Here is a 288,358-nt window from a genome sequence, read left to right as displayed (position 1 = left end):
GAAAGGGTAAAGGATTATTCCTGTTTTTTTTTTTTTTTTGGAGGGTCCCAACTAGCACAGTGGCCTCCATCATTTGTTAAGACTCACCTCGACTCCACTCCACCTGTCTAAACTGAGCAATGGGGGGGGCGGGGGTTAAGGTTAGGGCATTACTCTTAGGAGCAGCAAAGAACCCAATCTTCACTCTGTCGGAGCTCAAGCCTTCCTCAGAGTAAAGAGGAAAAATCCTTCAGAATGACAACCATCTTTGCAGCAATCCACCAATCAGGTCTGTAGTGGGACCAGCTAGAATGCACTCCTTAGTTCAAGATAGACATAAGACACCCTTGATTGCCTAAAAGGATTGATTTTAAAGACAAAAGATGAAGGTTGACATTTTTTATATGAATCCCAGGCAATTTGTTCAGAAAAACTGACACCGCCCAACAAGTAACATCGCAACGATGCATTGTATTGGCAGCATCATACTGCGGGAATATTTTTTTGTGACAGCAACAGGGAGATTAGTCCGAATTGTAGGAAAGTCAACCAATATACAGCTCATCTCGGATGAATACCTGCTCCAGAGCACTTTTGATTCAGGCAAGAGCGACCGATCATCTTTCAGCAGGACGAAAATCCTTAAGCTCCGAGCCAGTATATCAAAAGAGTGGCTTCAGGACAACTATGTGAACATTCATGATTGCTCCATTCAGGGCCCAGACCTGATCAGTCATAATTGATTGATCAGTCACTGCAATGTCTCCGCCAGTGAGATAAGTTCCAGTTAACAGCACTGGTCTTCACACCATTACAATTGTATTTGTACACTAACTTTGATAATGACACAGATTGACTTTGTGGAAAATGACTAAAAGTTGATTTAGGTTTGTAAGTATAATTCTGAAACTTCTCTTTTAGGGTTTGACCGCTACTTCATCAGTCGAACACTGGAAAACAACAGGCGAAACATCTGGTTCGCCGAGTTTTGGGAGAACAACTTCCAGTGCAAACTTAGTCGACATGCCGTGAAGAAAGGATCTGGCATCAAAAAGTGCACAAGTGAGTACACACGCAATAAAACCAGCTGCACTCAGGCATAGGAATACTCTCAATCAATCACCATGTAATTTGAGGTAAATTTATAAAGCCTCTGGGATTTCAGAAGCACACTTCACACTCGTATCCATCCAAAATGTGATGGATGTAGAGAAGCAAAGGTGAGCCTCTAATTTTGTTGAAATGAATGATTTTGTGTGTGCTGCCTATCTTGTGCAAGACGGCAAACCCCATGCGCTGAAAACATAATTGAAAGTAAATCCAATAAAGTATGCTGACAACAAGCCTTTAGAACATTAAAGTCAGAGGGATCCCCCAGACTGTCTCCCACTGATTCAGTATGCGACACTGCAATGCTCGCAGGCTGATTTGCAGCTACGGCCAGTAATGGTTTAATCACATGCCTAACAGATGTATTACCAGCATGGTAAAGAGTCGCAAAACACAAAGAGGAGAGAGGTTTTCATCTACTAATACACTTGCACCGGCCCATTTCCTGTTCAACCTTTGTAACTAATCCTCATTGTGCTCGGGAGACATGGGCTGCTAACATACGCACATAGCGCTATACGGAAGATAAAGTCAATTCAAAAAACATGTCCTATGATTTTTTTCTGCATAATGTTGTGTCAGAGTGCTTGTGATAGAAGAATATTTTAGAATCTATCCATTTTTTTAACTGCTTTATCCTCATGAGGGTGACGGGCTTGGCTGGAGCCTCTCTCAGCAGTCTCTGGGCAGCAGACGGGATGCCAATTGCAGTATTTTTTAATCATTATGGCATTTAATACATAATTATTATTATACACCAAACAGCCACAACATTATGACGAATTGCACGGAATAATGTTCTACCATTACAATGATAATAATGTTCGGTTTCAACTGACACTATGAGAAAGGTATTCATTAACCAATATGAAAGAGCTCTACAGTAAATTTGGAAATAAACAAGTCCACCGCATCAACATTATTACCTTAACCACAAAAGCAGACGCAGGCATCCATTTAAAAATGTTATGCAAGTTATCAGAATGTTCCGGCCGACTTGTCAGTGTATATTCTGTAATGTGCGGTACGTTTTACAAGAACATTAGTCGTACAAGACCAATATACATTCATATTCATAAATTGCATCTGAGACTACCATCAAAGCAAGCATGTAAAGGAACATTGGAGAACCCAGGACCCTCTTATTTTATAATAATGTTAACATCATCCTCATCGGCTTGATAAAAGCAGCAGATAGTAAATAGCAGTTATTTGTAATGATGGAACAAAGTACAAGGCCCACGAATAAGTGACAATATCATTAGAGGATGTACAAAAATTACAATGGGAAGAAGAACAAACACACTCACTCGAACTCTCAAACTCTGCTGAACCCCTGAAAATGATTCAGCGCTTTATATAAAGCCCAGGGTAAGAACCACTGGACTGGAGAATGTAATATTCTTTATGAGCCAAAATAATTAGATGACCATGCAATTATTTAGGCCATTATTCTCTTCCCAAGTCTGAGCTTGTGCACTTTTCATGTTTGGTTAAGTTAGTAATGAACATGGAAACAAAGAGCTTCACGTATGCATTGAAAGACAGCATGATTTCTTTTTTTATATATATAAATACATTTCATTCTGTATAAAATCATTCTGATATCGAGGATATCATGCTTAAAAAAATGGTGTGTCTGCTGTGAAATTATTTAACCTGATACCTTAAAAATCTCGAGCATCGGTAAAGCATGGAAATGATCGGTCTGGCTGGAAAGCTGCTTTTCCAAAAGTCAGCAAGGTGGAATGATAGCCTCGGGGTTCGGACAAAATCATTAAATATTTCAACGTCCATGCCCCCTGTGTCTCAAACACTGCCAACATGTACACCGTCGCCTTCTGTTGTGCCGTTGTTGCGCTTTCATTTTCTCCCATTCATTCTCGAAAAAAAACAAAAAAAAAACTTGAAGGGTTCTCTGACTTTGAAAAAAAGTGAAAACACACAACCTGAATTATATAAATTCCAATTCTCCGAAGGCCACAAATGACTATATGTACCTGTTGCTCTTTTGTTTTGTCCCCGAGAATTAGTTCATAATTGATATTTGGAATACAGCGAAGTTGCGTAAAAACTAAATATATCATGTCAGTTGAATGTAAATTGAATTCTGGCTCAGTTATAATGCATTTTAAAACCAAGTTAAATTGTTCTGCATTATGAATGCCTCTAGTTTGTTCTGCTTCAGATTATAGCTCTAAAGACATGCACTTGAGGAGAAATCTGCCAAAAATCACGTTAAATATATATCTATATTTATATTATGTTTTTTTTTTTTGGGGGGGGGGGGGTATGAACTAGTAGAACTACCCTTTTATGTGACCTTTTAGGTTGCATGCTCTTTGGAGTTTGGAGCAAAAAGTGGATTTAGCAAGACATTAAAACCTGGGGGATACATGACTGCTCAGAATGCTAAAAGGTCAGACATATACAGGACAGCATGATCACCCAAAGGCATCAGATCATGAGCCTCACTCCAAAAAATAAAAATGAACAAGCAATATTAGCTAATAAAAGATTTTAACAGTGAAAATAAAATAAACCTTCAGGTTACAAGGATTAAATGCACATTGAACGTTTTGCAGGCAAGAAGAGGATTCAATAATTCTTTCCCCACAGACACACAGTTCACACTGTTTCACACTATTGAAGCATAAAATGTGATTCAGTTTTACACAGACGGAGGGTCATGAATTGCTGATATAACCTTGAATGTGTCACAAGCCAGACAAATGTTCCACGCTATCATGGTTTTGTCAGTCGTTCCGGTCCATAAAGGGCACGACATTGGTTCAAACCATTTCTACAAAACACAAAAAGTCCATATATAATTATTTGCCCTGCTTCATGATCATTGGATTAGATTTAAGAGATGAGTATGCCTGCTTCATGTAATGTAGTCTGACTGGCCAGTAAGGTTTCAGTTTGAATGAAGCGAGCTTTGCATCCTTGCAGGCGTGAGTCATAAAGGCGAGTCATCAAAACCCCAGCCCAATTCTCACGTTCACAGAATGCATCAAGAAAATGAATGCAAATACTTGAAACAGTGTTTGACATGCTGTTTGATTCTCTCAAATTTCCCCATCTTAGCATATCCTGTACCAACATCCAACAAGTATTAGTTCAACACCCAAGAGCAAGTCATCGCTGTGGTTATCATATTTTTTTTCAATTTTGTAGTTCACAACATCTGACCTTGGTGTCTTTGGGAATTTGTGTCTTACGAGTGACAATACTGAATGCTTTGGATCTGAAGAAAGTGTGAGTGCATTAAAATACTCTAATGTGTAAAATGGTCACAATATTTTGCTATGCCCAAAATAAACACACAAGAAAAATGTTATTGTTATTTTTTTCGTGTTGATTTTGTTAGAAAAAATGCTACGGGAGTGTAGTGCTGGCTCACATTATTGTTATCACCCACTTGCAATGACCCACAAGGTCGACACATCGAAGGCTGACAATGTAGCTCCATCATTGGAGGATATTGATCGGCTATTCTGTAATTTTACTGCATCAAGACAGAAATCCTTGGGAACCTTTCGCCTCACTCTACTCCATGAGTGACATAAAATAACCAATCTTCCTCCTCTTAAGATGTTGTATTCCATCTGGCCACATGCACTCCTGTCTCAGCATGTTCTTTCCCAAATTTGAATTTGGGTCTTTGTATTGAGTACAAAGACTGTCACAGACAATTTACAATTAAGGCTTATGAAAAGAATCCAGACGCCACTTACTCTCGTGTAGTCTTCTGTGTTATCTGATTCATCTCCTTCTGTGTTCCAGCAAAGGATAAGCTTGATAACTGAACTTTGCAAAATGACACATTTTCAAAAGACGTAAGAGTAAGACAAGCTTGGTTAAGATTAATATACAAACATCATACTGTATCTATGATAATACTGAAGAATGATGCTCTGTCCTCCACTCCTGGATCACCACTCAATCATCTTGTCTCTTGTTGATTAATGGATTTGAGCTTGGTTGAGATAAACGGATTGCAAAAACAAGACGTTAGACAGGAGAAATGTTCCATGAAGAATATTATGGGGTCGATATCTGGAGACGGTGGTAAGATGCATTGTGATTGAGACATAAGCTTCTTCGCTCATTAAATGAAGGGCACCAAGTCTTATCAATAAGCCTTCAATTCCTAGCTTGCCGTAATGGCCTCTTAATGAAAATGATTACTACATTTTCTTGATGTTGTTTTTGTACACTTTTGTTTTCTTCATTCCCATGTATGATCTCCCTTTGTACTTTTATCACCAGATCACGAGAGGATTGGTAAAGATTCATCCTATGAACAAGAGGGAAAGGTCCAGTTTGTGATTGATGCAGTTTACGCCATGGCTCACGCTTTGCACAACATGCATAAAGATCTCTGCCCGGGGAAAGTTGGCCTCTGCTCCAAGATGGATGCCATCAATGGCACATTGCTGCTCAAATACATTCGAAATGTCAATTTCTCAGGTATGTATTCATGATATACCAAAGTACAAAAGAACCAAGATGAAGTATGTTGTCCTACCAACATCCAAGGTGTATACTTTCATGATTATATGTTGGTCTCCAACTATCGGGCTGCTGAATAGAAAATCTTCCGAGAGGCAGGCCATTAGCTTGACAATTAAAAGCAGGAGAGTGTTTTTCTTTGTCTTGTCACAAGTGAACATTGTTTTTTTTAAAATACATTCTCTATTGGGTTGTAATTATACACAAGGAGAAGAAGAGCAGTAGGCAGCACATCAAACAACACAAGCACCGGTAATTTGTACTTACTGTATATTTATGCTCCTGTTAAACTTAAAGAACGGCAATGGTTTTATCGTGGTGCAGATAGGAAAGAACCAAAGGACACACGTGAGGTCAACTTTATTTAGTTTTGGACTTTTTTCCCATAGAAAATGATTTGGGAATTAGTTGTGGGATTCATGTTAGTTGCCAGCCTCCACATGAGAACCAGCGGTTGACAGCCCCGAGGATTAGTCTTGATGGGAATTACAGTATAGAATGAAGTGACAAAATAATTTCCAAGGTCTACAAACACCCACCAGATTGTGCACAGTTGGCTCTTAGAGAGTGGGTTAGGATTTCAGATAAAGTTTTTGGGAGTTGGGATTAAAAAACGATATTAGCCTTTAACAATGCAGTCAACCTTTCTTATACATAGATTTTCAAAACACTTGTCTAGTAACTCATTAGGCCTCCTTTTCAAAAACATTGTTGACCCGGGCCCAAGTGACCTTATTGGGATCTAAGCAGGTCATTCATTATTCAGAAAACAAAAAAAGAACCACCCATTGAGTTATAATATATAGTCCAGTATGCTTTGGTGTAAACATTATACAAATTTACAAAATACTGTAGATACGTTCCCTAAACATTGGGATTAAGCTAAAATTAGTCATACCATGGACTTGTAATTCAAATGCATGTTATTTTATAATAATACTATACAGTAACCTGACTTTCTTTCAGGAGCACAAATGAATTTAAAAGCTGTGTAGGTAAACAAAATGGAATCATCAACATGATCCTGGAAAATTATTGGAATTTTCCATATCTGCTGACTAAAGGAAATGAGAAACCAAGCTACGAACCAAGATTGCGTTGATATGCATTGATGGACACACTTGACATGTATCCTACATAATCTTAACTATGCACTCAATAATTACAGACGTACTTAGAGCCCTTTATAGCAAAATATTGTCTTTTATGGAGGAGCATTATAATTCCCTAATAAGACAGTAAAGTACGGCTCCATGCGCAAGATTCAATATTTGCTGTCACATTTATACTTAAAGCCGTTATTGCTGCCTGGTCTGATTTAACTTTGTGGATGGAACACTCGGGATCACTGTAGCATGGACAGCTCAGACTTTACTGGAGGAAATGAAAGAGATTTAAAGAGGCCATACTTACATGGGTGCACAAATCAGAAGAATCTGAATCAGAAGGAAGTGTTCGTTGACATCTCTGCACAGTTATTAAACCAGCCTTACATGCTTTAAAAAAAATGTTAAGAGAATCAGCATTTGATGTTGCCCCTAATGCTTCACAGTCTTCACGAGAAGGAAATATTTAGCAGAAGAATATTGTTGTTATTAAATTACAGTGTTCATGTGGCGAGCATGTTGTGCTGTATTTTGTGACAAATCAAATAAATCAGGTCCACTTCAGACACCATCATAAACAGCTACATTATCACTGTACAAATATAAATGAACACTTTTTCCTGCAACATTAGTCACCATACTCTTTGGCTAATCATCAACAGAGAGGAATAGAGTTACATACATCATGACTTTAAATTAAGCATTTTCAGATTTAAACGTTTTTTTTTGGAAGTCATCTCAGTGGTAGAAATATTTATCTAAGAAAGATTGACATAATTTCTTCTCATTCTATGCAATCAAAACAAAATTCAGGTTTGGAGGTGCTGATTCTGATCCCAAGAGGGCATTGCATTTGTTCTCAAGATATTTTTGTTCATAATTTAAATTGGTTAATATAGCACTAAAATAACTAACAAAGTTAGGAAAAATCATTTGCGTCAGGTTATGAAAAAATATGAAATTGACCCTATTTGGACAAAAGGCTTTCCGCCAAACAACAACGATATATGCAAATGCCTGTGTAATATTTTTAACTTAAATAAATAATACATTCAGCATTATTTAACATTAAGAAGTAATTAATTACATTTGGTCACATTTAGTTATGTTTATATTGTATTGTGCATACGTATGTGTCCCTCAGTGAAAATAGGTTTGACACCCCAGATGTAGAGCATTCCATAAACTGGACATCTTTTAAATGTGAGAGGAAATAAACTGTCTCATGAAAACCCATGCAAGAAGGAGAAAATGCAAACTGACATGAGCTGACAGTGAAGCAGACACTCCATAACCATTCTCCCAAGTGCCAAGTCAAAATACTTGTGAGCCCCTGATAATGGATATTTTGCATAAGTTGGTCCTCCTCCCGAGTGGTAAAAGCCAAGTGAAACATCCATCCATCCATTTTCTGAACCGCTTAGTCCCCACGGGGGTCGCGGGCGTGCTAGAGCCTATCCCAGCCATCATCGGGCTGCCAGCCAATCGCAGGCCACACAGAGACGAACAACTATCAACACTCTCACTCACACCGAGGAGTGCTCAATCAGCCAACCAAGCATGTCTTTGGGAGGAAACCGAAGTGCCCGGAGAAAACCCACGCAGGCACCGGGAGAACATGCAAACTCCACACAGGGAGGGCTGGAGATGGAATAGAACCCGCACCTTCCTAACTGTGAGGCGGATGTGCAAACCAGCGCGGCACAGAGATCTTATATGAAAATTTTACCCTGCAATCACATGATAGCCACTGTGGTTGATGTTTGAAGGCAAACAACATGAAACTGTATCCAATATTCAACCGCTCAAAGAATGAATTAAAATGAAATAAAATGAAAGCACATCTAAAAATTTTAATGTCTTTTTAATGGAATATCATACTTAAACAGTAGAACAATATTGAAAATGTGTTGCGACATGACATGGAAGTCGCTCACATTCAAACCAATGTGAGCCTCCAAGTTAAGCGAGAATCTCTTTTCAAGCTTTTGCGGTTGTCAGTGAAATCAGACGAAGATTCTGCTAATAGGACTTTTCGCAGACGTGGAAGCTGATTATTGAACTTTAATCTTTTGTGCTCTGTTTCACAATTCACTGATGTTCAAGGAAGGTTCAAAAGGTTTGCTTTGTGACAGAAAGGAACAGAGGGAGGACGGATGAGACCTCAATAGAGACCTCAAACGGTAATTAAAATCAGTGCTGTCGTTTGTCTGCATCTGAGGACAACCTTGAAGATAACAAGCGATGAGGCAGTAAACGGAAAGAAGGCGTGTGATATGGGAACGTGAACAGACAGCTGTGTGGACCCTTGTCAAAGAACCACAACAGCCTAGCTGTCAACATCCATTTGGTCCTTTCATTAACATCTCTGTGGAGTCATTTAATCTCAGGGTATTACAAAAACAAGAGATTTCCGATTTTGCAAATCACTTAGATTGGACACAATAAAACAATGCACTGTTACAATAACACATTTTGTTTTGTTTTTGTGTCCTCCGCAGGAATCGCTGGCACGCCCGTGGTCTTCAACGTGAACGGAGATGCTCCTGGTCGCTATGAAATCTACCAATACCAGATGAAAAATAACACTACAGAGTATAAAATCATTGGCCACTGGACCGACCATCTGCACTTGGATGTAGGGATCTCTTTCTTAATTATTTACGGTCTTGAAAGGAAAGCTAACTCGTTAATTAACTATGCCAAAATAGATGGATGCATGTAGTTGTGCTAATGTTAAGGTTTCAGGTTATGTTAACAGTTCATAAACTCGTAGACAAGCAACATTCACTTTAATGTGGTAAATGTGCAAGTAAAGCTTTTAACATTGATTTCTTTTGGCATCGTCAGTGCAATAAAACTCCAGTTTATTCTCCAGCAAAACATCTGAAGGAACAGTGTCGCATATGCAAACATCAAACTACCACAGGAACAATGAGCATTGCTTATTTTTATGGTTTTGAATCATTTATACTCAACCCCCCAGGTACTCTATTTTTGTTTCAGCACACAGCACAGGTATTCTATTGAATTATTGCAGAAATCAAGGTTCCGTGTTTCTTTTGCGCTCTGATCGACTGCCCCAGCACTGCCTGGCAGAAATCTCTTAGAATAATCACGAACACCCTATGAAGATGTAAAAACAATACCTCTAAACTATATTATATTATATATTTGTAGTTGTATAAACTTGATTTTCGTTTTTCTTTTACTCTTTACACAGACACAATCAAAAGTCATAGGAACATGATATACAAGTAAAACTGAAAATGGCTAAACTCTATCTACTCCTATTTCCCTCAAGTAACTATTCCATGTAGTTCATTCATTGTTCACATTTGCCACATCCGAAGAGGTAAGGCTTACTGTGTTGTTGTGAACACAAGATAAGTTCAGGATTTTACAACTATTTTGATACATGAACATCCGAAAGAAGTGATTTGAAAATTAAGTTTCAATTTGCTCCATGAATCAGTTGTATTTTGTGACTTCTCTAGATGGCACTCTGTTCAAAATTGGGCTGAAAGCACATTGACTTGCCATTTCTTAAATCATTTTTTAAAATTTACAGTGCCTAGAGGAGTCAAAAAATAAAACAACTGTTTCATGAAGCAAATTGGAAGCTTCATTTTTGCATGTCATCATCATCTAGAAGTATTTGGAGACTAGGGGCCAACAGAAGCCATTAGATTTTTATTTTGAGGGGGAATATTTATTTTGTTTGAATTTTGTGTTCTCGTGCTTAAAATATTCTGTTGGTCAACTGTAATTCATCAACAGTCCTTAATATTTTACTTCTCACTCTTAGAAGGTAGAATTTATCTATTTGTTTTCTTAAGGTCACGAGAGAACACAAATATTTGATTTTGCAGTCAGTTAATAATTTACGTTAACGTATTAGGATTTAAAAAAAGTAAAAGAAATAAGAACGTAGATCGTTGTACCAAAGGAATGATTTTTTATTTTTTTATTTTATCCATCCTCCGACAGACAGATGAAATGCAGTGGCCAGGTGAAACACAAGAAGTGCCCTCGTCCATTTGCAGTCAACCCTGTCGCGCTGGCCAGCGCAAGAAAATTGTGAAAGGAATACCCTGCTGTTGGCACTGTGAGAATTGTGACGGCTACCAGTACCAGGCAGACACTTACACATGCAAGATGTGTCGCTTCGACCTTCGGCCCAATGACAACCACACCGCCTGTGTTCCCATCCCTATTGTCAAGCTGGAGTGGAGCTCTCCGTGGGCCGTCATCCCCGTCCTGATCGCCGTCTTGGGCATCATGGCAACTGTGTTTGTGGTTGTTACCTTTGTGCGCTACAACGACACACCCATTGTCAAGGCGTTGGGTCGAGAACTGAGCTACGTGCTTCTGACTGGTATCTTCTTGTGCTATGCCACAACGTTCCTCATGATCTCCGCTCCTGATGTGTTTATATGTTCACTGCGCAGGATCTTTCTTGGCCTGGGTATGAGTATCAGCTATGCAGCCCTGCTCACTAAGACAAATCGTATCTACAGAATTTTTGAGCAAGGCAAGATGTCAGTCAGTGCCCCTCGCTTCATTTCCCCGGCCTCACAGTTAGTCATCACGTTCAGCCTGATTTCAGTGCAACTCCTCGGGGTGTGTATCTGGTTTGGCGTCGACCCCTCGCAAGCCATCATCGACTACGAAGACCAACGCACGGCCAATCCCGATATGGCCCGCGGCGTTTTGAAGTGCGACATATCGGACCTTTCTCTCATCTGTCTGTTGGGATACAGCATGCTCTTAATGGTCACCTGCACGGTTTACGCCATCAAGACCAGAGGGGTTCCGGAGACGTTTAACGAGGCCAAACCCATCGGCTTCACCATGTACACCACTTGCATCGTATGGCTTGCCTTTATCCCCATCTTCTTTGGGACGTCACAATCGGCAGAAAAGGTAAATAAATATTATTTGACTCGCACGTGTTAGAAGTCAATATTTCACTTGAGTTATTTTATTTCCTGTGTGCAACCTTGTTACAAAAATGGCCACTTGACAATCGAAGGCACCTCCGACAGCTCTTGGCTTTGGCCTGGGCATCCACTTTTTGGTTTCCATATGATGTATTTTATGTGCCCTCTTTGCATCCATTGCAGCCTGGTGATCCTGAAAGGGGGATCCTTCCATCTGTGGTCCCTTCTCAAGGTTTCTCATTTTTCCCCTTGTAGGGGTTTTTTGAGTTTTTCCTTGCCCTTTTGGGAGCCTAAGATCAGGGGATGCTTTGAGAATTATTGTCAATTGATTGTCTATGTGAAGCCCTTTGAGACTGCTTGTGATTTAGGGCTATACAAATAAACTTGACTTGACTTGACTTGACTTGACTATTGTTTGTCGAATTTGACTACGCATCACGATGATGATCCAGCATTTCTTTCCGCAGAGATTACGCTTGTGAGTTTAATTCTTGGAATCTGTGTTTGTGTGAGAGAATATAGAAGAAACTAGAATAATGCTGGTTGCCTAATCATATGGTTATTCGACATGATGTTCTATCGAGGGAGAAAGTTCTCCTGATAGTGGCATTTCAAAAGACTTCCATATTCACCAAGCTTGTGAGGAAAAACGTCCAGCCAAAACGCAGATAATCATCAAAGATCCACAAAAAATGGTTGTGAGTGTAGATTGGAGAGCTACCTTGTAATATTGTGCAACCAGAGTCCATCATACAGAAAACATGTTTTACCTTATAACAAAAAAAAACCAATTCATTCTTGAACAAAGTGTGAAAATGCTCACTTTCTACCAGATATACAATCATATCGAAACGTCAGGGAAATTGATGTTGAACGGCGGCAGGAAGTGGACAATGGTCTCCATTCCGCTCACTGTGACTGTGTTGTGACTTTACCCCGGGCAATGTGTAATCTTCTCTGGAGATTATAAGAGTACCATTCCACCATGAAGAACTGTTGATGGAACACGATGACCTATCACTTCCACTCTGTATTGACATCTTACCTGGTAGACATCGACTAGCCCGCTCTACATTTTACGATGTATCATATTCACAGAACCACAACATTAGCTACACAAAAACAAGAAAAAAGTAACTGTATATCATATAAAAATGATGCATTACCGCAATAATCACTGAACAGTATTTTCAGCTCTGACACACAAAAAAATCATTCATCAAAAAAATGAATAAATCTGATATTGACTAAGTCCTTCTCGGCAGGAGTTGCCGTTATCCTGCCGCAGTTTGAGACATTGGCAACATTGGCTATATTTTTGGCACTGGTTTAAATGCAAATATGTCAAAAGTGCTAGATGTATCATGACTACTCAAAACATTCAGGACTCATTTTGGTATCGGCCTGAAAAGAAGTGGTATCAAATAACCCTAGTATGAGGATAATAAATAGTATTGCACAAGCTTACATGCCAACTATAGCTGCGCTTGAGACACAACCTTGTGAGCTAATGCCATGTCAAACAATGAATACATTTAGTGTCACCTGAAAAAACTGTGGACAAACATTTTGAAGGATTTCTACCACCACAATGCAACAGGCTTTGTCACTTAAGGCGACACATTCCAAATATTTTTGAAGGTATAAATAAAATTCACACTAAGGAAAACAATGCCAACCTCTTGATGCTTTGGTATTTCACAAGCATTCATTACGTTTGCTTTGGTGTACATGACTTAGTGTACAACATCATTTTTCAAACCCTCCGCAAACTCAGCAGAATCAAAGAAAAACAAAAACCCTGAAAAAAAAATACTTGTTCGAAGCAACGGGAAGATATTTGTCTGTGCTCTGTTTTGTAGCCTGTAGCCATGTTTCTGACTTCCAGCTGTGAGCTGCAGCTGTCACTGGCCAAAAGCCTTCATGCTGTGGTCTAAAGCCTCAAGGCAAAAATAAAAGAGCAGCCTGCACTGACATCTATATCAAGGCATTCTTGTAGTTGGTGTACGTTATATGCTTTTATTTAGTGTATAATATAAAAAATAATAATTAAAAAAAAAATGTGAGAAATATTGATTGACGGAGCAATGACTTCTGTGGTTTGTATTTTGGGTTCAATCTTTGACAAATTTTTTGACAGACCAGTGACACTATGATAAGCTGCAAATGTACTCATTCAGTCAACACTAATGCCAATGGATTGGTCATATCCTCAACAAATAATACTTTGCTAATATTCTGTCTTATCTATAATGCAGATGTACATCCAGACCACAACCTTGACCATCTCTGTTAGCCTCAGTGCATCAGTCTCTCTGGGTATGCTTTACATGCCCAAGGTCTACGTGGTTCTCTTTCATCCGGAGCAGAACGTACCAAAGCGCAAGCGCAGCCTGAAGGCTGTGGTCACCGCAGCCACCATGTCCAACAAGTTCAACCCAAAAGGTGGTCTGAGGCCCAATGGGGAGGCAAAGTCAGAACTCTGCGAAAGTCTGGAAACACAAGGTTGGTCTTGCTCACCCACATGTAGTAAACGGTTGTGACAGCTTTGAATGTCTGATGATGACATACAAGGAAGTCTACAAATAATGAATGGCTCGTATCTTGTACTTTCAAATATTATCAAATACCCACCTCATGCACACAGTACAGTTTGAACGCACTTGTTTACATGAAATACAGGGAAAAGAGTAAAAAAAAAAATGTTTTTCATAAAATGTGTGCATTCCATTGACTTTAATTATGGAAATACCATAATAGATTCAACAATCTATTGAATGTTGAATTGTTGAATATTGTTGAATATTGCAATGTTAATAAGAATGAAATAGATTTTTTCTTCATCTGCAGCAAAATTAAGAAGGCTCTCACTCATCCGCGTGTTGCTACTCCACAAGCGTGATGGAACTAATCTTTTTAAAGATGTTTTGTGTGTGTGTGTGTGTGTGTGTGTGTGTGTGTGTGTGTGTGTGTGTGTGTGTGTGTGTGTGTGTGTGTGTGTGTGTGTGTGTGTGTGTGTGTGTGTGTGTGTGTGTGTGTGTGTGTGTGTGTGTGTGTGTGTGTGTAATTCTGCAAACAAATCAGCAAATCAGTGTCAGAGCGTAACAAGAAAAGCAGGAAGTGACTTGTTTGTTCCACCGGGTTGATTCACAAAAAGGTTCCATTCTTCATAACTCCAGTAAAACCGCCAATTTCCAATCAGGGGGAGTGACGGGGAGCCCACACTGGTCTGATTTTGAAAGGGATGAAAGAGCCTAGTAGTGTTGCAAAAGGATTTTTTTTTTTCAATCACCAAGATAAAGGCGGTCGACGTGTGGGGAGAAGGATTAAATCAAGCAGCCGTGCATGATTACTCCAAGTCCTGATTTGATTCACAGACAAACTCAACTGTATGAAACACTCAAAAGCATTCGCCCACACGTACATCTATCTCCGGCGTATGCCTTTTTTTTTTTTTTGTGCAACCTCAGAATGCAGTTGCTCCGGCTATTGCAAATCTGTGTACATGCTGACTCTCACGCGCTGCCTTGAATGGAATAAGCTGACAAGTGTTCTGTGTGTCTGTGTCAGACTGTGTTGAGGGAAGGGAGCCTTGTGAGGGGTCTTAAGCTCTCAGGTAACCCACTGGATGTTTCTCCTTGTGACCACTTTTTTGTATCTTTACGTTAATGCTGACATTCACCATCACTGGGTGCACACCAGCAAAAAAAAAAAAGAAATAGATCGTGACTGCTTACTTGATCAGTGCACACCGACAACATGGATGACAAAATTTGTGTGTGATGCTTCCAAACAAAAGCAACACAGTGTTAAAGACAGATGGCTCCAATTCTTCCTGGACCATCTATTTTTTATCTAGGCCTCACAGCCTATAAATATTCAAATCATATTCATTTATCAATGCTCTGGTTGGAGGAAAGGTTTGTAATGAAGTGACTACAACCCTATACCGTGTGCCGCTGACGCTGGAAGCATTACATCACCTTATCTGTGGTACCACTGGCCTGATGCTGGTGCTCAGCTATTTTCTGACTAGATTCATCACATCTGACATTCAATCTGCTGCACGGACTGATTGGTATAGTGATTACCACCGCCGTGCATGCTCACTGGGGACTGTTTGATTGTGACACACGGAAGGTATTTTCTATCAGTCTTACAAGTTTGACTCACAGGTCACATATGATTGCATGAACGGCAGCAGCATATCAAAGAGTGCTTCGACTGTCAAACATGAATGACGACGTTTACAATGCCAAGAGGTATTACATGCATACTTATCAACAGGTAATTCGCTTTATATTCTTGCACATTTTGCAAAATACCTGCGAGGTGTAAATAGGTTTTTGCATCATGAAAATTATATATATATATATATATATATATATATATATATATATATATATATATATATATATATATATATATATATATATATATATATATATATAATTTTTATGATGCAAAAACCTATGCCACAAAGAGTTATCCATAATAAGAGGATAATTAAATCCAAGCAACCGCTTTTGAAATACTTATTTTTACTGTAGCATAGCAACATTTTTGAAATGTTGGAAGGGGGGAACTGTTTTTTTGCCCTAATTTGATTAAGTCATGAATAGAACTCATCAATCAGGACATGTGTTCCCAAGATTTCCGTTTAATGCCAATTTCCACATCAATCAGTGAGCATTTTTAACCATGTTTATTCTTGTTGTTGCACCCCCCTCCCCTGCAGTGTTGGCCTCCAAGCAGACATATATAAGCTACAGTAACCATGCCATCTAAGAGGCAGTCGAGTGTGAGCCCAAGGAGAGATACTAGAAGATCTGCTGCCGCACAGACGAAAGCTGGGATTGAAAGGATGTCATATTTTTTTAGATAATAAACACCACTTCTATCAGACATGAGTCGAATGCAAGCAAAAGACGAGGGATGAAAAGTCGGGAACCGTTCATTTCCCCCTTCCCTGAGACACATAATGTTGGATTTTGATGTTTCCTGGCACAGGATGAATGCGCCACCTCAAACCAACACTTTGTTTTCTTTCAGAAGTCAATAGCTCACATTTCAGGCATCTCCTCGGCTGAGCCATTCGACTCACTCAAACAAACAAACAAACAAACAATAAAAACCTAGGTGGTGGGGGATGAACTAAATCTTGATGGAGTTGCTACTCGTCAAACTGTACACTGCCTTACAAGAGTTTGTGAACTAACCATATCTGGCAACAGTCAAGAAGAAATCGCTCAGTCATTCCGATTTATTTGTGTTTTCTATCAGTGTTTCATAATTCTGTCAACATCGCCATACATTTTTGGGGCAAACCTAATATACAGAGTCCCAGAGCATGCTTGTGGACGCATCACGTGTACTGTGCTGTGTTGTCAATGGAATGCGATGTGTCATGATTGTCATTAACAGTAGAGACCATTAGCCAACCTCTGAAAAAGGAGCCCAACAACACAGAAGTTGATTTGTTTAGCTACTTTAAAAATGTCAAATTAAATGGCCCTTATTTAATCTTTTGTTTTTATGGAATATATTTGGGATCCCCCTCCCTACAGGGGATTTGGGAAGCGGTTATTGATATTTACAAAAGTAATGCTCATCGTGTATTCTAGCATCCTTTGGATGAAAACCTTTATTTGCAGGTTGCCGTTCTGCAGCTTGATAAATAAGAGCCATTCCCTTCATTTTGTGCACTGACCTTTCATCTTCCACGGACCGCTCATGGTGTCGTATGCTTTGCGTAACGTCTGAGTGCATTCTGTTTAGACACTAGGAAAGAACTCAGTGTACAAAATCGAAATGTGTAAACTCCACTTCTGTCTTCTGTCTCTCTAATTCTCCTTCGTATTCCTCGTGAAAAAAGCAACTCTTGAATTTGTCACAATACTTATCCTCAGCCATGCAGAATACGTATGTTGCATGTCGAAAAATGTAAGTCGTGTGAACAACTTGATATTCAGGTCTGATGTCCCGGAAGGTAACTGTTGAAGAGAATTATAACACACCAATGGATTGGGTTTTATTAAAAATTCTTGCAGCTCTCAGCTAGAACAAAGGTTCTATGATATTGCTGCATAGGCATTTATTTCCATTATTTGGATAAAGTATTGTTTGTGGGAAAAGTGTTTGTGATAATGAGTACACTTAACGACTTTTTTTGTCACAATATTGCTTTTATTTTTCGAAAACATTGTATGTGGAATTAAGTGCTGAGTGAAACTACTGTAAGTGGCAAGTAAATATATGTTTACAAATGGTTTCATCATGTTTGCTTTATGTATGGAAATTATTTTTTAAAAAAGGGAAACAAAAATAAATACAGTGCCTGGATATTTATGAATTATCGATAGAAAAGAATACAGATGTGTAGAGCATGTTCATTTTTATACGAGATGTTTCTAATAAAAGCACACTTTTTGTAATAATGTGTTTTACTTTATCTTCACTATTTTAGGAATAGTTTTGTTGTTTTTGTTGTTGTTGTTGTTGTTTTGCAGCTATGATATTGACTAGAATACAAAACTGCGGTTTGGTAGCTGCAAGCCAAAGTATGGACAACTGAAATTGGAAAAAAAGAGTTCAATAGATGATGCATTTTCATACATGCTAGGTATGCATAGATGGCTAATTCAATTCAAGACATCATTGGATGTACAGAGTAATATACATTTACTGTAGTCTCTTTTTATCCAGGGGGGACTTCCCATTGGGAAATTTTCAGTTTTACAACAACATGTGACATAATGAACAAATGGAAAGCCAAATTAAAATACAAACATGCAGAGTGCCATCTGGCCAAATTGAATGTTCCCTGTTAGCGTTTGGTAAAGCAGCTCTCTAGAAAAAAAAAAATGCCATCACCAGCAACTGATTAACCCGTCATGGGTCACTTTGAGTGCCAAAATGATGACAGCCATCATACGAGAACCTCTTCTTCCCCGTGCCCTCTCGTAACTGCTTTCCATCGTGATGCATCTTTTAGAAATAATTATGCAATCATTTGTCATCTGACGTGATAAATTAAAGCAATTACAAGCTGCCTCCATTAATACTAAGCAGCGGTTTAAAGCCACAGAAGGTCTCCCTCAGGCAGTGTACGGAGACAAATATTGAGCTTGGGTATAATGAAGGATGAAAAAAGTTCATAGAAAACATATATGCTTTGTATTGACTTCTAATCAAATAGACCCTGTAAAGAGAGTTTAAATATGCAGCAAAATACAACATCACTTAAGAGCTTGTCCCACCTGACTTTTACTAAATAGAGATGGATAACCATTCACATTTTTTATACCCCCCCAAGAATTAAGAAAAAAAATAAAAGGAATCTGGGAAAAAAATGCCCCAAAAATACCAGAAAGTCTATTAGCTGGCTTAGCATAAAGTATGATAAGTTTTCACCAGGAATACTCAACATTGCCTCCATTAAGTGTTACATTTTAACATCCAAATCCCTGTTGTGCAAATAATTAACGACTGTTCAAAAGAACATTTAGGGAATACAAGAAAATCCAAGGTTCTCTTCATTTGAAATATCACTTCAATAATTTCACACTCCATCTTAAACCAAGCGTGTTTGTTGTTTTTTTTTTTCCTCATGAGGAAAGCATTCAATGCAGTGTGAGGCTTTAGTTTCTCTGTGAGGACACCAGCAGGATGCTGGGCAGGCTGACTTCACCTTTGCTCCACTGCGCCGCCTCATAAAATATGGTGTGCGGAACGAATGAGGTCACAAACACACTATGGCTGCCCTGCAGTGGTCAGACACTTTTGGGTCATCTTCTTTTTGTCATTCCTTCAACGTTCGTCTCAACTTTTCTGAACTCCGAATGGAAGAACACAAAATCTTGTGTGTTTCCATTTAAAGAGAAGACATCGGAGGGTTACCTGCGTATCACGTAGTTCAAGACTGAAGTGTCTTCATGTCTATGCCAAGTGTGTCATTGACAGAAGATCTAATCTAGTAACAGAATGGTCTTTCAAGACTGCAGTGTGGGCTTTTAGTGCAGTTGGGTAAATTACAAAAGGCAAGTGGACAGGTATATGTGACAGGCATTGATAACTGATGGGTCACATCCCTTAGATATGGCTGTCCGTGACGTTGAGGCCTGTTATGCGATCCTCTCACACGGAGACTGATGGCTGCTGTGAAAGGTTACTCAAAGCGGTTCTTACAGGAATGTCAGTTTATTTGAACTAGAGCATCTGTCTACACTTCTTTATAAAGGCTAAAAGGTCCTGTGTCTCACAGGGTGACACTCACTATTTCAGCATTACTTTCGGAGACGACTTTACTGCCGTACTTGGCAACAAGTGGAGGGCTTTATAAACACGCTCCATCAAACAATCAAACGCATCACCGTGCATGCACAAGTCGAATTACTGAAACTCAACTTGGCTCATAAACTGTCTGACAAACTTTTAAATTACTCAGGCATAAAACCCATTATGCATAGCAGTAGCCCTTTTCTGGACATTAAATAATTGTAACAGAATTCTTGACAGCTCAATGGAACCCAGTTGATAGGACGTACTGGATTATGAATGTTTGATCACTTAAAAATAAATGACAGAACCACCGCACAGAATATATATTTGTCTGGGCGTTTGCTTTTGAAATGCGTATAGTATCATGTTAGTGTGCAAAGAAGACACATTAGGTTTGCATTACTGCTCAAATCGACATTGCCAGACCACCAAAGGTAAAAATTTGATCATATTGAAGCACAGCAGTATTGCAAATGACAAACATGCCCTAATAAATGCAGAAGGTTTATTTGGGCAATTAACTGTCAAACATCAATGCTGGTGAACAATTAATATGTAGCCAATGACATGTGATTTGTCTCCATTCTCTCCTGTGTGTGTTATTTTTGAAGTCCAACATCCTAATTGACAAAACAGAAGCTTTGACCCCTTCAGCGACGATTTGTAATTGCATCTGTAATGACAAACGGAAAACAGACGCAGCAATATAAACAGCTCTGATCCATGGGGTCAAGTGCTCATGTTGACAGCAGTTTTGTCATCTGTGATGGGCTGTCGATCAAAAAATGGCCAGACAGCAAGGCCCGAAATTTAAAGCGGCTATTTTTAAATACAAATGGTGGCGTAGGCAGTCTTGCTTTCCTGCCTTCTTTGGGTCATGATTACGACTGGATATGCACAGCTGTTTGTATATTTAAGTACTGGTATGTATCACAACATATTTTTTGTTTCTTGGTCACTCTGTTGTATTTGCACGTGCATGCGGCTGGTGCTACCTTGGTACGGCTCCAGATTTAGGACAGCCATGACGTTGTGCCATTATTCTTCACATGTTCGCTCCCCTGCTTCAACCTGCTGCCCCTCAGTCACTATTTACATGTTACATTAGTTGTGCAGTGCATAGGTCTTTCTGCCCCCCTCCCCTGAATAATTTAGCCCAACAGCCATTCCTATAAAAACCCCATCTATATTAATGAGCCACCTCCAAACGTTTGGATCATTGAATGGTGGTTGTGTTCCCGCCGTCATGTTGGAGTTGTCAATGAAGGCGAGGCAGTTGTATTTGTACAGCACATTTCATACACAAAGCAACTTAATGTGTTTCACATGCAATATTTATAAGCATTTATAAGCATTTAAAAACACAAAGCAGAGAAAACAAAAGCGTAGCCAAATTACTAAAGGAAACAAAACTTGACTAACATTTAAAGAATTATAATAGTAAAGAAGGAAAAAATGGTTTCTAAAATTAATTTCAAACAATTATAAATTATATTGTATGATTATATGACATAATTATATTGAATTATATAATTAATAATGGAGACAAAATGGAAAATGGATGTGTTTCAAAGTAAAATTCAGAAACTCAGACATGGATGCACACATACATACTAGCTTCCCCATTCTACTTGTGAGACATCCTTCATCTGTCATCTATTTCTTCCAGCTGGAATTGAAATCCATCCATGCAGACATTGGTTCTGTGAAATGTCGCTTTTGTCAGATATCAAATAGGTTTGCTGCATACCAAGTTATGTATATTTTATTTGCGTTAGCATTAAAAGGCTATCAACTTTTTTTATTGCTCATATAACCGGTAACTCATTATCAGTGTATTTGATCAAAATAGATTTGTCAGTGTATATTCTGCACTATGCACTATTAATTCCGCATACTGCATTTCGCATAGTGACATTTTTATGATGTATCACCGTCAAATAATGGCATGGTAAGACGCCACCGGAGCACTGAAATCAGTTATTGATTGTTAGCAGTTGGTGAAAAGCTGTGAGATGAAAATGTCAGCACTGTGCAGAATTACAAAATGCCATTAAACGTACAGTAAATACAAGAGGTTAAGGGGGCTGAAGGCCAAAATCTGTACTTTGTTCCTGGCTGACTTTATGGAACGTGTTTGTAGTCTTATCAAATAGTGATTTTCTCTTGATTGGCGTCATTTGTTCCTTGTTATGTAATTTGGATTCCCAGTTCCCATCTATAGTATGTGTAAGCTATTTTGGGTGTCTTTATCAGAGGTGTTTGAAAATTATAACCCTCTCCACAGGATTTATCAGCAGGAGAGAGGAAGAAATATTATTATGATGCTTCTTACGTGTTTTTTTTGTTGTTGTTGTTTTTTGTCAAAGAATATTAAGCACAATCAAGTGTACATGGGGACAATGTGCAAAGCCCAACCAGAAAAGTAGTGTACAGTATAGCATATTTTCCATTTGGCCTTCAACTGTTTATGTACTTTTCTCAAATTCTATCTTATTTCCACACTTTTGTTATGGATTCAGAACAACTCTGACACAAAAGACTGACTTGATTGTTTAATTTCACTCTTCATTAGTGACCAGGCACTCAATATATTTGTGTACAAAACATTAAAGTTAACTTTAAAGTGATATCTAAACAACTCCTGAAAGCACAATAATTTACGTGTTTTTGCGAAAACTCATAACACAGTCAACAATCGGGCAGACTTTCATCATTTTATCCGACTAAACCAAATGCAAACCACAAAATAGAAGCCTTCTATCTGAAGTGATGATTTACAATAAAAATGTTCATCTCACCCAGTCAGAGTGATTAACTGTGACATAAATGATGTAAAATAATAATGCTTTTACGACATCATAAGCTTTGTGAAATAAAACTGTTTTATTTTACATTTAGCATTAAAATCTGAGAGATGTCAATTTTAGTTCATCATTTTAAAACATTGCACGTTAAGGGACAACATTAAAAAGTAATGACTGAAAAAAAAGATATTTGCTGCTGAAACTACCAACTGCATCTATTTAATACTTTGGCAAGAACGTTTTTTCTTCAAAATTGCCGCTGTCCTCCAGAACCTCCACTACTTCCAAATGCCCCAACCTATTCAATTCAAACTCCTCCTTTGTATGTATAAAGCCCACCACAGTAGTGTTAATGTTAATGTCAAGCCCATTAAAACCATGCCTGTAAAGAAAAGCCTCAATGCAGCATGAAAAACTGGCTCCTGGCCCACACGTTTATTTTCAATCTTTGATATCAGTTCATCAGTCCAAATAAAATGAATGTATATTCATTCCAAAACATTTGCTACCCTGTAATTGAGGGGGCTTGTTAAACCTCACATTCATATCCGATAGAAATCCAACAACAAAAATCTAACAACAACAACAACAACTGTGTGTGAGAAATCCATTTGTGCCGTCCAATGGTGTGCCGTCATCATTTTCAGGAAAGTGTGGCTATAACTAATCCATTACATCAACCCAACAAACATGTAAACCTTCCATCTATCTTAAAATCACAATCTGAAGACATATATTTTCATCAAATCACTACAGTATATTGCCTGGATCTCAATTATTAGATTTCATCTCCATTGTTTATTCGCATATTCCACCTAACACTTGATGTGTAGGTACATTAGCTCAGGGTATCTACATAGCATAATCAATATTTTGATCAATAGTCAGGATCAATCCATAGATTTTGTGCTCGGAGCAATATAAAGTGTGCACTAATAAAACCTATAATGTATTTGTAATCTCTTTTTTTAATTGCTCTTGTGTTGTTATGAAAAGGTAGATATGCCTCTGAGCTGTGTGCCTATCACGACACTAAGCTAATGTCCTTTTCATTGCATCGGCTGAAAACACTGCACATGCCAATATGGCCGCCACATAGGCATAGATCTAGTTTGTACTCTAAGTGACTCTGCCTGTAACATTAACAGCACATCCCGTATAAACGTGCAACAGTCTCTTGATTGTACCATATGGCGTCAGGAAATATCAGTGGTCAATTCAGGAACTAACATACTGTGACAACGATTGTACAAAGGGCTCTTTTGAGTGGACTACGGTGCCCGTTTTCGGTCTGTAAAATCTGGAGTCCGTTAAATTGAATTTCGACTCTATTTGTATGTTTGGTGGGTCCTGACCTAGGTTTGAACTGGATGTTGCAATCCACTGTAATCCAATGTTGGCATTGGGAAAAAGATGGAATTCACTAGCATGTATTGACTTTAATTCTCTTGCCTTGCCTCAGCATGGTTTTCACACATTCAAATCAGTCAGTGTGCGCGGATAAAAAAAAAAAAAGCCTCCTCCATCCCTTTTTGGCCAACATGTGGACATTCCAGATTGCGGCTAACAAATTGCCAACGTGAAGGCCAATGTCCAGAAGGCTTCTGTGAGACAAACTGCATACACATATACATAAACATACTTTTTTTTTTTGGATGGCAATATATTTCCCCCAAAAGGATATTGTCATAGGCAACATTGGATAAGTGTTAGCTTGTGTACCTAACAACTGGGACACAGGAAGTATATTGTGATGTCAAAGTGTGGAACAATGGAACAATATTGTTTGGGGAGACAAGACCAGACAATATGTTTGGTTATTATTGATTGTGCTATGCATTTGGCAAATACCAAACAGCCTGTACACCTTGCACCATGTGCCAAGCGTAGTGCTTGAGGAATGCTGAGTTGGTGTCTCTGTAAACCACCAAGCTCAGGAGCAAAATATATTTGTCCATCTGCCCCAAAAGACTCAAAATGCTAGAAAATCCAGATTTGAACCATCTTATAATGCTACAATGGAACCTCACAAAATCAATGCATTGATTGCCTAGAAACAGATTGACAAGGTATTGAAAAAAGAACCAACATTTTTTGTGGGGCCAACATCGGTTTTCACACGTTATATATGAGGCCATCTGCCCCAAAAGACTCAAGGTGCTAGAAAATCCAAATTTGAACCTGATTAAAATGCTACAATGGAACCTTACAAAATCAATGCATTGATTGCTTAGAAACAGATTGACAAGGTATTGAAAAGAAGAACCAACATTTACAATAAGAACAGCACAAGAACAAAAGACTTTTCAACTAATTGTCTATCAGAGCCATACCCATGTTTGTGGGGCCAACATAGGTTTTCATACATTACCATGATAATTTGTTGATCATTATGAAAGTATATCATCATGTGATGTTTTAAAACCAAACAACAATGACATATGTTAGACATTACAGTAAATCGAAAGTAATGGTTAGTGTCCATCCATTGATTTCCCTCATCCATTCATCCAGAGCTTTCACGAGAATGTAATCAATGTCCAAAACACGCAGCTTGCGGCTGCAAAGCACAACATCATACCGTGATCATTTATTTCCATCTCAAAATCACAAAGCAAGGGCTGTGAAAGTACCGGGCAGGCAAATAAATCATTTTATGACTCAGGTGTTAGTTGGCCAGCCAAGTAAGCAAGAAATAACCAACTTTCAGATCAATTTAACTCTGCTCATATAACAAACCTGCTGAGATGAGGTTTAGATACAATGTGATCGTTATAATTTCAACTATTAAATATGGAACCAGCGAGGAAGACCGACTGAGAAATTGATTAAACAAATGTGCTAGCTAAAGTTATACAAACATACAGTTTACAAATACAGTCAGAGTTACTTGATCTTCACTTCACAGTTAACTTCTTACAAGAATTGTATTCCGCCCACGCAGAAATAACATGCCACATCCTTTCAGATTCCTAGTGGATTTTTTTTTTCAGGTAGACTATCGATGAATACACTGATATCATAAAAAAACAATGAATGAATCATTTGTATCAATCAAATGTTTTCATGACTGGGTTATTCAGTATTCCTTCCTCATTCATTTTTCTTCACGGGTCATACAACCCCCTTCTCCAGAGAATTCCCACAACTTCCATTGTAAAATAATCAATACACATCATTATTTACTTGAAATCAATAATGGCAAGACTGGATTGCCAGGGGATTGACCAAAGGGGAATTTCCAAATCACAAAGGACTCATCAAGCGTTCGGAGCAAATGAAGGCACTGAAACCATTTGGCAAAAGCAGTCTGAGGACACTGACTGAAATGAACGATAAATAATTTTGGGTGGGGATGTGAATGGGCGGGGAATCAAAACACAACTTTCTTAATTATCTATTTAGTAAATAATAATTTAATGACAACAGTATTTGTGTAGTCTCCATATCGCAGAATATACGTATCAAACTTTGCTTTTGATTTTAAAAAAACTGCCTTTTCCTTTGAAAATGTTTCAAGGCTCAACCTTTAATACCCAATCACAAACAATTATCTCAAATGTTTTATCTTTTCTTAATTATACAGCATCAACAGTATCTCTTAAAAAAAATAATGACAAGGCCCCGTGACCTTGGACATTTTCTTTACTTTACAATGTTGATCAGCAGAACAGAAGATGGCTTTGACCTGAACAACTGCCTACTTCACAAATTGCTTTTCAGTGTGAGCTACTCATGTTGTTGCAGATCATTTTAATGTAATAGTCTTTGGGAATTAATGTTGAACTATTCGGTATGTCTGCCAACAAATACCATTTAGCATAAATATAAAGTAGGTAGGCCTGATACATACATCAGTTTTTATTAAACTAATACCAGCAGAAAGCATTTTCGGTAGAACATACATTGTTGATGTTAGATAACAGATGCCAAACTTGTTTCCTTCCTTGTCCAACCAAAAATGTTGAGGCAAAGAGAATTCTTTCATCGTCAACCCAGAAATGGCTCATCCAGGATTCCAGAGAGTCGCTTGGACAGATCAAGCTTCTCCAAGAAAATACACAACTTCAATACTACACTAGGCTATTGCATATTGTTTTATGCTAATAAAAATACATAATTCAATTTTAAAATAGTTCTCAGAGTATTTCTTTTGGGGGGGCATGCAGGGGGAGCCAAGGATATTTCAGGGCGTCCGTCCTCAAACCAAATTACATATCAAAAAAGGAATTTCCAAAAGTGGTGATAAAGATTCATTTTATGTATGGTGAGGGGAAATGTGGGGAAAAAAAAGAATCCAAGAAAACAGAAGAATTCCCAGAAAAAAAGTCAATTATGTGGTCTGGCACCTGAAGGCTCCAAACATATTTTGAGGGGGAGGGTTGCAGTGCTCCTGCCCCCCTTTAGCTCCGCCTGTTCCAGAGAATACAGCCAGTCAAGGTCGAAAATGGCCCAGCACAAAATAAATTACATATGCTAATAGGAGTCCTGTTATCTGTTCAAATGAAAACTTAAAAGGGTATTTTATGAGGGGTTTCTTTCCTCATCATTGAGGAGCCCATTATTATCCCGGAATTATTTGTTGCCGGCGTTTTCTACTTAAGGCAGGTGTTGTAAAGAAGAGCTATGGCTCCTAAAGGGGAAGATGTATAGCAAGCAGGACTGCAAATGACAAATGAGGAGCTCACCCCATGCTTATTTATGACTGCTTAAAGGCGGCAGTTGGAGATGATGAAGGGTGAGCGCTTGATTAGAAAGTGATCCTGTTCTCGTGACCTGCGACAAGATCTGATGAGATGGGGGAGGTGGCGATCACGTTGGCAAAACAGTTTCTGTCTCGACAAGTTACAGCACCACACAAGAAAAGGACGAAATGGAAAATTCGCATTCTCAAGTCATATCTGTTTTTCAGTTTGCATCCCTATTGAGTCCAAACTTAACGATGCCATAGTGGAACAAAAAAAAAACCTCACATTTTAATGCACAATAGGATAAAAGTAGAGATTCAATATTGCATTGGGTTTTTCCAACAACCTCATCAAAGCTTTACAAAATCGATTCAGTGTTTTGCAACGTAACAATAAGGTGACACTTTTTTCTGCATCTAGCATGTACAAAAGGCTTTAAACCAGTTAGTTAGTTAGTTAATTAGTTAGTTAGTTAGTTAGTTAGTTAGTTAGTTAGTTAGTTAGTTAGTTAGTTAGTTAGTTAGACGGTTAAGTGTCATGGTCTCGTTCAAGCTCACAATGTTGAATGATGGAACATTTAAATTATTGTCACAAATTATGTTGACGTATTAAGTTTTTATTTCAGCAAGGAAATAAGGTGGTTCTTAACTTTCAGGTGGCAGTGACAAAGCCATAACCTTGTTTTAACTTTAAACTGAGTTATTCGTCAGTGCCCAAGGTGAGCGAATGCTGGTGGCTCTTTACAAATTAAACAACTATTAAGACCGCTTCATTTAATCATTTAAAATTCACAGCCACTACCACTAATTAGTTCATGATAAATTTGTATGCCCTAATAGTTTTCATTATCTTTATCTTAAGAAACCCCTTCTGGCCTACAGGATTAGCCTTCTCAACAAATGGCTTAAGAGGAAACATAAATGAACAATGAGAAAAAGACCAAAACAGTAGCTGTGGTTTTACTATTAATTGGGATGTGTTTTAGTAAAAGTATCTTTAGTTAGTTAGTTAGTTGGTTGGTTGGTTGGTTGGTTGGTTGGTTGGTTGGTTAGTTAGTTAGTTAGTTAGTTAGTTAGTTAGTTAGTTAGTTAGTTAGTTAGTTAGTTAGTTAGTTAGTTAGTTAGTTAGTTTGTTTGTTTGTTTGTTTGTTTGTTTGTTTGTTTGTTTGTATTGATCTATAAAATGATGAAAGCATTACATTCAAAATATAAATCTTTTAAACTAGAACATTTACTGTCAAAATAGAATAAGATGCAGGGCCTATTTGGGATTGTAAGAAGTGCAATGAAAACTAATTTGTAGTCGGATGCAGGGTTTGTTTGTGTTGTGATGTAGCATTTGTGTGGTGGATTTAGGAGAACCCACAAGCAAGGTTTGGAAGCAAGCCAGAGGTCCGCTCAAAATGTATTAAAATACAAAATCTAAAGAAGGAAAATTTGGGAAGTCACATGAATATAAAAAAAAACTACATAAACATGATAACCCTCACAACAGTTTACATTTTCACCATACAATTTCTCCTGTGGGCCAATTCTGGTGGCCATAAACACAGCGCAGATGTCATACACAACACATGGGATGAGCAACAGATGGAGCTTTAAAAAAAAAATCATAATAATAAGTTCACCTCCTCGGTTGTTGTATTGTGACTGATGATGTTGACAAATTGTTGATTGTAATTTTAGATGTCAGGCTATGACCTCGATCAAAGACAACACTGTAACAAAGCAAATCTTTCGCGCTATATTTCTCCAGACAAAATGCTCTCACAAGGGCTCAGCCAATATCAAAGAAGGATCATATATCCACAGTAGCTTTAAATAACCAAAATAGTTCAATTAATATGGACAACAACTAAGTTTACAATAATGGCATAGCCCCTGACACCCATTCCAGTTTCTCACATGGCCCCTTTGCAGAATTACTGCCCGCCCCTGCAGTAGACCCACTTTGCTTGCCTCTGTCACTTTCTAACAGAAATGGAACAAGATTCAGTGAGAAGCTTTAATTTCCTTGAATCTATGTGATCATTTGCACCAGGTAAAGTTTCATTTTCTCTAGGCAGGGTTGGAGTGGGACTCATTTTCAGCCCTGGAGTTTCATTGCTAAAAGCAGCCCATCTTAGTTATAATGATGTATTATTTTTCATCTTACCCTCCGACATCACTATTCATATTGTATTTCATATTGTATTTGTATCAAAAAAGGAAGGGGAGGGAATTTATCAAGTGACCCATCAAAGTATGACCCCCAGTCTGCAGATTGGCCTTCCCTGGTATTGATTATACTTTAGTAGATGACTTTTAGTGAACAATTCGTGTTTGCTCGGCGGTGGACAGCTAAAATTTGTTGTGTTTTCTGGTCAAAGGCAACCAGCTCTAAGATTAGAGAAAAGTGCCAGCCGGAGGTGCGAGGTTGCCACCAAGCCACAGTGAGTAGCTGAGCTACCATTAAAGAATGACCGTCTCACTACCCAGAAGAGCCTTTTTCAATAATTGCACTGAAATTGCCTCACCATATCATCATATAGTGCTTTTCTCATAGCCTGCAAAATGAAAAAAAAAATCTGTGAAAATAGCCTATAATCCAATGAGAAATATTATCAGTAATAAATCTTCATTTGGCAATGTTATGGCTTATTGTTGCAATTATGATTTGTCTCACCCTGTCCCAAATGCACAGTAACAACGTTACACTTGTCAGTAGAAAACAAAACTGCAAGCCCCGTTCATTTCACCTGTGCACAGAACTGTCTTTGATTTAAATTCCTTTTCTGTGTTTTAGGTTTTAGCCTCTTGTTTGCATGACAGACATTGCTCCATGTTGGACATATAAAGGAAATCTACTGCCATCAAGTGGAATTAACAAGGAATAAATATAGCCCGGACAGTTTTCCCCACATAAAAAGTTCTGCCAAAATATATCAATACAATGTATCACTTTAATTATTAGAACTGAGATTGGACATAAAGTGGGACCCAGACCCAAACAACTGTGTGTATTATCTTCTCTGTTCTGATGCTTTCCTATTACAACCAGCATAAACCTCAGCTGCACTTGGGCTCTTCTGTAGGAATGGACGATAGTGACTATCCTTCACAGCCCGCATGTATCACTGAGCCTTGAGCACCCATCAAGCTGTCACTGACTTATTTGACTCACCACAGCATCCTGGACACACTTAATCAACCTGATGAGTTAGCAGGAACTACAGCCCGGTTGTCTGTGGACTGCTACAGCATGATTGCATTGAAATGATAATGATATAGATCTTTAAAATAAACAATCGGCTATATTTAGAACAATTTTGATTTAAATATGCTGCTCGGGGTGGCGGCTCGGTGGTGCAGTGGGTAGCACGTCCGCCTCACAGTTAGAAGGGTGCGGGTTGGAGTCCACCTCCGGCCCTCCCTGCATGGAGTTTGCATGTTCTCCCCGTGTCCGCGTGGGTTTTCTCCGGGCGCTCCGGTTTCCTCCCGCATCCCAAAAACATGCTTGATAGGCCCATTGAAGACTCTAAATTGTCCCTAGGTATGAGTGCGAGCGCGCATGGTTTTTCGTCCATGTTTGCCCTGCGATTAGCTGGCAACCGGTTCAGGGTGTCCCCTGCCTACTGCCCGATGGCGGCTGGGATAGGCTCCAGCACGCCCGCGACCCCCGTGGGGACAAAGCGGTTCCGAAAATGGATGGATGGATGGATGGATATGCTGATCGGCAAATACAAATGCTATGTCTTGAATAATCATTTAGTATGCTAGTCATGCCTTTGTGGAAGATCAGCGCCATATGCACCTTGGATATGATTGGTCAGATCATCAGAATGGGATGAAAATTTAGCTGCTAAGCGTGCGCACATAAGCAACAATACGTGTTTCAAGCGCACAGATTATTTGTCAGGCAGGGGTGAGGGAATCAGGAACGGAGTCTTTGAAGCTACAAATAATGAGGATGAGATGGGCCTCCGTCACAATGTGAGCACTTAAGATTCTCGCCTGTTATAAATTGTTCTCAGTCTATAAATAATAGATCTAGAGGGCTACATTAATGTCCTAGAACCATGTCTAGTTACGTTTTGGATTAGTTATTGACATTTCCCACATAATCAATGCAACTACAGTTCACTCTGTATAGGGATTTAATGTGAATCCTGAGAAATAAATTAGAAAAATGTAAATGCCATATATGTTATGTAAATGATTGAAGTAAAATTCCACCATTTGGCACACATAGGTTTAAAAAAAATCAAAGGAAGCTTGGAGATATATGTTAAACCCGATTAAATAGACCATGAATATTCATTACAGTTGGGTATGGATCATTGCTGAAATATAATAAAGCTCCAGCCTTAAATAAACGAGTGGATGATGATGAGTACAACTCAATAAAAATATCTGTGAGCACGGCCCATAAATATATGTGAACATGGGCCATGAACGATATTTTGCATATTTGTACTGTGCTTGGTGCAGCTCTAGAGAGAAATGAGGTCAAGGAAGTAGTCATGCTTATCTCGCTGTAACTTGATATTCCATTTAAAATTGATCTAAATGAGAGCAACGACAAAAACATTTTCCTAATTAAAAATAATGACATCAGCAAAGCAGTTTGACTTGACAAATTAAGACATCATTTTCAAGTAGTAGAAATTAATAAATGATTTTGACGAAGACTAATTTTGGCCAGCACTGACGTAGTCTCAGCCATGACTTGTCGATTATGCAAAGATAAAATAGGAAATAGTCGTAGTTATTTCTGATCATTGGGATTTCAGATTCATTGCTGGTGAAGGCCAGCTAAGGCTATCTTTACTCCTTGTTTATGAGTAACTGACAGGGCCTCAGCTGATGCACTGATTCTTTCAGAGGGAGGCAGGCCAGGCAGTCGAGTTAGCACCTCTGCGGCTCCTTTCTGTGTTTCTCCGTAACTGGAATGAAAGCTATGGAGCATGACATTATCAATATAAGGAGAGCCAACCAATGGGGGTTTAATTCTTAATACAGCTGGTTTATTTGGGATCAAGCTCACTCAGGAGGATATTCAGATGAATTAGAGGTATACTGCGTGTGGAAGGACAAGGATGGCAGGACACCCGGGCCGCATCACTGGGGCCGTTTGCAGCTCCATGTCCTATGGAGAGAAAGAGACGCCTTTTATTTCAAGCCACAATTTTCATCTGCTATTTTTATGTTTTGTTTTTCACACCACCATAATTGGTGGTTGTGGATGTGAGTTTTATTTAATGTTATGTCTTGGTTGTGTGTGTGCCTTTGTCATATCTCGTACACTGGCTTGGTTTTTGTCGCCATGTGTTCTCATCAGCCCTGTTACTTCTGTCTAGCTCATCATATCAAACCCAAGGTCCGCGGACCAGATACGGCCCGTCATATCATTTTATGTGGCCGGCGAAGTAACTTTTTTTTCATCGACTTTGTGTCGTTATTCAAATTACAAATTGTCTTCACTTTTAAAAAATAGAGATGTTGCTTGCAATTTTTATTGTCATTTACTAGTCTCTGATTTCAAAACTAGTTATTCATCAGTTTGTTTTGTCGCCTATACAGTAGATAGAAGACATTGACAATCATAATGGCCCTTTGACTACGATGCAGCCCGTGACAAAAACGAGTTTGACACTCCTGCTCTAGATGCTTGTCTCTTCACCTAGGCAATTTTCTTCTTGAATACTCCTGCTTCCATACTTTTTGGTTCATCCATTGCCTTCACACAACAAAATGTGACACACATACCAATAATTGGGACAATTATAGATTTACAACATTTCGGCTACATTTGGGGCTAACTTCACTTCTGTTGGCAGCTTATTTTGTTCGTGTGCCCCATAACAGCTAAATGCTGCTTCCCCATGTTTGCTTTGAACTTTGGGCAGCACTAATTGATTCAAATCTTTAGAAATCACAGACGTATTGGGTTTGTATTCCTTTAGCATTTTCTTAATATTGTTTCCTACACCTCACTGAGAGCCACAGATATATCTCCAATTGTCAGATGATGGGCAATGGTAGGTGTTGGCCCGCACTCATGCAGGCTTGTATTACACATATTAGTAAGCTATGCTACGTTGGCATTAGTCTGAGTCAAGATGCTCAAAAGAGTAACAAAAGAAATGAATATATTCCCGAACTTTTGACCTGTTTGTGGTGATAAACGAGAATTGTATGAAGCATGGCCGATGAGTGAATTAATTGTCCCAAAAATGAATCACACATGATGGAAAATTGTACAGGCTGAGCGAACACACTGCCACGGCCATGTTGCTAACGTGTCAGAAAAACAAACAAGTTACCAAGGAGAGGACATATGACTGGAATTAAAAATAGTTGCCTCCCACGAAGAAATTTGATCAGCAACTGAAAAAACAAAGTCTTTGAACGGGTGTTGCCACTGTGTCTATAATCGGCGCTTTACATTTTACAGTCACGGCGCACTGTGTACACACACTGGATTAGTATGTGGTGAATGTAACAGTCATGCCGCCACTTGACCTTGGGAACACAAATGCTGCCTTGTTCTTCATTTGATCTTTCCTTTTCCAAAGTCATGAGAAGTGCTTCTCCCACAACCTTGATTATGTAACACATTGTAATACAAGACAAGGGCGTTGGAGCTTTGTGCAGAATGTTTGATCTTCCTTTGCAAGGACGGCGAATGAGGCTCCAACTGTGAATTTGCGTGAATCATGTCACCTTGAAGTCGAATGAGGTGCAAGGCATCCAGCTGCGTTCTATTATGAGTGCCGCACTCCACACAAATAGCAGCAAACAATGTACACTTGTGCCAAGTTACCTGACAGTCACTTGTCAAGGTCATTAGCAACATTTTTTGTCGTTTATTTTAATTCTTTCCATTTATTGCAGTCACAAACATGATCGCTACTATTACTCTGCTTATCTGAATTTGCTGCAAATACTCTTGACGACATCTGAAGTTGTCTCGACATGGACCAAATGAACCTTGCTGTCAACAAGTGTGTGATGAGAGATGAGCCAAATGTCATCAGCAATTACCAATCATTCCACTAACTCGACATTGGTAGCCCTTCCTTCACCTTCTCCCTCTTCAGTCATTTTATCCCTCCTTACCTCACCAGACTCCCCCCCACCCCCACCCCACTCTGCCTTAATAACAACTCACCCGCTCTGAGCATCACCATGCCCAAACGGCGGACGCTTCTCCTTGACCACCTCACTTGGCTCCGGTTTGCAAAGTTGCTTCCCAAAGGATTTAACATCCGGTAAGAGCCCACGGGAATCCATCTCTGAGCCATCAGGCTCAGTGGGTGAGTGGATAAGTTCGAGGAAGGTAAACTGACTGACTGTGGGCCAATCTTGCCTTTCTTTATGAATTTCTTTGGAAGATTTTTTGATATGCTGGGGTGGCTACAAAATGAGATCAATGGGTGACTGGTGATTGGATGAGGATTTGTTCTTCCTGTTTTTTTGTATGCTGTTCAGTACAGTACATACATACACTGTCATATCAACTCGAGACTGTTTTTGTGTTTTGAGCAAAAATACTGTCAGTGAAAGTGACTTCCTCACTGGTGTCCCCGTGTTATATAAAGAATGTTCGCTATTCAATAATGAATCATAACAATAATTTGATCCTTTTTGTAAAAAAAATCATTTTCCCTTCTTAGTGGTACATGAATTGTGTTTAAAGAATGGAAAAATGTTGCATCAGGTATTTGAGGAATATATCATCAAGGCACAAAGATTTTCAATGGCACAAAATAATTAGGACATGCCATTACTAGTACTGTGAAAGCATCTGGTTGTAAGTATGTGACTTCTTGGAATGCAGCTTTCCAAGTGACAACAGTGTGCAATCAGACTCTGTGTCACCGCATGAAGTCACAATGGGGGTCATAGCTAACTTTAGCTGGAAAGGAGAGAGAAGATATTGCCTTTCAATAACTGCATTCCAATTTTTATTTTTTTTCTCTTACTTATTGAATATGACAGCATTGTTTGGATCTTGCATTATCAGTTAAAGCCATAAATAAATGATTAAGTAATGTCATGGGCTTGCGTCACTTGGTGCATAAATATCATGGTGACCAAAAACATGGCCATTTACAGTAGTTGATAATATCAGTATAAATAAATAAATAAATAAATAAATAAATAAATAAATAAATAGATAAATAAATACAGACATACAGACATTCAGACATACAGCTGTGGGTGTTCTCTTGTGCTTTATGTATTTATCTATTTATTTGTTTATTTATTCATTTTTATTTATTTATTTTTTTATTTGCTTTCAGTCATCACCATCACCGAACACTCGATATAACTGCTTGACCGAGTATGTGAATCCTTTTGTGGTTACTTTTACAGGTTTGGTCCATTCTCTGCAAAATGTTGAAACGTTCAAAGGGCTCTGGGCGCAAAATCTGTAAGTATTGAAAGAGCTAATCAGCAGTGAAGTAGTGAAAGATAGCCAAATTAAGTACTAGGATCAGTATGAAAATATATGTGTGAATTTGTAGATTAAATATGGACTGAACTCGGAGCCAAAATGACACCGTATCCATCCACATGAGATGGAGTGCAGCATCTGTGCTTCAGTTGATGAGAATGTGGCCGTGCTGGCAGAGCTTGGGCCGGCTGAGTGGAGTGTTCACTCTCAGGTTTTAACAATAAACCGAGGATGAGAAGAAAACAACCCAGGATTACGGTCGCCTGTCTAATGCCCTTTGCTGTGACCCTGGCAGTGCCTCAATTTGTTTAGGCTTCTCTGAGCTTTTCCGTGTTACGCTTGACTGACTTCCACTTCCCGTCTCTCCACTGACTGTGAATTTTACTGTCACTGGCTCCCAAGATACTTTTTTTTCCCAAGACAAAGTAGATCTGCTCATACAGTTGTGCTGGAAATCCCTTGGCTAGTTTACACTTCTACTACCAGAATGATATTACACTAAATTCATGCGTGAATTATGCTTCCTAGGTTTCTCCCTCGTTCACCAGTATATTCAACATTTCAATGAGAAAGCTGGCAACAAATCAGGTAAATTAAATACCCTATCAGAATGTGTGTGTGTATATATGTATATATTAGATAGACAGACAGACAGACAGACAGACAGACAGACAGACAGATTTCACCAACCTTTGTTTCATTTTGACGACTAAACTAAATCTCGAGAGCATTCGGAAAGCACATCTGATTAAATCTTAAACCCCCCAAAAATTAATTAGCTGATGGCATTTCTACTACAAGTGAAAAGACTGACTCACTCACTCACTCGTGTTTTGGCATTTACGGGTGTGTTTTTAGATTCACATGATAATTTTTTGTTGTCTTTGTTCAGCTGCGATCCGGAGGAGATCTAAAATTCCCGGTGTGGTCATCACACAATATACTGTGAGCATACCAGAGGGGAAAAGCTACCCAGATTTCAAGCGTAAACTGAACCCAGTACATGTCCAAGAAGGTGAGTTTCTATATGTTCTAGCAAAATTGCTTTTCACACTAGGTTTCCAATAAATAACTGCAGCTTGAGCAAACAAACTCTCAACATTTCAATATATCCTTTAGGGAATTCAGCTGTTTTCAAGGCTTTGGTGGTAGGAGAGCCCAAACCTGAAGTGACATGGAAGAGAGCAAGTGGCAGCATTTCAGACAAGGAGAAATATCAAAAAAAATATGATGAATCAACAGGGGAGTACATATTAGAGGTGAAAAGAAAATCACTGAATTCAAAAATAATCCTCTGAAATTGTGCCTCTGTGGGTTTTTTTTTTTTTTTGCAATGTAATGGTTTGTCTTCTTTTAGATTCATGATGTCATGGGTGAAGATGCAGACACATACAAATGCATTGCAGTAAATGAGTATGGAAAAGCTCTTTGCTCAGCAGTTCTACATGTAGCAGATAGTAAGTTACACATTAATAACATGTACTGTATGTGTTTTGAGTTTTTTTTATTCTATCTACAGAAAATGAATTTGTTTTGTTTATTTTTTGCTGTTAGTGTTGACTGACCCATCAGATTTCAGAAAACTGCTGAGAAAAACGAACATAAAGTAAGAGCGCATGTGTGGCATGTCAGAATAAATCCAGGACTGACCTCTGACGTCTTGTCATACACTGAACGAAGCAATTCTTGCTGGGTTGAAGGGAATATTGTAAAAGTGTAACTTGTTGATTCATTTGTATAATATTTCTTTTTGTGAAGCTTTTCTTACATGCTTTGAAGGTGATGTGGACTCTTTGGCGGCAATTTGTGTCAATGATACAAATCAATATTTCCATTACAGTATTTTAGATGAAAAGCAGACAGAGAAAACCAAAGAAAGAGATGAGCGATATAGGGACACTCTGCAAAGAGACTATAAGGGACTCGAGACAAATGACATGCACTTGATGCACATGAAAATGGAGGAGAAGAGGCAGCAAGAGCTGAAATGTCAGGTATGAAAGCAGCCAATTCGCGAATTGGTACTTTTTTTTTTTTTTATTGAGTTGAGTGCACTTTATTTTTTATCCCTAACAGAATGGACTGGGTGGACCAATGGACCAATGGACCAATGAAGACTCTGAAAAGAAAAACAGACTTGTAAGTGGCGGTGGATGTCAAAAGGATGCTGAAAACTTCACAAGTAAGTTAATACTTTATGTACTAAGTTTGAGTTTATTATTGTCCAGTAGTAAAAATGAACCTGTGTTATGATGTACATTTTCAGTTCCCCAACTGGACTTTGTTGTCAAACTTCAAGAAGCAGTAACAGAAGAAAAAGACACTGCGTTGTTTGAATGTGTCCTGACCCGCCCGCAGCCTAAAATCACATGGATGAGCAAAGGCAATGTGCTGGAAGATGGTGAAAAATATCAAATCAGTGTGTCGGACCATCAAATGATCCACCGGTTGCTGATCCAAGACTGCTCAGACCAAGACAAGGGGGTCTACTCGGCCATGGTTGGAACTGCCTCGTGTGATGCTGCGTTAGATGTGGAAGGTATCTCAATTAGAAATACTCAATTATAAATATAGTCAGCACTTGAATGATTGATTAATTAAGCGGGATTGCTAATTGTGCCACAAGCTGACCTCGAGGCAGCGGGCAAGAAGAAAACTGGAGGAGCAGGGATGGACCTGGAGGAAGTGGTGAAACAGCAGCAAATCAAAAACCAAAAAGAGACGGAGAAGATTTTGGAAGCCGTCAAAGCAAAACACCACGCAGAGGAACTGACACGGAGAAAGACAGATGGAGAAATCATTTCCCTGACTGGGTCCGCCAAATACAGAGGGGATGACGTCAATTTCAGCGAGAATGACGTCAAATTCAGCGGGAGTGATGTGCATGATGCGAACGATAGTAACATTCTCAAGTCAACGCTAGTTGCACTCTCACCTTCTAAACAGAAGGTTAAGGGCAATGGTAAGTATAGTTTTCAGGTGACACTGAATAACAAATGTGCCACATCACCATTTTCAAGGATAGCTGGAATGATCTTTTTTCTTTTATTAAAAAAAAACAAAAAAAAACACAAATTATAAAGCAATATCATAGCATCATCACGGCCTCATTGCCTTTATGCTAATGACTGCACACTTGCTGCTCAGATGGTTTGGGAACAGCAAAATCTGAGGTGATAGTAGATGCAAGAAACAAGCTGGAAGAAGAAAAAGAGCAAGTAATAATAATAATAATAATAAATTATATTTATAACGCACTTTATATTCGGAGGAATCTCAAAGTGCTACATGGCAAGTAAAAACAAGAATAAAAAGCAAGGACAAGTATAAAACAACTGGACGACAACCAGGATATAAAAACAGGAATCACAGAAATGCCAAATTAAAGAAGTGAGTTTTAAGTCCGGTTTTGAAAGAGTCAGTGGATTGGGGTGCTCTAAGGTGGTCGGGGAGGGAGTTCCACAGTGTGGGGGCTGCATGGCAGAAGGCCCGGTCGCCCATGGTACGCAGCTTGGTGTTGGGGATATGGAGAAGGTGAGAATTGGATGAGCGGAGGTTTCGGGTGGCAGATTTGGGGGCAAGGAGTTCTTTGAGGTATGGGGGAGCATGTCCGAGGATGCACTGGTGAGTGAGGAGGGCGATCTTATAATTTATTCGGAATTTGATGAGGAGCCAGTGCAGAGAACGGAGGATGGGTGTGATGTGGTCGCTTTTCCGCACCCTCATCGGGATCCTAGCAGCGCAGTTTTGAATGTACTGGAGCCTCTGGAGGCTCTTGCTAGGGATCCCGATGAGGAGTGCGTTACAGTAGTCTAGCCTGGAGGAGACAAAGGCGTGGACAAGTTTCTCAGCATCTGTCAGGGTAAGTGTGGGGCGGAGTTTGGAAATGTTCCTGAGGTGGAAGAAGGAGGTTTTGCAGATGTGTTTTATGTGTGACTCTAGGTTGAGTTGAGAGTCCAGTATCACACCCAGGTCGATGACAGTGGCTGAGAGGGGGATTGTGTGACCGGCGAATGAGATGCTTGTGATTGGGCAGGTATGGATCTGATGGGAAGTGCCAAATAACATGGCTTGGGTTTTATCGCTGTTGACTTGTAGGAAGCTGAGATTCATCCACGCCTTTATCTCCTCCAGACACAGTGAGAGGATGGATGAGGGATGAGGGTGAGGCTGGGTTGCAGAGGGTGGGGGGTTGAGTTTGAGGTATAGCTGGGTGTCGTCCGCGTAACAGTGATATGAGATGCCGAACTTCCTGATTATATTGCCAAGGGGTAGCATGTAGAAAATGAAGAGGGTAGGACCGAGTACAGATCCCTGGGGGACACCGGAGGTGACTGTGTGTGTGTCTGATTTTTTTCCTCCCAGGGAAACGTACTCGGTTCGGTTCGAGAGGTAGGACTGAAGCCAGGTTAGAGCAGTGCCAGAGAATCCAGTGGAGTGAAGTTGGTTAAGGAGGATGTTGTGGTGGACAGTGTCAAATGCAGCAGACAGATCCAACAAAATGAGGAGTGACGAGGAGCCTGCATCGGCAGCCATGAGAAGGTCGTTGGTGACCCTAACAAGGGCTGTTTCGGTGCTGTGGCAAGTAGCACAAGGTAACCTATACAATAGAACCGCCGTTCTAAAATCTGTTGAATGTTGTAGCGGTGGTCTCAAGTTTTGTTTTAATCACCTTTCGACTCGTGTCCCTACATCTTATCGCGTTACTCTTACTGTGACTTGAAATATATATTTGGAAAAAGAACTTTTCATTCATTAGAAGAACCATGTAGTGAAAAGAATAGGTCATATCCTTTAGTTAATTTATTTGTTATGAAGAATTTTAGTGGTTTGAAGTGCTAATTTTATTTATTTATTTAGTCAGTCAGTCAGTCAGTCAGTCAGTCAGTCAGTCAGTCAGTCAGTCAGTCAGTCAGTCAGTCAGTCAGTCAGTCATCCATCCATCCATCCATCCATTCATTCATTCATTCATTCATTTAAAAATTGCACAAAGATGAAACTGTCATGTTGCATATTGATTTGATTGTAACAATTACTTAGCATTTACAAGCGATAGCATAGCATCATCATACTAATAACTGCACAATTGCTGCCCAGGTGGTTTTGGAACTAGAAAATCTGAGCTGACAGAGGAGAATGACGCAGGAAACAAGCTGGAAGAAGAAAAGGAGCACGAAGCACAAGGTAAACTATACATTAGAGCCGCCATTCTCGAATCTTTCTTCAAGTGCTTCAAATGCAACTGATTATCTGTTGTTATATTTCCGTGCAGAGTCCGCCGACACATGTGATGATGAGGAGTTGAAAAAAATTGATGAGTCCAATAAAATTGAAACGAAGGTCACACCAAAAAAGAAAAGATGTAAGTTTAGTTCTTTTGCCAAGTTAGATTTCTGTTTGTTGATTAAATATAGGTCTTCCTTTTGTTGAATCACCTTATATTTTGTCCTACTAGATGAAAGTTTATTGAATGATGACAGCGAGGCTGAAGAACTGATTGGCCTTGCCACACAACCGAGGCGTAAACGAATTGGCCCACTGATTGAAGACGCGGTCATTGGTAAGTATTCCGATGGAAATTCTATGTCACACCCCAGTTTCTTTCACTAAATGTACTTTGTTACGGGTTTTTTTTTTTTTTAGATCCAGGGGTTCAGTTCATTTGGGGATTGTCAGACATCAACGCCATCATCGGCGAGACTGCGGAGCTAACTTGTAAACTTAGCAAGGAAGACTGCGAGGGAGACTGGTTCAGAGATGGTGAAAAGGTCAGGCATAAGGTCCAGCTTCTTATGCTCAGCATTGTCTGGATTAGCGTTTTGTCTCTGTCAGCAAAATATCAAAGATTGGGAGACCTGAAAGCCATTTGTGGCCCACCCACTGTTTTTTACAGGACCGCGGCATATGCTAAAATAACAATTTTGAATAACTGACTGTGCTAAAAAAAAAAAGATCTCAATGAAGTTTGGCATAGAGGAAACATACCATGGCAGTCACATGTTCCAATTCTTAGTTGAAATATGTAGCAGATCCAGAAGTGAACCTGTAAATAAAGTTGAAATGTTCATTTCTTAGAACATATTCACCTTTTGATGTCAAGCCAGTGCCTCCATTGTCTTCAGCAAAAAACAAAGAGTTTGCCTCCCTGTTTCAAAAGGCAAAGAGTATTTTTTCGCTGACTGTAAGATTTGTCTTGGACTCATCAGTAGGTGTTTTGTTTCGTCTTCATGTTACCTTCCTTTCAGATCATCACTGATGACACATTTATAATATCTAAAGATGGTGCAATTCATAAGTTGCTCATCGTGAAATGCCAGGAGGAGCACTCTGGGAAATATCGTTTTGAGGCGGACAATCGTAAGACGGAGGCGGTGGTCAACGTTAAAGGTTTGAAGACTCATCAAACCAGAAATCAAGCTCGATAACAATCCAGTGCAACACTTTTATGAGTTCAAATTTTCCATGTTCAGATCCACCGAGGTTTGACCCAGAAGACCTCCGTGCGTTCGCAGAGCCCTTGAGAATTAAAGTAGGGCATAACGCAGTCTTGAAACTAAATTTTCTCGGCTTCGAGCCCATTAAAATCAAATGGTACAGAGAGGGAGAGGAGCTCCATGATGACGCCAGCAGCACCAGAATAGACAAATCAACCAATCACAGCCGCCTGCTGCTGAGCAGATGCCAGAGGAGGGACTCAGGAGAGATCAAGATCAAGCTCAAAAATGAGCATGGCACCACCGAGGCAATAACACAGCTCATTGTGCTCGGTGAGCCAATGTTGCAGTCAAACACATTTGATCGATTTTTCTATACAGGCTGAAGCAACACTTCAGAGAACATGCCACTCTGTTTGTTTCAGACAAACCCACGACCCCGCTAGGTCCTGCAGAGATGACGCTTAGCTCAGCTACATGCATTGAATTCAAATGGAGGCCTCCAAAGGATGACGGCGGCTCGCCTGTGATAAATTACATCATGGAGCGACAGCAGATTGGGAGAAACACTTGGAAGAAAGTGGGAGAGATTCCGGGCGTGCCTTTCTACCGCGACACAGACGTGGACCGTGGACGCAAGTACTGCTACAGAATCCGAGCTTTGACCTCAGAGGGGGTGAGCGAAGTGTTGGAGACCGAAGACCTGCAAGCTGGCATACTGGGTGAGGCTTCGTGGGATGGTGATGCAACTCAACCGTCGACTCTACTTTATTTCTCGAGTGCTTTACTTAAAGTGAAAACTAGACGTAAAAACAAAGACAGCTAAAACAATAAATGAATAACGATCAAATCCATACGACAAAACACTAAAACATTGCCAAGTATCATGCTGAAAGACAAAGAATACAAATGTTTTTTTTAAGATTAAGGCAGTTTGGAATGAAAAGGTGTCCTCTGCTGTCACACAAGGTCATTACAAGAATCCTCCCATTTTTATTGATATACTTTTTGTTGTGTGACCTGAGCACCAAGGGGCTTCTCTGTTATATCTATCTATATAATCCATTCATATATTTTCCTATCTGAGATGATGCTACAAGTCAAAGTAGACTTAAGAAACTTACATGCTTATATGACAATGTGCAATTTAAGAAGAACTGAAATGTAGTTGTTAATTATTTTGTACTCTAATCACTATGTCTTCTTTTTCTGCTCAATATTTCAGCTTTCCCTAGTGCCCCTGCACCTCCAAAGGTGGTCAGTGCCTTTGATGACTGCATCAACCTTTCTTGGACGGCACCAAGTGATACAGGAGGCTCGCAAATTCTCGGCTACATTGTGGAAAAACGCAAAAAAGGAAGCAATCTTTGGAATGGGGTCAATGCTTCAATTGAACCAATAAAAGGTCTGTTTATTATGTTTCCTTTTCACGTCAATGTGTGTCTAGCTCACCAGAACAATGTTGTTACATTTCCAGAGAAGAAATGTGCAGTGAAGGATGTTGTCGCTGGTTTGGAATATGAATTCAGGGTTTCGGCTGTGAACCTTTCGGGACCTGGGGAATTTAGCAACCCGTGCGACTTTGTTTTTGCACGGGATCCCAAAAGTAAGTGTGACAGTTCAAATTAAATGTTCACTTTTTCATGTTGATCTTTCATTCATTTGAATCGGAATGCCACATTTCTTGTCCCAAGAGCCCCCTGGAAAAGTTATTGGCTTAAAAGTGACAGAAACATCTTACAACCACTTTGTCTTGACCTGGAACAAACCCAAGGACAAACCCGAGATAGAGGACGAAGCTAGAGGCTATTTTGTCGAGATAAGGAATGCGCAGTGCCTGGAATGGTCACGAAACTTCACCATCACCACCACCTACACTGTAAAAGGCCTGAGGGCAATGGATATGTACTGGGTCAGAGTCATTGCGACCAATGACGGAGGAGAGGGACAAACTGAGGATCTGCCCAACTATGTCCTCGCGATGCCGCCTCTTGGTATTCTTCTTCACTTACACTTCATTTTGACTTGAAAATATAATTTTCTGAAGTTTATTTGTGTTATGGCAAAATAGCAAAAAAACTTGGTGATTCATCTATCATTATTATTATTATTATTATTATTATTTTCTCTGTAGTTTTGTAAACTGACATTTTGCATTTTGTCTTTCTTTACAACAAAAAAAAATACTTTTATACTCTTTTATTCCCCCCCCCCCCATCTCTTAGTGAGACCAAAGTTCACAAATAAAAAGATGAAAACATTTATTGTGGTGAGGGCAGGAAACACAGTCAGAGTGACCATTAACTTTGAGGTGAGGTTTCAACTTTTATCTTGTCTTGGACTCAATTGAAGATTCTGGGATGTCATTTCTTTGCTAATGCTCCGTTTCAAAGGCTTCGCCACCACCGGACATCACGTGGCTCAAGGACAACGGGCCTGTGCCAAAGCGAGTCACATTGAGTAACTCAGATGGCGCTTCACAGATGTTGATCCCATTGTCAGAACGCTCCGATTCGGGCATCTACTCCATTTTGGTGAAAAATTTGGCAGGACAGGAGACCTTCAGTACGGAAGTTAGGGTGACAGGTAAAAACCATCATGCTGTGCGGCAGCATGAAGACTGCTCTACTTTGAAGTTCAAATGTCTGACTGTGCTTGCAGATGATCCTAAGCCTCCAGGACCGGTGGAAATAGAGGAAAACGTGCCTGGTACAGTTCAAGTGACTTGGCAACCTTCTCCCGATGAGACGCTTGATGACCGGCTGCATTACACCATTTCCAAACTGGACTCCACCAAACACACTTGGACCACAGTGGCAGACAGACTTTTCAATAACAAGTTCACTGTATGCAATATCATGGCCGGAAGGGAATACCATTTTCGGGTCTATGCCAAGAACGACATGGGTGTGTCGGCACCTTCTGAGTCACTCACCTGGGCCGTGGGGAGAAAGAAAGGTTTGTGAGTCATACAACCAGGGGCACCAACCCCTGTGATGCTGTTCACTAGAAATATGTGCAGCGACCATCCCTCGCCCCTGCATATTTTCTCTTTGGCATTTGCAGTTTTTTTTTCAGCTCAGGTTAACGTCATGTCTAATGTTTTCAAAATATTGCTTTAAATTATTGCATTGATGCCATCTTTTGGCATTTTAGGACCAAGGAACTACATTGAATGCCTAGACTTGTCTAACTGGGGGTAAAATAAAAAAAAAAAGAGAGAGAGCTTTACTGCCATCTTGTGGTATCGATAGACAATTACAACGTTTTTAGGGCGGGCGTCAATTATTCAGTGAATATATTTGAACATATCTAAATATGTTTGGACGTATTTGTAAATACGTGGGAGAGTTTGCAGCAACAAAGTTAATCCACGTACGCATGTATTACTTTTTCAGGTGATATTTATGCGATAGCAAATCATTGTAGATTATATGATATAATTTATGCAAAATGCAAACACTGTTTTTTTATTTTTTTTTATTTTGCTATACGTGAAAAATAAAGGTTAAGTGCCATCTGGTGAATCCAGCGGGATCCTAATTCCAGCACATACACTTCAAACCTTGACTTGCTTGACATCAACTTTACTTTTGATTCACCTTTTGCAGAAAAGCTTTCGCTGATCTTACCAAACAGAGAAGAACGCGACCTGCGATGCGCTCCGGACTTCACCGTACCACTGAAGCTGCATGCGGCACCAAAAGGTTACGAATGTCATATGAGCTGCGCTGTGACGGGAAACCCCAAACCTCGAATCACGTGGTACCTAAATCACATCAGCCTCAACACAAACACCAACTATTACATCTCGAATACCTGTGGAGTTTGTTCCATGTTGATCCTAAACGTCGGTCCTAAAGATGTAGGGAAATACACTGTCATAGCAGAGAACGCCCTGGGCCGATCTGAATGTTCCACCATGCTCAGTGTCCGAGGTAAGGGTTGCATGCCTTCTTTAAAGCAAAAGTTTGATATATTTAATGATTGTGTTTGTCTCCTGCAGAGTGAAGAATCTGGCAACAACCGGGATTGTTAGGGCTTTTTTGCCATTCAATAAAAATGTTTTTTTTTTTTTTTTTCAGATAAAGTGCTTATCTATGAATTGCATGACATAATTTGTTGGTTTGTTACAAAAACGGAAATAAATGTTTTTCTTTATCGAGATTTGATGTAGTGATCTTGTGGCCACTCTACCTTTATGCCCTTGTTTTCTTTGGAAGAGAATGTGAGGAAGGTCATTGCAGGTCATTCCACTGAATGAGTGCCATTTGCGTACCTAAGTAATCAAATGTGTACATATAAATGCATATTATACATTGCAATACATTTAACTGTAGTAGTAGTAATCGTAGTTGTAGTAGTATTGCTGTAAACCAACATGTTTGTCTTTATTTACAAAAATGCAAAACCAAATTTTGATATTATTTATTTTCAAAATATAATGTTACTGTAGTTTGCTCAGATCAACATGCTCGTAGCAAAATTACCCATCCATCCATCCATCCATCCATCCATCCATCCATCCATCCATCCATCCATCCATCCATCCATCCATCCATCCATCCATCCATCCTTGAATTAGCTGCTCTTGATTTCTCTTGTTGCGATTCCCTTTTCGAACACTGAGTGGTGCCAGATGAAATGAAATAAGCAGTGCAAGAGCAATCATGAACCCAAAGCAGAGATTTTTTTTGCTTTTGATTGATTGATTGATTGATTGATTGATTGATTGATTGATTGATTGATTGATTGATTGATTGATTGATTGATTGGTGGGTTGGTTGGTGGGTTGGTTGGTGGGTTGGTTGGTTGGTTGGTGGGTTGGTTGGTTGGTTGGTTGGTTGGTTGGTTGGTTGGTTGGTTGGTTGGTTGGTAAAATCTAACGAATCCACCTGAATTAAACATATATTTAATTAAATAGAATAAATCCAACACCCAAAAAGAGAGAAAACTCCACCTTAACGCTCAGTTAGACCGCGCTTTATGCTTGATGTGCACTGAGCACGAAAATGGCACCCTCAGACTTTGTATTTACAAGTCATCCATGATTGAAATAACCGTCATCACGTTTTAAAAGGATTTTTCTCAAAGGCCAACATTGAACTGATGATTGCACACAATGTAACACAATCAGTATTCCTGTCAACCGTTTGTTGGAGGCTACCACGACCCTGAAGCAGCAGAACAACGTCCAAATAGCAAACATTTCATTGTAATGATCTGCTGGTGACGGATGTATTGAAAAGAAATACGATCATCTATTTGTGGGCTCTGTGTAACTAAGCTTGCGGCATTTGCTTGTATGGTGAATGGTGACCTCTGGAGTGTGGTCTGCATTATTTCAAAATGACAGTTCCAAAACTCCCATTCGGTTCATAAGTTAAATAGCAGATAGTTGTGTAAAAAGACAGGGGAAAGAAAAAAACTTCTGAAGTGCAGTTACAAATGAATTCTATGGCCTCCACCTGAAAGGGGGTATCCAAAGCCCTTCCCCCTTTAGAATCCGGCGTGTGCTACGATTAATATATTCTGTATCATCCCAGTTTTCAATTTCTCCACATCCACACATCCATACAGCACGCATGCAGGTGGGAGTGTGGGGGGCATTCCTTGGGATCCCCTTATCTTGCTCCTGCTGGCTTCACACATCACTAAACCTGCCGCGCAACACTCAAACATATGCAAAAACAACAAATGTTCACGCCATGCTCAACTATTGTTACAGCGTAGATAAGATCTGAAGCAGACATTTGATAGGTGGCGTCCAACTGAGCTCCACCAGGATGTCTTGGTTTTCTTTCAGATTCAATGAGGCAATCACATAGTAGCCAAGGCCGGCTGCACTATCATCTGAAAACGAAGTTAGCAAATGCAAATACTAGTGAGTGGTCGTTACCTGAATGGTCTGGATGTGCTAAATCTTAACAATGTGCTTGATTATTCAACATCCATCTGTTGTTGCGTGCCACCTCACTTGGCCACCTGCGCAAAAGCAGTTGTTACAACTCAAGGTGGCTTCTTTTTGAATGAAAAAAAAAAAAAGAAAATACGCAACTTGTATTGGAAAACAACAATATAATGGACTGAGAATTATAGCAACAGTTAGCGCAACAAAGCATGCAAGTAGTTTTTACTATGAATTTTAAAGTTGGGGGACAATAAAAGGGACAAGTAGTTCTGTAAACTCTTATTTCTTTGTTTAAAATACAAGAAAGACAATTTTCACAACAACAAAACATAGATTTGCCCAACTCAGTGTTATCACAGTTCATTGCCTTGAATCTTTGAGTCCTCCCAACATAAACTCAAAATTGCAATTAAATGTTAAGGTGGGCAATGGAGCAAAATATTTTACGTTTTGCTCATGAAATTTTGTTTTCTCACATTTTCAACAAACAAAAAAGAGAACTAACTGTCCTTTGTGAAACCCACATTGGTGCCATAAACGTCCATCCTCGTTTAAATGACTCTTATCCCCCAAAAATATTTCTTCACAGTGCTGTAAATCTCCATTAAACTGGTGAATGCTGAAGTTTTAAAAAAAAATGTTGCTTCTCATATGTTTACCATCCTGAATTTGTTTTAAGACGTTCTCTCAACACAAAGTGAAGTCCAAAAAAGAAAGAAGACCTATCAGCCGTTTCAACAGATTATTATGTGAGTGCGCTGTCAGGTTTAAACCCCGAGGCGACGCAGCCAAACATCTGTTGGAATCTTAAAACTTGACGTCTTCACGTCTTCTCCAGTTCACGAGGTCACTTTGACCTGGTTGCAGCACAAATCGTCTGCAGCTCGTCTGCCTACAGCCAAACTTCTCAACTCAAAGACACTGCAAAAGTGTGTAATCTAATCCTCTGTTTTCATGTGTGTGTGTGTGTGTGTGTGTGTGTGTGTGTGTGTGTGTGTGTGTGTGTGTGTGTGTGTGTGTGTGTGTGTGTGTGTGTGTGTGTGTGTGTGTGTGTGTGTGTGTGTGTGTGTGTCCCATTGTGTCTTTATTTCTATTTGGGCTGTCAAATGATATGCTTGGATCACATATATATATATTGTAAACCTCGAATTATAAAGGGCTGCTCGTCTTTCTGCTATCCAAGCCTTTAATTTTCCGTGTCATGTAGTCCACCACCTCAACAGACGAGTGACTTTCACGCGTGTCTTTGCAATTTGCTTTTTGTTTTTATTACCGTGCCCCCCCCCCCCCCACCCCCTGACCTCCAGTCTCCCTGGCGTCGGCGTCAACAAGCGTCTAACGACGTGTGAACTTTTGGGGCATGCCGTGACAATGGCGCCTATAGACAGGTGCACCCCCCACCCCAACTCGCAAACTCAGCGGGAGTTTTGCAAGCAGGACCACAGCACTGCGGCATTCCAATATACTGGCACCTGATTTGAGTCTTTACGCATGTTGCGCACTGATCCAAATGAGCTGATGGAAATAATACTGCGACTCTGATTCATGCTTATGGTTTCTGATGACTCCCAAAAAATGTGCCGTCAGTTCCAATTCCCTTTTACACACCCAAAAAAATCCGCCTTGCGGGAGATCTTTGTCACATTTCACGCTACCTGCAGCCACAATATTCGAAGCGGGCTAATGATTGCGCCTTTTTATTGTCCCTGTCAGCTGGATTCATTGAGGTGAGCTACCACGGGAAAAAAAAGCGCCACTTCCTTCCCCGCTGTGAAGAACAGAGGTTCAGTCTTTCACGTTCTTCGTTCATCTCTACGTCATACAGTGCGTCATAGCCCGGAGCAACAAGTTCACACAAAAGGGATCGTGAAATGAAAGCATCTCCAGCTCGAGCGTCACTTGGATGCCCGTTGCTCTTATTTCTCCAGTTGACAGATCATGTGTGCATTCATACACTTCAACGCCAGAACAGCAAATCTGACCGCCGACGAGACTCGCCAAAAGCTTCAAAGCCAAAGGTGGCAACTTTTTAGGAGTTGCGGAACTTGTTGCAAGCTTTTTTTTTATTTATTTTTAACAATTCACCATTGTTCCCTGTATTCATCGGCGCCCCGCCCGCGCTCATAAGTGAGCCATTAGTGGTGTGAAATGCACAATTAGATTTGCGATTTGCTGCAGCCATTCAAACATTGGGCCCCTGCGGTGAACGGAGTTTTGCGATGCTGGTCGCCTCCCGACACGCTGGGTGTGTCTTTGGGCGGGGCCGAGCCCTGCACCCACCCAGCTACTTTATTGATACTACTTGAGGGGGCGACTTCAGTGCGCGTGTTCCTCAGCACATTTTTGAACCTCGTTGGATGTTTTCTGAGTGCGTGGCTTTTCGGACTCAGCGAGCTTCTTCGTGCACCTGAGCGCGCTCCGTTTAGTTGCGACCAGAGAACATGCCCCGGTCATTCCTTGTCAAGAAGTATTTTTCAAGCAGGAAACCATGCCACTGGGAAAGCCTGCTGGACAGCCAAACTGGTATGTTGACTTGTGCAAACTTTTCTCAATGCTAACTTGTAGGGGGCTAAAACACTCATTGAAGTTGATAAAACGTTCACATTTTTGATTCATGATGGCAGCCATAGCAAGCAAGTTGTTTACATCTTCACTTTGGAGCTTAGTCAATTGTTGCTAAAAAGCAAAGTTTTGTAACAGCAAAACATTAAGTTGAATTGCCCAAGTTAAAATACAAAAGTTTGTGGCGTTGGAATTTTGAGTTAACCCAACATTATTTGCATCAAGAATGACAACAAGATTAGATTTATTAGATTTAAATTATGTAAGGACCCCTTGAAAGACATTACTTGCATTACTCTGATTTCTATTCAACAGCTGTTGTCCCAGAAAGCTTCCCACGGGCTGCCCTTCCAAATCAGAACCAGAGTTCTGCTCTCACCTGCTACCCCTCCGTCCCATTCACGCCACTGCCAGCTCCCCTTTCCCCGATCGCCCCGGCATCCTTCCCTCCGTTACCGCTCGGGCCCCTTGACCTCAGCAGCTCCCCGTTTAGCAGCAGCGGCGAGGAAGAGGAAGACAACGGCCGTTCTTCGGATCCCCCCAGCCCGGATGTTCTCCAAGGCGTCTTCCACTGCATGTACTGCAATAATACCTACAGCGACCTCACGGCACTCTCCAGCCACCAGACGTCCCACCAGGGCGTCCCACCGCTGGCCGCCGCCGAGGCGTCTGGGTCCCGGCCGGCCTTCCATTGCAAACACTGCCCCAAGGAGTACACCAGCCTGGGCGCTCTGAAGATGCACATCCGCTCACACACGTTGCCGTGCGTGTGCACTACCTGCGGCAAGGCCTTCTCCCGACCGTGGCTGTTGAGAGGACACATCCGCACGCACACAGGTTGGTCTACTGTAGTAAATGGGAGATCTATGTATGTCTGTCCGTGCGACCTGCTTTCTCATTCTTAATGAAGCCAAGTATTCTTTAGGTGGTACATGGTATAAAAGGTATCACTCCTAAACGATTAATCGATTCCTCGTTCCTTCAGGTGAGCGCCCGTTTGCTTGTCAACACTGTAACCGGGCCTTTGCCGACCGCTCCAACCTCCGGGCCCACCTGCAGACGCATTCTGAAGTGAAGAAGTACCAGTGTGGCTCCTGCTCTCGCACCTTCAGCCGCATGTCTCTGCTGCACAAACACAACGCCTCCCGATGCGGCAACCTGGCCTCATAGACCAAGCCACATTCCCAGGATCCTCCCTACTTGAGTGTTGTTGTTTTTTTTCCCTTTAATATCAGAACTGATATTTCAAAGGAGCAGCGGCCTGTCAACAGTGTGAGCATGTATGACATGAGAGCAGCTGGACATGCAGTTAAATCCCAGGAAACTCCCATTGGTGCCGGCCGGTCCGGGACTCTAACCATGCTGCAGCTGCTTGGGTGTGTTTTTGGTGCGTATGTGTGGATGGATGCCATTCCTTATTATGCATACATGGTGTGTGTGTGTGTGTGTGTGTGTGTGTGTGTGTGTGTGTGTGTGTGTGTGTGTGTGTGTGTGTGTGTGTGTGTGTGTGTGTGTGTGTGTGTGTGTGTGTGTGTGTGTGTGTGTGTGTGCGCGCGCGTGCGTGTTGAGACAGCTGACTGTGAAGGTGGGCAACAGGTGACCTCCATTCACCCGTCTTCTCGGCACCGGATGAACAGACCACTAAAGTTTGACCAAAGAGCCTTGTTTGCTTCACCAATATTTTTCTGGCATCTTAATAGTGTGTGTTTGTGTGTGTTTTTAATATTTTGCCATCACAATTTTAGGAATTTTGAAATATCTTGTACATATTTCTCACATGTAAATAAAAGCTTTGTTTTTAGAACAAAACCACATCCTATCATGTTTTTTTAAACATTCGGAGGTATTAATAAACATTTCAACAAGCATTATTGACTCCAAATGAGGTTTTCAGGACAGACGTGACAGGTTCTCAATGGGAAGATGGAGTTGTGTGCATTAATGGCAGTGGGGATGGGTTTGTGTGATGGTGAGTGATTTGGAGGAGCACCTGCACACACCTGCCGGGTTGTCTGCATGCGCTTAGACGAACACGTAAACACACAAGAGGGGGGGGGGGGCTGCTGAGTGAAGGAGAACTTGTCTTTGTATGTATCGTTCTTTCTTTACATTTTCAATTGTCACACAAGAATTGAAATAACGGATGAGACTGAATTCACTTTAAAGCTAAGATCAGCCCAACGTGTGACGTCGGCCTATCTCGAACTGAGGGCCAGTCAGCAGCTCCTTAAATGCGAAACACAAATTGCACACTGGAGCCTCTTGTGTTTGTGACCTGGAAGTTTGGTTACAAGTCTTATCAAGGCTAGGTGGTTAGCAACTACAATCGGTAGTTGGAACCACGTGATCTATCAAATGAGGTATGTTTCGGTCACCATGCTCGTAACTAACTCGTATCATAAATAAATGGAAATGTTGTTCATCCACTCAAAATACAGCAAACATTGTGATTTGTGTTTTGTGGGAAAACACTCTATGAAACTGCAATTAATACAATCAAGTGATTAATAATTAAATGGAACCTAAAAGAAGTCATTTGTTAATTACGCATCATTGCTTGAATTACTCCCTATGTTGTGCCTACTTTCACCACTGGGAGCAGTATAACACAGTCACTGATATGAATCAATTTATGCTGAGGCTCAAGAATATACATTCACCTGTGAATTGTTCACCATTTGCCAAGAAGAAGCACAAGAATGGTAGTAGGAGTTAATCGCAGGAATACCATTGACCAAAAAAAACAGAGAGAAGCAGCCCTCGGACGGGAGCAAGACAGACAGTGCTCTCCTCAGCTTGTGCGGCCATCTGCTCCACAAACTCTTGTTACCTCAGAGGAACTTTGGGAGGAAGTGCATGCTGAGTGCTTACAGCTGAGGGTGAATGCGACGGGTGCACATATGGCAGCAATGTGTCTGCGACTCCCCCGCTGCCCTCCTGACCTACACGCACTGACGCCAGCGTGTCTTGGTGAGGTAACAACATGTTTCCTGCAATAGCTCCTGGTGTTGAGAGGTGGATGCACGTGTGTGTGTGTGTGTGTGTGTGTGTGTGTGTGTGTGTGTGTGTGTGTGTGTGTGTGTGTGCGTGTGTGTGTTGGCGGCTGTAGTGCACGCAGAAAGCTGCATCTCAAATTGCATGACTTAGCTTGCCCAATGTAAACACTCCTGGAAAAACTACACACATGTGCATGGGGACTGTGACACTCACCAGTATTTTGCAAGCCCGTCCATTGATGACATGCTTGACATGATCAATCTAGACTTTTTTTTCACGCTTTATCTACTCTTAAGAAACAAAAAGCAGAATTATTCCGTCTGTTTTGAAATATTACTCTGAAGACTTTGTGGCGTGTAAGAGGCTGTCCATCACGGTGTTGCCTGGAGGCTATGAGGTCACCGCCGCGTAGGTGTAGATCCACGTTTGGAATATCATCTAGTTTGGCTCAAAGTGCTCGAGTGTTGCCAGTGTCACACATGCAGCCCCTGACTAATGTGACATTCCTGAGCCATTAGTGACAGTCATACAATACTGCTGTGTCACAGAGAGACCACGGCTCCGTCTGCTGCTCTTTATTAAAGGAATAATGTGTTTTTCCCTCAAATAGGAAATCTTATTATGGTGAAGCAATTGTTTAAAACATTTGAAAAAACTGTTTTTTTTTGTAGTACATCAGGTGCTTGAGGTATTTTCTATATTTGTTTTTAAGTTTGACCTATAAAAGCTTGCACGATGTCTTAGATTTACCATGCACTGTGATTATAATTGACATTTCAGAAAAAATTCCAACTGATGTTGAACCCAACCCTTTCTTCATATTCCACAATATATAATATCATATTGCTCTTTTTATGTTATTATAAAAATATTTAAAAAATTACAAAATAAACATTTTATGTGCCAGAGAAAAAACAGCAGATTCGGAATCAGCGCTAAAAAGTCTTCATAAAAGTTTGTTTGAATCCCTGATGAACTGTTTTAATGAAAAACTGTTAACCAGTGTCATATGAGAACATTTGTCCATATCCTCTTTTCTACAAGGTTACTAGGTCAAACGCCTGAGCCTCTCTGAGCTCACCCGGAGATGATCACCTGCCAATCAAAGCGGCAACAGGCAGACAACTCGCATGTATTCACACCAATTTCGTCTTTAATAACTGTGACATCCACTTGACATCACAAAAGAAGAAAACCCTTCCCAATAAATGACGAGTTCAAGCACTAAAGCCAACGAATGACATTTTTTGAATTGATTCATTCACCCCAATGCCTAACATAAAACCACTGAAGCGTATGAGTTAATGTTCATCAAAAAAGAAGGCAACTGTTTCAGTCCTAAAAATTACATTTCATATTATTTTAAGTCACTGTAAAAATGATTAGGTTAGACCTTTAACATAATTTCCTAAAAATCTATTACACATAACAGTTAAATAAAAATCATACCTAAAAGCATTGGATTAAAAATATTTTTTAAGACCACAAATTACATAAACTACAGTGACGCAAATTTTTCCAATCACTTTTGCTTGCCTCAGTGTACATAATTTATGGTAATGGTAGAGTCACAGGAAGTGGCCTGTCAGTAGTGTTTAGCCGCAGTGCTTCCAAAAAGGTGCTGATATGAAGCATCTGGGTACAGCTGCTGCTGCTGTATATGCCTGTGTACTCACTCGAGGACTTTTCGGGGTTTTTTGGAGGGATGCTGATCTGATCTGCTTGCTTGGCCACAGATGACAGTCATGTGGAGATGTCGCTGGGAGCACAAGTGGCAGGTTTGTGGCTCTGATTCACCAAAGGATCCGATTCGAGCTGGGGGGTGATAAGTCACCGGGTTAAAGTTTCAAGCCATGTTTTCAAGACGTGGTGCTGTTACACAATAGCATAGTCGGAAGATTCCAGGCCAGCCCCCCACATCGACCTCCACTTTTTTTTGTGTACAGTGGTACCTTGAGATACAACTTTCAATTTATTATGCTCTCATAACTCAAAAGGTAAGTCTCTAAGCAGCTTTAAATGGCAGATGCCATTTTTCCATTCCATCTTTGCCCAAAAATACAGACAAAATGATTTTAATGTGTTTTTAATAACGCCATAATTCTGAACTTTAAAACCCAAAAAAGAAATTACTAGGACTTGACCAATTAATTGGCTGGTCCGTTAAATGTTTTTTTTTTTCTTCACAATAGCACATTACGTACAATATAAGACAAGGACACTGCCAAGTGAATATCGCCCGCCCCCTCCCCCCCGAAAAAGTCAGACAAAAATTGGCTACATTTTGCAGATTTTTCTCTCAGTTGTAAAGTGCTTCTTGTAAACTGTTGCTTGATTTGAAATGAGCTAGTCACAGTTGAAAGTGAAGAAATTCGTTAGCGCTGTAGACTGGAGAGGGCAACAAGTCCGGTCCAAAAGATCCACTGTCCTGCATGTTTTGGAAGTGTCCCTCCTCAACTCGCCAGACTGAAATGTTCAGCCCATCAGCAAGCCCGGTATATCATTTGAATCAGATGTGTGAAGGAAGGAAATTTTGAAAACAGCGGCTCTCAAACACCGGAGTTCCCCTCCTAGCCGTAATCAGACGTTGAGAGGAATTGTCTGAGGAATGTCACATGGTGCTGGACGTCCTTAATCAAAGACACGCAGCAAGAGCAGGATGTCTGTCCTCATCATCCTTGTGGTGATGCAATTGAATTTGGAATTTGATCAAGTCGCATGTACAATTTAATGCATGTGTGGTACTTGGATATACTACACAAGCTCACTAGTAGATACCAGTGGTACCCAAACAAAGGATATGGTCTCCCCCATTTCCTGTTCAACCCTGCACTCCTGATGTCGTTTTCAATGGGCTGTGTGTGTTTGTGTGTTCATGTGTGTGTCACGTGTTTCCTTCTCAATACAGACCTTTTCTGTCCCAAGAGGTCAAAGGGGCGAGGATGAGCAAAACAGGCTGTGATGGTAAACAGATGATGTGTGAAAAGGAGGAACCTTGTGTCAGTGCAAGCGTCAAACTGATTTCCACTCCAACATTTTGCACGCCATTGACAGGCTAACAGTTAACATCGATTAGTCAGTTCAAAAAGCAAAAGCTATTTGAAGACAAACAACAGAACAAATGTACATATTCAGTATATCCTCTAAAAAAAACACAGAATCTTAATGAGTCACTAACAATAGAAGTAGAAGAAACCGTATTCATTTAAGTCCAGATATTATACTGTTCCCAGTGGCAGTAACTATTATAACCCTGATGTGCATGTACATACATACACACAAGGCAGGCATGTCAAAGTACAGGAGCGTTCAACCTGTTAAAAAAGCAGATGTCAAAAAGAGCAAAAGACTGAAGATGATGGTTCTGTTATCATACAAAATGAAGGACTGAGGGTACAAGACAGCAGGCTTTAGTTTGGACCATAGGGTGAGTCTGTGTTACACTTGGCAGCAGTTTTTTTTTTTTCACCCCCTCCTGCTTATCACCTCATGTTGTGTCATTCTGCCATTCTTTTGTTCCCTCTTATTTAACGCAGGTATTCAGGTATTTACCCCCGAGTGCTTCTGGTGGTGCTGAGAGGTGCAAGGTGCACTTTTGTTCTCCTGTCAGGACCTGTGTGGGCCAGGGGGCTTGCCGAGCGAAGGACGGAGATGTTTCCATTGTTCTTACACATTCCACTCATCCAAGAATACACTCGTGAGTGAAGGAGGGGTGTTCATTTGAGGGGCCGGGGCGGGTGGAGATCAACAATTGGATTCAGAGTAGATGTGTGTGTGTGTGTGTGTGTGTGTGTTTAAAGCATAGATTTGTCTTCCCTCGTCTCTCCTCCCGCCTTGTCCCGTTCCATCGTGTCGCTGGAGAAGCTGTGGGCAGGCGAATGCACCTGCTTGAAATCCACACCCACGCTAGACGCCTGTCTTTCCCGTCTCTGACGTTTTACAGAAATGAAGCATGTGCCACAAACTGGTGTCCACTTACACGCTTTAAAAGCGAGTCACAGTTTCTTCTCAGATATATTTAACTTCAAACATGACAAACCAAAATTGAGATGACTTAAATTTGGTGGAAAATGGCTTTCTATAATATAGTGTTGTCTTCAGATACAAGCGACCTGACTTATTGGTTTTTCCAGAAGCACAAGCGAGACACATCACAAATACTTGTAAATAATGGACATTTTTTCAAAAATAGGATTTGAGCTTTTTATCGCCGCTCCCACTTTGAAGTTTAATGCCAAAATACGCATCAAACAATAATTACACTCGTATTGAAAACACAACTCCATAGTCACAACAACAATAATAGTTTATATAGTCTTTATTCTGCTAACTTAATGCTAATGCTAGCACGTAATGGTAAACAGCTATTGAACCCTTCAAGCAACAGATTTTTGAACACAAACAGTGAAGCAATGAGTTATGTTTGTTTATAGCAAGGCTGGAACGGATTAATGGCATTTCCATTCATTTCAATTGCAGAAAATGATTTGAGATGTATGTGGTGGAACAGATTAAACCTGTTTCTCAAGGCACCATTGTATTTGTAGAGCTGTCATGAACCCTCGTTATGTATCACCACGTCATCTTTCGAAAATGTACAATCAACACAGTAAATGGGCTGAAAAGAGAATTTCAAGAGGTACCCTGTTAAAAATTGGACTCTTGAGCTGACAAAGAAAGAAAGCCCCCCCTTTTTTGTAGCATTAGTTACAATCACCAAGCATGTTGTCTGACCTCAAGTCATGTGCACACTTGCCACTACATGCATGTAACTGGACCCCCTTTTGCAAGTAGGGACAGGTGTGCCACCACCTGACCACACCCCCAGGCCACACGGCACCTCCTGTCCCAACACCTGTCCCCTTCGTCTGGGCCCCCACCCCACCCTGCCTGAGAGCATACACTTACTATTGCGGCAGGAAGGCAGGTTGCTCGGCTGTGACGAGACGAAGGGGATCGGGTCCGGCTTGAGTATCCGCACAGCTGTCCCATTTGAAATTAAAACTTCAATGAATGTCTATGCGGCATCATCCCAGCCCGCACGGTAACATGAATTCAAGTTGGACGGAGTTGGAGAAGTGTATCAAACATTTCGTTGATGTGTTTTGTCTTATTTTCAAGGCATGAAGTGATTTACCATTAACATTTAACGACATCATTCATCAGTGGTTATCTAACAATACAGTGGCTTCTTATAAACTTTTATTTTGAAAAGATGGACATATTTACAGAAATAACATTTGATGTAAAATATGAATGGATGTCAGATGAACACAACAGCAAGGAGACAAGCTTGGTGGCATTATTGCAATCTTGCAGATGTACTAATGCAATTAAATGACATATTAGTGACATAAGAGTGCAAAGTTGGCCAACATGCTAAGATACGTCAACGTTATTTAGCCTAATTCTGCATTTCCAAAAATCTGTGTGTTGCTTTTCCTCTTTAAATGCTTTTTATTTTTTTTTATAAAATGCCCAGCACTTAATGATTAAAAGCCCTGCTTAAACATATATATATATATATATATATATATATATATATATATATATATATATATATATATATATATATATATATATATATATATATATATATATATATACAGTAATCCCTCCTACTTCGCGGCTTCAACTATCGCGGCTTCGCTGTATCGCGGGTTTTCAAAAATAAATTAATGATTTTATCGCAGAAATTTCATCATTTCACGAGGTTTCGCGGCCACTTGAGTTTCTTCATTTTCCTTTAATAATGATAGCTTATGTTTAAAAGTCGTTTTCTTGTTTTGAAATGAATAAATTAAAGAGTCAGTACAGTATACTTTATCGTCACATGTGACTTCAGGGCGTTCTCTCCACCGGCGGTGGCCTTCATCTGGACATAGCAATACACTGTTAGTCTCGTCGCTAAGGCATGAATGCGGAGCGCACAGTCCATTGATATGAAAGTCCCCTAGCAGCGAGCTGGTTGATGTCAGCGATAAAAATAGAATATCTTCCAAGAATAGCTCGAGACTGCTTCTCAACTATTGAATGGAATCTGGCCATCCCTCTTCATTTACACTGTATGTACAGTTAATCGCCAATAAGCGCTTTCCATCATTTTTCTATCTTGACGCTGATTGGATAACGAATATTCAGCATTGACACTGCCTCTTTGAAATTCCCATTTCGCGGGTGGGTCTGGAACGTAACCCCCGCGAAGTAGGAGGGATTACTGTATATATATATATATATATATATATATATATATATATAATAATTATTATTATTTTTTTATAATTATATCGGGCAAGATGGGCTGGAGCGGTTCGTAGCCGAGTGTGAAGCGGTCGGCATGAGGGTCAGCACCTCCAAATCTGAGTCCTTGGTCGGAAAAGGGTGGAATGCCAGGGATGAGATCCTGCCCCAAGTGGAGGAGTTGAAGTATCTTGGGGTCTTGTTCACGAGCGAGGGCAGGATGGAGCTCGAAATCGACAGCAGATCGGAGCAGCGTCGGCTGTAATGCGGACTCTGACACGGTCTGTCGTGGTGAAGAGAGAGCTGAGCTCTCAATTTACCGATCGATCTACACTCCTACCCTCACCTATGGTCACGAGCTATGGGTCTTGACCGAAAGAAGGAGCTCCCAGATTCAAGCAGCCAAAATGAGTTTTCTCCGTAGGGTGTCCGGGCTCCTCCTCAGAGATAGGGGGAAGAAGATGTATGGAGAATGGACAGAGGTCAGAGAAAGTCTGTCCTTGTTTCTTTTTATCAAGGCAAATGATAATAATTGGGGGATGGCTAAGGTTACTTTAAAGTTCCTCCAGTCATGAATGTAATCTTTGAAAACATGAAATGAGCTCTTGGTTTGAAAAGAATACATCACAATGATATGAGAAAAAAAATGAATGAAAATATAAAAGTACGAGAAAATCAAATTGAGAAACCAAATGTAGGTGATCTGGACAACAAATGAATCTCCATATTGTGAGTGTAAATCCTTTGTGACATCACTGTGTACACTTGTTGTGTCTAATGTCATCACAGTGATAAGAATGGTGGTCAAATAGATGAAATGAGGCCTCTGTTATAAAAAGAGATGAAACTGTCATCTCCATGTGTGAGAGAGAGAGTGGAAACGAGAAAAGGAGGGAGAGGTCAAAGCAGCCTGAAGGCCATTGTAAATTCCTCGCTAGCTCAACCAAAGACATTCTTCTCCGCTGTTTTTCTTTCTAATCTCAATGCTCAGATTACCAGCTAGAGGGCCTGGCCAGATGAGAAGAGGAGAGTGGCATGCATGCACGCATATATGCCCAAACATTGTACGTGAACACACACACACACACACACACACACACACACACACACACACACACACACACACACACACACACACACACACAGTCGTTCCCTAAATGCATTTATTGTTTTTAAAACCCTAGGAAAGCAACCCCCAATGGAGAATGCTGAGATGATTCCCACATGTCAGCACCCATGCAGTGCCACACAAACACACACGCACACAATTGATACTTGTTGGAAGCCACCAGATGGGCATACATTACTTTCACTGACATGTCTGACAAAAACCAACAAAAAGAAAAAACTATGCTGGTACCATTTAAAACCAAAACGAGGTACTTCCATACCAATAATAGGGCCTCTTTCTGAGTGAAGTCAGCCAAGGCCAGAATATCCTGATTTATTTAACCAGGTAAGTTAATTGAGAAACAATTCCTTGTATCGTACACGGCTCTGTCTGACAAATGGAAGCATCCATCCCATCCATTTTCTGAACCACTTTGTCCCTACGGGGGTCGCGGGCATGCTGGAGCCTATCCCAGCCGTCAAATTGAAGCAATTGCCAATTAATAGGGGGATAGACCATAGATCACAGATGTGGGCATTGAAAGGGCAACATCCAGTTGGAGATGATATTTGTTGAAAACCTCTCCATAAACCATCATAGGATGTATTGCAATTTTTAAGAGGGTGTGTTTTTCAGAGTAGGTGAACTACAATTAACTGGTTACCGGTTACAGTATAGATCACATGTGTAGTCAAATAATACAGAAAGTGAACTAGTGGGGAAGTCAGAGAAGAGTTGTGAGGGTCTATGTAAACTGCCAAGAGTAAAGGTGATGCCGTTTTAGATTTTCAATAGAAATGGGCCTAAAGTTGACCCTTGAGGAACACCAGTTGTCAAGGCAAAAACAAACTCTTTGAACCCGTGGACTGTGAATGACCAAAACCATATATTAAAAGAAGACGGGCACCTCTCTGATAGATTTGAATCTTCTGAGGGGGATGCTTGTGACAAATGTTTTTTGTCAAACGAGGCAACCTAAAAAAGTCGTTCTGGGGATTTAAGATACAGCAGGTCTCCATTTCCAGTCATGGATGCAAAATTTTGAGCCAAACATCTGTGTATTGTCATTGCCATCACAGTTTTCTTTACACTGAGAAACGATGTATTTGCTGATCCTTCCAAAATATTCATTTTAAAAGAAGGAAAAAAAACAACAACATATTAATGATGAAACCTGCTCCCCAAAAAGTCAATAGGTACTTAAAAAAGACGTATCTCACCCAGATCCCAAACAGCTGCATGATCCCAGCAGGGTTGATCCCTGCCGTGACAGGGCACACACAGTAAGGTGCTGCAACAGCTGTCGCCCCGCAAACGGTCACACCCCATCAGTGTCTCCGTCACCACTTTCCATCATTTCCTCCTTCAAAAGTTTGCTAGCTTAATGTTAACAAACAAACAAACAACCAGCGCATCCCACACTCTTTCTTCATTCTTCACTTTATTCAAAGCTGATGTGCTCAGCCGGCATGACTCCAGACGCTCCAACAGGTGTCTAAAGAATAGAGGGGGAAATGATGTGAATGTTGATGAGAAGAAGAAAAAGGAAAGAAAGAAAGTAGGACACCTGTTTTTTTTTCTTTTTTTTTTGCTCCTGCGAGCTGAGGCTTGCTTGCACTGCCTCGCCCGGATCAACACGTCTCACACCACCCGCTCAGCAATGCACGAGAGTGCGAAGGTCAATTTTCAGGCCACAGAGACAAATACACACCAGGATCAGTCAAGGGAGGCTAGTAATTAGACTGGCTAATTACAGATAGCAACAGAACGCTGTGGGCCCCTTAGATTTAATGTTTTTCCTCTTCAGGTTGATTCATAGGGATGGATGCTTACATTAAAGTGAGCTGCCAGACTGATGTGGTATAGAATGAAGTTAGTATTTGAACATAAACTGGAGGTGTCATTTGAAGTATTCCGGTGTTGTTTTCTTGAAATATCCTTCCCATCCCCACACCCAAATATACACAACCAATGCGGTCATCCGATCCCAGCGGAGTGAGGGACCACCTCAAACATTTCTGCGGTCCTTGTTGCAAAGTTCCCTGCACCTCCAATCTTACAACCACAGCAGGCAGGCCTTCGGAGCGCTCTGTGGCTCATTAACCTCCCACTGGAGAGACTTGGGGGTCAGGGGCATCAAAGTGGCAGGATCATTCCAAACTCACCCAGCAATCCTACCATGGGGGTCTGGAGCCACAGCGTCTCACCCCCTAATGAGAGGCCGTGACACACAAGCACACATCCACATGCAGGTTAACCCTTCAGACCAGCTGGAAAAGAGAGTCTCACTTGAAGGTTCCTATGCCCCACCCCCACCATCACCACCTACATACACTTCTGTCAAAATTTCACACATTCCAACCGCCTGGTGCACCTCACACTGTCACCACTAGCCCGGATGGTGGATTATCTTAGTGTTTCCTGATCATTATTAACCAAAGAATTATGAACATTTTCCTACTGTGGGTTGGTTTTAATGTTGCAATTCACAATCCTTTAAACCCCTCACAGTCTGTGAAGTGTGTTGGCAAACATGCAGTTTTTACCATTAAGGTTCCTGGTACCTTTTTGCCACGGGAGTTGGATTTAAATATTTTAGTATGTGCTACCAGACACCTATAGAAAAATATTTCAAAAGAAATGATTGATCATTTTCTTGTTCTTCCTAGATTCGCTGACTACATTTGCTGATTTAATTTGGGAGTGGCAATAAACAGCTTCCCCGGTCAACAAAAACACAGCCATCAGTGCAAATGAAGGGAAGTGGCAAACACAACGAAAGGCATGAGGGAGGTGTGTGGGAGTAGGCAGAGAGAAAGGGAGGACAGACATGTTTTCGGGAAGGCAAGTGCAGCAATGGGAGGGCTGGGAGGGGGTGCAGAAGCACCTTGCAGCAGCTGGTCTCAATTTCCGTCTGTGTGTGTGCGCAAGGTTGAGGCATCACAGAGGGAGGGCTGAGACCACTGGCGCCAGGAGGGGAGTAACAGGTCAGAGAGGATGAAGATTATAAAAAATACGAGCAGGCGGATGGCCTTGGTCCTGCTTGCACATTTTGTGTGCATGTGTCTGTGTTGGTATTCCTCTACATACCAATCCACAGTGCCACAGGATGAGGAAGAGTGTGTGTGTGTGTGTGTGTGTGTGTGTGTGTGTGTGTGTGTGTGTGTGTGTGTCCCTGCTAACATCCTATACAACCATATGTAATAACATTAACCAGTGGTGGGAAATACCCATCCATCCATTATCCAGTTTATTCTCAGGACGGTCACAAATTGTGGCAAGTAAATTACTAACCAGAATTATTTCTGCTATTGTATTGAAGTAGATTTTTTTCATACATTCATATGGTTCATGTTTTCCTTTTTTTACTTTTAGTCCCAATGTGTAAAAATATTTCTATTCCTGCCTTTGTTTGCATTTGAAGACAAACGAGTTACTTTTTTCCCTTTTCGATACAAGCACTATGAAAATTATTAAACATGTTATGTAATTGATAGCAAAGACTCATATTATTTTATAATTGACAGTAAGCATCCAGTTTTACTTTTGCATTGAAGTCCCAATCACTGATGGTAGAGTGAAACTACATGAACATTTGACTACAAGTTCCACTCCTAGTTAAATTAAAGGGTGTCATCTCATATTATTGTTTATAACTGGCAATGCTACATGTCAGGTGTTATTGAAATAATTAATTCCATTTTCCCACTAGCTCCAATTAAGTTGAATGTATAAACATCACAATTTTGGGATCGTCGCTGTGTCTAAGGCGCCCCCTGGCGTTCAATGCTTTTTATTACAAGAACGCCAGTGTCAATGAGGGAGGAAAAGACCAGTGCAGAGCTGAGAAAGAGGATGGGAGTGGAGGCCATAGTGGATGTGGTGAGGAGAGGCAGACTGCGATGGTACGGACATGTAGTGAGGAAGAATGAGAATCACTGGGTGAAGAAAATCATGTCGTATAACGTAGAGGGAACGAGACCCAGTGATCGGCCTAAAAAAGACTTGGCAGACGACCGCGACAGCCGACATAAAGGCACTCGGCATCAACCGCGAGATGGCCATGGACCGTTCCCGGTGGAAGAAAGCCATCTCGAGAATCCAGTCCAACAAGAGGACTTTAAACCGATGATGATGATGATGATGTACGCCATTTCGCTGTAGATAAGCGTCGCCGTTGTGATTACAAGGATAAGATTAAAGAGAAACAAATAACAGTTCATATAATGTGCACTTAAGAACAACATCAACCCCGCATTAACACAACTGACTAGCAAAATAAATGTGAAGATCAATGCCAAAAGTAAATACTTCACACTTTTTCTTTGTGTGGTTAATAAATAAATGACAGGTTTCAAAGCTTACAATGATCATACACCCTCCACTGTTTTATAAACCAGATTTAAAAACAAAGAGTCAAGAAAAGATGACAGACCCACCCACACAAGGCAATTATGTCCAAGGCATGCTTGAATGGAAAAGTTTTATTTCCAAACTGTTTACACCTGCAATCACTATTCACACTGATCTTTTTTTAAACCCGGGACTACGAGAGAATATTTAGGGGGTACATCAATATGTTAAATTCACATGCACAGATAAATAAGAACTCTTATTGCTGAATGGAAAAAAAAAAAAAAACCTTTCCCCAAACATTTCCCAAAAAACAATTGCACTCAAACTTTCAAATAAAAAGGTAGATGCACGGAAAACACACAAACAGCAACTGGCTAATATTGGGAGACCTCTAACAATCACGATTGTATTTGTACTCTGCAATGAATGGAACATTTAATTTCCTATTTTTGGTTTCTTGAAACGTCTTGTGGTTATTTTTTATGCCACAAATAAAAAATAAAACATAATAAAACCCTTGTTAAAAGAACCCAAATAAAATAAAGCTGTAATCAAAGGTTCCAATTTGAGTAAAACCCGGCGTAAAAATATTTTTGCTGTGACAACCTAATTGTTTTATTCTGACTTAGCTTCATCCCATTAAACTGACCATAACCTCAAAGTTACAGTACTAGACCTTATCCTTAAAAAGAGACCTGACTCCTTTTTGGTTTGAACGTCTACAGTCCAAATCATCATCACCTCCGTCATCTTCTTTTCTGTCCGACCAACTTTTTTTCAAGGGAGTCAGTTCGGGTGCAATTTCATCCGCATCCTGCGAGTTAGAGAAACGAGTCATGATGTATGGAAAGCAATATTATCAGTTTCCCCGAGGTAGTCAGACATAGACGTCACCTGAGGCTTTATGAAGTCCTTGTTAATGCACCACTGAATAAAGTGCTTTTGTGCTGCCCCCAGGCGCTCGCCATCCGTCTTCTTGTAGTAAACTCTGATCAGTTGCTCTGCAAAATATTCGGGCAGAAGTTTGGACACCTGATGAGAGAAAGAGAGCCAATAAAGTTCTTCTGCGCTTGAGCAGCTCAAGTAAATGGTCAATAAAATCTTTGGCCACATTCTGACCTGATGCTTGTGTATGGAAATGGCTTTGGTGGGGTTAGTCTTGCGATAAAAATGCACACTGTCAATGGGGTTCTTCTGCTTCATCCCATAGTCCATTTCGATGACCTAAAACGAAAGGTGACGTCAAAAGAAGCGCAACAAAATGAGCTAAAGAAAAAAGTAAAGTAGGTGAGAAACTCACGCTCACGACAAAGTCTTCAGGCTGCAGAGTGACACTTGGCTTGCCCACCTGAGGGATTGACTCAGCCAACTCTGCCTCCCATTTATCAATGGTATCCTTTGCAAGGAGAGAAATGGAACACACACACACACACACACACACACACACACACACACACACACACACACACACACACACACACACACAGAAAAGACAATTCACATTTTTTTTGTTGGCCCCCAGCTGTACTGTACATCCACTTGGTACAGCTGCGCAATGTGAGGAGAGTCGTATTTTGCATTGTCTGTGTTCGAAGTGTTGTAAACCAACAAAGACCTGAGTGACTTCCAGGGTGTTCTCAGCTTGGGTTTGACCCAAATACTTGTAGAGACGCCGTTGAAGAATGTTCTGTAGAATTTGCCGTGCCTCAGCCAGCTTCGAGTTTGATGAGTGGAGAATTTGTTCAAACACACTATCTACAAGACAGACGGACGGACAGACCCAAGACACACTTAGGAGCACTCCGTCATTTGAATGACATATCCTACAGGATGAAAATTGACCAAATCCAAAATAAACGATAATAGCAAAAATATAAATCAATAGAAAAAAATTTAAATAAATATGGGAATAAAAAATAAAATATATGAGAAAATAAAAGTAAAAAAAATACAAATACGTAGTTTAAAATTAAGTAACAAAATAATTGCAGAAATAAATACATAAATACTATTTTTTGTTTTAGTTTGATCAATGTAATCAATTGGTTTTGTATTTGTTTTTATTTTCACTTTTATTTATTTTTGGTGATGGCAGTTTTGGCCCTCCATACACTTCACCTTGTGTTTATGAATGTGCACAGAGGTGCTGGAACTAAACAAGACATTGTTTTTGGGACAAACCTGTCAGCTTGGTGTAGGCCTCCATATCATCTATGGCTGTGGAGAGCGTGAACATCCTGCCTTCCGAGCCTTGGAACTCCAAGTGTTCATCGGCCTTCAAAAAGGCCTCGTTGATCCTGTATGGATACCATTTGAAGTTTCATTTACCAATAATTGGTATCAAAACAACAACAAAAAACGTTGCAGAAATCAAGTACTCACATGATTTCTATAACGTTGCACACCCTGTGTTGGTAAGCTCTCTTGTGGAGACAGTTACGCGTATAGAACAGATCATACAGATTGTCTACCTCCTGTGAGGGGGGGGGGAAAAAAAAAAAAAAACACCTCTCGTTGAAAAATCATTTCTCATCAAAATGCAAATAAAGTCCTTCTGTCAGTTTACTGTACTGCTTATGTTGCTGTCCACTAATAGTATTTTCGGCAACTCGGTCCAAACGCAACCGAACTTGAACCAATGCCAAAAAAATTACAGTCTGCAAATATAATTTAGATTTAAACTAACATTTAAACGTTTTTATTCCAGTGGCGTACTTTAGGAGTTGCATTTTACTGTGTGAAAAGCGCTTTCAGGAGTTTGACTGATGAATCGATTGACAGAGGAAAAAAAAAAAGTAAGAAAAGCAGATTGCCCCCACCTTATCTCGAGTGCAAATGAGCTTCTCCTCACCCACTTGCAACACTCTGGCAAATTTGAGGTAGCGACGATAATCCGAGTTGTTCTGCATGCCCAGGTAATGGCAATCCCTGTCAAAATAAGAAAAGTTGAACTGAGGGGCAGTATGTGACAAGGGTATTTAGCGCCCAACCACAAATGTCACACCTGGCAAAGTAGTCCCATTTGTCCATGTCAATACCGTTTCTCTTGTTGGCCACAATTTCATAGAGAAAAGACTTGTCCTTGGAACGGCCTTGATAGGGCCACTGAGAAGATTGACAGCACAACATTAGCATCAAGCCTTGATCTCCCGTGACGATACTGACAGTGTGTACTACCTGGAGGTCTACATTTGTGTCCAGAGGTCCTGCAATCAGCTCCTTGATGAAGTCCAGGTCCTTAGGCAGGACCAGGCCATGTTGTTCCATCTGTGGCTTCAGGTCATTTTTCTCCAGCAGGTGATCAAACATGTTAACTGATGCCTTCTCGTGCTGGAATTTGATTGTCAGATAAACAGTACATACTTTTTTTTTTCCTTCATGAATGTGGGTAATGTCCTCAAATAATAATAGAGGTGTCTAGTTGGGTCATACTCACTGAGATGTATTAATTTAATTGCTCTTGATATACTTTATATATCGTTATATGGGTCTGTGGAATAATTAGAAATGCAACTTACAACGAGTCCAACGTCAGCGGCGTGGCGCATATGCGGCGCATACATGGCATTGTTTACATAAAGGATCGATCGATGGTTTTAATGGAGTGACACAGATGGTTTGATAAACGTTATTTATGTAATACTTATTAGAATAACTGAATGCTTTGTCAGGCCCGTTCTCAGCTCCTTGTTTGTGTATATGTCACGTTAGCATACCGTATCGTTTAGCCTGTTGTTGCTGATTCATTTCTGTTCTTGGTGTTGAATTTGCCCCAAAAGTGCAACTTATACTCTGGTGCGACTTGTGTTTTTTTTCACTTTATTGTGCATTTTATGGCTGGTGCGACTTATATTCCGGAGCGACTTATCGTCTGAAAATTACGGTATTTGGTATGAGAAATGTGCTTACGTAAATAGATTTGACTTCCTCATACACGGTTCCCAAAAAGATATTATGAAATTCCAGAAGTGACACCATCAGCATTTGGAATCTTGGGCTTTACAGATTTTATTATGGTATTTCCCCATTTGCCAAAGACAATCTGACACTGGAGAAATGTTCAGTCCCGCGTAGCCCTCCATATAGACTTTCCCTAATTTTGCGTAAATGCCTATTGAACAGGTACAACAGTGTAGGTGTTGTGTTACCTTCCAGGAAATATCTGGGCGTGCTTTGGGGATGAATTTGGCATCAAACATGTGCGAAAATGGACCATGCCCTGAGAGGCAAAATGCACGAGTCATTTACTTAGTTACTTTGACTTTTACATGGAAACAGAAGGCATTCGATGCGTGGGCCGAAACCTACCCAGATCGTGACAGAGCCCAGCAATCTGCACACAAAGGATGTCTCGCGGAGAAATGAGAAGTTCTGGCTGCTTCTCATCTAGTGCTTTCACAAGTTGCCCTGCTAAGAAACCCACTCTGAAACATTCAAAACAAACCGCATTGTGCTTGTTATTTGGCAGAAACATACAGTAGGGCTTGGTGACAGATGGAATAAATTGACGACGTTGACACGTACCCAATGGAGTGCTCAAAGCGGTTGTGGGACGCTCCGGGGAAAACAAAGTACGTCCCTCCCAACTGTTTGATATTTCGGAGTCTTTGGAACTGAGGCGTGTCGATGATCTTGACGAGAAGAGGATGTAGCTCCACGTGTCCGTGAATGGGATCGTTAAACACCTGACAGAAGGCAGGACAGCAAACGCACAAGTGGAAAGTTACACAAGAGGTAGACGTGTGCTGCAGTCCATCTCTCTGAAAGATAAAAAACTTAATGGGTTGTTAAAGAGATTTTAATCATTCACTAAGGAATCATTCAAATAAATGTGTGTCCATTAAACTGATGAGTCACCTTTGGCAAGAAAGATAAGTGATAGGGTTGACAACTTATTTTGATCTTATGATTATTTTGAAGTGTTGACTTGCTGTACACTTCTGTTGTGCTCCACCCGGAGTTTAAACATCTGCTAGCTGACCATTGTGAAGATAAAGAGATAAGACCACCTCTGCAACTTATTGGAACAAGCTTTCACAAAATAAAGACATGTTCTGCACACCCCATCTTCCTTGTTGAGAATAAATACAACTGCTGCAAGAGTTCAGAGTTTCTTTCAAGCACTTTTGTGTTGCACAAAATTTATGCTGGCGCTCCCCGCTTGCAAATGTAAAATGGGTAAGCCGGCTCTTGTGTGGTTCTTGCATCATTTCAATTTTCTAGAACTACTCATAACCCACCTTTTTATCCATAGTTTCTTAACTACTCCTTACACTCCCTTGCAATTTATTCCGAAAAATCCAACTTGTTTGTATGGTTGTTTTTTTTCTTATACAACAATTGAAAGTGAAGTGTGTGAGAAAATACCTTATTTGTTTGAGGACCCTCTTCTATGTGCCCTAGCTTGCTCAGACTGTGTAGAATCCGAAGTTGATCACCAACAGGCCTTGACAAAAAAAAAGTCATGCTTACCAGCACATTGAAAGAAAAGTTGCATGGGGTACACCACATATAATTTACAGCTGTCATCCTACGATACTACGTAGCGCGAGCGGTCCAAGTACACGTATATTGGGCTCAATTTTTTTTTTTTCTGTCTCATGTTGAGACTGATGAATGAGGGAGAACAGGACATACTGATAAGTGGAAAGAACGGCTTGCCCTTTCTGTCTATTTCAAGAAGTGTTTCCCAGCCTTTTCTCATCCAACGCACACCTTTTCTCTGGGAAGAAAATTTTAGAGGTACACCACCAACAAAAATCTTGTTTCATCATGTTTTATATTAAAATGTGTTATAATATTGAGAGGCCATTGAGATCCGTAAATGGGGCCCGATTACATGCTACATGCTCTCTACCACCATTTGACATCTAGCAGCATTTTGGAGAGGTGAACGACAACAGAGGGCGTGACTCATCTGTCAAATCTGACAGGCGAGTCACGCCTTCATTTATCCATCCATCTGATAATGACGTGTATGTCAGGTAATGCAACCTAAAATACCTTGTTTGTAATAAAAGAACCCAAAAAGTGATTGACAAGTGAAACAAAATGAACTTAGTACAACTATGACGAAAAATTCTGCTATCGAACTACATAGCGGGGTTTCCGTCAGTCGCCAAACGCACCATAGTCATCACTCGATCACACACAATTGATCTACACAAACAGAAGCTGAAAATGTGTCGATGCAGCACAATCAGATGGCCACAAAGGGAAATGTCAAGATTCTCTGATTGTCCACACACGATCAGTAAGTGGCTGAGCAGCCCTTGCGCTAACTGACCAGTGGTCCGTATTTATTATTGGACAATTATTCCCACCGAACAGCGCAGCAGAACAACTCTGACCGCACACCGAGTGTGAAGCGGCACAGTGGTTAAAAAAACAACAACACTGAGTTCAAGACTTACTTTATGCCCATCTTCTCCAGATCATCCTTCTTGAGATAGCGCAGCACGGTACCAGTGATTTTGTGATCTGATGACAACAACAACAAAAAAGTGACTTTGTTGTTGCCACTGACCAGCAAGTGTTGTGAGCTACGGAAAAGCAAGTTGCAGACGCAAAATTGAATGATGACACTAACCTGTAAATGCACTTTCATGCTCTCCAAGACCTTCTTCTCGAAGGTAGTGGCACGTTTCTTCTATTCCCCATTGGGAAACGTCCGAGTTTAGCGTCCGATACACTGACGCTGTCTTACCCGGCGTTTGGAAACTATCTCCGGGGCTCGCTGTCTCTAAACCTCGTTTGCGGCTCGCCATTATGAGAAATGAACCCACTACAAGACATGAAGCACAATAAAATGATCTGTCAAACAGAAAGGTGGGGCCAATCAACGTAAACTGTGGGTGTCACACTTGGCAAGAACAAAGTCGCTGCTTTGAATAACTCAAAAAAACCGGGCAGCGGGCACAAAAAAAAGGAAACTCCGGGGTTTCCGCTATTGTTCTCGAGGTGTCAAATACGAATTAATCATAAAGTAGTTGTTATCCGGTTACAGTTTTCAAAATAAAACACATTGCCCTGGACCGCACCCGTGTTTTAAGTAAAACACTATGTTGTAGCTTTGCAGTTAAACATTTTGATTGATAAAAGTGTTTATGATGCAACCTCAAGTTTCACATGAGTTACAGGTGAGGTTGTATTTGATAAATCAGGGAAAATTTTATTTGCATTTATTTTATATACCAAAAATAAAGGCTACTTCTGGTTTTGTTTCTGTCACACACCCGACAACTTAATCCAGGTTGCTTGTCAAGGGTTAAAATGCAATTCCCTGAGTCAGCCCACCACCTAAAATAAAAATCTCTCACAGCATTCGGGTTTGAAAATTGTAATTTATGTAAACTAGGCTAAACTAGAGGGAAGTCTGGGAGTCCCTCCTAAAGCTGCTGCCCCCGCGACCCGACCCCGGATAAGCAGAAGATGGATGGATGGGTAAACTAGGCTGCCCCATAATAATATATAGCCGTGTCGGAAATTAACAGTGAGAGAAATAAACAGTTTTGGCTTCTTTCACTATTTCTTTTTTTTCCTGCATATAGTAAATGCTCTACGTGGTAATATTTGTATTTGGATTTCGGACTACATGTTTTACGTAGTTTATAGAATACAAGCTTTTACATGTACATATTCCTATGAATAGCAAAATAAAAAGGAATCGATAATCTTGCAGTATTTTTTCCCCCACTAAGAGCTGTATAATAATAATTTGCCAAAACAAAAAAATACAACATACAAAACAAACACACCGGGTTTGGTGGGTGAATCTAAATATCTGATGCCAGTGACAGACCACAGACAGACAATTCTGTTTTACTTTCTCGTGGTTTTTTTTCGGTTTTTTTCCCATCTTAATAGTGTTTTATTTGTCTGAATGTAAGCAGATCATATAGCGCGATCTAATTCTGATAGCAGCAACAAACAGCATTGAGCCATTAGTCACTTCCATGTCACACCACGCAGAAGCATATTTTTAAATCTAATATTATGCTACACTGCTCCAAACAAACATGCTGTGGACAAAATACTCAAGTTCTCCTTTATTCACAGATTTGAAAAAGCACTCCTCATAAAAATAGCACAAGAAATTATAACTACACAAACGCTCACATTATTATACAGCTCAAACAATGCATCAGGTTTGGGAAAACGCTGCATGTTTGTTCAGGACCTCTACTGCTGCAAGAAAAAAAAAAAAGGTGTGAGTGAGATGTACACACTATTAAGACAATGAGATTATTCAGTCACAGTAGTATGTAAGTATGTTTCTCACCTTGGCCTTCTGGCTCTGGACAGGGACGTAGAGTTTGAACTCGGCCGGTAGCTCATCCTCAGAGTAGAGCCTGTCTGAGAAATATACCCTCCTGATCCGACAGTTAGCATGAATCTGAAAGACAAGCAAGTCACGTAACACAATGGGCCAGCATTTATGTCAAACTTTATTAAATATGTCATGTATAATTGAAGAGGTGCTTTAAATCAGAACAAATGCAAATAATGCATTTCAGAAAAAAAACAAATACAGGAACGAGAAATCAATAGCATGTGATTTTTTTCCCCCCAGCCTTAGCGCATTGAAAACGGCATTCACAAACACTGTAATGTCATTTTTAATTTGATTAATTTCTCACCTCATTGTACTGACCGCTATTTGCAACTGTTCTGAAATCTCCTCACCTTAACCTATGCCTTGTTAGTATAACTTGAGTCAAATTCTAAATTACGCCACTTGTACTCATTTTTTCACTCCTCATGCAGATGCCTACCAAGTGTAACATGCAAGTGGATAAATATCGAACAAATACAATCGGGCAAACTCACCTGCACACGCAACGTCTCAATATAGTTGGTTCCGTAGGCTCTTCTGGTGAAGTCTGAGAGATTGAACTGAATCTGGTTCCAGCCATCATCAAGTCTCATTGGCATGGTGCAAATGAACGGCTTCACTCGCGTCGTGCTCTGGTAGTTACTCGCTCTAAACCGCCGTCGCACATTTTTATCATCTAACACCTGAATGGAAAAATGTACGAGGACAAGAGCAGAGAGTGTTAATTCTGCCTCTCTATTGTCAACACACGGAACGTTCTCATATCCGTACCTGAACTTCGAAGGTGAAATATTTCTTTAAGTTTTTGATGATCATTACAAGAAAAGGCAACTTGATACCCAGTGTCTTTTTGGGGTCAGCTGGACAGGTTATATAGGTAGTACTGTAGGGAGGACAGAAAAAGGAATGTCAAATGAAATGTAGGAACAAAGCAGACAGCACGGGTCCAAAGATGACCTTCAGTGGACACACACCTGACGTTTGTACCTTCGACCTCCAACACCAGTGAATGAATGTCATTATCTGTAATTCTCTTGATGTGACCATTCCTTACCTTGTGAACAAGGAGAAAACACAGTTGCAAAGTCAGGGAAAAAAATACTTTGGAATCAGGCAGCAATGTCATTTTAAAATGCAGCGTACGGACAGGTTGAGAAGCGTTGCTTTACTTGGCTTGACACGATCAAACTACAAGAATGACATCTCATCCATCTATTAGCATTAGCGAAATGCACAATGAATGAAGCTAACGACGTGGTCAAAAAGTTTACCTTCTTGTCCCATATCTGAAGCGGTTTGCTACCGATACTATATAGAATAGAAAGAAATCCACTTTGGAACGTGTTTTTGAACATGATTTTCGCGTTCTGTACCGGTCCTGTGTACGGGATTACTGAGCTACGGCAACACGCTCCACTTTGCTCCGTTTCCGTCCCCGCCGTTTCCGTGCAATATAACCAAAGCGTTCCGTCGTGGAAACTGAACGTCTTGTCAAGATATAGAATGAATAAAATAATGAAACGCTAACAAACTTCGTCGTAATCTGGAATTTTAGCGCATTTCTCTCCCAAAATTGCAAAACACCCGCTGTTTTGGTGTTGCTAGGAACGTTCCATTGTTGCAGTGTTCACTTCGAGTTTTTATTGTTGAAGCACTCTAGTCTCCCAGGGCAACCGGTTGGAAAACAAGCGGAGATAAATCCGCGACAAACGTGTACGATAACATTTCTAAAAACTCATAAATAATGGTTTGTACTATATTGCAATTGTGCCTCAAGACGGTTTTGCATTGCGTTAAAGGAAGAGAATGTAAAAGGAAACAGTAGATTTTTTTCTTTTCTTGAAATTTGATCGTCCTGTACAATCAACAACCACAAAGTGACGCAAGAGTCCATTCAATTCCTTTTTTTCCCCTCGGTGTTCTAGTGATGTTAAAAGATCCTTACTTTGGAATAATATACGACGTTTGTCAGAAATGTTTCAGGCCTGGTGTCAGAGAAGATTTCAGACCCTAACAAGTTTTCCTCTATAGTGTGGGCCAGATGATATTACGTCTAAAGAGTTCCTGTGCTATTTGTGTTGTTCAGTGGGGATGGAAGCAAGAGTTGTGGAAGGACGCAACAGCTTGAGCATCTGACATTTCCTGACTGAGAAGAGCATCCCCATGCTGGGGCAACCCTTCTTACCCAACCTGGCTCTGTATGAATTTTTTTCTCCCTTTACCTAGTCTAAGTGGGTTTGCAAGAAGAACCATTGTGAAGATGTCGAGGACATCAAGATCGTGGTGACAACAGGCCTGCTTAATCATGCGTGAGACTATGGGGGTTAATTCGAAAGAAAAGACTCAAATTGTCATCAGCATCATCTCAATAAGGACAATGACTTATTATTTGGTTTTGTTGAGCCGTTAAAATGTCAAGTCAAGTTTATTTGTATAGCCCTAAATCCCAAGCAGTCTCAAAGGGCTTTACATCCACGAGAATCTAGATAGCCGCTGTCATCTTGGGTGTCACCTAACCACCTCCCCAGGCGGGGAGGGGTGGGGGGAGTGGGGTCGGGGAGAGGGAGCAACAACAAACTCCAGCCGAATCGGCCACTACAGGTTCATTAAAGGCCATATCATAGAAGTATGTCTTTAGATGTCTTTTAAATATTTCCACTGAGATTATTTTACTTTTGTAGTGACTTGTTTGAAAATAAATACTATTATTTTGCAATTGAGTGTGACGATTATTTCAAAGCTGTTGCTTCCATTTATATGGGTCGAAGTATTTAGTCCACATCAGGCCTCCCCGCATGATATTTTTCAAGTGTGTAGTGCGTGCATCGTGTCCCTGGTGGTCTAGTGGTTAGGATTTGGCGCTCTCAGCGCCGCGGCCTGGCTTCGATTCCCGGTCAGGAAAAAAGGTTTAAGCTGTAGCTCAGTGATAGTGTTTGTCTCCCAACTTGCAAGTTGTAGGTTTTATCCTTGTGACCATGTCAAAGTCTCCTTGAGCAAGATACTGATCCCTTGCTTGCTCCCAGTGGCCCATGGCACTGCTTTTGTTCACCCAATAATACTTTCTCCTCACGTGCGGAAGTAACAAATAAGAAAGCCTCTTGGCTGCAAGTCTTAGCCATGAACTTCTTTCACCCTACTTTGCACCAGTTATTAGTGCAGATTATTAGAATGTCTTACATATCGAAGCGCTCAGGACAATTAGTTGATGCTGTCTATGGAAAATAGATGGAAAATAGTCACTACGATTTAACAACAGCTCGCACATGACTTTCTGAGCTCCTTGAGGACTGGAGGCTGCTCAGAAATCTTGTTAATAAACAACCCCAATAAAGCTGATATAAAACTATAATTCATGCACACAGGACACTCCAACCTAGCCTATCACTTCAAATGCTTTCAGTTATGTAACTGAACAGGATATGTGCGACTGTTTGGAGATGATAATAATGCCGTTGCTGTGTGAGTGAGCCAAGTGTCAGAAGCATGGCTGGCTTATCTATGTGTGTATTAAAACAGGCAAGTTTTACTAGATATGTCTTAATGCTTGTGTATTTTATTAGTGAATACACTGTTTTTTGTCATTACACGACAGTATCAAACATGTTCATTTCACATTAGGAGGATTAGAATCAACCAGTGAAACTCACAAAACATGACTGAACCGTTGGACATGATGCTTACAAAACAAAATAGAGTGCTTCGTATTAGAATATTTGATCCAAACCCAATTATGGAAACAAAACACAGCTTCTGTTGTCAGTGCCTCACACATTTTACCCACTTGTGGTCCCCACAAATAATGAAGACTAAAAAAAAAAAAGAAGGATATTTGCCAATTTACCAAGTCTAGGCCTACTTCCACTTCCAATTAGCATAGTAATTATGAAACCTCATCAACAGATGGCAATTTATGTACTGTACTGTCTCAAACACAGTTTCCATTAACTGTCGAGAAAGAACAAACTAGCCAAGATGCAGGAAAACAACTTATTTCCCCTGAAACAAACTTTTACAAAACATTGCACAAATATCTTGCATGTTCTGATGATTGAGACGAATGCAATTTGTATGATGTCTTTTGGGCTTTTTGATTGTTAACAGTTGGTGAATAGTAATTGTTTATATGATATTGACACATTGGTGTGTGTGTGGCATTCAAAAAAGTCATCGTGCAAAACTCATTAAAACATAAAATGAGTTATAACATCTAAACAAAGGGATCAGCAGTGTGACTGGTTTGTGGTTCCACCTGAAGAAATTCCAGTGACCCATTTGGGGTAAAAGTGCTTTACATTAGCAGCACTTAAATGCAGTTCTTCGGTCTTGTAAATATAGAAGTGCTGTTAAAATGGGGAAATGACTGCTCAAAGGTAAAGTTCCTGAAAAGTGAAAATAAACGTCTTGTAAAAGGCAAACCACATGTAAACCAACCTGTCAAATGTGAATGCAAATAAGGCTTCAAAACTGTGAAACATCAAGCCTTTGTCTGTGCTCTCAAAAATCAGAAAAACAAACAAACTGAAAAACAGTTTAACTCTTGATTTTTTTTCAGTCTTCGCACATAAATTCAGGAATTATTTTTTAACAAGGACAACATCTTTAGAATCAATTGTGATTTCCCTTGACAGGGTCTTTAAATTAGCCACCGCATGATCACCACTTGGTCTCACTTGCTTCACTTTCACCTGCTCCACCTCTCAGATCCTCCTCTGAGTTACACGTGCTGTTCTGCACCCCCTGGCAAAAAACCTCACGGCGCGATTGTGTGCTGAAGTCCAGTAGGTCGAAGGAGTCGCTCGAGAAAAGGCTGTCCTCGCTCACCACGCTTGAAGGGCGGCTTTGGTGTCCGTCGGCCCCCATTTTGACCCGGAGGAACTGTTGGAGAGTGTCTGGAAATGGCGCCTGATGGGAAGACGGCGTTGAGCGCTGTTCCTCCGGAAGGTCCAGACTGCGTGAGAACTTGCCGTTCCGTTTGAGAATGCCCTTTCGTCTTCTCACCGCCTCTGTGCGCATGGTTGGACTGTCCTCTGCTGCTGGGACAAATGCGTGCTGTTTTTTCAAGCAGGAGTTTTCACAATCATCCTCTTGGACGCCTGGCCTGGACTCTCTTCCACGTGATGAGGAGACATAACCTGTGTCCCCTTCATTCAGGTTTTTAAGTATCCCCTTTTTGGGCATTTTAGAGGAGGGCTGTCTGAATGTCCTGGGAGATGACAGACTGGTGGATAGGACTTCAGCATCTATGTGACCAAGTGCATGTTTTTGATACAGATGGGGATCAACGGAACCCGAGTGGGGACTTTCTTTGGGAGGGCTGTGCAAAACAGAGTCAAAGCTCCTCTGGTGTTTCAGAATACTTTTGGGTTTCTTTCTTTCACCGGAGGAGGCGGAGCCAGAAGTTGCTGCTCCACCACAGGCTCCTTGCGTAGTCTGCGGAATAGTGTTTTCCTTACGAGACTTTCGGACGTTGGACGTTCCTCCTCGCGTTCTTCCTCCTCGCTCAGCCCGGAGAGGCAAGCTGAAGTAACGCTGATGATGGGGATCAGCAGCCAGATTGCCAGCTACCCGATTCTGCCAGTCGATGTAGCGAGCCAGGAGGGGGGAGGGACAGTCCGGGTGGGCTGATGAAGCGCAATCGCACACGCTCTCCTCGTATCCCCAGTTCACCCACCAGTGATTGGCTACATCCTCGATTGTGGCCCTCTCGTCCACACGCACCGTCAACAGCCAGTCGATAAGAGCGCAGGCGTCTGGGGGGGCGGGAGAAAAAGTCGAGAATCATTTGCAATGTAACACGCCAATACATAGATAAATAATTAGAGCACCTTCAGCTCTTTGATATTTTTGAGAGTTTGTATTTACCAACTTCAGAAGTAAGAATTGAAGTAACACAATCAAGTGCCACTATTCGATATTTGTGTTTGAATAAAAAAGACATTGTAAAGGTGCACCTGAGGGGGGGTTGGGTCTTCGATAGCGACCGTGGCATATCTGCTCTTTGAGGATGGAGTGACTGACTCCATCAAATGGCATACTGCTGTACACCAGTGCGTACAAAAGCACACCCAGCGCCCAGCAGTCCACCTGGCACACACAGGTATAATGCATAATAAAGCAAAGCGAGAAGAGTCTCTGTCACCAAAATGCACGGGTGCACTCAGTGAATGGAACAATCAATGATTGCTACCAAAATATCCCGTGATTAATAGCTCATTTGGTTTTTCTGCCCCAATTTGCTTCCTCCATGTTATTCTGACCCACCTCTGGTCCCTGGTAGGGCAGCCCACTCACTATTTCTGGGGCGGCATAGAGCGGACTTCCACAGAAGGTCTGCAGCAGAGTGCCTCTTTGGTACTGATTGGAAAGGCCAAAGTCGGCCAGCTGTTAAGTGAGCAAGAGTTAAAGTATTGTTAAAGACATAAAAATGATACATTTTAGACACTTGTGAACACATAAAACAGTGACTTTATATCAAAGTCTTTTTGTGGAAGAAATTCAAAAAAAAAAAAAAAAAAACGATGTACAAGCCGAAACATGTCAGGTAATGCAACCTAAAATATCTGTGAAGTGATTGACAAGTGAAAACAAAATGAACTTATTAGAACTGTTACGAAAGAAAATATCTGGCAGATTTATATTTGTGAATACATGGAGAAGAAGATATGTGAGAGAGAAGAGGTCCAAAAACATCTGACTGCTCACAGTTTGTCACGTAATGGAACAATCATGAGGACCACATGCAAACATGCTTAGTCGGCTCTTTATCTCAAGAGATTATTACCATGCACACGCCAACACGCTATCAGTGTCTAAGCGGGTAAAAATAGTCAACACTGGAGCTTCACTTCCGCGGTGGCTGTGGGACGGACAATGACACACATTTGTTTTGGAATAACAACAACTACAGTGGCGTTGTTTTAAAATGCACAACTGATGCGTACACAGATCGTTTTTATTAACTATTAGACACCGAAAAAAAAGTGGTAACATTAAATTGATTAAAGTTATTAAACTGGCGAAACAACGATATTTCGAGCAAGGTGGAAGTCAACCGATTTCGTGGATTGTGTTGTGCTGATTCCACTGTACACTGCTAAAAAAACAAATACAGGACATAATCATCACAGTCTGACTCGTTGCCATTACGCAGCTGCTTTGTCTTAAAGACACACACGAAAAAACGTCCACGTATTGCTCACTTCCTCCTGCTGATAACAGTCGAGTCAGTTGAAGCCAAGGACTGGAAACAACCAAGTCCGGCAAGAGCAGTCTCCACATGTGCTCACTTAAATTACAACCTTTGTTTGCTGCAATTGCCAGGAGATTCCTTGCATTCCCTTCACAGCTGCCATGTATGGAATGAAATATCCAAATAAGGCAGGGAATAACTTTTTTTTATTTTAAGTACTATATTTGTACTGGTTGTGGTTTCTTGGCTGAGAAACCCATATGCCCAAATCCATCTGTCAATATTATATAAAGCTGACAACACACTGAATTAATCTCGTAATCACTATCAGCTTTTTGTGATTTATGTATTCTTGATTGATGACCACCCCCCCCAAACCAAAAATGATCAATTTCTAGATGCTGCTGCTTTTCCATACCTTCACATTCAGATCTTGATCCAAAAGGATGTTCTCCAGCTTAAGGTCTCGATGCACAACACCGTTCTGCAGGAGATCACAAACAAACATCAGGTTTCGCTCAACATGCAATGATAATCTTCTCTTGAGGTTTATCAAGTTTGAGCCAACCTTTTGTGCTGCTGCCATGGCAGATACATTTTTTTAAGCAGACTATAAAACGAATGAAAATCTGAATCGGGAAAACATGTGGATTGCTCTTGTTTTGCTTTTGAATGTGAAGATGCTGCTCAATGCAGGGGCGGATCTATTCTAGTGGAATCCAGGGCTGTTAACCCCCCTCAAATCTTAAAAAAAAAAAAAAATCAAAAAAAAAAAATTCTAATTTCAGCTATTTTCTGTTGTCGTTTTTTGCAGAGTTACAGTTATTGGCTAACGAGCACATTGTTAATTACACCCTATAAAGGTCCCAGCAGATTTGAATATAAAGAGCATCAGCAATGGAAAATTTCAGCCACATAAGTGTTGCTTGAATTCTATTAAGCATGTAAATTCAACTGAAAAGTGACTCACGAGGAATTCTTTTTACTCATCTCAACAAACTCTTGCCGTGCTCTGCATGGTGGAGCGGAACATTCAATAATTTATTCACACTTGAACACTCAAGTCTATTTTGGGGCAATGTCTTCGGCGCACAAGGCGGAGAAAATCCTCCTTCCTGAACACTTTAAAGCTGTAAAAGCAGCATGATAAGCTCTGTATTTAACGGGAGTAATTCTTGAAAGAAATAGTAGAGCTGCTAAAAGGAAAGGAATGCAACAAGGAACTATGATGCTCACTCGCTTAACTCTGACAACAATGCACTTCTAAATAAATCGTCTCATTTTCTAGCACAGGTTGATGTCAAAACAATCCAAACCAAATGAGTCATCTGAAGTTCCGACATCAACACGGAAATTGAAATAAAGCTGATTCAATAAAACGTGCTTTGTTAAATGTGTCAGTGTGTGTGATTGTACACATTCAATCTCTGCCTAATGCGCTCTTAACCCAAAGAGAAGTGAAGTCAATGTTTTTTTCTGCGGGATTAGGATTTAACATATTTAGCAGTGCTGTATTTGCTGGCAGGGTTGAATACTTCATCTGCTGCTGTAATTCAGCTCGTGCCAAACACATTAAACGACGACGGTGCGAGTTGCCGTGAGTTCGATGTGTGCGTCTGAACCTTGTGGCAGTAGTGGACAGCCGATGTGATTTGCCTGAAGATGCTCCGGGCTTCCGTTTCCGCAAGTTTCCCCTTGCCAAGGATGTAATCGTATAGCTCGCCTTTGCTGGCGTACTCCATCACAATCACAATCTTATCCCGGCTCTCGAACACTGCAATGACACAGGGAAGACATTTGAGATCAATTTCCTTTGCAAAGAAAGAAAATTGCAATGGTCATTCAATATTAAGAGGCTGGAATCTCAGAAAGGCCAGATCAATACGACCCGAATAAACAAAACTGTAGATTGGCGTGATTCGACTCCAAGTTTTACAAGTAAACTAAATTACAGGATATTATTTTTGGAGCATTGCTGGTTCCTTGTTGACAGACAATGGATTTGTATTGCGCATGTATAATGCCATAATAATCGTTACCCTCGAGGAAGCGTATGATGTAGGAGTGCTGGAGCGAGGAGGTAATCTCAATCTCCCTCTGGATGTGAATTTTGTCAAGGTCGTCTGTGATGCGCTCCTTACGGATTGTCTTGATGGCCACCTGAGAAAAGAAACGCATATTGAATGGTTTTGGAAGTTTTTCAAAATTGGAGTTATTGTTTGACTGATATTTAGCTTTGACTTACAAGCAAAAAAAAAAACGTGTAATTTTTTTTTCTATAACCATTGCACAAGAATTAGTTTCCCCCTTCAGCCTTCCTTATAAATTAATTCAAATCAAATGAATACAAAAAATCAATTTCCTCCATTTACTAAACAGGCAGACGGAGACAAAGACAAGAATCAATACCAGTGATATGATGATGCTTACATGGACATAAATACAATCCTTGGGTATTAGAGGTGATTATGGGGGTTTAAATCCTGGATGACAGCTGCACTCTTCACACTCCTTTCCTTAATCCTGAGCACTTACTGTACCCCCAAATGGGAGGCAGACACGCGACACGTGAACAGACCCTCCACAACAACTTCTCTGGATAGGACACCTCGCTCCAACAGCATGAGAAACTCCCAACAGATAGTAGAGCATTTAATTTAGTAACACACCATTATAATGGATGGCTCAGCCAATCGGATCCAAGTCATGTTTCTATTTGCAGTATTGTAATGAGGCCTCATTTGGGCGTATTAGAAAGGGAAAATATTTTTTATAAAACACTACAAATATGTCTTTTATGATTATTTTCCTAAATCATTTCTGTAATTTAACAAGAACAAATCCATCAATGTAGGATCAATATAGGTTTATCTCAAATGAGGGCACGAGAGAGTTTGGACCGGTCTCCCTCGGGCAAACGGGCCGTTCCTCTGCATTCTCAGCTGAAGGAAATAAACATTTATGAGCCATTCCGAGGTCCAATTCACACGCTCTGTCACCCCTGCCATTTATGTAAGCATGCAAACACACTGTGACCTTCTCAAAACCGGAATTATGATTTGTATTCTTATTCGACTGCATCCTTAAATGAACTGGATCGATGACGCATCTCTGTTAGGTCAGCGGAATCTTAAGATGACGGCTTCAAAATAAGTCGACACATCGTGTATTCATTGGCAGTCAGCTGAGTGGCGCATGTGACAGACTGAGGAAGTGAGGGAGGTGGGGGGGGGGGGGGGCGTTTACATACTCACTCATCTTTAATGACACAATTCGAGGAAGGCAAGCAGATAGCATCAAATGTATAAATGGTGTTTACGGTTTGACACTGCATTTGGATCAAGGGAACCCAGAGCAATAGAAAAGAAACATTTGTAGCCATTGTTCAGCCTTGAGGGCCTTGATAGCAATTTTAAAGTGGCATGTGTTTGAGTGCGTGATCTCGTGGGGAAAAACGTGTGATGTATGCGTCACAACTCGGTGTGATCGCCAAAGTATTCGTCCGTCCAACAATACGGTATTGTTCATCCAAACAACATCCTGTGTGTGACATAGGAGCCTCCAAATAAATAAGGGGAAACTTAGCTGCTACTGTATATGGCTGGTAGTTCTAAGATATTACTTTATCATTCACAAGATATGAGTAAGTCAGAGGCATACTGTCAAGGTTAAGCAGTTTTTTTAGGCTTGTAGTTTATAGGACAATTCTAGACTATATATATCTATATAGATATAGATATATATAGAGATATATATAGATATATATCTCTCGCTTAACAAATACTCAATTTGTTTAAAAAAAAGCTCAAACTAAAATGAATAAAAGTATAAAAAAGAAGCATTTTAGAAAAAAAATCAAATGAATAAAACCCAACAAACTTGCTCTTTGATACTAAAGTGGAATTTGAGAAAAAAGTCAAACTAAATAAAACTATAATGAAAAATCCCAAACTACGATCATCCTAGCCTAGATACCGTGCAATTAATATTTTCAATGGCATTAGCCTGCTACATTCCAAAATGCTCCCACAAATGTTAGTCATTGATGACAATTTTTGGTAATTGCCATTGGTCACACAAAGGTGTCATTGCCTAATGCAACAAATGATTTGAATTTAGCATCAACAAGCACACAACAGTAAATGTCTAGAAAGACAAAACATTCTTATAAGGGACTTGATACGGTGCAACTGTACTGTGCCCTTCTCCCCAAAATGCTCCGATACTACTACCCAGATACCACTTTTCATTAGCCTGACATATCCCTTCCGAGTCGAATATATGCTATGCTCAGTAAGTTTGTCTTGCATTTCTGAATATTTGATGAAACACATTTTCCTCAATCCAACGTGATGGTGACCTGGTAAGTGCCACTGTTTGATACCTCAGTTACATTTCCATCCTTTAACAACAGCAATACTGATCTCTTCCTCGTTCTCCCCATGCTCACTATCAAACAACAGCTCCCTCGGCCCCCTTTCCAAAAATAATGTCCGTTTTGTTGCAAAGAATCCTTGGTATGTGCACACTAGTGGTGCAAGGAATTCAGCATTTACCCTTGCCCGACTGAAACCACTCACACCACACTTACTCCCTCACATGCTCACATTTGCAAAACTCATTCTTTAGCAGCCCACTCTTCCAAAAGGTCTCCCCGATTCTTTCTGATCTCACAGTTCTGGCGGAGACAGCCAAGGTAAATGTGCCGGTTTTGCCTCGACGGCCTCTGTATCAAAAAGGATTATTCCTATCACATTGTGTTTGTTTACTACAAAGCCCGAAAGGCATTTGGAGCAGATGGAGTCTCAGGAACAGATTATGGGATAACTACATGAGAATATTTGTCACTAAATTCTGTTTAGATTGATATTTAAAATTTAATACATCGTTCTGTGTGTGTGTGTATGTGTGTGTGTGTCGAGTCATACGCCATTGTGAGGCAGACCTATTGTGGAAAAGTTTATCCGTTCGTTCAAGTGCTGAGTGAGTCAGTCCAAAGGCATCTCAGCCTGGTTGCACATGAAGCAAGAGCAGCATCCGAAACATGAGCTCACAAATATAAACGCACACACACATAGACACACACATGTACACACAATCTATGTGCAGTACTATATATGGATTGAGAAAACTGTATATTTGTCAGACACTGTGTACCGTATGTTAGCCACAGGGCAAACAAACACCGTGCAGCTCAGCTTCTGGCTAGCAGATATCATGGCATGTCATAATTTTCTTACTGCAGATTATTTTTTTTTAATTATTATTGCTCACACGCACTACACAAAACTGAAATTATACTATTCAGGCTAGACTACTGTAACGCACTCCTCATCGGGATCCCTAGCAAGAGCCTCCAGAGGCTCCAGTACATCCAAAACAGCGCTGCTGGGATCCCGATGAGGGTGCGGAAAAGCGACCACATCACACCCATTCTCCGTTCTCTGCACTGGCTCCCCATCAAATTTCGAATAAATTATAAGATCGCCCTTCTCACTCACCAGTGCATCCTCGGACATGCTCCCCAATACCTCAAAGAACTCCTTGCCCCCAAATCTGCCACCCGAAGCCTCCGCTCATCCAATTCTCACCTTCTCCACGTCCCCAACACCAAGCTGCGCACCATGGGTGACCGGGCCTTCTGCCATGCAGCCCCCACACTGTGGATCTCCCTCCCCGACCACCTATGAGCACCCTAATCCACTGACTCTTTCAAAACCGGACTTAAGACTCACCTCTTTACTTTGGCATTTCTGTAATTCCTGTTTTTATATCCTGGTTGTCGTCCAGTTGTTTTATGCTTTTTATTCTTGTTTTTACTTGTCATGTAGCACTTTGAGATTCCTCCGAATATAAAGTGCGTTATAAATATAAATGATTATTATTATTATTATTATTATTATTATTATTATTCTATTGAAACAACAATATGCCAAATTCGTTTATGCCATAGGCCACATTCTAGCAATTGCATCCTTGCCTTTATAACTGATCACCGTGTATTATATAAACATCAAATTAATTTCAAATTTGAAATCAGAGGCCAGTAAAAAACAGTTTGTTCAAATATTAGACTTATGTGAAAAGAATACACGTTCCAGTAAGAACCACAGTACATATGTAAGTCAGCCCCTCATTTGTAAGCATCATAATGTCCGTACCGTTTGGAGGCTTGCCCTGTCCACCGCCTTCTTCACTTTGCCATAGGTGCCCTTCCCCAGCGTCTCCATCAGCTCGTAGCGATGTTTCAAGTTATGTTTGTGCTGGTGCTTCTTCACCTCCATCATCGAGCCGCCCGCCGCATCCACGTCTGCGTCCGATTCCAACCCGCACACGCCTGCGCGTCCGCTAAGCCTGCGACGAGAGTCTTGCGGGTAGCCGAGGTCTGAGCGCTCGCCGGTGTTCATCGCGCCTCTGCTGTCGCCATCACGTCTGCCCATCGCGCGAGACCACACAATATGTTGCACATTCAGGAGCCTGATGAGCAGTCACAGAACACCGCTGCACCAGTAGTCAACTCCAAGCAACAGGCAAGAGTGACCTGCCAGAAGACACGGGGTTACCGATGGGCGGAGCCAACCACCAGTTGTCACTTAGTTCAATTACGTATAGTCATTGACTTATTTTTTTTATATGCAAATGTGGAAAAAGTGATCGGACGCGTAAGCATTTTTTAACGGCCTATGGCATGGACAAAAAAAATCACATCTGCTATTCATAAATGTGTTGTATTTATTGTCTACTTTTTCCAAATATGCAAAGATGATTAAAACAAAATTACAAGAAAAAATTGCATGTTCCACACACTGCTGCAAATTTTGACAACACAACAACACAAAATTTGTTTGGCAAAAACAACAAAACAAATGCAAAATAAGCAATGCATTTTGTTCCTGTAGCCGACAACATCCATCCATCCATCCATTTTCTGTTCCGCTTTGTCCCCACGGGGGTCACGGGCGTGCTGGAGCCTATCCCAGCCGTCATCGGGCAGTAGGTGGGGGACACCCTGAACTGGTTGCCAGCCAATCGCAGGGCACACAGAGACAAACAACCATCCACACTCGCACTCATACCTAGGGACAATCTAGAGTCTTCAATGGGCCTAACAAGCATGTTTCTGGGATGTGGGAGGAAACCGGAGTGCCTGGAGAAAATCCACGTGGAACATGCAACATCCACCCAGGGAGGGCGGGAGGTGGACTCGAACCCGCACCTTCCTGTGAGGCGGACATGCTACACAGTGCTCCACCGAGCCGACCAGCCAATAAAATATAAACCCAAATAATTTTAAACAATGCCTGGATATGGCTCGTGCTTTTGCTGCGCTGTCATTATTAGTGCCCGCCCCTCTATCACGTTCCTTCAAGTTGCTGCTGTCCGTTTTTCAATCAAGAACTCTCTTCATTTTTTGCATCATTTCGTCCGAAAAATAAACACTCCCATGCAGATACCTGAAAAATGTGCTCTGTTACTTCCCACCACAAGAGCCACACAGACATTCTGTCAAAAGTAAGCCCAGTTAATTTGTTTAGCCCCATTAAACCAAATCCTAACAGGGGCAAAGAAAACACAATTAGAAACAATGTCAAATGCTAACCATTCAGTGCAATGATGCAATAGTAACATCATAGCAATCTAAACACTAGTTTCATTCATAGTCTCATGCAAACTCATGCAAATTCCCTAACTTTATGATTGACTATCTAAGACCTTACGTTCTTCATTTGCAGAAAAATCCAACCCTGGCTTGTTTGCTCAACAAGACCGTCCAGAGTTCTCACATCCATAGTCAGTTTGCAAATCTCGGGAGGGCAACTCAGGCCATAAATTTTCTTGTAAGGTCAGAAGTTCGCCTCCCTCGGCTCCTCGGTTCAAACGTTGTCGTCCCTCCGAGCCATAAAGGGAAGTCTCATTGTGTGATGAGGTCACGAGGATTGAGGTTAGCCACCACGCAGACATCATAGCTGTCGTGCATTGCTGCGTGTCTTTCTACCACTGCCCACACGTTCTCGGCAGGGTCCAACTCCAAAACCTCCTTGGTGATGATCTCATAACGGCCTGTAGCCAAAATAGACAACATACATATAAAGTACGGTTTACGAGACTCTACAACAGACTGTTATCTATAGCAGGGGTTCTCAACTGGTTTTGTCCAAGGCACCACCATTACAACCAAGAGGCAACTCGGGATCACTGCTTTGGCAGAAAATTATTATTATTATTATTATTATTATTATTATTATGCACCGAAGGAGGATAGACCGATATAGGCTATTTATTTGCATCTGTATGTCTATTTTGGTAATCTTAGCTACATTTGCCATCATTGGGATGGGTAAATGATTCACAAAATTAGCTGGAAAGTAAATCAAGTCTCAATAAGAAATCAATTTTCTTTTTGAAAATGTTACAAGAATTTATCATTTCCGATTTTGCGGAGCACCTATAATACCGCCACGGACCATTAGAGGTTGACAATCCTTAAAGTATAGGGCGTGGTGACATGGCTTTAAAGTTAAAGCTGTGTTTTTTTTTACTCCACAAACATCCAGTTTTGAATAACCTCTTATCTAGAATTTGAAACCTACTAGCCCCCTTGTAGTAGCCGCAGAGATACAGTTTTTCTCGCACTACTCCTGCATTTGTGGTGTTGTTTCGAAGGGACAGCAACGACGTGGGCAGAGTCGGGCCTGGCCTCCATGTGTCTGTTTCCGGGTTGTAAATCTCTACAGAGCTCAGAGAGCGACGTGATTGTCCGAGGTCCTCTCCATCACATCCAATACCACCTGAAGAAAACAACGGTATCACCTTTCCCTGCTTTTTTTTTTTCCCATCACACATTTCTTGTCTTGAGATCAGACCTAAAATGTAGATTTCTCCATTGAGAACAGCAGAGCCAAAGCGATACCTGGAGTACTTCATCCTTGCGCATTCTTTCCATCGGTCTTTACCGGGATCAAACTGAAACACTCGGTTACTCAGCTTGTCTGGTTCTTCATCTGGATGGCTCTGTAGAAGGTCAAAAACATAGCCACTAGGGTCACGGGATTTCACTACACATCCTCTATGATATCTAATAACTAGGTTTTACAGAATAGTTTCAAAATTAGAATCTATGGCCATGTTCATAAAGATAAATGGAACTATTGGGGAGTCTTGAATGCAGCCTTGTTACATTTTGATACAGTACATTTTGATACAAGTCATGCAACCAACTTAGCATCCATGGCGAACGTTCGAGGCTAGTTCATAAAAATCGTACTTCCACTTGAATCACATTTTTGGCCGACATTCATCACATTTCATGTTTGTACCTGTGGCGACCATCCTCCCAGCACATAAAGATGATCCTTGAGGCTAATAGTGCTGTGGCAAGCCAAAGGAAGAGGCAGCGGAGCGAAAGAGATCCAGCTGCCACCTCTCCTCAGCGACCACCTCATCACACTGTCTGTGATGACGTAATGATGATGGACTTTCATCTGACCGCCAATCACGTAGACTGCGTCACCCAGCAGCCCGAAAGCATACATGTCCCTATGTTCCGCCATACAAAGTTTGATCCAGATAGACTCCTCGGCAGGATTGTACCTGGAACACGAACAAATTAGGTCAGTTGGTGAATTAAAATAGTGACACGCGGTTCCTGTGTCCACCTGTAGAGATCTACTCTCTTCATTCTATGTTCATCTTCTGCCTCTACGGCGACCACTATGGTGTTGTCACGAGTCACAGCGCCCCCAGAGATCTGACCAAACCTCGCTGAGCCCTTCAGAGGAGAAGGTATGTAGTGAGTCTTTCTGTCTTGGGGAGCGAAGCAAAAATTCTGATCAGCACGGCCCCCACGCCGGGATGGAATCCCATCCTTGTCCACGCCTCCCAAGCAGATCAGGAAGTTTTTGGTCTCCATCCCGTAGCGAAGTGTTGATCGAGACTGGGCCGTGTCAAACATCCGAAAGCACTCAAAGTCTCGCAGCAAAACCTGGTGCACAACAAACAGAATAAACAATGAATATATGGTTCTTGACACATGATTAACACAAAGGCGTGTCTATCTACCTACTGGGTTTCTCCTCCTCGCTTTTTGCAGGAACATGGGATCCACAAGCTCCAGCCGGACACGCCCGAGCAACTCCACAGCCTGAGCTTCACTCTGCGAATCCCCTCGCCGCTTCGCCACCCAACGTAACACGAGCTCCAGCACCACCTCCTCATGGGAGATATTCAGGTCATCTGATGCCAGCAGATCTGCGAGACTTTGAGCATCCAAATCCAGGACTTCCTCTTCTTCACAAACCTTGGAACAAATAACTGACTGTAAACTGGCAACACAATTTGAAGAAGAACAAGTGGAAGAAGAATAAACCGCGATTTCAAGAGGGCCTCTGCTCTGCTGGGTGCTCGAGCAATCATTGTCATCAGTCAATTCAACATCACAGACACACACAAAAGTGAAATTTGCACCTGTGTAAAGTGTTGACAAAGGTATCGAAAAGCACAGTCAGCCAAACCCGTGGCTCCCAAGTCTCTGGCCCAGTGGTACAGACCGACACAGTTGGAAGCGTCCATCCTGGCCTCCATGTGCCTTTCACATAACCTAAAGTAGCGTCAAAGGTTTACTTGGAATGTCCCACTGATTCAAGAAGCAAATGGTCCCGGTCTTTTTCCCACCGGAAGGCTCCATCGACATGAAGCAGGAAGGCGGCAGCAGACACTGCCTGGATGTTGTCGTTGGAGAGGTAGAGTTCAGCGCGGTACATGTATCCCAGAAGAAGCTCCAAGCTGTGAGCTGAAGTGTCTCTCAGGGGTACTTCGCCTCCCCTTGTTTCTTTTAGACCACATGTAAACATGGCCTGGACATAAAGAGAAATTAAAATGAAAACTCCTATTAGTGTTAACGTGGCGGGAGACTACATATTTTTTTTTGTACTGACACACACCTCGAAGTATGGGCTGAATGCAGACAGCACTACCTTGTGGCAAGCGAAGGAAAGGCCGCCGGCAACTAGAACCACGTCAGTGAGCTCCTGGGTAGTTCTCATCTTCTCCAGTTGCCTAAGAAGATGTGCTCCATGCTCAGCCTGAGCGGTGGCAACCAGGAGAGTATCCATTCGACTGATGCCTGCGCACAGAAGGATTGTTTGAACATTTTCTTATCCGTGCTGTGCATGCAGCAAATGGCAGTCTTCATTCAGAGACTAATAGCATTGCTGTTATACTATCCATGTTCCATAGCACTTCATTATAAAAGGTCTACACATCCCTGTTCAAATGCCAGGTTTTCTTAAAATACAAAAATAAGACTAAAATAACAAAAAACTTTTAAACCATTACAAATGTGACCTATATTCTGTTCAACACAATTGGAAAAACATTTTTTTTTTCAGTGAGTGTGAGATTTTCAATGAGATTATTTATTTATTTATTTATTTATTTATTTATTTATTTATTTATTTATTCATTTATTTATTTATTTATTTATTTATTGTGCAAGTGTGCACAGCCTTTATATTTAGAGAGGATTAAAGTTACACCTTAATGCCCAAGCCCTGGTCTTAATTCACAACATCACAAGTTCAAAAAGTAACATTATGGAGAAGGGCACATGTTCTCTGGCGTTAAATATATCATGGAACACCAGAGCCTGGATCTGAACCTTCAAGTTCAGATTTTTGAGGCGATCTTTCACAAAGCAATTTTGCAATGTCAGCAGTCACATGCATGTATGAGTTCGTAGCAAAGCATGCCATTTGTGGCAATCATACCAGGAGTGTCCTACTCAGATCATTCAGGCGTCTTTGGGCTAAGAAGAGCTCAATTTGTTTTTACTCTCAGTTGTAGTTGTAATGGCCAATAGTCCTGTCTTGTGTACTTCGGGCAAGGCGGTGGGCAAGTGTTTACTGGCAGAAGGGTTTAAAATAGACCAGCAAGACTACTCGGACCTTTGGTTTCTTCAGGTTTCCACGAGTGGCTGCCAATGACAAATAAATATCGAGAGTGCCCCCCCCCCCCCAAACACACACATTTACCAGGTTTGCACGTCCACTGATATACAGCAATTCCCTACCAGACCACCTGCACAATGAGTGAACTCTCCAATATGGAAATATCCTATTTGAAAGATTCTTCTGCATTTCTTAGACACTTATTTCATGAAAGGTCTTTAAACACACTTTAAAAATAACAAAAACGTATTAAAACTAACAATGATAGTGAACAAGAGCAATGAACACACTGAATGAATGAATGAATGAATGAATGAATGAATGAATGAATGAATAATGAGCATTTAAACAAAATGGTATGCTCCCATCTAGTGGTAGACAGTGGATTTATATTCAAAAAGTAAACTCAATCGTTAGAATTTATCACCTCCAAAAATCCCCCAAAGGTCATAGATGGACAAAAGGAGTAGCACTTTTCAGCCAATCTCTAGAAATGCAAACACATTTTTCTTACAAAATGTTATCATCCAGAAATCATCTCTTGCTTCACTCTGAGTAATCCTACTCCCTGTTTACAATCTACCCCCCTACTGAAAAAGGGATTTAATTGCAGAAACACATCAAGATAAGAAACCATGAACACCTTTGCTTTTTATGCTTTTTGTACATTATATATAAAAAAAAAAAAATTCTGAATGTAGTTTTATTTTCATGACGTATGTCACAACTATTCAACTTCCGATAAGCAAGTGATCTCGTGATGTCATGGCTGCCTTTGATTTTCCCAGCGGTAGGCAAAATGTCCTGGGAACATCATCCCAAATCTTAAGTCCCCATTATCTTGTCAACACTGACATCCGTCTGTATCAAATCTTTTTGGATACTTTGTAATATACAGCAAGTGACAGCTCAGATAACTTTTGACGTGACGTGCTCAGTTCTTATGGCGTGACCACAGTTTCTCAGTTTGTTGTATTATTATTAATATGACCAAAATATACTTTTTTTTTTTTCAATTCAAAATAGAAGCCAATTTCTTTGATCAAATTCAAGTGTCCACCTCTAACCGTGGCCAACTTAAAGTGCATCTAGAGTGTGACGGCGCGCACGTACACACAGCTCCTGATTAGGTGTCACTGATTAAACGGAGCTTGGACAAATGATTATTTTGTTTTGTTACACTGTGTGCTGCACTGTATGTGGAAATAGTTAGACGTTTCCTGAAATTACGCTGCACTGACATCAACAAACCTTTGCTGTAGTCATAGTCACGCTTATTTTGTGGATGGCTGAGTGATTGTAATGGTTGACCACCAGGGTTGAGCTCATCTCAAGCTCAACGGTAAACCTGACGAGAGTTTCATCCTAAATGGTTCATGAATTTTTTTTGGTGAATTGAGTCTATGGTTTTAATAAGCATTTTTTGGAGAGATGTGTACCAGTCTCAAAATTAGGTACACCTAAAAAATGTAATGAGTTCGTACTGCAGTATTAGTTATCATTTCCCACAGTGGGCCGCTATGACAAGTAAATCATATCCATCCATCCGTTCGTCTATCCGTCCGTCTGTCCACAATGGACTGATTGGCAACCGATCAGCCAGGCTCAATCATTGCAAGCACAAGGTGAAAATGCAAAGCTGAAATTTGAGCTTCCAAGGAAATGGTGCTTACCGCTAATTATACAGATAATAATTCTCACTTTCTTTTGAGTGACAGAAAGCTTGTCTCCTTATGTCTCCTATCGCCAAGCTTAATAAAAAATAAAAAAATAAAATGAAAACTAGGTCTGGAAAAATACCCAACTTTGTCTTTCTGCCTAGCTCCATAACTGCAAATATGTTAGGTCTCTAGTAGTAATATGTGTCACATCATGTAAATCAATACTTGTCTGATTATTTATTTTAGTTTGTTTTTTTCCTCCTCTCATATAAACATTAATACTCTTCATCACTTCATTCTGCTTTTTGGGCAAAGTGTGATGTTTTTGTTTCTTGCTCGTCCCCTGAGTTATTGTTTCAGCTTTGCTCGATCGTCAAAATGTTCTTAACTGCAGGCATTTACATGTATGTGACAACTGCCAGGGTTAATATGTGCGGGAATGCTTCCTCTTTCTCTTCACATTGTTAGTCATTCTATTCAGAAAAATAACTCCCCTTCTATGAGTGGGTTGCTCTTTTACGTGAAACGCAGAGCATCATGGGCATTTTCTTCCTGGGGGGGGGGGAGGTGATGGGGGGGATCACAAGGTCACAATAACAACACAACATGATTTTGGTAGAATGAGACGTTTCATTACAGAGTCAAACAAAATATGTATTTTTAACTGAAAGTTAAAAATGATGAAATCACTTAGCATTTCCTATTTGTGAAGAGCAACAGTGATTGAATTGCTTGTCGAAAAGTATCGGTAGTATTGGTGGCTTTGCTCTAAATTGTGCAATACAATAAAGACCTTGTCTTAAATGTTTATCACTCCCCCCCCCCCCCCCCTCTGTCATTATGCAAGGTAAACTCCCATCAATAATGACATTTGTCATTTTAACAAGTACCTATCTAAACATTAACTTGCTCAAACTAAACATCAAAAAGATAATGCAGAGTCAGCACCTCGGCCTAATTTTACATGTTGCTTCATTCTCTTGATGATGATTGCACGTTTTGCAAAGGTTTGTTTTTGTGTGTGACTATGAGCCAAGGCTATTTGCAAGTTGTCCTTGACTATAAATGCTATCAGCTTAATTCGATGTTTCAACTTGACATAATGAGGGATGGTTATGATGAATGCTGCTGGCTTGAAAAATAAAATACATTTGACTTTTTTTACTTGTTCTAATTACAGCTGACACGATAACAATTAAAGGATCATTTCCATCACATTATGTTTGTGCAGAAAGCAAACTTTTGGGTGGTTGTCATATAAGGGCAGGAAAATAACAGTCACTCCCACTGACCAATAGCTGCTTGAGGAATAGGCCGTGTTAATCAGTAGACCACATAAAAGCAACTTCACTCCTCAGCAATTGATGTACAACTGTGTGAGTTTCATTTCTTAGCGGATCCTCTGGCACAAAGCGGGAACCAGTTTTATATCCAGGAAAGAAAAATATACACAGACATGGAGGATAGGAACTGCTCTTTGGTGGAGTACTCTGTACAGCGCCAAGTTTTGAATGAGGTATCTCTGGATGAGGTGGCGCAAAAAGGGATATGGTCTACAAAGCCAACTTTCAGTGAACGTCTTAAAGGCTCCATGAGGTAACAACCACCATCAATAATCAAAAGCGATAATGGATGTGAGATTTTATTTGCATGGTTGTAAATATGCCTGCAGAGGAATCGGTAGTGATTGATGAAAACCACTAATGATTATCGGCAAGTAATAATTACAGCATTTGATTTGATTTGATAAAAATCACAGCTTGGACATTCAAGTGCCACAACATTAGGTACACAAAACCTGATGATGTGATATAACAAAATCAAATGATAGAAATGTGAGAGCTTTTCTCATTCATTCAATTTTAGAACTGAGATTGTAGTTTGTATTGCTCACCACTGAAGTCCAAACAGAATTTCAGTGCCAGGTCCAACAAGTGGCTTTATCGCTTCCTGCATTTCATCACTCAGTTGGAAAACACCATGTTGGCCAGTGTAACATTTGGGGAAGTTTTGTGGCATCTGTTGCAATTCTCATGATGTACTATCTTCAGTTGTTACATTTTAGTGGACCAAGACTTTGAATAAGCCCTTCGTGGCATCTGTTGCAATTCTCATGATGTACTATCTTCAGTTGTTACATTTTAGTGGACCAAGACTTTGAATAAGCCCTTCACTGGGGTCAAGGGTGTGCTGGAGCCTATCCCAGCTGACTTTGGGCAAGAGGCGGGGGGGACACCCCGAGCTGGTCGCCAGCCAATGGCAGGACACGTGTAGACAAACAACTGTTCACACTCACATTAACTCTTACAGACAAGTTAGACGCTTCAAAGAACCTTCTATGCACGTATTTGGAATGTGGGAGGAAAATGGAGTCAACCCATGTAGGCACGGGGAGAACATGCAAACTCCACACAGGAAGGTTGGCTCCACGACCTTTGAACTGCGAGGCCCTATTCCGTTTCAGCAAACGTATTCACACACAAGTTTTAATGTCCATATATCTACTGACTGTCCCAGGTGCTCTGTGCCCCGTGCCAAACAAGTTTTGACGAGCTGGGTGCCTGTTCTTGAATGGTTGCCTAAATACGCCATCAGAGAGAATGCAATGGGGGACCTGATCGCCGGCTGCAGCGTGGGCATCATGCATTTACCACAAGGTCAGTCAGATTGATAGATAGATAAATAAATAGATAAATAAATGAACAAATGAATGACAGAAAACACGGTAAAGTAGATGGTATTGCCCGTGCTCTGATTTGCTACCAGGCATGGCGTATGCTCTTCTGGCTTCTCTGAGCCCAGTGTTCGGCTTGTACACCTCGCTCTACCCGGTTCTGGTCTACTTCATCTTTGGCACTTCTAGACACATCTCAATCGGTGAGTGGAACACAGATGATGTAGACATAGACACAGACGTCCGTCCTCGCGTGAGTCTTGGTGAATTGATTGGTGTCTGTGTGTTTCAGGTACCTTTGCAGTGATCAGTATCATGATCGGGAGTGTGACCGAGCGGTTGGCTCCTGATAGTAACTTCCTTGTTAATGCTACAAATGGGACAGGAAGTGTAAATATCAACGAACGAGATGCTTACAGAGTGCAGATAGCTTGCTCGCTCACAGTCCTAGCAGGATTGTTTCAGGTCCGTTTCTACTTTTGTCTCAAACGTTCTACCACGCTGAGGTCTTCAACCAGATCTCTTTCTCTCACCCCCAAGATCCTGTTGGGTGTGGTGAGGTTTGGTTTCGTGGTCACCTACTTGTCTGAGCCGCTGGTTCGAGGATACACCACAGGGTCAGCGTGCCATGTGTTGGGATCCCAGCTCAAATATTTGTTCGGGGTAACTCCAGCTCGCTTCTCCGGTCCGTTCTCGCTGATTTACGTGAGTACGACATATAAAGCTTGTCGTTTCCAAGCAATGATGTATGTGTTTCTTGCCAGCTTTAATTCTTAGCTTCCATTGTTTTCCATAACAGACTCTGGTGGAAATATGCCGCTTGCTACCCCAGACGGTGGTACCGGAGCTGGTGGTGAGTCTGGTGGCGCTCTCCATTCTCATTGTGATCAAAGAGCTCAATCAATACTTCAGGCAGAAGCTGCCCCTGCCTATTCCCATAGAACTCATCATGGTAAGTCCTTTTGATTTAGATCTTTAGCACAATAATAAAAACAAATCTCAAGGTCAACGGGCAGACTTCATATTTGCATGTGCTAAAGTTGACCTCAACCTGAAATGATCTGGTGCACTCCTTATGTTTGCAGATCATTGCAGCAACAATCATCACTCATTTTTGTGGCCTTGCTACAAAATACAACATTGATGTTGTTGGTGAGATCCCAAGTGGGTGAGTAAATCTTTGAGATTTTAGCATGGCAGAAAGTTGTCAAGCATGCAGTATAGCGGATTTAGACGTAAAAATAATTGTTGACCCCCCCCCCCCCCCCCTTATTATAGATACTCTTCTGTGTCCTTTATATTCACACTTCTTCTGACAGTAGTTGTAATGGATAAACTATTACAAATGGGATTATTAAAATATGTTAAGTTAAAAGAACACCTGTAGAATGTGTGACACAAATATTTACAATCGCTGAAATCAGCCCCAGCCATGCATGACTGTCTCAAAAGGAAACAATCATTGAGCTTTCTCCTTTGGAGATAAGTCAACTGATAACCGCGAATATGGATTCCACCGTGTTTTTGCAGTTTTGGAGATAGCTACTAAACTTCACGGGTTTCTTTGTGTTCTACCTAATCCTCGCTTATCTCGCTTATCTTCTTCCATTCCAGGCTTAAGGCCCCCCGAGCTCCAGATGTGACGCTGTTCTCTGCATTGCTCGGTGACGCTTTTGCCATTGCCATTGTGGGCTATGCTATCAGCATTTCTCTTGGTAAAACATTTGCCCTCAAGCATGGCTACAAAGTGGATAGCAACCAGGTGAACCAAGACAAAACAATTTTGGCCTTTCCATTTAATTGTTGAAAAATTGTTTTGTCCAGCGTTTGATTTGATTTTCCTTCATTAGTGTGTTTCTCGATGTTCCCTTTGCTTGTACAACAGGTGTTATTTTCCAAATAATTTCATTTTTCAATTCAAGATATCACGTGGAAGCAGTTTTCATTATTTTTTGACAGTAATGTGTGAAGGTATGCAAAGCGCAAAGACTGAGTAAAAGGCTCCGAGCCACTCTCATTAATCATTAATGCAGAACAAGCTCTAAGCATACTTGTGTTGTTTAAATACGCCTGCCAATGCTTTCTGTGTGGAAACGATGTGTTGACCTGGCTATAGTTAGAGCAGTACACTAATATTATTGAACACCCACCTTACACAACATAAGCTGTTAATGTAGGCTCAGTGGCCTGGTGGTAGAGTATCTGCCCTGAGTTCAAACCCCGGCCGGGTCATACCAAAAACTATAAAAAAATAGGACCCATTGCCTCCCTGCTTGGTACTCTGCATTAAGGGTTGGAATTGGGGGGTCAGATCACCAAATGGTTCCCGAGCACGGCACTCCTGCTGATCACTGCTTCCCTCTCCCCCAGGGGATGGATCAAAATCACATGGGGATGGATGGGTTAAATGCAGAAGACAAATTTCACCACACCAGGATGTGTGTGTGAGACGATGATCATTGGGACTTTTGACTTTAATACCAAATATAACTACATATTAAAAATATTGTTTGTTTATTGTTCCACCAGGAACTGGTTGCACTCGGACTTAGCAACACCATTGGCGGCTGTTTTCAGTGTTATTCCGTGACTTCTTCCCTGTCGCGGAGCCTCATTCAGGAGAGTACTGGGGGAAGAACACAAGTAAAGAAACTTGACATTGGAAAAAAAAATGACTCTGTTTCCTTCCTCATCTCATACGTGACGCTAAAAGACTGCATTGCGTGTTTCATCAGGTCGCAGGACTGATTTCTTCCATCATCGTTCTGGTTACGGTCTTAAAAATAGGATCTCTTTTTGAAGCTCTCCCAAAGGTATTGGTTTCTCGGCCGACTTTTTTCCCCTTCAAAAAAAGTTCAAATGCCTTTCTTGAATGTTTCATCCGTTGTGTTCTCTGCTTTGGAACGTAAATGAATGTTGTGGCTCTCTGTGCATGTTCTTCAGGCCGTCTTATCCACAATCGTGTTTGTGAATTTAAAAGGAATGTTTAAGCAGTTCACTGATGTGCCTATGCTATTCAAGACCAACAAGGTTGACTTGGTATGACTCAACACTCCAAAAGATCCCGCTAGGCTACATGCAGCTTTGTTAATTTGTACTTTTACTGCCCTCTAGCTTGTGTGGCTGGTAACATTCACATGCACCGTTCTACTCAACTTGGACCTGGGTTTGGCTGTCTCCATTGCCTTTTCTATGCTGACGGTTATCTTCCGAACCCAGCTGTACGTACCCATCGGTATTTACACCTGAGTGTGATAAGCAAGTGAGATGCTTTCATGTTTTGTGTCATCATCTCTCTCAGGCCACGCTATTCAATCTTGGGCCAAGTACCAGCCACCAATTTATATCTGGACGTAGACACATACAAAGAGGTAATGAGAACCATGGCCCAATATGTATGGTATATGTTCTGTGCAGGCCAACTAGTTGAATCGCTGCATTCTTCATTCATGTTTTATATGAATTAAACAGGCAAAATCCAGCTGTTTTTATCCATCTCAGGGGGCGGCAATTTTGCTACTTGCTGTCGCCTGAAAATGACATCACGGTTGCCAGGTCTCAGATCACAACCTATCACAGCTCACCAGTTCTCTGAAGCTGTATCGTGATTGGATGTGACCCACAACTGTGATGTCATTTTCAGTTGAAAGCAGGGGTCGCAGGGGTGCTGGAGCCTATCCAGTTATCGGGCAGTAGGCGGGGGACAACCTGAACCGGTTGCCATCCAATCGCAGGGCACACAGAGACGAACAACCATCCGCACTCGCACTCACACCTAGGGACAATTTGGAGTGCTCAATCGGCCTACCAAGCATGTTTTTGGGATGTGAGAGAAAAATGGAGTGCTCAGCGAAAACCCACATGGGCACGGGGAGAACATGCCAACTTCATGCAGGGAGGGCTAGAGATGGAATCGAACCCGTACCCTCCTAACTGTGAGGCAGACGTGCTAACCAGTAAACAAAATTCATCATGAAAGCGAACAATAAGAATCAGATTTTCTTGATCTGTGCCCACAGGCTAAAGAGATTCCCGGAATCAAAATCTTTCATTCTTCCGCAACTATCTATTACACTAATGCTGAGATGTACTTGGAGGCCTTACAAGAAAAGGTTAGCGTTTGTCCTCGTTCACTTTTGGGCTATCCCGAGCTGCCATTACCATCTAATTTCCAACTCACTCCCCAAGCTTTCATTGTCACACTCTTACTCTATGTTTTGTAGAGCGGCATTCAAATTGGAAAACTGCTGGCAGCAAAGAAAAAACAAGAGGCAATGCTGAAGCAACAGGAGAAAACGTCAAACAAGAATGAAGCAAAGCAACAAGTATGCTACATTTCATTTGGAATTGAAATCCATCCATCCATCCATCCAAGCAACCTTTATTTCAAGTATGATAAACATCTTTTTTTCCCCCATCAGATTCCCAGTAATCTGTCCAATAGCACATTGTCCTTGGAAGAGATCAAAATCACTGCAGGACTAAAAGAGAATTTTAAGCATGGTATACCCTTGAAGACAACCGAATCTACAGTGAATGGATTTAGTCAAGGCCACGTAAACCGGGCCTACCAAGCCGACACAATGTCCGACTCCAATTGCGACACGGGAAGGTCGCAGTATTATGACAGCAACGCGCTGGCTTCGGAAGAGAGCCGTGACAAGAAAGGACTCACTGATGCACAGGTTCCTCACAGCATCATCTTGGACCTCTCAACAACTAGCTTTGTGGACACCGTCACCGTGAAGACCTTGAAAAATGTACTCAGGTGCTATGAGAAGCAAGTTTTTATTTATTTATTTATTGTAATTTTTTTTATCTTCCAGATTTTCCAGAACCTAACAGATATTGGCGTAGGAGTCTACCTCGCTGGCTGCCAAGGTCAGTGGTCCTCCGAACAAATCTGACTTCACCAACACACGTTAGTCACGAAATATTAGGGAGATTTGGCTAGCAGGGGGAATTTAAACATCCAAAAATAACTTTGCCTTCCTTAAAATTTGGAATGTGCATGTCAGTTTGTAATTGGAGTTTCTGGTTTGTGGAAACTGGTTTTCAAACAACCCTCTTCAGCATTTTCTTCCATGTTTTTCTTCCTGGTAAAATATTAGCCTGTGTGGTGGAGCAGCTGGAAAGAGCAGGTTTCTTCTCACAGTTGATCCCAAAGAGCAGGTTGTTCGTCACCATTCATGATGCAGTGCTCCACATCTTAAACAACAAACCGGGACAGACCGACGTCATCCTTGTGAGTTCTGCCTTATTTCCATCAATCACACGTCAAGTTTCCAATCTCAGCTCAAATGGATTCTTTTGTGTTTCCAGGATGTTTCCTACACCACCACAATGTGAACAGCAGGGGACAGCCTGTTCCAACTCACCATTCTTCTCTTGAACTAGTGGCGTGCAATTGCTCACTATTGGTCCACATTGTCTCCTCCCCCCCATACAGGGAGAAAGTCCACCACCTTATCATGGCAGCACAATTACCATGGAAATGCAGGGAGCCGTTGCTGTGACAACAAGCGTTTTGTTATATTGTCTAATGAGATGAGGCGGCTGGTCACCGAAGCTCTCACACTATGTGGCTCTGTGAGAAGCAGAGCAGGGGGGTTGCGTGGGAGAATCTAATAGCCATGTGTATTTATAGCTTGTGTGAGAGGCTAAAGAGTGAGCACATATTTGTTACTAGTATCTTTTTTTTTTTTACTGGTTCCAAGAATGAATATGCTTGAATTGCCTTGACAGTTTAATTAAGTGTCCTGCTGATATCTTGAGCTTACTTCTTCAGGGACCCAGCATTATGTTGGCAATGTTCACTTTCACAAGACAGTTTTAACTGTGTGTATATACTAGTGGGATGGACACAAACTAGTGTATGTAAATCTTTTCTTAGTGGTTTATTAAACTTGTGATAAAAAAACAACATGTCTTTATATTTTACTGTGGTGTTTAATATTGGCGATTCTTTGGCTGCATCATCAAAACTAATCAAAACTAATGCGATTAACAGGTCAATAGGTTAAAGTACTGTATGTCTAAACTGGTTAATCACTAATTATCATACAATGTAATAAGCCGACAGAAAATATGCAATTTATGTTTGATGGCACCTACCCAAATGCACATTTTTATATTGCCTGCCATTTCTACCGATAAAGGAGAAGACTAGTGGTTGGTTGTGGTCATTTCTCTTCTTTCTTCTTTTCAAAGGCCATGTGTACAGGAGAAACTCTTCACGGATGATCAGGAATGTTTTAGAAACCGAATTTTTTACCTTAACCTGAATATTAACAGCCGCTGTATGATATTCGCAATCCACCATTTTCATCAAGTTGGGTTCATCATCATGTTCTACTATGACGGGGTTTTTTTCTCGGACCGATGACGGAGGGAGGGATGGACCAGTGATCAAAGCCCTTCAAATGATGAGGGGACAGGGACGGAGAGATGATTGTATCATGAATAAGGATGGACGGACAAGGACGGAAGGGTGCCCAGGGCAAGGAATGGACGGAGCGGCAGAATTTGGTGAAATGCCCCACCTCTGGTTGCTACTTCATCGGTATTTGGGTATCGTGTGACACTTCTGAGATACGAACATTGTTGGATCCTTTCCGCAGCAGCATGCCTTCGTTCTCCGCGGTAAGATACTCCAGGTGATGTCTGCCCCATCGTGGGGTTATGAGGCGTTTCCATCGCTGCAAACACAAACGGATAGTGACTGGCAAGTTATACAGCTCTCAAATGAGTGGAATCATAGGAAAAGACGAAAGATCCAGGGCATATTTCGAAGGGTTTGAGGTATGTAAAATACAAAAACAGACAAGCAAGACAATCTGACCTCCCGAAATGATCCGTTGGCACGCAGCAGTTTGTACACAACAGTGAGTGGGATACACAGCATGGAGGAAAGGGCCAATGTCCAGCCAAGCAATTCACCCCACCACGGGTATACGTACAACTTGTTGTAGGTTAGGCGCTTATAGTTCATCAAATGAAATAGAAAAACTCCCTAAAAGCAAACTTCAATTAATGTTGATACCAGCAGACATCAAATGTGAAAACATACAAATTAGTAGTACATACCATGCAGACAATGGGCGTGAAGTAGGACCAGCACCACTTCATGTAGGGAAAGGGATGATAGCCGATCATCCGAGCCACGTCGTCCATGAAACGGTCTGCGCCTGACAAGAGGTCTTAAGATACAGGGGTACAACAAGAAACTGAAAGGAGAGCTCGTGTCTTACCATAGACCCACGCAATCACCACACATTCCCAGAAAGCTTGCCACAGCAGTGTCATCCCACTGGCAGAGTAGTAGTCAAACAACTGGAAGACGTACATCCCTCCCTGGCAGAGACAGCAGTCAATGAACACTGACATTTGTGAGTAAATACAAGCATTGAAATTCCAATGTCTGCACCCATAGAGAAATATTAGTATGACGATTTGGGGTACAATTAAGGGAAAACGCTACCTCTGTGATCATGGACAAGTCAATGATGATGCAGACGAAACAGCAAATGGCAGCTACCATCTCTCGCCGTAAAGTGCCCAAGGAGCATTTGGGAGGAAGCATGTCCATGAGTCCGGTTATGAAACCTTCTACCCCAACAAACTGAAATGAAAAAGTTTACATAGGCAAGAGCAAAATGAGTATAATGGCACGCGTGTGTACACACACACACACACACACACACACACACACACACACACACACACACACACACACACACACACACACACACACACACAAAATTCACCAATTTAAAGCAATATACTTAATCAATGCTAACATAGTGCTATTTGCTTGCCAGGAAAGAAAATGACAATTATTGATGGAGAAACTGTGCTGCTGAATTGTTCGAATTCATACAGGGTCCTCAAATCTTGAACATTTGACTTTTGGCAATACTCTTATCATGAACACATCATGGTGGCACACTTAGGACAAACACAACTGTCACTCTTCCACAATGTCCCCAATTGACTGAGAAGCACCCCAAATGAATTGTTCTATATCTCACCTGACTGTCCAAGCCAAGTATAAGTAACATAAAGAAAAAAAGTGCTGCCCAGAATGGAGCCAGAGGCATCAAAGTCACAGCCTTTGGGTAGGCTATAAACGCCAGGCCGGGTCCTACACAAACAGTTCAACAAAAGCAGACTTGACTAATATTCAACTCTATATTCAATAAGTATATTCCGTATAACTTACCACTCTCAGCTACCTTACTGATGTGCACCCCTTGCTCTGCAGCCATGAAGCCCAACACAGAGAAAACGACAAAACCTGCAAAGAAGCTGGTTCCGCTGTTAATGAGCGCCAGCACAAATGCATCCCTGGGAATAGAGAAAGGGCGGATTTCACATGAGAAACGTCACTGTCGTTGGGCGGACCCTCGCATCTCTAAAACCATTATCTTTTTGCTAACGATGTTTGTTGAGCCATTCAAACTTACTGGTAACAGTTGTAATAGAAGCGGTTGTAGCTGCCCAGTGCCGTCAGGGCGCCCAGTCCGATGGCATAGGAGAAGAAAATCTGGGTGCCAGCATCAATCCACGCCTACCACAAAGGTGTAAATAAAAAATTGAATGACAGGTTTGGATGTCAATCAGCCATTAATCAACCAAATACAGAGAAGCAGATGTTCATAGAAATCTACGAGTCTACCTGTGCTTCTCCTAGTTTGGACCAATCGGGGTTCAGGTAGTATACAATCCCATCTAAAGCTCCAGGTAGGGTGGCACCATGCCCCAAAAGAATAACCAAAACCACGTACGGGAACAGAGCCGTGAAATATACAACCTGCGGGAAGAAGACAAATATTAACAAAGAGGACTTTTATAAATGACATTAAAATAAATGCTGCACAACTCGTCAACCAGTTTTATGAATTGTACCTTCCCTGTGCTTTTAACTCCTTTCCATATGCAGAAGTAAACAATGACCCAGGTGGCTAGGAGGCACAGCGCCACCTCGTAGTTGATGCTCCCTGGCTCGTGAAGCCCGCTAGACAGATGGAGAACTTTATGCCTGTGAACAAGAACACGAGGGAGACAACTCTTTCAAAACGGACTCTACAAAAGCAAAGAGACTGTTAATGAATCATGAGAGACAACGTACTCCCAGAACTCGATGACTGGGGAGCGCATGCCTTCCGTCTCCACGCAGCTGTCGTTCAGGAGTGACTGGTTCGAGGACACGTCTTGAGCAGATGAGTTCACGCTGTTGTTGTGGCAATTGTGGCTGAAGTTGACTGTGCAGTGGACGGTGTTCCAAGGGTGTCCGCAGGTGGCCCACGGCAGCGGGTTGGTGAAAGAGTGGAAGAGAAAGTAGAGGCCCCACGCTAAAATCATGATGTAGTAGGTGTTGCAGAAGAACACAATCACCATCGACGCCAAGCCCAGACCTGGTCGGGAGAAGATGCGGGATCAGGACGAGAACGGATGTGACGGTGTGACCGTGTACTCTTCCTGTCTTGACTGACCTTTGAAAAGAGGCACGATGTTCCAGGCGGAAAGCCCTCCCTGCTTCATGAACTGGCCCAAAGCAACTTCCAGGAAGAAGACGGGGATGCCCCCGATGAACACCATTAGAAAGTACGGGATGAGAAACACACCTATAACACAAAACACATTTGCAGTGTCCATAAAGTCTACACACCCCTCTTCAAATGCTATTCCTTTTGTGACGTATAAAGATAAAACCGAGTTCTATGAAACCAAAATTGAACCTTTTGGTCATCATTCTAAAACATCTATGAATTGGGTCTGAGCATCATAGTTTGGATTGTTCTTCAACTAGAATTTGTGCTTCAACACAAGGTGGAGGGAATTAATAGCACTTGTTTTTGCACAATTTATTTTCTTAAGTTTGTACCTCCTCCGTTCTTGTAACAAAGGTAAGGAAAGCGCCACACGTTGCCCAAGCCTACAGCAAAACCCACGCAGGACATGATGAAGTCCATCTGGCTGGTCCAGGTTTCTCTCTCTGCAACTCTTGGTTCCGAGGAACCGCTGTCCTGGCTTAGGGGTGTAGCAGCATCTCTACCCTCACCGCATACTGAGCTCACTCCAGACATGGGCACAGGGAATGAATTGATCCCCCAACCTCTCCTTCAGACAGAGCTTCCATCCAGAGGCAATTTTTACCTGGATGAGAAAAGGTAGGACTCAGGCACGATTAAAAGATCCCATTTTCGCTTTTATTGCTCCATAAATCGGCATGAGAAATCTAAAAAAAGAGAGCAAGTAACATTTCATAACAATTCTATTGTTCCTGCAAGCTAGTGTTTAACTTTAAACAAAAAAAGCGGAGCAAGTGTCATATTTAACAGACACTCTCACTCGTGCGACGCTCCAGACGTCACTGTTTTTAGTCGCCACTACGTTGAGGCTTTGGTGAAGAGCTCGTAAAAAACAACAACAATGCAACAAAGAAGCACGTTAGGATTCGTTTGCAAGTTAGAATTCGTCATGATGGTTCGATTAGGTGGGATGAGAAAATATTTATTATTATTATTGTTTTTTTACTTTACTTGATTTTTACAAGGTGGTTATGCAAAGTAGCTTTCAGCGAATTGGTCCAAACATTATTCAATAAAACAATGATCTCGTGACTTAATGGCAATAATGTTTCACATGCAAAGGTGAATGATGCGGCCACCACTTGCCAACAAACGTGAAAAAAAAGTGCGTTTATTCTATGCGCATCATTAATGAAAACAACTATGCTGTACTATATTTTGTTTCGAATTAAAATACAATACCTCAATGAATTATTGTTCGTTAAGTATAAAAAATATAGGCTACAAAGTGCAGCCACATTGCTGCAGCATGCAATCGCTGTTCAGTCAAAAATATTCGTTGCTGCGGGTACATTCCTCATTGCAGTCTCTCTGAATTGTTCTTTAGTTGATATTGTCATACCTTTTGGTCAAATTCTACAAATCATGATTCAATACTCCACAATCCTCATGAAACGGATTGCTCATGTTACCTTCAACACCACGATAAGACCACCAGGAGGCAGACTGTTCCAACTGGCAATGTTCTGCTCTCCCACTGATGGCGTTCCATTGCTCACAATTGGTCCGCTTTGTCTCCTCCTTCCCCCCTTTTACTGGCAGTGGCCACTTTGACATTGTTGCCATGGAAACGCAGGGAGCTGTTGCTCTGACAACAGGCTTTTTATGATATTGTTTAATGAGATAAGCCACCTGTACATCAATGAGGCGCTTGCACTTTGTGGTTCTTAGACAGGGGCGTCGAGTCGGAGAAGGGACTGGAGGATTAATAGGAGTGAGTATTTATAGCCTGGATGAGAGGTGGAAGGGAAAGCCAAAATGCCAATGGCACATGCAATGCTGTTTCGTGTATACAGCCTGGTCCCCGTCAACAACTAATCAATTGTTGCAAATATTTGTTCATCATAAAGTTAGGGCTATTCGATCTGGGTGGGGCTCCCTTATGTGAGTGAGACTTCAAAGGTTGAAGATTAGGCTGGAATTGCATTCATGATTATGAATCGTGCGTGAGTATATTTATAGTCAGTGTTCACGCGACGTCTTCAGCTCTTTTCTATTTCAAGGACCCAGCGTCAGGTTTTATTTCTATTTTTATGAGCTAAACACTTATTGATTTCAACTAATGTAAAGCCAAAACTCATGCAAGGATTTGTCACTCAATAACCACATGTCCTCTTTGTCATTGTCTTGATATCTCACTGCCGTTTTAGGTGATTTTAAAATGTTTCGTGGATTTGTAAAGCATATGCAGGTGTATGTACTTTAGAAAAGAAAAAATGAAGATAAATATATAAAAAACAAAAAAACTCCATTCAATTTTGGGTCTTTTAATGAGTCTCTCATTGCCGTCCATACTGTCAACGTTTGTGTGATTTTTCTTATCCTAGTCTAACTTTCATTGGGGAGAAATACTGATAATGCTAAAGTCCTAATATTGATAACACTAAATCACGGGCACAAACACTGGATACATAAGTTCATAGCACATTTGGATCTGAAGATGGATTGTCGTTCTTTTCCTTTTTTTTTTTTTTTTTTTTTTTACAGTCTATGACGTAATAGAGATTGTGGAAAGCAACATGGAGCTCTCACACGCACGCACGCACGCACACACACACACATCTCCAATTGTTGCATTTTAGCAGCAGATGTGAGATTTCACAAATATTTTCATTTCATATTCACATGGTGATTCGACCGTATCGAACTGGATGAAGTTGCTGGAACCCTGACAGAAAGCGCTTAAGTGCAAGCACAAGGGACACACGCGAGACAAGACAGCACAAGAAGCAGAGAAAGAGAGCGCTGGTGAGCAGAGGAGAGTCAAGGAGCAGGGAAGAGTGGAAAAGACAAGTTGTTATAACCGGAGGTGTGTGTATCACTGATTTTCCAATCTAATAGTAGGTCCATGTGGGGCCTAGATATTCGAACAATTTTCCAGCTCTTACCGCTCAAGTTTTATTCGTATTAGGGGAACTAATTTACGGGAACTAATGTACAAAGGATGACGGTGACTTTGAGCTCTCGGGGTTTTTGACTCATACGGCACTTTCGAAGAGATGGTCATTCTTAGATCCTGCAGGGGGCAGTAGTTTGGCCTCGCTCTCTGGGGCGAGGTACTCCAGGTGATGTTTGCCCCAAATAGGGGTGGTCAGGTGCTGCCAGCGCTGCATGAGGAAAAATGAAAGCAAACGGATTTGATTCGGTTTTCCAAGGCCAGGTTTGAACGGACATCACAACGAACCGAGTTAAGGCTTGTCTGTCAGGTGGCCTAGAAAAGGACTTGGATAGATAAATGGATCACCAGGATGGTACAAGGCAAATTCAATCTTGACTAAATATTTGATGAGTCAATTCCATGAAGTGTTTGATGAAGACATTCATTTGGAATTGTTAAACTCCCACACCGAGACAAGCAACTTTGTATCACAGGCGACATTGCTGTCTAAAGCGTCATCCAAATAACTTTTAACAAACAGCAGTATCTATGGTGTCTCATTCTTTCTGATTTTGGACAATTACAAGGAGGAAAAACACGAGAAAACTTGTCCCAACATGCAGTCAAACATACTGACCTCCCGCAGTGATCCTTTGCTGCGCAGCAGCTTGTAGACAACAGTGAGTGGGATACAAAGCATGGAGGAAAGGGCCAAAGCCCAGCCAAGCATTTCACCCCACCATGGGTATGTGTACACAGTGTTGTAGGTTAGGGGTTTGTAGTTAACCACATGGAACAGGAACACTCCCTGGAAGCACATTTCAATGTCACCAGCTACCAGTGGGCACACCAAATATGACAATCACTGGCGGAGCTAGGATAGCGAGAAAAATAAAAATACAAACCCCAAAAATTATTCAGAAAATGCTTATGATGATTCAGTTCATCTTCTTTTTCAGAGATTGGTGGAAATGTGAAAAAGAAATTTGAAATAAAACGGACAATACCCAAAAGTCAATAATCGACACCAGGCATATTCCAGTGGGGGACACTGCCTCCGAGAACCCCCCTCTAGCTCCGCCACAGAAAACACTATAAAATGATCACCTACCACACAGACAAGGGGTGTAATGTAAGACCAGCACCACTTCATGTAGGGAAGGGGCTGATAGCCGATCATACGGGCCACGTCATCCATGAAACGGTCTGCGCCTGACAAGAGGTTCCAAAAAACATTGTGAAACTCTACTGGCCTTGATATTTAATCAAGACACGCTGTGAACGGAGAGCTGGTGTCTTACCATAGACCCACGCAATCACCACACATTCCCAGAAAGCCTGCCACAGCAGAGTGATGCCACTGGCAGAGTAGTAGTCAAACAATTGGAAGACGTACATCCCTCCCTGGCAGGAACAAACAACACGAGCACAGTTAACATTAAAAATTTGCAGTTAATATTTTATACGAGACCTACTTTGAGCCTTCCGGCTGGTTAGTCATGCTCGAAATGGTTTTGTGCGCTCATTGAACTGTGTCGAAAAAAACCTCCTCAAAACATCTTTGAGAACAAATTGCTTCATATTTGTGGGTAAAAATGACCCATATCAGTTTTTATATGACACCTATCTGTACTTTGGTTTCTAAGTATGAATCAATAATCTTGCCAACAGGAACCAAACTGAACTTTGGTACTGATAAGTCCGCCCAGCCTTTTGTCCCATTGAGTACAATTATCCAATCTGGTTAAGAAGGTTACCTCTGTGACCATGGACATGTCAATGACGAAGCAGATGACGCAGCAGATGGCTGCCACCACCTCTCGCCGCAAGGAGGCAAGGGGTGACTTGGGTGGAAGCATGTCCATGACTCCCGTTATTAGACCCTCTACTCCGACAAACTTGAAAAATAAAGTCAAATGACAGCAGGGAAGTAGATGAGAGTCACATTGAAACACAAGTCAGACTGAACTTATGGCTTGGTCATTGTACTGTTTCAAAACTCATTTGCACGGGTATTATGATCTACAAATCTTGAGGTATCATCTTTGCAAGAGCGTTTCAACTTATCATGAGGAACAACCTCCAAAATAACTTGAATGGGTAACAGCTGTAGTAACTCATATCACATGAGCCATTCTTCACAGACAAGAAACTAGGGAAAGAATAGCCCATGAGAGAGCATGAATGGACAGTGGCATGACTGTGAATAAGACAGAAGATCACTGACAAATGACAATTGACATAGGCACAGACAGGCACATAACTAACACATTACACAGAAATACAAAGCTGAAATTGGACAAGTGGAGCACAAAAATAAGATTTTTTTTGTGTGTGACAGGACTATCTTACCTGACTGTCCAAGCCAAGTACAAGTAACATGAAAAAGAAGAGTGCTGCCCACAGTGGTGCCATGGGCATCAAAGTCACAGCCTTGGGGTAGGCAATAAATGCCAGGCCAGGTCCTACGCATAAACAAAAGGCAGATTTGGTGTAAAAGGCATATTGGCGTAGTCTTTTTCAGCATCTTTGGTCTACTTACCGCTCTCAGCTACCTTACTGATGTCCACACCTTGCTCTGCAGCCATGAAACCCAACACGGAGAACACAACAAAGCCTGCAAAGAAGCTGGTTCCGCTGTTAATGAGTGCCAGCACAAACGCATCCCTGGAAAAAAGTTCATAAAAACACAGCAGACAAACACAAAACATAGGATTACAAGTGAGCCTAGTAGGCTTCCTAATATGTTGAAGCAGGACACGAGGTATATTGGCAAGAGAAAGGCTGGGCTGGGATGATAAATGGGGGATAAAGAGCAGATAAATATATCTCGACAAGCTGCTGTTGTCCTCATTGTGATCCACAGCAAATATGGCAACAGCCAGTTTGGCTCAAGGTCTGAGGGGAGATAGGGTGAAAGATCTCATGGCTACTTGGTAGATCTAAACATATCCCCTCACAGGATGAATCATGCTTGTTGTACAAATATGGAAACTATGAAATCAGATACTCTCCCTATTTGGAAGTTATCACTATGAACTGAATTTCTTAATGTACTGGCAATGAGTCAAGACGAATCTCTCGTAGGAAAAGAATGATATTAATTGATGTTGGTCATTAATAAATTGCAGCAGCTACAAGCCTCACTCATCCAGCGGAAGCATGTCCGAGCATGTTTGAGAACACCCGGGGGAATCCTAATGCACGTGCGTAATCGAAACAATTGAGCATCGGAGCGACGGGGTTAACAAAGCAGTGCATATCTAAATGTCCTCTCTAACTTGCTTACTGTTAAATAAACAATTAAGACAGCACTTAACAGCTACGTAAACGTGTTGCACCACACACACTATGCTTACTATCGGTCAATTAGTCATTGAACTGTCAACCTACCGTTTCAATTTGAGAGCCCGGGAACCTTTGCACATTCGCAATATTTTGCGATAGTAGCACAAAACACAGAAAGCTAAATTTACATTAGACTTTTTCCTGAGCTAATCTAAGACTGTTTGAGAACCAGAGCTAAGATAATATCTCAAGAGCTGAACTGATCTTTCAGCTACCAATTAAGGTCAAAGCTGAGAAGATGCCAGAGGGCCGGCCATTCCCCAGGTTAGAGCTACTGTGGTCTGCTTACGACATACGTTCAAAATGCACACTCACTGACTGCTAACCGATGTTGTTCAAAGCTAAGTTACGACAAAGTCACTCGACCTTCAGCTTGTGATAGCCTCAACGTTAGGATTAAAATTTCCGTATAACTCGTGGCGCTAATGCGCTGCTGGGTAGCTTCAGGCCAAAGTTAGCCTAGTGCTGACAAGCTTGTGTTTCTCTCACTTTAATTTGTAGAACATGCAGAGATTTTTGGTTGGGCAGCAAGTGTAGTACCTCGTGATATAAATGTAAATATGTCTATGTACAGTATTTATATATGGCATACTCAGGTCAAAGGTCATAGAAAGCAAGTATCGCTGATGTTTGCGATATGTTGAGTTATTTTCAGAGTGGGTTCCGGTGGGTGTCTGTTTTCACACAGTGTTACTTACTGGTAACAGTTGTTGTTGAAGCGGTTGTAGCTGCCCAGTGCCGTCAGGGCACCCAGTCCGATGGCATAGGAGAAGAAAATCTGGGTGCCAGCATCAATCCACACCTACCACAAAGGTGTAAATAAAAATTGGAAATACAGGTTTGGATGTCAAATTCAGCCATTAAGCAAGCAAATACAGAGAAGCAGATGTTCATAGAAATACGAGTCTACCTGTGCTTCTCCTAGTTTGGACCAATCTGGTTTCAGGTAGTATATAATCCCATCTAATGCTCCAGGTAGTGTGACACCATGGGCCAAAAGAACAACCAGAATCACGTAGGGGAACAGTGCTGTGAAGTACACAATCTAGAGGAAGAAGGAAAATACAGAAGATGAACAGGAGATATGTGTTGGATTTTGATAGGTAGGTAGGTGAAGTTGAACTGAAATACATACTATGTCAGAAGTACTCACATAGTGAAAATTAACAGTAAACATTCAAACTTGTTACATTAAATGAAGTGCATTTAAAAAAATGCATTGACTAGAAACAGGCTAGTACTTATCAATGTGGTCTGTTTGTTATGGTCAAAAGTAACTGCACCAAAGTATGTTTTTATCACTTTGATTAAGCGATTACCTGCTTTGTAAATACTCAAGTCTTAAGCCCATTAGGTCCTCGGTGTAGATGTGTAATGGGCCCTGTCAAGTTACTTTGAAGAAAAGGTAGCCTGTAAAATGGAAAGCCAGACAATTTGTAAACCACCTGCAATAGCAGGGGTTTTTGGCAGACCTTTTCAAACGCCGAAAAACGCTGCCCCTGCTACCCAGTGACAGTCTAGACTACGTCAGTATGGGAAAAGTCAAGTATTGAGAAAGCTCATTTTTTGCCTTGATCTGGGGGAGAGTATGGCCTCTTTCCAAATTGCAAATATGGTGGAACGTTGCTAATCGGCTTACAGCAGGGTAGCTGATTCTCATTCTTTTTCTTTTCCCCTGGCCTTGAAATGTGGCTACTGGAGACACAAACTCGACTCTCCATACGCTGTAAGCAACTAAGCATAGCGCTGCGTTGAACAGCTACAATACAACACGGAAAATTCTTCATTATAGCGCACCATAAAGGATCAGTGTATTTATACAGCAATCCCCGCCCCACTATATCGCGGGGTCAGACTTTGCGGTCCCAGTCCATCGTAGATTGATCTCGCTTTTCGAAAAAAAACCATTGTTTGTATTTTTGCGTTATCCATTACTCTTCCTCTCATTCTCAATAGATCATGTGTGTATCAAATGTGCATATTTGAATAGAGTATCTCCATATTGCAGGTGCCATTTATTACTGGGGTGGTCCATATCGTAACCCGCATGATGGAGGGGGGATTACTATACATTTAATATCTGACTGAAGTATCGTTGAAGCGCACATTTAGATGATTCAAAAGCAACCGCATAACAAGTAGAAGAATGCGAGCTCTTACGGGTTTCAGTCTAGACACTGATCCTCTCACTACATCAAATCTGATTGGGGGTCAAAGGGCAAAATGCCACAACCGTTTCTTTTGGGGGGGGGGGTTCAGGTAACCACACAATCATAGCCTATAACTTTGGTCGTGGAAAGAGACTGGATCTAAACACATGATAATTCATCTATGCTTGTAATTAGTGATTTGTAAATCAAGAGGAAACATACCTTGCCTGTAGATTTGACTCCCTTCCACATGCAGAAGTAAACAATGACCCAGGTGACGAGGAGACACAGCACCATCTGGTAGCTGATGTCGCCAGGGTCATCAATGCCACTGGACAGGCGAAGAACGTTGCGTCTGTGAACGACAACGCAAGCGTCATTACATCCGAGCAAATTCTATATCATTAAGATCAATCGTGAAGGCTTTTAAAGCTAGAACGACACACTAAGTACTCTATGGACAAATTATTGAGACACATGGGATAATAGATGATTTCAACATGGAATTGAGATTGTGTCCGCCCTGTCATTGTGGGGGTCAAAGAAACCTCCGATGTGGCTTTACAAGCAGCATCTCATCTTCAATCAAGTTTCGACTTCCATTGGGTATTTTTAAGAATATATCTTTGTTTTATAATTTTCATCACGTTATGTGTGCAGTTAGACGCTATCAAGCTCAACATGTCCACTCTGTCATAGCAAAATATCAATCGATATAAAAACCTTCCACACATTCCAAATGTATTTCTTAAAACCACATTTTTAAACAGCCAGATTGCTGACTGAATTATGTTGCTAATTGAACCCCCATTAGGTACACGAATAAATGTTAACATTCGCCTAGAATGTCCACCCTGTTGATAAATCAGTAAGATTATTGTTGCATTCAATTGACATCGTTGTTTTTTTTTTTTTTAGAAACAGTTTATACATACAGGGTCGGTGCTCTTAAGTTTTTCCACATCAACATTTATGAGCCTTGCTTTGTGCATTGTAGAATAAAACGATTGCTATAAAGTTGAACGCATAGCAGTTTTAGCAAAGACGAATACAAGAAATAAGGCATCTGGCAACATGTGTATCCAATATAATGTCATATATTACTACAATGGGAAGATAAAATATACATACTCCCAGAACTCAATGACAGGGGAGCGCATGCCTTCCGTCTCCATGCAGCTGTTGTTAAGGAGTGAAAGGGTCGCGGACACGTCCAGTGGAAGCACAGAGGCGAGAGGCTTGACGGCTTGCGCGGCAGATGATAGCTGAGACAACTGGGCCGCACTGTGGTTGTGGCAGGTGCGCCGGAAGTCCTCTGTACAGTTGGGGGTGTTCCAAGTGTGTCCACAGGTGGCCCACGGAAGTGGGTTGGTGAAAGAGTGGAAGAGAAAGTAGAGACCCCACACCAGAATCATGATGTAGTAAGTGTTGCAGAAGAACACAATCACCATCGAGGCCAAGCCCAAACCTGGTCGGGAGAAGATGCAGATCGGGACATGAATGAATGAAGTGACGTCAACTGCGTTCTCTTCCTGTCTGACACTGAGCGGTAACCTTTGAAAAGTGGCGCTATGTTCCAGGCGGAGACCCCTCCCTGTTTCATGAACTGCCCTAAAGAGATTTCTAGGAAGAAGACAGGGATGCCCCCGATGAACACGATCAGCAAGTAGGGGATGAGGAACACACCTGAAACAGAAAACAAACACAGCTTGTCACGTTCAATCTCGGACCCGAACAAGGTTGGACAGAAGAACATTCATCTCATGTACTCGAATTCCTGCCCAAACCGATTCAAGAGAAAGAGAGAAAGTTTCATCGGTGAAATTCCCACCCAATATGATCATTTTGAAAGTCCTAGTGTCGGCCGATATAATAGACCAGGTAATTAAAAATTACTTACGCCTTGACTGAAACGTATGTTACAAATGAACAGTATCCCCTGTCAGAAATCCAATTTACTAATTGAGCATAAGAGTCCTCGAATTGTAATATCATTCCTATATGAGAGACGTATGAATCACATTTCAAGTATAAATCACATTTCTTACAAAATCAGATACAGGTATTTATTTGAATGCTACAAATTGGTTCATTGTTATGTTAATCAACATTTCTCGCCTGTTACCACCAGCATTGAGATTGAATGAGACCAAACAATGGTACCTGTTATTTCAAAAATAAAATCAAGTGTTCAATGCTGACAGCACAAGGGAAAACAAATATTGATGAGCTAATAAAGCAATATTTAATTCTTATGGACTCCAAAATGTTACATAACAGAGCAAAATTTAAAGCTTGGAAGTGGTGAAATACAAATGTAGGAAAGAGGAAAACCACTTTTTTGGTCTTTGAGATGGCAAACAGATGGAGTTGCTCATAAGTAAATTAGTCCTGATAGAGAAAGCGGGGACTTGTTTTAATTTGATTGGATGGATTTTGCCCAGAGCAAGCTACTTTCACAGGCATTATGTAGAAAGCATTTGGTGAATAGGAGAGATAACGGAACAAAAACGAAGGCCACGAGGTGATTCGAATTCAAAATGAAAACAATTGCAACTATGTGATGCCACTCCAGAGCAAATGAGGTGGTCATGTGACCGCCTGTGACGCAGTGCACGGGCTGGCTTACAGCAAAGGAGGGAAAGATGGATGGAGCGCAGAGGAGGGAGGCTGAGGGAAAAAAAGTGGGACGATGCCACAGCTGGGATTTGCGGGTGGGAGGATTGGCAAAAAAACAAACACATCAATCGGTAGTGAACATCGGCCCGATTGGCACCGGAGCAGCGTTATCGATTGGCAATTTGTGTCTCATCCACGTGTCATTCTGCGAGAGCAGAGGGCTACCGCCTTATAAGGCAACATTGGTGAGCGTGACTCAAACAGAAGAGACAGGGGCGGGTGAGCCAGAGACACAGAAGAGAGCACGAGATGAGATGGGAGGCGTGAATGGAATGAGTGGAGGGGAAAAAAGGCTTTTTGCAGCAATACCCCAAGCTAACCTACTCGCTGAACTTATGGGTAACTGCGTCCCAAATAGGCTTAAGTAAATCCTCTTTTAATCATAACTGGACCAAACACGATGGGCCGAGCAGCAGCAGCAGCAGCAGCGTCACAATAAATAAATATGGACATTTATTCCAAACAGAGTGGGAGTTGGAGTCTTATCAGAAACTGCTGCTGTTTTGTAAGGTCTAGGCTGGTCAAGGACACCAAATGAATTTGTTGACTTGTAAAGGCAAGGGAGAAATCGCACAGGGCAGGTTATTGATATTGTGTGTCCGTATGCCACCTTATCAGGCAGACAGAGAGACAGAGAGACAGAGAGACAGAGAGAGAGAGAGAGAGAGAGAGAGAGAGAGAGAGAGAGAAAGCACCTTCATAAAGCTGCAACAGTGTCGGGCAGGAGCACAGGGGGTGGACTGTGTCAAACAGGCCATTGTTATCCGATACCAGAAGGTGGGTATCAGTACTGTGGGTCACAAGACACACTCAAACGAGAGGGAGGGAAAGCTGGACTAAGATACACACAACCACCCATTGGCCTTAATTTCAACAAAACACATCGTAAAAAATATGGACAAGTGGGCGGGGATGAGGGTAAGAGAAGGGCAAAGTCTGAGAAGGTTACTATGGATGAAAATGGAAAGGACGCAGAGAGAGGCGTACGCCATGTGACCGACCGCAGGACATGGTGTACATCTGTTAAGCAACTATAATAAAGTGAATGGTGGAAGAGGAGGCGGAGGGAGGAGGAGGCGGGGGGGGCTACGTGCTCACAGCCAGGCAACAATAATTTGTTGGTCTACTTTTGCTTTCATTTATAGCCGTCAGGTGACAAAACCTTACAACTGACAACATCTTCATCTCATCGGATTGTAAATAGCCTCATTAATAAAACCTCTCCCCATGACAACATGACAATATCCGCACCGTGACCTTGACCTATTTGCGGGATATGGGACCTTTCTGCCAACAACAGAAATTGACAGACGTCCATGACACAACTCTTGCTTTAAACTTACAGCAGATATGACATGATCAGCCAAACATAATCATATTACAACGGCATGTCATCATTGGATCATGACAAACTTGAGCTCTATTTTCATTTCCTAATATGTCATGCACTTACGTTGACTTTTCCTTTAAAGGGAACTTGTTGAAATTATTACAAATACCTCAAATTATCATTATGATCGATTCACTTCGATGACCTTACATGATCAGTTTACATCTTTTCTCCATAGGTGATAAAAACAAGATCCGTCTGTACAGCAGATATAAAAATTCTGCACACCCCTATTTGATTGTGAGGTGGAGAAATGATGAATTAATTCTGAACACAGCCACATCCCAGTTAAATGGGCATGTGCAATTTAGTGCAAGCACATTATCTCAGTTATTAATTTGTATTTCTCTTATCAAATAGATACAGAAATTAATTTAATTGTACAGGTCAAATTATTAGTGGAATTCTTTTGGAAATTATTTATTGGGCTGTGTAGACTTTTTATTTCAGCTGTACGTGCTATTGGCTATAGAAGATGTATGGCTGGATCTTCTGCTTCATAATCAAGCATGGAAGGTCCATTTTAAACACTTTTATTCTTTTAAAGTTTGATTCCTTGTTTAATAATTGTAAACGATTCATGACAAAAAAGCCCCAACTGTTTGCCAATGCTACCATGTCATGTTTTTATACACATCATACAAAACTCACCTCCTCCGTTCTTGTAGCAAAGGTAAGGAAAGCGCCACACGTTGCCCAAGCCGACAGCAAAACCCACGCAGGACATGATGAAGTCCATCTGTCTGGTCCATGTTTCTCTTTCCACCGCTGGAACTACATCAGCCGCGGCAACAGTTCCGTCCTGGATCTGTGGAGGACCAGTTCCTCCACCGTCGGCGCGGTCTGGGCCGACTCCGGGCACCGACACCAGGGGGTTAGCTGATCCCCCACCCTCACCTTCGGATATCTCCCCAGCCTCCAACTGAGGGAGGCTGATTTCACCTGGTAGGAAAAAGACGGGAAGATCGTTAACTTCATAGGAACCATATATAGTGATGTAAAGTCTACACACCTTAAAAAACGTCAGAAAAAATTCCAGAGTTTTTACACCTATACCTACTTTTCAAAACGAAAATAATGCGGTCGCAAAGTGTTCACAGCGTTTTATAACTAAGGATTTGACGGTGTTCAATGTTAATCACATTCCAAAACTCAAATCAATGGGAGTCTGCGCGCTCCTGCCACCACTGGCAGGGCTAGGAATTTTTCCCCTATAAAATGGGGTTGCCAAGGACATCTCAGGGATTCCGCAAAACAAATACAAGCCCCCTAATTTCTTTAGAAAATGTTGATAAACATACATCATATGTTCCCTGGGATATGTGGAAAGAAATTCATGATTTGGCCTGGCACCTGAGGGGGGTTCAAGTATAATGGGGGGGTTACAGCACCCCCGCGGCCTCTATCTAGCTCCGCCAGTGACTGTCACCATTTAAAGTGCCTGCTTTAGTGCGGTTTCTTCCATTTTAAGCGGGATCATACACATGATGGAGAAAATTATGAACTGTTCCATATATTAGTCAGTGACAGCACAAAACACCCAAGCTTCTGCCCGAAATAAAAATAGGAAAGGCATACCAGAACACCTGATATGCAACCACATTATCTCTTCTTTTTACTTCCCTTCTAAAAAGGGCTTTTTTTTTTTCCATTGAGTTGTACAGGTTCTATTTTTTTTTTATTCGTAAAACATGGTATTTGAACAAGGGTATGTAGACTTTCTTTTTTATGACCACTGCAAGCCGACAGAAGGAGAGAGAGATTGTGCGTTATTTGACAATTTCTTATAACATGCCTTCAGGCTTCAAGAAACGCTCAGCATCCTATCTTCATCATGCCAGCCTGACAAATTGTTGTTTCTGCTCATATTGCAGTTGTGTTGACATCATGAAGTGAACCCTCCTCCGACATTCATTGTGCCTGTCTGCGTCTCAGTCAGGATGATTGGTGTGCTGCAGCACCGAGCATCTTAGAAACTGACCACACTATGTAAGCACCTTGGGCTTCTCTGCGCGTCGTAACCGAACTCGCTTTTTTCGTTATTTTGGATGCATCACATGGGAGTGTTTACAAGAAACAAAAGCTATGTCATCCTAGGCGTACAATTGCACGAGTATTAGAGCAGCCGACTCTTGTGGATGCAAAGTGAGGCAGCTCAATCCAGATCAGAGCAGTTTGGGGTGTGTGTGATCAGAAGAGCAATCAAGTAGGCAAGGTAAAGGAATGGCTGTGGCTTTGACTGCCTTGAAAGGAATAAACAGATGAGCAAATCTGTGAGAGTGATACAATAGAAATTAGACTTACATTAAGATGGTGCTAAATGGAAATTTTGTTTGGAGCTCATTCCATTCATTTCCAACCTTATGCTATTCAGGGTCACGGGTGAGTTGAAGCTTTATTTAGCTGAGCGGTCAATCAGGGCACAAGCATTACTTCTGGACAATTGACAGTCCATTCAACCTGACGTGCCTGTTTTTGGAGTGTAGAAAAAAGATGGACTATATAGAGAACACCCACACAAGCGTATGCAAAACATAGAAAAGCCTGAAGTCAGATTTGAACCAAGAACTTTTCATTTCACAGCCATAACTCAATCAGATTGGAATATGTTTGAGTGACAAAGTTTGAAAAGATTTGGAACTGGACTGCATGTCAAAGTCACCAAACCAAATTCCAGGAGGCTGTAATATTTGAGATTTCCTTTGAGCTGATCTAAGATTTTGCCGATAAATGTCGTGAACATCAAATGCTGGTCCTGAGGATGCACTTTGCACAATGTTAAAGCTGTCACTTGATCCTATAATATATGATAACAATGATGCAACATACTCACCTCGATTACTTTCTTCCAATTCTGCTGACATATTGTTCAACTGTTCCAGAAAAAAAATGGATATGGAATTTAAATTGGGGAGTGGGGGGGCGAGAGCTGGCTGCTGGTGTTTAGACCAGGGAGGGTAAACGTGCCAAGAGAGGCAGGTATGTTTAGCACCCTCTTTGATTCGATCAGTTTATTTCACCTTTGAAACATATATTTAATTAAAAAAAATGCAATTAAGAATACTAAGAAGTCAGGGTTTTTTTTCACACGTTTGAACGCTTCAGCACAGCCAAGAGATGATTTTTTAAAAAATGTCAGCAAGCGCCGTGGGACGCAGGAGACTCAGAAGCAGTCGACGAAGCACTTGAAGGTAAGCCTGAAGAATCTCATGGAGGACAGTTAGACGAAAAAAAGCCGGCGCTTTAGAGTGAAAGGGTGCGTTTTAAAAGGCAAAAAAAAAAAATCTTTTCCAACGAGTTGTTCCAAAAGCCGATTCAGGAGACCGTGGTGGACCTTCTGGGTGATGCCGCGGTGCAGACTGAGAGAACAAGTGACGTTCCAGACATTGTCGTCACCCCTCCACCCCCTCCCCCACTGCTGAGACGTGATTGGCTGATGAGAGCGCACACATACACTGCATCATCATCATCATCATCATCATCAGAACCGCCACGGTACAATGACAGTCCCGTGGATGGATGGCTTGCTCGCGCCGCATACGTCACTGCAAGTGCACACAAATTAAGCAGGCTTTCAAATTGCATCTTCATGGCGGCTGCCATAATGCGACGCGTCAAGCTGCAGGTGCAAAACCGCGCTGCCCACCTCCAGCTAGACATTTTACTTTTACCGCATCACATATAACATTGCATTGACGACTCATTGCCGATACTTGATTAATGGAATGCCGCCTTAGTTTGGTGGCCGGTTTAATAATAATGCTGACCAACCATCCATTCCAGTCGCTGCAGCATTTAATGGTCTTTCTCACGCAGCGCCCGCCAACAAGCTCGTGTGCTAGAGCTGGCATCTGCTGGACCACGTGCATATTACCGGATTCGCTTAAAAATTCACTACGCACTTTATTTAAAAAAAACACAATCGAGAGACGTGAGGCAGTGCAATTCTTTCTACCAATTGGCCCTAAAAGGTCATCAATAAATATGATAAGTGATGAGTACAGATTAACTAGTAGTGATGGTTGAAAAAGGTGTCACCCCCACCTATCGACATTCGATAGAAGACTCACTGCTGAGACTTGGATAGTTCTAAGATTGATGGACTACTGCTTTGAATCAGTGTCTCAACAGGAGGTTTAATAATGTGCACCAACATCCTGCTGACCACCAACCATTCATTCATTACAACACGGCTGTCAAATTCCGGTCCTTGAGGGCCTCTATCCTGCATGTTTTAGATGCTTGCCTCCTCCAACAGGCCCAATTCAAATGCTTGGGGGATTGTTATCAGACGCCTACGGCACTTGCTGATGAGCTGATCATTGGAATCGAGTGTTGGAGAAATATCTAAACATGCATTCTGCAGGTCTGGAATTTGATACCAATGTATTACAGCCACTGCAGCGTTCAATGGTCCTTGACAGTTTTCACACGCAGCAGCTGACATCTAGTGGACAAAGTGTGTAAGTGCGGGGCTCGTGTAAAAAAGAAACAAGGACTATGTTGAGTAGATATAAACATTTTCACTTCCATTTCATCAAACACAAGAGACAGTGGCAGTGTAACATCAATAAATAAGTCCAAAAACGAGTCAATAAATAAATCTCAAATAAATATCATAAAATGATACATTAAATGTGTCAAACATATATTATTCTTGATGGACTGACAAGGTGATCAGCTTTTTTTGTTTTAAATACACACGTGCACTCACCTGTAAATGTGGTAAACCCTTCAGGAGCTTAAAATAAATAACATTTTATAAATATATCTGTTAAATATTCTAGAGCGATTTCTTCAGAAGCAACAGATACCTGCTTAAGTAACCACAAAAAAAACTTGCTGCCTTAATTCCCTTCATTTCTTTGTCAAATATGTGACATGTAAAGTGTGATCAATTTTAAATATGCATTAAATAAAACTATTATACATTAAAGCATCAGCCCACCCGAGCTCTATAATAATAGTAATTCACCTTTACAAAACTGATGGGATGATGCGAAAACAAACTGTGCAACTTGGAGTGATCTTCTTTTAAATGGAGTGATGGAAAAATGACGCTTCAAATTTGCTTCATGAAACAGTTTGTTAAAATATAGTGGTTCAAGTAATGGCGAGCCACTATTCTGTCAGATCAATGTTGTGCCATTTTGAGGAGTAAAAAAAAAACAACTGGTACATGAAGCAAATTTAAATCTTTGTTTTCCCATCACTATTTAAATGTATACAACACTGAGGTAAACATGTCAAGGGGTGTACAACACGGGTCAGTAAGAGGAGCTCAGCTAGAGATCCTGGTGGAGGTCCAAGTGCGAAATTGGTTTTGAATGTTCTGTCATGCCTGATTTAGCTCGATGATTTTCAGCAACTAGTCTTTGGTAACGTGCCTGCTGCTGGTAGTCTGGGTCCACGTTTACCCAGCTGTTGGCAACCCACTTCAGGCCACGCTTCACCGGGCAGTCTCCGTGCAGCGAATACTCATCCAGCTCACCCATCCAACCTGAGGGAGGCAAAACACAATATTTATTTCAAAAAATGATTTGAAGAATGAGTTCCAATTTAGTGTCTTCTATTCTTACCTTGTCCATCGGAGAGATGGTTGTACAAGAGGAGTGCAGTCCCAGCAGTGGGTTTGATTCTCAGGTTCCCTCGACTACATGTCTTGCGGGTGTCTGTTAAATCAACTCCATCTTGGACCAGTGCCTGGAACACACAAACCTCTCAGAGTAAACATCATACCACACTGATCATTTATTGGCTATAGAGTCCTGTCATAATTTGCATATTATCAAAATTCATGTCATGATCATGCCGTCTTCATTTTCTAGTGCCGGAAATGTAGTCCAGTGGAACCTTGACAAACAAATTGATGCTCGTCAAAGCAGGTTTCTCCATTGAAAAGCTCCCTATGAACATTTTGTGTTGACATTTTGCATTTGTTTCCATTCAATATTATAAACCACTATCATCCACTGTATTGAGGGGGAAAAAAAATCTCACCAGTTCATCGTAGGTACGGTTGTCGGCCACGGGAAACGTGGTCTCACCACCCTCCTCGACAGAGCTGAGGTAGATCAACACGGTAAGATACCTGCGACAAAGTAACAAATGCTCTTTTTTTTTTTTATCACGGTGAATATGTTCCGAAAAGAATATGAACACCAACCTGCAGGAGACCTGTGGGAGCATAGACGTGTTACCCGCCAGTCGCGTGTGCGAGCAGGCGGTCTCTGCGTGGGGAGGGCTGCTGTCGTGATGAGCATTGCTGAAGTCTCCAAGCTCAAACCGAAACACTTGCAATAGCTCACTCATGTCAACCAACATGGCTGGCAGACGTGTCAGGCTGATCACTCTGAATAAACGTCAGAAAGAACATTTTAGTAAATGAGGTGCAAGATCAAGTGCGTACAAGTCAGGGTACCTGCTCTTCAGTGTCTGCAGTACGTGATGGGATCCCGGGCCTTGATAAAGCACCGTATGCTTGCTTCTCTGCTTGAACTGACTCCGGAGCTTTCTATTTTGCTCTTGTATCGGGCCTTGGGACACATCGTAAACACGCTTGAACTCTTCAAGGTTGAGCACCCCTATCAAGGGACACATGCAGTGCATTGGTGAACAAACACTTGGCTGTAAATTCTCTTTCGAAGCGATGCTGTTGTAAGGCGCTCCACAGGGTTCAATTTCAGGGCCCCTGCTATTTCCATTGCAATTACTGCTCCTGGGTTCCATCTAGTTAAGGTCACTTTTGTCCTGTCTGGAGGGAATCAAGGCATGGATGGCACAGAAAGTCTTGAATTTCAATGAAAAGAAAACAGAAGTTACAGTGTTTGATCCCAATGGCCCTTGTACATCCTAACCTGTTGAATTGGGGGCCCTGGCGCCTAATCTGAAGCCAATAAAATTGACAGTGATTTGAAATTGAACGGGTTTTATGGTGTCTGCTGAATTTGTGTTAAATTAAGATGTGTTCATTATACTCCGATGAAGGCGGAACATGTCAGGTAATGCAACCTGTGATAAAAGAGCCAGTAAAATAGTTGACAAGTGAAAACAAAATGAATTTAGTACAACTATGTATTCATTATAATCCTTAATAATTAATTTTTTGTTCATTGTTCATTCATTTTGCACTTTTTATCTGTGTATATAATGTGTATTGCATGTACTGTATGACAGTTTTTTTACTCCATATACTTTGTATGCAGCAATGGTTGTACAAGAAAATGCTAAGTTTGCATGTAATAACTTGCTGTCCTTTCCTTTTTGGCCCTAAAGGGCTATCTTGAATCAAGATGATTTAAATGACTATATGAGTACACTCAGTTTCAAATATGTAAGAAATGAATCATCTTTTACTCGTCACAATCATCCAACATCACAAATGCAATGAGGTAGCAGGTGCACAAACCTGTTGAGCAGTCTTCTAGTACAGTGAGTATCTGACGCAGGTTGTCCGGGCTCAGCCAAGTCCCATCTCGAGAACGTGAGTGGCTCACAATCTGGACCAGAAGTCAGTTGACTATAGTTTGCTTGAGAAATCTTTTTGCAGCTCAACAGCTTTATCCTCCATACTCCCACGGAATACAAATGGCAATAGTTTTTAATGGTTACCTCCTGCTTCTGTAGAAGCCCATCCTGGTTGAGGTCCAACAGACTGAAGACCTCCTCGGTGCTCAAAGATAGCAAAGGGTGATCTGAACCTCCTTGCCCCCAGTTAGCCGCTGTCATCTGACTTTCCATAAGACCCTTGAGCTGAGCCAGTTGCACCACCACACGACACTCCTCCTCTGACAGGAAACCCGGGATCTCTGACCAACAATCATGAAAAAAATCAACCTTTGAATGCAATGGCGTGGGCCTCAAATAATGTTGGAATTAAGGTCATCTGTTGGTGGACATTTAGATTCATGTGGTTGTAGTTTGCCATATTGCGCAATAGTACTGCATCCTAGTGGCAGCTCTGTCTAATATTTTGGTTACCTTGTTTAGTTACACAGACGACTAGACCGATCCCAAGTAGTTCAGTCATATAATTTGATATCTTTTTTTTTTGTGTCTTTCCATTGGAATTTATAGTATTTTAACAAACAATTCAATACAATGGTTGATTGAGGCCAAATCTTACATACAACACACAATTGTGAATGAGGGAAGGCCGAAGAAGGTAAAATGACATTCGACTGGTCTTTTAAATCATGAAGTCACCAGAAAGCACATACCAAATAATAGAGGTTTCAAGCTGAGCGTCTTCATCTTGTGTGTTCTGTCCGACACAAGGGATACCGGCTGAACGTGTCCTACCTAAATCGCATCGTGATGAACAAGGGGAAGTCAAATACACAGGAGTTGCTTTGTCAGTCACATTACACACAACTGATGTTTGATCTGGATCAGATTACACACAATAAATGTTTGATCTCGCTAAGATGTTGTTGGAAGTCAAATCTGCAAGAATTCAAAGTTCAGCAGTGAAGTTAGATCTAAAGAAAAAAATCATTTGAGAGTGTTTTCACCAACCCTGATCCCTTCAATTCGAGGAAGTCTGAAACTTTGCGCCTCCTCACGGAGCTCCCTTGAAGGAGGCGCGGAGTGAGGAGGACTTTCCCCTTCGCCGACAGATGGCAAGGACGGTCGATCAAAATCCCCCGGGCCGTTATTATAGTGCACATATAGCAACAGGGCGATAACATTCAGGATGTAAACGTGAAAGAAGACCATCACCACGACAAAGTAAGCCCGAGAGCAGATGCTGCTCCTCTGCACGGGCATGCTCGTGGAACGTAACGAGCGCCTGTTGGATGAAGAGGATGCAATGCCGCTGACATGGGAGTCCTCGTCATGCTGTAGATTTTCCGGAATGTTTTCCATGTCCTCTTCTATCTAGAGACTTTTACGTATTAAGATCAATACTGATGCGCGTAATTTAGGTCTGTCTGATTACGACAGGATGCTTAGCTATGCTTAGCTGTTTGTTGTCTGTCTATTTCAATGAAAAACGACGCTTCCGCCACTATTGCTTTGCCCCAATTAGTTTTGCTATTCAGTGCAAAAATGCAAATGTGAAAGCGCTTAATATCTCGCGCTGTTAAATATGTCATCGTTCACTAAATCTTGTAGTCCTTGTTAGTTCGCCTGCTGTCACTGACAACCCGCATAATAACAGGACGAACATGCTTAAGGCTTCCGGTCAGAAGATCCTTTTATAGCGTCCTCTATCGGTTAACGCTAGTGTATTGGTGCCAGTTTATTTTTTTTTATTTTTATTTTTTTTACGCTTTTCGTGATCCAGTCATCATTATATAATTCTATTTTACATGAGTAGGAATCGTGTTTGTATGGTGTCCATGTTTAGCTGTTATACTCTTAGAAAGTAGACACGCGCGAATGGGGGCTTGGAATGTTTTAATCCTGTCATAAAAATGAACCAAGTGGAACAAAGTGCAGTGTTTCTCTATATTGTGTTCCTACTCTAATTAAGATGGTAATGTGTAAATAACTTCCACCCCACGACACGCAAACAGTGCACTTCGATGTGTATATTTTCATTGAAAATTGATTGTATTTTGGTTTATGACAGGACAGCAAAAAAATAAAAAATAAAGAATATCAAACAGGTCAGATGAGTGTTAGAGTGCAGAAAGTGCGATATGAAAACAGTGCCTAAGGAATGTTAAATTGTACTTGTGGTAGTGAACACTGGCAGCATCCGTCCAAAAAAAAAACATCCAAACAAATCATGCGAGTGACCTGCTAACGAAAAGTCACGACAAAAATTGCAGCTTTACAATCAAACCATACGATGGCGACAAAATAAAACATTTTTTTGTAGTATCATTAAAGCGTTGCTTAACAATTGGCTGGAGTAATTGTGTAGTGTAGTATTCCCTGCTTTTGTGGCGCTCCCTAGAGTTGAACATTTGCCTTGACAGTGGACCCCTTATTATATTAGCAGTTTGGATAAAACCTATTTGTGGATTTCTTTATTCCAATCACGGAGCCCCAATATTACTTCTTCATATTTTTTTGCGGAAGGATGGAGGGGTTCTCGTTTTTCGTGATACACGCTCATTGAAATTGTATCCTATTTTTTTTTTTTTTTTCAATTAAGTCTCATCTTAGGCAGATTTTCGCTATGCGCATGTTGGTCCAGTCTCTATTCCCTGCGGATATAGCGGGTGTCCACTGTGCCTAAAGTTCGAGGCTTTTCTGGATTCTGCCTTATGGTGCGTTTTTACTGTCAATAAAAGTGTGAACCACGTGGCATCGACATGTCATTCTAAAGGGTTCAGTCTCAAAAACATGACAGAAAATAATTACAGTGACGCATTCATATATAAGATGGAAAATGGAAGATGGAATGATTCAGCTCTGTATAGCAGCTCAACGTCAATTTCAACTTGACGGTTCTAGGTCACAATGTTTGCCCCTAATTTTTATACCGCTAACAAAGTAATGAATAATATGGTTTCATTTGCATATATCTGCATGCATTATTTCATAGATTTTCTTTGAGGTACATATTAAAATAAGACTGGGACTCGGGTACTGGCTAATTTCCCACATGACACCCACACGCCCTGCCCCCTGGAATTAATTAATTTGGATCCCCCCGTCTCTCCTTCAACAAATGAGGGTGGGGGGTGACACAAACGTGCGCGTGCGCGCACTCTGTGGTGTTTTCCGGATGACGCGACCAGCCGCCCCCACAGAGGGATGGACACGCACACGCAACACACACAACAGCAACAGTAGCGGCAGCAGCGATATGGCTGATCATCACCGACCGGGACGGCTCAGTTCGTGAGCCCAAGTCAGGAGCAATTATGCGTCAAAGCCGGCGGCTTTTGAATCCTCTCAGGCGGTGGGACGCAGAATAGAGATCCGGCAAATAGTCTTTTTACCGACGGCCCATGGGCTGCGTGCTGCATTTTGCTGTAGTTGCAGGACTTGACGCAGTGGATCCAGCTGAGCGTGCTCCTGCGTGGATTACCATACACGAGGGGAACAATAGTCTCCCCACAGCAGAAGCACGACCAGGTCAGTTGCCGAGCGTCATCTTTTAGTTTCTGTTTATTCTCCCAATCATTGTTTTGAAACTGCTAAGGACAGAGCAACTCGAACGCGATTACCTGAAGGTATCACCTGTCATTACAGGTAGATGTTTTTAAGTGCATAATAGCGCACCTATGTGGGTGGCACTCGAGTTTGAAATCTCTCTGTACTTAAGTGTTATTACGTATGCCCACGTTTCAGAGCCCAGTGATAACGACTTTGAGATGCTGGGCCGCATCTAAACTGCATTCGGGAAAAAAAAACTTTGCAGCCAGTCGGGACTGCGGAACTTTCACTATGCCCTGTTCGGTTCGCCTTCTTCCGGACACTCGCGTCAGGAAAGCACGGGGAGATAGAGGAACCAGCCGGAAGCACAGGGCCCGGAATGTGGACGAGGAATCTCTTGTCATGCTTGGTCAGTCGTGAGCCAACAGCACATCGGGTCCCACGAAATGAATGCGGTTTGCCAGCCGCGGTCAGATTGACTTTCACGGGATGTTGTCGTGATTGGTGACAGTGGAGTTCAATGACAGTGATGTTCAAATCCATTATTGAATGCAAAACATAGGAGTAAAAGGCATAGTTTCAATTTTGGTCGCCTGTCTCTGTGCTTGATGAATTATTTAGAGAAATCTCAACGTGTGGTGCTTTAGTGAATACATTGCCCTTTACGCCAGTGCTGCGGGATCGAACATGTTAGTGCAGTGCAGGTTTATGGGGCAGCTTAACTTGCTTTTAATTGAACTGGATCGTCCTGCATGCTTGTTTTGCTTTATGATCAGTAGGAATTGCTTTTGGTGTCCTTATCCAACAGAATATACTGGAACCCATGATAAGTAGCTGAAGATTTGCACACATAGCAGGACAATGGCGTATTTGCACAACACACACATTTTGTCCTTTTTTTTCAATGGCAGATAAACAGTGGCGAGTCGCAGAGTAAACATATTACTGTTTGATTTTTCAATCATATGTTTTTTTAGGTGGGTGTTGTCGAGCTTAATGTGTCCACTCTGTCATAGTTGAAATTTCAACTCACATGAACGCTTTTCAGAAATGCAAAATGTATGTATTCCTTAAACAGTACACAAAATGCACCATGTTCAAGGTAACATTAGCTCAAAATGTCATTTTTCTCCACCGTGTCATCAAGCTCACATGTCTGTTTGCAGTTAGTTGATAAAAAACAGTTTAAGACTTTATGTGTTGGTTCATATAACATGACATCCAAATAATGAAACATATATTTTCTTAAAATAATAGCCCACATGATATTTTGACAAAAAAACATACGTATTTGCCTTAAACATCTCCTCTGGATGCTGTCCACCTCTGCTAAAATCAGCTATATCATAAACAGGTCATTTATTTCTAATTTTTAATAAATATTTAATCAATATTGAGTGCAGTTTTTCATATTTTCTAAAAAAAAAAAAAGACAGGCTATTACTTTATGAAGGTGACGATATGTGCACACATCATTTTAGACAGACGTTATAATACAGCAAAGGTCATTTTGTCAAACAGCAATTTAAAGCTTTGTGACATGATAGGAAAGCAAATCATGTCAGTATTTCTTGTAATTCCATCATAATGCTTCTGAACCCACACGATCTTTGAAAATGTGTCAAAGACAGACATTTAATTTTAAGTTTTGCCATGGCTTTAATTGCTTTGTTTGGTTTTCAAACTGTTTTAATGCACTCTGCCTGAAAACTCCATCAAGCAATCATATCGCCTTTAAACTACATCAGATTTTCTTTTCTTTTTATTACAGGATATGTGTTATATGACCGAGAATGCAGTAAAATTGATATGGTGTGTCAGAGTCAGTGTTTGGACATTAGTCATGCATCCTTGGTCTGCTATGACAAGCCCTTTTTGTGGGTGCTATTGAGGAGGCATTCCATTATGTCTGATTCTATGTGCATGCGTGCACACATGCAGAGCAATTCATGTTTTTAAAGTAGCGAGGGGCAGGGAAAAATGATAGCTGACTAAAACTTGTATTATAATGATTATGAAATGTGCAGCGAGGACAGTTCATTTTTTCTCATTAGCAGGACCAGTTGGCTGTGGAATGCCAGACTGGCAAGGATCTTGCTTTGCAACATTCATCTATGCATAAGTGAGAAGGGTGATGTGGTTGGTGATGTGGCGAGACTTTCTTTTTTTTTTTTTCCTCTCTTTTTTTCACTTCAGAGAGAAAAACTGTGGTTTCAGTATGGGCCTGTAACCCAGCAACCCAAATGTTGCGCGTCCTGAATAAATCAGGCTGTGTTCATCCACAGCCCTCCTCGGGCGCGTGCTACTTCACCTCACCTCTGTCCTACCTTTCCCTTGCAAGCACATGTTCACTCACACACGCATGCTCAAGGCAATAAACAGAGACAGCTAAACAATTCACGGCATGGTTTTTGATGATTTCATTTCATCTTTGCGTTCAATCACCTACAAACCTTTGCTCTCCTGTTTTATCGTTCCATTTGTGTCACACATTTATGTATTCCACAACAATGCACCGTGTACCTCACAAGCAGTGTTTAAAACTCTGCATGTTCGTTTAAGACTCCATCATCTGGAGTGGCCATCCGCGCCTACCAACCCCCCTCGTCTATTTAATGGGAGTTACAGCAGAGTGGTTTTCCGGGCGTCTGGTTTTTCTGGCCTGTACTGTACATGCTGCAGCCTGAAGCCACATTTGCCCCCCCCCCCCCTCCCACCGGTGCTGCTCTCTTCACTGACTCATCTATCCAAATGACTTTATTCATAAAAAAAGATAATTCTTTTTGACAGATCTGCAAAATGGTGCGGTGCAGTATTTCATTTATACTTAACGAAAAGTAAGCATACTGTACTTCTTTATTAAGTCATTTCATGCATTGTAAATTATGTCTTCCATTTTTGAAAAGATATCCTTCAGAAGAGACACTTAATCTTACTGTCAGCTTGTAATGATGTTTTTTTTTTTTTGGTGAACCGCAGTGTAATTGGATTCCTGCTCTTATTTGCGTTGATGCTAATTCCACCACAGTAAAGACGAAGACTGACGGTGAATAATCACATCATTATTTTCGACCAGCTGCTTTGCCAAGATGTAACATGTCTAGTCCCGACAATTTGGTGGTGATGGCATGCTTGCACGAGGTGAACCTAATCTCCTTGTCTGAGCAGTATTTCTGGAAAAACATGCAAATGAGGGGGGATGGTTGATACTTGGGTGATATGAAATAATGTTATCACTTTTTGCTCTTTTGTGACCCTCTCTAGAGCGCATATACAAGGTTCCAAATATACACAACTGGGCCAAGAGCAATTGTGAGCCGAGCGCATCTTCTTGTAGAAAACAGCAGTTGTCACGATTGCGACTCACAGGGTTTGGATTCCCTCACAGCTGAGTATCTCTAATAGGCCTGAAAGAATGAATAGCTTTTGTTCCATCCTCCGAGGTTGAACACAAAGAGAAAGCCAATGTTTTCTTGTACGTGCGTGTTCCCTTGCGTGTGTGTGTCTGCGTGTGTGTGCATGTTAGCTGCCAGGGGACTCATGGATGAGATAGAAGAAGCGGAAGTGGATGGATACAAAAATAATCTGCTGCAGCGGCCTCTAGCTCTAGGCCAGTGACACAAAGTACAGGGAACTAGCACTAAAAAAAACAGTAACTCACGCACACATATATAGTTAACAGCTAGCCAACACGACACTCATTTGCTGACGCTCACGTCACTCACCGGGGCAAGGCGATGTGCTTCAAAGCCATGACACACTAGTCACAATTTATAGGTTGCATTTCAAAACAGTCAAAAAACGCAAGTATTTGATAGCAATCATGTTGTGCGTTAACCTATTTCTTTTTTATTTGTACATTTGCCCTGCCCCCAGCCTGTTCTGAAAATCAGGAAGGAAAGGAAATCTTCCGTATCAGACAAAATGCCTGAAGCACAGTCACGCTTCAATCGCAATGACATCATTTGCCACATTTACTTTTGTACTTTTCATTTTTGCTTTCACTTTTACTTAAAGGTTGACCCAGCAGAGTTTTATGTCGTGAACGCCTATAAACTTTTTTAAGATGTTGTAAACCTTTATGTTCTCTCACATGGTTTTGTGAGTGAATACAGAGGTTTGCACAATCTCACTTTTTTTCCACCCAACCTGTTTTCACCTTAGGGGCTTCTTAAGTGCCATTATTGCATGTATTTGTGTTATTTTTGTCTAAGGGCCCATCTCTCTCTGCCACCTTGTGATTTGCATCCTGCAATGTTTGCACTTGGGATGCATGAGAACTCATGCCAAGTGAGCAAACAAACAAACACAATCATCGGGAGCCCAAATTACTTTTGAAAATACGCAGAGGCTGCACTTGAGTATAATCACTGTATGATGAAGTCAAATGGGCTGTAATCACATACCACGGTCTGAATGACCACAGTCGGCATGACCACAGCATGATAATGGTTGTCTCTCCTTCTCAGGCCTCTGGGTGCTGGCGTTGCACCTGAGAACATGGATCGGATGAAGATCATCAAACGGAGGCTGTCCATGTCTTTACGCAGTACTCGACCTGTCGATGACTCTCTTTCTGAATTGGCAGAACAGATGGCTTTGGATGAGCCATCAACTACCAGGGATAATGGTGAGGCACACACGTTACATATTACAAGAAAATAAAAGTTGTCATTTTTGAAGCCAGGCAACAAACCACTGTACCATTGCAAGTGAAAAAACACAATTGTATGTGTGGGTCTCAAAAACACGTGTAAATTGTGGATGTATTTGTTTGAATAATTTGGACACTCATCTCCCCCCATACGTTGTGTTCGCCAAACTGTATGAGGAAAGTCATTCTGAGGCGTAGTGTTGCCATCTGCTGGTCATTTTTGAGAACTTCCTCATTCTTCTTTTTGTTTCCTCAAGCACTGCTTTATTTATTTATCTTGATAGCCGATGTTATTTTTAAGTCATTCCCAGGGAAAAATGGGAGCACTGAGGAGAAAGGCAGTAAGATGGAGGAAGGAACGATGGAGGGCATTAAATTTTGATTGGTCTATTGCATCTTTTACCTACCATCTTTCTGCCTTTCAGCACACACATATTTTGCTTGATCCGGATAAGTGAAAGAGTGGTGAAACATTCTTTTCCTACTCAACGTGCTAATCAGAGGCAACGTGGAGGCTTTTGCTGGCCTTGATCTCTCACTTTTTTTTTTTTTTTTTTCCCTCTGGAGGAGATTTGAGGGTGCTGAATGGGGGCTGTGAGAGAATTGTGTGGATTTCAGAGTAAATGCTAAGCCTGAATGTACGGTGGTGGAGGAAGAAATTAGGGATTATTGAAAAAAAGAAAAACCCACAGATGTGTCATATGGTCTTGTGCAAACACAATGATTATTAATCATCATGATAGAAATTGTGCAGTCATCAGATTCCCCCCCACATAATTGTTTTTATTTTGAAGTTTATACATCAGCGCGTCTAACAGTAGCTATTCCTAGCATCCTATATTTTCTTTAGTTCTTGCTGCTTAGGTTTAATTTTTTTATGTGCATGTTTCACTCAATTTTTCTTTACCTTTCTCAGTTTCAGTCTTTTTCCTGTCGCGTATTCCTACAGCTCCATGCATCCCAGACAGCTTTTATTTTTTTCTTACACTTCCAAAGTGTCCCCCAACATCTCAGTGTGATCTGTGTACCCTTCCTTTGTTTGTCTTTTTCACATTGCCACGTTCCTTCTTTATTCTGCAATTCTTCCCTTTGTCTTTTGTGGTTTCTTTTTCACACCTTTTCTCGCTCTCTCTTTCTTTCCTTTCTCTGTGACTGTGGCCGCTCCTCCGCAATGGTGTGCCTCAGAGCCGATGGTGGTGAGCGCCGTGCATCCTGCCTCCCACAGCGCTCCCTCCTTCCTGCGTCAGTATGCCGGTCATCTTGGCCGCACTGCTCTGCGCAGAGAGCCAGGTGGGGGGCTGGAAAGAGACAGAGCCTATCTAAGCCTCCACAGGACTGGATCTCTGGGTATTCGCGCACACACGCACAAAAATTGCCTTGCTATCTTTTGCATCACTTGTAACACATCAATGCTATTTCTCAACACTCAGTAATGCCGTATTTTCCTTTGCGGAGGATAAATAATATAAACTTTTGAGTTTTGTTATGTTGTCTGTCTACATGTTTTGCGCAACCTTTTATGTTCAGATATGAATTGTTATAAGGGTTAAACTGCAGTAGGCATCCTATTTATTTGCCTGCCTGCAGCGTTGCCCAGTGTGTGTTAGCACTCGTGGCCTTTAAAGCAAACTAATGAGGTTATTTGAAAGTATTGTGACTTGAGTTTACTGCCACAATAGAGCATTCACAAGTCTCAAGTAATCAACAAAAATCATCCGAATGACAGATTTTGACTCACATTGGGTTACTTGCATCTTAAGAATCCACTGTTGTAATTATTCTGCTAAACGATAAGGAGACAAAAATGCAATGTTGCAGCTCCAGGAAATTATAGCAATTTCGAGCACCCAATCCGATTGCTGCGATGTCACCCCTAAACTGCCTGTTGCGAGCATTTTCTTTCTTCCACAGCATCTGGAGATTACTGTGATAAGATAGCCATTGATATTGCCCTCAATATATTTCGTTTTTGGGCAATGTCTCTAAATTTACAGTGAAGTTTCTATGTGTAGTTTCAGTTACTGCCAGGTTTGCTGTTTTCGTTTTTCTTTTGTGTGTGGGGGTTTTAAGCAGGAATAAAATATCCATTCACTATTCTTGGCCATCTAGTGTTTACTGTGAATGTGGAAAGATAAAACTGTAATGACCTTAATCCAACATACACAAACACATGCTCACACAATCACTTTCCCTCCCTCTCTTTCTATTAGTCGTAATTTTGTAATGTTTGTAAACCTGTACTTTGTTCTTTGATGGCTATCGGGGGTCTCAATGAGGCACTGTGACAGAAGGGCTAACATGTATTGACATGAATTGAAGGAAGGGAAAAGAGGATTTAGACATGGTGAGAAGAACTGACTTAAAATAATTAAGAGGATGGAAGGGCATCAGTGGTATCAGAGTGTTCCGTTCACAGTGGAATCATATTAGTTGCTGCATTTTGTGAACTGCACACTGACTACAATAATATTCATTTCATCCAAACTAGCCTTGTGCATGCAAGGATTGTAGCAATGAATAGAATGGTGCCTGCAAGGAAGTAATTAGCAATTTTTTTTATGTCACTTTGGCATGATATGCGTAAATTACAGTGGCCACTGAAGTGCAAATCCCAGAAGGCAAAAAGTGGAAAATATGATGACTATTTGAATGATAACAAATGCCAATAATCCAAATATCTATCTCGGTAAAATGAACAGATTTTCAAAACAAAATTGACCATTATTGATAACATGACCCATCAGTTTTGATTGTTTTGGTAAATACAACACAAACATTTTTAAACTGAAAAGTTCAAACACATGTTCCAATAACAGAACATACAGAACAGTTGCGCACTACATGACGTCATTCTGTGAAGTCTCTGAGGGAGCAAAGTCAAGGATCTTGTATGATGCGGTAGCCAGAACTAATGCTACTCTATTATTAAAACTCTGACAAGATATGTGTGTGCATATATATGTGTGCTGGTCTGACGGTGGGTCTCGCTGACTCACTTTGCCATTTGGCAGTCAGAGCACGTCACAGCCTTTAAGAACCACGCGATGATGCAATCTCGTTTTCTTGCTGCGCTGAAGAGATGTAAGTCCTCCTTCAGTCATTTGCTAACTTGAATATAAATGAAGTGAATATAAATACATTTTTCATCTACGTAAGCGGTCCCCACTGTGGCATATATGTTTTACTGTATGTATACTGTCGTATTGGCCATCCGCCAGAGTGCTTCTAATGGGTTTGTGATTAATTTGTCTGGTAAGTGGGTCGAATCTAAAGTACCTGCACTGCAAATTAGTCAACATTCCTTCCTCTCTGTTTGACTGAGGAAAGGATAATATTGAGAATTGCTGCTTATTTAAATGTGATGCCAATGTCTTCTCTCTCTCTCATGTGCATTAGCATTGCATTAACTGCTGTCTTTGATATCCCGGCACATCCGTTTGCTTGCACCAGCATAGTTGACTGCAGACTGGATTTAAGAACAATAGCATCGAGTTTGTTGAGTAGATGAACTTTTAAGCTTTTTTTTGTACCGGAGTATAAATCGCTCCGAAGAATTTGAGTCAACAGACTCCTTGCTAACAACATACATGTTATAGGTGTTCTGTTAACATAGAGTTGGTGATGGAATTTACTGTACATCAACTTTTCAAAATGCATCATGAGGAAAATTGAAGTTTCTAATTTAAGCGTTTTCTTGATAACACGAGAACCGAATTATTAAGATTCTATTTATCCTTGTTTTTGTAGTTAATTGAGAACATGACCAGCTACTTATACTTCACTATCATGTTCTTACCAGAAATAGAAATGGATCTTTACTATGCTGCTCACGCTACCAAACCTCTGTCGGCTTCCCGTGAACCCTAATAACAAGAAATGCGTTTTTTTCCTCCTTGTTTGTATTCTCTGCTATGCTGTTACAGGCTCACACAATATCTGTATGCACAGTAGCACATGTTGGGCTGGGCATGTATACGTGGACGCTCGTTGCAAGTGGATTGCGCTTCAGGTCCATTGGGGAGGATTAGATGAGAATGATCAAAGTGGAAAGGAAGATAAGCAAAGATGGAGAGGGGGCGGGGTGCCACTGCAAAGTGTTTTAATTTCTGCACTCTAAAGAGAAAGTGAATCAAACAATGATGCAGAGATGCTGCAATAAAGAGGCTGATCATGCAGAATAAATGATAGCGCTGGCTCCCCCTGAACGGGAACAACACTGTTTGTGGACCCAGACTGATGGAAGGCAGGCAGGGAGAGTGCTTGAGATGGAAAAAAAAAAAAATAAAAGAGAGAGAGCCAAAGATTGGTATCACTCGAGAGGGAGGAGGGAGTGTATCGGCAAGGTGAAGGGAGGGAGCCAGACGACTAACAACAGTGAAAGCTCTGATAGAACGCCAGAGGCAAGGAGGAAGACATCGAGCGAGGGGAGTGGAAAGAGGGAGAGGCTGACTCCAGTGCTGCGATGAATAGAGAGAGGACGAGGAAAAGAAACGTGACGGAGAAGAGCGGGACCTCGGCATGGTGCAAATGATAACGCCGCATGGGTGTGAAGAGAAGACCCGGTTAAGAAAAGTCTCTCTTTATGATGACGTGGCAGTTTGGAGGGAAAATTACCTGTCATGTTTGTTCCGCTGATGTTTTTTCGGACTGTCTCTGCAGCATTTCGCCTGCTTGTACTGTTTGACCTTCCTTAGTCAGCAGACAGTGTGACTGCGGGGGAAAGGAGGGAAGTATGAAAGGGAGTGTCTACGGTGCAACTAGTTAAGTAGAGTAAGAGCTGAGGGAGTTGTTGCATCGCGGAAGGACCACTCACTTTGTCTTGCCCCCCCCCCCCCCCCCCCCCTTCTCGACCCCACCCTTCGGAAAGCTTCTTCACTGCTTCCCTCACCTGTAAGTACCAAGGAATTGGGGATTTTGTCCAACTGATCTAGACTGAAGTTGGGTGGGACTTTCATTTTGGACTTTGGAAAACAAAGCAATGGATGTGCCAGGCAACCCCAAAGGGTGTCCTGCAAGTGGCCCTCGAGTGGGAGACCCTCGGATGGTTGAGGTTAGAATGGGAGAGAGAGAGCCACCGTTGAGGATGTCACCCTTCCGTATGCTCCGGGTGCTTGACTCATGCCGTCCTCCGGGAAGCCGCATCGGTGAGTGTCATTGTTTCTATTATTGATTTGCTCTCCTCCAATGGAGGAATGATGATTGGATGACCACAGTTCTTGGAATTCCTCGTTAGAAATTATATAAAAACCTTTGTTGTACCCTAACAAGAGGTTGAGTCAATAATGCTGAGGAGCACCATTTTTGGTCTGACTGTTTATAACAATATATTAGGGGCATAATTCAAAACAGATTTTTTTTTTTCTCTATCGCATCATGTTTTTGGGGTATCCTGTTTTCTTAAAAAATATTAAATGTGAATAACACAAAGAAGAATAGTTACAAGCTCCTCAAAATGCATAAAACAAAATAATCACGATATTCCCATAGTTACAAGCTTTTCAAATTGAACAAATGCATAAAATGTAATAACTTATCACGATATTCCCATAGTTACATGGTTTAGAGGAAAGCCAGCACTAATCCACTTAATTCCTACTATGCTAGCTTTCTGTTTGTAGATATTGAAAGTACTGACCTATTGGGAGCCGCATACACCTCTCACTGCACTGTCACAATTTTATACGAGTCCAATTGTAATTTTTATTATCGGGTAAACTGTGAATTTTTGGAAATCAATGAATTCAATCAAACAGGAATTGTGTAATTTATGGATCACTTTCTCTTGTGATTATTTTTTAACTTGAAATAATTCACTCCAAAATATTCTTCCTATGTAGCCAAAGTAGGCTCCTTCCTGAGAGTGTGGCTGGTTATACCGTGAGTTATTCAAGTTCTTTTGAATATTTTAAACACTCATTTACTTGTCAGCACAATGACTGCAGCAGCACTATTCTAAATTTAGAAGCCATTCTGTCCCAAGGTTAAAATCACTTTTGGAGCCAAAGGAGCTTAAAAGGATGATTCGGTTCAAAGTATGGTGATAACAGATGGTAATGGTTTGTATGTGGTCAGTAACTGGAAATCCTACCAGAATACCCTCGAGCAACTTAGAGACCAGGAGGTGAAAGAGAGCTCCCGTCAAGAAGGACCGGGCGTGCGTAAAAGCCATAATAGTTTTTCAAACCTTCTGTGTCACTCCAAATCATTAAATCCTTCAAACTCTTCGTCCTCCGTGTCACTTACAAACAAAGCCGCTAATGATGCCGGTAGTACGTGGGGCCCTTCGTCATCTTCGTCATTCCGTGATCAAATCCCTTGCCCTTTATGTAAACAACTTTTGCGCGGCACGGGTGACGTCACTTGCAGTTCAAATGACAGTAATCCCTTGCTACGTCGCGGTTTGTTTATCGCGGTTTCACTACATCGCGGATTTTTGAATTTTGAAAATTTGTAGATAAAAAATCACATATAAGTTGCTCCTGAGTATAAGTCGCCCCCCCCAAACTATGACAAAAACTGCGACTTATAGTCCAAAAATTACGGTACTTCAAATACCTTTTAAAGCGAGACCATGCCAGTATCTGTATTCAAACAAAGAAAAGGATATTTAGTTGTTTGACATTAAGTGGTTTAAGAAGAGGCCCGCACGCTAATGTCCATAGTGGGATGTCAATAACCCTTATCAGTCCCCACACAGGCAACCCTGCAGGTTCTTGTGACGTTTACTATCTGCTATGGTTACAGAAGTTGTTTGCAGGAGCGACAAAGGCACGATCTCACCCACTGTTTTGGGACACAACTGGTGGAATTTTCCTTGCGCATAAGATAGCTTATCTCGTTGACCCACATCGCTTGACTATTTACACAAATACAGTCCAACATTTCCAGATATGCAACAAACACCTGTACCCGAGGTGCTTTCCCTTTGAGTGTGTGCTTATGTGCGCGTGTGTCATTAGGTAGATAATCCTGGTTAAATGTCTTGTCTCTCACTCGGGTGTCAGTTAACTTGAGTTTAATGTTTCACCACGGAGGTGGCGAGAGCTAATGCCTGATATTAATACTGCCTACTCAGCTTTCTGAAGAAACTCAATTCTGTAAGCGTATCCTCTCTCGTGCTTTTAGTCCATTGGAAGTGAAATTGTAAACAGTAATAGCTAACCATTTAGAGAGCATCCTTTTTTTGAACAATAAAAACAGTGAAACCGTTTTTGCCACATTTTCTGTGTCATTTCAGTGGATATTGTGCTGCTCCTCCTAGTTTGTGCATATTGGCCACCTGGGGGCAATATAGTGATACAATAAATGGTAACATAACTAAACTCAATAAGCTACAATCACATCAATAATTCTTCGCAGTGGATAAAGAAGGTATTCCGCAAGAATTTCTAGATCTGTCGACATGTTGCTCCAAAATTTGTGTTAAAATATCCATTGTTTAAACAGTTATAACTTTGCTACACTAAAGATGTTAATGGTCTCATCTATAGCACATTGTTAGCATTACCTAAAAGCATTATGGAGTAAAGATGCATCCAACTTCTATTCCTGACAATGTGACCACAAGCCTCGAATGGCCAAAAAGAAACCCTCAGAAAATGGTGTCCCACTCCACAGCTGACCCTAACAAATCGCTTTAGCTGTCTCGCCCTCAATCTGTCTCATGGCTGATTTGTTGCAGACATGATTTTCTTGACCACATCCGTTTATGTCGCCACTGACATCATCCTCCCTCTCGCTGCTGCTTTATCACACTAGTCCAGGGCTGTCAACTTATTTTACTTCAGGGGCCACAATCAACCCAATTTGATCTCAAGTGGGCCAGACCAGTAATTTCATGGCCTAATAAGCTAAAAAACAAGATGCCAATTCTTGCCATCTTTAGTTTCTAAAGAATGACAAGTATATTTGGAAAATAGTCAAATCTAGTTTCAAATCAAAATGAGTACCAACAATTAATTTTAATGAAACATTGCAGTTCATGTGTTCCATATCCATGGGCCGGATTAGATTGCCTCAGGGGCCAATCCTGGCCCACGTGCCGCATGTTTGACACCACTGCTCGTGTCCCTGTTGTACATAGTTTAAAACGTGGTGAGCACACTGTGCAGTGTTTATTGTGAGCTTAAATAATTGACTTCAAAGCAGCCAAAGCCGCTTCTTGTAGCACAGATATAAACAACTGCAACTCTACACGTTCTGACATCACAGATCTTCATGAGAGAGCCTCCCTTCGCTACACACACACATTTACTAATACATTACATTCTGGAGGAGGCAGCCATGCCTGCTGCAGCGTGATTCATTAATCAGATGGATTCAGGGTGTGGATGTGTGTGTGTGTGGGGGGGGGGGGGGGGGTAGCAGGCATAGATGAGAGCTCCCATTGCATTCAGGGTAATATCGATCTCTGATCTCCTCATCTTACCAACGGAAATTTATACTCACTTGGCTTGCACCCGAAGCACTGACCGCGATGCACTCCATTTTCTGACCACCTCACAGCTAAAAAGCTTATTTTAATGTTGGTTTGTCTTTCTGTGCAATCTTTTACATGTTGTCTGTTGCAGGTATCGTCCATGAGAATGTGAAGATGGGCTCAGATGGAGAGAGTGACCAGGCTTCTGGAACGTCATCCGATGAGGTCCAGAGTCCCGTAAGAGTCCGTATGAGGAACAACAACCATCGACGCATCTCTAATGAGGTACAGGAAGTTAAGCAATGAGTGTACCTGGCACATGTCTGGGTTCAGTAGCGCAAGGCCTTGTGTCAGAGTCGGGTAGCTTTAAAAAACAAAGAGGTCACAATTTTTTATCACTATTATTGGGGGCGGGGGGCACAAAAACATGTGCTTCTTGACCAGATGTTTGACAAAAATGCTTTTCTAAATATTGTCGAAATTCTTGCCGGGCCACGAATAGCAAAAAGCCACGTAAAATTGAAACCCATGCATTGGGAAAATTGGAAAAATAAACAGAAAAACTCAAAAACTACATCATTCAATTTCTCAAATATTGGAAATAAAATCTGCTGATAAGAGTTTATTAGATGAATATACAGTCATGTAATCATTATAGACTCAGATGATTTTTATGTTAAAATGAGAGTGTTCGCGACGGAAAACGTGGGCAAACCAAAAAAGTCTGGCTTTACTTTCAATGTCTCACCTGCTACATCTGCTTCCATTGAGTCAGTGGTGGTTCTCTCCTCTTCACGCTGGATTACATCTTGGTTGAGAGATGGACTACCAAACAGATGTGCACCCCCACTGTGTTCGTACATAAAACGGACTATTTAATGACTGACTGTACCAAAACCCACATTGCCATCAAACCCCAAGTGGAATCACAAAATAGATAAGCTCCATCTGCCATCCTTCTGCCCTATGTGGTTACATTTATTGTGATTGTGCAACATACACGTGCAATGAAACAATGAGTGCCTATTTAGCTGTTACAATACAAACTAGCAAACATATAGACTGTTGGATGGTTAAGTACAAATGTTATGAGTATGGAAAAATCTAAAGCAAAAAATGAGCAATGTACACTCAAGCGTCATTGCAAGAAATTATAACGCATGGTAGCTTCCGTATTGCACAAGCTTTTATAGGTCAAACAAAACAAACAAAAAGTCAAATCATCCCCAAAATCTAATGTGCTAGTAAAAAAAGAAAAAAATATTTAAATTAGAACGAAAAATACACTTAAAGACACCATCTCTGATTAAATTAAGATATTTCCAACCTGCCCAAACAAAGTTTCCTGGACGGAATTGTATCAAATGCATTTATTAAAATGAGGCATCAAGTTTTGGGGTTAAATGGCTCAACCACCCCAACCTCTGGTTAAAGAGACGCCATAATAAATACGCACTTTTGATCCTGCCTGTATGATGCCATGTTTTAGGTACACACACTCCAACAACAGAACACAAACAGGATTTATTCTTGATCATGCTGAATCATCTCTGGCATATGAGAGTATACCTGTCAGCTGTAGATACGATTAGGTGCTCACGTCGCGTGGTCGTCTCGGCGTGTCTGTTAAAAGAAAGAAGCCGGAGAGTGATGAGCACAGCAGTATCGTGGCAAATGCCTCCGACACACACGCAGCCGCTGTCTTTGCCTGCTGTGAACAGTGGAAAAGACTCATTTAGACCATGTTTACCAGAAAGAGCCAAAGGAGGAGGGGGCGCAAAGTGACAGGGAGAAACGCTCAGGGGCAGCAAATAATGATCAAAACAGCACTGATTTGTGAAGTCATTTGGAGACAGACATATGAAGCAGCCAATGCAAGGGACAATGAGAAATGGAGGACAAGATGGCAACGAGAGATGGGGGGAAAAACAATGTCTTCTCTCAGTTTTCCCCCTTCCATTCCCCCTTCCCCCAATGTGCCTTCCTTCTCTCAGGAATCTGTCCATTCCTCTCTCCTCTCCACTCCTCTCCTCCTCCCTCCCTCCGTCTCTCCTCGTTTAGTCCTGCCCCCCTCTCCCTCTCCGGCTGAGCATGTGGATGGCACGGCGGTCTCGCTCGCTGTGTGCGTGCAGTCATGTGGCAGCAGCGAGATGTGCAAGGGGCAACGCGCCCGCATGTGTGAGTGCATTATAGAAGGACACGTTTAAGGAGGACAATGAGGGAGCTACTAGAGCTGTTCTGCATTGTGAGTATGGCTTGCACGCATAATCACGTGCCGATCTTTAGTCACTCAATAGCAGTGAGTTAAAAACGGGCATGAGTCTAGTTCTTTGTGAGCCTGTGTCCATTTTTACTCTTTGAGTACAACAAACGGCCTTATTTAAAGCGCTGTGTGTATCGGAAGGGTATTTTCAGGGATGCTTATGTCACAGTCATGCGTTTGTTGTGTTCATGCGCCGTGTTTTGCCTCTTTTAAACTGTGGGAATAACCCAGGTGAAAGCCGGTCAGCGGACGTGTTTACGGCTCGTTTGTTCCGTCTCTGTTCCGATGTACTCCGCAGAACATTTCCTGATGTTGTCGCAGCACGGGAGTGTATTTGCTAAGGGTGTGTGATGGGTTGGTTTGTAATGTCTGTTTGTAATGAGGCTAGCTTGTAAGCAAACACTACAAACCCTTTGCCCTTACATCTTCCTGCACACACGGATACTCTTGCTTCTCATTTAAACATATAATACCACATATAGAGCATGCACACACACACACACACACACACACACACACACACACACACGCACACACACACACACACACACACACACACACACACACAAACATTGTGAGGCTGCTGGGACTATATGCCAGCCAGCCATCCCCGCTGCCATGGAAACAACGTGTGATCAGCACCTTACCAATTCACACATCCTACATCTATACCACATAGAAGTTGCACATTGTGGGAAACCGGCTTCATGCACATTTGCCTTTGAGCAAAATATTTATTTTCATTTCATGGATTTAAATATTCACCCAAGATGTGCAGTATAGATCCGGTACTGAATTTGTAAACAAAAGCAAATGAAACATCTAATGTATAGCTGAGTAGTGTCATATAAATATGCTCATTCAGAACAGTTGACCCAAATCGATGACAGATTCTCATCAGATTTTACGCACATGCAGCACTTAGCACAAGGGAAAGGTGACAGTGAGAGGAGTTCCACAAATAGGCCAGACAGATGTGTTCCAGATGAGGTCTGGAACTTTGTGGCTCCGCCAAAAGTGTAACTGGAAAATCTGTCTCAAATTCTTTTATTGCGACGCATGCACATTCATAAATGATGATGGTACCAGTGGAATTGACTGTAATGAGCTGCTGCAAGTTGACCTCCAAGGAAGGATGCAGACTAGAATGGCCTGTCTCTGTTTCAGATCAATTCGAGATGATAAAAACGATCAAAGGGAGCTGAAATTGTTGAAAGCCTCCAACAACCAGAATGCACTAGGCCCGGAGCCTTCCGAGGCCGCTTTGAGGCCACTCTATGCTCAGCTGTCGCTTTCACTTCGCTGGCTTTGATGACAACATTAGCGAGCAGTAAGGCGCTCCAGCCAAATGCGTGCTTGCAAACAATGCCAAAATACAATGCGTGTTGGTGCCAATAACCAACAGCATCAGATCATTATCATTTGGAAGCAATATGAAGATAAGTTGGATGGTTGAAAAGGAGGAAAACGGCATTTTCTACTGTATAAATGCCATTATTTGTCTCGGACTGGGGTGGATTAAGATACAGGTAACTCAAATATTTCTCGACATATGAGCCATATGAGCTTTGACTTGCCAGCGCTGATTTATTTTAAACAACTATGTAACATATTCAATTCTATTTAGCTCAATACTAATAATTAAGTCCAATCACTATTGAAAGGCTAAATGCTACCAGTGTTGTTGTAATGAATGTTAGAAGTACACAAATGGTGGCGCAACACAGATATACAGGGAATATATACTCACATATACGCTCGCTATATCCTTAATCACTCGTGAAAAAATGACAAACACACCAAAAGACGCAACACAATCTCCATGAAATGAAGCAAAAAATGGGTCAAAAACGATTTGACTCTTGATATGATAATATTCCATTCTTCCATGTCAACGAAAAGAAGCCAAATACGAAACCCGTGTCACTCAATGCCTTACATTTAAGTCTCTAATGTATAACACTCATTCACTCCTTATGTAACTGTGATGAACTGATGAAAACACTCTCCCTTTCACTCATCCACTTGAATAAAGATGATATCATTTTTCTTTCATGTTAATTATTTGTATGGCACATTCACAAAATGCTGTCTCTGTCTTTCAGGACATAAACAAACGTCTGTCTCTCCCAGCTGATATCAGGCTACCGGAGGGCTACTTGGAGAAGTTTGCGATGAACAGCCCGCCTTTTGACAAGCCCATGAGCCGCAGGCTACGACGCGCTTCATTGGTCAGTACTGAGCGAATTGTGTGTTTGCATCTGTACGTACGTATGCTAAGCAGCTGCATATTGCTTTTGGTCTGCTATGCATATCTGCTCAGGCACATCCATGACCAAATGTGTGTTTTTTTTTTTGTTTTGTTTTATTTTTTATGATTACGGTGATTACTCTCATTTTAAATGCCCACTGAGTTATGACTTGCACTTAACAATGGCTCAGTAGGAGATGAATGAGTGTTACGTAGCCAGGCCAATAGCATTATGGGTAAGAACGGATGGGAAGGGGGTGAGTAGGAGGGGTCTGCTTTACAGTTACAGAGTGGTGGAGGATGGGGAGAAATTTGAAAATATTCATGAATATGCAGAGTCTCCCTTTGTGCTGCTACTGAATTAATGCTGCTCCCTTTTGTCGGTGTTGTAGACACAGACTGTCATTCCATTCATTTACTTGGAAACAGAATCATCACCCTGATTTCCATTTTAGCAATAGCCTTGATATTCTCGACCAAAGTAGAAAGGTTTCGGTTTTGTGCTCCATCATCCATTATGCTGTTATTGTCGAGGAAGGCCAGTGGCCTGCCGCCGGCTCGCTACTTGAAGCGCTTTAATGACGCAGCTATTTTGCAGGAGCCTAACTGAGATGAAAGGGAAAGGATCTTTAAAGTGAGTTTTGCAGGGAAGACGGGAGATTTACCGTGGATGAGAAGGTGGCACGCCGATGTGCCTATGAGACGTTTCTCAGCCTCAATGACGTGCGTTCTTGAACGACTTTGACTTATTTCGGGCTGCTGTTTATACGTGATGTAACGAGAGGATCAATTATTCAGCAGATGTGCCGGGCCCGGTCGGCGTGGATTAAACACCAGGGCACCTTCAAGAAAGGATGATAGAAGACAAGATGCAGGGAGGGATGAAAGCAGACTAATCAAAGAGAGTCTTTAAAGCGCTAGCAAGATTTTAATGTAGCCTCATCTCACTAATCCCCGTTATATTGGTACCATGACTTATTCGGAATGTTATTACAACACTGAATGTTGTTGGTTTGGAGATTTATCTCAGGTTGTTGGCTCTGATTGGCTTTTTTTTCCTCTGCCTGAGGTAGATATTTGGTCATAGTTGCTGCAATGCTAAAGACCAAGTTAACAGGTTAGCACAGTGCTTCTCTGTTATTTTCTGTTACGCCCCCTTCCAAGAAAGGAGAAAACTTTTTGCACCTCCTCCAACTCGCCGCCGCAATTATAAATATTGTAATTTGTCCATCTCTGCATAACCTTAAAGCAAACAATGAAAAATGAAAAAATATATAGAACTTAACTATCAAAACATTTTTTTAGTCTGAAAAACAAAATTTGCTTTCATTAAAAAAAAAACAAAAACAGTAGCGCTTCACTGCCACCTACTGAAGTGGATGTGCAAATACATTTTATTCTACTATGGCCAAAAAAGCATGTTAACCCCTAGTCACTTGAACGTGGCCAGAGAAAATATGACAAAACGTGAAAAAAAACTACTAAACCTCATCAAAACAAAATCCACAAAAACATCGATCATGACACTTATTAGTGTCTTGGTAGAAGCAGATTTTTTAAAATTGTATACAGCTCTTGGGTTGGCGTGCTTGCCAGGTCACATTTGTGATCAGTAAATGTAAGTCCGGAAATGGCAAGCGCACAAATGGTAATGGCCCATGGACTTTGGAGTGCGCTCGTCCTTTGTTACCAAAACCACCAGCAAGTATCAGGTGTCGCGTAATCAGATCTTTCTTCACTGTAATTCAAGCAACGGTGCTTGCTATCAGATTTCTTCGATGCATGTCACCTTTGAGCATCAATTATTCACAAGAGTCCAATAAAGAATGCGGGCGACACACACAGATGTGCTCTGAAATACAGATGCTTGCTCTTGAGTCCAGAGAACAAATTGAGTCTGTTCGAGTTAGGTGAGCCGCAGCAGACTCAAATGGGCAAGCGGCAGGATGTTGTTTCCTACTAGGTGCTGCTGCTTCTGTTGGCAATATGTGTTTGGCTTATACCTCCACATTTGGAGTTGTGTCTTAGACACGCCTTTGAGGAGATTAGGTTTCATCGGCCTACTCGGTCACTGGGGACCCCGCCCCACCCTTGCCGGTTTGTGCCCTAATATGTGCCCATGGTTTTCAACACTGCGAGGTGTGTCACTTTCAGAGGATCCAAATGATAAAAACATACCTGAAACGGCCTTGACAGAGATTGACAGACAGATGAGGGGAAGTGACGGTGAGTTGGATAAACATTGGCAGGCCTGCAGGTATCTCAGCATGACATAGCTGCAGCCATCTATTATTCATGACCTCAAAACCAGAGGACATACATGATACGTCTCTATTTTCTTCATTTAGATACGATGATTGTTTGCCTATATTGATATATGCAATGTATTACCATTGAGCGTGGCCAGATTAGAACATTGTTTTTTTTACCAGGATTTGATCACACACTCACTTAAGTATACATTCTTAAAAGGCAACTGGCCATTTACTGCATCTTAATGTGGAAAGATGTTCTTTGAAGAATACAGCGGTGTACCCTGAGATACAAATAGAGTTTGTTCATTGACTGTGCTTGTGACCCAAATCACTTGTATCACAAATGATCTTTCCCAATTGAAATGAATGGAAAGGACATGCATGAATTCATTCCAGCATCTTCCAAAGAACACCCAAAAAATGCAATATAGCTATTTTTAATTAGGGAATTAGTATTCTATCATGTACTTTGTACTAGAAGGTTAAAAATTAAACAGCATAATTATTGTGAAGATATGCTGGATGGATGGATGGATGGATGGATGGATGGACGGACGGACGGACGGACGGACGGACGGACGGACGGACGGACGGATGAATGAATGAATACCGAAACGTAAACATTCAAATGTATCGTGACAGAAAAATCACATTTCTTTATTTTTCCGAATGTCTTCTCTTTTAGTCTGAAATTGGCTTCGGGAAACTCGAGACCTACATCAAACTTGACAAATTGGGCGAGGTGAGATGAGAATCCAAATTGTAGCCGTCTAATTCTCAATATTCCTTCTGCCCATTCAATGTACTTTTGCATATTTTGTCAGGGAACATATGCTACCGTTTTTAAGGGACGAAGCAAGTTAACCGACAACTTAGTGGCTCTGAAAGAGATCCGACTGGAGCACGAAGAAGGTGCACCTTGCACAGCCATCAGAGAAGGTTTGACACCTGCTTTCTCAGCTCACTTTGCTATTTGGCTTCGCCTGTCACTCTCTTCGTCTCCTCCTTGCAGTGTCTCTCCTGAAAGACTTGAAGCACGCCAATATTGTCACTCTCCATGACATTATCCACACTGACAAGTGCCTGACACTCGTGTTTGAGTATCTGGTGAGTGTGTGGATGTGGATGTGTGCACTAGGTCATATTAATGTTATGTGTTTTAAAATTCTGAACGTCAACACTGCCATTGTTTCAATCAGGAAAAAGATCTGAAGCAGTACATGGACGACTGTGGGAGCATAATGAGTGTACATAATGTCAAGGTATGTCATTTGGTTGGTCAATACTAAGGCCAATTCTGCCGCTGAATGCGATTACATTCCTCTTATCTCCTCTCCAGATCTTCTTATTCCAACTGTTGCGAGGCCTGGCCTACTGCCATCGAAGAAAGGTTCTCCACAGGGATCTTAAACCACAGAACCTGCTCATTAATGAGAAAGGAGAACTGAAACTCGCGGACTTTGGTACGGTGCTGCTTTACTTGGATTGACAGTTTAACTCATTGAATTGACAGCTTTAGATGTCAAAGTTCCATTTTTAACCAGGCTGGCAGTGAATGAGTTCCTCCAATACGACTTTGATATATTCTGTCTCGTAAACTGGGGTTAGGATTGCCATCTTAATTTAAACCAAATAAACCGCAAACCATCATCACCGGACATGCTCTGTAATTGCGAACCTCAAATATGTAGCGTACTCAAATATATGGAGCAAAGAGTAATTTTTCATTGAGTGACAACTATCGTTTTAAAGCTAATGGTTTTAATCATATCTGTTTCCCATTTGCTTTTTCCTAATGGCAGCTGGAATATACTGTCGTGAAACTAAACCTAGCTCTGGAGTACTGTCAAGAAACAGTTCACTCAGTTTTGCCGTCCGGTGGTGATAATTTGTTATGACATGTTCATCAAAGTCAATCCATTTTCTGTACCATTCATTGGAAGGAAAGAAGAAAGCAAGAGAAAATATCACATCATTCAAAGACTGTTTACCGAACATGCATATTAATCACTTGACAGTTTGTTCGACTACTGTATAAAAGAAATGAAAATTGTCTTGTGCAGAAACAACCAAGTCAACAACTTCCATTATTCTGTGCTACTTTCCACTCTTTAATTAAGGTTTGGCCCGGGCCAAGTCTGTCCCCACAAAGACCTATTCAAATGAGGTAGTGACATTGTGGTACCGACCTCCAGATGTGCTTCTAGGCTCCACTGAGTACTCTACGCCCATAGACATGTGGTGAGCAGACACACACAGACTGTTCTTCATATATAACTTTAATATTGATGGCATTCAAAGGAAACTAAGGATTATTTCAAGTGGTTGTGTCACTCTATCCTGCTTTTTTACTTTACTGCTGAAACCAAGAGTGGCGTAGGAAATGACATTTTGGTACCTCGATAAATTGGCACTATTATCATTTCTAAAATGTTGCTGACTCACAAATTCACAGTAAACACAGGCATGACTTTTCTTCACTTTGTGTAACGTGACATTGCATTGTAGTGTACACCTTACAACTTATTTGTATCATTCACTCTGTTTTTGTGTGTTGCCATGCAGGGGTGTGGGCTGTATCTTTTATGAAATGATCACAGGCAGGCCCCTCTTCCCCGGATCCACTGTGGAGGATGAACTTCACCTCATATTCCGTATCCTCGGTGAGTCTACACAACAGGAAATCCTTCATTTTGTTTTCGACTTACCAACTTGTTGGAAGAAATTGTGTGGACTAGCTTTCTTTTTCTGGCCAAATACATTTCATGATTCTGTTGACCTGTTACTAAACTACACCATCAACTTGCCCAGGCACCCCCACAGAAGAGACCTGGCCTGGCATCAGCACCAGTGAAGAGTTTAAGACGTATAATTTTCCTAAATACAACGCGGAGCCGCTTGTTAACCACGCTCCCAGGTATGTGTGCGTACTCACAAGTAGAGGAGTCACAAAATCTGGCGCGTTCGCATGTGATCTCCCAAAATGAAGAAATCACTACAGTATATGTTGTGCCAATAGTTTCTGAATGACTCGAAGGCGGGAGGGTTTTAAATTGATGTCTTCCAAACTCACTGTGCCTTCTGGGGAACCCACTTTGATGCCATTTTTTCCCCCCCAGTTACGTCATTATTTCTCAATCAGTAGTGTCACAATTCACGCCCGCAGCATCGACGCGCCACAAAATAAGACTTTGACCTCAGTGACCTTTCCTCTGTCTTCTTTGCCGCCATTTAGGATAGACAACGATGGTCATGACTTGCTCTCAGTGCTTCTGCAGGTAATCAACATACAAACCTTGGTGTAGAAAATGATACCTATAAGTGATTACGTTAAAATCTCTCATCTGTTTCTGTGTGATTCAAGTTTGAGGCTAAAAAGCGCGTGTCGGCCGAGGATGCGCTCAGACACGCCTATTTCCGAACATTCGGCGAGCAGGTTCAAACCCTGGCTGACAGTGAGTCAACGGCCGCTAACGAGTCCTGCTCTAACTTGTACGCGTTGCATCATCTCAGAACCCGCCTTCTTTCTTTTCAGCTGCATCAATCTTCTCCATAAAAGGCATTCAGCTCCAGAAAGACCCAGGGAAGAGATCTTCAGTCTACCCGGAGTCAAGTAAGTCTCGAAACGAGAAGGGAAAGACAAACAGTGAGGATATCTTAGTAGGAACAAGACAAGGACAGGCCTCCTTTCTCCTTTTCTCCCTCTTCCTCTTTCCTTTGTGTTGTCTTTCATGCTGCTGTGTGGTCAAACTTGACAATCACAATGTCCCACTCTTACAGCACACCCCGTTTATAATAATAATACAAATAAACATTTTATTTATTTTTCTTAATCTATGATATGAACAGTGGCTCCTGTAAAACATGACTGAGATGTTGCCCTCGAGGTTAAAGAAGAAAAAAATAGAAGTTACGGATTGTCTCTGAAACAAAAAGAAGCCGACAAGCTCTCTTAGTTGCTTTTTATAAGCCTGCTGTATTTACAAATGGCCGTGTTCCAAGAATAATGGACCCTTTTAATGTTAGAGTTGTTTGGAGATTTATGACAAACGAATGTATTTGTGAAGAAATATTACTTGCATTGGAGGCTGATAAAGCTCAACTGTTACCTCGAAAATGCATACAAACAAACCAACAAATTCACAATTTGTGTGTGTTTGTCTCTTTCATTCATGTCCTTAACACCCCCCCCCCCTTTCTTTGTCTCTGCACCCATTCACTCTTCTATCGCAATGTTCATCTTTTCCTAAATATTCTCTCTCTCCCTTGTGCTCCCCAACTCCGCATACTTCTTTATGCCCGACTCGTCACCCTAAAAAGCGATGGCCCATAAGCTAGGCTCCGCTCCCTCGCAGTACTTCCAGAGAGAAGCAGCCAATGCCAGGCCTCAGAGTCACAATCTCTCCTCCACTTCCACTGGCTGAGGGGCCGCTACCATTCTGGTAAATACGGTCTCTTTCACACTGTCGCCATCATGTGTTCTTTTCTTTCGCCCATTTGACTGTCACTTTGCCCTTTTTTCCCACGCCCGCCCTCCCACCTGCGCTCTTTGTTGCCATGTCATATTGTGTATGTGCGTCTTAGTTCATTTGATAAAATAATGAATCTCTCTCATCCTTCCTTGCAGGCGAGTCACGTGTACTGCTTAACCATTGTCTTGTCTTTTCCTTTGGGCTCGAGCTTTTCCTCACATTTCACATCCTGCACCCACATTTCAACTTTCACTGAGCCCATCATCCTCTTTTTCTTCAAGGGAAAACCTGCTCCTGGCCTTTCTGTCAGGAATGAAAGGAACAAACAATCATTTATTGGTAAAAGAAAGGAGTCTGATGGGGAGTCATTTGATTCTTTTGAGAGAGATGTAGTCTTTTTGTTGAGCTTCTAGATAAGGGCCTGATGTGGCAAGTGACATTTTAATTAGTAGCATAGATAAAGAGTGTTTTTATTTTTGCAGTGTTTGATTTGATACTGGTGAGTATTTTATTGACACAGGGATTTCTGTATTATGGCCAAAGAGGACTAGAAACATCCTACATGATTGGTTCAGATCATTTTGTGATATCATAAAGTTGTTAGCAATTGCTTTGTTTTTGATATTTGTTTTCATGGGAATTGTTAAAAATGTTGTCATTTTTAATCCCCAACATGAAAAACTATACAGTATTTTTCAAAGCTTTCACTTGAGAAAAAAACAGCACAAATCCTTCCGCCATTTCTGTTTGCAATGTTTGCATTGCATTAATATCGATAGATCGGGAGCCGCGCACACCTCTCATTTCAATGTCTCACTTGTAACTGCACAAACAAGTTTCCACATAGCAACGGCTCATTTTATCTGGAGTGTAAGCTGTGGGGAAAACAACTAGAAAAAAAAAGGCTTCAGTTCTGGAATCAGTATGCCAATTTTAGTAGAACTCAAAATATTTTTTTCTCCAGTTTGTTATCCAGTGTTATCAGCAATCAACCTTCAACTCTATTTCAGATGACTCAATCAATGCCCGAAAAGCCAGGTTGAAGGTGTCTCCTGAACAAATTTGTCTATGGGCTTCATATCCCCACATCATAGCCAATCCCGAAAATGAATCCCGCAAACAAAAGGCTTTAGATGCTGAAGCCAGAAATGTGCTTGATCACATACTGATAATGTTTACATGTGCAGTGCCAGTATTTCCCGTGACTGTTTTGGTGTGAAATGTTTCCCCAACATGTCTGTCTGTGTCTCTTTCAGCTCAGGGGAAGGGCAGACGGCAGAGTGTGTTGTTCTAATGGCGTCGGATGGTCCCAGAAGTGAGGAGGTCCACGACCGGAGGAGCAGGCCTTTCAGACACATACATTGGACAACCACACCTCGCGCACTGAAGGAGCGACACTATCACTCGAAGAAAAAAAAGATTCACATAGCAACAAGAACAGATCCGGGACTGAATAACGCGACAGACATCCAGATGCTCTCTCTCCACAGAAAAAAATGACTTTTCAAAAAATGTGTGCGATCACAAAAGAGGAAAATTGGAGCGTTCATGATTCTCCTTGCTGCTATTACCACCACTCTCCAGATGAGGGCAGTGTTGATGCGGGCCGGAACAGAACTTGAACTGTGGAAAAGGCACAGGAGTGACAGTGGCCCGAATCAAAATTGAACTTCCTTAACTCTTTAGTCTCTTCCCACTCTTCTGGACTGTTGCTGTACATAAACGGACTGAGCTGTCCTCTCTTCTCATGAAATGCCTCAGCCTGGAAATATTGCACCTCACCTTGGCCCTTTATTCTATGATCCGAAACACACACACACACAAGCTTCATTCTCTAGCTCCATGCCTCTTGCTTCTACGCGCACACAAATACTAGCGCTTTTGTTTCACTTGAAAGTCAGACGTGTGCATCAATCGAGTTTACAGAGATGAATTTTAGCACCTTACTGTCCGGTAAAGGTCAGGGACACTGTCAGTACTGTACTTTACCTCATCTGTCAGAGTCGGGTTATAAGTACGCCTCAAATCGTAGAGTGATGATGGCTCTAAATGATAAACCAAAAAAAAAAATGGAATCATGGAAAATATTAATTCACTACAATCTTGAACACCATAAAGCTCCAGTCAACAATTGTAAGGAGAATGAATTCAAGAAAGTGTACAAGTCCTCACCTGCTTATCCTTAGATGCCCCCTTTGCCTTGACTCACAACTTATTGTGTTGTGTTTGATATGACAGTGGTTGTTGTTGAACTGTTCTTTGCACCTAATTTTACCTCTCTGGATCACCAGTAGATGATTCAACCGCCCCATTCCTCTCCAAGACCAGCTCCATGTGCAGTGTCTATTTTTACACTTGATTTTATTCCTATTTGTACATAAGATCTTACTTTGTACTTCTCAGAAGCAATGGTATTTCCGACAAATGGTATTTCTCAGTCTTTGCTGTGCTCTCCCGCTGTAATAGTTGGCGACTGGCTGGGAACGTGTTGCACATTCCTCGAGCTCAGGACTTAATTGCTTGTGTCGTTTTGTGGGTGCTTAAAGGTGGCGGCTGAACCTCTGTGAATCCCCCCCCCCGTTCGAGCAGAATATGTTGCCCAGAACCCCCTCGCAAGGCTTTATTATGAAGTATCTTTCCCCAATGACGCGCCAATCCTTTGTGTTCCCCGTTTCTGTTATATAGTAGACTCTATGGACTACCTAATGTATATTCGAAACCATCTCGACGCATGCTCGTGTACACCACGCACGCGCCTGTGTTTTCAGTCGCTGTGTGAAATTGCCGGAAAAGAAATGTCACCGTACGAGTCCAGTGTCTGCATGAAATGTGAGATCACATTGATCCCAACCAAATTAGGATTTAACAACAATGTGATGCGGTGCTTCGGGGACCAAATCACAACTTGAGTGTAGTTTGCGGGACTTGAAGCACTCTTGACATAATCTTTTGTTTATCTTGCTGCCGAAAGCCTCCAAGCACACAACCGTTTCATACACTTACGTGTCAACGTGTACTGTATCGCTGATATGGATTACGGCTATTGATTGGGGCGTCGCGGTCACTTCTGGCGCTGACCTCGGATCTATTCGGACATAGATGCGATCCCAGGTCTGCACCTGTCAGGGCTAGTCGTCGAGCTAGCGTGTGTGGCAGTATGTAGCATGTACATAGTTGATAGCTCACTTTGTATATAGAAGAGAAGTGTCTAGGTTTGATACAGCTACTCACAGTCTGCCCTTTTTGTGTTTCTTAAATAAAAGTCATAGCAATATTTCTGTAATCAGTAACAAAAGCCAAGGTAGGGTGTAATAGCGTGACAATGATGATTTTTAGTGGGTGACTGTGAATGATAAAACTGTGAGACTTGACAAAGAAAGCGACAAGGAGGTTTATGTTTTTGCTGTTTAACATAGAAACGTGTTTAAAAAAAAAAAAAAAAGGATGGCATTTGGAAAGGGGTCGCTAAATACACCAAGATTATTTTGGGGTGTTTTTCCAGTGAAAGCCATAATGGTGGTAATAAGGTGATGAAGGTCTGGTTGTGCAGAGTGGTTGGTTCCTCAAGGAGAAAAAGAGATGTGTACACCAAGTTAAAAAAATAAAAGTTATGTTATTAACGTGTTGTTGGGTATCTTTTGACGCAGAAAACATTGGCCATATCATCTTTTTAATGTCACAAAAACCTGCCATTGAACCAGGGATATGTAGACTTTTACATCCACAGGATTTTACTCTGCAGCCAATTTTTACTGGCCAAAACCAACAGTTTTTGGTTGTTGCAATGCAATTGTACATCACTGCAAATAATATTACCCTTGTTACAGAGGAAACACAATCAGTACATTGTTAGGATTTGGAAAAGCTCTAAACCAGAGCTCAATATGTTGCCCTGGTGTAAGTAATGATATGTCTGGTGAGCATATAATTCTTTCAGGGCTCCATTTGGTTTTAATGACCACAAGCAACTGTTGTCTCGACCTCGGATATTTGTGCCTCCGAGGCACAGGGGTTCCATCCACACAGGATTGTTGGAACAGCATACGTTCGAAACTGAACAAAGACAAACAACAGGATAAGGATGATTTCTTTCATATTTCAGTCAATGTGATGGCAGGTCCTTTACCTGTCTGTTCATGAAAACGTAAATGATGGGGTTATAAACAATGCTGCTTTTTGCAAAGTAGACTGGTATGGTAGCAATTAGAGGATCGATTTTGAGCGTGGGATCTATGACGACAGCCAGGGCCATGCTGGCATACGGCAGCCAAGTCACCAGGAAAGCAAGCACCATGGCGATAACCATACGTGCCACTTGCACTTCCATACGGTGTGTGCTGCCAGCTTCGGACACCTGCCGCTTGGTCACCTGGGACGGCAACATATTGATGAGATCATATCTGCACACTTACATTTTTTTTTTTTTTAAAGCAGCATTCTCCAGCCCTCACCTGCCGGAGGGTCCACAACAGCCGCAGGTAAGACACCGCAATGATGGAAAAGGGCAGAGCAAAGCAAAGTAAAAAGTAAATGACGATATAGGACATATTGCCTGCGTCCCGGCTGTACCAGTTGGGTGCACAGGAGGTTTTGATGCCCTCCAGCTCAAAACTGCCCCAACCGAACAATGGTGGAGTATTCCACACAAAGGACCACACCCAAGACAGCACCACGCCTGCGATTGCATGCCTGAGAAGGAGCAAGTCATGGTTGAGCACTCACCAATTCTCTCGCTTTCTTTGAAAAGAATAACAATGCTTACCTGGTCTGGAAGAGGGCGGCACCCATCGGATAGCACACCACGATGTAGCGCTCCACAGAAATGACTCCGATCGTACACAGGCTTGCTATACCTGCCACAGGACGGAACAATGAAGTAATGCTTCATAGCAAAGTAAAACTGTGATCTCACTGTGTCTGTAGCAGTGGCATTAAAGATTTAATAGAAATAATTAAGCTAAGTAAAGTAAACTTTGAATGAAATACTCATTAAAGAAATAAGCCTACTGTGGGTAGAACCATTGAAATAAAAGAATCCACAAACCCATCAGGTAAACATAGAATTGAAGTTACCCTATGAATATTTATCAGTGTGTCTATAACTGGCATTCAAGATTAACTCTACTATCGTCCTCAAATATAATAACAAATTTGGTCCTTGGGATTAATGTGACCCCAGGGACATTTACCTTCAGAAAATAATTTACAGAATTGTATTGCCTAGGTTTTTGTGAAAGGTACTTTGTTTATTTGTTGAATACATAAATAACCCCAAGAAAATCATTGAGATGACCTCTCTAGCGCCTAATCAGGTCAAATCTTTAAATTAGAATTAATTTATGTTGACGTTTTCAAACAAATCTCAAATTTATTTCTCAATATTAATATTAGTCTGATTTTGGTGATGGAATATGACCTATGCATATGACTTTTTTTATTTTTATTAAATACACATAAAATAAGATCAAACCATTAAGACTTAAAATACACCCCCCCCCCCCCACACACACACACACACACACATGCTCCCAAATAAAGCAATCAATGGAAAAAGACTCACCAAAAAAGGCCACAGCAAAGCCTTCCAAAATGCATCCCAGTCGTCCAAGGCTGAAGTATCCCATGGCAGTGGTCACTGTGGTGGGCAAACCTCCAAACACAGCACAGCCCAGGTCACATACAGCCAGGCTGACCAGAGCATAGCTGAGTGGCTGCCTCAGTTGTTTGTGTCTCACTGTCACCACAATCACCAGAATGTTGAGAATGATCCCCAAAATAGAGAAGACGCCCATCATAACGGCCAGTGTGGTGTAGCCGGCCCGGGAGAGGACCTTTGCATCGGCTACGCTGCCAGAGACAGAGAAGTTTCCATGGGGGTCGAGGTGCTCCATTTTGTAATTTAGGTCAATTGTGCTCAAGCAAAACGAGAGTTTTAGCTGCTATGTTAAAATGCTTCACATGAACAGCCCATTGGCTACTATGAAACTGTCTGACCAAATTCAAAATGTCCAAGGGTCCAAACAGCAACTATGCTAAAAATAAGTATGCTGATCATCGTATTCCAAATTCGGTATCCACCTGTATCAAGAAACTTGCTTAAAGGCGATAAATTGCTTTTCTGTTGCAGAAGAGGCTACTCTCTAAATGAGCCTACTGAAAGCTGATCCTGAACATGATATTCAGTTGCTTCATACCAAATCCGCAGATCCGGATTGTGTGAACAATAATTCTGCCTAATATCCTTTAAGACGGCACTTTCCATGATTGTGTGTGCCCTTAGCTGGGTCACTTACACTATGCGGGTTTAAACCCCTAACCCTAGTTTGAAACCCGAACACTACTTTGAAACTGACCCTATAGTTTTAACCCTAGTTTTGGCAGCAAACAAACTCCCTGCTTAGACAAAATAGTTTCAGAATTTTGAGATGAGACAAAAAAAATGATGCAATATAGGGAGATTAATTGAGTGGGATTCTGGGCAACAGATTGATATGTATTCTTGTTATAGTATTAACCGGTTTATATTGCCTCCATGAAAGAAAAAAAGAAAGAAAGAAAGAAAGGGTGATTGCGTTGTGTTTTGCCCAATCTCAAATCAAATCAAATCAAATAACCCAAACAGAAATGGTATGTAATAGAGAGAAAACTTAATTTCATTCTAGCAATAAGTAGAGTGCGCGTACTATAGGCATATGCGTTTTTCGTCCAGTTCAACTTGAAGGTCACAGTTTTCTCCCGACCGCTAGAGGTCAGCGTAGTCTCGACTCGACTGTTTGACGATCATTTTAACCCGTACTCGTTGACCATTGGCTGGCTGACTCAAAAAAACATGGCGGCCTCCTTCAAGAAAGCAGCTCACGATATAGAAACGCGAAACAGAACAGATGATGTGATTTTATCGGAGGGAATTGACTTCAGATCGCTTTTACTGTCTGAGGTTGTGCTGGACGGGCTGTCAGCTGCAGGCTTTCAAAAACCATCTCCGATCCAGCTGAAGGCGATCCCGCTTGGCCGATGCGGACTTGGTACACACTCGTCGCATCATGCCAGCATGTCGTCAGGGAAATTCAAATAGGTTCACAATCATCTTAACACATAACTGGTTCTCAAATGTTTTCCACCGATTGCCGCTTAAAATAAACACTGAACTTTCCAAGTACCACACTCATGAGTTCAAAGTCAGTCAAAATCGGTCAGTGTTATTGCAAGGTACTGTACCATTATGCAGTTCGAACACAGCTTAACGTTCTTGATTATGTTGAGCACGATTGCAATCAGTCAAAAATGAATCATTTCAAGGACGTACGACATGTGACTCATTGTTAATGTGCCCACTCAATGTCAATTGTGGGCCACCCTTGATTGTCCTCTTTCAGATTTGATTGTACAAGCCAAGTCTGGCACAGGAAAGACGTGCGTGTTCTGCACAATCGCTTTGGATTCTCTGAACCTGGACACTCCTGCCACACAGGTAAGTGCAGTTGAAGTCGCTCAGCAGCTCTCCGTAGTTCCTTTGCTATTTACCCTCCTCTCTAAAATGAGATTATTGTGAGCTTTGATATAGATGGACTAACAACAAATGGCCATGTGTGTTAATCACTTTGGTTACGGGTGTCTTAATCTGATGAGAACAAGCTTCTCAGTCTCATATTCTTAAATGAGATTGCACGATTACCGATAAAGCAGAGGTACATCCAGCCTTTCTGCAGTATGGTGCACGTGGGCTTAACTGGGGGCTCTTACTGATTAATGAACGCACCTCATGACTTTGGCTCCAATCTGCCCCAATCAAGCATAAGTGCTTGTTGACTTTTACTCTGACCTGTGCAGGTTCTTGTGCTGGCTCCGACTCGAGAGATAGCGGTGCAGATCCACTCCGTCGTCATGGCGATAGGCTGTGCAATGGAGGGCTTGGAGTGCCATGTGTTCATCGGGGGCCGTCCTGTTCATCAGGACAAACTCCATCTGAAGAAATGCCACATCGCTGTAGGGTCACCTGGTAAGAGGCTAGTTAGTATCAAGTTCAACTCCAAAAGGACACCAAGTTGAGTATGGCTAAGCTTTCAAATGATAGAAAACCAAAACAAAGGAAATCTTGGTTCCAAAGAGACAAAATTTCCGCGATGGCAAATACCAAATAAAATGCACTCTTGTCACAGGTCGTATTAAGCAGTTGATTGAGCTCGGCATGTTGTCCACTGCCAGCGTTCGTCTCTTTGTTCTGGATGAGGCTGACAAACTGCTGGAGGAGGGCAGCTTCCAGGAGCAAATCAAGTATGCAGACCAAAGCAAATTATTTGCAAGCCTCGCCTTCTCAAATGCACAAATGAATGTCTTCAGTGTCTTTTTTTTGGTCCCATCTACAGCTGGATATTCTCTTCTTTGCCTGAGAACAAACAGATGCTCGCACTCTCCGCCACCTACCCTGAATCTCTTGCTCAACATCTCACCCGCTACATGAGAGAACCCACTTTTGTCAGACTCAACCCAAAGGACATGGGACTCAAAGGTTCATTCCATTAACCCATTTCAGCCTTTTGCATTCTGACTGAAGTAATTGAATGGTCCCTCTTCCTGTTTGTGTTTGCTCCACGCTAGGCCTGAGGCAGTATTACAAACTAGTGCAGTCCCATCCATTACCTCATAAGGTCTTTGAGGAGAAGGTGCAGCTCCTCCTTGAGTTGTTCAGTAAACTGCCTTTCAACCAGGCCCTTGTTTTCTCAAACTTGCACACAAGGTGATTTATACCAGTAGATTTGATTGATTGCCGGAACTTGATTTATTTAATTTTTGTCCCTTGAATAAGTTTGACTAATCATACTTTGATTTTCCTGCAGGGCTCAGCATCTGGCAGACATCTTGTCCTCTCAAGGCCTACCTGCTGTTTGTATCTCAGGTGAGAGTTTGAGAGGGAAGTCGGAAGCCTCTAAACAACAACGAAAAAAAAGATGACGTCATCCTAAATTGAACTTGTCTTCATCGGGTCATGGTAGGGTTGCTTCTCTGTTGTGGCAGATGTGACTTCCAGTCTCTCTGTTGATTACACAGGTAGTCTGAGTCAGGAGCAGAGACTTGAAGCCATGTCCAAATTGAAGCAGTATCAGTGCAGAGTGCTTATCTCCACTGATCTGGTAAGTTGCGCTTAAAAAAATGAAAAAATAAAAAACTTGTTGCTATGAGTCTTCTTATGATGGTTCTCTTTGTTAGACCTCTCGGGGCATAGACGCAGAGAAGGTCAACCTGGTGATAAATTTGGACGTGCCACAGGACTGGGAAACCTACATGCACCGAATCGGACGTGCCGGGCGCTTCGGTCAGTGTCCAGTGTGGTTCTTCAGAAACAGACACAAAGATGCTTAAGAACTCTGCCTACAAAAACAACAAATTGGAGACAATCAAAACTCACCACTAGATGATGTTGCTCCTTGGCGTTGCGTTTGTGTGTTTGACTGTTGGCTTCAATTGGCTCCCCTGCTTTTGTCATTTAACTAATCCCAAAGCGCGTTTCTGAAAGTAATCAAAGTGTCCCACTAATATTGCATTTTTTTTATTTGATTTATATTGACATATATTTTAAGGACTCTTCCTGATGTTATTGATATCAGGAAATATCCCTGTCTCTACAACTCCCCTAAAAATGACACAAAACTGTAATAAACTGCCTGTAATAACTTTTAGACTAGAAAGGTTTAAAAAAAGAAGAAAACTGAAAATGAACAAAAACGTGGCATTCTAATCAAACTGTTCACAGGCACACAGGGGCTTGCTGTGACCTACTGTTGCCATGGCGAAGAGGAGAACAAGATGATGGCTATTGCTCAGAAATGTGGCCTGAGTTTGTCCGTCTTGCCATGTAAGCATATTGACCACTTTGTAGCTTTTTTTAAATAATTTTTTATGTGTAATTATAATGACGTCACAGTAATTTGTAACCCACCAATGAATTGGCCACTCTGAACAGTTTGACGCAAAATTCTTCCAGTCACTGCTGTCTTCTTTTAATTCAGCCACCATTGATGCCGGACTGATGGGTGAGCAATGTGACTGGGATGTCTGTGCCAAGGCTTCATCTCTGGACCTCCAAACCCAGCAGTTCCTCACGAATGGGAAAAAGAAGACGGTACGCTCCAAAGCGTGCCCGACGGTTCTTTCTCCCATTGTAGCAAAGGATGCTCAGGAGGCCGAGAAGCCAAAGATGAGCCACGGTGTGGAAAAGCTTTCCAGAAAGCCGTCCCCCTTTCCGTCCCCTGTGCAGAACAGGCTTCCTCAGAGCTCCACGAAAGCGGCGCCGACACGTAAAGAGTTGCAAGACGCGCTGCCAAAGATCCCTCCCCTAAGCTCGTTTAAGAACTGCAAAACTGGGTTTATAACCTTCGAGGAAGCCGAGCGGGACTTCCAAGCGTTCATTATGACAGGACCGGGAAGATCAGTGGAGATTGTCAGGGAGTTTAGCGGCCAGGGAGACGACGGGGAGCCTGACGGGCACCGAGAGTTTGTCACACTCGGTGACGACGGAGGCGAGATCTGTCAAGGATGGAATCGGGAGCGCAACTCAAAATCAGCTGCAAAATCAGCCTCGGGTTCTTCAAGCCTCGAAGACGACTCGGAAGACAAGTTCAACCTGACTGCAGGTGGCGAGACCACCGAAGTCACTCACCCTAAGACATTGGCAAGTCGAAGCAGCGCCGTGAAACCATTCACACCGGAAGCTCTCGTAACATCCCAGACAGCAAACTCAACGGGCAGCAGAACGTCACCCCAACCTGATAACTTGAAATCAATGCTCGGTGTAAACGCCGGGCCGCCAATTCAGCGGACCTCTTTGGCTATAAGACCAAAGTCGAATGTCCAGAACGAACAATGGAGAAGTGGAAAGACAGAGCAAAAATTGGAAAGGGTTGACGTGGAAGATGACTCCAATGTTGAGAGTTACTGGAGAGACTGCTACAGAGCCTGGAATGATTTCTATGCCTCCATGTCTTCTTTTCAAGGGCAACCTTCCCAACATTACTACAGGGCAGCGCACAACTGGATGGCAGCCTATCGTATGAACACAGTTTACATGGAGGAACTGCTCAAACACTGATTTCCGTGTCCTAAGTTCCCAGTAGCTGGCTCAATATCACTAAAAAAAGAGCCTTAGTTTCCTCAGAATCATGTCGTTGTGATGTATTCAGAAAATGGAGCAGAGCACTTTTTTTTACTAATAGAAAATTTGGTTTTGATAACTGTTTGATGGTTAAATGTTAATAAACCTTGGAAATGACACGTTTCCTATCTATCTGGCTATTTGATCAAATTCGATCAAATTAAAATTATGATTTTATTGTCATAATCATGTTTGGTAATTCTCATTGGTTTGTGTGTGCAGATTTAGTGCATCTTTTCCTATTTGTTATTGTGTACCATTTTCCGCAGCTGTTGGGATCCACTTGCAAGAATTGATTTGTTACTTTTAAGGATTTAGCAACCTCAGACATCTTCACGTGATTGCACCTAATCGGCGCTGGCAATCAGTGATGGGGGGCGGGGGCACACTCGAGTACCACTCATGTGTTTTTGTTTTGTTTACTGTGCTCGAAATTGAATCCTCGAGTGCACAAGCAGGTGGTGATTCCTCCAGGATGTGTAGTAGCTACAAAATGTTTGCCACGTCAAATCGTCCCATAGATGAGGAAAAACAGCTTGAAAGATGGACGCGCACATTTCCGGGAACCGAACAACCTCTGAAATCGAGAGCAAGCCCGACTTGTTTTTTCTCCTATTCAAATGCGCAATTTTGATCGTGACCCTAGTCGTGGGGTTACCCGGCAACGTGTGGGTGTGTTGGGTGGTTTTCCGAACCAAGTGTCTCCAGACGAGCAACAACGCGTTGCTGGTCAGCTTGGCCGCCAGTGACCTCCTGAAATGCTCCGTGGACACGCCGCTCTTGCTCTTCTCGTTCACGAGATCCGTGGAAGGCAGCCGGCTGCCGCTGTGCATGTGCGCCCTGCAGCAGTTCACCTGGGCCTTGTGCAGCTGTGTCCAACTGCTCACGCTGGCCAGCATCAGCGTGGAGCGCTACCAAGCTATCTCCTTCCCTTTCCACACCGAACGGAGGAGAGCCCGGGTTCGCCTCTGGATCCTCTTGATCTGGCTGTGCGGCCTCGTCTTGGCCGCCGTCGCCCTGATGCTCTCCAAGCAATCCCTCTTTTACGCTCACTGCCGGCTACCAGCAGCTGACAATGGTGGTCACCCGGATCCGTTCGGACCTTACGTTTTGGTACCCATATGGGGGTTATCTCTGACTGTCATCGTCATTCACTACGGGCGAATCATCAAACTTGTGAGGCAGCACCGAAAGAAAGTGTTCAGTCGAGGTATTCGTGTGATGCCCACGGTTTCCGCGCAGGTCTGGAGCTGGCTGGGCGAGCCGGCTTCAGGACCACGGTCAGCGACGCCGCTGGCCTACTGCAAACCACTGGCCGCGCGCCGGGCAGGGCACTCCGTGTCCGGGGAGCAGTGCTCGGGCTTCGTTTCCGGGCGACCCCGCAGGGCACTCCCGCAGATCGTAGGAGCGGTTTGTCTTCGGACGCCTGGAGCCAGAGAGCGAGGGAAGAAACAGATTGAGGGCAAACTGGCCAAACGCTTTGGGTACATTATTATCGCCTTCACGCTCTTTTGGCTCCCCATGGTCGTCATTTTGCTCATGAATCACCTCATCACACGGCCGGACAACGACAGAGTGAGTTAGATAAAAAAAAAAAAAAACAACCAACAGTATTTGGTCATTTGGAGCATTATTCGAGTTTACAATTACTGTCATTAAGAATGTGAATAATAATAATCTTCAGTATTAATGGCAACAACAACAACAACAAAAGGTTCTACCATTGCAGATTTACCTGTAAAACTGCTGGGTTAAATACTGGACCGATCCAGGAAGTCAATCGGACTTGAATTGTTTCGGGGAGAAAAAAAGAAAGGTTGTTTTGTGGAAAAAAATGCAGGGAGTTGGACCAAATTGAGCCAATTTTTAAACCGAATTGGATTGATTTTGACCCAGCATTTTTTAGGGCTCTGTCTAGCAAGTGCTTTTCAAATTTATTAGACCTTTCACACTCACCATCAAGTGCTTTAATAATCTCACTATCAGAAGTACGTTTGTAAAAAAAAAAAAAAAAGAAATCCCAAATTGAGTTGTCAGGGCTTCTCCAAAATGAATCAAGTCAAACATCGGCATTCAGGAATGCAACCCAAAGACTGTAATTTGACATTCTTAACTATTTGAAGATGGTCAATTTGAAAATGTTCCAATTGTCACAAAAAACATACATTTTAGCATTAAACAAGCGATATAGAAAATGGATGGATGAATGAATATAAGTTGGTGCATTAATCAAGGATTTTATTTGTCAAATCTCCGTCCAAAAAGGACAAGGACACACAGCAACAATTAAAAAGAACACTAGCACAACTCTACATTCATGGTCTAATAAATTTCTTGAGCAGTCTTACTATTTTTCTCATCATTCAAAATCTGCCACTGAGTGCAACTGCTTGATACTGTCGAGCTCCAGCAGCTTCAAACAAAATTGGACCCTCCTAAATTTGGAACCAATGACATGCAATCTTGTTGCCTTCTCTGTCATACAGTTACTGTTGGAGATGGAGACATGGGCTATGGTGCTGACCTGTGTGCAAGCTGCAGTGGATCCGCTCATCTACACTGTGGTCACCAGACAGTTTCGCTATGAACTCAGCAAGATGTTCTTGTCCATCCGAAAGTGTCGGTTGAAATCGGTCCACTGACATTTACATCCCCTGTTTGTAAATAAAGCCAAATGCATTTGCACAGATTTGACAATGGGTGAAAAAAAGTCCACAAACTATAAATGTGGCAGATATAGATGTTTTATCAGGTGTTTCACCGTTGGGACACAAGACAAGGTCATAAATAATATCAAACACAACAAGATACGCACAGCAGTAGTCTCAACAACGACAGGTGGCATAGGAGGGCAAAAGCAAAAAGTAAGAAGATAAACGACTGCTCTCAAAGAAGACCAATGAAAATACATGACAGAGAAAGAGAGCGCCACACACTACAAGAGGGCTCCATTACTTTTCATTGTATCGAAAAATCAATCGACACTTTGAGCCTGGCTCAAATGGTGTTTGAAAACAAACGTCTCAGCAACAAATAAGCAAAAAACCCAATTTCTGCCGTCACCTGTTTTACAGCAGTTTGAAATATTCTAAATATTGCAATGAAGCCCGTCAACACTATGGAATATTTTTTTTGTAGACTGGGTACCTGCACTTGGATGGTTAACCCTAACCTTAATGCCTAATGAAAAGAGCTCCTTGGATTGGCCATCAATTAGGTCAGCAGTGACCACGCCAATATCAGAGGAACCGTCCCTCTTGCAGATCCGCCAGCCTGGCCAGCCAAATGACCAACATCGGGTCTAACTGGTGACACGCTGCTTAGGATTTACACTGGCCCCCACCAAAAAATCTTGAAATAAGACAGAAAATCCTGCCTGTCTGTGCTTGTCTGTTGATCTTCACGCCTGCATGGTGATTTCTACACACTAATTCAGTAGGGAGGCTGCTGCTATCGCTACACCAAAAATAGTACAAGCTACTTAAACTAGATGTATGACACGTTTCCTGCTTCCCACCCTGTTGAATATTTTTGGCTTTCTTTGAGTGATCACTCTTCTCTATATTAAGGAACATAGCAGGAATGTGTTGTTATGGAATTTACATTTCAGCATTCATGTTAGCTGATATGTTTTTTTGTTTTTTTAAGTACAAATGCACATGTAAAATTGTGATTCTAAAGTTCACCGATGATGTCGATTAAATCATCTTTATTTATAAATGGTCATATTGGCTGTGATGATAATTTGACAATACAACCAAAATCTAGATCCACATCACCTAAGCACTAGCTAGATTACTTGCTGCGCACACTTGTCCATATTCTCATTGTGATATGTCGGTCCACTGCCCGTGGGCTCATGATGGACATTTCTTCATTGATAAACAGCAAGATTGGGATGGAAATTGGATCTCCGACAGCGGTACAAAGCTGTTGGACTAACATTCAAAAGGACAAAAGGCCATGTGGGAGGCTCAGCTCGGAGGTGAGCACACCTGAAACGTCCGACGTCAGCGGGCTTTGTGGGAATCTAACGTTACTCGACTTTGACAGAGAGCTCCGGGCCCGGTTCGATAAGTGTCCTTCATGTCGCCATAGTAACCAACAAACTAGATCCCACTGCCTGTGTCTCCTGATGAAAATGAAGTAGGGGAAAGAAATGGAACATCAAGGAGGGACAAAAACTACAAACACCAAAGTTTCCTAACAACACGAAGTACACATTATCAATAACTTTGAAAAATGCCCACTGAGTTCGGGGAAGAAAGAACGCTGCTTGACAGCTATAAAGACTACTGCAAGCATACGGTAGGTCACACGGGAGGAATAAGGAATACAAGTGGACAACAATGACAGAGAAAGAGAGAGAGAAAAAATACAAAGGATTGAGAGAGAGAGAGCGAGAGAGCGAGAGAGCGAGAGAGAGAGAGAGAGAGAGAGAGAGAGAGAGAAACGAAGAGAGCACAGCTTCACTGGTTCTGCCAAACGATGGTCAAATATTACAAAATATTCTATTAACAATACTCACAAAGGACCTGGGCTCAGAACAATTTTTGTGTCCAAAATTCTCAGCAAATGCCTTGTGCTTTTAATTTGGGTGGCTTCCCATTCCAAAAAAATAAAAAAAATAATCATAATTTGTATGCGTTCAACAATCTTGTCATTTTGAGATGCGTCTCCAGTCAAAAGGGATATTCTGACCAATTGACATTAATTAGGATTGCAACACCAAGACTGTAATTTAACATTTTTGTCGCGGAATAAATATAATATTTTGGACTATTTTAACATCATTGACATCAATTGACAGGCACGTGTTGTATAAAAAGGCTCAGAGCTGAGGATTTTGGATCAAAATTTGTAGTTTGAACCTTGAGAGTGGCAGCTAGTCAAATATAATGTATACGGAGCCATAGATGGACTTCCACAAGAATTGAAAGTTCAGTCACCCGAGATGACGCTCCAATACAGGCACATACCCTGGACCCAAAACATCACAATTTTCCTATCTAAAAAAATGCACGCACTCATTCACAATTTTGAAACACAATTGCTGGCAATACATATCATAGGTACTTATTTTCTCCTCAAGTCGCGAGCGACTGTAGGTGATAAGGATTGATGTGTTAATCAGCAGTGAAGCAGAATGACACAAAGTAAAAGGGCACAATAATGCATGATATTGATTCTTTCTTGACCAGCTTCTGTCTCCTGCCTACGGAAGAGTCAAACTGATGCAAAAAAAAATAAAATCATAAAAAGGTGCTTTGTGCTCAGTGACACGCGCACACACGCACTCAATATGGACATGGGTGCACTGTATCTGAAAGTTGTCCCTCTTCTGTACAAGAAGTTAGTGTTGTTGCAGTACATGACCAGCAGAGGGCAGGCTCCACCACGACCAAACTCAGTCTCTGAAAACCGCAACATCTATTTTCCTGCTGGGTTTTCTTCCCCCTTTATCCCTCAAGTCAGCATCGGTGAGTTTTGTTCGGTCTCTGAGTACGACACGCCTGAATGTTCACAATGCGGACACTTTCACAACGTTCTGGTGGGTGGGGGCTGCAGGAAGATGGGCGTCGCCCTCAGGGGTCGTCACCGGTGGCGTGGGAATGCTGATAATCGCCGTGGTGATCTGGCTGGCCTGACAGTTGAGTGGTGCTGGCTCATCCATGCGCATGTTCAAACTGGAGCGGCTATGAGGCAAAGGAGACATTTGTAAGATGGCTGATGTTGGAGGAGCGAGTGGGCTCAATATCTCCATTGAAGTTCATTGTCAGTGAGTCCCACCTGGTGCTGAGGGGCTGAATATGGATGGTGCTGAGCTCCTGCAATCCTTGTTGGTGCGCGTGCGTCAAAGGCTGCATGTGTGCCGGGTCACTGGAATTCGGAAGAGGGCTGTGGTGCTTCTTGCTTCTGCGGGTGCAACAAGTGCTCGTGACGCCCTCTTGGCTGGAAAGAGACGGACTCCGAGACGGATAATTATGAAGCCCCGCCTCCAGGTAGCTCTGTTGGTAATACTGCTCATCCACAAATTCGTGGTTCTATGGCAATTAAAAGGTCAGAGTCAGCTTTTGCATGAAATTTGTTAAAAGTGCAATCTGTTGAGTAAATATCGGGCACTTTTGAACTCACAGTGGTTTTCTCCAGACAGGTCAGCAGGTGATGATGCTGGCTCTCTAGTAGAGAGGTAGACTTACTTAACTGTTTTTCCTCCTCAGTAGAACCCTGGATGACACACACACACACACACACACACACACACACACACACACACACACACACACACACACACACACACACACACACACACACACACACACACACACACACACACACACGCAATCCAATATGAGAAACCTGCTGTCTGCTGTTTAAGGAGGCCACAGATGAAATGTGAAAGGTGCAATGTGGTGTCAGCACCTGATCAGAGAGGTTCATCTTGTATGGAAGTTGCTTTAGTGGTCGAGTAAGACAAAAAAAGAAAAGACAGGCCGAGTTAGACTTGTGTTTGGAGTTCAGTACTAAAATCAGAAAGCTGCCAGTCTCCGACGTGCCAGCCAGCAGAAGCAGGGTCATATTATCAGCGTGAACCCTGGAGGCACGTCCATCGAGATCAATGGAGCCAGGAACATTGATTTGTGCTCCTAATGGATGTACAGTGCATTACATTGCATATATAACATTTTGCCTCGGGCCGTTTCTCTGACAAGGGTGCCTACAAGGACTTAATAACGACTTGTTTTCCGTAATTATTTCTTTTTCAGTCATGTGTTTATGTGCATGAACAAGAGGGCAATATTTCTGCTTCTGTGGTGGTGGGACGTAATGTGACTAAAATAAACAACACACCACAGATTGAGTGCAGCCTTTAACAAATGGAGAAAAATTATGTTGTCATATTTATGACCCATTTAAAAATTGTTTTCTTGGTCAAAATATAAATTTGAAGGGTTGTATATACTATATATATGAGCTGCCCAATGAAGTTATATCAAAACCATCATTTTAGAAAACATTTGTCTTTGCTAATGTTTTTTATTTGCATTTTCTTATACATTAGCGAGATAATCCAGTTACAGAAAGACATGTGTGTGTGTGTGTGTGTGTGTGTGTGTGTGTGTGTATGTATGTATGTATGTATGTATGTATGTATATATATATATATATATATATATATATATATATATATATATATATATATATATATATATATATATATATATATATAAACGTCTAGAGGTGTCAAAATCCATCAATTAATCAACAATTAATAATCAACAGCTATTTCATTAATCGAGTAATTGTTTGGAGCCATATTTTAATTTCAAATTAGCCCGTAAATATTCACTAATTTTTGAAGTAATTAGTGGAAACAGACTGCTGTGTTTAATCAAACCAAAACTGTTGCAAACATCTGCTTTTACTTTGGACAATAATAATCACAACACTAACTGAATCACTTTCAAAAAGGTTGGTGAGTACAACTTCACATGATTTATTTGTTGTTATATTTTTATCACTAAATAATGCCAAATGAACATCAATAATTGGTTTGTAAACACTACATGTGGAAATAAATGATTTTGTCTGACACAAATGTTTATCCGATGATTCGACTAATCAAATGAATTATCAACAGAATAATCGATTCTAAAAATATCCGACAGTAATAGCCCTAGACACATCATTTGTGCAAAGATATAAAAGATTTGAGGTAAAAAATTGGGGTAATGTATCCGATAAAAGATGTAAAAAGTGACAGGATCTTCCCTGCTTGGATAGAGATTCAGACATCTGGCTTTTGTTGCCCTTTCATTTGAAGTACAAGAAGCAGTGAAGCCTAGCGAAGCGTTTGTCCAGTCTTACCGTCAGCTCCAACGCTTCGTTGAAGAGGCCGTTGCGCTTGCTGTGGAGGAAGGCATTGGAGCTTCCTGTCTTGGAAATTCGAATCCTGGCCAAGCGGGCTTTCTGCAGGCAGACATTGCTAATAACGTCAGTTGGAAGTGGGCGGCACCACCTCCAGCGTGGGGAATCATTCTGGCTCATCCCACTGATGAGCTATGGCACTTTCACATGCTTCATGTATTAGTTGTGATCTTCAGGATCAAATCAAACATACGGCGCTAGATCATTCCCTCTGATCTCCGGTGATAACTCACTCTGATCTCCTGCTATAGTTATGAATGATTTATGCTCTCGCTGCACGACAACACACTTTTCTTGGATAGAAAATGACGGGGTGCAGAAGCAGCTGGGATAGGTGCAGATAACTCTTTAACTATTAAGCAGAGAAGTGCAGCTAATGAAAAGTGGATTCAATTTGGCAAGATTGTTCATTACCATTTTTTTTTTGTATTATCACATTCATGTGGATATTCTCTTTCATGCAAATCATTTCTTCCTCACTGAATGAACCAAGTTTTGTTGTGTGAGTCTTCACAACTGAGAGGTGAAAACAGCTTAGAGACAACCAGAGCGGTACGCATCCATCTTTCCAGAACACTTAAGTTTGGAGTAATAGAATAACTGACAAGTCAAAGGCCAAGAATTTTCCATTAAAAGTGGCTGTCAAATACGTAAATTGCACCTCCTCAGCATGGGCGCATCTTATCTCCTGCGGCTCTTCCGCCAATGAATGAAAGAGTGAGATATATTCATGTAAAAAAAAAAAAAACGGGTGTATGTATAAAGTGTGTTGTGTACGTCATGTGCTTTTTTGGGGTTTATTGACAATCTATGAAAATGGTGCTCACATGTGTACCACTTGTAAAACGCGTTGATACGGATAATGTCAGGATGTAATTTTTCTGGCATAAATTGAAATGCTAAACCGAATTGTGTTCAATATACAAATACATTGTTCATGATGAACTGCTGTTGAAGTGCAAAATTTGAATTGAATAACACCTAACACACTAACATTTTTGTGCAGTGTAGCACTTTTCTAATCACTCTTTGATGTTGCATTGAGATTGGGATTCTCTCTCTAGAGACTTCTTGCGGCGCAGCATTGGTGGATGTGTGAGGGTGGAGTGGACCAATGCGCCAAGCTATACGAAATCTTTTTTCTTCTTCAGCCCAGCTAGATTTTTGAGCCATTGGGACCTAAGTGCATTTAAAAACCGATGTATTACTGGAGCGTGAGAAACTATGGGCAGATGGCTTTCATTAACACGGTTGACTGTGCTGTAGACAAAACAGTAAAAAAAAAAAAAAAAAATCTCTCACCGTGATGGAATCCAATCAGGATTATAGTAATAAAACCATGCCATCATTTGCTAATACCAAAATAATTGTAGATTGAGAGAGAACATACACTCGTGCACGCTTCATGACCAGTCATCAACACATTGTAATTAAGTGTTGAACAGCAATTCCAAACCTACGCACCAAGTATATTTTGTTTCACGCCTCCAAAGAATTGCTGCAATATGAGAGCAGATTTGCTCTATCTATGTTTTTAAACATCTTTGATAGTCACACCTTGTAACTATATTAACAATGCTCGTGCTATACTCTGTCCCGTGATAAAAAAGTGTTAACCTTGTGACGCTCCGACTGAGTGACAGAACATTTACAGGCCTCTGAATGTGCCGAGGTTTGGAAAGTAATTAGCTAGTATCTACTGTACTACAAAAGCTCTTTGGGTTTGAAAGGTCACACATCCGACAAGCTGTGCTGCAAGACGAGACAAATATTTTAGCCAATGACTCGCTTCAGCGTGTTTACTGGTTGTTTAATGTTGTGACAAAGCCTTTAATAGAATACAGTAATGATGTCGCCATTTAGTATTAGCAGCCTTAAGGAGTAGCAAACTGCAGTGACACAATTTGAATTGACACATAAAATCCCTGTAAAGTAAAAATAAATATGTCTTGGAAATTTGAGGGCTGACACTGTCAATGAAATGCCTCTACATCTGCCATCTTTCTTATTCCTCTTGTTCCATGTTTAATATTCTGTGTCTGCTTTCAGCCTTCGGCAATTGGAATATTTCCCACAAGGAGAGGTGCAGGCCACCAACTATCAAAAAAATATATCATAAATACAATTTCCAATGCTTGGATACACAAAGTTTTTGTGTATCCAATGCTTGGATACACAAAGTTTTTGTGTTTAGATTTGGTTTTGATAATTTGGGACAATCGGCATGATATAAAATTATGATTGCATTTTGTCTTTAAATGCAACATAAACATTTAGAATGACACAATTAAAATTACATCTTTCTGTAACTGGATTATCCCTGTGTACTTTAATAAAAATAAATAAATAAATAAATCACTACACAAGTACGACAAGTGTACACGTACCAGGGGTGGAGTTGTAATTCAAATCCCCTCTTGCTTGCTCTCCATCGCCATTTTTTAATCTCCCTGATTTCCTTGGCCATTGTAATTCTCCAATTACAATATATCTCGTCTGGGTATCCAGAATGCTAATTAGAACTATCTTGAATCCCATTACTCCCATGCTAATAACTTAAGAGCATGCAAAGTTTGACCTCGGTAGATTAGACACTTTATTCCCGATTAAATCCTTCAATCATACCGGCAGTCAGGGAACTTTGAAGTCAATGTTCAACGAACAGAAGCGACACTAGTGATGCCAACCAGAGGGCAGATTAGCGAGCGCTGTAACAGTTTGTGTTGCAGCTGAGGATGCAACTCACGCGCAGCCGCTGGGACTACAAGGAATCTGGGCTGTCTCTCAACTGCTAACCAGAAAGATAGCTAATTGTAGCGAGGACCCAGAGTTAATAAAATTTAGATCCGAAGTGAGACGGATGCAGAAGTGGGGTTGTGCAGCTCTGCAGGCAAAAAAGAAGTTGAGGGAGGAACAGTGAATTTGATCTGCTAGCCATTTTAGCTTCCTTCGACCACAACCTTTCAAAATTGTAAAATACAGAACAGTTTGATGCAATAATTTTAGAAAATGATCTGAGGTAGAATAGATTTTCCGTGCGGGTACTGCCAAGTGACTCCTGCATTTAATGGCCGGTTATAGTCGCTAATTGGTCGACGTAATGTTCGAGAAGGTCACACGTAGTTAAAATTATGGCGCATTAAAGAACACAGTGCGATGTAGATGGTATTGGCCTATTGGAATGTGTGACCTGCCAGAGCAATTTATAGCCAGGGTCAAACGCTGAGAAGCAAAACAATCGAGGATAAAAAGGTAATAAAGTCAATCTTGTTTCTCTCAAGTGATCATCTTGTGTAGCGGTTAAATCTGGTCTGCCAATAGATTCCAAGCACATTAAACTCATGTAATTTAACATGTAATGAACTGAGCACATGGTCGTTGTACTTGCCATAAAACAGCAGTAAAAGTCATCTAACTAGCACTGCATAATACGACCCCTACCCTGGCATGTTTGCAACTGGTTTTAAAATGGTAAATAAAAGAAAGATAGATTTTTTTTAATGTATTGCACATAAAAGTAAAAAAAAAAAACTAAAAAAAGGTTTAAAAGCACTCAAAGATATTATGTATTAAACATTTAAGTTAAATACAACTAACCTCATTAAGACTGTGATTCCTTCATGTACCACTAGGGGGAGATCGCCTACAACACTGAGAAATCACTGGGCTAAGAGGTGAATAATGGTAAAATGGAATGAAGCAACAGTTTCTTATCTCACCCATCCATTTAATGCATGAACATGACGTATCTTAAAATAATAGCCTCGCTTAGTCTCGTGTGTGTTTTAAATGATTTGTTCTGCATTAAATCTGTGATGGAGCCTCACATAGCTTTACACTGTATGGAAACATTAAATACTGACAGCCGCCTGCTGTGCAGCAGAGCACATGTCGTCGTTAGGCCAAAACTGTCACGCCGTGACATCGGGCGGCCCACTGCGTTTTACATTTTGTTGCCACAAACCAACCACAAGCAATGCAACAATGCTTAATCATGTTTTTTCATTTTGTCCGTCTATGTGATCGATGTGAGTTTATCTTGGCTCGTTATTCTTTTCAGCCGAGTCTTTTTCAGCACCTCGGGTTTTGCGTTTGTTTTCGGGTGAGGACCAGTGGTCATGGCCGTATGGAGGACACACCAAGAGTGGAAAACAAAAGCAGACAGACATGTTATGACCTTCTAAATCACACCTCATCTGGATGAAGGCTATTTCAGGAAAGAACACTAGGCCCATGTCGCCTCTAGCGCTTGCCTGATACTACACTTGCTTAGCCTGTTTCCATTTTGCCTCTGGCCTTCCTTGTCACCAATTTCCTTCTGTGTTGACTGCATCAAATTCTGTCAGAAAAATTGTTTGTATTGTGGTTGTAATTTTCGTAGCCTAAAATGTTAGAGCTGTTCCAAATATTTTCTTTTTTGATTTCTCCAGAAAGGCAAAATAGCTCTGAGTAAAATTCTGTTTGGCTTCACGCAAATTGTCGACTGTAATTAAAGTATTGAATCAATAGCTCACTTATAATAGAAATATGAATGGATTGATGTCTCCCAGCTCTGAATCAACAATACTATGATGCATCACATAAGAATTAGGACAGTTGGCTTTGCCCTCAAACTATGATTAGCAGCCCCAGTTTGTATTTGGACCAGGTGATGCCGGGAATAAATTTGTCACATGCAGACAATAGTAACACAATTATTTTCACGTCTCGAGGCTAAACCTAAAAAGACTTGCATACTTACCAGTATGGTTGGATTTTTTTTATGTTCTGTTTGCTAGTATGAGTAATTGTATTCATATTTAAAATTGAATTTTTGTTATAAATCAGTTTCAAAAGCGCATGGTCCTATGTGGTCACCCCAGAAGCACAGATGAAAAGTTGTAACCCATCCTATCGTTTAAATTGTTCATCCTTGATATAATTAATGCATTTTCCTATACACAGATCTTTAGCATATCAAGAAAGAGAACGCCAGATGGTCAAATGTATGTTTGAAGCCAATGTGGTGCCTCACCATCTTACATGTGTGGGTTTTAGACACCATCTCAAAGAAAACCCTTAACCTGCAAAGTCCTCTAATCTGGAAGAAGTCAGAACTGCCCTGTGGGCTGGAGGTCTGGAGGTCCAAACCTCTGGAGCCCAGTTGAAGCAAATAAAATGGTGTTCACCTGTACCTTCTGCGCCCGTCGTTTGTCTGCTCTCTGGTTCTGGTGATAGATGCGGCTAAAGTTGGACACGATGACAGGAACGGGCAGGGCGATTACCAGCACCCCACTCAAAGAGCAGATTGAACCAAAGATCTTTCCTGCGATGGTTTTCGGAACCATGTCTCCATATCTGTAAAGACAAAGACAGCATCTTGGACAAATGTGTCTTGCGAAACCTTGATGAGCTCCATCTGATGGCTGACTTTGGCCATTGGAAAAGGTCATATTGATTAACGGCAATAATGTGGAGGACTTCAGAGTCCCCCCCACAGGATCCGACAACATTAAGTTTTGAAGGCGCACCGCAAATGTTGCGAAAAGTTAGTCAGCTTAATTCAGGGTGATATATCTGCACGTCAGAGGTGATCTGATTGTCGGCGGAGAAGGCAGACCAAACAATTAGAGTCTTTTTTTTTGTGTCCAAATGGAGAGAGAGGAATCAGACAAGTGCTGAAGTAAGAAACTAAAATAATCAATCTTTCTCTGAGTCTCAATGTTCTTTTTTTTAAATATCATTTCAGGGAAAATAATGCAGGTAGTTTGTTTACAAGTCCTATTTCTAGCCGAAAACAGTGTTCTACAAAATGTATTAGAACAGATTCCAACTCATAATTCAATATTTAAGGCGCTCCACTCACCAGGACCAATAAAAGATTGTAATTTGCTGCAGTCAATTGTGAACCAAACACAAGAAGGAATCGTACAAAAAACTAGAACAGCAATTTGTTCAGCATGGCATAAGTTCTCATATCATAACATATTTTCAGTGAGTTTCAGTTTAATTGGCCCTGAAAGGCTGGAAGGTGAGTTACAGCTGAGAGCGAACTGAAAAGACAGGCAGCAGAATATAGCAAAGTCTTGCCTTTGTCTCATCATTGTCACCCCTGGAGAAAGCAAGGTGATGTGTCAGACGATGAAAATAGAAATACACTTCAGCGCCGAGGAAGCTGGAGTGGGGATGAAATGCAGAAAGGTGCAATCACAGACGACTCGCCCAAATCCCTCCCTCAATCATACGTGCTTTCCATTTGCTTATACGTATGATCGGATCTTGACTGGGTAGTGTGAGGAATGCAAGCTAATGCATTTTAAAGCATTGTCTTTTCCTTTTTGCTTCATACAATGTTTCTCAACTTGTGCGACATCAACCATATATGAATTGATTAAGGCCAATAACTGAAATTTTAATTATTATGAATACGAGCAATCTAACCAGACTTTTGCCAGAAGCTGAGATAAACGACAGCTCAAATCTGGTCCTGATAAGCAGCAGAGAGTTCAAAGAAATCATTATAACAAGCTGTTGCTATCTGATTTTCATGCAACTGACATGGGATTTTCTTCCACTCAATTTTCCCAATCATCTGATGATTGGCTGCTAATGTATAGCCTATCTATTGTCACCCTATTGAGTATATCGATCCATATGAAGAAATATGAATGCTGTGTTCATCGGGGAACCGATATAAATATGTCTCAGGAGGATTCTTCAGATTCACCGTCTTAACATCTACTTGTGCAATCCTTCTTATCCGTCAATCCTTTATCAATAGTGGATAAAGTCTTCAATGACCTCGTGTGCAGCACAGGAAATGGAGTTCATCGCAACTGTTAACATACATCCTACTGAAGTGGCTGCACATTGAGGTGAACGATTTAAATCAGACAAATCTTTAGATTGATAGTGGTAAGAGGCACTCAAGCTCTTTCCTTTGTGGACCTTGGCCCCTTCTTCTGTTCTAAATGAACCAGATTGATGCACAAAACATCCACAATTAGGTACAATGAGAAATATTCTTGTCCGAGAAATGACATATCGGTCACAAACGATAAAGCACAGGTGTCAAAGTCAAGGCCCCCCCGGGCCAGATACGGCGCGCCACATCATTTTAGGTGGCCCGTGAAGACAAATCGAATTTCAGATGTCAATTCCAAAATTTCAAATTGTTTTCACGATTAAAAAATAGAGATATTGTTAGCAATTTTTATTACCATATATTTTTTTTAAATAATTTTTATTTTTAAATATTTGATTTGATTTCATTTCAAAATATTTGAACAGTTTTTATTAGTCTCTGTTTTGAAAACGAGTTATTCATCAGTTTGTTGTGTAGCCTATACTATATATATGTATAATATGAGAGGTTCATACATTTATTTGGGTTGACAATTTTAATGGCCCAAACTATGACTATGATGCGGCCCACGACAAAAACAAGTTTGACACCCTTTCTACAAAGTAATATAATTTCAAGAATGTTGAAAAGAGTCACTCTGATGGACATGCCAAATGAGATGTAAAAACACGTCAGTCAGAGAACACGCCATCGACAGATGGTGAACTATAAGACAGAAACCGTAAAGTATTCATCGTCCCCTCCGAGAACTTGAATGTTCTTTTTACCCAAATTAGGCAATAACAAGCGCTGCATAACATTTAATCTCCTCCCCTCTGCAGAAGATATTCCCATTACTAGGAATGAAAAGCTAATCATATTCATCTGCAAGCCGTCTATAATGGGATGCTATCAGATTGCTTTATAGAGGCTCTCCTTTTCTAATACTACAGTCAATTTGCCGCCCCCATTTAGTCAAGCTGGCCCGTCTCCGATGATAACATCTCGCCACCATTATACATGGCATAGAGATAAAGATTTGCAGATAAAGAAAAAAATGGTAGCATGATACAAGTATATGTGAGTGATAAGCGAGGTTTAATACATTTTATTTCCTTCCTGCCTGGATGAGCTTTTGCGTCTGCTTCCGACTTGGCGAGATGACATTGGTGCTGGAGAATGAGGCAAATCTTTCACATAGGACAAAGATGAATAAGCAGTGAAAGGGAAGCATACTTGAAGGAAAGAGATTGTTTTGCAGATGTGATGCCTTTTGCTCCTCTTGCTAAGGGTGATAAGAGATTCTCCAGTTCACCTACAAACAAATGCTCAAACTAACTCTGTACATACGTGGGCATCCACATACGCACACACAATTACAGGTAGAAGTGAGAAGGTCAGCGTTCGGTCCGGTTTGTCACACCACAAGAATGGAAGAATGGGAGGAGGTCCCCGATGCTTTTGTGATGGCGTGATTGAGAGCCCCAACAGAGTCGATTTGCAGATTGACAGATTCTCGATCATGACAGTTTAATACTGCTCATCCATTAACTCATTCCCTCCCAGCCCAGTTAAAATGGATTTTTGACATCTATCGCCATCGATGGCAGTAAATGAGTAAAAAAAAAAAAAAAAAAAAAAAAAAAAAGAAACTAAATAAAATACTGCTGCTCAACTTAATTTGAATTTGAGCAACTAAGCAAATATACAGTCACGGTGGATCTCTGCATTGGTAAGAAAATGAGATGTGATCTTTATCGATATCCAAACAAGAGAAAAATATAATCGTTGGACGGTTCTCTAATAGTGTGTTCTAATTGCATGCGCGACCGCTGACTCAGTCAAAAGTCATTATTTTCTTCCCTTTACAATCAATTTCACCGCTTGCAAGATTGCAGAGCTACTGCTGCAGATGTACGCTTTTCCATTCAGATCGCATCACTGCAACTGGACAGTAGATTGAGTCCCACGCAGTCCATAATTGATAATAAATCAACATTAAAAAAAGGTGCTGTTTGTCACCCACAAGGTGCCACTCACGATCTACAATTGCAGCTTACTGTATGACACAATGAGACCAAGACATTCAACAATCTCAACAAACAAAGGGGCGAGCGTACTATCTTTATTTATTCAGAGCACACAGCAGAAAAGTTTGAATTAAAGCATATATTACTTTGACTGGAACAAGTTCATTTTTAATCTCTAATGGTCACATTTATGAACCACACTTTCTGAGAACCTCCCTTTTCTTAACCAATACCACACAAACAATTGCAGTAAACATGTCTTTATGGGAACCTTCAACGCACAAGTTGGAAAAATACGCAACCAGCTCCGCTAATGACTTCTCCAAGAGTTAATCGGAGTCAGGAGTCTGCCAATTTAGTGTCCAATCACTGTGACAAGATTGGAGGTGTTAAAGCTTCCCTAAAGCACACGTAAGTTTTGAGTTTGTTGTTTTCAACAGACCCATGACCACAAAACGTTTCTTAGAAGAACTACAATTAATAATTACTACCTTACATGACTCTAAAGGCTTGTAATTCACTAGTTCCTGTTAAATAAGAAGTTAAGCAAGATTCTACTGTATAAATGGAGAAAGTTCACTGCTGTTAAGAATTGATATTATGGGAGGACATCAAGAAGAAAGTCAGCAATGTCTAAAAATAAAACAATCTACTGAGTTGAAGGTAAGAGTTGTGGATGTTCCACAAGGTTCCTGGCAGGCAATGATGTCGACAAATGTAATGAATGATAGAAAATAGATAGATGACGGTCTATTCTCTAATGACATTGTGATTTCATGCGTTTCTATGCTCCTTGGTAAATTGTGACACACAGACATCTTTGACCCATTTATTTCATCCATCCATCTATTTTCGATATGGCTTCTATTCATTAGGGTCTTGCATGTGCCTGAGCCCATCCAAGCTGACTTTGGGAGGGTAATAGCATAAATAAATGGCCATAAATGAAAACTTGAGCAGTTCACATGTTGACTTTATTTACTTTGGTATTATTTGTATTATGTGCAATGAAAATGAGAATGGCCTCAAGTACACACACACACACACACACACACACACACACACACACACACACACACACACACACACACACACACACACACACACACACACACACACACACACACACACACACACACACACACACACACACACACAGCAGACCGTCTCTATGAAATACTGTATTTGTATCCACAACATACAAAAACAGCGGTATTCCAAAAACAATCAGTACTTCTCAGCTGAGCGGTGACAGACTGCCTCACCAGGCCTCTAACCCTTCAAACAACATCCATCTGTACCACCATCTGACTTTTCATGGCCAGTCACTCAAGGCAAAGTAACTTGGGTGATACATGGCTCCTTGGAAACGGGACAAAAAGTCTCCTTATAATCCAGCCAGCAACGAGCAGGTACATAGATCAATCAAAGAGGATGAGGAGAGAGCAAAAATGAAATGAAGGTCAAGATGAGACCAGACTGAGAGAAATAAATTACATTTTGAACTGTGCCTCCGAGGATGACGTGCTCGGACGGATTTTTCGGAGGTATTTTAGTTTGGATAAAAACAAAAGGATGTTCCGAACAGTGTTACGTTGTGATTGACAGCAACATTTATAAGTGACTTTGATTCATGGCTATTAGTGTTCAAACCGCTCTGAAAAGTTTTGCTGTGTTCTGGACCACTTTCAATCTTCTGCAATGTTCTTAAGAGGTGAGATTAAGCAAAACAGATGAAGCCACTGGTCATTTCTCCTGCAAAGAACCACAGTGGGCAGCTTGGGGCAAAATCCAATTCCTTGGCCAGACATATCCGTTATTTGGTCCAATTTGCATTTGTCAAGTGATAAGTAGACAATTCAAGAAAGAAAAACACACAGATAAATTGATAAAGTAAAGGGTGTTACGCTTTCACTTCATTGCACAGCGTAGGAAGGTCATTATCATCACTCACTGTATACCCAATTTTAGGATGAATTGCATTGAGGGATTACCATCATTTCTTGTAACATACTTCCGATTATTCGACACACCGACTCCCCTCTACCTCCCCCCCCCGACTGTTCATATCTCTCTGCACTTTAGGATTTTACATTTTAGTATGTGCACTGGTCTGTGTCGTCAGAGAGGTGAAGCAGAGAGAAAAGTTACGCACTAGACAAAAAACAACCTTTGACCCAAGCTAACTTAATTATCTTGAAGTATTTCCAAAACTGACAAGAATCATGTCCTAACTGCCTTAAAGTTTGTCTCCTTTCCAGTTAACCTGCAAAAGCCTCCTAAACCTTTGAAAATTACTTTAAAAAAAGAAACGAAAATTGTACAAATGTATAAACAAACAGTTGACTAATTGGATTAAAAACTATGCTGGTGCAGCATTGAACAAATGTTCCAATTGGTTTTCACATGATTTTCACAAATGCAAAGGTTGATAGAACTTCTTGGAGTGTCCCAATAAAGCAGCATGAGTACAATTAGTTCTCGATAAACACGACCTAGGGGCCGTGTTATGAGCTCACTTCATTCATGTGCCAGCGTGTGCGTTAGTATGAGCTGCCGCTGTAATTAGTGATTACCAGACTGCTCCAAACAGAATGCTTACGTTAAAGCTACTTCCTCAACAACCAGGAAGTAAAATTGTCAGATTTAAATGCAAATCACACGGGAGTTGCGCTCATGCTAGCACTTTCTCACACAGCATTTTGGATTCTCAAGAGATCCTTCGATTAACTCATGCGCCTCTCCTCCTTGTGCACGCCAGTTGAGAAGCCACTTGGAAAGCCACTTGGAAAGCTTGCTCCATATCTCAAAGTCTTTCAAGCCCACTACGTATGGATAACATCAGCAAAGGCTGCTGGTAATTAAAACGGCCAAGCCATCTATCTCAGTCAGTTTGAGTCACGTTGCTGTAGGTGTGGAGACGCTGAGGAACCGGGACACAATTACACTGATGTGTGGTTCAATTAGGCTGCCGACAAGAGAAAACTGCACTCAACTGGATTATGAATATCTGGAGAAATACAAAATTAATTAGCAAATGTGTAATTAAAGTGAATTGACAGCCTCTGAAACTTGATGCCTCGTGATGTTAAGCTTAAACCGACGAGATCCAATGAAGGTTCAGAGTTGTAATGAATGTGATAATTGCACTGTTCAACAGTAAATTCTAATCAGGTTTTAATCAGAGATGTCTTTATGTGACCCTAAACGTCTTTTCCCGAAAATGCCGTCAGGTCTCTAAGATATTTCCAGCTTTTGGTACACAACCAAGTTTTGTTTTTTGTTTTTTCATCACAAGAAGAGTTCACACTTCATTTAAAGTACATGAGAAGTTGTACCCTGTGTGTCCTTCAAAAACATGCACATATATAGCGCCGTTAATAGCATTGCAAACGCATATGGCGACTTTGAAAAGCGGCTGTTGTGATGACTGGCCGGCCTACTCGCTATGCCTGGAGTCGCAGCGGCTCTCTCTGTGGCTTCTTTACATAGCAGAGTGAAGTAACTGCACTGTATTATTCAGGTAAGTGAGCCCTCCAATTGATTTGAAGGTTTTGACATGCTGGACAAACATGGAATAGTAAAATATCTGAGTGCCAACATGCGTTCATGCACTCAATATTGGTTGTTATTTAGCAAGTTTCTGTCATTTTTATGCATGAGAAAAGACATCATAATATGTGCTTATTTTGTTTGTTGTTGAATAGTGAATGAATATTGAATACTTGATGCATATTGGTTGAATTAAAATATATATATATATATATACAGTCATCCCTCCTACTTCGCGGCTTCAACTATCGCGGCTTCGCTGTATCGCGGGTTTTCAAAAATAAATTAATGATTTTATCGCAGAAATTTCATCATTTCACGAGGTTTCGCGGCCACTTGAGTTTCTTCATTTTCCTTTAATAATGATAGCTTATGTTTAAAAGTCGTTTTCTTGTTTTGAAATGAATAAATTAAAGAGTCAGTACAGTATACTTTATCGTCACATGTGACTTCAGGGCGTTCTCTCTGTTGTATATTTAGATGTTGTATATTTTGGACTAACTCATGTTCCGTAGTGGGAAAACCCCGGATGTGGGAGGGGGAGCTTCGGGGACGTTCAGTGTTGCGATGTACGGCCAGTGAACTGACTGTGATGAAAGGAATAAAGCAGTATCCATCACGTCGTTGTCCGAACCATGCTTGCTACATCAGAACCTGGAAAATAGTAAAGATATAACACTCTCCACCGGCGGTGGCCTTCATCTGGACATAGCAATACACTGTTAGTCTCGTCGCTAAGGCATGAATGCGGAGCGCACAGTCCATTGATATGAAAGTCCCCTAGCAGCGAGCTGGTTGATGTCAGCGATAAAAATAGAATATCTTCCAAGAATAGCTCAAAAAAATCTAGTTTCTATTTCGCGGAAATTCCCATTTCGCGGGTGGGTCTGGAACGTAACCCCCGCGAAGTAGGAGGGATTACTGTATATTTATATATATATATATATATATATATATATATATATATATATATATATATATATATATATATATATATATATACATATATAAAATATATACATATAAAATATATAGTATTTTATATATTCGATATATTGTTTGTATGTAAATGAGTCCACATTAAAAATGTCATTTCTTGTCATACTCCTGGTAGTGCTGATGAAAAATGGTGGTCTCTTCAACATTGAAGTGATATCGTTCAACAAATAGTTACACTAAAATGGCAAGATTTCAGAATGGGCATAATGTCATGATGGATAACAGCAGTATTATACTTTTCTCTGCTCTTGAACCCACACTGTCATTTTGTCAGAATAAATTACATCTCAGCATCACGTCTTCCCAGTTCGCTCCAACTCTTCAGTCTGCTTCCAGCGCTTGGCCTCTGCTGGGATCATTCTTGGAAGATGAAAGGAAGAAAGTCTGTGCGCAAAGATAAGACTGGAGCTCAAAGAAGTGAGACAGTGGATGCAGTTCAGAGGTCATAGACACGGGAGCTCAAGGTCATAGCAGAGAGGTTACCGCTGAACGCATCTCGGCACAGATTCGTGCAGGGATCAAAGGGAGGAAGAGTAGATGGTAGGACAAAAAACATGAAAAGGGAATGCCTGCAGTGAGGTGGGAGAAGGAGGCAGTCAGATTTTCCCAGATCAAGTGATAAGACGATGAGATGAGTGGCAAAATACTGCTATTTTCCCGTTCTATTCAAGATCATGAAGGCAGTTTTGTTAGAATGATATCTCATAAGTGTGACATATTGTGCTATAGCTACCAATTTGCAACTGTATACGACATCTTTGCAGTCTCCCAATACGGTGGCAATTGTGCCCAGAAATCCACTCCAAGAATTCCTATGAGGCACACCGCAAGTCTGTTGATTGACTTGACTAACGTACTGCACCATTAAATGTATAATATAAAGATATAAATTAATTCAAATGTTTTGCTTTCCTTCCTGCGCTCCCAAGTGTCGTGGCCATTTTCCTCACCATGCATACATACATATACAATTGCTTTGTATTCATTCAGGTAAAACTAATTTAAAGCACCATGAATAAAAACTGTAGTGTGGGATTAAGGGACAGACACAACACAAACATTGCTGTGTGTCCATTTCTTCCGTAAAACAATGGTTTGTTAGAGTATACGGGGTCTGTGTTTGAATATCTTGGTCATGTCATGGCAATGGTTCAGCAGTCTTATTGTATTTACTGATACATTATTCTAGCTGCATTATTATGTTTCAGTCAGACCAGAATTACAAATACAGTGGTGCCTTGAGATATGAGTGACCTAACTCAAGAGTTTTGAGGTACCAGCTGTCATTCGGCTGATTTGTTTTGGTTTGTCTTGAGGGGCAAATATAAGACAGATGCCAGCATGGTACAGTGGCAGTGACTCAGTTTATCAGATAGAATTTAATGAATATTTTTCAAAAGGCTTCTAGCTGGTTTTTTTTTTGTCACACCTACACGAAGTTTACTAACTTAACTTTACTTACTTAATGCTAAAGCTATCACAAAATGGGAAATTCCATTGACAGGCTAACGGATAGCCTAAGGGTGAGCGCAAGTGTGAAACATGTTTTTTTCTCAATTATGTAATTATAATTGGATCTTAAGAACAGTATTATAGAGTGCTACTTTTTGCATTAAAAAAACAATTGTTTATTTTTTTTTATTAGCCAATACAACACATTTAACTCAACAGCTGAAAGAGGTCTCAGTCAGATAAAAAAAACATAGATATCAAACACTGTTTTATGCTTCCTGATTTATTGACCGAGAGCATGGACAACATTAAATCTCATCAGCGACGGCCGCACTGGTGGCATCGACTGTACTGATCTATGACCAAGTGTGATGGAGAGGCGGCCAATGCACCCACATTCAGCCGGCTGATAAATCCGCTTCACACTTGTCAATGTGCTATCCAAAACACGGATTTGATCAGCAAAAAGAATCAGTAAAATTCCATGATTGCTGTTTATTTTCACTTGAGAGCTTTAGAAAATCCTACACAATTGAATCAGTAAAGCCTCTAATTGTGAAATATATATATTGAACACATGAATATAAAAAGCTCAAAACGAACAAGTGTCTATCTGTCAGCGTGTATTAATTTTGGCACATGGGGGGCGGCTGTCTGCATGAGTGTGTTAGTGAAAAGTAGGCTAAAAAAAACTAGGGCAGCTTTGAGACTCAGGAGAGGTGTCTTTCAGCCGCGCCTCCTGTCCTACTTCCCTCCCTGACCAGACTTACATCTTTATGTTGTGTGTTTTCCAACCAAAGGGACACCCTGGGCAGTTAAGAGAAAAGTTCAAGCGGGAGAAAGTGGGAGATGGAACCCGAGCTTCCGGGTGGATACCTGTTGAAAAGACAGACGTCTTTACTGGTGTGGAAAATATTGCTAACAATCCCCGGGGCATAGGCCAAATGCCAAAGAAGTCTGTGCAAAACTTGAATGGATTTCCCGTGCATGTGCATCTGTCCATTTCCGAGTGTGCGCTGTCAAAAAGGCAAATGAGTCACAACAGGAGAGAGATCGAAACAAGGCAAGAACAAGAGGAGGGAAGTGCGCACGTAGGTGTTTTTGTTACGCTGAGTGGGTGCCAGAGTGTCACTGAAAATATTCACCATCGCAAAAGTATGCACAGTACGGCGCAGCACACGTCCTCCACTGACGCGCACACACCCACCGACACACATGCGACCACTTGCCGTGTTTATAAAAGCATGACAGAGATTATTTATCTACCAGTCCCAGCGCTGCTCTCCTCCAGAGCTTTCCAGCAACACATCACTAATTCATCCTTGGCATTTCCCTCAGCTCAGTAAGGGCCGCCTTTGAAGGTACACGCCGGCCCTTTCGAGCCAGGCCAAGCTCCACCTCAGATCGCACTGTAAGCTTATACAGCATGGGAGTTGAAACCCAAACCAACATGACCAGCCCTCATTTTCTGAATCAGAATGGAGATGGAGGTTAATGCGCAAATCCTACTTAGCTATTTGATCTATGGCCGAGCTGACAATGGCTACACATTGGGTTGTGGCCGGAGTGTCGGCTTTCCAGGTAAGTTTGGGTTCAAGTATCCGGACAGATAATGGGCACTAGATTTTGTTACATCAACTATGGTTACAAATGCCAGTAAACATAACAATTTCAGCTTTTAGAAAGACCTATGGGAGTTCAAACCAGCCAACAGATAAACTGATCATCATTTCTGATCATGTATAAAAGAATTTCAATAATTTTTCAAGCACGGAATTGCCAGTGGCGGCTCGGTGGCTCACTGGGTAGCACGTCCGCCTCACAGTTAGGAGGGTGCGGTGCGGGTTTGAGTCCACCTCCGGCCCTCCCTGTGTGGAGTTTGCATGTTCTCCCCGTGTCCGCGTGGGTTTTCTCCGGCCACTCCGGTTTCCTCCCACATCCCAAAAACATCCCGATGACGGCTGGGATAGGCTCCAGCACGCCCGCGACCCACGTGGGGACAAAGCGGTTCAGAAAATGGATGGATGGATGGAATTGCCAGTGTGGAGTAAAAAATGTTGAGTGGGAAATACAGTCGAAGGTATTTGAAAGTATGTTCTGAGATATTTAAATCAATAAATTTGAACGTACTTATCGGTTAAACATCATGTAGCATTTTTCCCATATTGCCACAAGGTTTGACATATGCATGCACAAGTAAAAAAAAACAAAAAAACATTCTTGCATTTGAACTACATTATACCAATGTGTTTGACATTTTGTTTCAGTAAACATTGATTATTCTTAATGATTTGGTATTATTGCATCTGCTTTGCATGTTTCACGTTTGTTATTTTTTTCCCCTCGTAATGCCATGTGCAATTCATTAAGACGTTTGTATGTATCTAAATAAAGTACTTGTGAATATGTTCCAATCGAAAATTGACAGTTCCGCACTTCCAGGCAAAACAGTAGACGCAACGAAGGTCTTCTGTTGTGCGACTGGCCCTGAAAGGCTTTCTGAGTGGGCCCACTCCTACATTTCACATATTGATTCTGTCTGATTGCATCTTGACTGATCTTGGAGCGGGAGGCTGTAAATGCAGTGGGTGGGTGGCGGTGCAGGAGAGAGGGCACGCCAAAAGGAAGACACTATTAAATTTTAATTTGACAAAGGTCAGTTTTTCCTCAAGGTCAAACAGGAAAAATAACCTTCAAAGAAAGCTTGGCACTTGGCTCTGAAATAGAGAGACTCTCTAAGGGGATGGCTCACCCACTCCGTAGAATATTAAATTAGACTGTGCCGAGTATGAGATAATACCAACATCACAGCTTTCAAACTTACTATGAGCCAATTAGTTACCATGGTGATGGAGAGTAAAGGGAGGCTTTAAAACAAGCAAGTTGCTTTTATGTAAATGTCACTGACAACCGGATGCAAACGTGCTCATGGACTCGCCAAATAATTCCTGCCGCACATCAAGCGTATCAGACAGCTGTTGCTAACGCGGCAAACCGCCAATTTGTCAGATGGCGCGGCTCGCAACCTCCCCGGTGTAAGTATTCGAGCTGTGCTTTTATTCCACCGAAAGGTCAAGTGACCATTACGACATAAGTGACTATCATCAACAAAAGCTTGCTAACGCTTCGAATAGTGCTCATGTTCACGTTAGAAAAGAGCAGCTACCGTAAATGTCTCATTTTACTCCAGAAGCTGCACAGAACAAACTAAAAGCATTATCATATTTTTACTGAAAATGCCTGTCAAGATGTATTCTAAGAAAAATAAAACCACAATATTACCCAGTAGGCTTTCCTAGATGACTCATTTAGTGTCCTGCACTCTAAATTGCCTTTTCACTGGCTCAATGTCCACTTAAAGGGATTGCATTAACCTCTGTCACTCTCCATGGGCAGATGAGCTGCCCCCTCCAAGCCTTAAGACGTGTTCTGTATTTAACTTCCTTTTTTGGCTGGGATCCCTGTCTGGCTTCCATCCAGAAAATGCATGCTCGCTCGCGCACTTCACAGAAGAGAGACGCCCCGCTGCGCTCTTGTCAAGTTTATCACTCTTCAGGATCTGGGCTTGTTGAAGATATTGAGGAGTTGAAGCAAACAAAGACATTTGTATTATTTCATTCGATAACCAAGAGAGTTTTAATACTGAGTTAATGGTGGGGGCTTTGAGATCACGAGTGCCCCAACTTCCTTGATTTTCAAGATACAAGCTGTCGTTTGAATGATTTGTTTTTTCTTTGAATTCCAGTTGAAAACTATTGTCAAATTCATCATTAAAAACAGAATTACACATCCTGTGTTTAAAATAACCACACAAGTGTGGACACAAAGCATTATGTCATAGACGCCCTAATGGATCGGATGAATCGTCTTGACAGGCCTTCACATGTGATATTTGGATACAGATGCAATCCACACATAAAAAAAGAAAAACTGTGCTAGACTAACAGCTTTGGTTTAATGACTATAAATTTGCAGTCATTCTGCAAGCATGACAGATGCCACCAAGAGACGTGTACAATCCCCCCTCTCACCCCGCTTCTTACGATCCCCTTAGAGACCTCATCTCTTGATTTAACTGAAGTTGTCCTGCAAGAGTTCACATCTCATAGCCAACCTGGATTCGAGACGTTCACAGACTGCCTGACAGCCGATGTGTAAGAGCTTGTCAGGCACCCACTCGTCCCACTCTTTGCCTTCCGCAGCTGCATTTCTAGCCTTCCGCTCTGCTTCTTATAGTCGCTGCAGTCAATCTTTTTCCATCTGCTTTCTTTCTGCATTCTATTGCTTTTATTATTTGCAGGCTTTAATGTCACAGAAAATCTTGCGTGACCTCACTTGATCTCTGCATGTTTGGCCTTTTTGAACTAACTAACTAACTAACTAACTAACTAACTAACTAACTAACTAACTAACTAACTAACTAACTAACTAACTCCCTCACTCACTCACTCACTCACTCACTCACTCACTCACTCACTCACTCACTCACTCACTCACTCACTCACTCACTCACTCACTCACTAATTTAGCAACCTATTTATAAAACATGATGTGGAAATTTTTGATGACCAGCATTCCAGAACAGATTGTGAATACACAAACATAGTTCTAACTTTCTTCTAACTTTTCAATCAGCCTGTGTTCGTTTCTTTGTGTGTGAATTTTCTGACCTGACTTGGGCCGTCTCTTACCAGAAAGTTTTAGAGGTTGTACAACAAGTGTGACGGAAACCAGACTTGGGGATGGCGTTGCTCTGGCTCAAAATAAACCTTACTTGAAAACCATATGAATAAATGTACTCAAGTTTGAGTTGAAACTTAGTTTGTTCACCTAATTATAATTAAAGTACATAATTACAAATATGACAAAAAAACTTTTTAGGAATAGCCTTTTCTTTCTGATTCAATTCACTGACCTACCACATAAATTAATTGAAGGTTTCACTAAATGTCCTTGAGCTAAATCCTCCACCCCATCTAATGATCACTTAAAATTGTTTTTAATGAGATGGTAGAATCTCTGTCTGAATCCTCCAAATGCCATTGTTGAATTAAGCAGAATATGCCACGTGGAGACATTGCATTCATTTGCTAGGATTTATCTCAATTAGCCAAAGACGACGACACTTTTGGCTTCTAACCACAAAGCAATTGCAACTTAATCTACAGAAACAGTGTCAATCAAAACTAACTTTGCAAAAACACAATATGTAATACAGCTCTCATATTAGATATCATTACATTGTCAAGTCAAAGTCTGCTGTGGTCATCATGTTTAAAGTATAGTAGTCGGACATTCCTTCCATTGAGATGTATATGTTAAAGCTAATGGCTCTGTCAAAACAATCCAACATGGCGGGGGGGAATAAAAACATCAAGATTTGTCATAAGCACACACACACACACACACACACACACACACACACACACACACACACACACACACACACACACACACACACACACACACACACACACACACACACACACACACACACACACACACACACACACACACACACACACACACATTCACACTTTTACCTGGTGTGTGTTCAAGAAAAACTAAATCATTCTCACTCCCTTGACAATAGCTTTCATTCTGTGCCAAATCGATAGTTTCAAAAACAACATTTGAAGGACACTCCTTTCATACAGCAGGGATAAACTCAAATTATGATATTACTGAAACCAAAAATACAGGTGTCACATAATGTGAACTAATGTGTTTGACATTGGCAGTGGAAATGGCTCTAATTAATGTGGTCAGCGGCTCCAAAAGCACAATTACCTAACAGGGTTATGGAAACACAACAGATGGTCACTGTATTCTCTTTGGTAAACATTTGGAGTGGATCTGAAAGCTTTTCCATTGTCAGGACTGCGTGTCTGCAAGGCACCGCTGTGAATGTGTGTTTGTGTGTGTGTGTGTTTGTGTGTGGTGGTAATTCCATAATAGCATGATTGAGTGAAAGTGAAGGTTTTCTTTTCCTAGCATATGCATGTTCTCAGCATGTACAATTCCTGTGTGTGTGTGTGCGTGTGTGGACTGACTCCACGCCATATTGGATTGAGCCAAAGCACCTATTTTAAATGAGAAAAATATCACCACCAAACAAACATGTTTGAAATAATGATGATATTCTCTCATCTGACTCTCAAATTGACTTAATCAGTGGAAATCTGGGCCTATTTAATGAAACCTAAAGCAAACACACACAGACAAAGCAGGGTGCTGTGAATTGTACGAATGACAACAGGTTTATTGTACCTTCTGCCTTCTTACAGAAGAGCATTTAAACCGTTCTGCCCGTCACTATACAACTGGCATAGATGCGCTCTGACTGAACACAAAGTTAGCAGAACTAAATTGGGACACCCCCACTTTAGTTATGCACTAAAATATGCGTATGAGTTTGACAACATACCCCAAACACATAAGAATTGTATCAATGTCCTTATATTTATTGCCTTGACTGGATTTCATCAACACTGTTATTGTCAGGCCACCAAGGTGAACGAGGCAATGGTGACTGTAATAAATACATTCAAAAGTGCGTGAATTATTTTTATGAAGGGGACCTAAATCTCTTTAGTTAATGAATATATAATCAAGCCAATTTGCTACCAAACTCAATGTCGAGGGATGCACGGGGCAAACAAAATAAGCCATTTACTTAGATGATGTGCCAATCTTTAGTTCCACGCTGTTACCTTCACAATAACCACGAGGCTCTCAAGTCCCTCCCAGGCAAAATTTGGCTTCCATTAAGCAAAATTCAAGCTGCCTGGTCCAGAACTCCCATAATTGGATGTCTGTAATTTAATCAGTTTAGTGAGGCCATTAGAGTTTGTTTGAAATTAGCCACTAAATCAGCCAGTGGTGCAAAGTTGAGCAAGTGTAAAATTACAGGCCCTTCAAAATTGCAAATAGTAGCAGCCCAAGGCAAGATGCTGAGACACAAAAGATATTTCAGATCTGGGCGAGCAATGTGGATTTAAAAAAAAGGGCCTCACCAGACCTTTCTGTCCTCTCTCCTTCCAATGAAAGGACCTTGGACTTTCACGCTCTGACAGACTCAATTAATTGAGGCAAATTGCGATGCCCTTGGGGCTGCAGTGACTTTTGGATCATTTAATCTGTTCTGTCTTGCACCTGTATCCCCCTCCAGCGTGGTTTTGGGCGAAGGCTGACTTTGGGCTGCAGAGACGTTACCTTCCTCACCAGTGACCTTTTATTTCAAAAAATTTGCAAGACAAATAAACTTGGGAATTAAGTTTCATCCCTACAGGACTTGAGAAAGCACATTCTGCTACACATGGTGGCGTGAAAAATAAAGTTGCCTTGCACACAGTTAAATTAGGCACAAGAAAACAGATCCACAAATCATAAAGAAGCAGGCATAAACATTAAAATGATTCTTTACAATTAGCTGAGACAAGGGAACACCTAAAAGAACAAAAAAGATGAGAACAAATCCCATGTAAGCAGAAAGAACAAAGTGACATAGCAAGATTCATGACTGCAAAATGCAACGCAGCAAGAAAAGCCTTACAGTGGGCAAGACTGTAAAAATCAGGCAGCTAAATTCAACATTCACGGTGAGCTCCGGTGAGCCAAAGAGAGCGAGCATGTTGTGACTCCTACGCGGCCCACGCCGCATATCGAACTGCATGAGTGTAGCACGGAACAGGTCTAGTAGGTCATCGGCAGCAGAGCTGAAGCGGCTCAGAATAGCCTTGTAAGGCTTTGCCGACAGTCGGCCTCCCGCTCGGACTCCAAAGCATAGAGCACTGGCCGGTTGAGCTGCCGTTTCATGTGGAACTCAAGAGGCTGATGGGAGGTGTGTGCAAGGTTTATGTAGGTTGGCAGCACAGCCAGCACAAATGGACAAAAGCAGCAAAATAAGGAGGAAGAACACACACATTAAAAACTCTCCAGCTGGCGCAGGAGACTAAGAAAAATAAAATTAACCCAAATCAAAAAACCTTGTGAATGAAATCCTTAAAATGAATTATAAAGAACTCAGCCGGAAAAGCAAACTAGCCTGTCACAGGGTACCCATAGACAAACAGGAAATCACATTCATGAAAGTCTTCAATTAAAACCCTTGCAATGTGAATTCAGAAATGGGGTTTCTCAGTTTTGACAGGCTGGAGCTCAAGGGTCCTTTGTTGCTTGTTTTGTGTGGAACACCCACAGAGAAGACTCAAATTCCAAAAGTCAGGTGTAAAATAAAGTGTCCCTGCTGGAACTGAATCAGGGGGGAGCTGTGACCTCCACTCTGGCTTTAAATCCCCAGACAAACACCTGTACAAACCCCCGGGATTAAAAAAAAAAAAAAAAAAGAGAGATTTAACACAGTAGATTGTGTGCATGCACCCAACGGATTGAAATCAAAGCACCTTTTGCGGTGTCGTCTTTTGCCCGATTCCTAATAATAGCAGACACACACATGAATACGCTGCTGACCTTTGCAATGTAAGAGAAATAACAACACGCGTGTCCATCAAAAGGTCATTCTCTATCCAATGACTTTCACATGGCAACCTCAAAGAGAAAAAGATGTGACGATGAGGTCAATGCAATTCTAAAGTGCCCTGAAGGGAACCTGATAACAGGTGAATACACTATCTATAACTTTAGTTTAAAGATACTTTCTTTTAGTAAGACAGAGGCGTGTTTGTTTACCTGCTTAGTTACATGTTTTGGCTATTTCCTGTTAAAGGGCACCTTTGGTCAACCTGTATAACGCAGGCACTGATTTAGTACAAAGTAAATGTACAATATGAAAAAAGAAATAACACAACACCTCTTAGGGACAAGAGATATATAGCCTGAAACATTGCCGTTTCACGGGCACTTTTGCTGCCTGGGGAAGAAATATGGCGCCCCGGATATGATTTCACAAAGTTGATTCCGTTTTGGAGCGTCCCAATCAGGCCTATATACTACCTTTATAAGAAAACGATTTTGTCAAAATTTAAGGGTAATGTGAGTAATGATGTAGGAATAAATGAATACAATGATTAGATGTTCTGTAGAAAATGGCTCCATCTTGACTGCTCCTTATGAGCTTTCGTGATTACGTTAACTGTTTAGTTTGGGGAATGGTTTAGCATCAAACCACTGAGCCATCTGGCCTGGGCGTGGGAGGTTTAAATGACCAAAAAGCTTAGTTTCGACTTAATATGCAAGCTGCGCAATAGTTTCAATTCATATAAGGCACTTTCAATAATCATTGTGCTCAAATGTCAACTCATGTAATGCAGAATCAGTGGGGATTAATCCTCTAGATCAAACTCTGCTATCCCATTAAATTTGTCTGGATGTGGGGCTAGCCGAAAGAGGAATGTTAATTTTTTACTGTAGCCTCTAAAAAAAAAGCCACTTCAAATATCCTCAACATCAGTTCTGGTTTGCCCTCAGGTAGCAAAGTGATTTTTGTCTTGCTAATATATACAGAGTTTTTTTCTGGCTCGAATTGAGGCAGAGGTGGTAGCATCCAAAGTCTGAATGGGTAGCAATAAGATTTTATCAATACGACTACTCTTAACTGTACTGCAAAGTATTTGGTACTTTTTTGTTTGGAAAAACAATCAAGCTATCACGTGATAGTAGTACATGACAGTGAGGTTTTCATTGTCTTTGGAGTTTATCGATGTGATATCTTCATCATTTCTTGCACACTTGCTTGCTTATGATTCATTCTCTCTTGTCTTGATTCCGTCACAATCTGTCGCGAGTGGTTTCTTTTCTTACTAGCGCCAGTAATCACTGAGAAAAATCCTACTTTCATATTCCTTCATGCGTTCGAAAACGAACGAAGCCGGGTGCCTCCGAGCGCCTTTTAAGTTGGAAGAAAGAGAATTCTAGCCTCTCCCTGCTGATGCCTTTCTCTCACTCCTATAATTCTTTCTCCACTTTTTCCAGCTCCTTCTCTCTCTTTCTTGCTTTCACCAAGCCAAACACCGCCATTTCTTTTCAATGTACCTTCCCTCTTTTGCAGTGATTCATCACACATTATTTTGCCCTTCCCTCGGCTTTCGACGAAGTAAAGTGAGGGCTAAAACCTGTGACGGAAATGTTCCTTCGTCTCTGGTGCACCGTATTCATACTTTACTAACTTTCTAAGAGGTTGCACAAGGAGTAAGCAATAGTTAGATGCAGCCTTGGAGATACAGTTTCACACACATACGCGCGTGCACACACACACTCACACACACACACACACACACACACACACGCACATTTCGATTCATGCTTGTGGCGTTACCACACCTCAGTGCTGTGAGCTAGTTTTAGCCAAAGGTGTCCTCAGACAGTTAACTCTCAATGCTTCTGGTCAGCAACAATACCGGTGATGTGACAGTCATTTATTTATCTCGGAGGGGTTGTGGTACTAAAACTGTGCTCCAGTGACTTTGTAAAGTGTGCAATTGGAATGTGGTCGGTGGATGGCTGTTAAACCAAGCCACATGGTGAACAAGACACTGTAGAGCAGGGTTATCTAATTTATTTTTGTCTTGGACCACATTGTATTTACGGTTTACCTAAGGTCTGTAAAACAAAAGACATTTTTTGAGGTAATGATATTTTTGACATTTTTTGTTTATAATGAGTTTGCTTTGACAGTTTCACAGACTCATAACTTATGTATTATTAGAAATATTTTAAAACAAAAAAAGTAATATTACAGCCTATTTTGTGAAACCAATCTCATTTTCAGGTTCAGGACATCAAAAACATCCAAGACCTTCTTGACACCAACATGTGTGTTGACCCGCATAACAGCTTGGTCAACTTCCAACGAAAAGCAGCTTGTTGTTGCAACGTATGATTGCGACGTATCACATGTAAATGAATACATTTACATATGATAATTAGAAATGTTGTTACAGAATTTAGCAAGAAACATAGAGTGGACAGTTTTCTGCCGCAGGCCACATAACGTGATGTTGCTGGCCACATTTGTCCCCCAGGCCTTGAGTTTGACACCAGAGTATACGATTACTTAAAAAACAAAACAAAACAACAACAGCAACAACAACAACAAATCAGTGTTAAAGTTTGATGGTGATTTCAAGACTCCAGAGAAGGAGCAAAACATAAAACATGTTTTTATATTTTTTTATTTCAACTCACGTTTTGGGTTCTAGATGGCCACTATCGATCAATGTCGGGATTACCACATTGAAGTGAAGGTTGACAGATTGTCCCAGATTAAAAAACTCATACTTTGCACGATGCTACGATTCATTACTCCCGGTAGGATGTTGGAAATTTATGACAGAAAAAGGGCGAACTAGAATGACACTCAGTAGAGCATAAACCCCCAACAAGGCTGCCTGTGCTGTTAGTTAGTGGGCTGCTTTATGGTGCATGAAGGATGACATAAGATGGAACAAAGGAGTGGGCGGTGTGCCTTTTTGTGCCTGGACACCTAGAATACTTCACTGATAGCAGAGTGACTCAAATTGCACAAATATATCCACTCATCTAAAATAATATCTTCCAAAATGGTTTTTGGTGAGTTGCTCAATTGGTGCTCGCTCAATCTTCCCAACTTCTTTTGAACACATTACTTTTGCGTGTGTGAAAGGAACTGGAGCCATTATCATTTTGAGGTGCCATAGTGATTGAAAAAAAAATATGTATAAAATTCTCATCTCCCTGCATTCTTTGAATCGGTGCTGTCTAATCCTGCTAACAAAGCTACCAACACTTCCTGTCTTCGTGCTCGGCAGAGATAACAAAAGCCATTTTCTCCTGCTTATAAACAAAGATGATTTGTTGACTTCCATCAATGGGCTTGGCTACAGCTGAGGTATTAGAGATGCTCCGTGGTCTGATACTCCAGCATAAGTCGGAGATTCTAAGGCTGTCAAAAACTTGTTTAATAATGCAGTCCTCTCTCCTCTGGAGACTTTTGCAACCTTGCCTTTACTGTTTACCCGGCCCTCCGCCCGTCCAATGTTGTGCTAGAGCCTACGGCCACATTCTTCTCTCTCTGCTGGCTGTCCTCCATTGTGGCCCAACTCTCTTTGTGTTCTTGAGCGACAGTACACAGTTGTCTTCTTTTGCCTCACACTTTCTCTAATTATGTTTGCAAGCTGTAAGAACATGTTAACCTTGGTTTGGGTTGATGGCTGTATTGGGGATTTGTGTTCTTGTTTATACTTTCGATAAGGTAAGAAATGTGTGCAGTGCGGCAAAACTGACGTGTTATTGCAGTCAATGTAATCTTACTTTTTATCTCCACCTCATATGTTCTTCGAGGAATTATTTTTGTTACAAATAAAATCAAGCGCTCGCACTGATTGTTTTACTGATGAACAAAAGCAAGAAACTGCGTTTCCCCGTAACTAGGTGAATTTAAGCAAGATGATTTTTTGGTCTTATATATAATGTATGGTTTATTTTCTTGTCTTTAATGAAACAATATTCATGTATGTATTATGTACCGTCAATTGGTTCAAACACTTAGCATCAATGCTTCAGGGACTTCCCATTAAAACTCAATTCAAATTCAAAATATCTTACAGTATATGAACAGAAGTATGACAAGTTACAATATTAAGACCAAAATCAATATGGAAGCATGGATCAAATCACACCATGCTCTGCTGTCAAAAGAATGCTTATGCATTATGCAGCACAGGCAGAGTATGAAGTCAGAGAATGAAAAAATCGGCACATGCACGAGCGAATACATGCGCAGATTCCTTTGTAAACCCAAATCATTTCTAGACTAGCTAGAAGTCTGAATCAAGACTAGAATATGTGCTTTCAAAACATTTTCTACCAATAAGGACACCCACATCCTTTTTTGTTTGCTAAACTAAGGGTTAATTTAATCATGCTTTACTTCCTTGACACAGATTTGATGGAATAATCTATGTATCTATACATTTCTGTAGGTGACAGCAAATAAGTCGTGACATCATTCTGTCTCCCTCTTCCCTTTCTAATAAAGGAAACAGCTGGCAAAGGCTGACACTGTGGCATTGCCACATAGTGTCCATTAATGGCTCAGACCGGCTCAGTCTCCCAATCACAAATAACAGCGAATGAGTGGGAATATGTACAGGCAGACTTTCACACCAACAACCTTTTGATAGCAGCTGACTTTAAATATGAAACAGCGACTATTAGCTCTCGTGCCGCGGGCTAGGCGGCCATGTTGACGTTTGTGATGGCGATAAGGCGAAACGCCTTTCTCTGTGACTAGTGCTGCCACCGTGAGCCTCAGTAATGAGCCCCGTGCTATGTGGCCAGGTTGGCTTTGAACAGGAAGCGAGTTGTAGAACTGTTAGTTAAATGCCTTCCTTATTTGCTAAAGACAAGATGAGTTGGATTTCTTCAGCCTCTCTCCTTCTGCGTCGTCTCTCCCATCGGATTATGCTCGGCGCTATAATTAGAGATTACATTTGAGACAGTTTCATTTCCTCACAAAGAACTGTTATGTGCTAGTATGGCAAAAAGGCCATTTAGCAGACTTCACAGTAAACAATGCAATTCAGAGCAGTAACATTAACGCTCGATGCACTATTCCCCCGTGCGACGTGCAAGGCGCACTGTGATTGCTTTAATTGGTCAGAGGGGGCGAGGGATTACAGCTACTGGATTCAAAGACCCGACAACAGGATGCTCACACACATGCCTGAATTTCAATAGTCCAAGACGTTTCAGTCAGCTGTTCTATTTTCTCACATCACCAGCTAATTACATTCTTTTCTGTCCTTCCTCATGCAGAGAATTAACAAAGCACTGGATATAAATAGTAACAGCTGCACGCTCATCCATCAGAAGGGTATGAAATATTGACGCAGCTTCAACGGTCAAATTTATTTTTTTTATTTCACAGTTGAAACAAGCAACTGTAGTTTTATAGCAGTGCAGCCATTGGCGAATCTTCACTAGCTGAATATTCTTGCCAACTTTCTTCCCTCTGCATATCTCGTCCGGGATGCATTCAGGTCCCCATTGGGTGGGAACTTCGTCACTGTACCATCGCAGACAGTCCAATAGCGCCGTTATTCTTCGTTTAACAAAACCTGAGTTTTGGCAAACATCTTGCCTGTGAAAGCGTAAATCAACAATATCAGAGCCAACAATGCTGAAAACAGTCTGGTCTCCAGTTAAACGATAATAGTACAAATTAAAATATTTCTGATTGAAGTACTCGATCATTCAAGTACCTATGCTTTCTCAACTCAGGATGTCGCATGCGTGATTCAAAATGTGTTTTTAACTTAGATCATTGCATTCTATTCGTTTGTCACTAGATGGCAAAATATTATACACACTGTCACTTTAAATAAATAGAGACAGACCATTGCGTTCTACGATAGCCCTTTAAAATAAAATAAAATAAAACACAGTGTATACTTGAACATTTTTTTCAATAAATGTTATGGTCCCATTTTGATGACTGAGTTGGATCAGAAGGGAAAAAAAGCACTGCCACGAAAATCCGCACAAGACCATCAGAGGCCTCATATGGAGTTGCTATGGTAACCATCCGCCCATGAGGAGCCTATGTGACAATCAAGATTGATTTAAATGACAAAGTGAATGTGCCTCCACACACACATTGACACATTTGCGTCCGTCACCGCGTTGATGGTTCGAGACGGATTTTAATCACAACAGATTAAATGCGTCTGTTCTTATCACAAGACTTCCACAAAGACAGAGCGGCGTCGCTATCGAATTCGATTTGTTATCGAGCCTCACTAATTGGCAGCCTGTCGAGGGCAACGTGGTTAAAACCGAAATCAGGAAGGGTTTGAATGAGCAGAGAAACAGACAGGGTAGGAACCAAAAGGGTAAGGATGAGGTTCAGAGAAGAATCAGAGAGCGCAGGAGAGAAGTTCTCGGTTTAATTAGAGCTCCTCTACATAACCAAGTACTTGACATTTGAACATGGAGACCTGTTGAATGTCTCTCCACGTTTTTCTGTCTGACGTTTAAACACATGCCGCCATTTTATATTCTCTCTACCTCCTCTTGTAATTCTTCTAACCCTCTTTATTTAGTCTTTCCCACTTCCCACATTTTTTTCTTGTCACTCTGGCACGCATGTGGACGCGGGGCCACTGTGTAATCTTTGCTCTATTTGTGCCAACAATGAAATGTGTATACAGAAAAAGGAGGTTTTTCATTTGCTGTCAGGAAGAAGAATGACTTCGCATTGCAGTATGATGTCAATAGCAGTTACTAATAGCTCCCCCTGACATCCAACAACAATTCGCCTCACTGTCGATTTCAGCTGACAGTGAAACACAAACTTAGCAGGTGACCTGATGACAGGTCTAATACTTGTTAGACTTTTGGAAGTTTTTTTTTTATCAGTTGAACTGTTGTTAACATTTGCTGATTGTCTCCTGTCCCCTAAGGAGCTCCTGTTGACATGTTTACCAACCCCCACTTCCCCGCATCCATCTCAAATGACACAAGACTGAAGCATGAGGTGAACGTTTGAAAAGATAGAAAGACTTTGGGGACTTGAGTTGGTTGATTTGAGTCTGTATTGACACACCGGGAATAAAAACAATCACTATACAACTTGAACGTCTCCATTTATCTTAAGCAAAAAGAATTCAGACAGTATAGACAAAACTGAGGCCAGAAGTATTGAGGTAAATTTACCGGTTGATACCGAGACATGTTTTACCACTTAAAAAAAAAGTCACAGTTTTAAAAAAAATTCATCAGCAGTTTGAGCTTTTTTATTTTATTTTTTTTCATCAGTGCAGGCAATGTGACACGTACGGCCCAATGAATTTTCCCCATGCCGAAAAAGTTAATTCTTTGCTTTGGAGAGAGGAAGGATTTTCTTGTTGGCAAGGTAACGTTAAAATATACAATCTTGAAAAGAAGCTTTGCAGCCAGATATGAGTGACCACGTCTGCAATTGGTGAAATAAAGCAGACTTGCTGCCAAGCCAGAAAAGATGGCCAACTAGCAGAGGAAAAGAGGAGAAAAGTAACTGCTGCATTTTCCGCACCATAAGGTGCACTTAAAAGCCTTTAATTTTCTTAACAAACAAAGGTGCGCCTTTTAATAAGGTGCGCCTTTTGTGTGGACCGAATTCCAAAATCTGGTAAGTTGTTTTGTGTGGCTTCCGTAACATACAGGCGTAACATGCAGACACGATGAAGCAATCAGAGGGCATTACATTTTATGTAGATCGGGGCAAATCAGAGGACTGTACGTAATACGTTGAGTATGTACCTCCGCTGTCATTGATGAATAAATGCAATCGTTTGTGCAAATAAAACAGCATAGACAAGGAGACATGGTTATGAGGCACAATTAAAGCTTTCTGAAAAGCCAACATCATTGCAGAAGAGCAATGTGACAACGACGAGAAGGAACTTGGCATGTTTAATGGCGAACTTGCCCAACTGTTTAGTTTGGATACAGAAGATGAGGACTTGGACGGATTTGCCCATGAATATCAATCAATAATAATGTGAATACAGTAGAGTACAGTAGAATAAAGTACAACCAAACTCACTGTCGGGGGCCAAAGGCAGGGACCTTGGCGGTCCGATCCTCGGCTGCAGAGGCTTGCTCTAGGGACATGGAATGTCACCTCTCTGGCTGGAAAGGAGCCCGAGCTGGTGCGTGAGGCAGAAAAGTTCCGACTAGACATAGTCGGACTTGCCTCCACACATAGTTTGGGCTCTGGTACATGCCCTCTCGAGAGGGGCTGGACTCTCTTCCACTCTGGAGTTGCCCACGGTGAGAAGTGTCGAGCAAGTGTGGGCATACTTATTGCCCCCCGGCTGGGTGCCTGCACATTGGGGTTCACCCCAGTGAGCGAGAGGGTAGCCTCCCTCTGCCTTCGGGTGGGGGGGACGGGTCCTGACTGTTGTTTGTGTCTATGCACCGAACGGCAGCTCAGAGTACCCACCCTTCTTGGAGTCCCAGGAGGAGGTGCTGGAGAGCGCTCCTTCTGGGGACTCCATCGTTCTACTGGGTGACTTCAATGCTCACGTGGGCAATGACAGTGAGACCTGGGATGAGATCTGCCCAGAGTTTTTAAAGGCTCTGGATGTTGTGGGGTTGTCATGGCTGACACGTCTCTACAGCATTGCGTGGACATTGGGGACGGTGCCTCTGGATTGGCAGACTGGGGTGGTGGTTCCCCTCTTTAAGAAGGGGGACCGGAGGTTGTGTTTCAATTACAGGGGAATTACACTCCTCAGCCTCCCTGGTAAGGTCTATTCAGGGGTGCTGGAGAGGAGGATCCGTTGTTTTGTGGACTTGGAGAAGGCGTTCGACCGTGTCCCTCGGGAGGTTCTGTGGAGGGTGCTTCGGGAGTATGGGGTACCCAGTCAACTGGGCGGTTCGATCCCTGTATCACCGATGCCAGAGTTTGGTCCGCATTTCCGGCAGTAAGTCGGATTCGTTCCCAGTAAGGGTTGGACTCTGCCAAGGCTATCCTTTGTCGCCGATTCTGTTCATAATTTTTATGGCCTGGGAATGCCTTGAGATCCCCCAGGACGAGCTGGATGAAGTGGCTGGGGAGAGGGAAGTCTGGGAGTCCCTCCTAAACCTGCTGCCCCCGCGACCCGACCCCGGAAAGGTGGAAGAAGATGGATGGATTGATATCAATCAATAATAATGTGAATAAAGTAGAGTACAGTAGAATAAAGTACAACCAAACTTACTGTCTTGCTTCCGTGACGTTTTTCTTGTTTTTTGTTTAAGTCATGGCATGCATTCGCCCTATAATGCGTTGCGTCCTATGTGTGGATTGAATACAAAATAAACCCCGCAATTGAGTCTGTGCCTTTTAACCCGAAGCGCCTTATGGTGCGGAAAATACAGTACTTATTTGAATACTTTTAATTTAGTACAGTACTACATTTTCATTGTATTGAGTCATTCACTGCCATTGACGACAATAGACATCAAACGTCATTTTGTACTGGGATGGCAGTGAAGGAGTTAAGTGAAGCTCTGACTCGTACCCAAAATCTGTGTTTGCTCTTTGTGTTCACATTAATGTGTGCGTAACAAATAAAGTTGCATCTCGCTTTACCCGAAAAACGCCTCATAGTCCATCAACTGAAAACTCCAATTTGATCAACATGATAAATGGAGTGTGCACTGAAGCCGGTCTCCCAATAGGGGCCAACACCAAAACCACACCCATGGTCATTTTTATTTTTAGAAGCATTTGCTGGCCCTGACTTCAACACTATAAAACACCTTTGAGAAGAGAAACAAATTGTGATTCTGTGTTATTTAACACCTCTCGTGACCACATAACCACTTCCAACTCTCCAATCTACTTTAAACCTTCATCTTGTGTTTCCTGTCTCCTGGTTGTCATGAGGCAAATGTAATTAGTTTATTTGTAAAAGTCCACACATGCTACATGCCTGTGATAATCCTCCTTCTCTCTTCAAACAGGCTACAAAAAAGGTTTTAGTTCACCAATATGGTGCAGACGATAAGGTGTAACCTCAACCAACATCAATATTTGGTTGCATTACAGTTTTTGCCCCCACTCCGTTGTCCTTTTCAACTCCTCTTTTACATATTGTGCTGTCTCAGTTGGTTGCATTTTAATTATTATCAAAGCCTGTGGCTGCGATTGCTTCAGTCATAAAAAAACGTCAACATAAAAAACTTTGTTGTTGCTATCACTTCAAAGAGCATCTATGGAAATGGCCTCTGCACAAATATCTAAAAACTAAAGCAAGTAGTATGTATACTTCCAACCCACTAATTTAATTTTAGATGCTTTTAAGTTAATCAATAATTTACCAAGCTAAGGTCAATTATTCACACCGTCAATAATTGTGAAAGCACAGCAGTAATCGACATTTTGTATGCTATTACACAACATAATGGATTTAAATTTACTGTATGAATATCATAGTGAGACTGTTGGAACAAATGCCAAATTCTATTATAAAAATGTGTTCAATATAGTTTTTGAATCTAGCAAATCAGACTGTCAATTTCATCTCACCTGCCCATCTTGTCCGTCTTCCACTTCATTTAAAATGAATTTCTGGTGTAACCTGTGCAATGTTTACCAACGACTGAGATTGGTACAATTAGTACGTGTAAAGAATCCCGTCTCTTGTTTTGCTTTTTTTTATTGATACCCATATTGCTTTGATGATATTCCGAACCACTGCCACCTTGATCAGTTCACACAAGTATTGATGTAATCATGTTTCAAAGAATACACAAGAGCACGCATTGAATGTTGTGTCCTCCCCTGTGCTGCTGCCACAATAATCCATTTGGGAAAATGATTTAGTTCTATTTCGAGCTTTTCTAGGAGGTTATTGATATGTCTGTCTGCACCCACAGGAATCGTGTCTGACTAAATACACACATAATAAATATAAATACACACACGAACACACACAATCGTATTTTATTTTATATTACATTATATAATAAAAATGATTTCAGTAAAGTGAAACCATATTTTATTTCATTATATTACATTATATAGTGAAAAGAATTTCCGTAAAGTGAATCCGTATGCCTAAAAACTCTGAGGACATTTATCCACATGAAATCCCCAAATCCTCTTAAAACAGAAATCCTCACAAGAAGCAAGGGGCAAAGGGTGAAAGTGTCAGTCTGAGTAGGTCTTGCTAAATTTCTGTTAAAAATATTCTTTTTTGCTGAAATAAAGCACGTGTCATTAATTTCTGACATAAGGGCTTCAAGCACAGCTTTTCTGCTCCCTTTTGACCTTTAAACTGTGGTTTGGATTTCTATTATAGTGCTTAAAAAGCCAGCATATTCTGTCAGTATTATGTAACACGCGTGTGTGCGTTTTCAATCCCAGCGTGTTGACGCACATATACGCACCCACACACACACACAATCCATGTCGCCAACATGCCGCATTACAGAGCCAGGGCTCTCTTGGGAGGCATCGTAGAGTCATGTAATGAGGGTAAACATCTGAGGCGAGCGGACCAAAATGCACACTCCAGAGGCAGATCATGTGGTCATTCAACAGAGGATGAATCACACCAACGGTCATGTTTGTTACAGTTTTTCTTAGAACAACAAGAACTTAGATATTGGCTTCCTGCAGGGGTGGAACTTAGTGTCGATACTGCACTTCCGTCTGTTGGAATGAATCCATCCTAATTTGAACCCTGGGGGGTTTCTGGACACAACATTTTGGTATAATTCTGTTAGGCCTTATGTTTTACTGGCCTCTAGCAATGGTTTAATAATGGCTGCTCATAAACAATCGTCGAATGAGTGGCTGGGGTCCCACACCTGATGGAAGAAAATGCTAATTTTACATCAACGTTGCCACCCCATTGGGGTGGGTGGATTGCTGACCCAGCCACGACTACATCGGCGCGCCACTGCTTCCAAGAGGCCCATTAAAAGTCCTTGCTAGGTTGTGCGAAGGAAGAGCAATGCGCTGTACATTATATCAAGCGGCAACCTTGTAGCTGCCCGCTGTTCCATTGTGTATCTTCTAGATTAGCAGGTTGTTAAATGGTTTTTGGACCTCCCAACAAGAGAAAAAAAATACCATCTTTGTCACTGTCATTTTAGTGTAAAAATGGAGAGTTCTTGTTAACTCTCGAGACGGCAGGAAGGGGGGCCGGCAACGGAGCGGCAAGGGTCTGACATTGGCGAAGACGAAGAGTTATGTTAATGCAGGTTAAATTGTCAACATCACAGTGAGGGAAGCCTCACAAATCACTCGGCTAATGCGCCGTCGTCCTATTCTCAGCAAAGAATGAAGGTCAGGCTGCAGCATCTTGGTCTCGTGTTAACTCGTGAACAAACAGCATGTGTGGGGTCGGAAGCAGAGTTGTGTAAAATCTGCTGATGCAGAATCTCCTGGTGGACTCATTTTTCATGACTGACCATGAGAAGAGGTATGATTCACTATTATGCAAATTAATTGCTTCCACTGTTAAATATCTTACACAAGGGAAGGCTTATAAAGAACACCACTTTGCCTCAACACGCTCTGAGAGCACAACACAAGGTACATCTGTGCAATCTAATGAGATATGATAAAAGAGCTGTATGAGAAATTCTGCCACTACAAGAAACCATATAACGATGAAAAAAGTTGTTTTACAAGGTGTTCATTATGAGACGGCGGTGGTGCACTACATTTTATTAAAGTACTGCGGCAATATTGTGGTTCCCAGAAACCCGAGATGGCAAAAGTAATAAAAAAAAAACAACCAGAGCCTGGTGCAATGTGTCGTCCGAAAAACTACGGGCAAGCTAACATCCACTAGAGGCAGGTTGAAGATGAATCCAAATTCTTTTTAAGTGAAAAGATTCATATTGAAATTCACACTGAAATTAATTAAAATTCTTTTAATCCATTCCAGCCTTCCAAAACACACACAAAAAAACTTTAAACATGAAAACTAGCTACAATGTTATATTTTTTTGAAGTTATGTCGTTTTCAAAAAAGCTAAAGAATATATTTTCCTGCGAGTATTTTCTGTACAAACAAGCAAACAAAAATTGTCTGGATTTTATGTTAAAAAAACAAAACCTGTACCCCATCCAAATATTTCACGTTCATGTCTAAATCAATTACCAAATTTAAATCTGCTTCTCTGACTGGATGGAGGTCACCATTGCCTTTGACATCATAAAAGTTTTAGAAAGCTCACCGCTCTTCTCCTGACCTCAGCAATTTATTGAGTAAAATGAGGTCCACGGAATGACAATATCACTGCACATACACACAAATGAGATGCCCGTAGATCATAAAGTTTCAAGTCTCATGCTAATGAATCCCACTGAAACCCCAGCCCTTGTAGTTAAGCCTCGTTGCTTCACGCTGACTGTTGTGAATGCTGAAGGACTCCCTTGAGTTTGCCCTGCCTTCTCCCTGCCTTCACATCGTTCTGTCCATCTCCAATTCCGTGTGTTTTGTCAGAGCAGACAGTGAGCCCCAACATGTCATTAACCCCCCTCTCGCATTGCACTCCACATCCTTGATTCTGGGCTTTTTATGTGCCGTGCTGGCTCATGGTCGGCTCTAATTTTCTATTAATGGTGGCAACACAGCCTCATAGCTCATTAAAAATGAATGGAGACAAGCTCGCTGTCCTGATAATTACAAACACACACACACGCACACTCACACTTAGTTATGAGCGACTGTGTGATTCTCACAACAGTGCACATTTACACATAAATATACAGGCATGAGTGATCACATGACATAGACCACCAATTAGTTTATTGTACTGCGGTAGAAAAACATACAGTGGCTGAATAGAGTCTCTTAAAGGTAAATATCCTGTAAACTTGGAAAGGGACACAAAATGTCTTGTAAATCTAGCACAACACAGGAAAGTATTGTTAAAAAGCCTGCTAAATCAGTATGAATAAAAACCAAATGCAAATCGCAAGCATAGTGAACAACCATGCCATGATAGAGAGAATGCACTAACTTGCTAGCTTGTTAGCTCAGGGACTAGTGGACAAAATAAACAGTTAACTTTTGCTCGAGTGTCTCAATTGGGTGTGTGTGGAATAATGGATGGACTCATTGCCAGTCCATCGGTCAGTTTGCAAGCCCATAGGTGGCTACTGGCTACTGGCTGCAAGTAGCATAGTAATTTGCAGTTGAGTTGTGCATACCTCCATCGGTTTGCTCCGTGTACTGCGCGTAACATAACATATCAGGGAATATGTAATTTTGAAGGTTGGAGGCAAAGCTAGGAGATGCACATTGTAGGAGTAGAAATGGGACAATGTTTTATTAAAACGTAACTCTCAACTGCGAAGGATAGCCACATATAAAATAAGGGCGCTGAGCATTTATATATGGTGGGGGGAAAGCCAACTCATCCCTGGGGCCCAAGTGCATCACAACTGACAAGGCGAAAAAGAGATTAACAATTTAATTCTCAGCAATCTGCCAGTAAATTGTTTTTAGCCTTTGTGCATGTTTACAGTACTTTACAGGGCCTTTAGAGCGATGCGACTTGAAGGAAGATCGTGTTGTTCATGTTGTTCCAGTTTTGTCAAGGGAGACGTTGCCCTTGCACAGAAAATGTGGAGAGCAAAGATTAAATATTAAAAGTAAAACAAAGGCCGACAAGAGAGTTAACAACATCGTGGTAACATACTGAAGATGGAGCCGATAGAAAAATGTGACCATGCTGGAGGTTAATAAAAGCACTTCTTGACGAGGCAAAGGAGGCACATAATTGGATAAGAGATAAAAGATTCCTTTTAAATGGCTGTCAGTTCCCAGAATTTAAAGTCTGAGAGGAAGTGATAGTTAAGGAAATAGAATCAGGGACCCAACAGCACTTTGTCACCGTTACAATGTGTTCATCTTAAATACATTTATGTTTGCAATATGATCCAAACAAAACCAATGAGCCTTAAGAGCCAGAGCTATTATGTAAGGCAGCCTTTTTTATTGATCAACTCTAATATTAAAAATGCAGCCGTCAGCAAGACCGCATCTTTATCTTGGCTCCTATTAGAGGAAGCGACATAGTCATAAATTGCTTGTGGTTGACAGTAGATGGGACGAGCTGTTCCTAATTCAGGGAACGATTTCCCCGCTTGACACACTTCCACACTCGAGCAGAGCAGCTCCACTGCTAAAAGTGCAAAACTGAGATTTTTGCTGAATCACAATTAAACAGAGCTCATAAAGAAATCAACTGCTAGACAAAAATACTCAAACTGCGGCACCAGACTTGTTCATCCAAGTTTGTTCAGATGTGATAAATAATCTCGTGAATTTAAAATTTTGGTGTTATTGTTCGAAAAACAAGGAACAAAACAAAAGACCAATACAAACACATTTTTTACAAAGCATTGCCTTATTGTTATTTTGTTGCCCACGTACTTTTGATGCAGCCCATCTTTATTTTATGAATTCTTGGGACCCAAAATCTAAAAACACACACGCACACACATGCACACACACAACAGATTCAGTTAGGTCAAAATGCTTCTCTAATCGGATATTCTAGCCTGAAGATTAGTTTGTTCATCGATGGAGGGGGGAAGGAAGCAAGTGGCCCTATCTATCTAACAGATACCAGCCACCCGCAGCCACAGGCAACAGATTCGGAATAATTTCTCGGATCTATTATTCCACGTGCCAAAAGGAGAGACAACACAGAGCGAGCTACTGCACGGCAGCCACAACAGCACAATCACTTGTTTTGCAATTATTGGTTAGCGTTGACGAATTACCGTAATTTTCGGACTATAACTCGTGGTTTTTGTCATAGTTTTGGTGGGGGGGGGGGGGGGGGGCGACTTATACTCAGGAGCGACTTATATGTGATTTTTTTCACAAATTTTCAAAATTCAAACGCGGCATTGTTTACATAAAGCACGATCGATGGATTTAATGAATTGAAGTGACAGAGATGGTTGGATAAACGTGTTATTTATGTAATACTCACTTGAATAACTCTGAATGTTACGTCAGGCCCGTTCTCAGCTCCTCGTTTGTGTATATGTCACGTTCGCATACCGTATCGTTTAGCCTGTTGTTGCTGGTTCATGTCTGTTTTTGGTGTTGGATTAAATTTGCCCCAAAAGTGCGATTTATACTCCGGAGCGATTTATAGTCCGAAAATTACGGTAGCTTGCGTCACGTGACCGAGTCTTTCTCTCGGCTTGCGTCCGTTGTTTCGAGAGAACCCCACGAGTTTTCTTTCTTTCAGACAACGATCAAAAGCATTTAATTTGAGTTTTGGTGGATGACAGTAGTAAACACTGCCAATAAATTCTCTCAACAAAATTTGCATGTCTGCATTGGACTAATTCAAGGATATTTTTTTTTTTACAGTAACATTTTTGTACTATGAGTAGAAAATGAAGAAAAATCACATGTCGAAGAGGTAAAGCTCAGGATGAAGGCAGATTAGAGAGGAGTTGTGATGTGTGGCAGCAGAATGATATAAGTGCTTCATCTTTTTTTCTGACTTGCAATCTGTGGTGATGTCATCATGCCGTAATCACTTCCGCCGTCCTCGAATGCTGCTCCTTGAAACAATTTCCCTCCCCTCGATCTCCTCCTCACAGCCTCTGACCTGAGGAACAAGCATTTCCACCTGCTTCACCGTGTGCCTCTGTGTGATACCTGCCTCGACTCTTTTGCTCCAATTCCCTCCTGGAGGGATGCAATAGCTGGCTCTCATGATCCCCACTGTTAAAAGTCAGCAGTTCAGGCCTTTTAGGACAATATCAGAGCTCTCCCTATCTGTCGTGGCAAATCTCGCCAGAACTACACATGAACATGGCCGCCTTCAATGCAAAACATTTAGGGCCGCAACTCAAGAGGATTTTATCACTTGAATAATCAGTCTGTACTACTCAAAAGTAATTTTTAGTCAGAGATGTTTGTGTCCCTAAATGTATTTTTGGCCATGATTTGCAAGAAATGTATTTTTGAGATATTTTTTTTTTTTGTATTTAAGTTTGACCTATAAAACCTTGAGCAACAAGGATTTTACCGTACGATCTAATTCATTCATTCATTCATTCATTCATTCATTCATTCATTTTCTCCAAATTGTCCCTAGGTGTGAGTGCGAGTGCAAATGGTTGTTCGTCTCTGTGTGCCCTGCGATTGGCTGGCAACCAGTTCAGGGTGTCCCCCGCCTACTGCCCAATGACCGCTGGGATAGGCTCCAGCACGCCCGCGCCCCCCGTGGGGACGAAGCGCTTCAGAAAATAGATGGATGGATGGAGTTGTTGTCAATTAAATGCACTTTTACACAAGGAACTCCCACGGGATCCGTGAATTTACAGCATTTAACAAATAACACTTCTTGAGTGTTGAATAGAAGTGCTTTAAATGACAGTATTGGTGATACGTTACACGGCACTAGGGGGTGGAACACCAATAAGCACCCCTAACGGGGTGGATGCAAAGCAGATAAAAAGATTAGATGTGAATGTGTGCGAATCGTGCATGCAAACTTGTAATAATCTGTCACGCCAGGGAGCTCGCTGTCATCTATCAGGACCACACGTCCTCCACCTGTTTCCATTGGAAAGAGAATGAAAATCCATCCGGCTACGTCATATCGCCTAGCCTGCAACACACACTCGCAACGCACTTTTCTACTTTGGCTCTTCATGATCACAGCGTGCACACAAATAAGCCTTATAGCCACAAGAAAGGTCTCCTTATAATGTAAGCATAATGATGCTAATAGCATGCCGTAAGCTACAAAAGGTGCACATTAGCATTTAGCATTCTGCAAATAAACCTGACAGCCCTTAAGAGCACATTTATAACATGTTCCTTATCTCATTGATGGTCGGCAAATCATGAGTTGCCATGAATGATTCACAGCCTTTCTAGTTTAGCTGGAAGTTGTCAGCTGATGAATGAGGTGATTTTCTAGTTGCCCCAAGATTAGTGAGATCTAACCTTCAGTTCATCATGATCGGCTAGCCACGTTACTCTTCTTAACCCAAGGCTTGACATTCATTGTTCTGATTCATAGATACCGATTTGAGATCAGTCTTATGGCTCTGCTTTGTCTCTGGCTTCACCAAATTCCCGGAAATTATTCTGCATGTCTGATGGCAACACAAACAGTTTACCAATTGATGCTTATTTTCACATTTATGTATACTGGCATACTGTTTTTAATTACCGTATTTTCCGGACCAAAAGGCGCACCGGATTATAAGGCGCACCTTTAATGAACGGCCCATTTTAAAACTTTGTCCATATATAAGGTGCACCGGATTATAAGGCGCATAAAATAGAAGCTATACTGCAACAAACTGCGGTTGACTAGGGTTGCGATATGCATCCACTAGCCAATAACCAATGGGCCCTCTGTAAACAATCCCATTTCTTAAACTATCCTATAAAATGATCAGAACTGACTAAAGTTTGATCTAACACCTTGGTACTGCTTACCTATGTTTCCCTTCCATATCGATTCGTAAATTTACTCAAAACATGAACAGAGCAGCCTATTTTGACATAAAATAGCCTCACGGGTACAACAGCTATTCAGTGACGCCCCCTGACCACGGTTGCCGTAATGCTGGTAAGCGATGCGACCTTGTAATTTACTAGTTGTACTAAAACGTCCTGAAAATTTTGGCAGAGCACTGTGTACAACCAGTATGGATCAACAAATTCATAAATTGATCCATATATAAGGCGCACCGGACTATAAGGCGCACTATCGGCTTTTGAGAAAATTTTAGGTTTTTAGGTGCGGCTTATAGTCCGGAAAATACGGTAAACAGTTGGTAAGTTTGATCATTGTTTAATGTGGTCATCCCTAACTAGTGAGCTAGCGTACTTTCGAATGCTGATGACGGTGGTTCGATTAATAGCGCTTCACTTTTCCCACATTTTGTTGTGTTTTTTTTTGTTTTTTCTCAAATTTTTTACACACAACGCCCTATAATGACAAAAAAAAATAATTAGAGGGCAGGGGACAAATTTATTATGAGTAGAAATTTCATAGGATACACAGACTCAAAATTGAGCTTAGGTGCCTCATGTTTCCACGGATCACCCTTCTGAGGTTCCTACAGCTTAATTGTCCTGAGGCACAAATCTGGGGAATGTTACAGAAACATTTCTGCTGCTTTGAAGGTTCCATTTCGCACAGTGGCCTCTATAGCAAGTTATTTCAGTAAATATTGTGAGTTTGAAGCAAAGGCTACCAATAATTCTGTCCTGTACTGTATATGCGTGCCATTTTTAACCTACTTTAGAAGACGCAATATTTAGTTTCAAACAAACCTGGATTCTCTCACAGTTTCCTTCGCGACAAAACACTGGTGACAATATGGTAACAGATTACTAGCCAAGAATTTGGTGCCATACAATAGTGTAACCGCAAAAGTTAATTTTATCCCTGCATTATTGTGAGAAAATGATGATCGAACATTGTCTCACTTTTGATCTTTGTAACGAAGCACATGGTATCCAAAACACATATTTGTGTTTGTGTATTAGCTGGGAGACGCAGTAAGTAGCAGCATTCACCACCGCCAGCCCCCAAATCTCATTACAGGCTAAGAAAATAAAAATTGGACTAATCCTATTAAGACTCAAGATTGTGATGAATAGAAAAAAAGGACAACATTAAAAAGAAAATTTCCCATGGCTGTTAAACTAATTTCATGTACTTTGGATACCTCATATTCTTATTATATGGTGTAATACAGGGGTGTCAAACCCTGGTCCGTGAGCAAAATTTGTCTTCACTATTAAAAAAATAGAGATGTTGCAAACAATTTTTATTACAATTCATCTTTTACATTTTTTTAACAGTTTTTACTAGTTTCTGATTGAAAAACTAGTTATTCATCAGTTTGTTGTGTAGCCTATACTGAATATAACATGAGATTCTGTTCATACATTTATTTGGGTTGACAGGCCTAATGGCCCTCAGAAGGAAACTATGACTACGATGCGGCCCGCGACAAAAATGAGTTTGACACCCGTGGTGTAATACAATTAATTAAAACTGTAATTACAGTCCAGTGTAGGATCAGGTGCACACGTACATGTGATGGTACTTGTAGGAATACATGACAATGTTCTACGCCTTGCTCATGGGCACTGATTGCTAAAACAGACTGACTTTCCTCAGGGCAAGCAACTACTGTATACATCTTTCAATCAAAAATACTTTAATTAAGTGATCATTTTCTCTCTATTGCCTTCTCCATCTACAATGTCTTTTTCACTCATCTATCTCCATCCCCTCTGGGAAATCATTCGTCTTCCATCGCCTCCTGATTTGTCCATTTCTCACATTCTTCGAGACCAACTTGATTCACAGTCTGATATCAGTCAACATTTGTGTCTTTGCTAATCAGTGCTCCTCATCAGATGCCCTTTATCCTTTTTTCTTATTCTTTTGTTGTCGCTATGACTGCTCTCCATATATCAGTGCTTCAAAAAAAAACCTGAGCATTTTGGTCTAGTTATGACTCAGATCAGATGTTTGTTCATCGATGTGGGCGGAGAGGGTTCTCATTCCGTTTCCTTGATATGTCTTCTTTTGCTTTTAACGGGCCAGAATGACTCGTGGGGGTGATGAATAAAAGAATGATGAAACAGAAAAGACAAGTGAGAAATACTCAAAGTATGTACAACTCAACTCAAGTTGTCGGTCTATGGTAAAAATATCTGTCTTTAGGGTAGAACTAATCACGGACCTGCCTCCTTCGACAAAACTGCGTACTATATGCCTTCAAAGGTGCCAGAAAGTCGTAAATCCCCTTGCATAATGCGCCGCTAAAAGTAATAGTATAAATCAAGTCTAAAACACAGTGTAGGCACATTTGCATCCATCATCAACAGGCCATGTATCTCTGCACCTCCAACATTACCTGAGGCTAAACTGCTGTTGGTGTTGCTGCTCATGCAGCCAAGAACTAAGCCAAAGCTTGCCAAGGAGAAAATTACGAATTGGAGATCATGTGTGGTTTCAGAGGAAAGACGAGAGTCAGAGTGAGAAAAAGGTTTAAATAATAAGAGAAATGAAGTTGAGATAAAACCTCAGAGGCAGTGATAATTCTGATTAAATCAAGGCGAAAAGTGAATACAAATGACATGCTTCACTTACTCAATCAGCACATTTGGAATATGCCACTCAGTGTGATGTTCCCATAATCTAATTTCTCAGAAATTACGGCAAAATGTGTAACCAACTCCGTGAATCTTTTAACATATTCAGGGCTACTTGACCTATCATCCCTTTCTGCGCCTCCTCACTTATACAACTCTCCCACGTACAACACTCTGCATCTTTTATGTCCAAGAATCATACATTAGGGAAAAAAGCACTATCATCATACATAATGAATCTGTGTATGTGTGATGTCTATATATATATATATATATATATATATATATATATATATATATATATATATATATATATATAAAATGGTAAAAATATACCCTTTTATATATATATATATATATATATATATATATATATATATAGAGAGAGAGAGAGAGAGAGAGAGAGAGAGAGAGAGAGAGAGAGAGAGAGAGAGAGAGAGAGAGAGAGAGAGAGAGAGAGAGAGAGAGAGAGAGAGACAGACAGACAGACAGACAGACAGACAGACAGACAGACAGACAGACAGACAGACAGACAGACAGACAGACAGACAGACAGACAGACAGATAGACAGACAGATAGATAGATAGATAGATAGATAGATAGATAGATAGATAGATAGATAGATAGATAGATAGATAGATAGATAGATAGATAGATAGATAGATAGATAGATAGATAGATAGATAGATAGATAGATAGATAGATATTGGTTTGTATTGCATCATCCTTACCGATTGCAATCACACTTTCTATGTTTCTTCTCCATTGTGTCTTTTCAATACTCATGCTGACCTCAATACTAAAAATAGCACTCCCCCCTCCCAGCCACTTCATTGGGACAGGATCTCACGGAAAAGGGTCAGGGGTGTAAAAGTCAGTCCTCGTCAATTTGGAACACCCTGTCAGGGCTTTACTTTTAACCAATCACTGCCTATCCAAATGCGTCAGCCATGGCAACCATGCACCAATCAAAAGCGAGACTGTGACCCTACCAGCTACCTGGGCAGTCAGGAAAGGTGAGAGACAGACACACTTATTTTGGAGCCTGACTTGAGGTCATTATCCAAGTGCTTTATCCTCTCTGGACTTTGAGTTTTCTTTTCCCTTTGGGGTCTGCTAACAACTCTGTCCACTTGAACAGTCATTATATTCAGAGGTTGTCAAACAAAAAGAAAAGTGGGGTGATGAGGATCACTTGGAGGTGTGAAAAATAAAAATATCTTACCTCAAGAGGCTCTTTTATGTAGGTTGAATGAATAAAAAAATAACACTATAATGAGCAGTTGCCTGTACAGCCCAAAACTTCCACCACATCATAAAGACATCTGACAATACTCAGAACAAATGTTAATCATTAATATTGAACCTAAAATATGTCACATAATTTTTAGATCTGGCGCAGAAGCTACAAGGAACCTGAGGGCAAAGGTCAAAGCTGCACGTCCTTACATCTCTTTCTTTAAACATTCATGGACCCCAGTGTTTTCTATTTAAGTTGACACACCATTATTATTGCGAGTAATAATTTTTTATGTTGGACCGAAAACTAGCTCTCCAAAAGCCATTACCATTTTGAACGCAATCTCCTTTCAAATGCTAAATGACAAAATTGCAGTGCAATCAGTGTCCTAATTGCGTTTTTTCTATCATTGACACATTTTACATTCAAATCAATTGTCACAGAGAATATGGATGCGTGGATATATTTTAATTGCTTTTAAACCAATGTTATTGACTGTTAATCAGTAAAAGGTTTCACGAGGAGTCCACGCCGTGCGCTTTACTACCATTTGTGTTTATCCACAAATGACTGCCCGGTGCTGTGCCAGAAGATTTGGACGGTCATTTCAAGTTCAGTTACATAAACAATCTGCACGGCCAACAACCCGAACATGAATTCACATTTATTTGTTAGGAAATCATGAGTTAGCCAATACTCAAACTGTAGACTTCCAAGAATGTCTTATGAGTAGTTATTTGCATCAAACCTAAATTTCAACATGACCTTTTGAAGCGTTCTGTCTATTATCCATATTTGCTTCCTTTCTCTTGCTGGCAGTACACTCATCACGTGTTGAAAAATGAATGTTGGCAGTACAGTACAAATGAGATAGAGCTGTGATAGATGAATGTTTCATGCTTCCATTCATTGTTTATATGGATGTCAGTGCTATCTCCATGCCTGTCTGCCTCTCCTGGCAACAATGACACTCCGTCAGCGACTCGTGCATCTTTTATGCGCACAGCATCATTTTACGCTTTTTTTTTTCCGCCAGCATCCTTTTCAATTGAATTACTAAAACAAATTAAAAAAGGAAAAAAGCCTCCAAACAATGCTACCCACGTGTTGTGCACATTCTTAAAAAGCTGACTGACGCATTGCTGTGTGTGAAAAGAAAAACAAGAGAGTCCATTATTAACTTTCTGAAAAAAGGAGGCTGATAACGGATAGGCGACGAGAAGAGCCTCGCAGGAAAAGAGCCTGTCGAGAAGAGCCTGTGGGGAGGCATTCACTTTGATAAACACATGCATACATTTCTTTATAAAGACACAGCGGAGAGGAGGCGCCGGGAAGGAGTGCATTTTGAACGCTTCACACTCGGTCGCTATGCTAACTGCAAACCAAAAGCTGACAAACACGGCAAATAAAGGCCGAGCGCTATTTTGGAGTGGCCGCAGACATCGCCATTGCACATGAGCGTGATTAACATGTCACCCTGTTGAATTTGAGTCTCAACAGGTGTGATGGAGACTGAGAAGAGAACACTCTGGAATTGATTTAAGTAAGATGAGTGTTTACACAAATGTATCACGCGTGTTGTTGGATCGCATGAGGTTGAAATGTTTCATTTTGCTAAGAGCCCAAATAGCAAGTACGAAATTGTGTGATCCCTTTACTCAAACAGATTGCATGGCATCTTGGAAAAACGTGTCAGTGTGGAGGAAACCGTCGATTTTAAAAAAGGGTTTTGTACTGTAGGTAGCTCTGATCATTTTAGGAGAGTACCGATTGAAGTGATGGTGGTGGAAGAGACACAAGAATATTACGATGAGTTCCAATCTAATCTATCATTATAACTGACCAAAGTGCTCAACTAATCATAAAGGAAAAAATATATACCGTAATATTCGGACTATAAGTCGGGGTTTTGTCATAGTTTGGGTGGGGGGGGGCCGTTCTCAGCTCCTCGTTTGTGTATATGTCACGTTAGCATACCGTATCGTTTAGCCTGTTGTTGCTGGTTCATGTTTGTTTTTGGTGTTGGATTTTGACAAATAAATTTGCCCCAAAAGTGCGATTTATACTCCGGTGCGACTTATATATGTTTTTTTTCACTTTATTGTGCATTTTATGGCTGGTGCGACTAATACTGCAGAGCGACTTATAGTCCGAAAATTACGGTATGTTTAGGCAGACACAAAAGCAATACAATCTCGTGCCGATTGTTGGACAAACTACTGTGGAGGAAAATAATACGTCAACTAATAATAATGATAATAACGTCAATACAGAAACTAACTGGAAACCAGTGCAATGACTTTAAAATTGACATGATTGAGAGATGTGTTCTTCCACACAGAGGCAATTTGAATTCGCTGGAGTCAGGCCAGTGATGTCTGGATAAAAAAATAAAAAAAAAAAAAAACAGCCGTGCCAATTGACTTTATTTCCTCAAGCGGTTGTACGAAATAAAATGATCTAGATTCAGATACATTTTAGTAAGTAGACTATACATCTCCTAAAAAAATGCATCTGGATCCAAAGGATTTTGTGTTTGTGCAACCGTTGGACGAAGAAAAATTGAGAACATTCAACAATAACATTTTGTGGGTATGTTGCAATAGCTTACAGTAATTTAATTGGCAATGAAAGCATGATTCAAAGTGATGGAGAGAGGGGAGTAGTTTAGCCTCTGCTACAATAGACGTGTTTGAAATAACAGAAAATAATGGATCTTTAGATTATCGATCATTTGTATGGAATACTATAAAAACTAGAAAAAGAAACAGTTTGGTAACACACCAGCAATGCAAAACTTAAAATGACTTAACACGGAAGCATCAGTCATAGCCTGGGGGTTACCACAGAAACACAATAAACTGAGCAGCAGATGATACGGCTAAAAATATCACATGGACCAAAAAAAAAACAAGAAACATGTTTGACTAGCATGTGTGTGCGGTGGAATATAGACAGCGTGAGCGCTGCAGGAGGAGGAGAGGGGTGTGTTGAAAACAGAGTGATAATGGGAGATAGAGGAGGTGGCATAGAAAAAAAAGCTGATGGTGGGAGTGAGGCTTTCTATTTTTAACCTGCATGTGTGATATATGATAATACGTGTTTGAAGAAAAAGAAAGCAGTATTGGCAGGATATATTCTAAAATTCTTTACATTTCAAAGTCGAAACGGAGACTTAACATCCTCATTAAGAGCTAAACGACCACAGTGACAATTAAAATAGCCGTTTGTTTCACAGGCAGGTGGGTGTTTCTTTAAATATTGTCGCCCGTAATTTTCCTTTTCTTACAGAGAGTCAAGGGTACCTAAACCCGGGTCAAAGCCATGTAAATTGAATGTGCTGAAATTAAATTGAGTGTACTGCGGACAAACTGTAAAAAAAAAAAAAAAGCCGTTATGAAATCAACTCAGGATTATAGCCTACCTATAAAACTATTTCATCACTTGCTAATCCCCAAATGATTGTCATTTGAGACACACACACACACACACACACACACACACACACACACACACACACATACACACACACACACACACACACACACGGATCAGTAACACCCATCAATAAAATCCAAATGAAATCATCCCAACAGATTTTTCAACGCCATGCAAAACACAATTACGATGGAACAGATATACGTATTGGCACGGCCGAGTTCCCATGAGCGTGTCATTTCAAATGCGCTTTCCCCTCTCTGTGATGCATCTCTGTTTTGCAGCGCTGCAATGCAGAAGCCACAATCGCTTATTGGATTACGTGACAATCAAATCAATCACTGCACACTGCCCAGCCTCTTCTTACCAAAGCATTTATCTGATGATCTGCTCATAAATAGCCTGATGAATTGAACCATCTTCTGACTAATCATACGTTTGTTTTCCTTCACGAGAGACCAACTTGGCTACGAAAGGCCAAACAATTAAACCACAGATCGCGGGGGACCAGTTGTCCAAAAGATTAGCACTTACTAATGTTTAGGATGCTAAAGGGTAGGGATGTTCAATACCGTTTATTTTGCAGACCGATACCAGGAGTACTATATTCTTGAGCAGTCACCGATACCAGAACCAAGCACTGATACATACGCACACTAATAAATCAAATTTTAATTACATGAATTTTTCTTCTTCTATATTGGCTGGCAATTATTGTACAGTGCCCGCTCCTGAGTTAGGCATTCGTACATCCGCATAAAATCTATTTGTGATGGTCGACTCAACAATAGCAACCATCTGTGACGTTCTGAAAGCATTTGGCTTGCTTTTCCATCTCAATCTGGTTGTCCATGGGGCTGGGCTCCAATCTGTTACTGTTTACCAGCATACTTTATGCATCGAGCACACATCAATGACCTCGCAGCTGGAGGCGGAAACAGGCCAAGACGCAGGCCAAGACGCAGGCCAAGACTTTATAACTGAGAAGTGGTCAATAGACGAAGGGCATAAGGCCAGTCAATTGAAAGCTGATCTAGGATGAAACTACTGTATTTGATTTGATGTTTTTAATGACAATATACAAATTATTGAAAAATATATTTTAGATGTGCAAAGGAGTTTGTGACCTCCGTCTTTTCTGTATATAACGAGTTCCTGCATTAAATTAATATATCCCTTCTTGCTTGCCATATTACGAGTAAAGCTATACACTTGCAGATTCACTTTGAAAAATGTGCCGGACTCTTGCATGAAAATATTCATCATGTAGTCCTGCATACCTAACAATTTATAAAAATATTTTCAGTAAAGTTGTGACTTCTTTCTCAGTTACATTTAACTCTTGTTTCTGTGTCTCATGCCAAATGTTTTAGACATCACAAATACGTACACTCTAAAATAAGAATTTATTTATTTATTTATTTATTTATTTATTTATTTATTTATATTTACAAACCAGTAGATATCCTATTCCCAACTTCAAACAAATCATTGAGAATCTATATAAACAAGAAACCAAGAAACGGACACAAACCTTTAATAATTTCAAATTATAATCACTTCCTGGAGGTTTAAAATGCTAATGATAAAACATGCTTTCAGAGGGTTAAAATATCAAGCAAATGGCCCAGTGAAATGTGCCACATGGGTACACAGAAAGCTGTTTACATTCCTCTGGTTGTTTGGAGCGATAGAGTGAATAAAGAAGTGCTATGTATGATCCACAATCCACCCGCAGCATATTATGAAAGCCCATGCTTCATTTGCATCTGTTCCCGCAAACTAAAGTGAGACAAAAGCACTATACCAGTATTTCATGCAATTAGGATTCGCTTAATAATGTATTTTGACTCTATTGCTCATCCATAATTGTCCAATTGTATGAAGCTGCTGGAGGCGGGAGAGGAGCAACATTTTGGCGTGTGGCCCAACTGAGTCAAGTGAAGAGGTATGACTGAGAAGCCGCTGTGCGTACAGTCTCCTGCTGCCAGACGAGTCCACCTGGCCTGGGAACATTTATTATGGTCCAAATCACTTGACAACAGCATCCATCACTGCAGGCTGATCTATATTCACTCATTAGACTGCTGCTATCATCAAACTCCAACACTGATTAGCCACACTGGTAATGTGAGAGGATAGAAAACTGGATGGATGCCTCCCCCAGGATGGCCAGTGACGTTTTAGTGCTGTGGACGACTCACTTTGAATGCAAAAATCTGCTGTAAGCAATATAGTTGTGTTGACTAAAAATAAATCATCTGTTTGTTTTTCTTTTTCAAATCCACAACTTAATGGAGTCAGTCGTATACCACGCTAGTGTCATTGTATTTATTAAAAGAATAATAATTTTACATGTAGACGCCAACTGTGCCAGTTTCAAGTTCATACGTTTCCTGCCCTATCTTGTCAAAATGCCGAACCACATTGCCACTGTCAAATAAATGCAAAACAAAAAGCACCACAGGGCGTCCTGCACAGCTCTCAAGCCATCAGCATGCAATGAAGCCAGTTCCATTCCAGCAGGGGACCTTTGTTCCGTGCCATCCCACACACTCCCATGTTTATGCATGTCTTCATTTGCAACTAAATCAAAAAGGGGGGTGAGAACAAATTAGGCTCAGTAGCTCTGTGTGTGTATTGGAAATGTACCCCCATGGCGACATTTATTAAAAAAATATATCATAATTTAATTTGGCGTGGCCCTTTTAATGCTTACCAACAAGTCTTTGTTTTAATCTCATTGATACAATACAAACAGATTACAACAAGATTTAACCAAGAATTGCTGCAGTCATCTTGGGGTCAACAATGATTTAGCCTGCTCGGAGCAAACACCCGACTGTGAGCAATTATGGCTAAGACACTATTGTGTCCACTGGGCAGACACTCATTACTGAGCAGATAATGGTGCTAGAGGTGAATGTGACTAATATTTCTCCATGAATCTGGGCCAGGTTATAGAAATAAATTGTCTCTCATTTCCCCTGCAGAGATTGTGATAAACGCAGTTTGAATGAATCTGATTAATCGGCGACATTTGTACAGGTAGACTGTTCCATTTTTATTTTATTTTTTTACACTCACAATTGTTTTCCCTTCGCATTCACTTGATGTAGGTGTTCTTTCAACTATTCTGATTCATAATTTTCAGATTCATGCTGGCTGACAAAACCAGTCGTTGATCTACAACGAAATCTGACAGGATTAACGTTTGTATGAGCTGGTCGCGCGGTGCATCAGCGACTTTAGTTGTCGTCAAAGATTATCTAAAAATGACTATGCAAAAGTATTTTTGTATGACGTTTGAGCTGAGGAAAAATGTCCAATTAATCAATTTTGGGCCGTGTTGGCTCTCTTGCACTAGTCTCGTGCTATATTCTGACTATCTGCTGTATGCACACTTGCTCCGTTTTTGCTTCTCTTATTTGTTTATTTATTTATATTTATTCGTCACTCTTGTTTATTCATTGTATGTGCCTTCTTGATTTTACTTTTTGTGTTGTTGCTTTGGATGTTTTGTTATGTCTTCTCACCGTGGGATAGTGGGTAACGCAATTTCGATCTCTGTGTGTATTGGCATCTGAAGTGATTGACAATAAAGCTGACTTTGACTTTGACTTTGATAGGTCTTCCCGATCATGATCTACGCAAGATATGACCTTCAAAGATAACTTAGAAATGGCTTCAGCGGATTACCAATTTTTTAAAGAGATTTATTAGATTTTAGTAAGCCCTCGACCGGTAGCACCATCAATTTAATTTCTGTACCCATCTCTCTCGTTACAAATCCACTTCTCTGCTTACTGAGTGAGACCACTGGCGCTTTAAAACAAGGCTTCTCAAATGATTTCCCTCCTGCTAAATTCCGCTGTAAAAAAAAGTAGCTCTCTGTCTTAATCTTATTAGCAGCATTAGAAGAAAAAAAATCAATATCTGAATATCTGATATCTGAATATCACTGGGACATCCATCCATCCATCCATCCATCCATCCATCTATTTTCTGAACCGCTTAGTCCCCACGGGGGTCGCGGGCGTCCTAGAGCCTATCCTAGCCATCATCGGGCAGTAGGCGGGGGACACCCTGAACTGGTTGCCAGCCAATCGCAGGCCACACAGAGACGAACAACCATTCGCACTCGCACTCACACCTAAGGACAATTTGGAGTGCTCAATCGGCCTATGAAGTATGTTTTTGGGATGTGGTAGGAAACCGGAGTGCCCGCAGAAAACCCACGCGGACACGGGGAGAACATGCAAACTCCACACAGGGAGGGCCGGAGGTGGAATCGAACCGCACCCTCCTAACTGTGAGGCGGACGTGCTACCCAGTGCGCCACTGAGCCGCCCCATTATGTCAATCTTATACCTATATTGTTCTAACATAATAAATACATTATGTTCATTTTAGATGCAAGAGCTAGCATGTGTAGGTCCCCAAACGGAAATTTCCTGTGAATGATACGCTTCCTTATATAATACGCCCCCCCACACACAAATCAATCTTAATAGCTGTTTTTTTCACTCCGTCCTTGTGTATTATATGGTCCGCCAATTAACTGCTATCTGTAATTATTAGAGTGAATAATATGAATGAACAAAGATTCCAAACGTACCAACGAAGTGTTAAAGCTTTTAAAACCAAGTTAAAAGTGCTTTTTCCCCCCAACCTATGATTAAGGTTGTTCAAAGCGTTTCTAAAATAATTTCATCATCAATCAAATACTGTCTTTTTTATAACTGCTTTTAAATGTCGAACTTTTAACTATTTTTTGCACATTGACTTACTTCTTGCATGAACTGTGTCAGATAAATAAAGCTCCCCATGGTTCCTGATAGGCCCCTACAAAAGAAAATCACCCCAAAAAAACTACAATTTTCATTGACACGTGCCAGTGCAGTTCTCAAATTTGCAGATATATAGTTTTTAGATAACATCTCTACTTGTATATATAGTTTTTTTGTTGCTGACAAATTTCTGCTCCACATTTCAACCCATTTATCAGTAATTTATTGAAAATGTGTATGATGAATAATTTACTTTGCAGGTCAATTTACAATGTGTGTCCCTAAACCTCACACATTTTACACAAGGAAAATCCTCTACACACACTGCATCTGAATTGCAGCCATTCTCAGACATAAGAGACTCATACTAGGCTACATTTCAATTAATTCGGAAGATATTGTGCTCGGTTTGTAATAGCCTTAGGCTTTTGTAGACACGCAGTGGGAGGGGAGAAAGGGGGGGGACCTCATCTCTGCGGCATGTTTGTGAGGGGGACACAGTAAGTGATTTGCAGTTTATTATTGACGCTGCAAAAATACACAGAGATGAAGAGATGGGACTCAATGGTCCAACTTGAAATTGAAATGAAGAGAAGCATCGAGGTAAAACGTTCACATTTCACTGGGGGTTGCAAAGTTAGTAACCAGAGGAAGGAGTAGCACTGCCTGTACATTTTTTGACATTGGTTTGAAAACGTAATTTTGAATCTACTTGATACAGTCTCTTCACAAATTGCAAACACAGTGATCTGCCGGAGGATGCTAGTGTGCTATATATAGATAGTTACAGATGATGAATACTAAAATCATCATGATTGACATGACCGTGAAAAGCAGTCGTGATTTATGGCAGAAGATGAATATGCGTGCAAATGCAGTTTAGCTTTTCTCCAGCTTTTCTATCATTTGTTACTTCTCGCACTGACTGTATATTTAATCGTGACCAATTCATCACACCCTTTTGCTGTGCTTTGCATCTGAAAGTGTGATATACTTCTCACATTAGCACTGAACAGTAGAATGTGATGAAAATCACATGGTGTGGTATTATCAGTTGTGACTGCAGTGCCCTGAGAAACACTGGGCTTTTTGCGTCTTTTGCGAGTAAACACGTCGAATGTGCAAAATTAAAACAGACTTCTTCCTACTCTGACATATAAAGGAAAGAGAGTGCTATTTACACGTTGAAAGACCAATTAATTTAATAACACCTTTATTATTGTAACTGTACCTTTGCATGAATGCACTTAATACTATGAGAGTTGAGGGATTGTAGGTAACATTAAAAAACAGGAAAATGTTTGTCTATTTTTTTTTTTTTTTTAGTTTAAACCATTCCTCAGGCGTCTTAAAATGTTTGTGGGATGCGCTTGTCAAAATTTCCCAAGGACCAAAAATGGCTATATCATCACAATATATTTCTTGCAATGATGAAATTGTCTCATTTTAAGGGCATATCTGTGGAATGCAGTGCAACAAGCTTTTATAATGCCCCACATACTGCTCGGCAAACAAAAAGACTGGCTTTCGTTAGAATGATAAAAAAAAAAATAATAAAAAAAAAAAAAAAGGCTGTTTGTCTCTTCCAGAGTTCCCCGCCGATATTTGGCCGACTCCTCTAATACATTTTTCGGCGGCCAAGAAAGTGTCCAAGAAAACAAAAGCATTTTAGTGGCACACGGACACAACTCCGAACACAAACAACTGTGATTCAACGCAACTCTACACAAACACACTAAAGGCAAGCAACCATGTTGAGACTTCATCACCAAACAGTGAATTACACGTCAATTTATGTAACGGTCATTTTGAAAGAACACCAATTCCATCCATACCCATCGGAGCCAACCATTATTAGCAGAAGCTTATGCTGCTAACACTGTTAGCTGATTTGTGCTAACACTGGAGGTCTGCTTACCTTTCGGTTTTAGGACGCTGTCCTCTCGCGTCTGCCAACCGAGCTGTTTACAACTGAGAAAATCTGTGTGGGTGGTGATTATGATAATCAGTCCCACTGGTGGAAAAACAGAACAGCTCACTCAAGCATTCATTTTCTTAGGCAGATGATTTTACTTAGTTGTCTAATTCCACACTTAATGGGTGGTCAGGCCCTCCAGAAACTCGACTATTGAACTATGTTTGATCGTAGATTTAGTATTATGATATGCTTAATCGCATGCAAAATTACCATTGATGATTTATAATCGGCCTGCTCAGTAAATATCTGCTGGTAGAGTAATTGAATTGAATGGGGTGGACATACTTTAAGTGTAGTGGGTTTGGGAGGCAGTCTACCGTGAAAAAGTAGTGAGAGCGAAACAGACAAGAAAGCAGGTAAAGTGTTTCGATAATGAAATTTCAACACTTACGATGTATACTTTTTTTTTTGTCTTTATTGCACCAAGCGCATCACTCTAATTAGTTTGGTTAGTTGAGATGAAGTTTGTTCGGACACTGTGTTCTATGACGGGGCAGGATTTGCATGCATAGCAAGAACATGATTGAAAAGGCGGGATGTGAGATAAGGCACATGCTCGACCCTTCACAGTCACATTAGCCATAACAATCCCTTTCCCACTTCCCCCCTCCCCTTCCTTGCTGATACCAGGTAAATGCATTTTGTGAAAGCAATATCATATTGACCGCAGGAATGGCACCCCTTTCAAACTAAATGGCTGTCATCCAGAATTTGGGATGAAGGAAGGGTAAAACATTCTTGGGAGGAAAAAAAAGCTCGTCAAACTGAGATGAAAAGAACAATTCCGGAGGGGTGTTTTAAAAGGACAAGGCAGTTGAAAAGAACTGAAAATAAACTTTACTCTCAGTATATATTTGCTTTAAATGGAATTGAAGAAAAGGCTGTCAGGTCAAATGGATGGAGAACAATGTTGGTAGGGTCAGAGTTGAGATGCGAGGGATTGGCATACCAGTACTCATCTTTTGATATCTGCAGTATTTCAATATTAAGGGGTTCATGCAGAGGTTAGTGTTTCATAGAAAGCATTGAAAGGCCAAAGGTGGTTGTGGAATGCACTCACACTATGATAGATAGATACGTATCATGAACGCCTATGAACACAAACAATATCTCTCCCTTATGCCGAGACTTGAGACTCAGAGCGTTATGAGGCCATGAGACTATGTTGGCCTTCAGATCATAGAAACGACTTCTGCAGATTAATTTGTCATGTACTGTTGGAAAGTTTTGTTTACAAATGTAAATTTTGATTACACAAATAATAACACGACTGAAGAAATGTAACTAGTTTCTCATGGTTAGGGCCAATGACAACCCAACTAGGGGTGAAAGGAAAACGTCAACTGAGTCTGTTGAAAGAGCTAAGTTGAAAATAGATCGACACAAAATCTTTGTTCAAATCCATCCGATTGCTCGGCTATCTGATGGGAAGATAATCGAGACGATAATCGACTGTCAAGGGCCACCATGAAATCATTTCACTTGAAGTACAGTACACCCTTGACGCTGTGACGCAAATTATATATATCATCATTCAATATTGGAACACAGTTTAAAAATAACCAATCATTTCCCATGTGGATTTCTAGCAACTACAGAGGTAGAAGACTCACAGTACATGCATGTCATGAATTATGCAAACAATTAATAGGAGAGCAGGTTAGCTCAACACTGATCTTGACTAAGAAAAGACTAAGAATAAAACTAGTAGACCTAGATCCTTTGCAACAAATTGCTTCATTAACTGCTCTAATAAAAAAAAAACTAAAAGGAGCCTCTCATTCAACCACAATCTCATCAGCCACCAGAGTAATTGCACATTTCTCTTTACCACCCAAATCAATACACACTCATCTGCATTGATCATCGTTTTTCACAAGCTGTTACCCGCCAAAATTAATGTACTTTTTATAAAAAGTTCTACGATGATGAATTGTGAATGGGGCGGGAGTTGCACGCCTTTTTTTTTAAAGTCACAACACACACTATAATAAAACTGAGATTGGGGAGCCGAAAAGATGGCCCGTTGTGCACACACATCCACATATGATTTTATCTTCCTCCCATGCACTTGTAAATGAAAGAGTGTACGGCACACAGCAACCGTGAGAGGTCCGTGGTGGTTGTCTGGGAGACCGGGAATGGACCATAGATTTTTAAAGGAGCAACCATCAAAAGGAGGATATTAATTATAGGGAAACGGAACTACACTAATGATGTCGTCGATTTGAACAGCCGAATGAGTGTGTCCACAAAAAATGACGTGATAGATAAAGCATGACTTTTTACATCACCCATGTTAATGTTTGGGTGCATCCATTTTTGTAGGTTGTGGTGCAAGGAGTGAAGGGCGCAATAAATGCTCTATACGGAATGGATTGTGGTCATAAATGTATTTAGTTTAGCAGTATGATCAATTATATATACTTGTTAGCCTTTGCAATACAGATTAAGTTGTTTATTTTTTTTATATATCGTAGCATGTGTAATGATTATCCTCCATTTGTTGGATTTCAGATGAACTTCAGCGGGCTAAGCACCAGCACACCTGCTACCATTGTGACGATAAAGCAGTTTGGATAATGGATGGATGGATTGTTAGATGAAAAAGAAAAGCATCACAGCAGGCAAAGGCAATAAGCTTGGTTATAGTGCCTGGCTAAAACTGTCCTGCTTGGTCAAACCTTATTTCACCCTGTCTCACTAAATAAGCTACCTATGTCACCATGCAGTCCACACGCTATTAGTAACACTAACATGTTAGCTTTAATAAATATACACCTGATTGTCTGACCAATAGTCTAACAGTCGGTTGGAATGATGCAACATCAAAAAGTTGTCCTCCTAGAACAGGGGTGTCAAACTCATTTTTGTCGTGGGCTGCATCCTAGTCATAATTTCCTTAGGAGGGCCATTATGACCGTCAACGCCAGTATAGGCTAGAAAACAAAATGATGAATAACTAGGTTTGAAACTTGATACTAAAACTGTTAGAATATTTTTAAAAGATCAAGGGTAACAAACATTTCTGTATTTCTTTAAAAATGAAAAAAATTGTCATCTTAGTATTGACACATGAAGTTGATGCACAATTTGTCTTCAGGGGGCTACATAAAATGATGTGGCAGGCCGTATCTGGCCCCCGGGCCTTGAGTTTGACACGTGTCTTAGAAAGTACACAACTCACTCACAGATTTGCGGGCAAAAGCAGAAAACTTTTCTTTGAGCGACAAGTTAAATATGAGTGTGAAAATGATGTGTGGAAAAGCAAAGAGAGAGAGACTTGGCCAGCAGCATCAGGACAGAAGACAAAGAGACAAGCAAAATATTGTTAATGTGAGCAATCTTTCTTTGTCTTTCCCAATGATCAAATTTAATGTAAAATGAAATGAAAGGCTTTCAAGACTTATCTCTGTTTCCAGGGCATAATACTACTAAAATGGGAGTCATTATTGATATTAGCCACGTCTCTCACGTAGCTGCATAACACATTCTTGAAATTTAAATAATGCAGTACGAACTAAGCCATACCTATATCATCCAAACACTGGCGGAGCTAGAGGGGCTTGGGGGGCATTGCAACCCCCGTAGAATATGCCTGGACCCCTCCAGAAACCAGCCCTGATAAATGACAATTCAGTATTTTCAGATTTATCTGAGATTTGATTTCACATTTCCATCCCACCATCGTAGGGAACATACACTCAATCTTCGTCAGCATTTTTTTCGTTTTTTGTTTTGAGATCTCATTGGCATTCACAATGCCACCCCTCAGGAAAAAAAAATCCTGGTTGGGAAAATTGATAATCACTAATTCACTGCATTAGAGCAATTGGCTCCGCAAATATATATTTGTAATAAACAAATGAACATTTTCAGATTAATGAACTGAAATTGAATCACTTCCTGTGGCATCCCCGGTGATCTAATTGCGAATCCCTGTTCGTACATAAAGCTTTTCATAATGTTCCTAGCGGTAACAACAAAACCTAAAGTACAACCCTGCAGGGAACTACTACGCCGTTCATGCTATGTCACAACAATATTTGTCTTCACTCACAAACGCAAACACACCCATATCACGTGTGCGCTTGAGTTGAACATCTGTGTTTGTTTATGGTGTCAACCGAGAGGAGCAGGCGGAACGTCAGGCAGGTTTGTATTTGTCAACAGATGTAGTGGGTCAAATCATCAGTCACTCTGACAGCAACTTCCGGTTCTTGCTTACCAAGAAACACAAACGGTAGTGGACACTCACTCTCCTAACCCAAAAAAGTGCAAAAAGCATCAAGAGACAGGAGGTCTCACTCCACTGGAAGTAGATTTCAGTGTGTATTACAGAGTTGTGTGTTATTCACAAGAGCACGGACAACTGAGCAAATCTCTCCGCAGATTCCACACAGTCCGGTATCTGCTTTTCAACAGACTGGCACAATGACAGGGCACCGAGTGTGACAGAGCAACTAAGTCAAAGACTTTTTTTTTTTTTCAAGGCCTCCGCATCTCTGACATTTCAAAGTGGGATACATTTGTCAGCCTCTCTTTCTGACTCACGTTCAACCACGGAATTCTCAGGCACACAGCTTTAGAATAGCACACGCAGAAACTCAAACATTTGTGTGTGTGTGTTAGCTCTCGTCACTGTACAATAACGTAACACACACACACGCCTGTATTTGTGACTCCTTGCTCCAACAGAGGAGAGACTTGATTGGATGGATGGATGGATGGATGGATGGATGGATGGATGGATGGATGGATGGATGGATGGATGGATGGATGGATGGATGGATGGATGGATGGATGGATGGATGGATGGATGGATGGATGGATGGATGGATGGATGGATGGATGGATGGATGGATGGATGGATGGATGGATGGAGACCTTGTTGAGTACATCAAAGCATCAAGAAGCACTTGCTACCCAACCGGCAACTAGTCCCATAATCTGACTGAGGGAGCGTGAGGTCCCTCACAGCACAAAGTCAGTGCTTGAGTTCACTAAGAATGTAAAACAATGGTGTCATCTCTGTTTCCAAGCAGATGTTTTTGTCTCATTGCGATGCTTTTCAACTCAGGCAATTCTGTTGGAGAGCAATCTCCCAAGTCTCTCTTATCTATTGCGTTTAAAGGACACACTACAACCATTAGTGAGGGAGAAGAGAGTATCTTGATGGCTGCTATGCCCCAGAAGAGCACCATTAGTTATAAAAACAGCTGTAAACTGACGACTGTTTTCTCTGTAGCCTCGACACTGTGCATCAATCGTAAAAAGTATCTCTCGGGGAAAAATGGCATAAATTGCAGAAGCAATTGTGGGTTTTTTCGGGCCACATGGGAAGCCACGCACACACTCGCGCACACACTCACTTATGCACTTGTAACCCGATAAGGTGTCCGCTGCTCTGCTCTTACCCAAGTGTTGTCATAGTAACGATGGTGTACCAGAAGGAGGCTGGGATGCTGGTGAATTTGCTGGAGCTTGAACCCTTCTCTGCGTAGAACATGACTGTAGCAAATATAATTATGGCCATAGTGAGGGAGAAGAGCAGGAATCCCAGCTCCGAGGCACAGCTCTTTAGCGTGTAGCCCAGGATGCGAAGGCCCTGCGAGTGGCGGGAGAACTTAAAGATACGGAACACTCGGAAAACTCGCAGCGTCACAAAGGCGCCGCTCACGTCCTCGTTATCAGTCATCACCAGGCCGATGTAATAGGGCAATATGGCCACCACGTCGATGATGCTCATGACGGACCTCATGAAGCGGTAGCGGCTCGGCGCGGCAAACAAGCGCATCAGGTACTCCACGGTGAAGATCATGACGCACGCCGTGTCCATGCAGAAGAAAGCCACCGTGTAACGTTCGCCGCACGGCACTTCCTTCTTATTGAGCCCCGAGCCGCACGGCACCGTCTCGACCACATTGGTGATGACGGACACCGCGATGAAGAAGCCGGTGACGTAGTAGAAGACCAGCGCCATGGTAGAAGTGTGAGGGTTCTCAAAAGCCCGCCACATGGTCTCCCTAAAGGTCATGTTGGGCAGCTTAGCGTCCTTGTTGTCCTCTTGGTCATCCATCAGACGCTCGGCGTTCTCCCTCTTCCTGTCCTTGTACTCTTCGTAGCAGCAGTCGCCGATGATCTCTGGGACGATGCCAAAGAACGCCAGTTCCTCATCGTAGGAGGAGATGCACTCGCAACGAGGGTAGTGAAGCTTTCCGGTGCGATAGAAGTTGAGCACACTGCGAAACACGTCAGGATCTCGGTCAAAGAAGTATTCTTTGGTCTCTTCGTTGTAGAAGAACTCCTTCTCGGAGCTTCCCAGCAGAGTGTCCGGATAGCGGTCCAATGTGTTCTTCCAGGTTTGGAAGCGACGTCCGCTAACGTTTAGAATGATTAACTCATCCTGACGCTTGTTCTTTTGGGTCGGTGCCACCGGCATGGGCAGATTAGCCACAGGCATCCAGCCAATGGCTGCCGCTCGGGCAAAGGGAAGCCATGCCGCCACGCCCGCTGCCATGTTGTCTCCGACCTGGGGTGTAGGGGGGAACAAATCCTGCACCTTCACAACCAGCTTGACTTCAGCTCATTCGCTAACTGGAGGAGAAGAGAGGGAGGGAGTAAGGTTAGCCAAATTTGAAACACAATTCGGCATCAGAAACTTAAATATGGTCAATTGCAATTTTCATCACACTAATCATTTTAAAACCTACAGCTGATGTGGGTATTAAAAAAAACCATCCACCCCTTCTGAAATGTCAGGTTTTAGTGGTATTATAAATACACTATATTAGTGATTTTTTTTTTTTTATCTTTTCAAGAAAGGACAGACAGCTGAGACATAATGGTCTGCAGACCCCTGTCTTCTTTCAAAGTGCCCCCCCCCCCCCCCCCCCCAATAAAACACATCTTACAGAGCTTCCACAGAATCAGAGTGATCTCATTGTTCATAGGTAACTGAGAATGGTGCAAAAGAATTTCCAAGGCAGTAAATACACTATGGGACACCAAGTGGAGTAAACATGTTAGCACAGTTGCATTACCAACAACAGAATGTTGCATCAGAATTGACCAATGAAAAGAAAATTGGTGGCTGCCAAGAGAATGAAAACAACACTGAAGGAACTGGAGGGATTTCTGACAAGTGCTGGTTGTTTCGTACATGTGACAACAATCGGCCATGTTCCTCTGAGCTATGGGTTCTGGTGGCATCTTAATAAAAAGAAGAAAAAAAACACACACATCAAATTACCCAAAAGGTTTCCAGGTAAGGCGTTATGTTCTAAATAAACCAAGAATGGTCTTTTTGGTGCAACCACAACATTAAAGAACATTCTACCTCCCCTGAAGCATGTTGGAAGCTTTTGATGTGTTTTACTTCAGATGGGGATGTGGCCTCAAGCGAAATGGAAGGAAATATAAACATTTCCAAATACCAGCAAAAATCCTCTAAGCCTCAGCTACCCCCCCCCCCCCCCCCCCACACACACACACACAAAAAAATGCCACTAAAAGCCTACTCAAACATTTGAGCTTTATTCAATGATGAATGATTTAACACATGTTTGAATGTGATTGGTAAATTCAGATATCTACTGTTATAGGGGGTGTGCGCACTTATGCAATCACATTATATCAGTTGTTTATTCTGACTCCATTTGTCATGCAGTTACATCATATGGTTTTAGGTAAGTTGGACTTGTTTTTGTTTTTTTTATAAACACCAAAAATTGCATTTAAACAGGGGTGTGTAGACTTTTTATATCTTCAGTATATTTAGTTAAAATTCGGGAGCAGCCTTGCAGATGACAGTTTTCTGCATCTTGTCATTGCATACCCACTATTGAGCTTCTCACTCTAAAAGCAAACCAAGCAAGGGGTTCACCCAAAACCTGTTGAGTTTCACCTGTTAATGCCCATTAAAACGAATCCAAACGAATTAAACATAATGTAAATTATTAAAATGAAGTCGCAATGCCAACAAGTTACTGTTGATCATTTGCCTATAAAAGCCCTCCACGCAATTAAACAGAAAAGACGCAGTTTCAACTCACCGATCGGAAATTCTCCATCCAAAAAAGGCGACCTTGTTCCACGGCAGTTTAGTTCCTTTCAAGTCGTGTTCTATTCTTTTCTTTCTTTTTCCCTTTAAAAAAGGCGAGTCTGTTAAATGATCACTGTGACGAAGTTAACAAGTAAAAACCGGCAAAGGTGTCACCGTGAGACGACGGCGCAGTAAAGTGTCGACGAGTGGAAGCAGCACAGCTTGGTGAGCTCACTTTCCATCCTGCAGGCTGCTGAGGGATGGATGGGGGAGAGCGCGCCGCCCGAGAGAGACGCTCGCTCGTCGGCTTCTCGACGTGAGCGGAGCTGCGATACCGACACGAGTAGGAGGAGGAGCGCCCCCCCCCCTCCCTCTCCTCTCTTCCTCTCTCACCCTCGTTTTTCATCTCTCCCGCTCAAAACGTGGAAATCTATTGAAACATCATTCTGATTCATTTGAGACCTGGAACTCCAGGTTTGAAAATAAGTCTCATTTTGCTCCAAACCAAAGTCAATCAACAAAGTGCATGAATTCCCTCTTCTTAATTATCAGAACGGCCAAAAATAGAGTCCACAAATAGAACGTTTCATCATGACGTCACATACTTCCAGGTGGCAAAATCCCAAGCGTTCTCAGAATGACACCATCAGTGAACCATTTCCAACTCCATTAATGTTGATCAAAATGGAACATGATGTGAAATGTTTGTTACAACTGAGACATTTGATTTCTTGATCGGCCTTTTTGTCTCCGCTGGCCAAGATCACGAGAGCTTCAGCATAATAAACATTGTTTAACTTTAATTGTGAACAATAAGATCTAATAGTCTGCACAATGACACAATCGTGAGTGCTGTGATACAAGCAAATTTGTGCATGAGTTGTGTCTCTACTTTTCTCACATTAGTAATCTCAGTCTGCTGATTATCTCAACTATGGTGACTCATGAACAAATACACACAAAAGTTGTGATGCTGACCTAAAATAAGTACTTCTGGTAGATAGAATTATTTTATTTTGTGACATGCTCCAAAAACTTGGGTAGTATGCAAAATGGAGCCCACTTCAACTACGTGTCCCAATACTTTCGTTGAGGTGTAGAACTATTTAGAGGAATTATTTTCGTATCAGTCAAGCACCCCAAGGTTACAGGTGCTAAAGCTCACAGTGAATAATAATAGATTTGTGTGAATGTGGTGATTTGCATTCCTGCTTTGCGTCAGAGACTCTCGCTTCCCACATTATTCAATGCTTCGCATGACAAAATGCAAACCTAATTGAGTCAACTGGGATTTCATCACTCTGCAATGGTGTCCATAATCAATAAGGTCAGCATTCCCAGCTCTGTATATATAAGTTTGTATATGCAATACATCTGACCATGGTCAAAGGTCAAGTGTATAATGTCAGTTATTTTTTGAACACATTTTCTTCAGCATAATTCTGACTTTTACCTACACTTGTTTAAATAGATAAATGACTCATTGGAGGTGATTTGGAAAACAAATCAAATGAAAAAAATCAAACCAAAATCGGTCCGTGTGGAAAATTTTCTTTAGTTTTGTCAAGGTGACATTATGATAAACATAAATCCTTCAAACGTGTTTTACATGATCATGTTCACACACACAACATCAACACACGCTTAGCAAGTACATCTTTCAAATTATTTTTGATTTAACATGCAAGTTTCCCCCTTATTACCGATACTGTAACGCTTGAATCTACAAAGCTAATGCCGCTCCCCACTTGATTATGTTTGTTTACATTTGCATTGAATAAATTCCATTGAGCTAAGTTCAAAGGAAAATCTAACATACCACCAGACATTCTCTCAACAGACTTTCAACAGTGCTTCATGGTGATGAGACAGTGACTGAGCATTGGCGGCACTAAGGGGGGGGACAGGGGTACTTCCCCCCCACCCTGTCCCTGAAATATGCTTGGTGCTAGGCCAGAAAATTGACTTTTGGTATAAATTAAAAAATTAAACTAGGAATTTGAGTTTTTTTTCAAATCATTGAAATATCCTCCACCCCCCAAAGTAAAACAATCCGAGCTCCGCCAGTGATTGGCACTGACAAACAAGAGGTCTAGACTGTCTAGCTTTAATTTTTGACCTTTCAAACTTATTCATTTGCTTTTTGGGTTCACAAAGGCTGGTTAACTCAGAAGTTGGCAACCTCAACCTGTCTTGGTTTGTTTTATCGACATGTATAGTGGGACCGAAATTGTCCTCCAAGGGTTTAGTCTGTAACTGTGGTGGAGTTTATTCTCCGTGTCTCATATTGATCTGGCAGCTCTTTAGTCTACTGTTCGGCGAGGCATTGGCACAGAGGGGTTATATAGATGAGCTTTTGGCTCCCTTCCAGCCTACAAAGCTTCAAGTGACAAGTGAAATTCCATTTTTCTTTCATTTATGTTCTCAAATGACACAATTTGATTACAGAAAAAAAAACAGATAGTCACTTTAATATCAAATGATTTATTTCGAAGGTTTGTTGACGACGGAGAAATACGAAATGACATCAGCACTTTTCCCAAATACTCTTCTGTGCACAAAAGGATGCATTGGTTCCTTTTTGTGGGTACAAACTTTTTGTTTCTCAAAGTGAATAAAAGCTTCACTCATATCATTTCCCAGAGTCTGACTCATCATTGATGCTTAAATAAGATTAATAAAGCGTTCAGTTTCGATTTCGGGGCTCGTCTGTATGCAGTGATGGAAAACACGCAATCAAGCAGTAAATATCAAAGATCAGACAAAATAAATGTGCAAATGTTTAGTCAAGAAAATTTCTGAGGCAGAAGAGCGAGATCTACACCTTTTGATGTGGTCAATTTGATCCATTCAAAATCATAATTCTTGCACATTACAAAGCAGCAATCCACCGATTCAAACAAAGTCAGTCTTTTTTCGAAGTTAGGGCAACATTTTGTGCTTAATTGGAGAAGGGAAACGGTTTGAATGATTCTTTAGCACCTGAACTTCAACTTAATTATGAGGTTGAGACGTAATCAAGGGAGGTTAACGAGGAGGCATCGCGTTAATCAAGAGAGTGAGAATGCTTTGAAGCCAAAATGATGGATTATCACTTCTGTTGATTTGACAAATGGATAATAAAGGGAAACATTGACAAATACTTCACATGTATTCTTCAAATGCGAGCCTCGGGCTGCTAATATTTGTCTTTTTCCAATCCGCTGCCACTTTGATCGTAATACTTAAACATGATCGACTTTCTTCAGAAGTCTTTCTGCATGTATTTTTCACATTTACACATATCAGCAAATGTGACCTCAGTGCAGTGAGCATCAAAGGATTCACCCCATGCTGCTCAGTTTGTTTATTTTGATTTTTCATACTAATTATACTCCCTCAAGTAAATTCAGTTAACACCCTGCTGTATATTATTTTTGCAGCACAGCATACAGAGGAGCATAACACGCATGCAAATGTCAGAATGGCCTTTAAGGTCACCTTGACAGTATGTTGATCTTACGCAATTTGATACTCAATTGGTGGCATAAAATTGAATCATCTGCATCCACATGCATTTTTAAGTAGCTGTATAGTCTGCTTGAAAATGACTTGAAAATATGTTGCACCCCTCCTTTTCGGAAACTAGCATTAATTATCAATTTTACTATACATATGCTACTGGCCTAAAACAAAATCTAGCGGGCTGCAAATGGGCCTCAAGCCATAGGTTGTACATCTATCATGAGCCAGCCTTTACACGAGTGAGCTCTGACAAGATTAGCGGTATCACTGGGTGAGGCGCCCAATTTGTAGAAGGAGTACTGATGGCTGCTCCGTATGGCAGAAGACAGCGTAATGGCCTCTGCGATGAGACGCTTGCCTGTCTGACACGGTCACCTTCCAGTGAGGAGATGGCAAGGTTTCTAATGCTTCTGCTGCAACCATGGCAACATTAATCTGGCAGCACTTGTTCAGTCATCATTTATTAGAGCTATTCTTATCGTAGGCATAATTGAATTTATGCTCATGCGTGTGTCCGGCAATAGACATGTCCATGGCACTATGTGCTACATAGCGTGCGTTATTTAAATATTGCATCTGATTGTGGCGCTCATTACTTTCCATACATGGCTAACGTAGCAGAACACGACATGCCGCGAGTGAACCAATGAATACATTGCAGTAATCCATGTGAGAATACTGCCTTGATCATATCATTTAGTTCTGCTTTAGGACAAGACTTAATTTTACACTATATTGGAGAGTACAATGTCAATGTCAAAATCCATCAGTCAAATTTGTGTGTGCCCTCCCAGAGGATGTGAACTCACTGGTACCTCACAAGACGGTCTCTGCATTTCCTGGCAGTGTTGTTAAATGAATTGTGTGTCATTGTTGAACGAAACTATTTTTGCCCTGTGTGATGGGGTTAAGGTGCAGAGAAATGGCAACATGGAAAAGATCTCGCAATAAATTGAATGTATAACAAAATTGTATAGGATTGTCCACAAAGAACATTACAATGTTGGGCTAGTTACCTTCCAAATGTCAGTATTTCACATTTCTAGTTACGTGCATTCAAAAGTAATAGGTTTCTTTACAATAATACTGTCTGTAAAGTTACCATAATTTTTGGACTATAAGTCGCGGTTTTTGTCATAATTTGGGTGGGGGGGGGGGGGGGCGACTTATACTCAGGAGTGACTTATAGGTGATTTTTTTCACAAATTTTCAAAATTCAAAAATCCGCGATGTAGTGAAACCGCGATAAACGAACGAACCGTGCATTGCAAACCAAAATATATTCAGAATGACTTTGTTCTAATCTGTTCAGACGTTCATTGCTGGGTTCAAGGCAATAAAAGCATCTCTGCAATCTCACGACAAACACCTGGTTCAATATCCTATTGATGCTGCATGAATAGCTGAAGTGTGTTTGCCTCATTTTCTTTCAGGGCAAACTTCCACAACAGCATCAACATTTCCTTGTGTCGCCTCAAATTGTGCCCAAGGTTCAAATCTATGCCAAGAGAGCATCCTAATCCTCCTAACCAACCGTAAACCTTATCACAGCTCTGCATGATGAGTAATTATGCACGTTTGTTAGGAAATTTGCCAAAAAGCGTTAGGGAGCAATTTAGGAAGGTCTAATTAAGTAAACAACTCGAGGCTTGTTTACTATTTGGATTTAGCCAGGCAACCTCGAAGCCTTTCTCAACAACGGTGTTGCTTCCTGATAAGAGCGCATCGATACATGCATTGAAAGAAATTCAGTGACAACGATAACATAAAAATTACATGGAACAAAAAATACTTCCGTAAAGTCTTTTTTGATTGCAGAAAAAAAATTAAGACCTAAAATTTGTTTGTTGCCTTGAAATTTTGAGTCCAGAATTCTTTTAACAGTCATTTCTTTTGAAATTATGTACTTGTTAAACCCGCTTTGCCTTGAAATTCTCAATTCAATAAGAGTCCATCGTTGGTTCTGTCTCTCACGCGACCTTGACTAATTACAGTGGGATGAGGTTCCAAAGTATGAAAAACTGGACAGTATGCAAAGCAGATAAATCCATTTATAACGAGATGTAATCTCACCCCGGTGTGCAGCATATGGTTTCCCACGCCGTCATCGGGTTCTTGCTGAAAACGCACTTCTGGCCCAAAAACCAGAGCCAGGAGAGTTGCACGAGGCATTGAAGAAGCTCTTCTGAAGCTGATTACCATAAATCAGACAGACACCCAAAAGATCCAACACACCAGTTGAGACTCTTTGAATTTCAGTTTGCTGAGTCAGTGCTTCAATGAACGGTGCAAGAGAGAGAACTGCACTAAAGTACACAATGTATAGATACGAACTATATTATTTATTTACTTTTGCAGAAAGCAAGCAGAAATTCAAGTCCAAGCCGTATTGCTGCAAGCTTCATAGTATTGGTTGGAACCTAGTGTCTTGTTTGCAGATATTACGCTCAAGCACATTCCTCTGATGATCACATCTTTGTTCCTTCAAAGTGGGTGCAGAGGAGGGAGAGTGATGGAAGGTCCAATAACAAAAATGCGTATCAACAACCCTACTCACAGAGGCAGAGCTTATCAAGATGCTGTGATATAAAATTATTGATCATTTCTGTCGGACCAAGGCTGGAATTCACAGGTGCTTATCCTCCTCTCGTTATGTCGTCCTCCTGTCATGTAAAATGCGTCGTTCAGATTTGACCCCTCATCGAGTGGAAATAAATGACAGCCACTCTGAATGATGATTTCCTTCTTGAAAGAACAAATGAATTCTAACAAATGTAAATATGCATATGTATGTAACGTAATTTTCGGACAATAAGTTGCGGTTTTTGTCAGAGTTTGGGTGGGTGGGGGGGGCGACTTATACTCAGGAACGACTTATGTGATTTTTTTCACAAATTTTCAAAATTCAAAAATCCGCGATGTAGTGAAACCGCGATAAACGAACTGCGATGTAGCAAGGGATTACTGTCATTTGAACTGCAAGTGACGTCACCCATGCCGGGTGGCGGTTGTTTACATAAAGGACAAAGGATTCCATCACGGGATGACGAAGATGACGAAGGGTCCCACGTACTACCCGGATCATTAGCGGCTTTGTTTGTAAGTGACACGGAGGACGAAGAGTTTGAAAGATTTAATGATTTGGAGTGACACAGGAGGTTTGAAAAACTATTATGGCTTTTATGCACACCCTGTTGTTCTCGACGGGAGCTCTCTTTCACCTCCGTGGATGGAAGTCAGGGGCCGGCGCTCGGCCAAGTGGCTGTCCGGGGACGGTGGATGGGGCTCGGACATGGCTTTTACGCACGCCCGGTCCTATTCTATGGAGCTCTCTTCCACCTCCGTGGCTGGAAGTTCAGTAGTTGTTGGCTCGTTGAACTCTTGTTTTGTTAAATAAAGAGCCGTCTTTCCTGGTACTTTGTTAACCCTACAATATAGTTATATACTACATCTCTGCAGCGCACGTGCGGCGTTGTTGACATAAAGAACAAGAAATTTGATCGATGGATTTAATGATTTGGAATGACACAGATGGTTTGATAAACGTGTTATTTATGTAATACTTACTTGAATAACTCTGAATGTTACGTCAGGCCCGTTCTCAGCTCCTCGTTTGTGTATATGTCACGTTAGCATACGGTATCGTTTAGCCTGTTGTTGCTGGTTCATGTCTGTTTTTGGTGTTGGATTTTGACAAATAAATTTGCCCCAAAAGTGCGATTTATACTCCGGTGCGACTTATATATGGGTTTTTTTTTTCACTTTATTGTGCATTTTATGGCTGGTGCGACTTATACTTTGGAGTGACTTATAGTCCGAAAATTACGGTATATTGGGGTTGTACACGAAGCGGTAGTGACTCAAATTGAGATGCAAATTGGCCATTAAAAATGAATGCTGAGTCAGAATATTAGGATTGGAGTGAGGATGAATCACAGTGGATTAGGGTTGCTTGAACGTTTGGGTGATGTGGAAGCTTTTGCGCATGGATAGGAATGTTTAGCTGGCTCCATCAAACTGTTATCCAGGCAGCGTATCAACGCCTTTGGAATTACTTTGCTGTTGTTGCATGTCGTGCTAGCATGAAAGGAATTTGCAAATTTGGACGCTGGAGCTCGCTGGTAGAACAGATCACCCATGAATTGAAAGCTTTACGTAAAAGCGGAAAATCACCCCGAGCTCCGTTTAACATCACACACAGCATGACGTATTCTTCCACTTTTGTGCCAGCTATTTCATGCAAATCCAAATAAAAGGACATCATCATGCAAGTGAATGACAGGGGGGGGGCAATCGTCAACAGTACATCTTATTCAAAATATTATAGTTTAAGTTTTGTCAGTCACGTTTAAAATATTCTCAATTAATTCAGAGTGATTGCAGCAAACAGCCAGAAAAATGGAAACAGTGAGGGGAGATTATAGGATTTTAGTTGCGTCTATGAAGAACCATTTTCAACTAAGACTTATAACTTACTCTTCTTTGTCCATTCACCCTTTGACCCTGTTTTGCAATGACTGAATTGAGGCAAGTGTTCCTCTTGTTTATTGCAGACTTTTCACCTTTGCCCCAAAGAAGGCTTCTTGACACAACCACTTGACTTTAATCCTCAGCCTGACTTGGAAGATAGAGAATTTACACAAAGACCCTACAGTTATTCAGCATTTCAATTAAGGAAGCCATCTCGGCCTTTTGAATCGGGACTCAAGGCTCTCTTGGACCTGCCTCTAAAAGCCCTTAAGAACTGTTGGAATATTTCTCTAATTTAACATGAACTCGAGTTACTAATCTGACTCCAATTGTGACTTTACCCAACTGCCACTCATCCAACAATATGCGCGCTCGTTCTGCAATAGAAAGGTATCAGGAAGCCGGCATTTTCACACACGAGTGGATTTATTCCTAACACACAAATCTAATACATCACCTGGGTCTCGGGTCCCTCTCAATACACCTCTGTACGCCTCTGTTGCCACCAGCAGACGTACTCTACATCCGAGTTGCCCAGCCATTAGTTATACTACACAATATGCAAATGGCACATCAACAAAGGCATTCTGTCATTATTCTATTGGCTATGTGTCAACTGCAGTTAACTTTAGCTTGCTCTCATTGGTCTTTCTTCTCCTGCCGAATAACTTGCTCGCTCCTCCTGGTTGTAGTTTTCCATATAGGGTCACCAATTGTTGTTATCGATCAGATGGCCCTGTGGGTCGTCCTTGTTGCTGCTCCTGGATGATCTTTTTGTTCTGGAACGCAGACGTCCTCGCACCAACCACATATTTTGTTTTGTTCCCACTGTCACACACTCAGCAGTTTCATACTCTCATGCACAAGATGTCTAATGAACTATTTCAAGATCAAATTCTTATATTCCTTCATTCCCTCTCATGACCTCAGACCACTGAGGTCATCACTCGAATACCTTGTTTTCTTGTTAAACACAAGCTAAAAATCACTAGCCGTAAGCTAAAAATCAGCAAACAATTTAATTCTAGTAGACAATCAGGAGAAAATTTCATACCCTCCCATGGCCCCAGGTCCCTGAGGCCACCTTCACATACTCACATCCCGGAGGGCCACAGCTGTCTCCGCCTCCTGGGGGTCCTTCTGAGGGATCATCATGTACTGGCCACCCGGAGGGAGTGGCCCCAACGTGCGTTCAATTGTCTTAACAGTTAATGATCTGATACATGGAATACAGCAACATCCGCATAACACCATAATAGCAGCAAACACAGCGATAGAAATCAGTACTGATGCAATCAAGCTTTTATATTTGCCAAAGACGTTTAACCAGTCAGAGTACCAACTGGTGTTCACACCTGAGTGCTCCTTCATTTTGTTACTTAGCGTGCGCAGACCCTCCAATGCCTTAGTGAGCCGACCGTCAGGAGACGTATTGTTGGGAATCAGAGTACAGCACTGATCCCCAAAAATACCACAGACTCCTCCTCTTTCCGCTAACACCATATCTAAACCTATTCTATTTTGGAATGCCATAAGAGATGTGGCTGCTAATTGCTCATGCAATGCCTGGAGTGCCGAGGTGGTGAAGTTCGCCAATCGTTGGACATTGTAGTGGACATAATTAATCCGGTCCACATTTTTGTTTACTGTAATGAGCAGGAAGATACTCTCCCAGCCTGCCGCCACTTGATTCACCAATTTGTATTCATCAGGGACCCCTCTTGGAACTCCAATTGCATCTATTTACGTGGGGTCTCCTGCATTCAACCATTCTTGCATGTCCTTTTTCTTCCTCAAAAGGAAGGGGATTCTTCCCCACCGTCCAACGCCTTCCCAATTTATTCTGGACACGTCTAATGCTGTCACACTAATTGGCATGATCAGCGTTACTAGGGCGCACTTACCTGAGGCATTGGAGGGAAGCCTATCGTACAACACTTTTGCTCCACACCACAGCCAAACATCAGCACGAGCGAGAGGGATTCCTGCTGGCAAAGACACATTTTCATTACACCATGACTCCTGGATATTTCCAATCCCAGGGCCAGTCCCATTTAACTTTAGGCAGGTGAAATTTTGTTGTGCAACATGGGCGTCAAAAATGGGCTTTTTCTTTTCCATATCTGTCAGTGGAAAGGCCAAGTCCAATTTGCTGCACTCTCCTTGGAGAGTCTTGTTATACAGGAAACCCAAGAGACAGGTTTTGGATACAGCAGTTGCTGCCATAATTTTCAAAACTGGTCTCGCACCTAAACAGACCAAACAATTTTCGTTGGTATTGTTAGCGGCCTGTTCAGCCATCAGGAGCCAATTATTAGTGACCATAGAAATACCTGTGTGAATCATAAACCAGTCATCCACAGTCGTCATTGTTTTGGCCGTGGTACCCGTTTGACGGGTGTAATTATTTAACACTGGTGCTTCCCCTTTTGTCATAGTCCCATTCTCACAAATGATAATTGGAAAATATGGATCTTTTCCAGACGAATATGCCCACAACTTAAACCCCCAACATGATGTATTTAGCACTAACACTCCTTGGTGTGGTGGCGCAATTGACTTCTCACCCATTGCAATTGTCAATTTCAATATCTCCCCTTCTTTTCTTAGGAGGATCTTATTATGGAAATACTTAGCAATATTATTTTTTGACGGTGTCCAATAATCACCTGCCTGTGTGGTAACCAAGGAATCCCATCCCCCCATTATCACATGCCCCGTCATATACCACCAATAACCCGGGAACATGTCTCCAGTTACTACCGACATGCCTGCCACCCCTGATGTATACCATGCTTCCCGAAACCCTCTCAGTGCCTTTATTGGTATATTTACGTGGGTAGTTGTATTAGGGGCCACTGTTACTCTCACCGAATTATTGTATGCCCAGCCTATTATCCAAGGCTGGTAGCCTTTTTTCTCCCACTCATTTTCTGACTTCACCTCTCTCCTCCTTCTTGGTTCCTGTGGGCGTACCAAGGGCCAGTCCTGGTACCATGGTTGATAATTGTCCAATCTGTCTAACAAATCAAGCCATTGTTGAGTCCAGTTGAAATTTGTCACCCAAGCGTTCACCTGTGTCGGTTGTTTGTACTTCAGATTTAGCAGTAGTTGTTGTGTCTGTGTCAGCATCTTACCACCATCTTGCTCTGCTTCATACCATACCGTTCCATTACAGGACTGATACCCCATCACTCGTTCTCCTTTCGCTCCATCACTTCTGCCATCCTGCACCATATGTTCAAACGCCACCATAGTCCACACAAAGCACAAGCCAGCAAGCAAAATAGTCAATAAAGTTAAACATTTGCATCGTCGTCGTCGTTGTTCAGACACTTTCGAGTCCGACTTGGATCCAATTCCCGCCATTGTCACATTCCCTCTCTTGACCTGCCTGTCCAGGCGGTCAACCTTTAAGCCCACCATTGGCAGACACTGTGCCCCTGTGTCCTCCATACCTTTGTCTGCTTCCTTCGGCCATCGATATTGAGGACGGCGGACCGGACTGGAGCAATCAACTTCCAATTGGATCGGCTGAACCGTATGACAAAAACCAACATCGAATGGACCCTGTGACCACAAGGTCTGTGGCATTTGATCCAGCATCGCCTGTGCAGACTCATGGTCCGTCTGTTCCCGCCCATGATGGCGGTCCAGGAAGACCAATTCAAGGTCTGACTCATCTACCATTTTTGCCATTGTCCTGTAACTTTTGGTTGCGGCCGAATGCCACACATCTGGAATCTCAGTCATCATCCAGTCATGTTGTTGTGTTAATCGTTTCACCATGGGCCCCAATTGGCGGGGCTCATGGCCTGGCGACACAGCCAGTGACACGTGCGGCAAACCTTCCTCACTCATTCGATACCATTGCTCTTGCTCCGGCGACAACTGTACATATGCTGCCACCCCCTCGGGGCCCACAAAGATGCATGGTGATTGTAATGTCCAATCATCTCCCTCAATTTCTTCAAACGCATCTCTATATATCTCATCTGATTCTCTATCATAATATAGAGTGCAATGCAATGGATCCACTGGGGGGTGGTACGGTGCCCATGCCTGGATCCACGGTTTCCACAAGAGGTACGTGGAGTAGACACCTCCCCCAAACGGAGTCTCAGGTTTCAATCTCGCCCAGTAGATTCGTGCCGTTTCTGGTACTGTGGGGAGTGGTGCCATCAACCACTGACCCTGAGGTGTCACAGGCTGGGAGCATTCCAGAACCTGTCCGTCAGGAAATGTCACTGTAAGTCCCTTCTCGCCGCACAGAATCTGGGCTCTCAATGCTGACATGTCTCTGCCCATCAAGTTGATGGGTGTGTCCATTGCATGAACATATGAATGATATAGTTTCTGTCCGGTGTTTGTGATTTCCGTTTTCAATGGTCGAGTGAAGGGCAGAGTCTGAGGACGTCCCGAGAAGCCGACCAACGTTGTAACTCGTTTTGACAACGCTGTACTTGGCAGTGGCATGTTGATCGATGAATGTGTTGCTCCAGTGTCCACCAACATCTGGACCGGAGTGTCTGCCACTGTCAACTGAAGCATTGGCTCTGCCTGACCAGTGCTTCCCGAGGTTCCCAGGCCCCCCTATTCGTCCGGGCCGTACCACGGGTCGGCTTGGTAATACTGCCCCTGTGGATTCGGCTGTGGCCACGGGCGGGGCTGCTGCGGTCCCCTTTGGTGTGGTGGCCCTGCTTGCTGGTTCTGCTGCTCCGCCCCTGGTGGTGGTGGGTTGCCATTACAATCTCGTGCCCAGTGATCAGGGGACACACAGTTGAAGCAAGTCCCTAGAGCGAACCAATTCCGCCCTCGTCCCAGGGGGGCGCCACGACCACGCCCTCTGTATCCACCACGGAACCCTTGGCCTCGGCCCCGTCCAGCCCCCACTGGAGTCTGATACATCTGTTTTTGTTTAACCTTTTCTTGTTTTGCCTCACCATGCAACTTTGCCAACTGTAATTTAACCAAACTAGTCGCCAGAGCGTCAGTTTCCTTTTGATCTTTATTTGCTTTTTCCATGTAGATGCGGCAATGGTGTATCAAATGCCTCTTGAATCTCGGTTCCGGACAGACCAAAATGTCCGGATCACTTCTCATAATCGCTTACACCTCATTTGGGAGGCCGTTCAGCATCGCCGTCCTGAACATCATCTCAGCTTCAGGGTAGCTGCCTGGGTGTTTACCTGTGGTCTCAATCCACATTCATTTTAAAGATATTAATTTCATTCGTTAACATCTACATCGGTTGTTGACAAAGTACACAAATAAACATCATACTTTCTCCATGGCCAGATGCAACACAGCGGATCACACTGCAAAGGCCAAATTGATCTTTTTTAAATCAACACAATGCAGCATAATTTTGAGAGTGTTCTATATAAATTGCCAACTCATCTCTCCCCTATTCATTATGACTCTTAGTTCCCACAAATACCATATTGTTAAAGTTAACAAAACAGCAACCAAGATGGCCACCTAACATGCAATAACGTCATTGTTTCTTTACATAACGTTTTTGCCACTGTTAAGGCATTCAGTGTTAATTTTGAAACAATTCAATCCATTTTGAGAATGCATCTATTATGATCAGGCATTATAACCCTATGGATTCTCTTTAGCACATGTCAAACAAGCTCTACAAAATGTATGTTTATATAACTTAGAGAACCCATATAAGGTGTTATATTACTACATACGATTACATTATCATTTAATATGACACATCTTTCAAAATTGCTTTTGTTTTGCGGTGCAAATCAGATAGACTACAGTCTAATATATTCTTTTTATTTACCTATTTTAGCCAATTTCATCCTTTTAACACATAACACTGACAGCACACAGAGAACACAAAAAACAGCAGAGACACAGCTCACAAACAATAACAACAAATAACGCTGCGCAAACGTCATAGAGGATGACGTTTTGGTTATACTTTTTTTCATCAGCGCCTTCTATCCTTCATGCAAATGTGCATCACTCTTCTTCAAACATTCTCTGAAAACCTCACACTTTCTCTGCCTCACCTGCAGCCATAACACGAGGGGGGACGCGGCATCAATGTTGATTGCTCACAGGCTGGCCATTTCCTGCAACAATCATGATGCCGGCCCACCACACACACGAGCATAGCACAGACCCATGACTACGCGCAAGCGCAGCACGCTCCTCAATCTCACCCTCTCAAAGGGCAGGCCTACTTTACTGTTCCCCCTTCATCATGTTCACATTCAACATCTTTCACTGTCTTCTACACAACATTTGTTGTCTCTTATTCTCATCCTATCAGGCCACCTTTCTAGTCACTTTCTGTCACACACTTTATAGTCTCTACTGCCACACACCTTATTTTCTCTACTGCCACACCTCAATCATCTTAGTTTCTCCAACCAACTTAAACATACTCATCGTCTACTTCTCAACTTCCCTATTATCGCTCAACAGGCTCCTGAACATTCTCCATGACTAATTTCTTCCATAGGACACACATCTCACTCACACACACGTATACACACACACACACACACACACACACACACACACACACTCATTCATGAGGATCCTCTGCGCACACACGCACACACACGTTTGGTGCACAACATAAACGACCACAAAGAGCACACTAAGAACACCTTTTTGCTCATCTTACTTGTCTGATTTATTCTCTATTTTACTTTTAGACGCTATTTGTAATTCTTTTCCTTTTATTTTGCAAATTTTAACTTCAGTGTTTCTCTCTTACTTTTCCTTTTAACGCGAATATCTCCTGTACATTTAAGATAATTTCCGTTTCTTTTTTTTCCTCAGCCAGGTTCCCACTCTGTTACATGGGTTTGATCCGTTTATCTAGATTTTTATTTCGATCAGGATCCTGCCTTTCACTTATTTTCCAATCTTTACATTTGAAACTATCTCGGATATTAATTTTGCTCTTTCTCCATGAAACAATTCATCCTTCTTTAATTTCAGAAACAACTTCTGACACCGTTCTTTTTCCTTCTTAATTTTCTTACTTTTTATTCCATTAATTTGAAGGGACCCTTAATTTGAAGGGAACCCTTAATTTGAAGGGACCCTTAATTTGAAGGGACCCGAGACCATTATCCCACTTCCTCTTATCCGCCATCTTTAAATCCACTCGTGTGTCTCCCAACCACTTTTTACGCAGAACAATTTTAGATTCCACACTCTCACTCCCACTCACACTGCTTTCACACTGATACGTAAATCCCAGATTTTAAACCGTATCGTAACCACGAATAGTTCCAAACTATTCTAGTAGGTAAATCCCAGATTTTATACCCTACTAAGTCCACACTTGTACTGATACGTAAATCCCAGATTTTAAACCGTATAGTAACCGCAAATAGTTCCAAACTATTCTAGTAGGTAAATCCCAGATTTTATACCCTACTACACACTTTCACTGGTCCGATCATCCTTCCTCTTATAATTTAGTGTTGTCAATGTGCAGAATTTGAAAAGGAATCTGCTTACCTTGTCTCACTGTGGGCCCAAGAGGAAAGACGGTGGGACGTGTGGCGTCTTGGTCAGGTCGTCACCTGGTGTGGACGTGGGTCCCAGACCCAGAGTCCCAGACTCTTGTGGTTACCGAAGTCCCAGACTTCTTTAGAGTCCCAGACTCTTTTACCTCTCATGCATCACGTCGGGGTCACCATAAATTGTTGGAATATTTCTCTAATTTAACATGAACTCGAGTTACTAATCTGACTCCAATTGTGACTTTACCCAACTGCCACTCATCCAACAATATGCGCGCTCGTTCTGCAATAGAAAGGTATCAGGAAGCCGGCATTTTCACACACGAGTGGATTTATTCCTAACACACAAATCTAATACATCACCTGGGTCTCGGGTCCCTCTCAATACACCTCTGTACGCCTCTGTTGCCACCAGCAGACGTACTCTACATCCGAGTTGCCCAGCCATTAGTTATACTACACAATATGCAAATGGCACATCAACAAAGGCATTCTGTCATTATTCTATTGGCTATGTGTCAACTGCAGTTAACTTTAGCTTGCTCTCATTGGTCTTTCTTCTCCTGCCGAATAACTTGCTCGCTCCTCCTGGTTGTAGTTTTCCATATAGGGTCACCAATTGTTGTTATCGATCAGATGGCCCTGTGGGTCGTCCTTGTTGCTGCTCCTGGATGATCTTTTTGTTCTGGAACGCAGACGTCCTCGCACCAACCACATATTTTGTTTTGTTCCCACTGTCACACACTCAGCAGTTTCATACTCTCATGCACAAGATGTCTAATGAACTATTTCAAGATCAAATTCTTATATTCCTTCAGAACGGTTCTCCATTGCAGGTGTTATCTGTCACTTTTCCTCACAGCCACCTCTTCCCTCTGCCGTCATTCACCAAAAGCTGTAGTTAATGATGAATGAGACAAGCCTCCCCGAGGCTCCGGCCCAGGTAGCACTGTGGGCTTGTGCTCAACGATCCCCTCTGGATTTCCTGCCCTACTTTTTCATTCACGGGCTTCTCATTGGTGGGGTCTTTGCTCAGGTTTCTAGCGAGGTTTTGCTTCTCTTATAGCTGTGACTTCTTCCCCATTTTTTTTTTAAATCTTTGATCACAAAGCTGCAGTGTTTTGCCGTTTCCAGAATGAATGATCTCCTTGAGCAAAGTGTTTTCCCCTGCAGTTTGGGATTCTTAACACACTGATAGCTTCCAACGGTTCTATTGATTCCAGTTAAAGTTCAATGGTGCTTTAATGTATCTAGGATTCTTTGGAGAGAATATCCAGACAAAGTAATCGCCATTGCGGTGTAGCTGTGAGGCTTAGCCACATTAGCATTCTATATTCATTTGTATAATCCACATTCACAGATTCATGCAGGCTGGATATTCAGCATGTCTTACTACTCATTGAAATAAAGTATTAAAATCCCTTTCCCATGCGGGGGCTTTACTTTATTATATGAGGCATTTTTAGACATTAGCCGTTGACGTATCATTCCTCTGAATGCACTGCTAAACGTTCCCTTTCAGTAGCATTCCTTGGAGAAGTGCACAGCAATCACACATCTATCAACTTCCAGCAGCTCGTCTGTGAGGGAATCCAAGCAGGGTCGGTGTTAGCGCCGACGGTTCCACTCAAACGTAGCGCAAAATCTCAGACCGCCGGCTTGTCAGAGACATTGGAGCTTCCTTTGAGCGAGCGATCCAACGAGGCTAATCTGCAGGATGAAAATGAGCAGAGCAAATATCTGAGGGGGAACAGAGAGAACCTATTTTTTTTCCCCCCAGTTTATGTATCAGTGTCTGTCCGTACGAACGCCAGCTCGTGATTAATGCCGTCCTCATATTGAGTGGTAACAGTTTAATTTAATTTTATGTGGGTCACATCCCATGCCTTTTTAATGGCCCACAGTAGTCTGTTCCAACCAATTACTGTCAAGGCTCATTTCCATACATCGGTCGAATGCTAATGGATGATATTATGCAACACTATATGTATTTCAGCGTAAAGACATTTTATTTTGGCTTGCTGGTCTTAGCAAATTATGTTTTTCCATCTGTCATGCTGTTGATTCAGCGAGACTTCCCTTTTCATTTTTACCTTCCAGTCACATCTTTTCTCAACTCACTTCCAACTCCGTCAACTGCTACAACCACCTAACCTCTTTCAAGTTGTACCCGTTTAGTATTTTCACCATATAGCCCACAAGGCAACGGCAACATTATTCAAGGCTGCCACATCCAAAGCCGAATGCATAATGAATGACTCTTATCATAAAGAATCACCGGCAAGGTTACTTTCTCTTGTGGGGAATTCTTTCCAGATGTTTCTTTTTCAGACAGGGAGCATCCCTATCTGCTTGGAATGTCACTCTTGTAACATGATTTACATTTTCTGACACGGGCTACACCCACATTTACCGCTGACTTGACCCGTGCATCTTATTCATCTTAGCTGTCACATGAATATTTTATTGCAGGGTCTCGCGGTGTAGACCTCCCTTTTTAAACCCGTGCGCTTCTCTGATCTAACAGTATAGATACAAATAAGATCCGGCGTGTTCTTATACAGTGAGCGCATTGCTTTTAAGTATCAAATTAATTGGAGGATCATTGTGTATATTGCTCCCAGGAAAGGGAGATTTAATTAGTTGTTCTAAATCGCTAAAAAATATATTGATGAGTTAGCTTAGAAATTCCTTTGGTGTCCCTCGGCAATATTCTGTTTCACATCAAGTCAAATTTATTGATTAAGAAAATATTACACTTTTCAAAACAATTGCGGCCAGCAAATTAGTTTGAGGCATTGTGTTGAATCGCATACAACGGGGCATTTTTCAAGTTTTCTTACGGTTTGCAAAGTGCACATTGGTATTACCTTGCCCCAAAGCTTCCGTGTCAGCCAATCATATCCTTGCTGAGTGTTGGGTTTTACCTACCTGTGTTTTCACTGCTTAATTAGTTTATTTAATTCCCTGGTCCCATTTCAGTTTAGTGGAAGATTATTGTCATCTCCTCTGTGTGCTTTCTCGCTCTAAACAGGTAATACAAAAGTGCTTAATTAATTTTGGTACATCTGTACTTTATTTTTAATGGCTGGTTGTTCAACAGCTAAATAATTATTACCGTATTTTCCGGACCAAAAGGCGCACCGGATTATAAGGCACACTTTCAATGAACGGCCCATTTTAAAACTGTGTCCGTCTATAAGGCGCACCGGATTATAAAGCGCATAAAATATAAACTATACTGCAACAAACTGCAGTTGACTAGGGTTGCGATATGCATCCACTAGCCAATAACCAATGAGCCCTCTGTAAACAATCGCGTTTCTCAAACTATCCTATAAAATGATCAGAACTGGCTAAAGTTCGCTCTAACACCTTAGTACTGCTTACCTATGTTTCCCTTCCATATCGATCCGTAAATTTACTCCAAACATTAACAGAGCAGCCTATTTTGACGTAAAATAGCCTCAGAGGTACAACAGCTATTCAGTGACGCCCCCTGCCCACGGTTGCCGTAATGCTGGTAAGCGATGTGACCTTGTCACTACTAGTACTAGTTGTACTAAAACGTACTGAAAATTTTGGCAGAGCACTGTGTACAACCACTATGGATCAACAAATTCATAAATTGATCCATATATAAGGCGCACCGGACTATAAGGTGGCTTTTGAGAAAATTTTAGGTTTTTAGGTGCGCCTTATAGTCCGGAAAATATGGTACTACTATTTATTTGACATTGCAGCATATTTCATCAGACTTATAATTTAAAATGTGGTGATCCATGTGTTAGTTGTATATCCATAAACATAGTTGTCCAACTTTCTTGAACCAACAAAAGTGGCATTTAGCAACTATTGCGATGTAGTCTAATGAAATGGGACGATTTGTTCCACTGCATCGAGTCGGTAGTCAAGTAACTTCTTCAGTTGAAGTGGAACTGGATGTACCTCATGGGATGAACTGTGTGACTTTATTTCAAAGAGAAGGGGGAAAAGAATCTTCTTCCAACGATACTATCGGTATAAATGCAAAATGCATTCCGTGTCTGCTGTCTCCGAGTTGACACTGACATCAACATCCATCATTGTGTTTTTCTGCCACAGTCCAAAATCCAATTTTAATTAAGATGTTCAAAATACTAAAGGGGGGACAAAGAATTCCATTTACAGTTAACGGTAGTGAGATTTGGTTCTTCAATCTGTGGAGATGGATAAATGCAAACTGATACTCATTGTAATGAAAAGGGATAAAGGAAAGATTAAAGCTTGAGTGTTCAATGTTTCCCAGAAGTGTGTCCATTCAAGTGATGCCAGTGGTAATTCAAGGATTATGATAAAATGATTTTAGAAATGAGTATTTAGGAATACAAGCTTCAATTCCCTCGGCGAGGTTTTGATGTCTAAGTCGCATAATGTCATCCGTTCCCATGTCGCCTCTATTTTGCAGATTACCTATTTTGCTTGTTTGTTTTCTTGTCTGAAAAGGACCACAGGAGTACATGTAAACATAAAAGAAAGTAATAGCAGAGGTTTGCATTAGCCAATACACACAAAACTGATGAAAAACATTTTCAAACTTGGCCTGTTTTTTGTGTGTGTGTGTGTGTGTGTGTGTGTGTGTGTGTGTGTGTGTGTGTGTAAAAACATTTTAGCTATTTTGTTTATTTTCTTTGTGCTGTTTGATGTGCGTGTTGTGTACTGTCTAGTCACCGTGGGACGGTGGGAAACGTAATTTCGATCTCTTTGTGTGCCTGGCATGTGAAGAAATTGACAATAAAGCGGACTTTGACTTTTGACATTTCGTAGTTTGTCATGGTAAGGCCCATACCAAACTTTCCCTTACAGTTTGTTGTGAAACATGATGTAACATATCTTTACTTATGTGAGAAAGTGAATATTGTTTATATATATATATATATATATATATATATATATATTATATATATACATATATGTATATAAAATGAAGTGGCAATACAGACGAACAGTAATAGAAGTACTCTTTAGCGTGAGCCTTCCTATTTTTTCTACATTGATGCATGACCTTTAACGACACAGAATACGTAGCTTCAGGTCCGGAATAGCGCCGACCCTTGCATTTACGTCACCCGAGAGCTCTGTGGACCTCTTTCACACCACCAGGGTGGAGGTGCCTGCTGCGCTGCTCTCAGGAGCATAAAATGCATGCAGGCGCGCACACTCGAATACACACAGTGTATTCGAGTGTGCGCGCCTGACATGCTTGTCTCACTGGAAGAAATTTGAAGCAAAAAAAATTGGAGGGTTTTTATTGGGGGGTTGAACACGAAAGGATGTGCCCCTTAATGGTCACCTGTGAGGCACATTTACAAATACTGTACATAAAATGTATGCTGTATTAATGGTGTATCTGACGATTGCAATTGGGATGATGAATTAAAAAAAAAAAAGATTTTTTTTTTTAAATGCCTCAAAATTAAGAAAAAACATTTCTGACAATCTCAGGTCTGAGACTTTGTGTTGGCATGTCAGACACCCTTCATTACCTAGTAATGGTGTACACCATGGAAAATAATACAGTACATAAAAAGAAACGAGAAGAATAAGTAACAGGACACAATAATAATAACTCAGTGACACAGCAATGTAAAATCAACTCAAGCTTTTGAAATAATTCATGAGAGTTAATTAAACCTCATTCCCCCAAGCATTCTTGCTGAAACTAATTAAATGTGGTGGTTTGGTGACTGACATTTTTCAGGTGAGAGATCCAGTTTGATAAAGTTCCAAAGTGAGTGACAAGTCAGAATTAAAGCGACTTTTGAAGTATGATTCAGCCTTAACCTTTGCACACAGTTTAATTATAAAAAGTCATCTTCGCACACGTCTAATTCGAGGCAGCCAGCTATCGTTTGAGTGGTGATGCACGGAGTCATGATGAACTTTTCAATGCGTTTGTAGCTTGAATTGCACATTATTGTTATAAGGTCAAATTTGGAATACTTATAATAGGGTGGAGCTTAAGTCCAATTTCCTGCGTTCCTGCGACTTTAAGTACAGCGTACATTGCAGCCAGAGACAAGAATCAAGAAATTCCTAAATTCCAGCATTTTCTCATTTTTCATTTCTTTATATGAACGTGATGTCGAGTGCTCACTGAAAAAGAGCGTACTGACTTTACAGTTGCCTCCAAATGTCATCAGACTGCAAAACATTTCAGTATTGCAGCTGGGGTTTCATAATGATGAATATTCCATCATAAATATTAATTTACCTGCGCCATAAACAGAACACTTACAGTACGTGGTCACTGAGGCGTGAGGCAGCGTATCTGCTCGAGCCACTTCCTGTCTGAGCGGAATTCAAAGCGGCAGTGGTTCTCTCCTGACAACAGCCCGAGGCTGCCTTACGATTTAAGTTTGAGCAGCTGCTCCGAAACGGTGTCAGAACCCTTCGACGAATTGCAACCGTGGCCTCCAAACTCATCACTCACACCTAGAGAGGTTGATGAATAAGGTCCCTCACAATGGGGTTGAGATGGGAAGGAAGTAATGACAAATTCTTGGGGTGAAATCAAGGCTCCCCAAGAGGTCCACTCTGTCTTGTCATACTTTGCCACATATGATAAAGCCTGACTGTAGGTTGGCTCGCGAACAAGATTGTGAAAAATAAAGCAAGCAAAAAAACTTCACCGTCCCTGCAGACCAGTGCAAATGGAGAAATGTGCTGCAATTTGTGCACTGCCCTGTTGACTTCTGTAGGCGATGCCTCTTGATCAAAGCCACATATATCACTGCTGTGACTTGATAATGACTTTTGCTTTTCCAAAATTATGTTCACGGATGCAAATTCTACACACGTAGATATTTATTGGGACTTTTAGATTGAGTTGAGTAAAAAGAAGCATAGCTAGTGAGGACATGCATGAAGCCAAGACTGTGAAGGCTGACTAAGAAGCCTGCTCAAAATACTACATGACATTAAACAATGACTTTGAAATGATATTTAGGGTAACCGTATATGACTGCTGCACTTGTCTTTGGTCTATTTTGAGCCTACATGCTATGAAAAAATACTGTACAAGTTCTAGTATATGTATTTTTATTTTATTTTATATTGCTTTGCTTATTCTGTTGTCTGCTGCCTCTTGGTTAAGTCAGCATTGTAGATGAAAATCAGTTCTAAATTGTCTCCGCTGGACAAATCGAGGTTAAATAACAAAACATAATAATAATAACAATAATAATAATAATAATAACAATAATAATAATAATAATACAATGTAAATAATCTTGTAGGATATAAGGATGAAAATAATTACATATAATGATGATGAAAATATTGGACAAATAAAGATAATGTAAAAAACAGAATAATATTGTAATGTACATACAGGCCTGGGAAGACCCCATCTCCGATTCAGGGACACCCTGAAGGCCACCTCAAAAACTGCAACATCAATGCAGCAAACTGGGAGGACACAGCTGCCGATAGGGAAAGGTGGAGACACCAGCTCACCCAAGGACTTGAGAGCTTTGAACAGAAGCCATCCAAGAAAAGAGAGACCAAAGGAAATGTGGGTCTCTCTCGTCAACATTGGACAAAATTCCCTGCAGTATCTGTGGAAGACTGTGTGGGCTACACTGCCACATGAGGAGCCACGCTAAAAGGAAATAACTGCTAGTCTACTCATTCGTCAGATCGATGGGAGACTCCATCATCACATACAATGAAAATAATCTTGTCGGCTATAAGGATGAAAATAATTACATACAATAATAATTAAAAATTCTTGAGATCGGAAAAACAGTTGCCCAATCCTAACCCAGATCCTGAAATCCAAAAAAAAAAAGTAACATACTGAAAATCACTAAACACATTAGAAAAACACCTAGATATTTAATAATCTGAAATACCATTATCATGTCTAAAAAGACCGATTATTTTTCTTTATTATCATAATCTACAGCAATGGATAAAGAGTGCTGGCACACAGCTCCACGAACCTTGAGCATCTTATTCCAGTCAATTGTGGATGAAAAGGATTCATCTAACATGTCTGAACCCCGAGGATAAAGGGGAATCATGCACCGGCGAGTAAAATGGATGTAAGGTAATAAAAGGTGTGCAGAAAATCCTGGGACGGGATCTTTGTGAGCTTTCGAAGGAATCAATAATTTCTAAACGTAGCCCAGCCGGTATAAATAAAACAGGGAGGCATTTAGTGGGGCAAAGTCCAACTCATTAGTTTTGTTAAAACAAGATCATTTATGCATTCCACTTTTGACACATGATGCATGTTATGTTTTATACATATTACACGAGAAATAATGCTGACGTAAGATATTCAGCACAGAACATCCGATCCCAAAAAACAAAGACCAGATTATCAATACTTAGAACATGAAATGTAATTACCGTAATTTTCGGACTATAAGCAGAGTATAGTCGCACCATCCATAAAATGCACAATAAAGTTAAAAAAAAACATATATGTCACACCGGAGTATAAGTCGCACTTTTGGGGCATATTTATTTGTCAAAATCCAACATTAAAAACAGACATGAACCAGCAAAAACAGGCTAAACGATACGGTATGCTAACGTGACATACACACAAACGAGGAGCTGAGAGCAGATAAGAAGTGGCTATGTATTCATAACCTACCTGATCTCTCGACAGCCTTGATAATGAGTTCTCTCATCTTTGTTTGTGGTAGCAGCAGAGGAAAACCACATCTAATGAATGCCAAGTGCGGCTGGTTAATCATCATGGTAATTTTCGATTTGTCAGAAATGATGTGTTTAATGTATCTTGGATGTGTGGTTCTGAAAATCACTGCTGAATTCAACTGAGACAACAATTGAAAACCTAAAACATTTTGCATTGTTGGACAGAATTAATAAAGTACAAAAAAGAAAATGATGTGGCCAACTTTTGAATGCTTGCTTATCTTTTAAATGGGGAGTGAAATGAGCTTTTTCTTTAGATGATCATATCACCATCTTAGCATAGAGCGGGCGCTTGTTGCCACAGTAACAAGGTGCCATCCGTCAATTTTGAATATTCCAAGGCTGACCTGAGCCAGATTGTAACTAAATACTTTCATTCTATCAAACCTGTTAAATAGATTTACAATAGGACATAGGTACTGTATGTAATCATAAGATAAAGATGATTCTGACTGATCAGGAGTAGACCAAAAACCGCAGCAAACGCACAATCGTTTACAAACGGTTTAATACAAAAATCCTTTGTGTCTTGGGAGGATTTGGAAGACTTGGCATCACGACTTGATATTAATTAAGTGTATAATTACATTTTATGGGTATTTGTGTTAATAGCAAGGGAGATACTAAAAACCCAGTTGAAAGTCACTTTGTGAATGAGTTTTGAGAAGAGATACTGCTTCCTGGTTGAAGGTGTTTTTCTTATCGTACATCTTTTAATATCAAAATCTTTTTTTTATTTTACTTCTAAGTGGGAGGCAGAATTAAGTGATAATAACAAACATCCGCTTCTTCACATACTCCTTTTTGCACTGCACTTCGAAACACACCTTGTGCCACTGATTCTCCAACTGATTCTCAGTGTATGAGATTGAGAACGGAACACCATGTCATGTTTTTTTTGTCAGTGTTCCGCTTTACTGAACTGAAAAATGTTCATGTTTGAGAGCAGTAGGAGAGGGGCTGGCGGAGTGATTTTCCAGTACTAACAGCGATAGCAAGCCAGCAAGCAGGAAATAGGCCGCAATGCATGATGAGCAAACTTGCATCGGGCACGCTGTCATTCTGCGCTGTGTCCACCAAGAAAAAACAGTCCAGTGAAAAAATTAGAACAGTGAACACCGATTAAACACCATTTCGCACAAGGATATGAAACAACTACATATTGTGAATTTTTACAAATCAAATCAGTTCAACCTATACATTCTCTTCCATGAAATCACATGTGAACGCTTTACGTATAATTGCCATCATCATAATAATAATCTTGGCCGCATTCACTGTCACCGTAATTCTCATCATCATTACCACCTCTGCACAATTCATTGCATCATCACCCAGCCATGTCCGTACACACCGTGAGATTTATGAGCAGGGTAGCCGCGCCGGCAGCTCCATTACACCGAGATGGAGCGCAGGTACATGTCATAGCGCATGTTCACCGTTAGAGTTCGTATAAATGATTGGCTCAATTTACAATCAACGGCAACTGTCACTTGTCAATTGTAGATGTGGCATAACAGATGGATTGTGTTGTTTCTATAAATAAAAGAGAGAAAATGTGCATTGTTAAAGAATCAATTGGTGAGAATATTCACACTTGAAAATAACGAATCAATGCGACGACATAAGGTGTAAAAGGTGCTTCATCGTCTCATGTTGAGTTGATAATCCAACTTTATATTGCGATGAAATAAATCATTCGCAAAAGACAGAGAACATTGAACTGAATAAGAGGGATTCAAGTCGAAAAGGGTAACGCATTCTGATGTTATAATCGCTCACCGCAGCGACTGTTTAAACATCGTAATGGATTATAGTTTTATATATATATATATATATATACGTACATACATATATACATACATACATACATACACACACACACACATACACAAACACACACTGTATACCATAATTTCTGGACTATAAGCTGCTACTTTTTGCTCAAGTTTTTAACCGTGCAGCTTGTTGTCCAGTGTGGCATATCTATGGATTTTTCGTGATTTGATCAGCGGCTCATGCACACACCCCTGGTGCCCAGGCAGAGCTCTGTGCGTTCGGTTAGACTCTTTTTAGGTTTCCCGGTAGTTATCGTTGGAACCGTATTAGACTTCCAGCAGCCCGTGCGCACACCACCCCCTGGCCGCAAATGCAAAACAGTATCGGGCTCGGAGCCATTACACCTGTTTTATTGTGGCGGGGTGTGCGGTTTCCATTCTGCATTGCTTCTTGTTAAGTCATAGAACTAACGTTTTGTCCACCATTCATCATCTTTTCGGTTAATAATTTAGAGTGGTCAAATTACAACGTATATATTTGCAGTGAATTAAACATGAGCAATAATTTGAGCAGGAAATGGATTGTGATTTGCAAGGGTGTATGTGTAGTGATAGCCAAACGTTAAATGACTCACCAAAGCAGATTTGAGCAAGAGCTGTAAAAACACATGAAATTTGCATGTCTGAAGGGATAAAATTAGATCACAGATGTTCTGTTCAGTCGATACAAAAGTAACCACCAGAGAAAACAGCACTCAGTGAGTGCTAGTTAACTGACTCGACAAATAATAACAACAGTGAATAGAAAGCAAACAAGTGTTAAAATAAGATAACACGACACATCTAAGATTGCTCCACACTTTGCAGTTTCCGATTAAAGATGTGATTATAAGAAAACTCAGTAACTGTAGCTCAAAAAAGTGTGATCAGTGTGACAAGAGCAAAGATGGCCGTAATGAGGCACGATCACTGTCGGCAAAGCAACCAATAGGACGAGCCCATAAAATGAAGTGAATATGACCGCATCCACTTCATCGTCATTGGCAACAACACAGGATATGGAGAAGGACCGAAACATAAAGTTTAAATGTGGATCTCTGGCCCCTATTCCCCAATCACATATATGACCAGCTTTTTAAAAAAATATTTATTTATTTATTTATTTATTTATTTATTTATTTAGCTATTTATGCATTTATTTATTTATACATTTATGTATGTATGTATTTATTTATACTTGTATTTTTATCAATAAAACCTGATTAGCAGGATTAGCAATGTTATTCTGACTAAAAGCAAAAATACCTTTTGTTCTCATATGGATGTGTAGAAATAAAGGTATGGTGGGCAAAGCTCATGAAATCTTCAAAATTAAGTTGAAGGCGCAGCAGTGTTGCAGCAACCTTTCTAAATGATCAATGCAGCAGCAAGAGAATACGTGCGGACAGATGGCTTTCGGCTTATTGGGATCACCTTGCTATATAGCATATGTCGTATATTGATTCCAAGAGGGTTGACTGTATAATGTCAAGTTGAGTCCGTTGACTAATTTGAAATACATTTCAATGTGAGTGTGAAACGGCTGCTGCAGCATTGATTTTTATTTATTTATGTATTGACTTATTTATATACACACACCCACGCAGAGCACACTAGTGTAGCATGGTACCTTGTTTGGGAACCATAGACAAATGGGCCAAAAAAAACTGTTGAAAGTTGTGGTGGGAGCCGCAAAGGACCCCACAACATTTTTTAAACTCATCTCAGTGTACTAATTTGTTTAAAATCACGGCGCTGTACTGTGATAAATTACAGCACTTCATCAAGTCTAGGACAAGTGTGGCTAGTTTGCCGTTATTTCAAAATGAAAAAGATAACATTTGAGAACAAGTGTTTGGTGATTGAGAATAATAGGATATTGTGAACGCAGGTTTATTTTGCAAAGTGGGTGCATAAGTAGTTTAACAGCTGCCATTTGTGTTGTTTCTATTGTATTTTAAATTGCATGCATGCACCACTTGTTCAGACATCTCTTATGCTCACATACTTTATGAAATGGGTATTTTATTAAATAGCCTATAAAAAACGAAAAAAAATAATAATAATAAACTCGACTGCTAATGCTAAGAGGCCAAATCTGTGCTAACATTCCTTGCAAACTCACACCTAGAGAGTCATCATGCACGGAATTGAATATCCATTAGTAAAATACCCAGAAGCATTCATTTGAAAAAGTTTCCTCTAAAATTGGATCTTTGAAAATTCTAAATTAAAGTTCAAGGGAATGGAATTAAACTGTGCGCACACTAACCAGATGGATTACAAAGTCAAGATGAATTTGAACCAGAAGTTGCTTATTATTGTTCAAAGGGGGCATTGATGACTTATTTGTGACATACGCAAATGCACAAATGCAAACAAAGCGTCCCAATGTACATCGCATGAAGCTGCAGTTTGGATGAATAATCTATAACGTAAATCTTGCGTCTCTTGCAGTCGTGACAAATTAATAACTCCTCATATATCAACTTGAGACTCGTGAATCATTTGGCCTGAACAGATGAATAACTCTGTCATCTTTGGCGGAACATTATATCAGTGCAATTAGAGCAGCGGCGAGAGCCTCATGCTATAGTATAACATTTTAGGGGCTGAATATTAAAATGAAAGGAGCAGTGAGGAATGCAGATCTGACTGAGGAGATGAAGCAAATTCATCATAACAATGAAGATGAGCTTTGGTGGTGACAGAAGCAAAATACCAAGGGAGAAATTAAAGGACATGACTTGACTGAGTCAAAGAGCTTTTGACATATCAAAATGCAAAATCTATATTATTCATTTAATCCCCCTCCCGCTTCTACCGTTTAATCACTTGATAATTAACGCACATTTCCTAGATTAATACGGTTCAACGACTTTGAATTAAATTGATAAAACTCCAATTCCTCTTCATCAGTTTCGACATCAAACAATACATATGGTATTATCTATATGTAAGTTTAATTCTTTCCACAGTTAATACAATGTTTTTTTGGGTTTTTTTTGCAAACATTTCAGATTACTGAATCATGAGCTCTTGATGAAAAGTATTTTCTTTGACTATAGCAGGAAACTTGAATATTAATAGCATGATAAAATAATAATGTTACGGTCTGACAATTGGGGGAAAAATGTCTGGAGCATGAAACATGGTCTGCCAACTCTGTTAAAAATCATTTAATCACGTTCTATTACAAGTGATACCCTTGAGTCTCTCCACATTAATTAGCAGGCAGGAAAACATGATTTATGAAATTCTTTAGTCGATCCTAAATCATTCGTAAAGATCACATCATAAGCCAGAACTGAAGAACGGTGACGAAACCAAAGTCAGATTTTTGCCTGCATGATTCAGCTGAGAATATCCACTTATTTTTTATTTTATTTTATTTCATTACCGCCCCCACAATGCCTCAATGATTGCTTTCAAAATCACGTCGCCATTACAGCTAAATATATTGAAGGCCAAATGAAGCCAATGCTGACTATCAAATATGAAACTTGATTGTTTGATTTCCTTCATTAAATTGCAATATGTATTCACTCCGAGCCTGAATCGTTCTCCGGCATTTCAGGTCACTATTTCACCACACATTCGTAAACATACAGGCTCAAATGGAAATCTAATAAAAAGTGTGCTGGTTTATTTTCTCCAACTGACCTGCTCTGCACATGATCCTTTTCACTATGAGTGTGTGTATAAAAGAGATGAAATTGAACGGTGCACCCGGGTCGCTCTTTTATTTATCGTATAATGGGAAAAGCCTGCAATGGATGCATGATTGTCAAATAAAATGTATTAAACACAATTCATTCCATTTGTTTGTAAAAAAACGGTGAAATGGAAACGTGTGATGTGAATACTGTGAATCGTAAATGTCAGCATAAACAAACGTGCTCCGAACCACATGTGCATTTAAGGGACAATGGACTGCGTTCTCACTTGGAGTCAACCATACACTTAGAAAATGTTGTTTTCACTCACCCTAAAGACGAACGCTTCCCCAACACTGGCTAATTCTTATCAGATGTTGCAACAGAGCTTCGAACCTGGTTCTCCTACCTGCGAGGCAGACAAGTTATTATGTTCCATATAGTATCCTACAAGACTGGTTTTAGGGTGACATTGTTGTGTTTATGTCATGTGCTCAGTTTGATTTGGACTTTAGTTTGTTTTTCTTGTAACTGTGTTATGTTTTCCTTGGGTTTTTTTCCTTCTACATCTCTTTGGATTATTGTTTCCACCTGTTGTTTTTAGCCCCGCCCCTTGTGTTGTCCAATCAGCTCCCTCAGCCACTTTTGCCTTGTCCTGGTGTTCCTTGTTTTCTCGTTAGTTTGTCTGTATTTAGTTCCCTGCTGGGTAGCTAGGTGGGGCACTGGTTAGCATGTCCGCCTCACAGTTAGGAGGGTGCGGGTTCGATTCCATCGCCAGCCCTCCCTGTGTGGCGTTTGCATGTTCTCCCTACCCCTAGGTGTGAGTGTGAATGCGGATGGTTGTTTGTCTCTGTGTGCCTTGCGATTGGCTGGCAACCAGTTCAGGGTGTCCCCTGCCTACTGCTTGATGATGGCAGGGATAGGCTTCAGCACGCCCGTGACCCCCGTGGGGACAAGCGGTATAGAAGATGGATGGATGATTCCAATTTATTTTACAATCCAATAATTTTTGTTCTCAAGTCTGTGCTGTGATTTTATTTTTCAATCTAATAATGTCAACAATGCTACAAAATAGCCAAATTTCTATAATTCCTGTTGAAGTAGATTGCGGAGAAGGAAAGAGAGGCTGCTTGAGGCATCGAGCCTCACTTGGTGCTTCAAGCAACGGCGCACACATTAAAGCAAGTGGGATAGTTACCTGCTTTCTGTTCAATTTTTGTTGAATCATTGTTGTATGTGCTCCACCCCCAAGTCATGCCCAAGTCTGTTTTGGTTGTGTTTAGTATTTTGTTACTTTGTTGTCTGTTGCTTTGAGCTTCTGTTGCTTCAGTTCTTCTATGAGCAGTACTCCCTTATTTACTAGTCCCCCCCCCCTTTCAATTAAATCCCTTTTGGATAGAACCCAATCCCAGCTTTCTTGCTTCCCTCCACTTGGGTCTTCATACCTTCAAAAACCTGACAGATTCTGTTCACCATTTTTGCTCTTTTGAAGCACCCACTCGTTGCCAATAGCTCAGCCTTGAGCGACCTTGAATACATTTGTAAATATTCTTTGTAATTGGAGTGAGTGGCTGATGTGTTTGAATCACAGGAGCCTACATTATTGTTTTATGCCCTCAAGAGGCCTGATGTATTTTATGGGTGTTATTGTTATTGTTTGCTTGTCTGTCAAAGCCGTCTCCAAGGACTCAGAGACCGTGGGGAAATTAAGTTTGAATCCACGTCTGATCATTGATCAAAGCTATTTGCATTTGAATATCTACATGCGGAAATCCACATTCATCATTCAGGAGCATATTTTTGAGTGGCATCCGAAATGTGAGAATATCACAAATTAAACATGAAGCTATACAAACATCATGGCTACACCTGTATATTTTCCCACAGTCTCACGTTTCAGGGCAGAAGTTTGGTCCGTGGTACGACGTGCCACATGAACCGAGGTATAGTTCTGCAAGAGACAGAATATTTGAATTTGGATTAGGTGGTGGAAAATCTGCTCCTCACTATTTTCCAAGCACTGCAGATGCTCTTGTAAAGCTAACTTGGACTATTTATGTGATACTGCCTTCCTTGTGCTGACGCCCATATTTCATCACCACGTGTTTCTGTTTTAAATGCATGAAAGAAATCAAATATTCTCTCTTACAGAAGAAGATAATTTAATCAATTATATGATTTCAGAGTCATCAAAACACAACATGTTAATGTGAGTTTAACTGAGATTACAAGTCAAAATTGTGATGAATTTAAATTTAGGAAAGAGAATAGTTGGCCAATAATTTCCCTGAGGTCACATATAATATTTACAAGCAAAGAGTCATGGGTTTCTCTCCACAGTGACTGACTCAGCTTGTCTATTTGGCATTAAAATGCAATTCAGGTTTTATAAATGTAGGGAGTAAAAAAAAAATGGAAGTATTTCCATCACTGTGCGCTGCTGCAGGTAAAATTATTGTTTCGTATTAAGTAGTAAATAGAATTTGACTAATTGTGTCACTTTTTTACTTTGTACCTTTAAATCCTATACAACAAAACGTTTTAAACAAAGTAGAACTGAAACTCATTTTACATGACCGACATGGAGGAAAAGGCTTCTCGGTCATGAAAGGAAATGTCAGTCTTTGATTTACACCCTGCTAGAGTGATGCAGAAAAGACTTTTCCATCAAGTTACTTGCTCCCAGCGATCGTATTGGAGCCAAAGTCAACGAGTGGAGCGTTATTAAATATTAAACCACGTCGGGTCTAACTTTTTCAACATTGCTCCAGTAGAAAACGCAGCTGGGGTGATTCACAACTTGATTAAACAACAGGCAGACAAGTGTGTGTTGTACTGAAACCGCACATTATACAATATAAGTCTTCGTATGTGTGACACAAATTGTTGGTGGCAAGGATGATATTAAATTGCATTTTTTTTTTAAAAGACTCTTCTGAATACAGCTCATGCAATTTTATTTTATTTATTTTTTTTATCCTGAAATCTGTTGTGTATACACTTCAACATTTCTACGTGTTACACACGGGCTAAAATTAGGATATTTTATTAAAATTCTGAATACGTGCTAGGAGCTACACAATGTGTTCACTCACTCTAACAGATTGCTTGGCAACAGGTGGTAAAGTGGCTCACTGTGAATGTAAAATGAATATATTTTGCATACTGTACACTGAAACTAGAACATGCAGAGGACACACTTCTTTGTCGGCCAAACCTGCTTGCATATACAATTAGTTTTTTCTACCGACTTTGACCATTTTGGATTGAGGTCATTGGATGTCTTTTGTTGTGGCTAAATTCGTAAATGACTTTCTTTGACATCCAAAGAAGGAGGGAAAATTACATTACTTTAATTAGCAAGAAGGCGGCTCGGTGGCGCACTGGTTAGCACATCCACCTCACAGTTAAGAGGGTGCCGGTTTGATTCCACCTCCGACCCTCCCTGTGTGGAGTTTGCATGTTCTCCCCGAGCCCGCGTGAGTTTCCTCCGGGCACTACGCTTTCCTCCCACATCCCAAAAACATGCTTGGTAGGCCGATTGAGCACTCCAAATTGCCCCTAGGTGTGAGTGCGAGTGCGGATGGTTGTTCGTCTGTGTGCCCTGCGATTGGCTGGCAACCGGTTCAGGGTCTCCCCCGCCTACCGCCCGATGACTGCTGGGATAGGCTCCAGCACGCCCGCAACCCCCATGGGGACAAAGCAGTACAGAATATGGATGGATGGATGGATGGATGGATGGATGGATGGATGGATGGATGGATGGATGGATGGATGGATGGATGGATGGATGGATGGATGGATGGATGGATGGATGGATTTGCAAGATATGAACAAATATTTAATCTCTACAGGTTGGAGGTAATGATTTCTTCCAAAAAGCGAGGTTTTGCGTAGTAGAATCAGTCAATGAATGCCCGACTGCTTTTCTGTATGTGAATTAAATTTCCTCTTGCGGGATTTGTTCTTTACTTAAGGAGATTAATTTAGAGTATAGCATCAATACTTTGCAAGTGTCTGCTTTGCAGTAAGTAACTGATCTGAGAAAACAAAACAGATGCTCACTTCTGATGTAGGATTTTTTTTTTTTTACTGCAGTTTTCTGAATTGTACCCTGATCCTGTTCAGGGTCACGGCGGGTGAGCTGCAGTTTCTCCCAGTTGATTTTTGGACAGAAGGTGGGGTACACCCTGGGCAAAAAGTATTGATATATTAAAAAAGCATTTTGGAAAATGCACCACAATGGGTTTGAATTAGGAAAGACTGAGGCTGATTCAGGGGTTGAATGTAGACCAGGTGGCAGGAGTCATAAAAATGTAGTAAAAGTCTTAATATTTGTAATTATATGACTTGAAATGATTAGAAATTGAGTCGCTGATGGTGGCCTGCGACTGGCTAGTGACCTGTTTAGGATGTAGTCCCCCTTTGGCCCGTGGTGAGCTGGGATAGGCTCGAGCAAACCCGTGACCGCGACCAGGATAAGCGGTGCTGAGAATAGATGGATGGTTAAAAGTTCCAGATGTTGTGCAAAAAGCTTTAAAAGGAACATTTGAAAATAAACACATTAACATGATCTGCACACTTATGACGACAATGGTATAGAATTGGAATAATGAGAGACCTAACAATACAGGGGAGGTTATTTTAGTGATTATTTTGGGACTGGCTTTGTTTGGGTTTCCTTGTCTCCTCCACTCAGCAGTTTCACACAGTTGGCCACAGGGGAAATTTAAATCAGGCAAATCATGACCAAGCATCAGTTCAGAAACACAATATCGAAAACATCAAACTTATCATAGTGCCACCAATTGTTATCTTAATCATGTCCAAATAACAGGTTTCTGGTCGCAAAGCAAATTGTTCAATCTGATCGTTTACCCTTGATATGCATCTTTTGAATTTAGTCGAACGAGATTTGGGTGAAACAACAAAAACATCTTTATCATCACTCTCAGCAAAATAATTTGAGATGGGAGAGAATAATATAGGCATGAGGGAGCAGCATATTAGCTTGACAGGTATATCACTCATCCGGGATTTTCTTTTTTTCACAACAACTCAACTCTGAAATCACTTCCCCCTCATAAATATTCTTTTAAGATTTTTTTCCCCAATGTCTTTAGACATCCAGAACCTGCAAGAAAAACATTGATTTGAATATGAACTACGATAGAGAAAATACCTCCAGAATAGCATACGAAGCATACAAGGACACAGATAAAAAGCCCTGCGACTGAGAAGAAGCTTTTGAAGAAAATAAACACATTTAAAATGCCTGCGCTAAACGATAAAAAGACACAGAATAAATTACTTGTACCAGATTTTATTTACTTTAACCATCCATAGATCAAGACACATTTCTGATAGCATTTATGGAAGTTCCAGAATGCTATGGAATTCTGTTAACTAAACAGTGTGGTAAGAGTGTTTTCAAAAGATAAGAAGAACTGCTGTTTGATTCCCAAATGATAGCAAGTGCATGTTTTTTCAAGCTCATGGGTACACAGATGAAAATGCCGCCTGGTCTTGGATGTTGGTCAATGAGTTTATGTCTCTGCCTAGGCATCGGGTTACAATGGAGTGAGCCTGTGATGGAAGGTCAGTGGCTCAATAGGTAAGCCGCCATCCTGTATCATGACTCCCATCTTCTCAGCTATTGTATCGGCATCTGTGTGGGTAACGCATAGAGAGTCGGACGTTGCGGATACATCGGAGACATTAGCGCCAATTGACAGTTGATAACAACCTGGGAGACAACAGGGTGACAAATGAAAGGCTATGCCAGTGTGAATTGAATTGGGGGAAGAAATGTGTGGGTGTGGGTTTGTTTCAAGGAAGTATGTGTGTGTGTGTTTCCTTGAAGCGAGTCCGCTGCTCCCTGGCACAAACTCACTGTTACAGGGGCATTGCATCACCTTTCAATCCAAACATATATTCATGAAAGGTGTATTGGAATGTGAAAATGCACTCACCATTTTATTGGGAACACCTGCAGGCTTTTGGTTTCTGTGTTTGAACAGTGACAATAAAGGTGTATCACGGCTAGTCAAAAGTGATTATTGTTGTGTTTGCAAGGCAGCATTTGTATTTTGGTAAGGTACAAAAATAATGTCTGCTTTTTGTGCTTTTGTTGATACGTTACCAACTAACAAAAAAATATGATCAATGAACGTATCTTTTAATTATGAAAGCCAACGCGTCATCAGTTATCCAATGAAACTGAAGCCAGTTTCAGTTTACAATGTTCACACCTTCAGAATCGCACACATGCAAAATACGTTTTCCAAAATAATCATTCAAATAGGGTTGAAATAAAACGCTTTTGTTATCAAGGCCTACGAGGTGTCTGATAACAAAACGGCATCGCTTGGTCATGAACATGTGACCTATCCGAAATAAAAATGTCCAGAATGTCATCTAAAGGTCGACAGTTGTTGAACTGCTTCATGTAAATTATCTAAATTAAAAATCTGTTATTTGAACTCACCATCCAACATGCATTGGCGATTAATCGCACCGCTTTTGTGAAACCCTCAATAAAACGAGACAGTTTAATCCAAAAGGTAATGGATAGGCGTGTGTCTAGTTTCTGAACATGACCTGTGGCGTCTGCTGTTTCTGTCTACAACTGAAGCCTGAGCCAGTGATAATTAGATCGCTTCTCGCCTCGCGTAAGTCTTGACTGTCAACTGATCGCGCTCGCCTTCCCCTTTGTCCTGTCATCCACTACGCTGAGGGTGCTCGACAGAATTGAGAGGAAGAAAGTGTGAGAACTGCGAGAAGTTAAGAATCAAGAGTATAAATTGCACGAGAGGGTGAGGAGAACTTATTAAACTGCATGGGCTTGAAGTCTGCAACTGATAAAATGATTCTTGCAGAAAATGAAATAACCGGGAATTTCTAATACGGTTGTAATATTTCATCTTGTAGTGCATAAACGTGAACTTCTGTAGGCCACAGGTTGTCAGAAGAATATTCATGATATTTGTGGAAATGAGGCAATTCTCACGGCGCTAAACGCAACATATTGGCCCATCAACGCTTCCTTCTGGAGGCAGTAATGACAGAGCAGGAAAGGATTCATAAATCAGAAGCCAGCAGGGAGGGGAGCTGACATTGATGCATGCAGGGACATTGAAAACACAGCAGAGGGAGAGCAAAAGAGAGAGAAAAAACAAAGGGGACATGCTGTAGGACTTCATATGCCAAAGATAGTTACGACGAGGGGTGGGGGAGGCAAATAACTTTCAACAGTGAACCGTTTCTGATTGTCAAAGGCTGCAATTTAGATGCATAAAACCTCCCACTAGCTGCCCACTACCACGTTTATTTTCTTCTTGCAGTGTGCCTTCAAAGTCAAAGCCATAATACGTCACATCACCATAATCATGAGCGTGATTGATTCTAGTCAACACAATCCAAGTATATGTGAAGCCCAAGCAGAACGGATCAAAGGCTGCTTTAATTATGAAGGCCAGACTTGTCCTCTCACATTTTATTCATTATTTTTTCAAAATGTTGCCTTGTAAAATGTAAAATACCTGCAAGAATATATTCAGGGTCTTTTTTTATCATATATGTTATGTATATGTACATTTATGTATATAGGTATGTATGTATGTGTGTATATATATATATATATATATATATATATATATATATATATATATATATATATATATATATATATATATATATATATATATATATATATATATATATATATATATAGTAATCCCTCCTACTTCGCGGGGGTTACGTTCCAGACCCACCCGCGAAATGGGAATTTCCGCGAAATAGAAACTAGATTTTTTTGAGCTATTCTTGGAAGATATTCTATTTTTATCGCTGACATCAACCAGCTCGCTGCTAGGGGACTTTCATATCAATGGACTGTGCGCTCCGCATTCATGCCTTAGCGACGAGACTAACAGTGTATTGCTATGTCCAGATGAAGGCCACCGCCGGTGGAGAGTGTTATATCTTTACTATTTTCCAGGTTCTGATGTAGCAAGCATGGTTCGGACAACGACGTGATGGATACTGCTTTATTCCTTTCATCACAGTCAGTTCACTGGCCGTACATCGCAACACTGAACGTCCCCGAAGCTCCCCCTCCCACATCCGGGGTTTTCCCACTACGGAACATGAGTTAGTCCAAAATATACAACAGAGAGAACGCCCTGAAGTCACATGTGACGATAAAGTATACTGTACTGACTCTTTAATTTATTCATTTCAAAACAAGAAAACGACTTTTAAACATAAGCTATCATTATTAAAGGAAAATGAAGAAACTCAAGTGGCCGCGAAACCTCGTGAAATGATGAAATTTCTGCGATAAAATCATTAATTTATTTTTGAAAACCCGCGATACAGCGAAGCCGCGATAGTTGAAGCCGCGAAGTAGGAGGGATTACTGTATATATATATATATACCAGTTGTATTTGAACAGCAGAGGACCTAGATCACTACCTAATCTCAGGACTCAAATACACGAGCTAAAGTAGACGCCATCTATCACAGTTTTGGATTGTGGAAGAAAGCCCAAGAGAACCCACACAAGCCCACGTAAGCTCCAAAGGCATGAGCCGACAGATATTATGCTGTGAGTCACCAGGGGTGATCTAGTGAACTGCCCTCAATGAACCAAATAAAATGAACACTGGCACTTCGGTGACGAGCTCAAGCAGTGTCAGCCTGCTTTTAACACTCAAACTATTGGGCTGCCCTTGGTTCACTCTGCTCTGTTTGGGTGGAGGCAATGTGAGGACCAGTGAGAGTCCGGTGAATAGAAATTGTAATTTAACAAGCAAGTCCACCATGCAAGCCGGCATCTGCTGACTAGTGTCCAAAAATGTCTTATAATTGCATTAATTGCTCTGACAACAATAAATGCGCATTATCACATGTAAATGTCCTTCACTTAAAAAATTCCCAAGGTGCTGATAAAATTTGTAAGAATGATCCATCCATCCACCTTCTATACCGCTTGTCCCCCACGGGGGTCACGGCCGTGCTGGAGCCTATCCCAGCAGTCATCGGGCAGTAGGCTGTCATGAAGTGCAAGTGCACCTTGGACCAGGGTTTATTGAAGGGAAGGGAGCTGGGCAAACAAAGACACAAGCGGGACAGAGACTCACGGACAGCAGACACGAAACAGAAGTCCACTCGGACACGGAACAGATTCTGACCGTGAGCCTCCACACAAGACCGGGGGGAAATGAACGAGCAGGACAGGAACTCTAGGTGCGGACACGGACGGAAAGCAACAGTAGACAGCGACAGGGAGAAACACACGAGCAGGGTTTAAATACATGGGATAACCAGAGGGAGCAGGTGACAGACATTACGGTAACAAAGCGGTGTGGCTGAGGCAAGTTGCCGGCCGAGCGTCCTCTGGCACAGATGTAACATAGACGGGGGACACCCTGAACTGGTTGCCAGCCAATTGCAGGGCACACAGAGACAATTATTATTAAATTATTATTTATTAAAGTAAATTATTTTTACAGCATTATTCTAAGTGTGATGAGGAGGAGGCTGTTTTTAACAGAATTCATGTGATGGCCCTTTGCCGTGATCTTTCCGTCAGTCCAATGAGGATGGATCTCATTCTGCCAAGCTTCACAACCTCCTTTCACTAACACAAACAGCAGATTTGTGAATAGCAATCGCACAGCTCTGAGCAGCGGGGATGAACGGCAGGCGTCACAGAGGAATGTTGAGCTCCTGCGTTGTTACCGTTTCAATGCGACAGGAAATAAAAGCATCATTGTTGTTCAGGAATCTTCCCCTCTGCTATGACATTGATAAAAGCTTTCCTGTATCTCTGAATTACTGGAGGAAAAATGAATTATGGGCAGTGTTTATAAGGATGCTTCCCATAGATGTAAATCTCATTTGAGTAAACATCAATTTGTATACTTGTTGGAGAGACAGAACCAACATACACATTTTTACAGTATACTTTGAGATTTCAGACTTATTGCTCCAGTCAGGCCCGTTCTCAGCTCTTCGTTTGTGTTTATGTAAAGTTAGCATACCTATCGTTTAGCCTGTTGTTGCTCGTTCATGTCTCTTCTTGGTGTTGGAGTTTGATGAATGAATTTACCCCAAAAGTGCGACTTATACTCCGGTGTGACTTATATATATATATTTTTACCTTATTGTGCATTTTATGGCTGGTGCGATTTATACTCCGGAGAGACTTATAGTCCGAAAATTACGGTAATCTAAGTCAGTTAAAATTTAGAGATGCTTTACTGGATATGCCCGTGGTAGAAACAAATTCACTATTTTCATGCATGCCCTTGCTGTGCTGCATTGATGGTGTTGCTTTATGTGTAAACAAAGAGACAGCAACAACACGATAGAGTTTGCTGACCTCTGAGCTACAATGCAGCAAGAGACTTGACCGAAATCACAAAATCACAAGCCTGCGCATCTGTCACCATCCTGGAAATAGCCTATTTCACAGCTAATCTCGGCGAAATGACTATTCTTGGGTTAGGCATCACACCATTATACGCAAGTGTCATGCAATTTACAAGCATTGGTATGCGTGAGTATGTGGACCAGAACAGGCTTTCTCCACATTCACAATGAAATTTTCAAACCAGCCTTGACTTTTTGGACTTTGACTTTCACGTCCTGAGAGTAAGTTCAAAAATGTGAGAAAATAAAAATAATTCAAGCGCTATGACAAGAGCATCAATTTACGAATTCAGACACATACAGTGGCCGATAAATATTGTCATATTATGTATTATTTTGTAGGCTATATTTATCAGTGTCATACAATATTCTGAAGGATGCTCAGTATAGTTTTCCCATCTACACATGCCAAAAGAATTAATACGGTGAATAATTTTGTCATTACAACAATTTGCTACATGAAAATGAATATTTAGATCCAACACTTGTGGCTGCTTATCAGAGGGCTCTCATAATTAAATATAAAGTACTGATTCAAACCTAATATTAATTCTCAATAAATAAATAAATAAATAAATAAATAAACCTGTGTATAACATATACCTATATACCTAAATAAATAACCAGTGTTCTTTTTTTACACGGCACGTCCACTGGCATGTCATTGCTGTTTTGATTGTCTCAAAGATATCACTGCATGTGCAACGTGCCGTATGCGCACCCATAAACACACACGCGTACACACGCACACACACACACACACACACACGCAGGCTTTAGGGGATCATATGAAAATGCAAGCCTTCATCTCCACATCAAAGCTTTGCATACTCGTTCGTATGCAAAACATCGCTCCCCACTTAATTTGGCGCTTAGTAATTGATCGTGTTATCAGTTCTGCAGCAAATGGAAAATACCATTACCGAAGGCACACCATATGCTTGGACAAATCACTTCTTTGGGCTTTTTGCTGATACAACACTTTTTTCCATTAGGGATGCCATGTTCAAAAAGCAGCACTCAGGGGAGTATCACAACGTACCACTTTCATAAAAATACACTACAAACAGGCAGATGGTTCAACATTCCAGGAGAGTTTTTTTTTTATTTAGCTTTCAAAGTCACCTCACCCTCAATCAGCCCCCCGCCTTCCTTCCCAAAGCATAATCGATGCTTACCAACAAGGTTGCCTAGCAGCCGTTGCCAAGTAACCACCAGCCATCTACTACGGAGTGTCTCACTAATTCTGTCTGTGCTAAATTTAGAAACGTCTTTGTTTCATCCCCCTCACTGGATTGACACGTTAGCTTCAGAAGGTGGGAGGGGGGCTGCTTGCACACAGACATCTATTGTTTTATTTATTTGTTTGATTTTTATCACGCTCATGACTGTCCATCCACTTTTATGAGTTAAGCCACATTAAACCAAAATGGGACATTCCTGTCAAATAGCAGTCAGTGTCACTGATTACAAACAATCAGTTGACAAGTTATGGTCACAGAAGCTGCCGCATATTGTTAACGTTGGTTAACAATGAGGTGAGTGGATAGAGCAGTAAATAAATACCAAAACATGGACTCCAAATGTATCCTAGCCGTAAGTGGAATCTGGTGCTTTTATTGAGGATATGATTCGTGGACTGTCAGTTACTGCCTGAGAGCTCCCCTTGAGTGGAACAGCACAGTGAGAGCTATTTTTTTCTTTAAATATTTTTTTTAATCAATGCCTATATATGTTATGTGGTCTGATTAAGATGTAATTTCCTTCACTCTAGACATTCATTAGTGTATTTGTCATTTGAATGGGAGGTGGGACCAGATATAAAGCTTTACATGATTTATAGCATCACAGCAATCTAACAGATACTTGGCAATCACAACTAAAAATTAAGCTAAAAACTCTCTTTTTCCCCTTCCACACGCACAATGGAAAAAACAAGTGGAAGGCTGACTATGTAAATATACAATTTAAATATTAAAATAAATATTCAGAAGCTAAATCTATAACAAACCTGAAACATTTGTTCATTAAATACAGACTGTAGCATCTTTTCTTCTTTTCTTTTCAATTCTAATGTACCGTAATTTTCGGACTATAAGTCGCGGTAACTGTAAGTTACTTGGTAAACAACCTTGTTGCTTTTTTTTTTTTTTAGATTACGCCACAGCTGTCGTCCTCTTTAGAAGCGGGGAGACTAGTGATTATAGTTGCTAATAACTGAGCTAATATTGAGCTAATAAGTCAGCCAAGTGTTCCCAGTTAACAAGCATAACATCAGATGGTCATCAAGGCATGTTAAAGGAAGCAAACAGCGGTTTGCTCGAGAGCAGTGTATGTGATGTGACAGTTTTATCTGCCGTCTCTCGGCTGTACAGAGAGGAAATGAATGGCCTGCTGAGGACAACACCTGCCATGTTCTCATTTGTTAGATAAAGCCTGCTGTTTGATTCACTTGCGGAGATGCTAGTTGAAGTAACAGTGACAATGTGATTCTATCGACGTCATTGCCAAGAATGTCTTGCATAGAAATATTGGTGACACAAAACAGATAATATAGCCGTATGGACTGAAGATTAAAGTAAATTATGCTCCGAGCTGTCTGAACTTGTCATTTTCAGTATTGGAAGCGGCGCAATCATAATGAAGATCCACAAGATAATGTGATGTCACTAGTGTGTCATAGTTAGTATGCTGCTTCCCAGGAATGAACTGAATGGCTGAAAAAGCTATTTAAAAAAAATATATGTTAATTTTACACAGCATATGCCATGACACCAGTTAAATATTTTTGCAATCTGTCCACCACCTCACATTTCATATTGGAAGCAGGTTTTGGGACTGAGAAAAGAGTAGATCGCCAATACCCAACAGGAAGAACATTTTATTTGTGGATTGATTTCAAATCCACAAAGTGATGGCACTACTGCAAAGTGGAATGGAATCAAGCCTGCCCCGGTGTGTCACAAACAGTGGGCATCTGTTGTGTGAATTGAGCAACAACAACAACAAAAAAATCTATGGATAGTTTTTCGTACCTTGTTATAAGAGCAATTTTTGAGTTTTTGCTTCACTTGCCTTTATAAAACATTAACGTACAAACAACAGCATTGTTGTAGAAAAATCTCCATTGACACGGAAATGTGCGGCTCAGTGGGGCACTGGGTAGCGCGTCCGCCCCACAGTTAGGAGGGTGCGGGTTTGATTCCACCTCCAACCCTCCCTGTGTGGAGTTTGCATGTTCTCCCCGAGCCCGCATGGGTTTTCTCCGGGCACTACGGTTTCCTCCCACATCCCAGGCCGATTGAGCACTCCAAATTGTCCCTAGGTGTGAGTGCGAGTGCGGATGGTTGTTGGTCTCTGTGTGCCCTGCGAAACTGGCTGGCAACTGGTTCAGGAGGTCCCCCGCCTGCTGCCCAATGATGGCTGGGATAGGCTCCGGCACGCCCGCGACCCCCTTGGGGACTAAGCGGTTCAGAAAATGGTTGGATGGATGGATGGACACTGAAATGTTTAATGACTGAAAATTTTCATCAGTCATACCGGGCTCGTGCCACCTGCATGCATCCAAACTGTTTTTAGTCCCATTCTCATCCGACAGCGTATTATCAATACTCTGCTTGACTTTTGTGAATTAGCTCTTTTTTTATTAGTCTCCGTTGCCCAGAGTAAACAGACACTTGGCGCGTAAAGCATTAGCGTGCTCATTATCTTGAGCGCAACACACAAAAACAGCCATGTGTCCTGTCAAACTGTAGTTTATATTTGCTGCTCATTAAAAAATAATCTATTGTAAGCAGCCCCTTTAGCTATAAAGGAGCGTTTCTGAGATAAAGTGGCACTGAGCAGACATGCCAAAGATCGATTTTTCTTTAAAGAGGAAATTCAGTTATAAGATGCACAGCTTTTTTGTGTTTAGTGCATGGTGTCAGTTTTTATTTACTGTACTACACTGGCTTAATGGCAAATAAACTTTACAACTCTATCGCAGCCCAGAGCCAAACAAAACAATTACAGTATTCTCTCCGACTGCTTAGAGCTAAACGAAACTTAAGCTCAAATATCACGTCATGAGGGAACTACAACGGGAATTGGTTCTCCTCCAACAGAAAAAAGGAAATGTTTGAAGATCGCCAGTGACCAGGGGTTGTGCCATTACGTTGGCTGCTAGCTGCTAAATGCTAGCTTGGCTGACAGTTTAACAGCTGTAACAAGTCGATACTCTCACCAAGTATGCGAGCATCCTGGCCGATGTTTATTGGGTAGTTTATTGAATCAAACTGAACTCATTCACTCAAATGAACTCTGGTGACCCCATTTGAAGTCGAAACAGATTCCTTGATGAGACCTTATGGAGACTGGAAAATACATCGCTGATTGCTTTTCTTTAAATCAGTCTGAATGACTTTATCTACTCTTTTCTTTCGGTCTAATTTCCCTTGAGCTCTACATTTGACTCCAAGATTGCACGCTTGCGTGTTTTTTCAGGTAAGCATGCATTCGTCGTGCGGAAGCGCAGCCTTGGGTGCCATAAAGAAAACACCTCAAGCGGCAAGGGCATGGTTTTTTGCATCACCTAATCTGAGTTACATTTTGACCTGAGGGCAACACTTCATTTTGGAGTTTTAAGGCAAGAACTGCAGAGTCCTACCAATGTGGCTCCTTCAAACAACCTAATGGTAGGGATGGGGGGGGATAATGAGCAGGCAGTCGCAAAGGTCTCCTCGGTGGCAGGTTGAGAGCCCCTTACAAAGGCTCGGTTCTCCACATGGGACTTCTGAGCTCGGCCTTCGATCCCAGCATGAGCGTGCCTTTTGTGGGAAACATTTTCAAGCGTAGAGATAAAAGCTTCCCCCAGTCTCCTTTGACAAAATTGATTTGGTCATGGAGAGATGAGAGTGGCAGTGAATGGCAATCTATATTCTGAAATCTACAATGATGCCATCTTCATCTTTTGGGGCTTCTTTTATGCTGCTGAAAGGAAAAAAATCATCCCAGTGTAGCTCAAAGATTGAGTTCTGAAAAACGTCAAGCTTTAATGGCTGTGAGGAAATGCAAAAAAAAAAAAAAAAGAATGAAAAAAAACCATATTCTTTGAGTTTGTTTCTTACATGAGTTTCAAATCTAATCATGAAAACAATGCTCAAAAATTGCGGAAAAAAAACAAGTAAAAAAAGGTCTGGAAAAAATGGCAAAGAGGGATTTGCCAATTCACCTCGCCATATTGCAATCATTTGTTAAAGCTAATAGAAGATCATATCAATGTGACAACTACAACATCCTCTACAACTGTGGGCAAAATGTCAAATTAGTAATGTCCTCATATCTACACCATACTGTAATCTTGAAGTGGAGTGAGAGGTTTATAGAGTCATTACTCAATTTAATAAAGTAGATGAATCAGTTTTATAATATGGACTCTGGACACCGGTGGTGAAAGAAATACAAGTGAAGGTGGAAGATGCTTGTATGGAATTTAAAACTGAAGTTGGTGGCTGTCCCCACCTTGCCTGACTGCGCATGTCCTCCAAACAAGGATTATGCTTTTTTTGTTTGATGGTTTTTGCTGTTTATTTGTGAGCAAGTTATATCCATAACTTGTGTACCAGGATTCTTTACTGTAAGAACTAAAAAAATATGTTTTAAACATGTACAAGCAATGAGCAAAAATATAAATTGATCTTTTGGTAATGTTGCGTAACAAACTCATAGCTGTACAAGCTACATTTTCTTTTTAACTTTGCTAAACAGGAAGCACTAAAGCCACAAGCTACTGCTGTTATAAAAATATGATTACGGTTATTTACGTTTACGCACAGCCTCAACCAAGACTCTTATGTTATGCTTAAACTACTAGAGATATACAGCCGCATAAATAACCCCCTAACCTCACCCGCAGGCAACAATGGAGGAGAGATGCTTATAAAACTGACGACGAGCTTTTGTATTGAATAACGCAGTGGCGGTGTGGTCCGACAATTGTGAAAGCTGTATTGGCCAGTGGCCACACATCTCACATAACAATAAAACTGTAAAGTTAGTTGTTTTGCATCTTGCAAAGCTGCCCAGCACCCACACCGTTGCTTTGATACCATGGAACCATGACAGACTGAGTTAAATCAGCAAGTTTGTGCTTTTATTTTGTACTGTCTTTTTGACTTTGAGGAAATACATACCCTGAAAATAAACTGCTTGAGGGGGAGGGTGGTAAAGGTTTAGCCGAAGGTTTGGGATCTTTTCAGGACACGTTGCCGAGCGATGTTTGTGTATGCGTGTGTTTGCTTCGATTAATCCCCCTGTCCTTTAGTGAGATGCCAGTCAGACATTGACATCCTGAACCCGGGCGCCATCCCAAAACAACAGTAAAACCTTTTTAAAATACCCAAGGATGGATTAAGAGATTAAGAATTCCAAAGCAGCTTTAACACATTACAAAATAGTCTCTGTATTGAGGAGCAATGTTTATTCTGACCCTTTGGTTGTATACAACTCTGACAGTCAAAATACATATGCTGTGTTTGTCTGGCTGTGCAGTATTTTAAAATCCAATGTGAACAGGCAGGCATATCGCACGTGTTCTTTTTAGATAACATTGATCCACAGTCGCAGATCGGTACTGTTGGAGCTCAAATTTTGTCCTAGGAGAAGCCTCTGTGGAGGGGCCAAGGTTATTTCAGCAAAACAAAAATATATTTATTATTGATTTTCAAACCAGAAAATTCTTCAGAAAATGCTGAAGACTCACGATATGATTTCTAAAGAAGACGTGTGGACATGTTGAAAATAATTGGGAAAAATTGGAAAATACATAAAAGTCAATTACCGTAATTTTCGGACTATAAATCGCGTTTTTTGTCATAGTTTGGGTGGGGGGCGACTTATACTCAGGAGCGACTTATATGTGATTTTTTTCACAAATTTTCAAAATTCAAAAATCCGCGATGTAGTGAAACCGCGATAAACGAACCGCGATGTAGCAAGGGATTACTGTCATTTGAACTGCAAGTGACGTCGCCCGTGCCGCGCGTATGTTATATATGTTTTTTCTCACTTTATTGTGCATTTTATGGCTGGTGTGACTTATACTCCGGAGCGATTTATAGTCCGAAAATTACAGTATTTGGCCTGGCACCTATTGGCTCCAAGTATATTACAAATGGAGGGGCAGTGCCTCCGCGGAACCCCTCTAGCTTCGCCAATTCTGATTGGTTTGGTTGCCTTGTGGGGGTTTTAGACTTAGGGTCTCACAATTTCAAACGCAATATTAGTTTGAGGACGTTATTATTGTTTTAACAGTGTATAGATCTTTTTTTTTATTCACTCATACCTTTGTATGCAAACACACGTGCATACATTGTCCCGATCATGACAATCAATCCAGTTATCATTTCTTGTAAAAGTGACACAAGGTAGAGCTATAAACGTAAATTCCCCCAAATGAAGATGGTGGTCACATACGACTGCCCTGCCGTGTCTAACATCGTCTTGGCAGTTTATTGAGCTGGGATTTAAAAGGGCTCTGTAGCTCTTTTGGAAAGGCAGCTCAAGGAAGGATGGATGAACTCAAGCTAGTGGATTTTGTGAATTTGACGATTCGGCACGCACTATCGTTGCCACAAATTTTTGAGTTGACCCAAACTCCAAGAATTACTGGCGTGTCCCAGATCCAATTTTGTTACATGTTAGAAGAGGAACGACAGGCATTTTAGGTCTGATTAAAGACCACCGAATCACCCTGTCACTGTATGTGCATGCTTGTGTGCCTGTGCGTACTTTTTACTTGGAGATCTTTTCTTTGAAATGTTACTTTTCATCACAGCAGCTTGCTCGCTTGAGCAACCATAATTCTCTGAAGGTGTCCACCAGACAGGGACATGATTTCCTCTTTAACTTAATAAGATGGATTGGACAACAAAGTTGGCATTGAACAAGTCGAGACAGTCCCCCTGTCGTTATCCTTCAAACATACTCGTTTCCATCTCTCAACCTTCTGTTTAACCTTCAGTTTTAGCACTTGACAATAGGAAAAAGTCTGATTCTCATTCCCGTGTCAAAATAAAATTGGTGGGACAGTAAATGGAGGAAGCTATATTGCTTATCGTCACAATGATGCAGGGCTGTGACTTTGCAGTAGCACAGTGCGGAGAAAGTCACATTACTCAGCTCCCCACGGTGGGAGTTTGGAGGGTGGTAAGTTCACTTTACCTGGTGCCTTACAAAGATGCACAGCATCATCTTGGCAAACATTATCTGTCTCCATGACTGCAGTGGTGAGCGCATCGATCCATACCAACATTAGTATGGCTATTAATCAATACCAGTTCAATGAGATTGGTACAATCTCAAGTTCTCCCTTGTATGCACAATTATGATGAGTATTGCCTTGTGATACGAGTGACTGGACTAGTCGAGCCATCGTTCAATGTATTTTTGTTTTGACTTGTGTGAGTACAGATTTGAGGTACACAAAATGTGTATAATATATATGTAAAAAATAATAATTCTCCTCTGCGTAGAGTGAGCAATATTAGTGCTGAATTGATAAACTGAGAAAGGTGTTGCGATGTCTCAATGAAGCATTACAATAAATATCACTTGATTTCGAGGCACCCCTCCGTGAGTCGTTACCTTATCGTGGTGGAGGGCTTTGTGCGTCCTAATGATCCTAGGAGCAATGTTGTCTGTGGCTTCATGCCCCTGGATGGGTCACCCATGGCAAAGGGGTCCTAGGTGAGGGGCCAGACAAAGCACGGCTCACAAGAACACCTTATGATGAGTAAAAAAAATGGACTTCGTTTTCCCTCGCCCGGACACGGTCACCTGGGCCACCCTCTGAAGCCAGGCCTGGAGGTGGGGCTCAAAGACGAGCGTCTGGTGGCCGGGCCTTCGCCCATGGGGCCTGGCTGGGGACACCCCGAGAAGGAGACGTGGGTCCCCCTTCCCATGGGCTCACATCCAAGGGGAGGGGCTAAAGGGGTCAGGTGAAAAGTGAGCTGGGCGGCGGCCAAAAGCGGGGACCTTGGCGGTCCGATCCCCGGCTCTAGAAGCTGGCTCCTGGGACATGGAATGTCATTTCTCTGGCTGGAAAAGAGCCCGAGCTGGTGCGGAAGGCAGAAAAGTTCCGACTAGACATAATCGGACTTGCCTCCACACACAGTTTGGGCTCTGGTACAAGCCCTCTTGAGAGTCCAGCCCGGAGTTGCCCACGGTGAGAGGCATCGAGCGGGTGTGGGCATACTTGTTGCCCCCCGGCTGGAAGCCTGCACACTGGGGTTCACCTCGGTGAACGAGAGGGTAGCCTCCCTCCGCCTTCGGGTTGGGGACGGGTCCTGACTGTTGTTTGTGTTTATGCGCCAGATGGCAGCTCAGAGTACCCATCCTTTTTGGAGTCCTTGGAAGAAGTGCTGGAGAGTTAAAAGTTTAACAGTTGTATTATCACAAATGTTACTATAGTGCCCTCTGGTGGTCACTAGATAACAGCACGTTCAGATGAAGTGTGTAATATACTTTATGTCCTGTAATTTCGTTCGGGTAATGTTAAATAGTCACAACAAAACGACTCCTCACCCTGACCTCCACCGCACTTCCAAAAAGATGGATACTATCTAATTAGTTGGCAAAATATGTTGTAAAATACCCTGTACTGTTTGTGGAGAAGGCCTTATCATTTGCACTCCCATGGTGACTCATGATATCACCATGTAACTGCACAGCATTTTGAATGCTAACACTTGAAGGTGACATTCTGTCAGATGAGCAGGAGGGCACAGCAGGAGCCTCCTTCATGTTTTACAAGTGTGAGCTAATTGATGAATAGATCATTGACAAATATGAAAAAAAAAGTCTTTTGGGGGGGGGGCTTGCTCACAGAAATCAAAGTGACCATCATCAGAAATGTGTCCCTTCCAATGTCAGCAACTCCCTTGACAAAAGAATTCGGGCAGTGTTCTTAATTAGCATGTCCATCGTGTTTATCAGTAAACAGCTGGCGGACACACTGGCAGTCCAGATGGTATTGCACGTCACCTAATGTCTTCTCATCTAAAAATAACAGCAATAACGATGTGGTGGTATCAGTGATCAGGGTCCAAACTGCAATTAGACATTTTACGGTAACAGCTTAGTGTAGCCTATATGCTGCAATTTTAAATAAATATAATTATTTTCAACCCTAACACACAGTTCATTTTCCATGCACACAAATACACTCTGGGTCTGTTTTGGTGCATGATTAATATGATTAATCCTTTGTCATTTCTTGATTGAAAAGAAAAAGTGTATTTTTATAAGTGATAGGAAACTGAAGCTTTAAGTTTGCTACACAAACCCATTGTATTTTTCGACTCGTCTAAATGAGACTGTCTAAAAAGCCAATTGCTTGTCATGTCTTAAACCCTTAAAAATACAATGACAGCTACAGGTGTTAAAAAATACAATTGGTTCATGAAGCAAAGTTGAAGCTTCGTTTACCCGTCACTAATGTTCATTACTCCATAGCAGGTGGAGATCTCATGTGTGTGTCAAGTCACC

At 41.2% G+C, this 288,358-nt stretch overlaps 16 protein-coding genes and 2 long non-coding RNA genes across 39 annotated transcripts in view; 7 read left to right on the top strand and 11 right to left on the bottom strand.

Annotated features, from left to right (window-relative positions):
* The window catches only part of LOC147061554 (metabotropic glutamate receptor 4-like), a 92,835-nt gene extending 74,762 nt beyond the window's left edge, over window positions 1–18,073 (top strand). Inside the window, exons 6-13 of one of the 5 annotated variants that reach the window (XR_015066695.1) lie at window positions 901–1,041; window positions 5,365–5,565; window positions 9,215–9,351; window positions 10,704–11,639; window positions 13,915–14,161; window positions 15,227–15,272; window positions 15,858–15,943; window positions 16,395–18,073. Coding sequence is in view for 2 of the 5 variants with exons in the window: in XM_085916429.1 (XP_085772555.1) it covers window positions 901–1,041; window positions 5,365–5,565; window positions 9,215–9,351; window positions 10,704–11,639; window positions 13,915–14,161; window positions 16,395–16,444 (1,712 nt within the window). In the remaining 3 variants the exon portion in view is untranslated. Of the gene's footprint in view, window positions 1–900; window positions 1,042–5,364; window positions 5,566–9,214; window positions 9,352–10,703; window positions 11,640–13,914; window positions 14,162–15,226; window positions 15,273–15,831; window positions 15,944–16,394 lie in introns of all 5 variants that reach the window. The other 4 variants (XR_015066694.1, XR_015066689.1, XM_085916442.1 and 1 more) reach the window with 4 other exon arrangements.
* A 17,739-nt stretch (window positions 18,074–35,812) lies between these two features.
* On the top strand, window positions 35,813–46,347 carry LOC147061553 (immunoglobulin-like and fibronectin type III domain-containing protein 1). Its single transcript, XM_085919588.1, has 25 exons — window positions 35,813–35,849; window positions 36,402–36,461; window positions 36,766–36,888; window positions 36,993–37,132; window positions 37,231–37,330; window positions 37,428–37,479; window positions 37,714–37,867; window positions 37,950–38,055; window positions 38,140–38,412; window positions 38,500–38,839; window positions 40,987–41,057; window positions 41,146–41,235; window positions 41,329–41,433; window positions 41,517–41,641; window positions 42,119–42,260; window positions 42,344–42,640; window positions 42,733–43,029; window positions 43,533–43,712; window positions 43,785–43,913; window positions 44,002–44,301; window positions 44,533–44,618; window positions 44,701–44,893; window positions 44,969–45,265; window positions 45,919–46,245; window positions 46,314–46,347. Exons 1-25 carry the CDS (start codon window positions 35,813–35,815, stop codon window positions 46,316–46,318), a joined length of 4,029 nt encoding a protein of 1,342 aa, XP_085775714.1. The 3' UTR covers window positions 46,319–46,347.
* A 4,010-nt stretch (window positions 46,348–50,357) lies between these two features.
* Window positions 50,358–52,589, top strand: LOC147061552 (zinc finger protein SNAI1-like). The gene is made up of 3 exons (XM_085913901.1): window positions 50,358–50,741; window positions 51,096–51,617; window positions 51,766–52,589. Exons 1-3 carry the CDS (start codon window positions 50,660–50,662, stop codon window positions 51,948–51,950), a joined length of 789 nt encoding a protein of 262 aa, XP_085770027.1. The 5' UTR covers window positions 50,358–50,659; the 3' UTR covers window positions 51,951–52,589.
* Window positions 52,590–65,515: 12,926 nt separating this feature from the next.
* On the bottom strand, window positions 65,516–72,429 carry samhd1a (SAM domain and HD domain 1a). Of its 3 annotated transcripts, XM_085926812.1 has the most exons (16): window positions 72,074–72,429; window positions 71,898–71,964; window positions 70,852–70,930; window positions 70,009–70,169; window positions 69,793–69,908; window positions 69,633–69,703; window positions 68,662–68,814; window positions 68,489–68,589; window positions 68,304–68,412; window positions 67,867–67,958; window positions 67,666–67,781; window positions 67,100–67,239; window positions 66,785–66,880; window positions 66,604–66,708; window positions 66,379–66,516; window positions 65,525–66,298 (listed from the first exon to the last, which is right to left on the bottom strand). In XM_085926812.1, exons 1-16 carry the CDS (start codon window positions 72,249–72,251, stop codon window positions 66,155–66,157), a joined length of 1,866 nt encoding a protein of 621 aa, XP_085782938.1. In that variant the 5' UTR covers window positions 72,252–72,429; the 3' UTR covers window positions 65,525–66,154. The 3 variants fall into 3 exon arrangements, 2 of the variants coding, with proteins under 2 accessions (XP_085782930.1, XP_085782938.1); XM_085926804.1 differs by having other exon boundaries at window positions 65,516–66,298; window positions 68,489–68,814; XR_015067793.1 differs by having other exon boundaries at window positions 66,260–66,298; window positions 66,379–66,485; window positions 68,489–68,814.
* A 1,096-nt stretch (window positions 72,430–73,525) lies between these two features.
* cfap20 (cilia and flagella associated protein 20) lies at window positions 73,526–75,436 on the bottom strand. 2 transcript variants are annotated; one of them, XM_085915305.1, is made up of 6 exons: window positions 75,091–75,436; window positions 74,794–74,873; window positions 74,591–74,702; window positions 74,314–74,502; window positions 73,766–73,879; window positions 73,526–73,671 (listed from the first exon to the last, which is right to left on the bottom strand). In XM_085915305.1, the coding sequence occupies exons 1-6, from the start codon at window positions 75,172–75,174 to the stop codon at window positions 73,666–73,668; spliced, it is 585 nt and encodes a 194-aa protein (XP_085771431.1). In that variant the 5' UTR covers window positions 75,175–75,436; the 3' UTR covers window positions 73,526–73,665. The 2 variants fall into 2 exon arrangements, with proteins under 2 accessions (XP_085771431.1, XP_085771439.1); XM_085915313.1 differs by having other exon boundaries at window positions 73,526–73,668.
* Window positions 75,437–77,359: 1,923 nt separating this feature from the next.
* LOC147061549 (NUAK family SNF1-like kinase 1) lies at window positions 77,360–87,591 on the bottom strand. The gene is made up of 7 exons (XM_085922979.1): window positions 87,170–87,591; window positions 83,048–83,168; window positions 82,631–82,782; window positions 81,427–81,492; window positions 80,081–80,200; window positions 79,771–79,903; window positions 77,360–79,569 (listed from the first exon to the last, which is right to left on the bottom strand). The coding sequence occupies exons 1-7, from the start codon at window positions 87,446–87,448 to the stop codon at window positions 78,473–78,475; spliced, it is 1,968 nt and encodes a 655-aa protein (XP_085779105.1). The 5' UTR covers window positions 87,449–87,591; the 3' UTR covers window positions 77,360–78,472.
* Window positions 87,592–87,728: 137 nt separating this feature from the next.
* On the bottom strand, window positions 87,729–92,119 carry LOC147061548 (kelch repeat and BTB domain-containing protein 12-like). The gene is made up of 9 exons (XM_085922988.1): window positions 91,949–92,119; window positions 91,680–91,861; window positions 91,473–91,605; window positions 91,072–91,305; window positions 90,665–90,990; window positions 90,326–90,599; window positions 89,873–90,020; window positions 89,600–89,797; window positions 87,729–89,069 (listed from the first exon to the last, which is right to left on the bottom strand). Exons 1-9 carry the CDS (start codon window positions 92,117–92,119, stop codon window positions 88,921–88,923), a joined length of 1,815 nt encoding a protein of 604 aa, XP_085779114.1. The 3' UTR covers window positions 87,729–88,920.
* A 3,863-nt stretch (window positions 92,120–95,982) lies between these two features.
* LOC147061547 (solute carrier family 26 member 6-like) lies at window positions 95,983–103,556 on the top strand. 2 transcript variants are annotated; one of them, XM_085907906.1, is made up of 19 exons: window positions 95,983–96,210; window positions 97,132–97,271; window positions 97,381–97,491; window positions 97,581–97,753; window positions 97,829–97,993; window positions 98,088–98,240; window positions 98,374–98,456; window positions 98,903–99,050; window positions 99,818–99,931; window positions 100,024–100,101; window positions 100,232–100,327; window positions 100,403–100,509; window positions 100,590–100,659; window positions 101,308–101,400; window positions 101,512–101,613; window positions 101,710–102,048; window positions 102,115–102,169; window positions 102,400–102,533; window positions 102,611–103,540. In XM_085907906.1, exons 1-19 carry the CDS (start codon window positions 96,071–96,073, stop codon window positions 102,635–102,637), a joined length of 2,328 nt encoding a protein of 775 aa, XP_085764032.1. In that variant the 5' UTR covers window positions 95,983–96,070; the 3' UTR covers window positions 102,638–103,540. The 2 variants fall into 2 exon arrangements, with proteins under 2 accessions (XP_085764032.1, XP_085764024.1); XM_085907898.1 differs by having other exon boundaries at window positions 101,710–102,169; window positions 102,611–103,556.
* Window positions 101,832–108,991, bottom strand: LOC147061546 (sodium- and chloride-dependent creatine transporter 1-like). Of its 8 annotated transcripts, none has more exons than XM_085907966.1 (14): window positions 107,175–107,631; window positions 106,783–106,914; window positions 106,419–106,704; window positions 106,196–106,328; window positions 105,966–106,100; window positions 105,754–105,857; window positions 105,510–105,634; window positions 105,319–105,431; window positions 104,769–104,909; window positions 104,539–104,641; window positions 104,375–104,475; window positions 104,130–104,300; window positions 103,831–103,986; window positions 101,832–102,496 (listed from the first exon to the last, which is right to left on the bottom strand). In XM_085907966.1, the coding sequence occupies exons 1-13, from the start codon at window positions 107,374–107,376 to the stop codon at window positions 103,840–103,842; spliced, it is 1,893 nt and encodes a 630-aa protein (XP_085764092.1). In that variant the 5' UTR covers window positions 107,377–107,631; the 3' UTR covers window positions 101,832–102,496; window positions 103,831–103,839. The 8 variants fall into 8 exon arrangements, with proteins under 8 accessions (XP_085764092.1, XP_085764083.1, XP_085764108.1 ...); XM_085907957.1 differs by having other exon boundaries at window positions 101,839–103,704; XM_085907949.1 differs by adding an exon at window positions 108,294–108,991 and having other exon boundaries at window positions 102,052–103,986; window positions 107,175–107,446.
* Window positions 108,992–109,326: 335 nt separating this feature from the next.
* LOC147061545 (sodium- and chloride-dependent creatine transporter 1-like) lies at window positions 109,327–122,664 on the bottom strand. Of its 2 annotated transcripts, XM_085907918.1 has the most exons (14): window positions 122,160–122,664; window positions 119,978–120,268; window positions 116,812–116,943; window positions 116,389–116,725; window positions 115,480–115,612; window positions 114,018–114,152; window positions 113,806–113,909; window positions 112,302–112,426; window positions 112,112–112,224; window positions 111,517–111,657; window positions 111,061–111,163; window positions 110,871–110,971; window positions 110,397–110,567; window positions 109,327–109,988 (listed from the first exon to the last, which is right to left on the bottom strand). In XM_085907918.1, the coding sequence occupies exons 1-14, from the start codon at window positions 122,188–122,190 to the stop codon at window positions 109,860–109,862; spliced, it is 2,046 nt and encodes a 681-aa protein (XP_085764044.1). In that variant the 5' UTR covers window positions 122,191–122,664; the 3' UTR covers window positions 109,327–109,859. The 2 variants fall into 2 exon arrangements, with proteins under 2 accessions (XP_085764044.1, XP_085764053.1); XM_085907927.1 differs by lacking the exon at window positions 122,160–122,664 and having other exon boundaries at window positions 116,389–116,572; window positions 116,726–116,943; window positions 119,978–120,225.
* Window positions 122,665–123,833: 1,169 nt separating this feature from the next.
* On the bottom strand, window positions 123,834–128,511 carry LOC147061544 (transmembrane prolyl 4-hydroxylase-like). The gene is made up of 9 exons (XM_085908013.1): window positions 127,844–128,511; window positions 127,546–127,627; window positions 126,938–127,134; window positions 126,735–126,825; window positions 125,748–125,910; window positions 125,493–125,678; window positions 125,327–125,417; window positions 124,906–125,029; window positions 123,834–124,826 (listed from the first exon to the last, which is right to left on the bottom strand). Exons 1-9 carry the CDS (start codon window positions 128,192–128,194, stop codon window positions 124,612–124,614), a joined length of 1,500 nt encoding a protein of 499 aa, XP_085764139.1. The 5' UTR covers window positions 128,195–128,511; the 3' UTR covers window positions 123,834–124,611.
* A 1,702-nt stretch (window positions 128,512–130,213) lies between these two features.
* Window positions 130,214–158,305, top strand: LOC147061542 (cyclin-dependent kinase 17-like). 6 transcript variants are annotated; one of them, XM_085929163.1, is made up of 18 exons: window positions 130,407–130,480; window positions 134,854–135,014; window positions 136,224–136,385; window positions 143,609–143,742; window positions 147,826–147,951; window positions 150,912–150,968; window positions 151,051–151,165; window positions 151,239–151,333; window positions 151,426–151,488; window positions 151,566–151,689; window positions 152,347–152,467; window positions 152,792–152,889; window positions 153,038–153,143; window positions 153,462–153,504; window positions 153,591–153,681; window positions 153,762–153,839; window positions 154,547–154,668; window positions 155,955–158,305. In XM_085929163.1, the coding sequence occupies exons 2-17, from the start codon at window positions 134,885–134,887 to the stop codon at window positions 154,648–154,650; spliced, it is 1,647 nt and encodes a 548-aa protein (XP_085785289.1). In that variant the 5' UTR covers window positions 130,407–130,480; window positions 134,854–134,884; the 3' UTR covers window positions 154,651–154,668; window positions 155,955–158,305. The 6 variants fall into 6 exon arrangements, with proteins under 6 accessions (XP_085785268.1, XP_085785286.1, XP_085785289.1 ...); XM_085929142.1 differs by lacking the exons at window positions 130,407–130,480; window positions 136,224–136,385 and adding an exon at window positions 130,214–130,363; XM_085929160.1 differs by lacking the exons at window positions 130,407–130,480; window positions 136,224–136,385; window positions 154,547–154,668 and adding an exon at window positions 130,214–130,363.
* On the bottom strand, window positions 144,232–147,651 carry LOC147061543 (uncharacterized). Its single transcript, XR_015068112.1, has 3 exons — window positions 147,471–147,651; window positions 145,027–145,080; window positions 144,232–144,306 (listed from the first exon to the last, which is right to left on the bottom strand). It is a non-coding gene; the product is annotated as an uncharacterized LOC147061543 (long non-coding RNA).
* On the bottom strand, window positions 158,064–160,589 carry LOC147061541 (parapinopsin-like). The gene is made up of 5 exons (XM_085929164.1): window positions 160,259–160,589; window positions 159,461–159,551; window positions 159,150–159,387; window positions 158,825–159,067; window positions 158,064–158,751 (listed from the first exon to the last, which is right to left on the bottom strand). Exons 1-5 carry the CDS (start codon window positions 160,587–160,589, stop codon window positions 158,650–158,652), a joined length of 1,005 nt encoding a protein of 334 aa, XP_085785290.1. The 3' UTR covers window positions 158,064–158,649.
* Window positions 160,590–161,518: 929 nt separating this feature from the next.
* Window positions 161,519–165,995, top strand: ddx20 (DEAD (Asp-Glu-Ala-Asp) box polypeptide 20). The gene is made up of 11 exons (XM_085929130.1): window positions 161,519–161,723; window positions 162,075–162,169; window positions 162,529–162,697; window positions 162,858–162,972; window positions 163,065–163,207; window positions 163,297–163,435; window positions 163,536–163,594; window positions 163,747–163,829; window positions 163,906–164,011; window positions 164,450–164,551; window positions 164,706–165,995. The coding sequence occupies exons 1-11, from the start codon at window positions 161,528–161,530 to the stop codon at window positions 165,782–165,784; spliced, it is 2,286 nt and encodes a 761-aa protein (XP_085785256.1). The 5' UTR covers window positions 161,519–161,527; the 3' UTR covers window positions 165,785–165,995.
* Window positions 165,996–166,390: 395 nt separating this feature from the next.
* LOC147061539 (D(3) dopamine receptor-like) lies at window positions 166,391–168,489 on the top strand. Its single transcript, XM_085919704.1, has 2 exons — window positions 166,391–167,422; window positions 168,334–168,489. The coding sequence occupies exons 1-2, from the start codon at window positions 166,391–166,393 to the stop codon at window positions 168,487–168,489; spliced, it is 1,188 nt and encodes a 395-aa protein (XP_085775830.1).
* Window positions 168,490–171,368: 2,879 nt separating this feature from the next.
* Window positions 171,369–237,840, bottom strand: LOC147061538 (A-type voltage-gated potassium channel KCND3-like). Its single transcript, XM_085919692.1, has 8 exons — window positions 237,737–237,840; window positions 235,100–236,279; window positions 178,945–179,113; window positions 173,717–173,818; window positions 172,271–172,303; window positions 171,983–172,075; window positions 171,638–171,891; window positions 171,369–171,543 (listed from the first exon to the last, which is right to left on the bottom strand). Exons 2-8 carry the CDS (start codon window positions 236,200–236,202, stop codon window positions 171,369–171,371), a joined length of 1,929 nt encoding a protein of 642 aa, XP_085775818.1. The 5' UTR covers window positions 236,203–236,279; window positions 237,737–237,840.
* A 24,636-nt stretch (window positions 237,841–262,476) lies between these two features.
* LOC147061537 (uncharacterized) lies at window positions 262,477–267,941 on the bottom strand. Its single transcript, XR_015067598.1, has 3 exons — window positions 267,725–267,941; window positions 264,334–264,354; window positions 262,477–263,456 (listed from the first exon to the last, which is right to left on the bottom strand). It is a non-coding gene; the product is annotated as an uncharacterized LOC147061537 (long non-coding RNA).
* Window positions 267,942–288,358: the final 20,417 nt, after the last annotated feature.

The sequence above is a fragment of the Syngnathus leptorhynchus genome, chromosome 1, assembly GCF_054491065.1.
Source record: "Syngnathus leptorhynchus isolate UIUO chromosome 1, UIUO_Slep, whole genome shotgun sequence".
NCBI lineage: Eukaryota > Metazoa > Chordata > Actinopteri > Syngnathiformes > Syngnathidae > Syngnathus > Syngnathus leptorhynchus.
The sequence above is the reverse complement of the archived record's forward strand: the minus strand, read 5'-3'. Positions and strand labels throughout refer to the sequence as shown.

Coding starts and splice junctions, on each gene's coding strand:
- LOC147061541 (XM_085929164.1), bottom strand. CDS start 160,589: ATGGAGCACCTCGACCCCCATGGAAACTTCTCTGTCTCTGGCAGCGTA. Junction 159,068..159,149: donor TGTTGTGGACCCTCCGGCAG/GTGAGGGCTGGA, acceptor TTGCCGTCCCAG/GTGACCAAGCGGCAGGTGTC. Junction 158,752..158,824: donor ACGTTTTCATGAACAGACAG/GTAAAGGACCTG, acceptor GTCTTTGTTCAG/TTTCGAACGTATGCTGTTCC.
- samhd1a (XM_085926804.1), bottom strand. CDS start 72,251: ATGGCGAGCCGCAAACGAGGTTTAGAGACAGCGAGCCCCGGAGATAGT. Junction 70,931..71,897: donor CTGGAGAAGATGGGCATAAA/GTAAGTCTTGAA, acceptor TTTTTTGTCAAG/GCCTGTTGGTGATCAACTTC. Junction 66,709..66,784: donor CTGAAGACTTTGTCGTGAGC/GTGAGTTTCTCA, acceptor CTTTCGTTTTAG/GTCATCGAAATGGACTATGG.
- LOC147061552 (XM_085913901.1), top strand. CDS start 50,660: ATGCCCCGGTCATTCCTTGTCAAGAAGTATTTTTCAAGCAGGAAACCA. Junction 50,742..51,095: donor CCTGCTGGACAGCCAAACTG/GTATGTTGACTT, acceptor TCTATTCAACAG/CTGTTGTCCCAGAAAGCTTC. Junction 51,618..51,765: donor ACACATCCGCACGCACACAG/GTTGGTCTACTG, acceptor TCGTTCCTTCAG/GTGAGCGCCCGTTTGCTTGT.
- LOC147061548 (XM_085922988.1), bottom strand. CDS start 92,119: ATGGATACTCTCCTGGTTGCCACCGCTCAGGCTGAGCATGGAGCACAT. Junction 90,021..90,325: donor TGGGAGGATGGTCGCCACAG/GTACAAACATGA, acceptor GACCTTCTACAG/AGCCATCCAGATGAAGAACC. Junction 89,070..89,599: donor CGGCTACTACAAGGGGGCTA/GTAGGTTTCAAA, acceptor TTTTGGCTACAG/GCCGTTATGAGATCATCACC.
- LOC147061539 (XM_085919704.1), top strand. CDS start 166,391: ATGGACGCGCACATTTCCGGGAACCGAACAACCTCTGAAATCGAGAGC. Junction 167,423..168,333: donor CACGGCCGGACAACGACAGA/GTGAGTTAGATA, acceptor TCTGTCATACAG/TTACTGTTGGAGATGGAGAC.
- LOC147061542 (XM_085929163.1), top strand. CDS start 134,885: ATGGATCGGATGAAGATCATCAAACGGAGGCTGTCCATGTCTTTACGC. Junction 143,743..147,825: donor ATCGACGCATCTCTAATGAG/GTACAGGAAGTT, acceptor TCTGTCTTTCAG/GACATAAACAAACGTCTGTC. Junction 151,166..151,238: donor TTGCACAGCCATCAGAGAAG/GTTTGACACCTG, acceptor TCCTCCTTGCAG/TGTCTCTCCTGAAAGACTTG.
- LOC147061545 (XM_085907918.1), bottom strand. CDS start 122,190: ATGTCAGCAGAATTGGAAGAAAGTAATCGAG. Junction 116,944..119,977: donor TTGCTACAAGAACGGAGGAG/GTGAGTTTTGTA, acceptor TTTCTGTTTCAG/GTGTGTTCCTCATCCCCTAC. Junction 111,164..111,516: donor ACATGTCCATGGTCACAGAG/GTAACCTTCTTA, acceptor TGTTCCTGCCAG/GGAGGGATGTACGTCTTCCA.
- LOC147061544 (XM_085908013.1), bottom strand. CDS start 128,194: ATGGAAAACATTCCGGAAAATCTACAGCATGACGAGGACTCCCATGTC. Junction 127,135..127,545: donor CTTGAAACCTCTATTATTTG/GTATGTGCTTTC, acceptor ATTGTTGGTCAG/AGATCCCGGGTTTCCTGTCA. Junction 125,679..125,747: donor CTGCAGACACTGAAGAGCAG/GTACCCTGACTT, acceptor ACGTTTATTCAG/AGTGATCAGCCTGACACGTC.
- LOC147061546 (XM_085907949.1), bottom strand. CDS start 107,376: ATGTCTGGAGTGAGCTCAGTATGCGGTGAGGGTAGAGATGCTGCTACA. Junction 106,101..106,195: donor GAGTTAAAAGCACAGGGAAG/GTACAATTCATA, acceptor TTCTTCCCGCAG/GTTGTATATTTCACGGCTCT. Junction 105,858..105,965: donor CCAAACTAGGAGAAGCACAG/GTAGACTCGTAG, acceptor CCTTTGTGGTAG/GCGTGGATTGATGCTGGCAC.
- cfap20 (XM_085915305.1), bottom strand. CDS start 75,174: ATGTTCAAAAACACGTTCCAAAGTGGATTTCTTTCTATTCTATATAGT. Junction 74,703..74,793: donor GTCGAAGGTACAAACGTCAG/GTGTGTGTCCAC, acceptor TCCTCCCTACAG/TACTACCTATATAACCTGTC. Junction 73,880..74,313: donor TTGAGACGTTGCGTGTGCAG/GTGAGTTTGCCC, acceptor CTTGTCTTTCAG/ATTCATGCTAACTGTCGGAT.
- LOC147061549 (XM_085922979.1), bottom strand. CDS start 87,448: ATGGGCAGACGTGATGGCGACAGCAGAGGCGCGATGAACACCGGCGAG. Junction 82,783..83,047: donor CATCATACGCTTCCTCGAGG/GTAACGATTATT, acceptor GTGTCATTGCAG/TGTTCGAGAGCCGGGATAAG. Junction 80,201..81,426: donor ATCAAGATCTGAATGTGAAG/GTATGGAAAAGC, acceptor CTCACTTAACAG/CTGGCCGACTTTGGCCTTTC.
- LOC147061538 (XM_085919692.1), bottom strand. CDS start 236,202: ATGGCAGCGGGCGTGGCGGCATGGCTTCCCTTTGCCCGAGCGGCAGCC. Junction 179,114..235,099: donor GTTACTATGACAACACTTGG/GTAAGAGCAGAG, acceptor TTGTCTTTACAG/ATATGGAGACATGGTTCCGA. Junction 172,304..173,716: donor ACGAAGCGTTGGAGCTGACG/GTAAGACTGGAC, acceptor CGACCACTAAAG/CAACTTCCATACAAGATGAA.
- LOC147061547 (XM_085907898.1), top strand. CDS start 96,071: ATGGAGGATAGGAACTGCTCTTTGGTGGAGTACTCTGTACAGCGCCAA. Junction 96,211..97,131: donor CGTCTTAAAGGCTCCATGAG/GTAACAACCACC, acceptor TGACTGTCCCAG/GTGCTCTGTGCCCCGTGCCA. Junction 100,510..100,589: donor GTTATCTTCCGAACCCAGCT/GTACGTACCCAT, acceptor CATCTCTCTCAG/GCCACGCTATTCAATCTTGG.
- LOC147061553 (XM_085919588.1), top strand. CDS start 35,813: ATGTTGAAACGTTCAAAGGGCTCTGGGCGCAAAATCT. Junction 38,056..38,139: donor GGATGCTGAAAACTTCACAA/GTAAGTTAATAC, acceptor GTACATTTTCAG/TTCCCCAACTGGACTTTGTT. Junction 43,914..44,001: donor TTTTGCACGGGATCCCAAAA/GTAAGTGTGACA, acceptor TCTTGTCCCAAG/AGCCCCCTGGAAAAGTTATT.
- ddx20 (XM_085929130.1), top strand. CDS start 161,528: ATGGCGGCCTCCTTCAAGAAAGCAGCTCACGATATAGAAACGCGAAAC. Junction 163,595..163,746: donor ACCTGCTGTTTGTATCTCAG/GTGAGAGTTTGA, acceptor TTGATTACACAG/GTAGTCTGAGTCAGGAGCAG. Junction 164,012..164,449: donor CGGACGTGCCGGGCGCTTCG/GTCAGTGTCCAG, acceptor AACTGTTCACAG/GCACACAGGGGCTTGCTGTG.